The sequence below is a fragment of the Oncorhynchus nerka genome, linkage group LG20 (assembly GCF_034236695.1).
Source record: "Oncorhynchus nerka isolate Pitt River linkage group LG20, Oner_Uvic_2.0, whole genome shotgun sequence".
In the NCBI taxonomy this organism is placed as follows: Eukaryota; Metazoa; Chordata; class Actinopteri; order Salmoniformes; family Salmonidae; genus Oncorhynchus; species Oncorhynchus nerka.
The window spans coordinates 84,902,463-85,190,820 of record NC_088415.1 but is presented as its reverse complement, the minus strand read 5'-3'; the positions used below and the strand labels follow the sequence as shown (position 1 = coordinate 85,190,820).

General features: G+C 43.6%; 8 protein-coding genes and 2 long non-coding RNA genes across 12 annotated transcripts; 6 read left to right on the top strand and 4 right to left on the bottom strand.

Annotated features, from left to right (window-relative positions):
- The first annotated feature begins 13,224 nt into the window (after positions 1–13,224).
- On the top strand, positions 13,225–30,039 carry ro60 (Ro60, Y RNA binding protein). Its single transcript, XM_029624212.2, has 9 exons — positions 13,225–13,315; positions 17,362–17,952; positions 18,229–18,449; positions 19,341–19,487; positions 19,589–19,726; positions 22,336–22,452; positions 22,776–22,892; positions 23,163–23,309; positions 27,538–30,039. The coding sequence occupies exons 2-9, from the start codon at positions 17,379–17,381 to the stop codon at positions 27,691–27,693; spliced, it is 1,617 nt and encodes a 538-aa protein (XP_029480072.2). The 5' UTR covers positions 13,225–13,315; positions 17,362–17,378; the 3' UTR covers positions 27,694–30,039.
- A 314-nt stretch (positions 30,040–30,353) lies between these two features.
- cdc73 (cell division cycle 73, Paf1/RNA polymerase II complex component, homolog (S. cerevisiae)) lies at positions 30,354–67,721 on the top strand. The gene is made up of 17 exons (XM_029624209.2): positions 30,354–30,515; positions 31,463–31,568; positions 31,766–31,835; positions 31,949–32,011; positions 32,273–32,325; positions 32,619–32,707; positions 33,399–33,612; positions 37,023–37,121; positions 37,532–37,610; positions 38,215–38,279; positions 54,727–54,784; positions 57,273–57,308; positions 57,397–57,484; positions 60,450–60,611; positions 65,063–65,163; positions 65,394–65,535; positions 66,284–67,721. The coding sequence occupies exons 1-17, from the start codon at positions 30,385–30,387 to the stop codon at positions 66,318–66,320; spliced, it is 1,593 nt and encodes a 530-aa protein (XP_029480069.1). The 5' UTR covers positions 30,354–30,384; the 3' UTR covers positions 66,321–67,721.
- LOC115103330 (beta-1,3-galactosyltransferase 2-like) lies at positions 39,143–44,584 on the bottom strand. Its single transcript, XM_029624210.2, has 2 exons — positions 44,021–44,584; positions 39,143–41,266 (listed from the first exon to the last, which is right to left on the bottom strand). Exon 2 carries the CDS (start codon positions 41,166–41,168, stop codon positions 39,813–39,815), a length of 1,356 nt encoding a protein of 451 aa, XP_029480070.1. The 5' UTR covers positions 41,169–41,266; positions 44,021–44,584; the 3' UTR covers positions 39,143–39,812.
- A 43,788-nt stretch (positions 67,722–111,509) lies between the features above and the next one.
- Positions 111,510–207,473, bottom strand: LOC115101598 (potassium channel subfamily T member 2; the record flags this gene model as incomplete). The annotated part of the gene is given in 24 exon segments (XM_065006091.1): positions 111,510–111,568; positions 111,571–111,588; positions 112,088–112,409; positions 112,543–112,551; positions 113,057–113,157; positions 114,377–114,407; positions 114,681–114,764; positions 118,038–118,139; positions 119,554–119,665; positions 125,759–125,893; positions 126,296–126,367; positions 127,442–127,496; positions 128,057–128,183; positions 128,442–128,547; positions 159,863–159,877; positions 184,127–184,331; positions 184,571–184,773; positions 185,295–185,391; positions 185,394–185,443; positions 199,835–199,938; positions 200,920–200,983; positions 201,248–201,384; positions 201,618–201,782; positions 207,273–207,473. Coding segments are annotated over 24 exon segments (2,574 nt in total), but the record flags the coding sequence as incomplete, so codon positions are not given.
- A 10,031-nt stretch (positions 207,474–217,504) lies between these two features.
- LOC135563063 (uncharacterized) lies at positions 217,505–220,853 on the bottom strand. Of its 2 annotated transcripts, XR_010460259.1 has the most exons (9): positions 220,137–220,853; positions 219,873–220,049; positions 219,721–219,782; positions 219,552–219,638; positions 219,181–219,464; positions 219,066–219,101; positions 218,416–218,968; positions 218,023–218,134; positions 217,505–217,928 (listed from the first exon to the last, which is right to left on the bottom strand). XR_010460259.1 is itself a non-coding variant. In XM_065005925.1 (7 exons), exons 2-7 carry the CDS (start codon positions 220,198–220,200, stop codon positions 219,127–219,129), a joined length of 660 nt encoding a protein of 219 aa, XP_064861997.1. In that variant the 5' UTR covers positions 220,201–220,207; positions 220,549–220,853; the 3' UTR covers positions 219,110–219,126. The 2 variants fall into 2 exon arrangements, 1 of the variants encoding a protein (XP_064861997.1); XM_065005925.1 differs by lacking the exons at positions 217,505–217,928; positions 218,023–218,134; positions 218,416–218,968; positions 219,066–219,101 and having other exon boundaries at positions 219,110–219,354; positions 219,423–219,464; positions 220,137–220,207; positions 220,549–220,853.
- A 594-nt stretch (positions 220,854–221,447) lies between these two features.
- On the top strand, positions 221,448–229,003 carry LOC115103328 (complement factor H-related protein 5-like). The gene is made up of 12 exons (XM_029624206.2): positions 221,448–221,571; positions 222,204–222,416; positions 223,219–223,398; positions 225,373–225,552; positions 225,678–225,713; positions 226,053–226,250; positions 226,723–226,788; positions 227,314–227,484; positions 227,600–227,779; positions 227,991–228,155; positions 228,339–228,361; positions 228,549–229,003. The coding sequence occupies exons 1-11, from the start codon at positions 221,511–221,513 to the stop codon at positions 228,353–228,355; spliced, it is 1,467 nt and encodes a 488-aa protein (XP_029480066.1). The 5' UTR covers positions 221,448–221,510; the 3' UTR covers positions 228,356–228,361; positions 228,549–229,003.
- Positions 229,004–236,216: 7,213 nt separating this feature from the next.
- LOC135563062 (uncharacterized) lies at positions 236,217–238,354 on the top strand. The gene is made up of 3 exons (XR_010460258.1): positions 236,217–237,621; positions 237,742–237,807; positions 238,333–238,354. It is a non-coding gene; the product is annotated as an uncharacterized LOC135563062 (long non-coding RNA).
- Positions 238,355–238,705: 351 nt separating this feature from the next.
- LOC135563061 (uncharacterized) lies at positions 238,706–240,019 on the top strand. The gene is made up of 4 exons (XR_010460257.1): positions 238,706–238,796; positions 239,007–239,171; positions 239,355–239,377; positions 239,565–240,019. It is a non-coding gene; the product is annotated as an uncharacterized LOC135563061 (long non-coding RNA).
- A 9,828-nt stretch (positions 240,020–249,847) lies between these two features.
- Positions 249,848–253,043, top strand: LOC115103327 (coagulation factor XIII B chain-like). 2 transcript variants are annotated; one of them, XR_003859577.2, is made up of 6 exons: positions 249,848–249,969; positions 250,315–250,506; positions 250,729–250,905; positions 251,830–251,955; positions 252,170–252,224; positions 252,310–253,043. XR_003859577.2 is itself a non-coding variant. In XM_029624204.2 (6 exons), exons 1-5 carry the CDS (start codon positions 249,909–249,911, stop codon positions 252,219–252,221), a joined length of 579 nt encoding a protein of 192 aa, XP_029480064.1. In that variant the 5' UTR covers positions 249,849–249,908; the 3' UTR covers positions 252,222–252,224; positions 252,310–253,043. The 2 variants fall into 2 exon arrangements, 1 of the variants encoding a protein (XP_029480064.1); XM_029624204.2 differs by having other exon boundaries at positions 249,849–249,969; positions 252,199–252,224.
- Positions 253,044–256,080: 3,037 nt separating this feature from the next.
- zbtb41 (zinc finger and BTB domain containing 41) lies at positions 256,081–279,528 on the bottom strand. The gene is made up of 11 exons (XM_029624203.2): positions 279,408–279,528; positions 277,669–278,926; positions 276,184–276,391; positions 275,183–275,252; positions 272,706–272,853; positions 271,068–271,197; positions 270,059–270,154; positions 269,736–269,842; positions 269,454–269,559; positions 268,090–268,178; positions 256,081–258,215 (listed from the first exon to the last, which is right to left on the bottom strand). Exons 2-11 carry the CDS (start codon positions 278,894–278,896, stop codon positions 257,563–257,565), a joined length of 2,835 nt encoding a protein of 944 aa, XP_029480063.1. The 5' UTR covers positions 278,897–278,926; positions 279,408–279,528; the 3' UTR covers positions 256,081–257,562.
- Positions 279,529–288,358: the final 8,830 nt, after the last annotated feature.

Genomic DNA, 288,358 nt, shown 5'->3' with positions numbered 1-288,358 from the left:
GTACTGTTTGAGCTAGAAACACAAGCATTTCGCTACACCCGCAATAACATCTGCTAAATATATGTTTGTGACCAATACAATTTGATTTGATTGGATTTGAACAGATCACCAACTAACTAGCCTGAGACAAGGCGGAGCCTAGCCCACAAAGATCTCCCCCACTGCACGAGCCCGAGGGGGGCGCCAAACCAGACAGGAAGATCACGTCAGTGACTCAACCCACTCAAGACGAGTATAGCGAGAGAAAAAGCCTTGCAAGATGTGATGCACACCTCCTAGGGACAACATGAGAGAGCACTAACAAGCCAGTGACTCAGCCCCCGTAATAGGGTCAGAGGCAGAGAATCCCAGTGGAGGGGTCACTCCAATGCCTTGCCGTTCATCTTCACACCCCTTGTTCCAGACTACAGTCAACCATAGGACCTACTGAAGAGATGAGTATTCAGTAAAGACTTAAAGGTTGAGAGCGAGTCTGCGCCTCTCACATGGATCGGCAGACCATTCCATAAAAATGGAGCTCTATAGGAGATAGCCCTGCCTTCAGCTGTTTGCTTAGAAATTATAGGGACAATAAGAACGCCTGCGTCTTGTGACTGTAGCGTACGTGTAGGTGTGTAAGGCAGGACCAAATCGTAAAGATAGGTAGGAGCAAGTTTATGTAATGCTTTGTAGGTTAACAGTAAAAGCTTGAAATCCGCCCTTGCCTTAACAGGAAGCTAGATGGAAAGGCTAACACTGGAGTAGTAGGATCAAATGTTTGGGTTCTAGTCAAGATGCTAGCAGACCGATTTAGCACTACCTCAAGTTTATTTAGTCCAGGTAGCTGGAGAGTAGAGAGTTGCAGTTGTCTAATCTTGAAGTGACAAAAGCATTGCTTATTCAGAGATTTATCACACCCAAAAGTGACATAAGACCATTACTGATAACTAAATTGCAACCTTCCCAGTCGGCATATGTAAATGCTTTTGGATCAAAGATAATTTATAGAGGAATATCACAAGAGGACATACCACATTTATTTTGTGTTACTATTTTTTTTGTGTGCAAATGTTCTTACTTTTTAACTCTGCATTGTTGGGAAAGGGCTAGTAAGTAAGCATTTCACGGTAAAGTCTACACCTATTGTATTCACCGCATGTGACAAATAAAATTATATTTGATTTCAGACTGCAACCGGACTGCAAATTGTTGTATATTTCATACATAGGCTACTACCTACAAATGTACTGTACAAAACCTCTTGGTCCTTAAACAATGATTATTGATTATGAAGCAAATGCCATGGTATTATTCTTGTATGTATTAGCAGTACCGAATGCCAATTCATGCTTGCTGACTAAGTAGTCATTACAGTATCAATTCATTTTAATTGCACACATTTTAAATCAAGCAGCAGATAATAATCGGATCACTGTGCTAAATAGTCCCCCTTCGGTCCTAAAACTGTCCTCTCTGTGTGTCCTCTTCCTGTTTCTGTCTTTAAAACCCATTGTGTAAGGAGAGAGGAAAATCCACTCTCCTTAAAACATACCATTTATAAGAATATAGTCTGATGGCAGCTTGAAGATAACAACACGCTGTTAAGGTAATCAGTTTGCCTTCCATATTTTAGTCAACATTGTCCTCTGGTGGTATGAGAAATTGACCCATAAGAGGGGTTCTACTAAGCTATATGGAATTGTTTTAAGAAGGTCAAACCAAGGATCCTTTTGCTATTTGATTTAGAATTTTAAGACCCCTTGAAATATTCAAAAAATATCACAAAAAAAACGTTTTTGTGGGGGGGCTTACTGCTATTAGTCGATACAATCACATTGAATAACAGATTCATTACATGGAACAGATAGTCCCGCTAAATTTTTTCAAAGGAAATTCTTCTGAAGTGTGTCCTATAGCTGAGAGATATACAGTAAAAAATATCAGGATTTTTTATTATTATTATTTTACATGCATTTAACCCTGTTACGCGGAGCGGGTGAACCCATGAGCAGACTTAGACGAGGAGACTGGGATAAGGTAACCAATGTATTTATTGAAAAACAGGGGGAAGATGGGGTGCAGGGCAGAGAAAGCTCGGGCGGGTTGCAGGGAGCCAGGTGCTGGTGCTGAGGCTGGAGCGAGGAGAGTTGCAGGCCAGGGAAAGCTCGGGCGGGTTGCAGGGAGCCAGGTGCTGAGGCTGGAGCGAGGGGAGTTGCAGGCCAGGGAAAGCTCGGGCGGGTAGCAGGGAGCCAGATGCTGAGGTTGGAGCGAGGGGAGTTGCAGGCCAGGGAAAGCTCGGGCGGGTAGCAGGGAGCCAGGTGCTGAGGCTGGAGCAAGGGGAGTTGCAGGCCAGGGAAAGTTTGGGCGGGTTGCAGGGAGCCAGGTGCTGAGGCTGGAGCGAGGGGAGTTGCAGGCCAGGGAAAGCTCGGGCGGGTAGCAGGGAGCCAGGTGCTGAGGCTGGAGCGAGGGGAGTTGCAGGCCAGGGAAAGCTCGGGCGGGTAGCAGGGAGCCAGGTGCTGAGGCTGGAGCGAGGGGAGTTGCAGGCCAGGGAAAGCTCGGGCGGGTAGCAGGGAGCCAGGTGCTGAGGCTGGAGCGAGGGGAGTTGCAGGCCAGGGAAAGCTCGGGCGGGTAGCAGGGAGCCAGGTGCTGAGGTTGGAGCGAGGGGAGTTGCAGGCCAGGGAAAGCTCGGGCGGGTTGCAGGGAGCCAGGTGCTGAGGCTGGAGCGAGGGGAGTTGCAGGCCAGGGAAAGCTCGGGCGGGTAGCAGGGAGCCAGGTGCTGAGGCTGGAGCGAGGGGAGTTGCAGGCCAGGGAAAGCTCGGGCGGGTTGCAGGGAGCCAGGTGCTGAGGCTGGAGCGAGGGGAGTTGCAGGCCAGGGAAAGCTCGGGCGGGTTGCAGGGAGCCAGGTGCTGAGGCTGGAGCGAGGGGAGTTGGGGCTGGGTATGCAGGTCCGGAGAGGAATCCAAGGAAGCAGTAGAGTGGGGGGTCCAGGACAGGGTAGCTGGACTGATGAGACGTGGGACTGGAGACAGGGACCAGAGTCAGAGCGGACAGAACTGTAGCGGAGAGGAAAACCGCGTCAGGCAAGGGAAAACAGGCACAACACAAAAACAGGATCTAAGCAGGAACAAACGGCTAAAAACATAGACTGACTGAGCAAAGGTTATGATCTGGCAGCGTGAAAGTGGCAGGGCTGAGTATTTGTAGAGGTCTTGATTATGGAACAGGTTGCAGCTGGTGGGGATCTGCTCTGTCTCCAGCACACCTGTCTCTGCCCACACAATCACACACAGAGAGAGAGAGAGAGAGAGAGAGAGGGAGAGTGGCGGCAGGTTAGGGAGACACAGGATGAGCAGTAGAGGGCGTGGTAGGCGCAGATGTAACAAACCCCTTATTTTTAGCACTAAACATTCTCCATATACAGTATACTGTACTTCCATTCATTTTTCTCAACTGGTACAGGGGGACCTTCAGACGAGTCTTGTGGGGCCTGTGGGGTTTACAAGGACAGAATCTGAGTTTAGTTAAGGACCAGTTTTCTTTTTCATTTATGCATCTGGTTATGATTGATCCTGATTCTGTAATTCCCCTATTATGCAATCCAGGATCCAATCAAACTGGTTGATATTAAGACAGTTTTTCCAATTTAGAATCATTCTGATCATGGGTCACATTCAGTAGCCAAATGTTGTCCAAAGTTGCAGATAGAAATACCATGAAAAAAAGCCAACGTAATTCCTTGTTCTACAGGTGAGAGGTATGTTTATTCTAAAAGTTGCATCCTGCTGAACACACCCCAGATACTACAATATGGGTGTAGGGTTAGTTGGTATAGTGGGGAGGTTTAATGGGTGTAGGGTTAGTTGGTATAGTGGGGAGGTTTAATGGGTGTAGGGTTAGTTGGTATAGTGGGGAGGTTTAATGGGTGTAGGGTTAGTTGGTATAGTGGGGAGGTTTAATGGGTGTAGGGTTAGTTGGTATAGTGGGGAGGTTTAATGGGTTTAGGGTTAGTTGGTATAGTGAGGAGGTTTAATGGGTGTAGGGTTAGTTGGTATAGTGGGGAGGTTTAATGGGTGTAGGGTTAGTTGGTATAGTGGGGAGGTTTTAATGGGTGTAGGGTTAGTTGGTATAGTGGGGAGGTTTAATGGGTGTAGGGTTAGTTGGTATAGTGGGGAGGTTTAATGGGTGTAGGGTTAGTTGGTATAGTGGGGAGGTTTAATGGGTGTAGGGTTAGTTGGTATAGTGGGGAGGTTTTAATGGGTGTAGGGTTAGTTGGTATAGTGGGGAGGTTTAATGGGTGTAGGGTTAGTTGGTAGAGTGGGTAGATTTAATGGGTGTAGGGTTAGTTGGTATAGTGGGGAGGTTTAATGGGTGTAGGGTTAGTTGGTATAGTGGGGAGTTTTAATGGGTGTAGGGTTAGTTGGTATAGTGGGGAGGTTTAATGGGTGTAGGGTTAGTTGGTATAGTGGGGAGGTTTTAATGGGTGTAGGGTTAGTTGGTAGGGCAATTTGTCTTCCATTTCCCCCGTCCGTGTAATGAATTCACATTCCAGAACAGTAGGTGGAAACACAGGGCTAGTTAAGACAATGAGATGAATAGGGAGGCTGTGTCTGGCCTCACATTCCAGAACAATAGGTGGAAACACAGGGCTAGTTAAGACAATGAGATGAATAGTGAGGCTGTGACTGGCCTCACATTCCAGAACAATAGGTGGAAACACAGGGCTAGTTAAGACAATGAGATGAATAGGGAGGCTGTGACTGGCACTCCAGTACAGTAGGTGGCGGTGTATGCACCTTTTAGTTGGTTGTGATCCGCAACAGCTGCTGCCGCTATCTCACAGTCTCTGCTATCTCACAGTCTCTGCTATCTCACAGTCTCTGCTATCTTACAGTCTCTGCTATCTGACAGTCTCTGCTATCTCACAGTATCTGCTATCTCACAGTCCCTGCTATCTCACAGTCTCTGCTATTTCACAGTCTCTGCTATCTCACAGTCTCTGCTATCCCACAGTCCCTGCTATCTCACAGTCTCTGCTATCCCACAGTCCCTGCTAGCTCACAGTCTCTGCTATCCCACAGTCCCTGCTATCTCAGTGTCTGCTATCCCACAGTCCCTGCTATCTCACAGTGTCTGCTATCCCACAGTCCCTGCTATCCTACAGTCCCAGCTATCCCACAGTCCACGCTATCCTACAGTCCCAGCTATCCCACAGTCCCTGCTATCCTACAGTCCCTGCTACACCACAGTCCCTGCTATCCCACAGCTGCTGCTATCCCACAGTCCCTGCTACCCTACAGTCCCTGTTATGCCACAGTCCCTGCTACCCTACAGTCCCTGCTATCTCACAGTCCCTGCTATCCCACAGTCCCAGCAACCACTTTAGTTTGTCTAGTTATCATTACCACTGTTCGACATTGCAGCTGGCAGTGCAGGCGACAGCTGACTGACTTGATCTACAAAGAACCTTCCATCATAAAATAACTACTCACTATTATTTGTAGATGAGTTCTCCTACAAATACATGCTAAACTTTGGGAATATGGATTTTTTTTGCACTCCAGTGCAGGACAACTGTTTTTCACAGCATTGCAACCACTTTTTAAAACATGAATTGATCATTTGACATAGTTTTATTTTTTATATTATTTTATTTATGCCAGCATTTCTTTACAAAGTGTACATCAGTACTGGTATGATGAAATCTAATAAGCTATAGGGTAGGCTACATGTAAAGAAATACACTTTTAATAAAATACAAATATATGTCATTGAAATGACTCAATGGAGTCTACAAAACTTAAATTGGTCTATAGTGCTGGGTAACAGTTTATATGCAGAGTGCTGGTGGTGACGACTCCACTCAATGCAATACAATACACTGCATATGAATTACATATTGGCTTAGAGAGACAAATATATATATTCTATGTAACGATGTAGAAGAGGGGTTGGGAGTATTCAGTAAGGTCTACTATATATGGTGTTATTTCATGGGACACTGAATAATACAGAGTGTTGCTGGTCATTTACTACACCCATATTTTCCAATCAATCCCCTAGTAAAGTATAAAAGTGGAGAAAAGTGTATTTCATCCTCATATTGTGCTGATTTAGGACTTTAATGGGGCAATCAGCAGTTGCTAAATCCATTTTTGGACTTATAAATTAATGATTTGTACCCATTGAGTCTTGAATAATATAACTTATAAACACCTCATTAGCTTATTTCAACTGTCATATCCCATCAGACCCCAAAACATAAGCTTGTTTTACTCCAATGTTTGTCAACAAAGTACAGTGCATTCAGGGAGTATTCCCTTGACGTTTTCTACATTTTTACACATTACAGCCGTATTCTAAAATTGATTAAATGATTTTGTTCCCATCATCAATATGCATACAATATCCCAAAATGACAAAGCAAAACAGTTTTTATTTTTGCTAATAAAAAAAACTTGAAATGTCACATTTACATAAGCATTCAGACCCTTTACTCAGTACTTTGTTGAAGCACCTTTGTTGAAGTGATTACAGCCACGAGTCTTCTTGGGTATGACGCTACAAGCTTGGCACACCTGTATTTGGGGAGTTTCTCCCATTCTTCTCTGCAGATCCTCTCAAGCTCTGTCAGGTTGGATGGCGATGGGTTCAAGTCTGGGCTCTGGCTGGGCCACTCAAGGACATTCAGAGACTTGTCCCGAAGCCACTCTGGCATTGTCTTGACTGTGTGCTTATGGTCGTTGTCGTTTTGGAAGGTGAACCTTCGCCCCGGTCTGAGGTCCTGAGCGCTCTGGAGCAGGTTTTCATCAAAGATCTCTCTGTACTTTGTTCCGTTCATCTTTCCCTCAATCCTGACTAGTCTCCCAGTCCCTGCCGCTGAAAAACATCCCCAAATCATCCCCACAGCATGATGCTGCCACCACCATTCTTCACTGTAGGGATGGTGCCAGGTTGCCTCCTTGGCATTCAGGCCAAAGAGTTCATTCTTGGTTTCTTCAGGCTAGAGATTCTTGTTTCCCATGGTCTGAAAGTCCTTTAGGAGCGGGCTGTCATGTCCCCTCTACTGAGGAGTGGCTTCCGACTGTCCATTGTACCATGAAGAACTGATTGGTGGAGGGCTGCAGAGATGGTTGTCCTTCTGGAAGGTTCTCCCATCTCCACAGAGGAACTCTGGAGCTCTGTCAGAGTGACAATCAGGTTCTTGGTCACCTCCCTGACCGAGGATCTTCTCCTTCGATTGTTCAGTTTGGCCGGGCAGCCAGCTCTAGGAAGAGTCTTGGTGGTTCCAAACTTCTTCCATTTAAGGATGATGGAGGCCACTGTGTTCTTGGGGACCTTCAACATTGCAGACCCTTCCCCAGATCTGTGCCTCGACACAATCCTGCCTCAGAGCTCTATGGACAATTCCTTCGACCTCATGGCTTAGTTTTTGCTGCGACATGCACTGTCAACTGTGGGATCTTATATATGTAACAGTTTATCTTCCGTCTCTCTAATCTCCCCTACCTGGGCTCGAACCAGGGACCCTCTGCACACATCAACAACTGCCTCCCACGAATCTTGTGGAGAAAATGGAACAACTACGTCAAGGTCTCAGAGCGAGTGACCTCACCAATTGAAACGCTATTAGCGCGCACCCCGCTAACTAGATAGCCATTTCACATCAGTTACATATAGACAGGTGTGAGCCTTTCCAAAGCATGAACAATCAATTTAATTTACCACAGTGGACTCCAATCAAGTTGTAGAAACATCTCAAGGATGATTAATGGAAATGGAAGCACAATTTCGAGTCTCATAGCAAAGGGTCTGTTTTTATTTTGAATACATTTGCTAAATGTTTTCACTTTGTCATTAAGGTGTATTGTATGTAGATTCATGAGGAAAAACATTTCTTTAATAAATGTATGAATAAGCTGTGACGTAACAAAAATTATTCCATTCCAACCGTTACAATGAGCCTGTCCTCCTATAGCTCCTCCCACCCGCCTCCACTGATTTCTAGACATCATTGAAATGTGAGTCAGATAAATAGTTTTTTGTCTTAAAGGGGCAGTGTTGTATTATGACACAGGCTTGAATATGCGAGGTAGCCAATAGGCAGAAGGTAGCATAATTTGTCTGATTCTCTGTAATAATGATATGGGAATAATAATGCTTTTTATTTTGTAAAGTGTTTTCTTGCATCAAACAACGCAACAACATGTTCAGTCACATCCTTGTCTGAAGGACAAGTGGATAAACAGGTTCATGTCAATGTCACGAGTTGGTCCCTCTCCTTGTTCGGGCGGCGTTCGGCAGTCGAAGTCGCCGACCTTCTAGCCATCGCTGATCCTCGTTTAATTTTCCTTTGGTTTTGTCTTGTCTTGTATCACACCTGTTTCCAATCCCATTCATTACATGTTGTGTATGTAACCCTCTGTTCCCCCTCATTGTCCTTGTCGGTGATTGTTTGTTTGTAAGCTATGTGCCAGATATGTACTGGTGTGCGACGGGTTTTGTATCCACTTGTATTATTTTGTATATTTTGGTTTTCAGAGATTTTGAGCACTTAATAAACTGCTCCGTTTTATACCAAGTTCGTTCTCCTGCGCCTGACTTCCCTGCCACCAGCACGCACCCTTACAGTCAAGCCCTGCATTATGATCAAAAATCCACAGTAGGCTACATGGCCACTGTTAAATTGTAACTTAAAGCGGGTACATGGAAGTTGTACAGAATTCTCACAATGTTTGAGTTTGTGCTCTGCAATATTGTCAACATGCTGACATTTTCAACCTCCCCGTCTTTTCCTGTAGTGCTCGGTCCTCCTTTTCCTGTAGTCCACAATAATCTCCTTTGTCTTTGATCACGTTGAGGGAGAGGTTGTTGTCCATATATCACACGGTCAGGTCTCTGACCTCCTCCCTATAGGCTGTCTCATTGTTGTCGGTGATCAGGCCTACCACTGTTGTGTCATCTGCAAACTTAATGAGGGTGTTGGAGTCGTGCCTGGCCATGCAGTAGTGGGTGAACAGGGAGTACAGGAGGGGACTGAGCACGCACCCCTAGGGAGCTCCAGTGTTGAGGATCAGCGTGGCAGATGTGTTGCTACCTACCCTCACCACCTGGGGGCGGCCCATCAGGAAGTCCAGGATCCAGTTGCAGAGGGAGGTGTTTAGTCCCAGGACCCTTAGCTTAGTGATGAGCTGTAGTCTGTTATCTCCCTCACCAACTTCAAACATCTGCTATCTGAGCAGCTAACCGATCGCTGCAGCTGTACATAGTCTATCGGTAAATAACCCACCCATTTTTACCTACCTCATCCCCATACTGTTTTTATTTATTTACTTTTCTGCTCTTTTGCACACCAATATCTCTACCTGTACATGACCATCTGATCATTTATCACTCCAGTGTTAATCTGCAAAATTGTAATTATTCGCCTACCTCCTCATGCCTTTTGCACACAATGTATATAGACTCCCTTTTTTTCCCTACTGTGTTATTGACTTGTTAATTGTTTACTCCATGTGTAACTCTGTGTTGTCTGTTCACACTGCTATGCTTTATCTTGGCCAGGTCGCAGTTGCAAATGAGAACTTGTTCTCAACTAGCCTACCTGGTTAAATAAAGGTGAAATAAAAAATAAATAAAAATAAAAAGTCAATGAATAGCATTCTCACATAAGTGTTCCTTTTGTCCAGGTGTTAAAGGGCAGTGTGGAGTGCAATAGAGATTGCATCATCTGTGGATCTGTTTGGGCGGTATGCAAATTGGAGAGGGTCTAGGGTTTCTGGGACAATGGTGTTGATGTGAGCCATTACCAACCTTTCAAAGCACTTAATGGCTACGGACGTGAGTGCTATGGGTCTGTAGTCATTTAGGCAGGTTGCCTTTGTGTTCTTGGGCACAGGGACTATGTTGGTCTGCTTGAAACATGTTGGTATTACAGACTCAATCAGGGACGTGTTGAAAATGTCAGTGAAGACACCTGCCAGTTGGTCAGCACATGCCCGGAGCACACGTCCTGGTAATTCGTCTGGCCCCATAGCCTTGTGTATGTTGACCTGTTTAACCTCTTCAACCTATGGGGGCGCCATTTCATTATTGGATTAAAAAAACGTGCCCGTTTTAAGCGCAATATTTTGTCACAAAAAGATGCTCGACTATGCATATAATTGACAGCTTTGGAAAGAAAACACTCTGACGTTTCCAAAACTGCAAAGATATTATCTGTGAGTGCCACAGAACTGATGCTACAGGCGAAACCAAGATGAAACTTCAAACAGGAAATGAGCAGAATTTTTGAGGCTCTGTTTTCCATTGTCTCCTTATATGGCTGTGAATGCGCCAGGAATGAGCCTGCCCTTTCTGTCCTTTCCCCAAGGTGTCTGCAGCATTGTGACGTGTTTGTAGGCATATCATTGGAAGATTGGCCATAAGAGACTACATTTACCAGGTGTCCGCCCGGTGTCCTTTGTCTAAATTGGTGCGTAATCTTCAGCTGCAGGCATTTTCCCATGGGATTCAGAGGGGAAAGCACACTTCCACGAACGATATATCATCGAAGAGATATGTGAAAAACACCTTGAGGATTGATTCTAAACAACGTTTGCCATGTTTCATTTACATTTACATTTAAGTCATTTAGTCGATATTATGGAGTTAATTTGGAAAAAAGTTCGGCATTTTGATGACTGAATTTTCTGGGTTTTTTGGTAGCCAAACGTGATGTACCAAACGGAGTGATTTCTCCTATACAAAGAATCTTTCAGGAAAAACTGAACATTTGCTATCTAACTGAGAGTCTCCTCATTGAAAACATCCGAAGTTCTTCAAAGGTAAATTATTTTATTTGAATGCTTTTATGGTTTTTGTGAAAATGTTGCCTGATAAATGCTAACGCTAAATGCTACGCTAGCTATCAATACTGTTACACAAATGCTTGTTTTTGCTATGGTTGAGAAGCATATTTTGAAAATTTGAGATGACAGTGTTGTTAACAAAAGGCTAAGCTTGAGAGCTAGCATATTGATTTCATTTCATTTGCGATTTTCATGAATAGTTAACGTTGCGTTATGGTAATGAGCTTGAGGCTGTATTCACAATCCCGGATCCGGGATGGCTCGTCGCAACAGGTTAAAGGTCTTACACACGTCGGCTACGGAGAGCGTGATCACACGGTCATCCGGAACAGTTGATGCTCTCATGCATGCCTCAGTGTTGCTTGCCTCGAAGCGAGCAAAATAATGTTCATCTTATTTTATTTTTTTATAAATTAATTATTACATTTGCTTATGAGCCTATTAAAATCGACATTGATTACAATTGAATTTCTTTTGAACAAGGTCTTCACTTTGCAACGTCTTGAAATATGGACTTTTATTTTGAAGGTTTCTCATTACATAAAGAAGGTGACGTCATCGTTAGTGCAGCTAGCAGAATAGTAGTCCGAGACTATCCTTGAATAAATCGTATTCTGCCAGCAGCACAGACAACGACGTCAAATAGTATGGTAATGCTAAAACCATCAAAAATAAAAGCCTGCATTTAAAAACATTGCATAACTCATTCAAATAATATTCATGTTTAATCAATTGCCACTTTTATGGTGCCAACAACAAAATACAGAACAGTAATTTATGAAAACAAATATATGGTTATAAAAACATTTTTTTTTAGATCAGTAATGAAAAAATACAATGTTGACACTGATATGTTAAGAATATTGGCCTGTAGAGAGAACATTTCTACCTGTCTCAGCTAAAGTGGGGTGGGAAATACTCAGTAGGGTCTCTACTAACCTTATATGTGTAGTTTTGGAGGGGGACTGTGTCGTACATACCCAGCAGTACTTTGTTCTTCACCCCCTCCATAGCCCCCAATGCAATACAATAGATTGTAAGAAGGATACATATTGGCTTGTAGAGCGAAAAGCTTTCTACCTGTCGCAGCTAAAGTGGGCTGGGAAATACTCAGTAGGGTCTCTACTAACCAAATATAGTTAGTTTCTTTATAAGCCAATATGTCATTAATATGCAGTGTCTTGCATTGCAGTGAATAGTGTGTGTGGAGTAAGGAGTCATCAGTATTCTGTATTCAACCCGTTGCTCAGCACGAGACCCATTTATTTATTTTACCCTTATTTTACCAGGTAAGTTGACTGAGAACACCTTCTCATTTACAGCAACGATCTGAGGAATAGTTACAGGGGAGAGGAGGGGGATGAATGAGCCAATTGTAAACTGGGGATGATTAGGTGGCCATGATGGTACGAAGGCCAGATTGGGAATTTAGCAAAGACACCATGGTTGACAACCGTACTTTTACAATAAGTGCCATGGGATCTTTAGTGACCACAGAGAGTCAGGACACCCATTTAACGTCTCATTCGAAAGACAGCACCCTTATACAGGGCAATGTTCCCAATTAATGCCCTGGGTCATTGTGATATTTTTTTAGACTAGAGCAAAGGGTGCCTCCTACTGGCCCTCCAACACTACTTCCAGCAGCATCTGGTCTTCCATCCAGGGCCAACGCTGCTTAGCTTTCAGAAGCAAGCCAGCAGTGGGATGCAGAGTGGGATGCTGCTCGCATTTAAGTTTGTCAATTTGAGTAATTCCAACAGCATATATTTGTATTTTATTAAACGTATTTATATAAATATATGTCAAATTATCCATGTATTACAATGCTGTGGAGAAAAAAAAACGATTTTCCAAAACTTTAGCGTGTCTTTGCAGAAGGACTCTTATTTTGAAGGAGAAAATAAAGCGTGTGTTCGTAAATTCACACTGGCGTGCCAAGGTGTGTACATTCATTGTCCGTTCATAAATTCAGAGCACACACTGGACGCTCTGGCCGAGGAGGGTTTGTCCGAGCGTTCTGACCTCACAACAGCAGTCAAGCACCCAAGTTTAACTGGTTCAAGTTGGCTACCTACCCAGCTACTTCCAGACATAAATGAGAGAACACCTCACTCTGACCATTGTTCTCGCACTAGCAGCGCTGTTTAGGCTGTGTTCTTGTTATATAGTGTTGGTGACTATAACTGTGCTGCTGGCAACAATTGAAGTTTTTTTTTTGCCGACGTTTACTGACATCGATCATATTCAACGGGTGTTGCGCGTTCATAAATTCATCAGTTATTCGGCACCCTGTCACACTCAGACGACAGCGCTCTGAATTCTGATTAGAGTGAATTTACGAACGCACCCAAAAAGGGATCCTAGCGGTCTGCATAACATCCTGATGCTAGGAGAACGGTAATATTCATCGGTCTGTAGGGTTCCCCCAGTGACGCCCATAAAAAATCAACTATTAGCTACGTTATTAACTAGTCACAGGGTGTGTGGTAAGTGGAATAACTAATCTATGTGATGTTTTTGTCTTCAAAATAGAAAGCGATTTTTTTCTTCTAAATGTGTCCGTATCGCTAGGACAGATAATACTGTGCAAACAGTGTGGCTAACTACAGCTAGCTATCATCGCAGCCACATCACTAACTCTGGTCAATGTTGTTACGTGCGGTTTGCTCTTTTCTATTTTCCCCAATTTTGTTTAGTGACTGGCATGCATTTTCTTTTCGTTACTCACCAAAGTCACTAGCTATGTTACTGGAGTGCTGACAACTTTTTTGTCGTTTCCCCAGAAATACCGGTAAACGTTATTGAACATTTTGTTTTCCTCCAGACTGTTGCTCGTTAAGACCCGCGGAGCCGATGTCTCGGCTCGGAAACTGTACCTCCATCCAGGGATAAGAAATGTGTTGTACTCCGAATTGTCCCGTTATCTCCACTGTTAAAACTAGAAGTTTGAAAATTACGGGAATTTATTTTAAACCTATTGGTTTAACAGTAATGGTACAACTGGGGAGTACAACTCATTTCTCACCCCTGGTTTGAGGTACGTTTCCCGAAGCCATCATTTGCGCGGTGTCTGCCGTGATTTAATAATATAAACATGAAAGTGTTGTCGGATCTGCTGGCCAGCGTCTGGACCAGCGCTACAAGAAGAGCAGCAAAACTGATCCAGAACCGCTCTGACTGGGACTCGAGTTGGGTGCTTTTCTGTTTTTGTTTGTTTGTTGTAATGATAATTTAAATCGTTGTCATGCCCCATGGATGCTTGTAGTTATCTATTAGGAATGTGGCCAGCCAGCTAGTTTGTGTGCTGGCTGGCTACAGTGTAGTAACTGACTAACGTGTTAGCCAACATAAGCTGACATAACCAAATTAAGCAGCTGCCGTGCATAGCATTTGGTTGTTGTCTACAGTAGCTAGTTTCACAGCGGTATGACTGTTATTAGCTGGCTAGCCATACAAGGTCTACACTAAGTCAGCTAATAGGCTTTTGCGTAGTAACAACAAACAATGGCGTGCAACAGACATTCGCCAAAAGCCATTTACATTTTTTTAATCAATAACTAATTCACCATTTGTCACCGAATCATCAACCTAGATATGATTTATTCTATAAATGTCAAGCATACTTTTACAACCTTTTGTTTTGAGTTTAAAAAATCCAGTTTTTGATTTGTGGTCAAAGTTCTAACGAGTATTCTACCCTATTAGAAGGGGCCTGGTATAACATTCTGCATCTTCAGTCATATTAAATTAGATTACAGGAAAAACGACGGGAAGAAGGGGTCAGGCCTGACTAACAAAGAAGACAGGTGGATGGATCAAGAGGACCAAGACAACCAAGAGGATCAACATGGGCATTCCACAGTGGAGATAAGGAAAACTAAGAGTGAACCATAACAAACACTACTGTTCAAAAGTTTGGGGTCACTTAGAAATGTCCTTGTTTTCAACAGTGAAGAGGTGACTGCTGGCCTTCTACGCAGAGTTGCAAAGAAAAAGCAATTTCTCAGACTGGCCAATAAAAATAAAATATTAAGATGGGCAAAGAACAGACACTAGACAGAGATATGGCTTATTCTTTGCAGCTCTGCCTAGAAGGCCCGCATCCCGGAGTCGGCTCTTCACTGTTGATGTTGAGCCTGGTGTTTTGCGGGCATTATTTATTGAAGCTGCCAGTTGAGGACTTGTGAGGAGTCTGTTTCTCAAACTAGACGCTCTAATGTACTTGTCCCCTTGCTCAGTTGTGCACCGGGGCCTCCCATTCCTCTTTCTATTCTGGTTAGGGCCAGTTTGCGCTGTTCTCTGAAGGGAGGAGTACACAGCGTTGTACGAGATCTTCCGTGTTTTGGCAATTTCTTGCATGGAATAGCCTTCATTTCTCAGAACAAGAATAGACTGACCAGTTTCAGAAGAAAGGTCTTTGTTTCTGGCTATTTTGAGCCTGTAATCGAACCCACAAATGCTGATGCTCCAGATACTCAACTAGTTTAAAGAAGGCCAGTTTTATTGCTTCTTTAATCAGGACAACAGTTTTCAGCTGTGCTAACATTATTGCAAAATAGTTTTCTAATGATCAATTAGCCTTTTAAAATGATAAACTTGGATTAGCTAACACAAGGTGCCATTGGAACACATGAGTGATGGTTGTTGATAATGGGCCTCTGTACGCCTATGTAGATATTCAATTAAAAATCAGTCTTTTCCAGCTACAATAGTCATTGATGAAGGATCATTGATGTTATTTTAATGAACAACGATGTGCTTTTCTTAAAAAAACATGGACATTTCTAAGTGACCCCAATCTTTTGAACGGTAGTGTATGTATATACCAGAGGGTGGATAACAATACACAACGCTAGTGTAAGAAGTGGACGGTACATGTTTTGTTTTTAGGCTAAATGTTTACGTTATGATTTGCCTCGGAACTGTATGTGAACCCCTCTGCAATCTACTGGCACGAACCATTAAAACCTAGTACTTCAACAGGCTATTTGGTCTCTTTCTCTCTCAAACTACTATCACAAAGCCTACGTGAATATGTGGTTTTTAACAAAAAAATATCAACTGACTCAAATCAGCTCTACATAATTCAGCAGGGAGGTATGCAACTACCCCACATTATACCCATTATACCAGTGGAGAAACTACGTCACCTACATAAGTATTACCATATCCCTTTCAACTCACATTCCTTGCAGAAAGAACTGTTTGCAAACCTTTTAATACGTCCAGAAAGACAGTGGTATTTATACTTTAAAATACATATTGGATGTGAATGGATGTGGATGAAAGAATTCTGCCAGTGTTTTTAAATGTCCTAGTTTCATTCTTTTTTTCTTTACCTCCAACTCTATACATCCAAGTGAGCCTATGAGGTCCTCGGGGATCAGATTGACCATTATACCCATTGATGAAACGTATAACAGGCAGACACTGCTCAAAAGGAGTTGTTTGTGATATCGACGATTAGTTGCCACTTTATTAGGTTCACCACCAGATTCACGAAAATAAATTGCTACTACATACACCAAGTCCCGTGGTCATGGCTTGCTAGACACTAAAGCTTGCAGAGAAGTATTCAGGTATTCTGTTACTGTTTGGTTGAACTTTAGAATGTGCAAAATGACAGCACAGTCTGATGGTCTTTTGTAACTCAGAAAAGTTTCAAAACTGTTTTTCTTGTACTGACTGTAATAAACTCCAAATGGACTTATAAACTTGGAACAGTCTTATCTCCTTCCCCAGTTTCATCAACAGTTTTAAATTCGCTGTGTTCCAGATGCATAGGGGGTTGTACCTAATAAAATGACCACTGTATCTATAGAATTTCCAGAATGTGTTCTGAGAATACCCGTATTAAACGTTTGGCTGTAAGTGTTGAACAGTTGAATCTATTACCCCCAGGAGATGGTACCATTCAGCTTGTCTGGGGATGACAAAGGAGGACTTTAACAAAGCCAAAATAGGAAATGATTGGAAGGGGCCTATTTGCTGATAAATTAGAGACGTGTAAATAAATGACTGTTGTTCCTTGTAACTACTTTAAAATGTGGAACTGTTGCACTAAAAATGCAACATTGATTTGGCATACATTTGAAGATTGTAAACGTACAACTTTATGTAAACATTGTGTAACTTCACATAGAACAAATTGCACTTGAAATGAACATTTCTTTCAAATAAATGCATATTTTCACTTTTTTTTGTGACAATCACTGATTTAATCATCTTTAAATGCAATATTTCAAATTTAATTATTTATATCAAGTCAAAACTGGAATTTGTCCGCAAAACAATAGGTTGTAAAAGTATGCTAGACATTTATAGAATAAATCATATCTAAGTTGATGATTCTGTGACAAATGGTGAATTAGTTATTGATTTTTAAATGGCTTTGGCGAATGTCTGTGAATATAAAATCAACTTCACCTTGGTTTGCTGATCACCCTAGCAAACCAGTGCAATTGTTCATTCAAAAAAGTGTGTTACTTTCAGCTGAAACATCTGTGTCCCTACCTGTCCATTCATCTGACAGTTTAGAGGAGCTATCACATGGAGCCATCGGGACAGGATGCCAACGACCACGGCCAAAACTCAGTTGGCGACGGTGAGCACCCATGGGAGGTAACAGATATGACCAGGCTCCGCCGCTTCATCTGCTACGGCTCAGAAATGGCCATCTATGACACCAAGGAGCACCGGCTGGGCATGGAGAGTGCCCTGGCTCTGCTCTCCCTGCTACAGGAGGACAGGGGTTGCGAGGTGGTGGAGGAGGTCAAAAGGCTGGCTCTGGAGGGCAGGCCAGTCAGGGCCAACCCTTCCCTGTTCGCCTTAGCTGTGTGCTCCCAACATTTGGACCTGAATACCAGACAGGGGGCGTTCCGAGCCCTGGGTGACGTGTGCCGGGCCCCCGAGCACCTCTTCACCTTCATCCAATACAAGAAGGAGGTGAAAGAGAGGATGCAGTGCGGGATATGGGGAAGGGCCCTGAGGAAAGCGGTGTCGGATTGGTACAACAAACAGGACGCCATGGGTCTGGCTCTGGCGGTGACCAAGTATAAAACGAGAGAGGGCTGGTCACATCAGGATCTACTGAGACTCTCCCATGCCAAGCCTGCTAATGAAGGTGAGCTGCAAGAGGTTTACAATGTACACACTCTCAAACACTATTATGAATATACAAGGGACATGGTGCAAGATTTAGACTACGGAGAATGTTTTTTTTGTATGTTGATGACATTTTTTAAATAAAAGGGTTATCCTCATGGTTGAAATCAGTAATAAAATAGTATCTCAGTAAAGCCTTTAAAGTAACAAGTGATTGGTGGTATCAGGAGACGTGGTTGAATGCTTTTTTTCCTTCTGTCTGAATTATGCTCTGACCACTCTGCTGTGCTTGCAGCGATCGTGTTGATCAGTAAATACGTTATGAAAGGATGGAAGGAGGTCCAGGGGGCGTACGCCGACAAGGAGAACTCGGAGGAGGTGATCAAAGTCCTCTCATACCTGGAAGCGGTTGAGAAGGTCAAACACAGTGCAGACGAGATGGAGGTCAGCCATCTAATAGAGGAGCATAGTCTGGAGTGGGAACAACTACTGACAGACCACCTGAAGTCCAAAGTGGTGAGCAGCGACCAACATGTGTTTTTAACCAACTCTTTTAAAGGTGTACTTCGCTCAAATTAAAGTAGGTCAGATGTTGAGATGTCCTCGCCACTGCTAGCTTTTTATTTTAAAGAGTGTAGTCCCACTCCTCACATTTTTGGTTTATTAACTGTGATAGATAGGATAGATAGAGGAGAGAGTGTGCTGAAATATAGCAGTGTGACAGATTCAAATCCATTGCGCGGGAGTATATGTAGGCTGGGGCCTGCGGCTTAGACCACTAGCCTACTCTTAGACCACTAGCTTACTCTTAGACCACTAGCCTACTCTAAGACCACTAGCCTACTCTTAGACCACTAGCCTACTCTTAGACCACTAGCCTACTCTAAGACCACTAGCCTACTCTTAGACCACTAGCCTACTCTTAGACCACTAGCCTACTCTAAGACCACTAGCCTACTCTTAGACCACTAGCCTACTCTTAGACCACTAGCCTACTCTTAGACCACTAGCATACTCTTAGACCACTAGCCTACTCTTAGACCACTAGCCTACTCTTAGACCACTAGCCTACTCTTAGACCACTAGCCTACTCTAAGACCACTAGCCTACTCTTAGACCACTAGCCTACTCTTAGACCACTAGCCTACTCTTAGACCACTAGCCTACTCTAAGCCCACTAGCCTACTCTAAGCCCACTAGCCTACTCTTAGACCACTAGCCTACTCTTAGCCACACTCCTAGCTGTTTTTTTTACATCCAGTTCTATGTCTCAATGCCATATTAATGGGAAATATTAGCACCATATAATTATCATGATGGAATTATCACTTTTTCATGTGTAGGGTCTTAAGACAACCTTATTATTTTAGTTTTTTGGTCATATATAATGCCTTTTCTCCACTGCAGGTATGGAAGGCATTGTTAAAGGAGATGCCCATGGAGTCAATGCTAAGGACCCTGGGTAAGATGACCGCAGACCAAGTCCTGGAACCAGGAAGCTCAGACGTGGCAGAGGTGTGCGAGAGGATCCAGAGTGAGGCGGCTTTAAAGAAGGTGAGGTGTACCTACCTACTGTCTCTCACCTTCTGACAACTGGGATTCATTCACATACTGCTTTCCCAGGGATCTATCTAACTGTTTTATTGTTGTCTTAGGCAAAACTCCACCCTTTCAGCGTCTTGACAGCCTCGGAAAACTACAAAAGGGGCCAAGGCAACCGGGGGAAAGTGAAATGGGAACCAAACTTTGACATCATAAAAGCGCTGGACTCTGCTTTCTACAAATGTTTCACAGTAAGTCGAGCGTCGCATATACAGATAATCACAGATAGGGAGGGCTATGGGCGGTCATGAAATTTTGTCAGCCAGTCATTGTCAAGCAATTGTTAATTAACATAAACATATTTAGCATAACACTTCATCAGTCTCTCTTTCACAATTTGACAAGCACTTTATAGTGCCTGGAATTTCCCAGCGGCATCCCCCTTGTGTGGGAATATAATAATAATTCCCAGCTGCGTGACCCCTTGACTTTTTCCACATTTTGTTTCATTACAGCCTTATTCAAATATTTATTTCAAAACAATTCCTCAATCTACACACAATACCCCATAATGACAAAGCGAGAACAGGTTTTTAGAAATTTTTGCAAATGTATTGCAAAAAAAAAAAAAAAAGAACTTATTTACATAAGCACCTTTGCTATGAGACTCGAATTTGAGCTCAGAACAACAGCAAAGGACCTTGTGAAGATGCTGGAGGAAACGGGTACAAAAGCATCTAAAATCCACAGTAAAACGAATCCTATTTCGACATAACCTGAAAGGCCGCTCAGCAAGGAAGAAGCCACTGCTCCAAAACCGCCATTAAAAAAGCCAAACTATGGCATGCAACTGCACATGGGGACAAAGATAGTACTTTTTGGAGAAATGTCCTCTGTTCTGATGAAACAGAAATAGAACTGTTTGGCCATAATGACCATCGTTATGTTTGGAGGAAAAAGGGGGAGGCTTGCAAGCCGAAGAACACCATCCCAACCGTGAAGCACGGGGGTGGCAGCATCATGTTGTGGGGGTGCTTTGCTGCAAGAGGGACTGGTGCACTTCACAAAATAGATGGCATCATGAGGGAGGAGAATTATGTGTATATATTGAAGCAACATCTCAACACATCAGTCAGGAAGTTAAAGCTTGGTTCACAAATGGGTCTTCCAAATGGACAATGACCCCAAGCATACTTCCAAAGTTGTGGCAAAATGGCTTAAGGACAACAAAGTCAAGGTATTGGAGTGGCCATCACAAAGCCTTGACCTCAATCCCATAGAATATTTGTGGGCAGAACTGAAAAAGCGTGTGAGAGCAAGGAGGCCTACAAACCTGACTCCGTTACACCAGCTCTGTCAGGAGGAATGGGCCAAAATTCACCCAACTTATTGTGGGAAGCTTGTGGAAGGCTACCCAAAATGTTTGACCCAAGTTAAACAATTTAAAGGCAATTCTACCAAATACGAATTGAGTGTATGTAAACCTCTGACCCACTGGGAATGTGATGAAAGAAATGAAAGCTGAAATAAATCATTCTCCCACTATTATCCTGACATTTCACATTCTTAAAATAAAGTGGCGATCCTAACTGACCTAAGACAGGGAATTTTTACTAGGATTAAATGTCAGGAATTGTGAAATACTGAGTTTAAATGTATTTGGCTAAGGTGTATGTAAACGTTCGACTTCAACTGTATGTACATTTATATTTTTGCAGAAAAAAAAAATACAATTTGCTTTGTCATTATGGGGTATTGTGTGTAGTTTTAAGGAGGGTAAACAATTTAATCAATATTAGAATAAGGCCGTAACGTAACAAAATATGAAAAAGTCAAGGGGTCTGAATACTTTCGAATGCACTCTGTGTGAAAATTGTTTAGTTTTAGAAGTGACCGTTATCATGCACCTGTCTCGGTAACAGATGCTGGGGGGGAAAATGTATCATCTATGCACTTAATTTGCAAATGGTGGACGCTTTTCCCGTGGTTAATTTTCATGCCAGCCAGGTATGCTATACTCTTGTTGTAAAGCGAAGCGATGTGTTTAGTGTTAGGAAATAAATATAGTAGGCCTAGCCTATAGAAAGATGATGGGATCCTCTTTTTAATAGAGGCAATCAACTGTTTTCTCACGCAATTGCCTATGGGGCTATGGGATCTCATGAAGTGTTTGATTTTCGATCACTTTTGCATTGATGTCACAGTGATTAGAGGGACAATAGAGTGCTGAGTCGGCTACTAAGGACCATTAACAGCATCAGAGCTTGGAGAACCTTAGTTACCGTGACTAAATGGTCACATGGAATTTGACTGCGGTCGTTACTCGTCACCGTCTGTGTGGCTGTAAAGCGGTCACCGTAACAGCACTACTCACAGAGTCGTGTTCACAAATGCGAAACGTTAATTGTCCCCCACAATGAAATGGATACGTTTGTCGCACACGATATCTGATGGCACTGGCCCAATTTTTAAGAAACTTGGTGAATGATGCGTAGTGCCATAGAGATCCGGGTTTTTCAAAATGACACTGATTGGCCCAAGGTGGGAGCTATAGTAATTAACTGAAACGTGTTAGTGACACACAATATCTTAATTGGGATGCATCATTCTTGAGGGACGACATGTTTACTGTTGCATGTTTTGTTTTTTTCATTACATTTTAGTCATTTAGCAGATGCTCTTATCCAGAGCGACTTACAGAAGTAATTAGGGTTAAGTGCCTTGCTCAAGGGCACATTGACAGATGTTTAACCTAGCCGACTCTGGATTGAACCAGCAACCTTTTTCGGGTTACTGGACCGGGTTACTGTTAAGCGTTAGGCAACCTGCCACTTCACTTCACTTGTGTTCCTTTCCTGAGAACGTGGAGCCGGCGGGGAAGTGCTTTGTGGTGGCGGTGGACATTAGCACATCACTGAGCAGCATCGTTAAGGGGACCTCCGTCAGCACAGCTGTAGCGGCTGCAGCCATGACCATGGTGAGTCAACACACTATGAGCGGGTACTCCTAAACAAGGCTAAATGACTACGGTAGTAGTTTGCAGCTGTGTTTCAAAGCGGTGTCTCTAACAATTGGAAGACGGTCTCTGGAGGAAGGTATAGTCAAGGAAAAGGGTCTGTTGACACGTTCTATGGATTCCTGCCAAGTTCCCCCCCCCCCATCTCAAGAGAGCACAGGCATTGCATGCGTGCTTTGTAATGAGGACTTGTCATTTTTACATTTGAATGATAATAATTCCTGGCATCTTAGAGAGGGACTATTTCAGCATTGTGTTCTAAGTTGGTTGTATCTATGTTATAGGTTTTTGCGCGGACGGAGGCAGAGACACAGGTTATGGCCTACTCTGAAGGAGCTATAGTTCCTTGCACCATCACTGAAGGCATGTCTCTTCGACAAGTAGCAACCGAGCTGGTCAAGGTATGGAAACAAGAAGTGTCTCTCTGCAAACTATGCACCTCTGAATGACAAACTTTCTTTTTAACAGAAAGCTTACTTGGAAATTTTTTTATTTTCTTGCCAAAGTTCTAAAAGTTCACTGAAAGGCAATAAGAAAAGCTCATTTCCGTTTTGTTACGCTGGGCCCTACTGAACATTATCAATTTCTCAGATAAAATATGAGGTTGTAAAATTTGAATGACTGTGTGTCGTGTTCATAGCTGACTCCCTGTGTCAACCACCTGTTCACAGATCCCCAGTGGTTATACAGACTGCGCTCTCCCCATCCTGTGGGCCTCGGAGAAGAGGATCACTGTGGACATGTTCCTCATATTCACCAACAGTGCCTGCTGGCACGGCGAGGTCAATCCAACGGAGTGTCTGAGGATGTACAGACATGTAAGACACTTCTGTAGTGTACCACTGTCCCTCCCCTCTTTAACTCCTTATTTGTTTGGTTGCATAGATATACAGCCTCATTATTATATCATTCTATTGTATGTCGTTACGTGGAACTACAACACTGTAGTGGCGAACATGGCATGACACATCCGCAAATATTGTATGCTCTGATCGGTCTTAATCATGTCAAATTAAGTAGCCTGTTCAACCTATCTTTCGTATCGTCTGAGATTCCCAAAGATTGGAAAGCTGCCGCGGTCATCCCCCTCTTCAAAGGGGGAGAGACTCTAGACCCAAACTGCTACAGACCTATATCTATCCTACCCTGCCTTTCTAAGGTCTTCGAAAGCCAATTTAACAAACTGATTACAGACCATTTCGAATCCCACCGTACCTTCTCGCCTATGCAATCTGGTTTCCGTGCTGGTCATGGGTGCACCTCAGCCACTCTCAAGGTCCTAAACGATATCATAACCGCCATCGATATGAGACATTACTGTGCAGCCGTATTCATCGACCTGGCCAAGGGCTTCGACTCTGTCAATCACCACATTCTCAACAGCCTTGGTTTCTCAAATGACTGCCTCGCCTGGTTCACCAACTACTTCTCAGACAGAGTTCATTGTGTCAAATTGGAGGGCCTGTTGTCCGGACCTCTGGCAGTCTCTATGGGGGTGCCACAGGTTTCAAATCTCGGGCCGACTCTCTTCTCTGTATACATCAATGATGTTGCTCTTGCTGCTGGTGCTTCTCTGATCCACCTCTACGCAAACGACACTATTCTGTATACCTCTGGCCCTTCTTTGGACACTGTGTTAACTAACCTCCAGACAAGCTTCAATGCCATACATCTCTCCTTCCGTGGCCTCCAACTGCTCTTAAATGCAAGTAAAACTAAATGCATGCTCTTCAACCGATCGCTGCCCGCACCTGCCCGCAGTCCAGCATCACTACTCTGGACGGTTCTGACTTAGAATATGTGGACAACTACAAATACCTAGGTGTCTGGTTAGACTGTAAACTCTCCTTCCAGACTCACATTAAGCATCTCCAATCCAAAATGAAATCTAGAAGTGGCTTCCTATTTCGCAACAAAGCATCCTTCACTCATGCTGCCAAACATACCCTCGTAAAACTGACCATCCTACCGATCCTCGACTTCGGCGATGTCATAGCCTCCAACACTACTCAGCAAATTGGAAGCAGTCTATCACAGTGTCATCCGTTTTGTCACCAAAGCCCCATATACTACCCACCACTGCAACCTGTACGCTCTCTCGTTGGCTGGCCCTTGCTTCACACTCGCCGCCAAACCCACTGGCTCCAGGTCATCTACAAGTCTCTGCTAGGTAAAGCCCCGCCTTATCTCAGCTCACTGGTCACCATAGCAGCACCCACCCGTAGCAGCAGGTATATTTCACTGGTCACCCCCAAAGCTAATTCTTCCTTTGGCCGCCTTTCCTTCCAGTTCTCTGCTGCCAATGACTGGAACGAACTGCAAAAATCACTGAAGCTGGAGACTCATATCTCCCTCACTAGCTTTAAGCACCAGCTGTCAGAGCAGCTCACAGATCACTGTACCTGTACATAGCCCATCTTTAAATCGCCCATCCAACTACCTCATCCCCATACTATATTTATCTATTTATCTTGCTCCTTTGCACCACAGTAACTCTACTTGCACATTCATCTTCTGCACATCTACCATTCCAGTGTTTAATTGCTATATTGTAATTACTTTGCCACCATGGCCTATTTTAGCCTTACCTCCCTTATCATACCTCATTTGCACTCACTGTATATAGACTTTTTCTATTGTATTATTTGTGTTGTAGTCATTTGTAAATGAGAACTTGTTCTCAACTAGGCTACCTGGTTGAAAAAACGTGAAATAAAAAATAAAATGAATGGTATATTGCCCAAGCCTAGTCAGAGTCTGGAATATAAATATATGTACCAGTCAAAAGTTTGGACACCTACTCATTCAAGGGTTTTTATTTTTGACTATTTTCTACATTGTAGAAAAACAGTGAAGACAAATGATGAAATAACACACATGGAATCATGTACTAAACAAAAAAGTTTCAACAAAGTAGCCATCCTTTGCCTTGTTAACAGCTTTTTCACACTCTTGCATTCGCTCAACCAGCTTCACCTGGAATGCTTATCCAACAGTCTTGAAGGAGTTCCCACGTATGCCGAGCACTTGTTGGCTACTTTTCCTCCACTCTGCAGTCCAACTCATCCCAAATCATCTCAATTGGGTTGAGGTCGGTGATTGTGGAGGCCAGGTCATCTGATAATCACAATCCATCACTCTCCTTCTGGTGAGATAGCTCTTACACAGCCTGGAGGTATGTTTTGCGTCATTGTCCTGTTGAAAAACAAATTATAGTCCCACTAAGCGCAAACCAGATGGGATGGTGTATCGCTGCAGAATGCTGTGGTAGCCATGCTGGTTAAGTGTGCCTTGAATTCTAAATAAATCAGACCATGTCACCAGCAAAGCACCATCATACCACCATCTCCATGCTTCACGGTGGGAACCACACATGCGGAGATCATGCGTTCACCTGCTCTGCATCTCAGAAAGACACGGCAGTGTCTTTTGGACAATTTGGACTTGTCAGACCAAAGGACAGATTTTCACCGGTCTAATATCTATTGCTCGTGTTTCTTGGCCCAGGCGAGTCTCTTCTTTTTATTGGAGTCCTTTAGTAATGGTTTCTTTGCTGCAATTTGACCATGAAGGCCTGATTCACGCAGTTTCCTCTGAACAGTTGAAGTTGAGATGTGTCTGTTACTTGAACGCTGAAGCATTTATTTGGGCTGCAAATTCTAATGAACTTATCCTCTGCAGCAGATGTAACTCTGGGTCTTCTTTTCCTGTGGCGGTCCTCATGAGAGCCAGTTTCATCATAGCGCTTGATGGTTTTTGCGACTGCACTTGAAGAAACTTTCAAAGTTCTTGAAATGTTCCATTTTGACTGACCTTCATGTCTTAAAGTAATGATGGACTGTCATTTCTCTTTGCTTATTTGAGAAGTTCTTGTCATAATAAGAACTTGGTCTTTTGCCAAGTAGGTTCTATCTTCTGTATACCAACCCTACCTTGTCACAACACAGCTGATTGTCTCAAATGCGTTAAGAAGGATAGAAATTCCACAAATTAACTTTTAACCTTGCACACCTGTTAAATGCATTCCAGGTGGCGACCTCATGAAGCTAGTTAAGTGTGTGCACAGCTGTCATCAAGTCAAAAGGTGGCTACTTTGAAGAATCTACAATATATTTAGATTTGTTTAACACTTTTTTTTTTGGTTACTACACGATTCCATGTTTGTTATTTCATAGTTTTGATGTTCAATATTATTAGACAGTGTCGAAAATAGTAAAAAGAAAAGTAAAACCCTTGAATGAGTAGGTGTGTCCAAATGTTTGATTGGTTCAGTGCGTTTGGAAAGTATTCAGAACCCTTGACTTTGTCCACATTTTGTTACGTCACAGCCTTAATCTAAAATTGATTAAATTGTCTTTTTGCCCTCAATCTACACACAATACCTCATAATGACAAAGCAAAACATGTTTGTAGGACTGTTTGCTAATTTATTCTAAATATCATATTTACGTAAGTATTCAGACCCTTTACTCAGTACTTTGTTGACGCACCTCTGGCACTGATTACAGCCTTAAGTCTTCACAGCTATTTTGATGCTATCCCTTGAAATTCATCCACAGGTATTTTGTGTATGTCCATTACATGAAATCCAAATAAAAATCCATTTAAATTACAAAATAGGAAAAACGCCAAGGGGGTGAATACTTTTGCAAGGCAGTGTATATGCAGGTGTGAATTTACCACATGTGTTTCTTCAACTTGATTGGAGTGCATCTCAAGAAAGATCAATGGAAACTGGATGCACCTGAGCTCAATTTTGAGTCTCATAGCAAAGTGTCTGAATACTTATGTAAACACAGTGTTTTTTTTTTTTGTAATACATTTCTACATCTGTTTTTGCTTTATCATTACGGAGTGTCTTGTAGATTGAGGAAAATATTTAATTTAATACATTTTACTATAAGGCTGTAACGTATCAAAATGTGGAAAAAGCCAAGGGGTCTGAATACTTTCCAAAGGCACTGTGTGTATATATAATGGTTTGAATAGACAGTATGCACAGTATATGAATATAAAAGAGTCTCGGTTGTGTTTTGTTTTTGCTAGAAAATGGGTATCTTCTCCAAACTTATGGTGTGTGGGTTGACCTCCAACGGCCTATCCATCGCTGACCCCGCCGAGGACAGGGGCATGCTGGACCTCTGCGGCTTTGACCTGGGAGCCATAGAGGTCATCCGTAACCTAGCCCTGGACCTGATCTGAGAACAGATTCTGGACAGTGCAAAGACGAGAAAGAAAAATATGGAGAGAATTGGTGGAAATACCTTGAAATGGATGTGGCTTGAAACGACGGGGATTTTTATTTTATTTTTTAAAGTTGATATTTACAATAACGATTTCTTCAATTTATCATAAATATGACCACAAAAAAATGATACGGTCTCCCTATTGGTCACGTTGAGAGGTTAGCATGTCTTGGGGGTCTGATGCATAATGTGCTTTCATTTCTAACCAGTAAAACAGAGGAAAATACTCTCAAATAAAAAGTGACATCTGTACTTTTTGGGCTCCCGAGTGGCACAGCCTCTCCGTGCTAGAGCTGTCACTACAGACCCTGGTTAGATTCCAGGCTGTATCACAGCCGGCGGTGCACAATTGTCCCAGCGTCGTCTGGGTTAGAGTTTGGCCGGTGTAGGCCGTCGTTGCAAATAATAATGAGTTCTTAACTGACTTACCTAGTTAAATAAATCAAATAAATACACCTCATATCTAATATTTGAGCTCAAATCCAAAATGCTGGAGTATAGAGCCAAAATTCAAAGTTTTAGCTTCACCGTCCAAATAAATAGGGGGGTTTATGTAAGAAGGAATCCCTGTATACATCTACCACTGGAGGATGGCTCAAAATAATGTCTGGAACACCGTTTGATACCATTTCACTGTTTACACTCCAGTTATTACTACACGCCTGTCCACCCCAATTAAGGTGCCACCAATCTCCTTTGCTATGTTATAGCAAGTTTGATGTGAACGTGGAGCCCTTTTTTAAATCTGTCCATTTTTCATCATTTAGCAAACTCACTTATCCTGTGTGACTTACAGGAGCAAATCAACAGATATTTCACTTAGTCTGTTCAGGGATTCAAACCAGTGACCTTTTGGTTACTAGCCCAATGTGCTTAACCGCTAGGCAACCTGCCTCCCCTTGTCCCTTTTGTCTTCTTCAATTGGTCTAATCACTATATAGAACACTAACCAACTTATTTGGTTTGATTGCAGTATATATTTTTTAGTTTTTTTTAAATAGGTCAAACGCATAATAGAATTGACTTGGTGCACTTAAACATGTAACATGCGAATCCATTTAGTTTATTTTGCTTTGTCACAAGTCAAAACGAGGAAGTATTTGACGCCAAGAGATAAGGGAGTGACTGTCGTCATTGTCACTGGCAGTTTTTGGCAAACCTGCAAAATTGGTTTATTCCCTGGGTCGTGTTCATTAGGGCAGACGTTCGAAAAGGTTTTAAAATCTTGTACAATGGAAAATTTAAAATTAACGTTTCTTATTGGACAAGTGCAGGAAGTCCCTCCCTGTTTCAACTGCTTTTCTATTTGGTGCCTAATGATCACGACCCTGGAATCTATTGATTTTATGCATTACCAATGGCTTTTTCTATTGCTGTATCATGTTGTTGAAGGTCAAAACAAGGCCATTTAGTAGTGTGAAGACTGAAGCTGCTAGGCGCACATTAAACGTATTCCAGTGTCGGAGGTTTATGATAAACAAGCACTAATGATAGAATGTCAGTTATACAAATACTTACTAATGTTCCATAGAAACTCACTAGCTACTTTTCCTTTGTAATAGATCCCACTGAATGTACCTTTCTGTCATACTTGTGTAACACTGTAGATATTTAAAATGCTTTATTCTTCAAATATTGAATAAATAAAATGGGATAATACTGAAGATGCTTTACCTTTTAGCAGTCAATTCAATGGGAGAATGATGGCTGACGCTGACATAGCGGAAGTGGAAAGTATTAACTGTGGTTTATTGAATTATTATTTTCTGTCTTCTGTCATTTCAGATCAACCCTAATTTAGACACACAAAAAACAAATTCAGACCTGGTAACTGATTTCTAAAAACCTTTTTACTTTGTGTTGATTTCATATGATCCAATATAAAAGTATGGCACAAAATATGTCAGTCTATTAAAAGGCCCCACCAGTTCTCGAGTTGGTTCCAACCCCATGAGTTGAGATAGAAGCCCATCTTTGAGGACATCGGTTCGAACGTAGTTAACAAAACATGCTACATTTGAAAATGCTCTAGACTCTAATAATGCATTAATTCTGAGGTAATAATACGTTGGAGTCAGTTGCAATAGTAGAGAATACAGTGGGGCACATTGACAGGTGGAGATAGAATGGCCACAGTCCATATTGATAGAGAAAGTTGAACTGAATAAATTATAAATATAGGCCTTACTGTCCCATGACTAATCCATTTTCTCTTTCAACTGAAAGGTGATTTCAGTTCGTGTTGCATGCCATTTACATTAGCCATAGTGTCAATACAAACCTTAATAAAGTGTTTCATGGACATTTTTTTATGTGTGTATTTACTTTACAAAATGTACCTTTTACAGAGAAGGCAAGCAAGTATTTTATGGCTATAGAAGGGAATTCAAATTGTTTTGAGCCATAATGGCCATGAATGAATCATGATACATTTATGCATTTTATATATGGAGAACAGATATTATAATAAAATAAAAACTGAAATGTACTGCAATTTGTGTTCAGAATAGACCTATCCATTGACACACTGAACACAAATACAACTGGAAATTGGGATCAGGCATTCTGTGAGACCACATTGCATTCTGTTGATAGGTGACTGGGGGCCTTGCACTCACCCTCGCTAGTTACATGAAGACAAGTGAAGATGGCGGACGTGTTGAGTGTTCTTCGCCAATACAACATCCAGAAAAAAGAAATCGTCGCCAAAGGAGACGAAGTTATCTTTGGAGAGTTCTCTTGGCCCAAAAATGTCAAGACTAACTATGTCATTTGGGGGTATGTTAAATTTGCTTATAAATTGGTAAATTACTCGCTTCAATCGGCCTGTTGTAGCTAGGCTAGCTAGTAACGTTAATAGCTAACGTTAATGTTAGCGAGATAAGGTTGTTGATGCCCAAACTTTTCTTGCCGCTTTTAAAAGGTGCTAGCTACTATTTGCACCGAAAGATAGCAAATGCAGTTATCATTTTATTGTTAGTTTTGGGGGGGTTTAACTAGCACGCTAGCTAACTATCTAACGTTAATTGCTTTGTATAAAAGCCACTACCCAGGCAACGTTGTCATAAGCCAGCTGTCATGCTTGCAAACCCGCGGTAGTTAAGTTACAGTATTGCAACTAACGTTCGCTATTATTGATTTTCTCAGGTGACCGTACCTGTCACCATGTTTTTACATTTCTAGCTTGCCAGCTAGACATTACTTTGATGTTCTGTGTCAGCTAGCTAGCTAGTTAAGTATTTCCTGGTTTTTGCAGAACAAGCAGTCGTTTTAATGTATGACATTAAATAGTTGGACAACCTCATTTTAACCCGACAAGTTGGACCAGTTGGAGGTGTCATTGAAAAGCTGTGACATAGTCGTCACAGCTGGTCACTATTTGTGTGTAACGTAATTAACAAAATACAGGATTTAAACTATTTATCTAAGCCTTCACTATTAATGCATGCAGTGTGACTAAATTCCAGATTAGTTCCACAAGAGGGCATCTGGATTTTGCTGAAAGAACTGTAGACAATGGGCAAAACTACTGGTCAACGCTGACTAGTGTTGCAAAATTCTTTTAACTTTCCCAACATTCCCTGCTTTTCCAGAAATCCTGGTTGAAGGATTCTGAATTCATGTTTATTCTGTGAATCTTCTAACAAACATTTCTGGAAAACCTAGGAATTTTGGAAAAGTTAGTTGAATTTTGCAACGCTAAAGCTGAATGTAATGATTTTCAGAACTGGAAAGGAGGGTCAGCCTAAGGAGTACTACACCCTGGACTCCATTTTGTTCCTGCTCAACAATGTGCATCTCCCTCATCCATCCTACGTGCGAAGGGCTGCAGTAAGTAGACTTAATGTCCTCACTGCAAGTGAGAGTTGTATAGAGTTAGGTGAATACTGCTGCCATGTGTCATGGATGTTCTGTCTTAGTGTTGCCAGTGGTCTATTGATTGTCATTGCCAGAGGCGTTGTTGTGACCTTGGTAAATTGTGTTGTATTTCATTGTGAATTACATAAGTATTCTGATCACCCCCTAAGACAGAGAACATTCCGGTTGTCAGAAGACCTGATAGAAAGGGCTTGCTGTCCTATCTCAATGGGGAAAGTTGTAAGTATTAATTGAAACCAAATCAGATTTAACACCGTGAATTTAATGCACGCTCGTTGATTCAATTGAAATTATTGTACTAAAGCAATTTCCATTTTGATTTCTCTTCACAGCTACTTCGACAAGTATCGACAGAAGTGCCCCCATAGAGATTGGTTTGCAAAGGCCAACGCAAGGTAGTTTTAGCATTTTGAATATGACAACTCTTCCATTGATTTCAATGATTTAATCCATGTATATTAGAAAATGTGTTCCCTTGAAACGGATATATCAACAGTCCATGCTGTAAGGCCTAATATACTATTTTGTTCACCATTGGCCTGTGTTGTACATGCAATCAGCTTGGTGAGAGTCATTTTAGATATTGTTCAGATTAGAATTGGAAAGGTATTGCCTAATTTTGCCCAAGTTGGCTAATTAATTCTTTATTGCATCAGTCAAACGAGCAGCAGATGAGGTGTCATCTGAAGCCAAAAAACCCAGGATTGAGGTATGTAATATCTTTGACCGGCGCCATTCAGACTCCTCAGCTCAGTTCTTTATAGAACGTTCTCCTCAGCTCAGTTCTTTATAGAACGTTCTCCTCAGCTCTAATGGAATTCTCTATAGGTATCCTGTTTAACAAGATGCCAGAACTTGCATGTTAAAGACAATTTTATCCAAAGCAATTTACAGTACAGTGAATTCATACATTTTGAGAATATGATCCCTGCAGAAATGTAATGCATGATTATCTTTCATCATATGGAGCATTTTACCATTCTAACACATTCTGTTATCTAGGATGAGGAACGAGTGCGACTGGACAAGGAGCGTCTGGCTGCTAGACTGGAGGGCCACAAAGAGGGCATAGTGCAAACTGACCAGATCAGGTATGAGGTGCCTACACCCTTCCATCGTCCAGTCGCTTTTATTATTTATTTTTACGGTTCAACAACATAATGCAACTGGCAGCATCAAGCTGAATTGAGAGTATAGATTTGTTTAAAAATACCAAAACACAATAAACCAAAAATATAGGTCCTACGCGATGGATGAAAGTAACCTAGTAATGTTTATAATCTGCTGTCGCCTTGAGCAGACCAGTCTTATGACTAGCGTTGGGATGGGTATGAAGGTACTGTCATTGAACGTCCTATGTTACAAAATGTGGGCCATTATCATGAAGCCATTCACCGTTGCTACACAGGTTTTTAAGAAGCTAAGGTATCCCAATGAGAGCAGGCTGGCATAAATACAAACCAGGAACCTTGCCTTATTCACTAAACACTGCATTATTTAAATTTGCTTCTCAATCAACCCCGAACACTAATTTCTACTCGAGGCAGCGTAGTTTTTTATTAGTTTTTTTTTCTATATTGGTTTCCCTCCCCACTAAATTATCATCTCAGGGAGGTGGGAAATGCAACAAAAAAACGAACACATTTCCAATTCACACATGCATATAATATACACTTGTACATGTGTAAAATAGGACAAATGTAGGCACCCATCTAATTATTCATGTGTTCTGTCAGCGTAGCTGGTGGAATAAGGGATAATGGAGATCACCTCTGCCCCCAGGTCACTGTCCGAGGCCATGTCCGTGGAGAAGATCGCCGCCATCAAAGCCAAGATTATGGCCAAGAAGCGCTCCACCATCAAGACAGACCTGGATGAGGATATCACACTGAAGCAGAGGAGCTTTGTGGACGCCGAGGTGGACGTGACCAGGGACATAGTCAGCAGGGAGCGGGTGTGGAGGACCAGGACCACCATCCTACAGAGCACTGGAAAGGTCAGAGGTCATCCCCTAGACTAGAGTATCTATGACTGGCGGGTGCTAGGGTCATGCTGTCATTAACCCCCTAAGGTTAATTTCCATGCTCCTGTGGATGCGTCAAAATCCACCTCATCCGCCTATGTTGAACTTGAAAGGTGACAGCGCTACTAGAGCAGTGTTTGTCAGACAATGAGACATCCCAAAAATGGGTGTTTTCACAAAATCGTATGTAGCGTTCAAACGGTTTGGCTTACAAACTATTGAGCCCTCTGAGGCTCTATGATCTCAAGTGTCAGGAGACTCGCCTGAAGTTGGTACAACTGATCTGCCAACTTCTGTCTATAGCGTCGGCCGCGTTTGAGCTACACTACTATAACCCCTCTGTGCAATGGTGACTGTCTCACGAACATGTACAATACCAGTCAAAGTTTGGACACCTACTCATTCAAGGGTTTTTCTTTATTTTAACTATTTTCTACATTGTAGAATAATAGTGAAGTCATCAAAAACTACGAAATAACACATGAAATCGTGTAGTAACCAATAAAGTGTAACACAAATCAAAATATATTTGAGTTTCTTCAAACTAGCCACCCTTTGCTTTGTTGACGGCTTTGCACACTCTTGGCATTCTCTCAACCAGCTTCGAGGTCACGATGGGAACCACACATGTGGCGATCATCCGTTCACCTACTCTGCGTCTCATAAAGACACAGGGGATTTGTGGACTTATCAGACCAAAGGACAGGTTTTCACCGGTCTAATGTTCATTGCTTGTGTTTCTTGGATCAAGCAAGTCTCTTATTGGTATCCTTTTAGTAGTGGTTTCTTTGCAGCAATTAGACCATGAAGGTCTGACTCACACAGTCTCCTCTGAATAGTTGATGTTGAGATGTCTGTTACTTGAACTCTAAATCATTTATTTGGGCTGCAATCTGAGGTGCAGTTAATTGCCCATTTCTGAGGCTGGTTACTCTAATGAACTTATCCTCTGCAGCAGATGTAACTCTGGGTCTTTTCCTGTGGCGGTCCTCATGAGAGCCAGTTTCATCATAGCGCTTGATGGATTTTGCAACTGCACTTGAAGAAACTTTTTCAAAGTGTTTTAAAGTAATGATGGACTGTCGTTTCTCTTTGCTTATTTGAGCTGTTCTTGCCATAATATGGACTTGGTCTTTTACCAAATAGGGCTATCTTCTGTATACCACCCCTACCGTGTCACAACTGATTGTCTCAAATGCATTAAGAAGGAAATAAATTCCACAAAAGGCACACCTGTTAATTGAAATGCGTTCCAGGTGACTACCCCATGAAGTTGGTTGAGAGAATGCCAAGATTGCAAAGCTGTCATCAAGGCAAATGATTTGTTTAACACTTTTTTGGTTACTACATGATCCCATATGTGTTATTTCATAGTTTTGATGTTTTCACTCCGACGCAAACTAGTCACCTTTCGGTGAAAATCGCTGTTTTTAATCCAAAATAGATTGATAAGTGTTGATCCGATGAGAAAAGTTTGGGTGGGGCTTTGGATGAGTACTGGCTGTATGCGAACGAGTGGTGGCATTTGGACCAATACTGGCTGTATCCAAGGCTCAGCCAGTCGTTCACATAACAGAATGCAGCATGTACAGTATGTGGTTAAAGTTCAGAATGAGAGAATTAGGTGAAAATGAGGCATTGCTTGTTAAACAAGTGGATTCAGGAATGAAGTGTAGCTGGAGCTGGGCCTGGTTTAAGTTGGAATCCACTATTGAGGTGAAAGGAACACCACACACTTTCTCATGTTTTTAATACAGTAGATTAAAATGGATATTCCAGGTGTACTCTCTGCCTGAAATAGACCCTTGGTTGGCATAATTGATATCATGCTCTGCTGGCATATTGTAGAACAGGCAGAAAGTGTACAATGTAAGTTATGTGCTGTGTAGGCCGAAGAGATTGCTTTTGTTGTGTTTGAATTTGACAGTAACACTTGCATGTGAGTGGGGGGGGTTATTTAATGTTTTACTCAGTGAATGTTATTTTTGCACACATGTAGCGTTGTGCACTTGTAGGATGTCTAACATAGTTGCCACTATATAATAGAGCAAAAATAGAATGCCTGTTTTTCATTATATTTCTACTTTAAGAAGTTGTATTCCCAAAGTGCAATAGTTAGATGTGTGGGGTCAAAGTGCAATAGTTAGATGTGTGGGGTCAAAGTGCAATAGTTAGATGTGTGGGGTCAAAGTGCAATATTGAGATGAGTAGTGTCACAAGCATTCTATTATAAATTCTATTATAAAGGCTGTCATGGTAACTGCAATATTACTATATTGTTTTTTGTTCTCAAGACTTGAGTGTCATTTGCAGTAAAGTCTAGGCAACAAATAACATTAGATTGCTTTCTTTTTTTTTTTTGTTGCTGTGAGTTAGGTTCACATGAACCACTTAAAATGTATTTTACACACAGAGACTGACCATGTAGATCATATACTTTGTTTAATTAGTTAACCTGCATTTCCCCCTAGTGTCACCTTTTTGGTCCCTCACCAGTTTGCGTCCCTGTTCACTATTATTCTACAATGTAAAATATATATATATATGAAAAACCCTTGAATGAGTTGGTGTCAACTTTTGACTAGTACTGTACATGTCTGTTTTGCTCTGGGACACCCACGGGCCTCACAAGACTTGTCTGAAGGTCTCCCGGTACTAGTTGAAAACATGTATGGAAGTATTTATACACTGTTTTTAATGCAAAAAAATATGGGGTTAAATGCATGTTTAGAGATATACTATATAGAAGAGACTTCAGAACAAACTTCCTTTTGATATTTTTGGGGGACTATCTGTTCTATGTAGTGGCTCTGTTATTCAATGCATTTGTATGGGCTAATAGCAGTAAGGCCAAAAATACCTTTTCATATAATTTTTTTATATATACTTCAAGGGGTTGTAAAATTTTCAATCAAATAGGTAAATGATCCTTGGTATGACCTTAAAACAATTCCATATAGCTCCTCCTCCTGGCTTAGACTCTGATGGGTTATGGTAATGAGATGGACTAAGGTAATGAGATGGGCATCTGAACATTATTAGGAGGAACCTGGCCACATGGGAAGAACACGCATGTATTCACTCCATGTATATATTACCATGTTCGGATCAGCTTCCCCAGTCCTAGCCTTGAAGGGTGGTGGCGATGGTCCATATCCGTAGCTGATCAACAATCTTTGGCTTTTCTGTTTTCACACTTCAGTGTTCTTTTAATGCCTGCAGGTGGCAGCATCACCTCAAGGGGAAATGTATTGATTTGGTGGTGATATCTGCTGTTCTCTTATTAAACAGAACAGTAGATATCTCGTCTACCTTTTTTACACTGACGTCTCGTCTACCTTTTTTTTTTTTACACTGTGCTGATAAATCTTGTGCTCTTGCAGAACTTCTCCAAAAACATCTTTGCCATCCTGCAATCGGTGAAGGCCAGGGAGGAGGGACGCGCCCCTGAGCAGAGACCAGCACAGAACACCACTCAGGTGGTAAGGAACAGCCCATGTTTGATTTTGGATATAAACCAATGTAGATGTACCTTTTTATTTATTTTTATTTTGGATACACACTTTTGCATCCTAGGAATCCAGCCGTGTGATTTCATTTTTGCCATTGTGATGTAATAAATGCATAATTGAGAATGACTTCCATAAGCAGTAAAGGCTCTTGCTCAGGAGTTCCATACAAATAAATACCTCCCTGTTCTAATTTCTCTTAAGAAATGGAGCTTGAAATTTAACTGGGAGTTTCTCCAGAAAAAGATGAATGAGTATTTAACCCGTCGAAGCAGGGTTGAGCGTAGTATTACCACCGAACTCTCCGTTTATAGTCGTCTCTCTTTAGATCATTAATTGGAAATGACCTGTGTTTTAAGTGTAACCTCTTATCTCTCCTCAAGGACCAGTCCATAAGGAACAAACAGCCTGTCCCAGCTGCTTATAACCGATACGATCAGGAGAGATTCAAAGGAAAAGAGGGTGAGTGGTAGAGCTGGAGTGATAAACCGAAAATTATCACTTATCGCAGGCATTTTGCTGATTATCGTTCATTATGATAAGTAGCCTATACTAGAGAAATGTGATGTTTTTCAATTAAATAAGTTTGCTACTATAGGTGTTTGTTAATGGGACAATTGATGGCTACAATCAAACTAGTTAGTCGTTTCAAGAGAAGTTTGGTGCACGTGAATGTTATAAAATTGAATATTTATTTATTGATGCAGGCCATTTATCGTGAAATGGATTTTTGCCCATATCCTCCCAGCTCGTAGTGAGTGGGACCAGGGCACATATTGTCATGTGACGTGTGCTGCTTTGTAAATATGGCCATGAATAGTAACATTTAGTGTGTGTGTGTGCATTAGTTTCAGCTGACCTGAATGAAAGTTTGTCTCTAGTCACGTACGCATGCAATGTATATGTTCATAGATGGTGCTTTACTTTGTAAAGTAAATATATATTCTAGTGTTATCCATTTCAGTTCCTTACACAGTAATGAACGAATGAAGATGCACAAAAAATATAAACTATTTTTTTAAATGAAAAGTAAGATGCATTATTGATGAACTAATTGTGTCCTTAGAAACGGAGGGTTTCAAGATTGACACCATGGGAACATACCACGGCATGACCCTGAAGTCTGTGACGGTAAGATCATCCTTTCGTCTTCTGCTACCCTAGTCGGCTTGTAGTTGAACATATATTCAGGATGTTTAGTCCATGCATGAATTTAATTTAATTCAAATGATCAGAGACCAGAGGTTACCGTGGTAATGGGGACACTCGACTCCTGTCACGTGTTTCTGTTAGATTTGGGATCTGACCAACGGCTCTTCGCTTTGTTGACGCAGCAGACTCGAACTAATGTTGGAAAAACAACCAAGCTTGTAAACAAAACAATGTAAATAGTGAAGAAATACAAGGACAAAGTCTCACTTTGTAGACTTAAGTAAATGCCTGTTCGCAGCACCTCCAAAAATGAATTTCAGTATTTCACTGTGAGCTCAGCTCCCCTGCCAGACGATGTTGCTGTGTGAGGTGGGGTGTAGCATTCTCTATTAGTAGCTATGAAACAAAACAGCAGAAATACTTTGTAAACAGATACTGCAGTATTTTTTTCTTACTTGCACATGTGCTTATACTTGACTTTTGACTTGTTGTTCGCGTATGTAATGCTCGCACTGTAGAGCCCTGCAAATTGACCACATACTAATGTGGCTGGTGAAATACATTCTTACCTGCCAATACCTCAATCTACTCTCATTTGACGGGTGTTAATTATATGCTCTGTGTTCCACCCAGATCTGTTTCCTCTCTCAACCACATTCTCTACTCTTGCATATATCCGGTCTTTCATTCTTCCTCCATGTCAACTGCTACTTGTGAGATTATTCAATGTTCCTTTTGGTTTTTGATACTTCACATGTTTTATATGGCACTAGAAGTGGTTTATATGCTCAAGTATGCCCAAAGATCTTTTTGGTGAATAATTGAAGTACCCTTGAAGGCTCTTTTAAAAAAAAAAAATTTAAACCTTTATTTAACTAGGCAAATCAGTTAAGAACAAATTCTTATTTTCAATGACGGCCTCGGAACAGTGAGTTTAACTGCCTGTTCAGGGGCAGAACGACAGATTTGAACTTGCAACCTTCCGGTTACGAGTCCAACGCTCTAACCACTAGGCTACCCTGCTGCTCCAACATTTTTAAAAATATATATAAAAACGGGACATTATTTAAATCCAAGTTGAGCTAAATGGATACCAGACCTTGACAGTCCACCAATACAGTCTAACATTTATCAGTATCCACTGTTGAAATATAATGGGCACTTCACGCAAACACAGCAGCGATGGAGCATTATTTTCACCCGTTGTTCATTGTACTTTTGTGTGGCTTAAATGTTGGAATTGCGCTGTTTGTGTAGCGGCTTTAATTCAGGTCTTCCTCTCTACCGTTGCATACATTTTTTCCCCCAATTCATATATTAAACAAAAAAATATGAACTGGAGAGCCAGTAAAAGAAAATGGCTGTCCTCAACCATTAGTTTGTCCAAAAACGTACTTTACTCGGTTACATCTAGCCAGTGACTCTGCACAGGCCATGATCTAACATCACCCTTGATCCTCTGTCACCAAATAGGCTGTACCCATGCAGTCTCCTCTGGTGAAACCTGCCCATCTAGTCGTTGAATGTGTTGATGCAGGCGTTGTGCTTGTTGCGCTGCAGGTGGTGCCAGTACTTGAGCAGTTCGTTGGGGTGAAACTGGTGGGAGGTGATAAGGTGGCTGTACTTGCAGCTGGAGTAGGACACCCGCCAGTGGTTGAACAGGAACTCATTGGGTGGCGGTGTGGGTTCGATCCGCAGCTTTGCCAGGCAGATGCCTGTGTAGACGTCCTCCAGATGCAGCCTGCGAATGCCTAGAGAGGCCCTGTAGATCTTCCCCGCCAGGTCCCCCGAGAACACGTAACCAGTTCCTGAGCAGAAGGTGGGGTACCTCTCGCTGGGATACAGCTCATGGGACATGTACCACTTGCTGTTCTTATTCCTGTTGGGCGCATAGCCCTTCATCAGGTAGCCTGTGAAATAGTCACGTTTTGGCTGATTTTTTGGCTGGAGCAGCTTGTGGACGAGATACTCGGTGTTGACAAACATGTCACTGTCTGTCTTCATGACGTAATTGGCGCCCGGGCAGTGCGCGGCCACCCAGTGCATGCCCATCAGGGTTTTGATGGTCAGGTTGTTGTACGTGTCCATGAAGTCCTGCTGGATGATGTCACGGTGCCTCCTGCTCTCTGCCTCCAGGCTGCTCTGCTGCAGGCGGCCCACCTCTCCCTCCTTCACACCCAGCAAGAAAAGCCGGACAAGGCCTGGGACCACGCTCTCGTTTCCCCATGTTTGCCGGATGGCCTCCCTGGCCTCCACCTGCTGGGCCTCCGTGGCTATCAGCAGCACCAGTAAGGGTTCTGGGTCGCCCTCCCGGCACTTGTTGGGCTCGTTGATGATGTAAGTGTAGGGTTCCAATGTCAGCAGGCCCCCTAGCCCGACCTCTCCGCTCAAGCTAGCATTAGTCGCCAGCGAGCTCTCCAGTCCCGTAACCCGCTGTGGAGAGGAGTCCGCCTGAGGGGAACTGAGATTGGCATTCATTTTCGGAGGTGCAGGGGGAACCGGTGCATCCCTCAATTGAATCTGTGAGGAGCTGTGATTTCCTTTGTCTATGGAGTGCAGTCCTCCCTCGGTGTAAACCACTGGGTTCTCCCTCCGCAATGTTGGGCCCTTGATGCCCGGCAGCCAGTCCTGATGACGCAAGATGACCAGGACCACCAGCAAGGAGAGGAGAGACAGGAGCCTGGCGACGTGCGTGCAGCAGTAGCGCCTCCTCCACTGCATGGTGGCTGTGTGCACCACCTCACTTGGGCAGCGGTGACACCTGGTCAGGTGCTTGTCGTGTGCGAACAAACCTTTATTGCCGATGACAGTGGCGACGTGTCGGGAGTTCCTGGGGGAACTACACCTGGGCTGGTGCTGTACTTCCATTCAAGTCACTTTAAATTGCTGGTCAGATGTCAGTCCTGCCTGTATGTTACAACCAACTTCATGCTCTGAGACGAAGTGCAGTCTTCAAGAGGCTTTATCTAGGAGAAAAACAAGTTTTTATTTATTTTTATATATATATATATATATATATATGTGTGAGGTAGATCAGCTTTAATATTGCAGATTGTAGCTTCATCAATGTAATTGTCTGCATTTCCAATCCCCCATATATTTTTCTGGTAAATAAATATATTTTTATACATACACTACCGTTCAAAAGTTTGGATTCAGTTAGAAATGTCCTTGTTTTTGAAAGAAATGCACTTTTTGTCCATTTTAAAATAACATCAAATTGATCAGAAATACAGTGTAGAAGTTGTTACTGTTGTTAATTTCCTCCTACAACAGTACAATGACCCAAAGCACAGCTCCAAGCTATGCAATAACTATTTACCATACGGTCTATGTGCTGGTCACTCCATTAGTCACCGGATCTCAACCCTATTGAGCTGTTGTGGGAGCAGCTTGACCGTATGGCACGTAAGAAGTGCCCACCAATACAATTTATGGGAGGTGCTTCAGGAAGCATGGGGGGAAATCTCTTCAGATTACCTCAACAAATTGACAACTAGAATGCTAAAGGTCTACAAAGCTGTAATTGCGCCAAATGGAGGGTTCTTTGCCAAAAGCAAAGTTTGAAGGACACAATTATTTGAATTAAAAATCATTATTTGTAACCCTGTCAACATCTGGACTATTTCCTATTCATTTTGCAACTCATTTCATGTGTTTTTCATGGTTAACAAGGACATTTCTAAGTGACCCTAAACTTTTGAACGGTAGTGTATGTTAATTTTAAAATATATTTTCCTTTTATAATTTCCCGCAAACACTACCACCTCTCCCCTAATTGGAGTAAACTAATAACACTTAGGCTTCTACTTCCAGCTTATACATACTATATACATTTGACATACTATATGCATTTTACATACACAATGTAATTTACTACAGTTTATATTTTGTTTTTAGACCTGGCCATCATCAACTTCTGATTTCTATTTGCTGTATAATTGTAACTGATTGTTAACACCCAAGCTGAAACCATCAAACGCTTGGTGTGGGGTGACCTGAGCGATTTGTATTGGTTTGTCTCGACCATAACACTATTAATCTAATAATGAATTATTAATTGTGAGAAGTGTAATCAGGCTCTTCAGCATGTCATTTTAGAGATTAGACTGGCTAATGAGTCTCACCAACGGCTCTCTCAGAAAGCAGGGAAATGTCGTTCACACTATGTAAAACTGGCCAAGTGTCAAACGGGCTGGGTGTGGCGCTAACACTGTCGGGTCTTTTTTTTTTTTTAACTAGGCAAGATCAGTTAAGAACAAATTCTTATTTTCAATGACGGCCTAGGAACAGTGGGTTAACTGCCTGTTCAGGGGCAGAACGACAGATTTGTACCTTGTCAGCTCGGGGGTTTGAACTTGCAACCTTCCGGTTACTAGTCCAACGCTCTAACCACTAGGCGACCCTGCCACCTCTACACTCTAACCACTAGGCTACCCTGCCACCTCTACACTCTAACCACTAGGCTACCCTGCCTGAGTTGGAGATCCATTGCAGTTGTTTTTCCACCTCCTGCTGTGGTTGAATTGTGTCTTGTATGAAACTCTACACTGCGACTGATTTTTGTCACTTACTGACGAGTTAGCATCAATCATTTTTAGTGATGAAGAAAAGAGCAGTGGGGAGATAGCTACGTGTTTATCATTCTGAGCAGATCTCTGGTCGGGTCAGAGATGACTAACGACTTTCGTGTAAGAACTCATCTGTCAATTGAGTCGGACCAGTCAACGACTATTCCCTTAGACTATTCTGATCTGCTGTATACCATGTACACTGGAGGCATTGATAAAGCTGCTTGGGGAAAAGTATTTGTTTGTTTGGAGATGAGGAGAAAAGGACTCATTTTTGATATTGCTTTGTATACATTTACGTGTCATTTAGGGTTATTTGCGTATCTCCTTGTGAAACATCTTATTTAAAAAAACATTTTTTTAAAGTTGAACACCTATAGGTAGGTGGACTAGATGATGAGCTTCTCTGACAATTGGAGGAATTCATACTGAGATGGGAAGTGGTCACATTTGTCACAACAACTCAAGCTGACTGACATTTTTAGGAAAACTTTGCTCCGGCATTAAGTAGGTTTGGTTTAGATTGCTGTACAAGCAATGCCCTTTTTGTGCCAGTAGCCCCCAGGAGTTGTGTGGGTTCTCTCCGATTCGACTGGATTACATGCCTCATCAGAAGGGGGAAAGGAGAAGATTAATTGTGTGTCGTCTGCATAGCAATGATAGAAGAGACCATGTGAGGTTATGACAGAGCCAAGTGACTTGGTGTATAGCGAGAATAGGAGAGGGCCTAGAACAGAGCGCTGAAAAGCCCAATGTTAAGCCCTCATGGACACATCTTCAGGAACACAAAGAAACACATACACACCAATATGTTCTAAACAAAAACAAGCCAGAAACTGTGTACTTAGCAGTTTTTACTACAACTATGTTGTTGAAGAGTGACGTGTGAGAGCATATCGGCAGCAGGGTAGCCTAGTGGTTAGAGCGTTGGTCTAGTAACTGGAAGGTCGCAAGTTCAAACCCCTGAGCTGACAAGGTACAAATCTGTCGTTCTGCCCCTGAACAGGCAGTTAACCCACTGTTCCTAGGCAGTCATTGAAAATAAGAATTTGTTCTTAACTGATTTGCCTAGTTAAATAAAGGTAAAAAAATATATATATGTCAGCTGTGTTGGTGCTGGAATTGAGCACGCCGGAACAGAAGACATACCTATTCCCAGTGCAAGTCGTTTCAGAGGAGGACGGAGGGATTGCTCTGCACATCTCTGAGTAAAACAACCTCCCCATGCCTCTGCCCAGTGCTGCCCCTAGATTGAAAGGTATATCCTCTTCTCTCTTCCCACAACACACCTTGGCTCTCATCTCCGTCGCACAGTTACTTCTATCGCTGCTCTTCTCCCACTGGGTGGTTGGCTGAATCACACGGCCACTGCTTCTATGGATCCGGTCTTCAGGTTTGGACGCCGTCGTTCCTCTGCTATGTTTTCACCACACGCAGAACCGTCCCTCCCTTGGTTTCAGTTCAATATTACTCACATGGGAACACGGTTGGCGCACCAGCAATGCAGTCTCGTGTTCAGTGCTGCTGCTAACTTGAGGCTAACAGAGCCGTAGAGATGAGATCCAGCAGATCACCGGTACTGCTGTTGAGCGGGGCAAAGTTGTCCCGTGCACTCCACTCCAGTCGCTCCCTTGCATGTTCTTTCCTCTGTACGTCTCTGGTTCTCTCAGGCACTCTGCATCTGCTCTTATCTTTCCTGCCCTCGCGCTTCCTCTTTCCCTCTCTCTGGTGGGTGGTACTGAGGGGGCAGGGCTATTTTCTCTGTACGGTCTGATAGACAGCTGCAGGCTTGGTGATTAATATGCTCCACATCTCGCACACTACCCATGGCTCTAAGAGGGGGAGGGTTTCTGAACTATTAATTCCCACACCCCGATGGAGGACGAAAGAATTTGAGGGGAGGGTTACAGTGCTCCATTCCCAAGGCATGTTTTCTATGTAGTGTTGTGGTGTCTCTCATCGTAAATATGTTCTTAACTGACTTGCCTAGTTACATAAAATGTAGTCAATCTCTCAATAGCTGATCTTCTCCAGAGCATTTGCAGGGACTCCAAGCCTTAAGCTAAATGCCTTTTTTTCCCCTTTACCAGAGTGTAACTGTAGCGTGTTCTCGCTGGAGCACAACAAAATGCTATGTCACCCTGCCATCCTGGCTTTCTCTCAATTCTTTCCCCTTCAGCTTTTTGTGTGCGAGAGGGATGTGAGAAGCTTCTAGTGGGGTGGAATATGGAGGGTCCGGTTGTGGTGTTGAGAGGCTAAAATTGCAACACACACACACAAGTCAGCTCAAACAGATTCAGCTCGTAGAAGCCCAGCAGCAGATTGAATTTAGAATGGAAAATGTATGGTTTTATGCAACAAATGTTAGTGCATTGATTCTTTCCTCAAACTGAATCGTTTCAAATGTAAAGGTATTGGAGCCCATGTATCTAGATGGGTAATTCAATCATCTTGAATGGGAAAGCTGCACATCCCTAATGAATATGTTAGAGACCATGAGTTGGATGGAACTTAACTTTCTGCCAGTATGTCGAGTTGGATCTTGTACCCATAGGAGCAAAGCAGGAAGTCTGTCCAATCTTTTTAGTTGATTTTAAACTCAACTAACATTACAAAAAATTACATTTCATTGCATGAGCCTTATTCGTTTATCATTTGAATGAACAATCTATATTACCATGGAAATTACTGCATCACAATACCAGACAGCCATTGTTTGGAGAAGTGTATAGCTGCAGCCCAATATGGCAAACAGGATGGGTTTTCAAGTGCTGTTTCCCTTTCGTTTATTACTTTGCAGTCAGACTGACTCAACTACCTAGCACAACCGTGTTAGGCCAGACAAAATTGATTCACTGTTTGATGGATTTTCCCCCCCAGAAAAGTGAAGCGAGCGAGCAAAATTATGTCAATGTACAGTTGAAGTCGTAAGTTTACATACACTTAGGTTGGAGTCATTAGAACTTGTTTTTCAACCCCTCCACAACTTTGTTAATCTTGGAACTACCGCTCCAGGATCCGGGAGAATTGTTATCAACTGACACTAATTAGCATAACGCAACGGACAAAAAATATTACTAGAAAATATTCATGAAATCACAAGTGAAATATATTGAAACAGCTTAGCCTTTTGTTAATCACCCTGTCATCTCAGATTTTGAAATTATGCTTTACAGCCAAAGCAAGACAAGCATTTGTGTAAGTTTATCGATAGCATAGCAGTATGCCTAGCTAGCAGCAGGCAGTTTGGTCACGAAAATCAGAAAAGCAATCAAATTAAATAGTTTACTTTTGATGAGCTTCGGATCTTTTCACTCACGAGACTCCCAGTTAGATAGCAAATGTTCCTTTTTTCCATAAAGATTATTTTTGGCTGAGAAATCGACCAGAAATTGTGGTCACGACAACCCCAAAAAATATTCCAAATTAGATCCATAATATCGACAAACATGGCAAACGTTTTTTATAATCAATCCTCAAGGTGTTTTTCAAATATCTATTCGATAATATATCAACCGGGTCAGTTGGCTTAGTAGGAGCGAGAGAAACAATGGCCACATTTGTCTATTACGCACAAATCACTCTGAGAGCCACCAGGTGACCACTTACGCAATGTTGTCGCTCACGCTCATTTTTCAAAATAAAAGCCTGAAACTGTCTTGTGACACATTAGGGAAGCCATAGAAAAGGGAATCTGGTTGATATCCCTTTCACTGCTCAATAGGGATGCATAGGAACGCAGAGGTTTCTACATTAGTCACTTCCTGATTGGATTTTTCTCAGGCTTTCGCCTGCAATATCAGTTCTGTTCTACTCACAGACAATATTTTTACAGTTTTGGAAACTTTAGTGTTTTCTATCCTAAGCTGTCAATTATATGCATATTCTATTATCTGGTCCTGAAAAATAGCCTGTTTACTTTGGGAACGTTATTTTTCCAAAAATGAAAATAGTGCCCCCTAGTTTCAAGAGGTTAACAAACTATAGTTTTGGCAAGTCAGTTAGGACATCTACTTTGTGCATGACAAGTAATTTTCCCAATAATTGTTGAGAGACAGATTATTTCACTTATAATTCACTGTTTCACAATTCCAGTCGGTCCGAAGTTTACATACACTATGTTGACTGTGCCTTTTAAACAGCTTGGTCAATTCCAGAAAAGGATGTCATGGCTTTAGAAGCTTTTGATAGGCTAATTGACATAATTTGAGTCAATTGGAGGTGTACATGTGGATGTATTTCATGGCCTACCTTCAAACTCAGTGCCTCTTTGCTTGACATCATGGGAAAATCCAAAGAAATCAGCCAAGACCTCCAGAAAACTAATTATAGACCTCCACAAGTCTGGTTCATTTTTGGGAGCAATTTCCAAACCACCGAAGGTACCACATTCATCTATATAAACAATAGTACGCAAGTATAAACACCATGGGACCATGCAGCTGTCATACCGCTCAGGAAGGAGACGCGTTCTTTCCCCTAGTAATGAACACACTTTCGTGCGAAAAGTGCCACTCAATCCCAGAACAACTAAGGACCTTGTGAAGATGCTGGAGAAAACAGGTCCAAAAGTATCTATATCCACAGTAAAACGAGTCCTATATCGACACAACCTGAAAGGCCACTCAGCAAGGAAGAAGCCACTGCTCCAAAACCACCATAAAGCCAGACTACGGTTTGCAACGGCACATTGGTACAAAGATCGTACTTTTTGGAGAAATGTCCTCTGGTCTAACGACACAAAAATGGAACTGTTTGGCCATAATGACCATCTGTTTGGAGGAAAAAGGGTGAGGCTAGCATGCTGACGAACACCATCCCAACTGTGAAACACGGGGGTGGCAGCATCATGTTGTGGGTGAGCTTTGCTGCAGGAGGGACTGGTGCACTTCACAAAATGGATGGCATCACGAGGGAGGAAAATTATGTGGATATATTGAAGCAACATCTCAAGACAACAACAGTTTTTTTTTTTTTTTTTTTAAGTTAAAGCTTGGACGCAAATGGGTCTTCCAACTGGACAATGACCCAACGCATACTTCCAAAGTTGTGGCAAAATGGCTTAACTTCTTGCGTCGAGCCATGCCGGATCCGGTAGCGTAATCATAGCCTCAAGCTCAATACCATAACGCAACGTTAACTATACTAGCTCTCAAGCTTAGCCTTTTGTTAACACTGTCATCTCAGATTTTCAAAAATATGCTTTTCTACCATAGCAAACTAGCATTTAGCGTTAGCATTAGCATTTAGCGTTAGCATTAGCAGGCCACATTTTCACAAAAAACAGGAAATACATTCAATAAATAATTTACCTTTGAAGAACTTCGGATGTTTTCAATGAGGAGACTCAGTTAGATAGCAAATGTTCAGTTTTTCCTGAAAGATTTTTTGTGCAGGAGAAATCGGTCCGTTTGGTGCATCACGTTTGGCTACCAAAAAAAACGAAAATTCAGTTATCCAAACGCCAAACTTTTTTCCAAATGAACTCCATAGTATCGACTGAAACATGGCAAACGTTGTTTAGAACCAATCCTCAAGGTGTTTTTCCACATATCTCTTCAATGATGTATCGTTCCTGGAAGTATGAGTCTCCTTCTGTAACGCAAGGTACAATGGTTGCCACTGGGAATTACGCACTGACTTAGACAAAGGCCACCGGAAGGCCCCCTGGCAAATGTAGTCTCTTATGGCCAATCTTCCAATGATATGCCTACAAATACGCCACAATGCTGCAGACATCTTGGATGAACGGCAGAGCGCATAAGCTCGTTCACAGCATATTCACAGCCATATAAGGAGAGTAAGTAAAACACAGCGTCAAAAATCCTGTTCATTTCCTGTTTGAAGTTTCATCTTGGTTTCGCCTGTAAGATCAGTTCTGGGGTACTCACAGAGTTGGAGTATTGGAGTTGCCATCACGAAGCCCTGACCTCAATCCCATAGAACATTTGTGGGCAGGACTGAAAAAGCGTGCGCGAGCGAGGAGGCCTACAAACCTGACTCAGTTACACCAGCTCTGTCAGGAGGAATGGGCCAAAATTCACCCAACTTATTGTGGGAAGCTTGTGGAAGGCTACCTGCAACGTTTGACCCAAGTTAAACAATTTAAAGGCAATTCTACCAAATACTAATTGAGTCTAAGTAAACTTCTTACCCACTGGGAATGTGATTAAAGAAATAAAAGCTGAAATTGTATACTATTATTCTGACATTTCGCATTCTTAAAATAAAGTGGTGATCCTAACTGGCCTAAAACAGGGAATTTTTACTAGGATTAAATATCAGGAATTTGAAACGGAGTTCAAGTCTATTTGGCTAAGGTGTATGTAAACTTCAACTGTATATATATGTGTGTGTGTATGAACATAAAGTGGATAAGGAATAACAGTACTTTACCACAATGTGCTTGTGCATGCTCTAGGGCCTAATGTGAGTTTCAAGAGTTATATTATTCCATGTGAAAGCCTACACGATTTTTCTTAAAAATGCAGATGTCAGTGTTATAACCATGAGAAAGGAAACACAGTGGGAAGTATAACCTGTGACCGTTTCGTTATTCCTGATTTAAAAAAATATATATATATATATAAGTGCAATACAATCTCGTGATTTTGATGTGTAATTGAACACTTAAGAAAGATTCAATAATGATTGACAAATAATTGTAATTAAAAATGTTGATTCATATTAATGACCTGGAATAAATCTCTATAGCCGTTTAACAAAATATTCATGCAAATATGATTAGGCCCTTCATAGACTAGGCCGTGTAGAAAGAGGGTCAATCACGTTAGGTCTGCCAAATTAATGGATCATTGGAAAAAATACATAAATTCAGCTGTAGAGTAGCCTATCAAAATAAAAAAAAATATTGTTTATAACATGCACAACTAGAAGCATCACTCTATGGCGCAAGCTTGACTAAATTCGAGCCCAGTAATTTTGCTCACCGCGGCCTCTGATTGTCTCGCCTGGCTGCCACATATAAAGCCCCCACCTTGGAGACATGCGATCACATCATTGTGGAGCTGCTGATCTGCACGAGGTGTGTGCATGCCACTGGCGATGTATTTTCCTCGACATGCTAGCTGTTCTTGGCGGCTTATCATCACCTCGAATGCATTCCGTCCTGGTGTTATCAGTTGGCCTACTATTACTGGGAAAAAAGTTATGAATCACACATCACCATACAGTTGACACACTTCAATTTCATCAATCATTTTGACTTCAATTTGGTTGTCCAAAATACTATCACATTGCACGGCGTCTTTGCTGATGCATGACCTGCTCTCTGGCCAGTCAATTGGTTCAATGATGTCGCGTCTATTAATCGCTTCTAATAGATCTGAAAATGATGCATTAATAATGAGTTTAACCGACTATGTTTTATTATTTGTGACGTCCCAAGTTTAACTTGGACACACATAGTAGGAATTTGCACTGGCTTCGGCCATGACGACATAGGAGAAAATGTAAACATCTGCACGTCTCTTGCAGGTGTGAACGTGTGTGTGTTTCACTGTCCAATCCGAAGCTGGAACATGAACTGAGGGTGTTTGGTCTCTTGCACATCAACTTGGGGAAAGCCTCAAGGGTGAACGGACAGTGCATTATAAACAAAGCTCTGCATATATTGCCACCGCATAAATATTTAAAAATATATATTTATTTTGCGGGGCATCCGTTAAACCGTAATTTGACTTTGTCCGGCCTTAGTTTTACACAAATAATTGGGTGTACTGTTGCTTCATGCATGGTATGCTTCTACTGACTTGGCTACTAGGTAGCTACTTCCCACGCAGTTGCTGGACAGTAAGTGCTTGTCAAGCGGGAGCGAAGGGCACTGTGTCCTGGTGTTGCCGGTCATGCCCTCCCCATTGACTAGTAGACTGTATGTATCAAGGTGACATTTAGACGGTTATCAATATTATTTATTTGTTTAGGCTGCTGTCCTATTTGAAATAAAATCATGTGAGGGGTGGAGAAAATTGCCACGTTAGCTACTGCCAGCAACACAACCTTGATACCCAATAGGAAGCAGGACGGAAGTGTGGTGGAAATTCTACCTTAACTAATAATGAAGAGAAATATTCAATCAATGTATTACCTTAATTTTAAAAATGTATTACAATGAGGCTGGTCATATTTCACAGAGCGAGAGCCTGCTTTACAAAGAGTACAGGATCACTTATATAGTCAGGCTACCCCATGCAAGCATCTGTAAAACATGTGATCCTATGTATGTTTGTGTGAGGGGAGAAAAGGTTGCCTCAGTCTGTCGCAAACTTCATCCTTCCTCTATCAGTAGCTCAACGGTTCCCCGAAGTTGGTCATACAAGTGCTTTTGATTGTCGGCCCAGATGCTGTATGGTTCTACTGGTCACACACACACAGGATGAACCTTTTTCACAGAAACGGGCTCCAAACAGAACAGCAGCCTTATCACTGTTGTGCAGGATATAACCTTTACTCTGTCTCCAGTTATCTTAAGAGGGACCGGTCAGTTTCTGTCAAGTCTTGGCTGAGCTCCAAGACATCATGGGCTCTTTCTACACACACACACACACAGACACAAAAGTTAGAACAGGCCTCTATTAATGCACGCACACACTTTTCTATCTTATGAGTTAGTTTATTTAACACACTCAAGCCCAATGCCTAGGCTTAAAGATGGATATTTTAGTACAAAAGCATTAGTAAGGTTTATAGAAAATGCCCCAACAGCAGGCACGTAGATAGAACGGTGCTCTGGTCGCCGACTTATCGACTCGTCGTGCAGCCCAATCAGCCACACAAAGGTCTTGAGTGGCAGCAAATCTGCACAATTAGCTGATTGGCTTTCCATGCCTTTCGACTCGCCCATACCCTGTGCACCATATTAGGCAGCACCTACCCATACTTGATTTAGTGTATCCATGAGTTTACCAGTTAAATTGACTTCTATGTGTGCTGCTGCATTGTGTGTGGGGGGGGTGTTGAGTGTTTCTGCGGTTATATGGACCCTTAACTGCAGGAATGTCGGGCCATCCCATCAGTCAACTGTTTTTAACTTCTTCTTTTTTTTGTCACATGCGCCGAATACAACCGGCGGAGACCTTCTTGTGAAATGCTTACTTACAAGCCCTTAAGCATGCAATTATAGATAAACTTCTCCTTAATGCAAACGCTGAGTCAGATTTCAAAAATGCTTTATGGCGAAAGCACACTTTCACTAATTCCAGGCAAAGTTTAAAAAGTACAATAAAAGTTAGTAGGAACATGCCAAACGATGTTTAAAATCAATTCTCTGGTTGATGTCATCATCAATAATATTTCAACCGGACAAAAGCTTTGTCAATAGGAAAGGAGAAACGAGGCGCGTTCACGATCAGGGCGCATGGCTGATGAATTGAAATTTTCACTGGCCACTGATTGAAAGTGTTGCATCTCCCTAATTTTTCAGAGTAAACGCCTGAAACAATGGCTAAAGACTGGTCACATGTTGAGGAAGCCACAGAGCTTGTGAACTGGGTCCTAAGTCTTTGTATGGTGGATAGGCTTTCAATGGAAAAACAGCCTTTCAAAATAATAGTACTTCCTGGTTGAATTTTCCTCTGGTTTTCACCTGCCATATCAGTTCTGTTATACTCACAGACATTATTTTAACAGTTTTGGAAACTTTATTTTTTTCAATCCAAATCTACTAATTATATGCATATCCTATCTTCTGGGCCTGAGTAGCAGGCAGTTTAATTTGGGCACGCTTTTCATCCAAAATTCCTAAAGCTGCCCCCTACCCGGGTGAAGTTAGTCCCCGGCTACTATGAGCGCCGCCTCTGGGTGAGCTGTTATCAAACCAGTTGCCGTGATAATTTTGTTGTGCAATCAAACAATTGCATGGTATTTTTCCCACTGTAATAGCAACTGTTAATTGGAAACTGCAGATTAACAAGAATTTACGCTTTCTGCCCATATAAGACATGTCTTGGTCCCGGAAAGTTGTATATCCCGGCTGTTGTATATAACGTCATTCTAGTCACATTAGCGCACGTTAGCAACAACCATCCTGGTTTAGGGGTACCCATCCCGTAGAGGTTAATGCATGGAAACTTAAATCTGTTTTACCACATTTCTATCAGCATGTCACCTGTGCAACCAGAGGGGGGGGGGCTCTGGAACACCTTTACTCCACGCAAACAAAGCTCGCCCTCCATTTGGCAAATCTGACCATAATTCTATCCTTCTGATTCCTGCTTACAAGCAAAAATTAAAACAGGAAGCACCAGTGACTCGGGTCAATAAGAAAGTGGTCAGATGAAGCAGACGCTAAGCTGCAGGACTGTTTTGCCAGCACAGATTGGAATATGTTCCAGGATTTCTCAGACCGCATTGAGGAGTACACCACATCAGTTTTTGGCTTCATCAATAAGTGCATCGATGACGTTGTCCCCACAGTGACTGTACGTACATACCCCAACCAGAAGCCATGGATTACAGGCAACATCCTCACTGAGCTAAAGGTTCAGAGCTGCCGCTTTCAAGGAGCAGGACTCTAACCCAGAAGCTTATAAGAAATCCCGCTATGCCCTCCGATGAACCATCAAACAGGAAAAGCGTCAATACAGCACTAAGATCGAATTGTACTACACCGGCTCTGACGCTCGTCGGATGTGGCAGGGCTTGCAAACCATTAGACTGCAAAGGGAAGTACAGCCGAGAGCTGCCCAGTGACATGAGCCTACCAGACAAGCTAAATTACTTCTATTCTCGCTTCGAGGCAAAGAACACTGAAACATGCATGAGAGCACCAGCTGTTTCGGAAGACTGTGATCACTCTCTCTGCAGCCGATGTGAGTATGACCTTTTAAACAGGTCAACAATCACTAGGCCGCAGGGCCAGATGGATTACCAGGATGTGTAATGCGAGCATGTGCTGACCAGCTGGCAAGTGTCTGACATTTTCAACCTGTCTGAGTCTGTAATACCAACATGTTTTAAGCAGACCAACAGTGCCTGTGCCCAAGGACATTAGGGCAACCTGCCTAAATGACTACCAACCCGTAGCACTCACGTCTATAGCCGTGAAGTGCTTTGAAAGGCTGGGCATGGTTCACATCAACACCATTATCCTAGAAATCCTAGACTCACTCAAATTTGCATACCGCCCCAACAGATCCACAGATGCAATCTATATTGTACTCCACACTGCCCTTTTCTACACTAGTTGTATTTGGCGCATGTGACTAATACAATTTGATTTGATACATTCACCTCTGAAACTAAATAATGTACTTACATTTAGTAATTGTGCTCTGATTTGTCATCCTGAGGGTCCCAGAGATAAAATGTAGCATAGTTAGGCACATTTGGAAAAACTCCTGGCAGACTTGATACAAAATATTGTGCAGTAATGTAATTCTTCACTGGATCAGTCTGAAACTTTGCACACACTGCTGCCATCTGTTGGACAAAATCTATAGGACACCTAGACTCCTAACTGAAAGTATGGCCTTTTTCTTGCATTTCAAAGATAATGGATTAAAAAATAAAGAATGCATGTTTTTTTTGTTTTATCTTTTACCACATCTGTGTTATATTTTCCTACATTAATTTCAGATTTCCACAAACTTCAGTGTTTCCTTTTCAAATAGTATCAATAATATGCATATCCTTGCTTCAGGTCCTGAGCTACAGGTAGTTAGATTTGGATATGTTGCAAAAAAAACGGACTAGTTTTTGTTACACAATTAAATAACCATAACGAGGCTATATACAGGGGGTACCGGGACAGATTTCATGTTTATTTTATTTTCATGACGGTCTTTGCCTACTGTGCCAGCCCTAGCTGCAGCTTGACCAGTGTGTGTGTGTTTCAGGAGGGAGCGTCTGCCAGGAAGGCCCAGACACCAGCCCTGCAGCCCGTCCCCAGACCAGGTCTGTATCTAGCAGCACCAAAGTAGATCAAATGGAAACGACGTGTTTAAAGTAGAGACGGCTTTACAAGTCATTTTAAAACTCCTATATCAGTGGTCACCACCAACCCTGGTACAGAAAGTTAGTTTTGGTGCTGGGCTGGAATGAAACCCTGCACACCGTGTCATGCTGGACTCGTAACATGGTGTGTGATTCAAGGCCCTCTCTTTATTGGTTGAATGGAGAACGTTGTTAATGGGCTGGACTGCATGCCCTGTACTCTATGTTCCCTCTAAGCAGTAGCCTCCCCTGTGACTGCCTCGCAGAAGAAATATATCAGCCCACGGAGAGAAACATGAGTTTGAACTTCACTCAACTTTCTAGAGTAGTGGTCACAAACCGGTCGATTGCATTCCTAGTCGATAAAGCCGTTTAAAAAATGTTTGGTCACCGGCAGCTGCCTTGCGTGCCGGGTCGGCCAGCTGTTACTATTTGAGCCATTTAATGTCTGAAGGTACAACCGCAGCCTTCCCGGTGGGCCCAGAGAGCAAATCAATTGGCGGTGGCGGGCGGGGGGCATAGCCTAATACAGACAGAAGCATGTCTGTTCTACAAAATATTTTACTTTGAAATAAATGTTTGAGTGGATAATTATTTATATACTAATAGTTTGAAAATCATAATTGTGTCCAATGGGGTTAATGCAGATAGGCTTTAGCATGTGGTTTGTCCTTGTACATTTTCTAGCCACTGCTTAATCAGTTGGGATACAGGTGTTGATGCTTATTGCTAATATCACATCTGATCATTTAGACCATGGGTAGGCTATTTCCAGTATGTTAAAATAATGTAAACTTGTTTTACTGATGTTATTTGGCCCATTTCTGTTGGCTGGAAATTGTCAGCATAATTTTAATTAGAGTAGAATGTCCTTTATAAAAAGTCACCTGTCCTCCTACGTAAAAATGATCCCGGGTAAGGACCCCGGACCTGAACCCCTAAACAAGGGGACTGAAATTGGTCAAACTTGCAGTTTAATACATGTACAAAATTATCCTCTTTCCCTAAAAGCATGATGGTCATGACTTTCTTACATGAAAGGGGAGGTTAACTTGGGCCCCAGACAATCGATCTGAGATCAACATAAGTTTCAGTCTTAGGATTTATTTTGCTTTAACCGCTGTCTCTGCATACTCTTTTCAAAACCTTTCTTGGGACAACTGTCAATTGCTTCAAGGTCAGATCAGTGTTTGGCAGCTGTCATCGAGCGTCTGTCATTGTTTCCACCCAAATCATTTATCGGGGAAGTGCAGAGCGCACATGAGGTCCAAAGCTGGAGGTCACCGCTCAGGCCCTTGAATCGCAAGTTTGTTCTGTTATCCAGTTCTGACATTCGGCGTGGCTGTGTAGAGGAAAAGTCCCGTTCGGTGTGTGACATCCGTCCACGTTGTGAGCGATAGCCTGACAGCCAGAATGTGACACATTTTCAACCGCACCGCTGATGTAGATTAATAGATGAGCTCAGTTTGATAAAGTAGCAGATGTCACAGACACTGGTCAGGAGGAAGGAATGCTGAAATTCAGCTTTAAGGAACTCACCACACACAGTACACAGTAGTTTAAAAGGGTCGTTACTTTTTCTGGTCTGAAAACAGGACGGAATTCAATGTGACTGTACAGTCTAACAATCGGAAACATGTTGACTTGAGTGTTATGTACCTTTTTAATGACAACTTGACTTTGAATTTGACTTCTGAACCCCCACATTTCAATGCCTGTTTTGCTCTTTTTTTTTTGCATTAATGCAACAGTGTCATCTCTCCTGTCACAAAATATATTAATAATCAAGGCAACAACCAGCATAAATGTATCTCGGGCAGAATCAATGCTGTTTTGTCTGTTCTTGGTGGAAAAGAGATGCAAGCTTTTAAAACCTAAGTGAAAAATCTATTTTTGTAAGCCTCCGATGACACGCATGGCTCTGTTGGATGAGATCTGGGCCTATATTCAGAGTCTGAGTTGGAGCACTTATATAGGATCAGTTTTGCCTTTTCGGAGAATAATGAATTTAATTATATGAACAGTGGTGACCTGATCCTAGATCAGCACTCATAATCTGAGACTCTTTGTGAATACGGGCCCTTTAAAATAAACCATAGTAAGAGCTGCTTTGCTATAGTGAAATACAGGAAGTATACTAAAGCAGCTGCCCGCTACTCATTGTATCCAAGCCTCTAGACACATGGAGACAAATATCTATAGGTCGTGTCTCGGAACGAACAAGTGAAACTGAAATCGGTAAACGGAACAGCAGTACGTTGGTTTGATAATACGGGTCTTCAGTAAGCCAACTCATTAAGTTTTTTAACATTTTTTTTTTTTTTAGAAATTGGATCACTAAAACAGTGCATTGACTTTACCTGGTCTATGGCTTTCTGTTGAAAGCTGAATAGAAGCCAGAGCTGTGGCCTCTTAACACGTTTCATATGTTGTCTCCTTCTCCCTGCAGTTTCCCAAGCCAGACCCCCACCAAATCAAAAGAAGGGTAAGTACTGCTGTGTGTGTGTGTGTGTGTGTGTGTGTGTGATGGGAATATATGAACTAATGCATATTGTGGTCCTGTTTCATTGCAGGCTCTAGGACTCCCATCGTCATCATCCCAGCGGCCACCACGTCCCTCATCACCATGCTCAATGCCAAGGACCTCCTGCAGGACCTCAAGTAAGTATTGTGTGTGTCTACAGGGAAAAAACGTTGATAAATCCTTTGTGTTCAACCCTGGTAAGTCATCGTCATCAATACACGTACAGTATTTATGCCACTATGTGGTGCTGGGTGTTGGTAATTATCAATCATTTTAATTGTCTTCTGCTTTGTACAAATACATTGAGTATAAAGTGCTAAATAGGAAGCAGGTGTTTGACTGAGCCAAACCCCTATCCGTTGAAATGTGCACAAGCATTTGTCTATGTGGTAAAAGTGTAAGGTACATGACATTTAAGTCTAGTTTTATCCAAGAAAAATACACATTCTTGTTTGATTAATAACAGTACTTCACGACTGAGGCTTAAACAATGAAAACCCTCTGCAATGCCATTGTTCGCCACCTCCACGCCTCACGAAGGTGAAATACACCGGCGTGTTCATTGAAGGTGCGTACACACACACACACACACACACACAGACGCACATGAGTGGAGTAATTGCTATTTTGCAGTTTAATTGGCGTCATAAATCACTGGACGTCATAAGATGGCGGTGGCTCCGGCTGTGTGGATGAGCAGCATGGAGGTAGAGCTATAACCAGGGAGAGCCCTGATGGCAGAACACAGGGTCTAACTACCACCCCCTGCTCTGTGAATACATGACAGCTCTTTATTAACGCCCCCTGCTCTGTGAATACATGACAGCTCTTTATTAACGCCCCCTGCTCTGTGAATACATGACAGCTCTTTATTAACGCCCCCTGCTCTGTGAATACATGACAGCTCTTTATTAACGCCCCCTGCTCTGTGAATACATGACAGCTCTTTATTAATGCCCCCTGCTCTGTGAATACATGACAGCTCTTTATTAACGCCCCCTGCTCTGTGAATACATGACAGCTCTTTATTAACGCCCCCTGCTCTGTGAATACATGACAGCTCTTTATTAATGCCCCCTGCTCTGTGAATACATGACAGCTCTTTATTAATGCCCCCTGCTCTGTGAACACATGACAGCTCTTTATTAACGCCCCCTGCTCTGTGAATACATGACAGCTCTTTATTATCGCCCCCTGCTCTGTGAATACATGACAGCTCTTTATTATCGCCCCCTGCTCTGTGAATACATGACAGCTCTTTATTAATTCCCCCTGCTCTGTGAATACATGACAGCTCTTTATTAACGCCCCCTGCTCTGTGAATACATGACAGCTCTTTATTAACGCCCCCTGCTCTGTGAATACATGACAGCTCTTTATTATCGCCCCCTGCTCTGTGAATACATGACAGCTCTTTATTAATGCCCCCTGCTCTGTGAATACATGACAGCTCTTTATTAACGCCCCCTGCTCTGTGAATACATGACAGCTCTTTATTAACGCCCCCTGCTCTGTGAATACATGACAGGTCTTTATTAACGCCCCTGCTCTGTGAATACATGACAGCTCTTTATTAACGCCCCTGCTCTGTGAATACATGACAGCTCTTTATTAATGCCCCCTGCTCTGTGAATACATGACAGCTCTTTATTAACGCCCCTGCTCTGTGAATACATGACAGCTCTTTATTATCGCCCCCCCCTGCTCTGTGAATACATGACAGCTCTTTATTATCGCCCCTGCTCTGTGAATACATGACAGCTCTTTATTAATGCCCCCTGCTCTGTGAATACATGACAGCTCTTTATTAATGCCCCCTGCTCTGTGAATACATGACAGCTCTTTATTAACGCCCCCTGCTCTGTGAATACATGACAGCTCTTTATTATCGCCCCCTGCTCTGTGAATACATGACAGCTCTTTATTAATGCCCCCTGCTCTGTGAATACATGACAGCTCTTTATTAACGCCCCCTTCTCTGTGAATACACGACAGCTCTTTATTAACGCCCCCTGCTCTGCGAATACATGACAGCTCTTTATTATCGCCCCCTGCTCTGTGAATACATGACAGCTCTTTATTAACGCCCCCTGCTCTGTGAATACATGACAGCTCTTTATTAACGCCCCCTGCTCTGTGAATACATGACAGCTCTTTATTAATGCCCCCTGCTCTGCGAATACATGACAGCTCCTTCTAAATATTGCTACCATAGCTGCACATAGCTGTTGGCTCCTAAGCCAGCCTGTTGCCTGAGGTCATAGTGTCCGGTTACATTTAAAAACAGGGTGTTTTAATAGGGGTCGGGAATTACTTTTGGTAAAAGAAAATGAGTGCTTATTATTGGCCTTTATCGTCAAAGAGAATAAACATAATTAGGTCAAGAAACTGGTTCTCCAATACTGCCCTACAAAACGAAAGAGCGGGAGCTGCCCATTTGGTCAAATTACTTACTGACATTTTTTATACGTTAACTACTAGGGCTGCGAATTGCCAGGGACCTCACGATACACCTCGTTTTGTGTATGGAGAGGCTAGCAGTTGCTAAGTTTCAAAACAGACAAAAAACTAAACCCTATGGGGGATGTCTTTTTAGTGTGACTGGGAGAAGATGGGACTTGTTTTTTTGTAGTTAGCGTACTAGGGAGACAATGGAGGGCTTTGAAGGCAGAGGCTGGAACGAATGACGGCCAAGTGGAAACCATTCAGACTGGGCTAAAAAATAAAAATCTGTGCTGGAAATGAATAAGACTTCATTACTTAGTAACTTGATCTTATCACACCCAAGTTGTCAACATTTGTCCTCTTGGGACCACTACTACCAATTATTCATATGTATAAAATAAATTCCAAAAACCAACCTCATTAGATTTATAATGCCTTTGAGATTTGCATATATCCATAAAGCTATAAGTCACCTTCATCGTCCCAAAAAAACGTATTTTTAGCTTTGCCCCCCTTTCTGAAGAACAGTTGATAACCGTAATGCGTCAGTGATAAAAATTCTCAGGAATCCATAATTCCTGTTTTCTGACATCCTCTCATACTGAATTGATATTAACCAACATATATTTTTTTCCCTGCTCTCCTGCCGTCTGTCAGGTTTGTGACGTCAGAGGAGAAGAAGAAGCAGGGCATCCAGCGGGACAACGAGGTGCTTCTCCAGAGACGTAAGGACCAGATTCAGCCCGGGGGGGCAACGCTCAGCGTCACCGTGCCCTACAGGGTTATCGACCAGCCCCTCAAACTAGCACCGCAGGACTGGTGAGTCACCACCACCAGACATGATCATTTGTCATCTTCCATATATATATATGTTCCACTCTGTATCGTCACCAGGACATGATGGCCAAGTGGAAACCATTCAGACTGGGCTAAAAATAAAATCTGTGAGCACCACACAAATGTAGGAGCACCAGAAAAATACATGTTTCTAGTTGATTGATATATTGCCTACTTTGGGCCTATATGAATCATACTTAGTTTTGAAGCACATATTTTGAAGAAGGTATCCATTTTACTTTTACTTTCTGTGCCATACCCACCAAATGTTTGCATATACTGGTAATGATACCAGGTTGTTAGTAGTGTTGCACGATTTGAGCAAAAAATCTAATTGCAATTTTTCTACCAAATATTGCTATTTGACTTGTGAACTGTTTGAGTCATAGAATAATCATTATATTTCAATGGTTGGTATTTGGCATGACAAGAAATGGAAAAAGCCAGGTAGGAGTTATGTCAGGGTAGGAACCAAAGTGTTGGTCAGTGTTTCCCAGGGGACCCTAATCACATTTGAATAAAAGATTCAGAACTGCCGTTGCACGAACATGCTCATCTACACCACTGGTACCAACCTGTATTAGAGCTAACGTTTGCTTTGCCCTAGCTAAATGGCATTTAGTTAGCGATTTAACATTATTTTAGGCACATACCAGCTTCCTTTAACTAACCTGGGTTTTGCATAGAGCAAGATCCACAAACTAATACTATAATCGAGAACATGTGGACTTATATTTAGAAGCAACGTGGAAAGCAGCATCGTTTTTGTTTTTGGAAGAATATGTTGAGTGCATGAATTCGACAGCATGCTGAGAAAATAAACAGCATGGACGAGCTGTGTGCTGTGCTGCTTGAGGGACTTGGTGTCTTGTGGTCCGGGAACTGGAAGCAAGCGGCCGCGGTAGACAGCCCGTCTTGTTTGAATACCCGTGCACTGGGAGTCTAAAACCTAAGGCCCCTGGGCCAGATGTGGCCTGTGCCAATTTTAATGCGACCCATGGTTGTCTTAGTCCCCCAAAAATCAAAAGTACTGCAGTGCATCTCCTCCTCGTGGACTGCACCAGATTTGCCTGTTCTTGCTGTGAGATGTTTATTTTATTTATTTATTTCACCTTTATTTAACCAGGTAAGCAAGTTGAGAACAAGTTCTCATTTACAATTGCGACCTGGCCAAGATAAAGCAAAGCAGTTCGACACATACAACGACACAGAGTTACACATGGAGTAAAACAAACATACAGTCAATAATACAGTAAAAAAAACAAGTCTATATACAATGTGAGCAAATTAGGTGAGAAGGGAGGTAAAGGCAAAAAAGGCCATGGTGGCAAAGTAAATACAATATAGCAAGTAAAACACTGGAATGGTAGTTTTGCAATGGAAGAATGTGCAAAGTAGAAATAAAAATAATGGGGTGCAAAGGAGCAAAATAAATAAATAAATTAAATACAGTTGGGAAAGAGGTAGTTGTTTGGGCTATGTACAGGTGCAGTAATCTGTAAGATGCTCTGACAGTTGGTGCTTAAAGCTCTTGAGGGAGATAAGTGTTTCCAATTTAAGAGATTTTTGTAGTTCGTTCCAGTCATTGGCAGCAGAGAACTGGAAGGAGAGGCGGCCAAAGAAAGAATTGGTTTTGGGGGTGACTAGAGAGATATACCTGCTGGAGCGTGTGCTACAGGTGGGAGATGCTATGGTGACCAGCGAGCTGAGATAAGGGGGGACTTTACCTAGCAGGGTCTTGTAGATGACATGGAGCCAGTGGGTTTGGCGACGAGTATGAAGCGAGGGCCAGCCAACGAGAGCGTACAGGTCGCAATGGTGGGTAGTATATGGGGCTTTGGTGACAAAACGGATTGCACTGTGATAGACTGCATCCAATTTGTTGAGTAGGGTATTGGAGGCTATTTTGTAAATGACATCGCCAAAGTCGAGGATTGGTAGGATGGTCAATTTTACAAGGGTATGTTTGGCAGCATGAGTGAAGGATGCTTTGTTGCGAAATAGGAAGCCAATTCTAGATTTAACTTTGGATTGGAGATGTTTGATATGGGTCTGGAAGGAGAGTTTACAGTCTAACCAGACACCTAAGTATTTGTAGTTGTCCACGTATTCAGAGTCAGAGCCGTCAAGTCAGAGCCGTCCAGAGTAGTGATGTTGGACAGGCGGGTAGGTGCAGGTAGCGATCGGTTGAAGAGCATGCATTTAGTTTTACTTGTATTTAAGAGCAATTGGAGGCCACGGAAGGAGAGTTGTATGGCATTGAAGCTTGCCTGGAGGGTTGTTAACACAGTGTCCAAAGAAGGGCCGGAAGTATACAGAATGGTGTCGTCTGCGTAGAGGTGGATCAGACTCACCAGCAGCAAGAGCGACCTCATTGATGTATACAGAGAAGAGAGTCGGTCCAAGAATTGAACCCTGTGGCACCCCCATAGAGACTGCCAGAGGTCCGGACAGCAGACCCTCCGATTTGACACACTGAACTCTATCAGAGAAGTAGTTGGTGAACCAGGCGAGGCAATCATTTGAGAAACCAAGGCTGTCGAGTCTGCCGATGTTACCCCACTCTTCCACCAAGACACCTGCAAGTTCCCGGACATTTCTGGGGGGAATGGCCCTAGCCCTCACCCTCCGATCCAGCAGGTCCCAGATGTGCTCAATGGCATTGATCTGGGCTCTTTGCTGGCCATGGCAGAACACTGACATTCCTGTCTTGCAGGAAATCACGCACAGAACGATCAGTATGGCTGGTGACATTGTCATGCTGGAGGGTCATGTCAGGATGAGCCTGCATGAAGGGTACCACATGAGAGAGGAGGATGTCTTCCCTGTGACGCACAGTGTTGAGATTGCCTGCAATGACAAGCTCAGTCCGATGATGCTGTGACACACCGCCACAGACCGCGACGGACCCTCCACTTCCAAATCAGTGGATTTCTGCCCATAGGCGACGTTGTTGCCGGTGATGTCTGGTGAGGACCTGCCTTACAACAGGCCAACAAGCCCTCAGTCCAACATCTCTCAGCCTATTGCGGACAGTTTGAGCACTGATGGAGGGATTGTACGTTCCTGGTGTGACTCGGACAGTGGTTGCCATCCTGTACCTGTTCCGCAGGTGTGATGTTCGGATGTACCGATCCTGTGCAGGTGTTACGTGTGGTCGGCCACTGCGAGGACGTTCAGCTGTCTGTCCTGTCTCCCTGTAGCGCTGTCTTAGCCGTCTCATAGTACGGACATTGCAATTTATTGCCCTGGCCACATCTGCAGTCCTCATGCCTCCTTGCAGCATGCCTAAGGCACGTTCACACAGATGAGCAGGGACCTTGGGCATCTTTCTTTTGGTGTTTTTCAGAGTCTGTAGAAAGGTCTCTTTAGTGTCCTACTTTCTCATAACTGTGACCTTAATTGCCTACCGTCTGTAAGCTGTTAGTCGTATTAATGACCGTTCCACATGTGCATGTTCATTAATTGTTTATGGTTAATTGAACAAGCATGGGAAACAGTGTTTAAACCCTTTTACAATGATCTGTGAAGTTAATTCGATTTTTATGAATTATCTTTGAAAGACGGTCCTGAAAAGGGAGTTTATATGATCGACAGTACCTGACAATATTGTTGTAATTTTTGGCTGTACATGAAAGTACCCTACATCCACATACTGCTACACCACTTTAGCAACCAGCCCCTCAAAAGTTTACAAATGACTATCTAAATCTGGCTTACAATGCGTACTGCATTTTATTGGACTATACACATTCAGTACAGTGACATGTTGTATTATTTGTCTATTGGGTTTGTTTTATAATTAAGCAATAAGGCCCGAAGAGGTGTGGTATATGGCCAATATACCACGGCTAAGGGCTTTTCTTATGCACGATGCAACGCAGAGTGCCTGGACATGGCCCTTAGCCGTGGTATATTGGCCATATATTACACCTCCCCGGGCCTTATTGACTAAATATAACCTAGAGGTGCCTTATTGCTATAATAAACTGGATACCAATGTAATTAGAGCAGTAAATATAAATGTTTTTTTCATGCCCATGGTATACGGTCTGATATACCATGGCTGTCAGCCGATCAGTATTCAGGGCTCAAACCACAGTTTAATTTTAGTTTAAAATGTGTTTTACTTCGCATGTCTGAATTGGATACGTTTTTAGTTTGTTTTGCATATTTCAACTCTCTCCGAGTCGCCTTTTTGGAGAGTTGGGTCATGGCCAGGGTCTGCCGTTACCAACTACGACCCTGGAGCAATTATGGTTTAAGTGCCTTGCTCGAGCCCATCGACAGATTTTTCACCTAGTCTGCTCGGGGCTGCGAACCTGCAACCTTGCGGTCACTGGCTGTCCACCGCCCATGAAAAATTCACCCGCAATCTGCAATCAGAATGTCTGCCAGGGCTAGAAAGTTGATATTGACTTTGTGTTGTGCAGGGATCGTGTGGTGGCTGTGTTTGTGCAGGGCCCTGCCTGGCAGTTCAAAGGTTGGCCTTGGCTGTTGCCTGACGGATCTCCTGTGGACATTTTTGCTAAAAGTAAGATTCCTCCCATTTCTCTTGCTGTTATACACATGGGTAGCATTTTTGACAAGGTAATTGAATTTCTTGTTGCAGGTAACTACTGGTTCTTTGGCTCCTAACCTGTTATACCTGTTCAATGAATTGGATTTAGGTTAATGCATATTTGCAAGCTAACCTGTACAACCCAAGTCTCCACTAGTATTGGTCCTACCTAATCAACTGTGTGTGGTTTTGGTCGCCTGCAGTAAGAGCCTTTCATCTGAAGTATGACGAGCAGAAGATGGATCCCAACGTTCAGAAGTGGGATGTCACCGTGTTGGAGCTGAGCCACCACAAGCGCCATCTCGACCGGCCCATGTTTCTGAAGTTCTGGGAGACCCTCGACAGGTGTGTTCTTGAAAGCACATTTGTGCACATGTATCCTCGTGACACAATGGGGTTGATATTAAACCCACCTCTGTCATGTACCCTCCGCTCCCTCTAATCTGGGATGTATTTTCAATAAAATGTCTGGGGAAAATTATTAAAGAGGGGAAAAAGTGGAAGATTTCTGTGTAGATGGGTTATTGTAAATGTTAGCACTCGTATACATGGAGCTAAATAATCTCTGTAAATGTTAGCACTCATGTACATGGAGCTAAATAATCTCTGTAAATGTTAGCACTCATGTACATGGAGCTAAATAATCTCTGTAAATGTTAGCACTCGTACACATGGAGCTAAATAATCTCTGTAAATGTTAGCACTCATGTACATGGAGCTAAATAATCTCTGTAAATGTTAGCACTCATGTACATGGAGCTAAATAATCTCTGTAAATGTTAGCACTCGTACACATGGAGCTAAATAATCTCTGTAAATGTTAGCACTCGTACACATGGAGCTAAATAATCTCTGTAAATGTTAGCACTCGTACACATGGAGCTAAATAATCTCTGTAAATGTTAGCACTCGTATACATGGAGCTAAATAATCTCTGTAAATGTTAGCACTCGTACACATGGAGCTAAATAATCTCTGTATATGTTCTCTGGCGTTAGACACAGTTGGGATGTACAGTATATTTGAATAAGATGACATTGTAGAATGCATGAGCTCCTACTGACCAGGTGTTCTCGTCCTGTTCCACCTACAGATACATGGTGAAACACAAGTCCCACCTGAGGTTCTGAGCCTGGACCGTGGCCTCCTTCCTCCACAGGTCCCGTCAAGGCATTTATAAACCCCCTGCCGCAAACCTAGCCCCCCCTTCCTCCTCCCTGCCAGGACTACCTCTAGAAGAGACTGGGTATCCTACTAGCACTTTGGGCTCCAAGAAAAAGCCCCCGTGTTCAGATAGTCCTTCAGGAAAATACCTTCTACCTGGTCTCCATAGTTACAAGCAGCAGATGCAGTATGTTTCTCTGGACATGGGGAGGGGAAGTTGGAGCTTCCAATGTTTTTTCAAGTTCTAATGTAAAAATTAAAAACAACTATATCAAAACTATTTTCTAACATCAGAGCATCTTACTGTGGAGACCGAGGTTGAAGAGCGCGAGATGGAGAGAGAGTGGACGAGGGGGGGGATGGATAGATGGAGGTGAGAAAGAAACCTCTTCTCCTACTATTTCCTTTGTGAAATGAATCCTGTACATTCCATGTGAAACATGAGCTGGCTAAGAAGCCCTTCGGAAAATCTGGGTGGTGCAAATTAAAATCATCGCTAACCGTAAAGGATATGAGACCTCTGTCAGATTCATATCCCTATTTTTATTTTCTAAAAGGACCCCCCCCCCAAGCTGCCTCTCAAATGGCACCCTACTCCATATACAGCACACTACTTTGTCTACCCAGTGTCTAAACACAGGGCCCCAGTCAAAGGTAGTGCACTATGAATGGAATATGGTGCCATTTGTGACGGAAACCCAGTTTGACAAAGTGTAGGTAGGCAGCCCATAGAGAATTATAGAGGGGCTCTCTTTGTTTCTGTTGTTATGGTGTCAAAGTGCACAGGCAGCGCCATTGATGCCATCTCCATTTTTGAAGTCGTCAATTTTCTTATTCTACTACTTCTGAGTTGGGAAACAAAGGGTACACAGTGTCACCTGGAGTGTGGTGTTTGAATAAGGCGAAGGTTGATTTACTGCCACCTGCAGTTATGGAATGTTTGCTCACCAGCTAAATAAATTTGCTGATCCCTTCTGGTGACCTGGATGGATTTTGCAATCCTTAAGACATAGGAAGTCCCACCAAGTTGACTACTTGAAAATGGTGGAGGTCCTCAATGGCTCTTCTTATGGGCACTATGATGCAGCCCTGAAGCATCTGAATGATGTCCCATGCGATCCAAATGTATATATGATATAAGAGCCAAACTTTCCGAAAACAGACTTCAAAGAAAATCAAAAAAAGCTATTCTCTTATTGATGCATATCAAAGATCTTTATGATTCAGTGGGATTGATGTGTCAATTCCAGCCTTGGCTCAAAAGTTTTTTTTTTTTTTTTTTTGTGCTGTGCAAATGAAAGGAATGATGGCGAACATTGTGTTATGTTCACAGTGCAAATAGATCATAAAGCTGGTAGAGGAACGTCTCGATTGTGTTGCTGTTTACTTCTACCTTTACCATGCAGAGATGGGTTTTTCCTGCCCACATGATCTGAACCCCACTAGGGCCCATTTTTGTCCTGGCTACATATAGTTATGAAAACTGAACTTAACACAATAGAGTAGTAACATTATAATAGTACCTGTCTTACTGACATTTACTGTTGGTAAATGGAACAGTGGCTTTGAAGAATAGTCTTAAGTTTATTAAAAATGGGTGTGTAATCAGCTAGCTTTGTAAAATAAAATACCTCAGCATATCAGCTACTTTAGAACAACAAAAACTCCTGTGCCAGTGTCTAAAATGTGGTGTGAAAAAGACATGGTGAGTCAACCAATTGTTGCCCAATGAGTCAGACTACATTTTTTTTTTTTTTTTTTTTTAACCAGGCAAGTCAGTTCAGGACATTCTCATTTACAATAACAGCCTAGGAACAGTGGGTTAACTGCCTTGTTCAGGGGCAGAATGACACATTTTTACCTTGTCAGTTCAGGGATTCGATCTAGCAACATTTCGGTTACTGGCCCAATGATCTAACCACTAGACTACCTGCCGCCCCGAAATGTACAGCACCCTGAAAGGGAACCTTGCCCACTTATACTGGAACACATCCAGGTAGTAGTGTCGACGAGGGAGAACCGAGCAGATCAGACTTGCTGTAAATTCAGAACCATGACTCTGGGTCCTATTCATTAGATGCCAAACAGAAGAAAGCGGACAAACCTTTAAGGGGCGTCATGCACTTGTCCAAAATGAAACGCTAGTCTTCCGTCAACTCGAATTGTGTTAGTCACATGCTTGGTAAAAACAACCGGCGTAGGTAGACGAACAGTGAAATGTTTACTTACAGGGCCTCCCCAACAATACAGAGAACATGGAGCAAAATAACTCAACTAAACAATTGCCGACTTGGTCTGGAGCCCGTAAAATGGCTGCTATACATGGCAGCACCATTCTAAGAGCTTGGTCTGGAGCCCGTAAAATGGCTGCTATACATGGCAGCACCATTCTAAGAGCTTGGTCTGGAGCCCGTAAAATGGCTGCTATACATGGCAGCACCATTCTAAGAGCTTGGTCTGGAGCCCGTAAAATGGCTGCTATACATGGCAGCACCATTCTAAGAGCTTGGTCTGGAGCCCGTAAAATGGCTGCTATACATGGCAGCACCATTCTAAGAGCTTGGTCTGGAGCCCGTAAAATGGCTGCTATACATGGCAGCACCATTCTAAGAGCTTGGTCTGGAGCCCGTAAAATGGCTGCTATACATGGCAGCACCATTCTAAGAGCTTGGTCTGGAGCCCGTAAAATGGCTGCTATACATGGCAGCACCATTCTAAGAGCTTGGTCTGGAGCCCGTAAAATGGCTGCTATACATGGCAGCACCATTCTAAGAGCTTCCATGTGCAAGAATGTAGATGACACTGGTGTAATAAATGACCAGCCACACACTGGTTATGTTATTATGGGATGTGAAGGTGAACTGACCAAATCAAGATTGATTGACTCTTGGGGGGATTTGTTGAAATTGGATATCTGATCTCATCACTGGCAGTGCCACAGTCTGACCATCTTTGGTCAGATGATACATTTTTATAAATAGGTAGGAATGTTGAGTCATAATTTAGAAACAAGTTTTCGAAAACAACCCCCAGCAGCTCAGAGGTAAGTTACAACATTAACGCATTATAATATTGGCCAGGTAAAGTCCAGGAGTGGAGTTGGCCAGACGAGATGTCTCGCTCACCTGAAGGGTGGTGCGGATGCAGCAGATCAGTGACGTCAGTCAGCTAAACTCTGGGTGTGTAGAAATAAACCCCCACTTTACCACACCCAGAGTTTTAATGTAGCTCTAGCCTACATCATTTTACAAACTAAAACGCTGTTTTGGAGAACAGCAAGAACAAACAAATGACCCCACACGTGAATAATCACCGCAACATTAGGTTTAAATGTCTGTGGAATGGCGTGTACAATGTACTACTGAACCTTAAACATACTACTTTACTTGTGAAACTGCGCGAGCAGTGCAACATGAAATGGACGCATATAATACATATTCGTCTCAAGGCCGAATTCAAAAACCGATCATGTGAAAGTAACCAGAGCATTAAACCGTGGACTGCGAATATAAACTATTCTAGATAATTACAACACATGCATTGAAATAACATGCATACATTAAAGGATTTACTTAGGCCTACAATCGATCAAAGAATTAAGAAAATCGTAAAATACAAAAAGGAAAATCTACACATTAAGGCCTCGCGTGCTGCCTCCGTACAGGTAGACCTTAGAGGAGCTCCGTGGCGTGTGGCTGAATGGACAGCGTCTAGTAGCTACAATTATTCAGTTTGTGGCCAGTTAGACATTTTGGGGGCACGGTTGAGTAAGTAGCCTACAATGCTTATATGCAAGTCATTACCGGCACGCAGATCTTTAGAGATGTTAGGATCAATTATTTTTATTTCTACTTTGCACATTATTCCATTGCAAATCTACCATTCCAGTGTTTTACTTGCTATATTGTATTTACTTTGCCACCATGGCCTTTTTTTGTTGCCTTTACCTCCCTTATCTCACCTCATTTGCTCACATCGTATATAGACTTGTTTATACTGTATTATTAACTGTATGTTTGTTTTACTCCATGTGTAACTCTGTGTCGTTGTATCTGTCGAACTGCTTTGCTTTATCTTGGCCAGGTCGCAATTGTAAATGAGAACTTGTTCTCAACTTGCCTACCTGGTTAAATAAAGGTGAAATCAAAATGTAAAAAATAAAATAGTAAATTGGCACTCACATGGAAAAGGTTCCCCACCGTCTGCTATTGGCTATATATGAAGACACCCTCGTGGAACGGCGCATACAGTGTACTATGACCGTGTCCTCTCGTGTGATTCCCACCAAAATTGTTGCTCTGCATTCAGATCAGTGTTGCCAACTCATCAGTAAGGAAAGTAGCTATTGCCTGTCCGAAAAGTCGCTAGAAGTTGATAAGTGACGCCATCAATACATTTGCATAATTGGCCATGTGCATGTAATTGTGATGGACGCTGAAGGAGAGAGGAATAACGTCACTGTAGGAGAGAGAAATAACATCACTGATGAAGGAGAGAAGAAATAACATCACTGTAGGAGAGAGAAATAACATCACTGTAGGAGAGAGAAATAACATCACTGAAGGAGAGAGAAATAACATCACTGAAGGAGAGAGAAATTACATCACTGAAGGAGAGAGAAATTACATCACTGAAGGAGAGAGAAATAACATCACTGAAGGAGAGAGAAATAACATCACTGTAGGAGAGAGAAATAACATCACTGTAGGAGAGAGAAATAACGTCACTATAGGAGAGAGAAATAACGTCACTGTAGGAGAGAGAAATAACATCACTGATGAAGGAGAGATAAATAACATCACTGTAGGAGAGAGAAATAACATCACTGAAGGAGAGAGAAATTACATCACTGAAGGAGAGAGAAATAACATCACTGTAGGAGAGAGAAATAACATCACTGAAGGAGAGAGAAATAACATCACTGTAGGAGAGAGAAATAACGTCACTATAGGAGAGAGAAATAACGTCACTGTAGGAGAAATAACATCACTGAAGGAGAGAGAAATAACATCACTGAAGGAGAGATAAATAACATCACTGTAGGAGAGAGAAATAACTTCGTAGGAGAGATAAAAAAAGTGAGTAAAAAAACACCCTAAATATGTTTAGAATGACAAATTAACTTTCTTCTGTCGATTCTTGTTTTTTTTAATGTCACAATTCCAACCCTCCTCCTTTATCCGGGCTTGGGACCGGCAAAAGTGACCAAAAAGAGACACTCTGGCGGAGTTACTTAGTTTATTTTTTGGGCTTTCTAGTTGAGTTTTTTTACATTTACATCCCGCCCTGAATGTAAGCTAGGGTGGGATCAGCCAGCGGCGGCTTCCCGCATGCGCGATTTATTTGCAGTCTGGACACAGAGGGGTGAACATCTGCTCTGACTGCAGCGGCAGCACCCGCTGCTCGTTGAGAAGAGTAAGATCAATGCGTGCTTTCACATCAGAGTCTCCAAAAGTCTCCAACAACACCAGAAAACGTCGCTAGATTTTTCGCTAGTCGCTTTTTTGAAAATGGGTCGCTAGAGGGGTTTGAATACTCGCTAAATATAGTGACAAAGTCGCTAAATTGGCAACACTGATTCAGAGATGTTCCTTTTGTGTGCATCCTGCTCATTTTTGCATTTGCCTGTGCATTATTCACGGCAGGGAAGGAAAACATTCTGAGAATATTGAAACATTGTATCAACATTGTATCAACGAACGAAGCGGCTCTGAGAGATTTTAACATTTTGTATCAACAAGGCGGCTCCGAGAATATTAATATTGCAACATAGTAGCCGAGGAGGAGGCGGCCCGCGCAACTTTTTTCCCGGGGCCAGTTTATCTCAGTATTGTGTTGCCTAGCAGCATCTGCGCTATCTGGGCGCTCATTGTACATTTAAGTGATAGTAACCGAAAGGTTGATGAATCGAATCCCTGAGCTGACAAAGGTTAAAAAATCTGTCTTCTGCTCCTGAACAAGGCAGTTAACCCACTGTTCCCAGGCCGTCATTGAAAATAAGAATTTGTTCTTAAACTGACTTGCTTAGTTAAATAAAGGTTACATTTGTTTTAAATTAACAAAACAGTTTTTACAGCAAGAAGTAAAAAGGTTAGCCCAACTAAGTAATCATTAATGATTTGCATTATCTCAATTATCATTCTGTCACTGCATGACAATGCACATTTGTTATAGCCTACAATTGTTATTGTCGTTGAAGCCAAAAACAGGACATGTACTTGTGGGAAATGCTCTAAATAGCAAGTTTAGTTTATTTTCATACCAATAGGCCTACATGAAACCAAAAGTACACTAGCCTACTGGGCGAATAAATTAAAATAACAATTAAGCTTACATCTATTACAACATATATTTGTAATGGCAATAAAACAGCTTTGGGCTTTGAATGGTCACCAAAAAGGAGGGCTCGCTACCTCCCAATTCCCAATAAACTTAACCCCTGGCTATCAGATTACAACAAGGTTTACAAGACCAAGTTCAAATGCAGTCATCAAATTCAAAGCAATCGGCACACTGCCTAAAAGGGATTGGAATGCTTTGAGTCTACTTCTCTTGTTGTGGCCTACTTCACATTGTTGGTCTTGGGTATGCACGGGTATACCCTAGCTCAACTGATATAGGCTTAGATCGAACTAACAGCGGTACCAGGTGTGTAGTAGTAGGTGTCTTGGTCCTGGATGGATAGCTCTTTTCTATCCATCCATCAAGCTTGGATTTGTCGTTGTGGCTTTGTGCTTGGATTGTAGGAGTTGACCAGGTGAAGGTGTTGGCTTTATAAAGGGCTGTGCTACCCACTAAAGCAGGGGTGTATTCATTAGTGCATACCGTAGCAAACCGTTTATCAGGAAACAGTTTTGCCATAAAAATAAGCATTTCTTATTGGACAAGTTGAGGTTAATCCCGCCTCGTTTCCGCAATTTCCCCTCGATTTGACTCCTAGTTAATACTCCCCTGGATGTCTTCCCTTTCAATGGGAGTCATCCGTTGCCAGATGAATGACAATGGATGGTGATGGATGATGATTGTTGGACAGAGCACGCACAAACGGTCGTCCGTCTTTTTACTTATGTCAAACACGATTTAATCCGTGTTCATGCGTCTGAGTGTGGCCATAGTCATATGTAAATCCTCTTCTCTCACCCTTCTTGTTTTTATACCTCCTCCTTGGCCCAGATGGCATCCCTATCACCGCCCGCAATCACAGGGCTCTCCAGAGGGTGGTGCGGTCTGCCCAACGCATCACCGGGGGCACACTGCCCTTCAGGACACTTACAGCACCCGATGTCACAGGAAGGCCAAAAAGATCATTAAGGACATCAACCACCCGATGTCACAGGAAGGCCAAAAAGATCATTAAGGACATCAACCACCCAAGCCACGGCCTGTTCACCCTGCTATCATCCAGAAGGCAAGGTCAGTACAGGTGCATCATCACCACCTGAGCCACGGCCTGTTCACCCTGCTATCATCCAGAAGGCGAGGTCAGTACAGGTGCATCATCACCACCCGAGCCACGGCCTGTTCACCCTGCTATCATCCAGAAGGCGAGGTCAGTACAGGTGCATCATCACCACCCGAGCCACTGCCTGTTCACCCTGCTATCATCCAGAAGGCGAGGTCAGTACAGGTGCATCATCACCACCTGAGCCACTGCCTGTTCACCCTGCTATCATCCAGAAGGCGAGGTCAGTACAGGTGCATCAAAGCTGGGACCGATAGACTGAAAAACAGCTTCTATCTCAAGGCCATCAGACTGTTAATTAGCCATCACTAGCTTAGAGGCTGCTGCCCTATATACTGTATATACACATGTAATCACTGGCCACTTTAATAATGTAACACTAGTCACTTTAATAACGTTTACATACTGCTTTACTCATCCCATATATGTATATACTGTATTTTAGTCAATGCCACTCCGACATTGCTAGTCCTAATATTTATATATTTCTTAATTCCATTCTTTTACTTTTAGATTTGTGTGTATTGTTGTGAATTGTTATATACTACTGCACTGTTGGAGCTGGGAACACAAGCGTTTCTCTACACCCACCATAACATCTGCTAAATATGTGTGTGACCAATACGATTTGATTTAGTGTGTGTCTTTGTGTGCGTGTGACATTTATGTTAACTGGGCACCATATGTCCCTCCAATATGATGATGATGACCCTACTTGGCATGCAAAATGCCCACGTTACATTGTTCAAGATGTTACATGTAAAATGTCATACTCGGAAATCGCACACCTTGGAGCAATGTTGGAGCTACGGCAATGAATGTCAGATTCTCCTGGACAGAGGAATGGATGTCAGATTCTCTTGGACAGAGGAATGGATGTCCGATTCTCCTAGACAGAGGAATGGATGTCAGATTCTCTTGGACAGAGGAATGGATGTCAGATTCTCCTAGACAGAGGAATGGATGTCAGATTCTCTTGGACAGAGGAATGGATGTCAGATTCTCTTGGACAGAGGAATGGATGTCAGATTCTCCTGGACAGAGGAATGGATGTCAGATTCTCCTAGACAGAGGAATGGATGTCATATTCTCTTGGACAGAGGAATGGATGTCAGATTCTCTTGGACAGAGGAATGGATGTCAGATTCTCTTGGACAGAGGAATGGATGTCAGATTCTCTTGGACAGAGGAATGGATGTCAGATTCTCTTGGACAGAGGAATGGATGACAGATTCTCTTGGACAGAGGAATGGATGTCAGATTCTCCTGGACAGAGGAATGGATGTCAGATTCTCTTGGACAGAGGAATGGATGTCAGATTCTCTTGGACAGAGGAATGGATGTCAGATTCTCTTGGACAGAGGAATGGATGTCAGATTCTCTTGGACAGAGGAATGGATGTCAGATTCTCCTGGACAGAGGAATGGATGTCAGATTCTCTTGGACAGAGGAATGGATGTCAGATTCTCTTGGACAGAGGAATGTATGTCAGATTCTCTTGGACAGAGGAATGGATGTCAGATTCTCTTGGACAGAGGAATGGATGTCAGATTCTCTTGGACAGAGGAATGGATGTCAGATTCTCTTGGACAGAGGAATGGATGACAGATTCTCTTGGACATTTCCAAAAGGAAAAACAGACAGAAAACTCCCCAACAAATCACGTGTTTGGGTAGGCGGGGCATGAAATATGATCTGGAATTGTGCTGATATTTAGCTGGGGAAGAGGCGGAAACAGCAATGATGTCACTGTTGAGTGGTGTCTAATTTCTGACTCCTCCTCTCTGTCCCAACTGAAGCCGGAACTTCTAGGCCTGATTTAAAAAATATATAATACAAAATAAATATATATATATTTTTTGTTGGGATGGGGGACTGGAATTACCGACATGGTCATCAGTTATCCTATTAAAAACATTTGCTTCCTCCCTACGGCAAAATGTGTTGAATTGCAGGAAATGAGTTATAAAACTGCTAAATCTACCCCATGGCAAAATGTGTGTGTGAGGCGGGGGGGGGGGGGGGGGGGTACAGACCCAGGACCACTACGGCCCCTCATGATCAATTCCATTTTCTTTATGGCCCCCAAAGCCATCGAACTTGTAATTTAGCTGAGCTGAACTTTTAAGGATATTAGTCATGATTTTATAGTATGTTTATTTGTCTACTGAAACAGACCCATCACAGGAGTTTCTGACTTCCTAATGTTGTCAATGTCAACAGTGAAGGGCCAAGAATACCCCTCTGGACTGATTAGCAAGACTTGATTAGCTGTCAAGGCGATTCATTTGACCAGCATGTGGTAAGCCTTAAAACCGCAGGTACATGACTGTCAAAGGAGTGTTTTAATGGTGTCATGTCTTTAATGGTGTCAAAGGTCTTTGTTTCTGGCCATTTTGAGCCTGTAATCGAACCCACTAATGCTGATGCTCCAGATACTCAACTAGTCTAAAGAAGGCCAGTTTTCTTGGTTCTTTAAATCAGTTTTCAGCTGTGCTAACATATTTGCAAAAGGGTTTTCTAATGATTAATTATCCTTTTAAGATGATAAACTTGGATTAGCTAACACAAGGTGCCATTGGAACACAGGAGTGATGGTTTCTGATAATAGGCCTCTGTACGCCTATGTAGATATTCCATAAAAAATCTGCCATTTCCAGCTACAATAGTCATTTACAGCATTAACAATGTCTACACTGTATTTCTGATCAATTTGATGTTATTTTAATGGACAAAAAATATGCTTTTTAAGTGACCCCAAACTTTTGAACAGTCGTGTTTATTTATAACCTACTAGGGTCAATTCCTTACACATCAAGACAGCCAATAGATCTCTGTTGCTAGGCAGGAACATAGTTGGCTCCTCTCACTGGTGAAGTCATGGCCCTTCCTGATTCTAGAACTTTCGTGGGCGTGGAAGTGTGTGTGAGATAGGACTGTAGTAGGAGGGTCGTTGTGGTGGGCCCCTCTGTGTGAGATAGGACTGTAGTAGGAGGGTCTTTGGGGTGGGCCCCTCTGGCCCCCTCCCAGAGGTTTCTTCTCACTTCAACTGTTGACTTGAGCTCAAGCCAAATTCCTCGCTCCTCCGTAGTTCCGCTGCTGGCCTGCCTTATCAGAGACTAACTGTTGCCCTTCGACTTCCTTAGTAACTCTCCGTACACATTCCTTATTGAACCTTCATTGACACAGAACATAAACCGTTATCATATGTGTAACGTAACTGACTTGCCTAGTTAAATAAAGGTGAAATAAGTCATCAACAAGTTCTTTATATAGTGACAGGAATGAGTATATTTCTAGTTAGAAGCCAACAACGTAAAACAGAAAAACAAGAGAAGGAGCCAGCTGGTGCCTGCTTCCTTTAAAGAGGTCCCTGGTGTGTTTATCTGACGTTTCAAATATGTATGCTCTCCCTCTAGTTCCCGGACACTGTTTTAATGGGCTCCAAGTCGGAGTTACGACTCAAATGAATGAAGCCGCTGGGATTGGGGCAAACACAAAAGCTAAAGCTTTAAAGAAAAGGAACAGGATATCTATGAGCTGTGACCCAGAAAGGTTCCTGCAGCACATTGTAATTGGCCCATGGAGAATTGCTTTTTCTAGTTAGGATGGAGTGACAGTTTTAAAGGCACAATCTGGGATATTAATGATTTATACCCATTGCTTCTTGAAGAATATAGGTTAATGCCTCATGGGCTTAGAAATGTTTCTTCCCCTATCATACCCCAAAATACAAGGTACTCCATTGATTAGCTCCATCTATACCTTTTGAGAGTAGTTTCAATTCCCCAGCACAATTCCTCAGCTTTATACCGAACCAAGTGGTGGGTCTGTCGTTTCTGTCATGAAACAAACTAAGGATTGTGTATGTAATGCTTCTCCGTATGTTGATGCTGTGTCTTATCATGTTGAATTAAGATTCAAGTAGGCATGTTATTGGCAGCTATTCTCATGGGTAGAGACCCTACTGCTCAGCCTGATGTGTGACAGCTATTCTCATGGGTAGAGACCCTACTGCTCAGCCTGATGTGTGACAGCTATTCTCTTGGGTAGAGACCCTACAGCTCAGCCTGATGTGTGGCAGCTATTCTCATGGGTAGAGACCCTACTGCTCAGCCTGATGTGTGACAGCTATTCTCATGGGTAGAGACCCTACTGCTCAGCCTGATGTGTGACAGCTATTCTCATGGGTAGAGACCCTACAGCTCAGCCTGATGTGTGGCAGCTATTCTCATGGGTAGAGACCCTACTGCTCAGCCTGATGTGTGGCAGCTATTCTCATGGGTAGAGACCCTACTGCTCAGCCTGATGTGTGACAGCTATTCTCATGGGTAGAGACCCTACTGCTCAGCCTGATGTGTGACAGCTATTCTCATGGGTAGAGACCCTACTGCTCAGCCTGATGTGTGGCAGCTATTCTCATGGGTAGAGACCCTACTGCTCAGCCTGATGTGTGGCAGCTATTCTCATGGGTAGAGACCCTACTGCTCAGCCTGATGTGTGGCAGCTATTCTCATGGGTAGAGACCCTACTGCTCAGCCTGATGTGTGGCAGCTATTCTCATGGGTAGAGACCCTACTGCTCAGCCTGATGTGTGGCAGCTATTCTCATGGGTAGAGACCCTACTGCTCAGCCTGATGTGTGGGTAGAGACAGCTATTCTCATGGGTAGAGACCCTACTGCTCAGCCTGATGTGTGGCAGCTATTCTCATGGGTAGAGACCCTACTGCTCAGCCTGATGTGTGGCAGCTATTCTCATGGGTAGAGACCCTACTGCTCAGCCTGATGTGTGGCAGCTATTCTCATGGGTAGAGACCCTACTGCTCAGCCTGATGTGTGGCAGCTATTCTCATGGGTAGAGACCCTACAGCTCAGCCTGATGTGTGGCAGCTATTCTCATGGGTAGAGACCCTACTGCTCAGCCTGATGTGTGACAGCTATTCTCATGGGTAGAGACCCTACAGCTCAGCCTGATGTGTGGCAGCTATTCTCATGGGTAGAGACCCTACTGCTCAGCCTGATGGGTGACAGCTATTCTCATGGGTAGAGACCCTACAGCTCAGCCTGATGTGTGGCAGCTATTCTCATGGGTAGAGACCCTACTGCTCAGCCTGATGTGTGGCAGCTATTCTCATGGGTAGAGACCCTACAGCTCAGCCTGATGTGTGGCAGCTATTCTCATGGGTAGAGACCCTACTGCTCAGCCTGATGTGTGGCAGCTATTCTCATGGGTAGAGACCCTACAGCTCAGCCTGATGTGTGGCAGCTATTCTCATGGGTAGAGACTATTCTCATGGGTAGAGACCCTAGCTCAGCCTGATGTGTGACAGCTATTCTCTTGGGTAGAGACCCTCATGATGGTGACAGCTATTCTCATGGGTAGAGACCCTACAGCTCAGCCTGATGTGTGGCAGCTATTCTCATGGGTAGAGACCCTACTGCTCAGCCTGATGTGTGACAGCTATTCTCATGGGTAGAGACCCTCAGCTCAGCCTGATGTGTGGCAGCTATTCTCATGGGTAGAGACCCTCCTGCTCAGCCTGATGTGTGGCAGCTATTCTCATGGGTAGAGACCCTACTGCTCAGCCTGATGTGTGACAGCTATTCTCTTGGGTAGAGACCCTACAGCTCAGCATGATGTGTGACAGCTATTCTCATGGGTAGAGACCCTACTGCTCAGTCTGCTCAGCCTGATGTGCTCAGCCTGATGTGTGGCAGCTATTCTCATGGGTAGAGACCCTACTGCTCAGCCTGATGTGTGGCAGCTATTCTCATGGGTAGAGACCCTACTGCTCAGCCTGATGTGTGGCAGCTATTCTCATGGGTAGAGACCCTACAGCTCAGCCTGATGTGTGACAGCTATTCTCATGGGTAGAGACCCTCCTGCTCAGCCTGATGTGTGGCAGCTATTCTCATGGGTAGAGACAGCCTGATGTGTGGCAGCTCTCAGCTATTCTCATGGGTAGAGACCCTACTGCTCAGCCTGATGTGTGACAGCTATTCTCTTGGGTAGAGACCCTGCTCAGCATGATGTGTGAGCTATTCTCATGGGTAGAGACCCTACTGCTCAGCCTGATGTGTGGCAGCTATTCTCATGGGTAGAGACCCTACAGCTCAGCCTGATGTGTGACAGCTATTCTCATGGGTAGAGACCCTACTGCTCAGCCTGATGTGTGGCAGCTATTCTCATGGGTAGAGACCCTACTGCTCAGCCTGATGTGTGGCAGCTATTCTCATGGGTAGAGACCCTACAGCTCAGCCTGATGTGTGACAGCTATTCTCATGGGTAGAGACCCTACTGCTCAGCCTGATGTGTGGCAGCTATTCTCATGGGTAGAGACCCTACTGCTCAGCCTGATGTGTGGCAGCTATTCTCATGGGTAGAGACCCTACAGCTCAGCCTGATGTGTGACAGCTATTCTCATGGGTAGAGACCCTACTGCTCAGCCTGATGTGTGGCAGCTATTCTCATGGGTAGAGACCCTACTGCTCAGCCTGATGTGTGGCAGCTATTCTCATGGGTAGTGACCCTACTGCTCAGCCTGATGTGTGACAGCTATTCTCATGGGTAGAGACCCTACTGCTCAGCCTGATGTGTATTCTCATGGGTAGAGACAGCTATGATCAGCTATTCTCATGGGTAGAGACCCTACAGCTCAGCCTGATGTGTGGCAGCTATTCTCATGGGTAGAGACCCTACAGCTCAGCCTGATGTGTGGCAGCTATTCTCATGGGTAGAGACCCTGCAGCTCAGCCTGATGTGTGGCAGCTATTCTCATGGGTAGAGACCCTACTGCTCAGCCTGATGTGTGACAGCTATTCACATGGGTAGAGACCCTACAGCTCAGCCTGATGTGTGGCAGCTATTCTCATGGGTAGAGACCCTACTGCTCAGCCTGATGTGTGGCAGCTATTCTCATGGGTAGAGACCCTACAGCTCAGCCTGATGTGTGACACATGGGAAATGGCACTTGTTTGCTGGTTTTTCTTTCTCAAGATGAACATTTTGAAAGTATTAAAATGAATCTGCCGTGGTTTTTATCACGTTTGAGCGTGTCATTTGACATCTGATGTAACTTTGTTTGAGAATGCGGGAGAATCATTCAGGTATACTGTAGAGGAGAATGCCTATCAATGGCAACAGTCACCCATTTGCTATGCACAGTACACTGACTATAGTCACACCATCCGGTATCTCCTGTATATTTCTGCTCCATCTATTCCACATGGTTGGTAGTTATGGTTACGCACACAATCGTACAGTTGCTGGTATTAAAAATTCCCCTCAAACTATTTACAAGGACGACTCAGGAGGACATCCTTCCGGGTTCCTTGCTCGACTGCATAGTCTGCATATTCATTTCATTACGGGGAAAAAAAAAGAATGGCTCACCTATTCCTCTCCAACTGTCACCTTGTTTCAATAGTGGGATCATGTGCGCTTCTGGTGTGAAAAATCCTCCTCGCTTGTGTTTGTAGGGTACATCAAACCTATGATGAATATCAAACACATAACCAGACTGACAGTTTCAGGACCCTTCTCCCTCCACAATTGATTAGATAGTTTTGACCTTTGAGCCATGAACGATCGTAGAGGCAGGTGGGTGATGGGAGAGGGAATGGGACTCCCACCTCTACAGGGTCCCATCACCCACCTCTACAGGGTCCCATCACCCACCTCTACAGGGTCCCATCACCCACCTCTACAGAGTCCCATCACCCACCTCTACAGAGTCCCATCACCCCTCTCTACAGAGTCCCATCACCCACCTCTACAGGGTCCCATCACCCACCTCTACAGGGTCCCATCACCCACCTCTACAGGGTCCCATCACCCACCTCTACAGGGTCCCATCACCCACTTCTACAGAGTCCCATTCTCCCTCCCATCACCCACCTCTACAGGGTCCCATCACCCACCTCTACAGAGTCCCATCACCCACCTCTACAGAGTCCCATCACCCACCTCTACAGAGTCCCATCACCCACCTCTACATGGTCCCATCACCCACCTCTACAGGGTCCCATCACCCACCTCTACAGGGTCCCATCACCCACCTCTACAGGGTCCCATCACCCACCTCTACAGGGTCCCATCACCCACCTCTACAGAGTCCCATCACCCACCTCTACAGGGTCCCATCACCCACCTCTACAGGGTCCCATCACCCACCTCTACAGAGTCCCATCACCCACCTCTACAGAGTCCCATCACCCACCTCTACAGAGTCCCATCACCCACTTCTACAGAGTCCCATTCTCCCTCCCATCACCCACCTCTACAGAGTCCCATCACCCACCTCTACAGAGTCCCATCACCCACCTCTACAGAGTCCCATCACCCACCTCTACAGGGTCCCATCACCCACCTCTACAGGGTCCCATCACCCACCTCTACAGGGTCCCATCACCCACCTCTACAGGGTCCCATCACCCACCTCTACAGGGTCCCATCACCCACTTCTACAGAGTCCCATTCTCCCTCCCATCACCCGCCTCTACAGAGTCCCATCACCCACCTCTACAGGGTCCCATCACCCACCTCTACGTCCCATCACCCACCTCTACAGGGTCCCATCACCCACCTCTACATAGGGAGAATGGGAATATTTGTATAGTATGGCTGCTGATGCAGCATTCTAATGTACTCATACAGAGGCTGGGAATAACATCTCATAACATCTCATTTGTATCACATGCGATAGACAGAAATCTAACAGAAATCTAATCCTCCAAGAGTAATTGTTGTGGTGTATCTTACATTTCCAAATATCTGTGGAAAGAAGAATTTTGTACAATAAGGCTTTGAGAGTGGTGAAAAGCATTATCTCCCCTTCCCCATTCTTCATAGATGGGATGCATCCCAAATGGCACCCTATTCCCTATGTCGTGCACTACTTTAGACCAGAGCCCTATTCCCTATATAGTGCACTACTTTAGACCAGAGCCCTATTCCCTATATAGTGCACTACTTTAGACCAGAGCCCTATTCCCTATATAGTGCACTACTTTAGACCAGAGCCCTATTCCCTATATAGTGCACTACTTTAGACCAGAGCCCTATTCCCTATATAGTGCACTACTTTAGACCAGAGCCCTATTCCCTATATAGTGCACTACTTTAGACCAGAGCCCTATTCCCTATATAGTGCACTACTTTAGACCAGAGCCCTATTCCCTATATAGTGCACTACTTTAGACCAGAGCCCTATTCCCTATATAGTGCACTACTTTAGACCAGAGCCCTATTCTCTATATAGTGCATTACTTTAGACCAGAGCCCTAATCCCTATATATAGTGCACTACTTTAAACCAGAGCCCTATTCCCTATATAGTGCACTACTTTAGACCAGAGCCCTATTCCCTATATAGTGCACTACTTTAGACCGGAGCCCTATTCCCTATATAGTGCACTACTTTAGACCGGAGCCCTATTCCCTATATAGTGCACTACTTTAGACCAGAGCCCTATTCCCTATATAGTGCACTACTTTAGACCAGAGCCCTATTCCCTATATAGTGCACTACTTTTCACCAGGGCCCTATTCCCTATATAGTGCACTACTTTTCACCAGGGCCCTATTCCCTATATAGTGCACTACTTTTCACCAGGGCCCACAGTAGTGCACCATGTAGAGATAGGGTGCCATTGGGGACGGCACAATGGGCTTTCAGCTTTGATAGGCATGTACGAGTCGATCTCCGTGGTATTATCCTCAGGTCCGTCTCAGGGTTAATTGGATGCGCTTTCTCCAAATCCGTGGCTTTAGTGTTTCAGTCAGAGGAAGTATTTGTCCCGGAGGTGCTGCTGTGTTCATGTCCTTTCCCCAGGTAGGAATGCAGATATTCAGGCAGATAGGATGTTCCCATGGCCCCTCTGGTTCCCAGGCTCCGGGGCTCCAGACAGGGCCAGGGGGATACACTGTGAACTCGTTCACGCAACAGCTTGGCTCACTGGAGGTCACAGACACAGCACTCGTCACAACCATCAGTCAGAATCAACACAACAAATTAGACTGAATTGTGGCGAAGTCTTTTGGATCCGTGGTGAGATACAGAGCATTCAGAAAGTATTCAGACCCCTTCCCCTTTTCCACATTTTGTTACGTTACAGCCTTACTCTGACGGATTAAAATTTTAAAAATCCTCATCAATTTACACACAATTCCCCAAAATGACAAAGTAAAAACAAGCTTATAGAATTTTAGCAAATGCTTAAAAATCAAATAAAAACAGAAATAGCTTACTTATATAATTATTCAGACCCTTTGCTATGAGACTCGAAATTGAGCTCAGGTGCATCCTGTTTCCATTGATCATCCTTGAGATGTTTCTACAATTTGATTGGAGTACAGCTGTGGTAAATTCAATTGATTGGACATGATTTGGAAAAGCACACACCTGTCTATATATGGTCCCACAGTTGATAGTGCATGTCAGAGCAAAAACCAAGCCATGAGGTTGAAGGAATTGTCAGTAGAGCTCAGAGACAGGATTGTGTTGAGGTACAGATATGGGGAAGGGTACCAAAAAATGTCTGCAGCATTGAAGGTCCCCAAAAACACAGTGGCCTCCATCATTCTTAAATGGAAGAAGTTTGGAACCATCAAGACTCTTCTTAGAGCTGGCCGCCTGGCCAAACTGAGCAATCGTTATTAGTTGTAGTCCATCTGTTGTTGTTATTAGTTGTAGTCTTATCTGTTATTAGTTGTAGTCCATCTGTTATTAGTTGTAGTCTTATCTGTTATTAGTTGTAGTCCATCTGTTGTAGTCCATCTGTTGTTGTTATTAGTTGTAGTCTTATCTGTTATTAGTTGTAGTCCATCTGTTATTAGTTGTAGTCCATCTGTTATTAGTTGTAGTCCATCTGTTATTAGTTGTAGTCCATCTGTTATTAGTTGTAGTCTTATCTGTTATTAGCTGTAGTCCATCTGTTGTAGTCCATCTGTTGTTGTTATTAGTTGTAGTCTTATCTGTTATTAGTTGTAGTCCATCTGTTATTAGTTGTAGTCTTATCTGTTATTAGTTGTAGTCTTATCTGTTATTAGTTGTAGTCCATCTGTTGTAGTCCATCTGTTGTTGTTATTAGTTGTAGTCCATCTGTTGTTGTTATTAGTTGTAGTCCATCTGTTGTTGTTATTAGTTGTAGTCCATCTGTTGTTGTTATTAGTTGTAGTCTTATCTGTTATTAGTTGTAGTCCATCTGTTGTAGTCCATCTGTTGTTGTTATTAGTTGTAGTCTTATCTGTTATTAGTTGTAGTCCATCTGTTATTAGTTGTAGTCCATCTGTTATTAGTTGTAGTCCATCTGTTATTAGTTGTAGTCTTATCTGTTATTAGTTGTAGTCCATCTGTTGTAGTCCATCTGTTGTTGTTATTAGTTGTAGTCTTATCTGTTATTAGTTGTAGTCCATCTGTTGTAGTCCATCTGTTGTTGTTATTAGTTGTAGTCTTATCTGTTATTAGTTGTAGTCCATCTGTTATTAGTTGTAGTCTTATCTGTTATTAGTTGTAGTCCATCTGTTGTAGTCCATCTGTTGTTGTTATTAGTTGTAGTCCATCTGTTGTTGTTATTAGTTGTAGTCCATCTGTTGTTGTTATTAGTTGTAGTCCATCTGTTGTTGTTATTAGTTGTAGTCCATCTGTTGTTGTTATTAGTTGTAGCCCATCTGTTGTTGTTATTATTTGTAGATACAAAACCGAACGTAAAGTTCAGCAGGGCTAAACAGCAACTATGCAAAAACAAGATCCCACAATCTGAAGTGGGAAAAAGGGCTGCCTAAGTATGATCCCTAATCAGAGACCACGATAGACAGCTGCCTCTGATTGGGAACCATACCTGGCCAACAAAGAAACAGAAAAACTAGAATGCCCACCCAAATCACACCCCGACCTAACCAAATAGAGAAATAAAAGGGCTCTCTAAGGTCAGGGTACAACACCCTGGTCTTTTATTTATTAATATATATTATGAAAACTGGTGTCACTCTCTTCAATTCACTTTTGTGCTCTTCCTTTTTTCAAAATCACAAACAACATAACATTGAATCGTAGAATCACATCCCGTTGCATATTTACTTACGAGGTAATGCTTGTTTGTCTGCTGAGCTCATACACTCTCATTTCTAAAACCTACTTCATTTTTGTCTGGCTTTTCAAGAAAACATCATATGGGGAGCGCAAGGAAGATCACATTTGGAGGGGAATCTAACAGGCATCTTTTATTTCAAATGAACGGATCGCAATAAACAATCAGATGGGAGGATAAATTATATAAGACAACCAAATAAATAATATCTCTATCTGTCGATTTCTAAGGATGGTACATTTTCCACATCACTACTACCCAGTGATAAAGACAAATTAAATCAATCTCCCCACAACACATTTCCTCCCCAGACAGGCACCACATATTGGCCGTGTTCAAAATGCATCTGTCTGTCCTTGTTTTCTTGAGGTAATCACAGGTCTAACATTGATTTGATAGTGTAAGCATGGTAACCACCCTATTACTTGGGTAGGAAGGACGGGTGTGTTTCTGGAGTATTGGAACAGTACCATTGTTTGAATCATAGACTTCATCAGCTTGTGTATTACCAAGCCAGTTTGGGAGGGGACTGCATCATCATCAGCTGAGGGAAAACAACGATGGAGGAGGAGCTAAAGCAGGAATTGATGGAGAGGCAATTGATCTTCCCCGTCAATCAAAAAGGGCCAGGAATGAGATTGTGTAAAATAGATAGGGGTGAAATCAATGGAGATTCGGGACTTGGACTCCAGGGCTTATATACGGAGGAGCACTAATTACCTCCAACCCCTCACTCTGTCAACAAGTGTGTGTGGCGGAAGAATCAGAATTAGCTCGGTAACATAGATAATTAAGATGTCTTATCTGCATAACATACTTGTGTGATTGAACTGTTGAACTCTTGTTATTAGAATGTATCCCTTCAGACTCTGGTGTTTGCAGTTGCACTTCCTCCCTCACATGGGGAGAAGTCAGGCTTGTCCATCACATGTCCCTTTTGCTATGCAGAATATCAGAAAGAGAAGAGGACAGGAGGGAACAATCGTCTTCATATGTGAATGTGTCTTTACCTACTGTAAACCACGTGAAGGGATGGCGTGATTAATGGGCAACCAATTACTTGTCTCCACAATGTCTGTGCTCCAGCCACTCCCTCCTTCGACCTTGGGGGAGATAAGGTCTGAGACAGGATGTGTGGGGTAGTGTCTGGAACCATTGTACATCATCTCTGATGTTGCACCTATCCTGGGACAGTGCATGGCCCAGAGGCTCACTCCCCTCATTGAGCTCTGTGAGAGGCAAATCATGTATTTACCTGATTTGTTTAATAATAATAGTTAACAATTATATATACATAACAAACAGTAAAACATTACTAAGGCTGTGTTTTTGCAAAGGGATGGGTTCTACTCCAGCTCCCTGCAGCTAGTCTAGGTGTGTGGTCAAGCATATGGATTTTGCTTAAGATAGGGTTATCTGAAGCTGACAATTGATTTATGCAATAGAATGAGTTAGTGTTTATGTACTGTGAGGTACCAGGGATGAGATGAGAGCCTTGTTTTAGGGGCCAAACTCTGTACAATAAGAGCAGTCTTCATAGCAAATGCTATCTGGCTGGGGGATACTCCTTTCTTATATATCAAATCTCACTTTGTGACCCATTCCATACATCTGTTGTTTGTCATGTAGACTAAGGGGGTGTATCTTTGCTATAAAATATCTTCGTATTCTTTGTGTTGAGGCTCTCAACCCAACAGTCAAGAGTGTTGAGTTGACCAGCCTTGTTATTGCAGAGCACTCACATCATTCACTTGTGTGTGTATTGTGACCTGCTTTCCTTATTAATAAGTGAATAAAGATTTAGTTTAAGTATAACTGTGACTTGTGTGATAAGTCTGTCTCTCGTCATTTGATAATAAAGAAATAACCACCATATTTGGCGACGAGGATGGGATATGAATCTTCACTTGGTGACCGCTCCTGATGACCTGGGTAAGTAGTACATGAGGGATCCCTCAAACTTGGGATCTCAGGGAGACCACACTGCATGAACGAAGCAGATTGGACCCACCTGAGATCTGAGAGGAAGTGAGCCGAGTGGATACCACATCCCGCACATTAAAAATATATACACTACCATTCAAAAGTTTGAGGTCACTTAGAAATGTCCTTGTTTTTTAAAGAAAAGCAAAATTTTTTGTCCATTAAAATAACATCAAATTGATCAGAAATACAGTGCCTTGCAAAAGTATTCATTCCCCTTGGTGTTTTTCATATTTTGTTGGATTTAAACCTGTAATTGAAATGGATTTTATTTGGACGTCGTGTAATGGATATACACAAAATAGTCCAAATTGGTGAAGTGAAATGGAAAATATTACTTGTTTTAAAAAATTATAACACATAAAAAACGGAAATGTGGTGCGTACATATGTATTCACCCCCTTTGCTGTGAAACCCCTGAATAAGATCTGGTGCGACCAATTACCTTCAGAAGTCACATAATTAGTTAGATTGCACACAGGTGGACTTTATTTAAGTGTCACATGATCTCAGTATATACACACCTGTTCTGAAAGGCCCCAGGGTCTGCAACACCACCAAGCAAGCGGCACCATGAAGACCAAGGAGCTCTCCGAACAGGTCAGGGACAAAGTTGTGGAGAAGTAATGATCAGAGTTGGGTTAGCCTAGTGGTTAGAGCATTGGACTAGTAACCGGAACGTTTGCAAGTTCAAACCCCCGAGCTGACAAGGTACAAATCTGTCGTTCTGCCCCTGAACAGGCAGTTAACCCTTTGTTCCTAGGCCGTCATTGAAAATAAGAATTTGTTCTTAACTGACTTGCCTAGTTAAATAAAGATAAATAAAAACATATCCTAATATATCCATTATTTAAACATGTAAAGAATATGGCACCACAACAAACCTGCCAAGAGAGGGCCGCCCACAAAAACTCACGGACCAGGCAAGGAGGGCATTAATCAGAGAGGAAACAAAGAGACCAAGGATAAACCTGAAGGAGCTGCAAAGCTCCACAGCGGAGATTGGAGTATTGGACCACTTTAAGCCGTACTCTCCACAGAGCTGGGCTTTATGGAAGAGTGGCCAGAACAAAATAAGCAAACACATTTGGTGTTCCCCAAAAGGCATGTGGGAGACTCCCCAAACATATGGTGAAGGTACTCTGGTCAGATGAGACTAAAATTGAGCTTTTTTGTCACGACTTCCGCCGAAGTTGGCTCCCCTGCCTGTTCGGGCGGTGCTCGGCGGTCGTCGTCACCGTCCTACTAGCCACCACCGATCCCTTTTTTGTTTGTCTGTTTTGTCTTATTAGTTTCACCTGTGTTTCTGTTGTTTGGCTTAATGAGCTTCCCTATATTTAGTAGGTAGACCCACCCTTGTTTTGTGCGGGATTGTCTTTATGTTACGTGTGTGCATTTTAAGTAGAGATGGATTTATTTTCTTAACTTGGCACACTGTGTTTTTGGGTTGTCCGTTGTATGTCTGCGCCCTGTATTGTTGGGCTTATCATTTTGTGTGCCGAAGTAAAGAGCACTTTTCCCCAGTGGAACTCTCTGCGTCTGATTCCTTCACCCACCTAGTCTCGTGTGAGAGAATCCCGTACCCCGTATGGAATCGGCAGGAGCAGCCGCACCTCCTCTCCCATTGATGGAGGAAAGGGTCCTCCATCATACCAGTATTCTCCACAGGATTGGTTCTGCAATGGATCAAATGATGGAGAGGATGGATCGATGGGAGAGGAGTGGCCTTCCCAACTCATCTCCAGCACCCCCTCCTCCAGCACCTCCTGTTCCTGCTACCGCATCCGGCTTCGGGGCTCTTCGGCTGGCACTCCCAGGGGAGTATGATGGAACAGCGGCATGGTGTCAGGGTTTCCTCCCACAACTGGAACTTTACCTGGCGACCGTTCGTCCTACTCCCTCCGGAGAGGAGAGCGTGAGCACCTCCGTCTCCTGTCTGACTGGATGAGCCCTAGAGTGGGCCAACGCAGTGTGGAATGGTCCAGACTCGGCGAGGGATCATTACCCAGAGTTCACCCGCCGATTCCGAGCTGTGTTTGACCATCCACCAGAGGGTCGTGCGGCGGGTGAACGGCTGTTCCACCTGCATCAGGAGACGAGGAGCGCGCAGGACTTTGCCCTGGAGTTCAGGACCTTGGCCGCAGGAGCAGGGTGGAACTACAGGGCCTTGATAGACCATTTCTGATGCAGCCTCAGGGAGGACGTCCGCAGCAAGCTAGCGTGTCGGGACACCACCCTCATGCTGGATGAGCTCATCGAGATGGCCATCCGTCTCGACAACCTGCTGGCTGCCCGCGGGCGTTCGGAACAGGTCCTGTCGTTTTCACCTCCCAGCCCTCCTGCTCCTATCCCTATGGAGTTAGGAGGGGTGGCTTCGAGGGGGCCGGAGGAGGAGTGTCCTCCTGCACCAGTTGTGGTCGGACACACGGTCGACCGGTGCTGGAGGAACTCGTCTGGGAGTCGGTAGGGCTGGCGGAGCACTACTCGATCACCCCAGATGAGTCAGCACCAGACTCACCCAGAGCTTCCTGTCGGTCATATGTATGTGTTAACCTCTTTCCCTGGGTTTTCTCCCTCTCTACAGCATAAGGCGCTAGTCGATTCAGGCGCAGCTGGGAATTTCATGGATCGGGGGCTCGAGTTAAGGTTAGGGATTCCCCTTGTGTCGTTAGACCTACCTTTCCCTGTGCACTCCTTAGATAGCCGACCATTAGGGTCAGGAGTGGTCAGGGAGGCCACGGTGCCGCTGGACATGGTAACGCAGGGGAGTCATAAGGAGCAGATTAGTCTGTTCCTTATCGAATCACCTGCGTTTCCAGTGGTTTTGAGAATTCCTTGGCTAGCTCAGCACAACCCGGTGATATCCTGGCGACAGGGGGCTCTTAATGGGTGGTTAGAGGAGTGTTCAGGCAGGTGTATAGGAGTTGCCGTTGGTGCGACTACGGTGGAGAGTCCATACCAGGTTTCCACCGTGCACATTCCCTCTGAATATGCCGATTTGGCTATCTCCGTCAGTAAAAAGAGGGCGACTCAATTAACACCCCATCGTCGAGGGGACTGCGCGATAGACCTCCTGGAGAACACTGCACTTCCTAGGAGTCATGTGTATTCATTGTCCCAGGAGGAGACAGTAGCTATGGAGATATATAAGTTGCTGAATCGCTGGGACAGGGGTACATTTGGCCCTCCGCATCACCCATCTCCTCAAGCTTCTTTTTTTGTGAAGAAGAAGGATGGAGGTCTGCGTTCGTGCATTGATTATTGAGTTCTAAATTCCATCACAGTGGGGTTTAGTTACATTTACATTACATTACATTTAAGTCATTTAGCAGACGCTCTTATCCAGAGCGACATACAAATTGGTGCATTCACCTTATGACATCCAGTGGAACAGCCACTTTACAATAGTGCATCTAAGTCTTTTAAGGGGGGTGAGAAGGATTACTTTATCCTATCCTAGGTATTCCTTAAAGAGGTGGGGTTTCAGGTGTCTCCGGAAGGTGGTGATTGACTCCGCTGTCCTGGCGTCGTGAGGGAGTTTGTTCCACCATTGGGGGGCCAGAGCAGCGAACAGTTTTGACTGGGCTGAGCGGGAACTGTACTTCCTCAGTGGTAGGGAGGCGAGCAGGCCAGAGGTGGATGAACGCAGTGCCCTTGTTTGGGTGTAGGGCCTGATCAGAGCCTGGAGGTACTGAGGTGCCGTTCCCCTCACAGCTCCATAGGCAAGCACCATGGTCTTGTAGCGGATGCGAGCTTCAACTGGAAGCCAGTGGAGAGAGCGGAGGAGCGGGGTGACGTGAGAGAACTTGGGAAGGTTGAACACCAGACGGGCTGCGGCGTTCTGGATGAGTTGTAGGGGGTTTAATGGCACAGGCAGGGAGCCCAGCCAACAGCGAGTTGCAGTAATCCAGACGGGAGATGACAAGTGCCTGGATTAGGACCTGCGCCGCTTCCTGTGTGAGGCAGGGTCGTACTCTGCGGATGTTGTAGAGCATGAACCTACAGGAACGGGCCACCGCCTTGATGTTAGTTGAGAACGACAGGGTGTTGTCCAGGATCACGCCAAGGTTCTTAGCGCTCTGGGAGGAGGACACAGTGGAGTTGTCAACCGTGATGGCGAGATCATGGAACGGGCAGTCCTTCCCCGGGAGGAAGAGCAGCTCCGTCTTGCCGAGGTTCAGCTTGAGGTGGTGATCCGTCATCCACACTGATATGTCTGCCAGACATGCAGAGATGCGATTCGCCACCTGGTCATCAGAAGGGGGAAAGGAGAAGATTAATTGTGTGTCGTCTGCATAGCAATGATAGGAGAGACCATGTGAGGTTATGACAGAGCCAAGTGACTTGGTGTATAGCGAGAATAGGAGAGGGCCTAGAACAGAGCCCTGGGGACACCAGTGGTGAGAGCACGTGGTGAGGAGACAGATTCTCGCCACGCCACCTGGTAGGAGCGACCTGTCAGGTAGGACGCAATCCAAGCGTGGGCCGCGCCGGAGATGCCCAACTCGGAAAGGGTGGAGAGGAGGATCTGATGGTTCACAGTATCGAAGGCAGCCGATAGGTCTAGAAGGATGAGAGCAGAGGAGAGAGAGTTAGCTTTAGCAGTGCGGAGCGCCTCCGTGATACAGAGAAGAGCAGTCTCAGTTGAATGACTAGTCTTGAAACCTGACTGATTTGGATCAAGAAGGTCATTCTGAGAGAGATAGCGGGAGAGCTGGCCAAGGACGGCACGTTCAAGAGTTTTGGAGAGAAAAGAAAGAAGGGATACTGGTCTGTAGTTGTTGACATCGGAGGGATCGAGTGTAGGTTTTTTCAGAAGGGGTGCAACTCTCGCTCTCTTGAAGACGGAAGGGACGTAGCCAGCGGTCAGGGATGAGTTGATGAGCGAGGTGAGGTAAGGGAGAAGGTCTCCGGAAATGGTCTGGAGAAGAGAGGAGGGGATAGGGTCAAGCGGGCAGGTTGTTGGGCGGCCGGCCGTCACAAGACGCAAGATTTCATCTGGAGAGAGAGGGAGAAAGAGGTCAGAGCACAGGGTAGGGCAGTGTGAGCAGAACCAGCGGTGTCGTTTGACTTAGCAAACGAGGATCGGATGTCGTCGACCTTCTTTTCAAAATGGTTGACGAAGTCATCTGCAGAGAGGGAGGAGGGGGAGGAGGATTCAGGAGGGAGGAGAAGGTTGCAAAGAGCTTCCTAGGGTTAGAGGCAGATGCTTGGAATTTAGAGTGGTAGAAAGTGGCTTTAGCAGCAGAGAGAGAAGAGGAAAATGTAGAGAGGAGGGAGTGAAAGGATGTCAGGTCCGCAGGGGGCGAGTTTTCCTCCATTTCCGCTCGGCTGCCCGGAGCCCTGTTCTGTGAGCTCGCAATGAGTCGTCGAGCCACGGAGCGGGAGGGAGGACCGAGCCGGTCTGGAGGATAGGGGACATAGAGAGTCAAAGGATGCAGAAAGGGAGGAGAGGAGGGTTGAGGAGGCAGAATCAGGAGATAGGTTGGAGAAGGTTTGAGCAGAGGGAAGGGATGATAGGATGGAAGAGGAGAGAGTAGCGGGGGAGAGAGAGCGAAGGTTGGGACGGCGCGATACCATCCGAGTAGGGGCAGTGTGGGAAGTGTTGGATGAGAGCGAGAGGGAAAAGGATACAAGGTAGTGGTCGGAGACTTGGAGGGGAGTTGCAATGAGGTTAGTGGAAGAACAGCATCTAGTAAAGATGAGGTCGAGCGTATTGCCTGCCTTGTGAGTAGGGGGAAGGTGAGAGGGAGAGGTCAAAAGAGGAGAGGAGTGGAAAGAAGGAGGCAGAGAGGAATGAGTCAAAGGTAGACGTGGGGAGGTTAAAGTCGCCCAGAACTGTGAGAGGTGAGCCGTCCTCAGGAAAGGAGCTTATCAAGGCATCAAGCTCATTGATGAACTCTCCGAGGGAACCTGGAGGGCGATAAATGATAAGGATGTTAAGCTTGAAAGGGCTGGTAACTGTGACAGCATGGAATTCAAAGGAGGCGATAGACAGATGGGTAAGGGGAGAAAGAGAGAATGACCACTTGGGAGAGATGAGGATCCCGGTGCCACCACCCCGCTGACCAGAAGCTCTCGGGGTGTGCGAGAACACGTGGGCGGACGAAGAGAGAGCAGTAGGAGTAGCAGTGTTATCTGTGGTGATCCATGTTTCCGTCAGTGCCAAGAAGTCGAGGGACTGGAGGGAGGCATAGGCTGAGATGAACTCTGCCTTGTTGGCTGCAGATCGGCAGTTCCAGAGGCTACCGGAGACCTGGAACTCCACGTGGGTCGTGCGCGCTGGGACCACCAGATTAGGGTGGCTGCGGCCACGCGGTGTGGAGCGTTTGTATGGTCTGTGCAGAGAGGACAGGGATAGACAGACACATAGTTGACAAGCTACAGAAGAGGCTACGCTAATGCAAAGGAGATTGGAATGACAAGTGGACTACACGTCTCGAATGTTCAGAAAGTTGAGCTTACGTAGCAAGAATCTTATTGACTAAAATGATTAAAAATGATACAGTACTGCTGAAGTAGGCTAGCTGGCAGTGGCTGCGTTGTTGATTCGGGGGCTAGCTGGCTAGCTAGCAGTGTTGATTACGTTACGTTGCGTTAAAAGAACGACAATAGCTGGCTAGGTAACCTAGAAAATCGCTTTAGACTACACAATTATCTTTGATACAGAGACGGCTATGTAGCTAGCTATGTAGCTAGATACGATCAAACAAATCAAACCGTTGTACTGTAATGAAATGAAAATGTGATACTACCTGTGGAGCGAGGCGGAATGCGACCGGGTTGTTGAGTTCTAATCGGTAGACGTTGTCTAGCTGTTGGCTAGCTAGCTGTGTCTCCTACGTTAAGGACGACAAATAGCTGGCTGCGTTGTTGATTCAGGGGCTAGCTGGCTAGCTAGCTAGCAGTGTTGATTACGTTACGTTGCGTTAAAAGAACGACAATAGCTGGCTAGGTAACCTAGAAAATCGCTCTAGACTACACAATTATCTACACAATTATCGTTGATACAGAGACGGCTATGTAGCTAGCTATGTAGACGGTGGGCGTTAGTTAGCTGGCTAGCTACTGGGCAGATACGTTAGGACGACGAAATACGATAATTACGCAATTATCTTAGATACAAAGACGGCTATGTAGCTAGCTAAGAAGAAATTGCTAAGATTAGACAAATCAAACCGTTGTACTATAATGAAATGTAATGAAAAGTTATACTACCTGCAGACCGAAGTGCAGACCGAAGTGCGGATGCGACTGCTCGCTCCAACCCGCTCCAACACCGCTACGGCGGTGAATAAATTTCACGGGGGGCGCTTCTTCACAAAACTGGGCCTGAGGAGTGCGTATAATCTGCTGCATATCCGGGGAGGAGATGAGTGGAAAACCGCATTTAGTACTACATCTGGCCATTATGAGTACCGCGTCATGCCATATGGGTTGAAAAATGTTCCAGCCGTCTTCCAATCCTTCGTAGATGAGATTCTCCGAGACCTGCTCGGGCAGGGAGTGGTAGTGTACATCGATGACATCTTGATCTATTCTGCCACACGCGTGGCGGCGCATGTGTCTCTGGTGCGTAAGGTACTTGGGCGACTGCTGGAGCATGACCTGTATTGCAAGGCGGAGAAATGTGTGTTCTTCAAACAGGCCGTTTCCTTCCTGGGTTATCATATTTCCACCTCCGGGGTGGTGATGGAGGATGACCTCGTTACAGCCGTGTGTAATTGGCCGACTCTGACCACGGTGAAAGAGGTGCCGCGGTTTTTAGGGTTTGCCAATTACTACCCAAGGTTTAGCCGGGGTTTTGGTCAGGTGGCTGCACCCATTACCTCACTGCTGAAGGGAGGACCGGTGCGCTTGCGTTGGTCAGCAGAGGCGGGCAGAGCTTTCAGTCGTCTGAAGGAGCTGTTCACCAATGCGCCCGTGTTGGCGCATCCGGACCCCTCTTTAGCGTTCATAGTGGAGGTGGGCACGTCCGAGGCGGGGGTCGGGGCCTTGCTGTCCCAGTGCTCTGGCGTGCCACCCAAGCTCCGCCCTTGTGCCTTCTTTTCGAGGAAACTCGGTCCGGCGGAACTATGATGTGGGGGACCGGGAGTTGTTAGCTGTAGTCAAGGCTCTGAAGGTGTGGAGACATTGGCTTGAGGGGGAGAAACACCCTTTTCTCATCTGGACTGACCATCGTAATCTTGAGTATTTCCGGGCAGCAAGGAGACTAAATCTGCAGATGGGCCATGTTTTTCACCCGGTTTCGGTTCAGCATCTTGTACCGGCCAGGCTCCCAAAACACCAAAGCCGATGCGCTGTCCCGCCTCTATGATACCGAGGAGCGGTCCGTTGAGCCAACTCCCATCATTCCACCTTCATGTCTCGTGGCACCGGTAGTATGGGAGGTGGACGCGGAGATAGAGAGGGCCTCACGGTTAGAGCCGGCCTCCCCTAACTGTCCAGCGGGGGCTCAGTAACGTGCCGAGGGGGGTCCGGGATAAGCTAATCGGTTGGGCTCATACTCTCCCCTCCTCGCGTCATCCTGGCATCGAGAGGACAGTGCGGAGTCTTCGAGGGAGATACTGGTGGCCCACGTTGGCTAATGACGTGACATTTTATGTCTCCTCCTCCTCGGTGTGCGCTCAGAGCAAGGCTCCTCGGCACTTGCCTAGAGGGAAGTTACAGCCCCTCCCCGTTCCACAACGGCCGTGGACACACTTATCGGTGGACTTTCTTACCGACCTTCCCCCGTCCCAGGGAAGTACTACGATCCTGTTCGTTGTGGATCGGTTTTCTAAGTCCTGCCGTCTCATCCCGTTGCCCGGTCTCCCTAAGGCCCTGCAGACTGCGGAGGCCTTGTTTACCCATGTCTTCCGGCACTATGGGGTGCCTGCGGACATCGTTTCTGATCTGAGCCCCCAATTCACGTCCAGAGTTTGGAGAGCGTTTATGGAGAGACTGGGGGTCTCGGTCAGCTTGACCTCGGGTTTTCACCCCGAGATTAATAGGCAGGTAGAGCGCGTAAACCAGGATGTGGGCAGGTTTCTGCGGTCATATTGCCGGGACCGGCCTGTTGAGTGGGCGAGGTATGTTCCTTGGGCTGAGCTCGCTCAGAACTCACTCCTCAACGAACATGTCCCCTTTTGAGTGTGCGTTGGGTTACCAGCCGGTCCTGGCCCCATGGCATCAGAGCCAGACAGAGGCTACTGCGGTAGAAGAATGGGTACAGCGCTCCAAGGACACCTGGAAAGCTGTCCAGGAACAGCTAAAGTTAGCGGGAGAACGGCAGAAGAGGAGCGCTGACCAGCACCGCAGTAAGGCCCCCGTGTTTGCACCGGGGGACAGGGTCTGGCTCTCGACCCGAAACCTGTCCCTCCGCCTGCCTTGTCGGAAGCTGGGGCCGCAGTGTGTGGGGCCGTTTAAAGTCCTGAGGAGAATAAACGAGGTATGTTACAGGTTACAACTTCCTAGGTATTACCGTATTAACCCCTCGTTTCATGTGTCTCTCCTCAGGCCGGTGGTGGCTGGTGTCCCTGCAGGAAGGTGAGGTGCCTGAGGTCCCTCCGCCCCCTCTGGACATCGAGGGGTCCCCGGTGTACACAGTACGTGGCATTCTGAACTCGAGACGCCGAGTGAGGGGCCTACAGTACCTCGTGGACTGGGAGAGGTACGGTCCGGAGGAGAGATGTTGGGTTCCGGTGGGGACATTTTGGATCCTTCTCTCCGGGTCGTCCTCGAGGCCGGTGGTAGCGCGCTGCGGCAGCCGCGCGTCAGGGGGGGGGGGGGTACTGTCACGACTTCCGCCAAAGTTGGCTCCCCTGCCTGTTCGGGCGGTGCTCGGCGGTCGTCGTCACCACCGTCCTACTAGCTGCCACCGATCCCTTTTAAGTTTGTCTGTTTGTTTTGTCTTATTAATTTCACCTGTGTTTCTGTTGTTTGGTTTAATGAGCTTCCCAATATTTAGTAGGGAGACCTGCCCTTGTTTTGTGCGGGATTGTCTTTATGTTACATGTGTGCATTTTAGGTAGAGGTGGATTTATTTTCTTAACTTGGCACCCTGTGTTTTTGGGTTGTCACGTTGTTGTCCGCACCCTGTATTGTTGGGCTTATCATTTTGTGTGCCGAAGTAAAGAGCACTTTTCCACAGTGGAACTCTCTGCGTCTGATTCCTTCACCCACCTAGTCTCGCGTGACATTTTTGGCCATTTTGGCCAAACGCTATGTCTGGCGCAAACCCAACACCTCTCATTACCTCGAACACCATCCCCACAGTGAAGGATGGTGGTGGCAGCATCATGCTGTGGGGATGTTCTTCATTGGCATGGACTGGAAAACTGGTCAGAATTGAAGGAATGATGGATGGTGCTAAATACAGGGAAATTCTTGAGGGAAACCTGTTTCAGTCTTCTAGAGATTTGAGACTGGGAAGGAGGTTCACCTTCCAGCAGGACAATGACCCTAAGTATACTGCTAAAGCAATACTCGAGTGCTTTAAAGGGAAACATTTAATGTTTTGAAATGGCCTAGTCAAAGCCGAGACCTCAATCCAATTTGGAATCTGTGGTATGACTTAAAGATTGCTGTACACCAGCGGAACCCATCCAACTTGATGGAGCTGGAGCAGTTTTGCCTTAACGAATGGGCAAAAATCCCTGGGGATAGATGTGCCAAGCTTATAGAGCATTACCCCAAGGGACTTGTAGCTGTAATTGCTGCAAATTGTGACTCTGCAAAGTTTTGACTTTGGGAGGGGGTTGAATAGTTATGCACCCTCAAGTTTTCATTTTTTGGGGTATTATTTCATGTTTGTTTCACAATAAAAAAATATTTTGCATCTTCAAAGTGGTAGGCATGTTGTGTAAATCAAATGATACAACCCCCCCCAAAAAATCTGTTTTAATTCCAAGTTGTAAGGCAACAAAATTGGAAAAATGCTTTCCAAAAACTGGTGAATACTTTCGCAAGCCACTGTACAGTCTAGACATTTTTAATGCTGTAAATGACTATTGTAGCTGGAAACAGCATATTATTTTATGGAATATCTACATAGGCGAACAGAGGCCCATTATCAGCAACCATCACTCTTGTGTTCCAATGGCACGTTGTGTTAGCTAATCCAAATGTATCATTTTAAAAGGCTAATTGATCATTAGAAAACCCTTTTGCAATTAGTGCAGCTGAAAACTGTTGTCTGATTAAAGAAGCAATAAAACTGGCCTTTAAACTACTTGAGTATCTGGGGCATCAGCATTTGTGGGTTCGATTACAGTCTCAAAATGGCCAGAAACAAATAACTTTCTTCTGAAACTAATCAGTCTATTCTTGTTCTGACAAATAAAGGCTATCCCATGCGAGAAATTGGCAAGAAACTGAAGATCCCGTACAACACTGTATACTACTCCCTTCACAGAACCACGCAAACTGGCTCTAAACAGAATAGAAATAGTGGGAGGCCCCGGTGCACAACTGAGCAAGAGGACAAGTACATTAGAGTGTCTAGTTTGAGAAACAGACACCTCACAAGTCTTCAACTGGCAGCTTCATTAAATACTACCCCCCCCTCCCCCCTTACTCCTGTGCCTCCCCTCATGTATGAATCTCCCTTAGCAGCAGCGGGGGACAAACTCCTCTCTGGACTGGCCATGCTGGTGTTGGGGATGACGTCAACTCTCAGACCACAGAGGAAGGGTGCGGCTGGAGGAGCCAGACAAGCGGACAGAAAGAGTCACCTCCTATAGGAAGGGGGAGAGGAGGGCCTGCGTGGACACCCTCTGCTCAACAACAGCCATGTTTGCAGCCAACCAACCAATGGCCAGGGCCACCCAAACAGGGGGCCCCTCAGCAACAGTGGGGTCGACAAGGGGGCCCTCGAGGCCTGGAAGTCGGGGCCGCCTGCACAGATGACCCTATACAATCCAGGACAGGAACAGCAGAATTGACATGATGAGAGGACAGGGAAAGAACAGGGAGAATCAGAACCAGTAGAACAACCAGAGCCATACCCTTCCTCAAATTGAGCCAACTGTGGAGGCTTGCGTCAATGGTGAGTCAATAATATTTCTTGTTGACACTGGGGCTGCTATGTCTGCCATTAATTGAAAGGCTATGAAAAAGCCTCCCATGTCTAGTGAAACAGTCAAAACTGTTGGAGCTTCAGGCCTCCCATTCCGAGAACATGTAGCTATGCCTCTGCCTGTCTACTTTTGTGAGGAAAAATGTCAACGCCAATTTCACTACTCCAATCACTGCCTGGTCAATCTAATGGGCAGGGACCACCTGTGCAAATTAGGCATTAATGTAATGTGTGTCCCCTCACGGCTCGCTGTTATACATGAGGAGGAGAGGGAGCAATTGATGTTGATGTCTGAGTTTTGTGACTGGTATTATTCATGGGTGGTTGATAATGAGGTGCCCAGTGTTGCTCGTGTTTTCTTAATGGCTTAAACCCATTGGGGCCAGTTTCACGTCTGAAGCGGACTTACATTGCACCTACCATTTTTCACCATTGACAAGAGACCTGAGATATGATAACAAATGGCTTTTAGAAAGTGTAGCATCAGAATCAGTACAGAGTGAGCGTCTGTATTGTAGCAGTGATTTCTGTGCTCTAGGGGTTAATTTAACCCCTGCACAGCAATAGCTCTACATGTTTGAGGATAGCGCACCACACGTGTCCCTGGCAAAATCAGACAGATGGGGTTTGGATGAAGGGACTGGTGAATGCTTGTGGTTACTGCTACAGACACCAGGCGCCCCTCCAGAGCACAGTATCCAGTCACTAAATAAGCTATTGCTGGTATTACTCCGGTACATGCTTCATTGCTAGAGTACGGAGCGTTAGTCCTGTGTCCAGAGTCACCTTGATACCCCTGTCTTGTCAGTAAGGAAAGCCTCAGGGGATTTCCGTTTAGTTCAAGATTAAGGCCAGTTTAAGAATGCTGTCTCTGCTACTGTGGTTCCCAATCCAACTACGTGATCTGCAGTCCCAGCCACAGCTAATTGGTTTTCTGTTATTGATTTGGCTACTGCATTTTTTTTTTTAGCATTCCCGTTGCACCAGAGTCACAGTTCTGGTTTGCGTTCACGTTCCTCGGAAAGAAGTACACTGAGACCCCTGCAATCTTTTCAGCTGCATTGGCACAACATTTGGAGGGTTTCGTTCCCCCCGCAGGGGAACACATGGATATAGTACGTTGATGACTTGTTACTGTACTCTTCAGGCATGTGAAACTGACACTCAAGCACCTTTTGATCTTTCTGGTAGGGACCACAAAGTATGAATAAAAACTATTTAAGTATTTTAGGACATGATACCACACCAATGGCAGACAGGTGGGGTCCAGAGAGAGTACAGGCTATTATCTCTGTCCCAAAGCCGGTTACCAAACCACACATGATGTCACTGACTGGTATGATAGTGTACTGTAGGGCGTGGTTGCCTGACTAGGCCAAGGTTGTCCAGCCTCTCTCAGATCTCATTTACGGTCACAAGATGGATATGAATCATGAAATCAAATGAATGACTGACTGCCCTGACGAAACTGAAACAACTCATGACTGCTTCTCCACGTCTCGGTCGCCCTGTGCACATTCTAAACCCTTTCCATCTGTTTGTGTGTGAGAAGAAAGCTTTTATGTCTCCTGTGTTGACTCAGGCTCAATCCAGCAACACTGTTGCTGAACATGGATGGAGGACCCCACAACTGCACACCTCTGATCGACACGGTATCAAAACCAAGGTCAGATTTCACCCTGTGGAAACAGCGTGGGTTTGCTGATAACCTTTTGAAAGCTATTCTTCTCCCTTCTAAAAATCGCTGTATGTAAATGTTTGGCTCATACTAACTCTCTTGCACCTGTCTCCAAGGGCAACACAGTGGCTGATTTGGCAGCAAAGCAGCAGATGTGTTACAGATGGTTTCACTTCCTGTTAACTTTTTCTCAACTACTTATATATCTGACTTACAATCCTCTGTAAGTCCAGCTGAATCAAGGAAGTGGAAACGACTTCGTACATACGATCAGGTGTAGAAACTCTGGCTGGGCCCTTCTGGGTTACCAGTCCTAACACGTTGTCACATGATAGAGACAGGAGTCCCTCCCACCTTGGGTGAAGACTAGAGAGAAGAGGGCGATGCGGCCCATCTACTATCCCCATGACTAGGGAAGGAACTTGTTCTTCCAGATGTTGAATCAGACTGCACAGATAATTCTACAATCTGTTATGTCTGTGGGCATGTTCAGAGAGATGACTGTCCTATCTGTGGTGATGAGGCCTGTGTTTAGACACTGATTCTCCTGTAACTTAGGGAGCATTTCTTATTTCTGTATTTTCCTCAACAATGTATTATTCTGTATGATTAAACATGTGTAAGTATGTCTTGAGGAATAAAGGTTATGAACTCAGTTTCCCAACGGAGGAATCTTACATGGACTCGACATTGAAGGGATTTGATTCTCTATTTTTTAAATTTATAATTCATATACTCTGCAACAAATGCTAGTAAGATATCATGTTACTGTTCTTATGTCTCCGGAAGGGACTCCGTCCTTTGAGAGGGGAATGTGGTGGAAGAATCAGAATTAGCTTGGTGACATAGATAATTAAGATGTCTTAAGATGTCTTATCTGCATAACATGATTGACTCAAAAAGGGCCAGGAATGAGATTGTGTAAAATAGATAGGGGTGAAATCAATGGAGATTCGGGACTTGGACTCCAGGGCTTATATACGGAGGAGCACTAATTACCTCCAACCCCTCACTCTGTCAGCAAGTGTGTGTGGCGGAAGAATCAGAATTAGCTCGGTAACATAGATAATTAAGATGTCTTATCTGCATAACATACTTGTGTGATTGAACTGTTGAACTCTTTGTTATTAGAATGTATCCCTTCAGACTCTGGTGTTTGCAGTTGCACTTCCTCCCTCACATGGGGAGAAGTCAGGCTTGTCCATCACATTTCCATGTTGCTATGCAGAATATCAGAAAGATAAGAGGTCAGGAGAGAGAATTTTGTCTTCATATGTGAATATGTGTCTTTACCTACTGTAAACCATGTGAAGGGATGGCGTGATTAACCAATTACTTGTATCCACAATGTCTGTGCCCAGTCACTCCCTCCTTCTGCCATGGGGGAGATAGGGTCTGAGACAGGATGTGTGGGGTAGTGTCTGGAACCTTTGTGCGTCATCTAGAGAAGCTTAACCAAGTTAAATTCTCCCCCTCCCTCTTTCCCCCTCCTTCTCTCACTTGCTGACCTTCAACATGGGGGGGTCCCATGCTGGTACGTACTTAGCCCTTACTCCATGTTCACCCATGACTGCATGGCCACGTGTTCTTAATGTTTTGTACACTGTGTATATACTGTATTCTACTCATGGCTCATCCTATATCATTTACTTTTGATTTTTACGCAACCAATAAACTTTGATTTGATTTGCAGGTAAAGAACTGCACTTGAGTCTCAGCTCTAAATGGTCTTTCTCTCTCTCCTTCTCTCCTTCCCTATCACTCTCTCTCTCTCCCTCCCTCTCTCTCACCCTTGCAGGTAAATAAATGCCCTTGAGTCTCAATCTAAACGTTCTCGATCTCTCTTTCTCCCGTTCTCCCCCTCTCTCTCCCCCTCTCACTCACCCTCTCTCTCCCGCTCTCCCCCTCTCTCTCCCGCTCTCTCTCGCTCTCTCCCCCTCTCTCCCCCTCTCTCGCTCTCTCCCCTATCTCTCTGCTCTCTCTGCTCTCTCCCCCTCTCTCTGCTCTCTCCCCTCTCTCTGCTCTCTCTCCTCTCTCCCCCTCTCTCTCCTCTCTCCCCCACTCTCTCCTCCTCTCTCCCTCTCCCCCCCTCCCCTCTCTCTCCCCCTCTCTCTCTCTCAACGTGGCAGCATGTTGTCAAAGCTATACCACTTTTTGGGCAAACTAGTGCTCTCAAATCGTATCCTGATGTCAACTGCCGATGGGAGTTGTACTCATAACACTGCTAACTTAGCTAGTTAACATACCTTTTGTGAAAAAAAAGTATTATGTTGCTAGCTAGTGTTAGCAACGTTTGGTGGTGAATGAGACAGAGCTAGCCAACCAGCTGAGTTTGAAAACAATGCAACAAAAAGTATCATTTCAGATTAGAAAAATACTCCATGAACAGGCTCTGCATTTCAGAAATCACAGTAGCAAGTGCTCCTGGTACACTGTTAAATTATTTAGCCATTTAAACATACATTCTTTGAAGGAAAACGTTCCGTTTTTTTGCCATAGCTTTCATGTGATTTAAACCTGAGGTGTCTGAGGTGTCTGACTCGACGACATTTGCAATCCATTGGAGGGCTGCAATTGGTTGCCTAAAATTCTGGACCTTAACGTAAGGTCAATTAAGTGGTTCATTTGCATATTCAAATGTTAGGCGAGTTTTTTTCTTGATGATACCACAACGACTGAGACGAAGTTAAGGGATCGTTTGCTGTGGCTCTGGACACTAACACTTGAAGAGGCGTTGACACCTCAGCGGTGAACGATATCAGCAGAATACATTAGCAGCTTTTTCTTATGTAACCGTCAGCTCCCTGCTAGGCCGCTACCTTGTGTCCCTGGCTGGTTCCTGACATCTAGGCATTTTAGCAGCTCTTCAATAAGGATCTGTCCTTTTATTTATTTTTAAACAAGGCTGTTTATTTTTGAAGATGTGATAGAATGAGATGAGTGGTGGTGAGACGTGTTTTGATTAAAATGATGAATTAATTCAAGGAACATGTAAAAGGCAGTGAAGCAGAACGGATCCAAAACCAAATCCAAGACCATCGGAGTACTTTCCCCAATATTTATTTATGACGATTTTCACTGATCTTGTACCTTTGATTCAATTCAGACTAAGACGGTCTAGCAGTGATTGGATACACCATGGAGAGAGAGTTGGTTGGTGGAGTAGTGCTTCAGATCAAAGAACAGCTATGTGTCTAGTTCTCGATACAATTCTAAATCTCCCTCGGGCAGGTTTGTAATGCATGCGAACATCATGAGACAGCATAACACAAGACAATTACGTTGTGTTCTAGATAATGAATTACACAGGATGCTATTAGGCCTAGGGAGGATGCAAAAAGGAAATACAAAGATTTGATTTGGCTATGAGACAAGCCAAGGAGTGCTTCTCTCTCCTAGTTTCCTGATCTGCAGGTTGATTTTCATAAGCATTATCTCATACCATTATCTGGTTGGTCTTATAGAGGTTAGAAATCAATGATAACTATTGAAATAGCTATTCCTTCTATCAATGTAAAAAGGTAAATAATCTATTTCATATACAGATCTCTTTCATATACAGTCAAGAGTGTTTGGGATAGGTGTCATTTTATCAAGCTGTACCTTCTGTCTAATAAATGTGAGAGTCTACTACTTAAGATAGCTCTCTCAGGGGGCAGTGTAAAGCCTTCACTCTGCCATCTCCCTTCCTCTTAACCTGAATCCTTCCTCAGGGACGTTCTGCTGTCTTCCTCTGAGCTCTTAAGCATTTATCTAACACCACACACACACACACAGACATACATACATAAACACACACCTTTATCTAACCCCACACACACACAGACATACATACATAAACACACACCTTTATCTAACACCACACACACTGACAAGCGTAAGGGCTCGCACAGACAAACACAACCGCACGGATATATATATACATATATATATATATACTGTATATATACTGTATATATATATATATATATATATGTATTCTCTCTCTCTCTCTCTCTGTGAGCAATTTTCTTTTGCCAAAATAATCCATCCATTTGACAGGTGTGGCATAACAAGAACAGGATTAAACAGCGTGATCATTACACAGGTGACCTTGTGCTAAAGACAATAAAAGGCCACTCTAAAATGTGCAATTTTGTCACCACACAATGCCACAGATGTATCAAGTTTTGAGGGAGGGTGCAATTGAAATGCTGACTGCAGGAATGTCCACCAGAGCTGTTGCCAGAGAATGTCATGTTAATTTATCTACCATAAGCGTTGTTTTAGAAAATTTGGCAGTACGTCTACCAGTCTCACAACCGCAGACCACATGCAACCACGCCAGTCCTGAGACCAGCCACCCAGATAGCTGATGAAACTGAGGAGTATTTCTTTGGCTGATTGGCTGTGCCCCTGCTGAGTCATGTGAATCCATAGATTAGGGCCTTAGGAATTTATTTCAATTAACTTATTTTCCTTCCATGAACTGTAACTCAGTAAAATCTTAGAAATTGTTGCATGTTGCGTTTATATTTTTGTTCAGTATATTTAGGATATTATGGGATATCAAGCACAACTGGGGGCAGAACTACTTGAGAGCCTGGAGGTAGTTTATCATATTTAACATCACTATTTGACAACACTACTCACACCATAAGCATTCCAATCCATCATAGTCCCAGGGAGCTTCAAGAAACATGAACTCAGTGCTCTTAATTTGTTTCAATCTGTCTAATGCTTACATTGTTTGTTGGTAGTCTTTTATCTGCTAAACTAAAGGGTCACTTTGGTTGTGCAGCGCTATATCGTATTATTGTATATTGCTTGGATTATAGTACTCAGATTACTGTTTAACAAGTGGGAAAACAGTGGGTTAAGTACAATAAGCATATATATGGTTCCTGGGTTAGTATAAACATGACACCTCAATACCTCATGAAAATGTAGTTGTGACATCATTAAATCAAAGAGGCTCTGCAAACTGAAACAAACGGATCAATACATCCACGGTCATAAATAACTACATAGTTCAAATGATGGTGCCTGTACACTTGAAGTTTATTTCCATGTGTCGTTTTTTTGCTATTGTTCATTTGAATGGCGTGTTTTGAATGTAAAAAGTAATATGGAGTAATACTGGGTAGTAATACAGGGTAGTAATATGGAGTAGTAATATGGAGTAGTAATATGGAGTAGTAATATGGAGTAATACGGGGTAGTAATATGGAGTAATACGGGGTAGTATAATGGAGTAATATGGGGTAGTAATATGGAGTAATATGGAGTAGTAATATGGAGTAATACGGGGTAGTAATATGGAGTAATATGGAGTAATACGGGGTAGTAATACAGGGTAGTAATATGGAGTAGTAATATGGAGTAGTTATATGGAGTAATACGGGGTAGTAATATGGAGTAATACGGGGTAGTAATATGGAGTAATACGGGGTAGTAATATGGAGTAGTAATATGGAGTAGTAATATGGAGTAATACGGGGTAGTAATATGGAGTAATACGGGGTAGTAATATGGAGTAGTAACATGGAGTAATACGGGGTAGTAATATGGAGTAGTAATATGGAGTAGTAATATGGAGTAATATGGGGTAGTAATATGGAGTAATATGGAGTAATACGGGAATACGGGGTAGTAATATGGAGTAGTAATATGGAGTAATACGGGGTAGTAATATGGAGTAATACAGGGTAGTAATACGGGAATACGGGGTAGTAATATGGAGTAATACGGGGTAGTAATATGGAGTAATACCGGGTAGTAATATAGAGTAGTAATATGGAGTAATACGGGGTAGTAATATGGAGTAGTAATATGGAGTAATACGGGGTAGTAATATGGAGTAATACGGGGTAGTAATATGGAGTAATACGGGGTAGTAATATGGAGTAATACAGGGTAGTAATATGGAGTAGTAATATGGAGTAGTAATATGGAGTAATACGGGGTAGTAATATGGAGTAATACAGGGTAGTAATATGGAGTAATATGGAGTAGTAATATGGAGTAATATGGAGTGATACGGGGTAGTAATACAGGGTAGTAATATGGAGTAATATGGAGTAGTAATATGGAGTAATACGGGGTAGTAATATGGAGTAATATGGAGTAGTAATATGGAGTAATACGGGGTAGAAATATGGAGTAATACAGGGTAGTAATATGGAGTAGTAATATGGAGTAATACAGGGTAGTAATATGGAGTAGTAATATGGAGTAGTAATATGGAGTAATACGGGGTAGTAATATGGAGTAATACAGGGTAGTAATATGGAGTAATATGGAGTAGTAATATGGAGTAATATGGAGTGATACGGGGTAGTAATACAGGGTAGTAATATGGAGTAATATGGAGTAGTAATATGGAGTAATATGGAGTAATACGGGTAATACAGGGTAGTAATATGGAGTAATACGGGGTAGTAATATGGAGTAATACGGGGTAGTAATATGGAGTAATACGGGGTAGTAATATGGAGTAATACGGGGTAGTAATATGGAGTAATATGGAGTAATACGGGGTAGTAATACAGGGTAGTAATATGGAGTAATATGGAGTAATACGGGGTAGTAATACAGGGTGGTAATATGGAGTAGTAATATGGAGTAATATGGAGTAATACGGGGTAGTAATACAGGGTAGTAATATGGAGTAATATGGAGTAATACGGGGTAGTAATACAGGGTAGTAATATGGAGTAGTAATATGGAGTAGTTATATGGAGTAATACGGGGTAGTAATATGGAGTAATATGGACTCGTAATATGGAGTAGTAATATGGACTAGTAATATGGACTAGTAATATGGAGTAATATGGACTGGTATTATGGAGTAATACGGGGTAGTAATATGGAGTAGTAATATGGAGTAATACGGGGTAGTAATATGGAGTAATATGGAGTAATACGGGGTAGTAATACGGGAATACGGGGTAGTAATATGGAGTAGTAATATGGAGTAATACGGGGTAGTAATATGGAGTAATATGGAGTAATACAGGGTAGTAATACGGGAATACGGGGTAGTAATATGGAGTAATACGGGGTAGTAATATGGAGTAATACGGGGTAGTAATATGGAGTAATACGGGTTAGTAATATGGAGTAATATGGACTCGTAATATGGAGTAGTAATATGGACTAGTAATATGGACTAGTAATATGGAGTAATATGGACTGGTATTATGGAGTAGTATTATGGAGTAATATGAAGTAGTAATATGGAGTATTATGGAGTAGTATGGAGTATTATGGAGTAATATGGAGTAATATAGAGTAATATGGAGTAGAAATATGGAGTAATGTGGAGGAGTAATATGGAGTAATAATATGGAGTAATATGGGGTAGTAAAATTGAGTAATAACATGGAGTAGTAATATGGAGTCGTAATATGGAGTCGTAATATGGAGTAATATGGAGTAATACGGGGTAGTAATACAGGGTAGTAATATGGAGTAATATGGAGTAATATGGAGTAATACGGAGTAATATGGGGTAGTAAAATTGAGTAATAACATGGAGTAGTAATACAGGGTAGTAATATGTAATATGGAGTAGTAATATGGAGTAGTTATATGGAGTCGTAATATGGAGCAATATGGGGTAGTAATATGGAGTAATATGGACTAGTAATATGGAGTAGTAATATGGACTAGTAATATGGACTGTAATATGGACTGGTAGTATAATATGGAGTAATATGGACTTGTAATATGGACCAGTAGTAATATGGAGTAATTATGGGGTAGTAATATGGAGTAGTAATATGGAGTAATGGAGTAATATGGGTAGTAATAATATGGACTAGAATATAGGGTAGTAATATGGAGTAGTAATATGGAGTAATATGGAGAAATAGTAAATATGGAGTAGTAATATGGAGTAGTAATATGGAGTAATATGGAGTAATACAGGGTAATACAGAGTAGTAATATGGAGTAGTAATATGGTAGTAATATGGAGTAGTATCTAATATTGACTAGTAATATGGACTAGTAATATGGAGTAGTAATATGGAGTAATATGGAATAGTAATATGGAGTAGAAATATGGAGTAATATGGAGTAGTAATATGGAGTAATATGGACTAGTAATATGGAGTAGTAATATGGACTAGTAATATGGACTAGTAATATGGAGTAATATGGACTGGTATTATGGAGTAGTATTATGGAGTAATATGAAGTAGTAATATGGAGTATTATGGAGTAGTATGGAGTATTATGGAGTAATATGGAGTAATATAGAGTAATATGGAGTAGAAATATGGAGTAATGTGGAGGAGTAATATGGAGTAATAATATGGAGTAATATGGGGTAGTAAAATTGAGTAATAACATGGAGTAGTAATATGGAGTCGTAATATGGAGTCGTAATATGGAGTAGTTATATGGAGTAATACAGGGTAGTAATATGGAGTAGTAATATGGAGTAGTTATATGGAGTAATACAGGGTAGTAATATGGAGTAATATGGAGTAATACGGAGTAGTAATATGGAGTAATATGGGGTAGTAAAATTGAGTAATAACATGGAGTAGTAATACGGAGTAGTAATACAGGGTAGTAATATGAAGTAATAATATGGAGTAATACGGAGTAGTAATATGGAGTAATATGGGGTAGTAAAATTGAGTAATAACATGGAGTAGTAATATGGAGTCGTAATATGGAGTCGTAATATGGAGTCGTAATATGGAGTCGTGATATGGAGCAATATGGAGTAGTAATATGGAGTAGTAATATGGACTTGTAATATGGACTAGTAATATGGACTTGTAATATGGACTTGTAATATGGACTAGTAATATGGACTGGTATAATGGAGTAGTATTATGGAGTAATATGAAGTAGTAATATGGAGTAATATGGAGTAATATGGACTTGTAATATGGACCAGTAATATGGAGTAATATGGAGTAGTATTATGGAGTAGTAATATGGAGTAGTAATATGGAGTATTATGGAGTAATATGGAGTAGTATTATGGAGTAATATGGACTAGTAATATAGAGTAATAATATGTAGTAATAATATGTAGTATTATGGAGTAGTAATATGGAGTAATATGGAGAAATATGGACTAGTAATATGGAGTAGTAATATGGAGTAGTAATATTGACTAATATGGAGTAGTAATATGGAGTAATATGGACTAGTAATATGGAGTAGTAATATGGAGTAATATGGACTAATATGGAGTAGTAATATGGAGTAATATGGACTAGTAATATGGAGTAGTAATATGGAGTAATATGGACTAGTAATATGGAGTAGTAATATGGAGTAATATGGAAGTAATATGGAGTAGAAATATGGAGTAGAAATATGGAGTAATATGGAGTAATATGGAGTAATATGGACTAGTAATATGGAGTAGTAATATGGAGTAATATGGACTAGTAATATGGAGTAATATGGAGTAGAAATGTGGAGTAATATGGAGTCGTAATATGGAGTACTATTATGGAGTAATATCGAGTAGTATTATGGAGTAATATGGAGTCGTAATATGGAGTAATATGGACTTGTAATATGGACTAGTAATGGAGTAGTATTATGGAGTAGTATTATGGAGTAGTATATGGAGTAGTATTATGGAGTAATATGGACTAGTAATATGGAGTATTATGGAGTAATATGGAGTAATATGGAGTAATATGGAGTAGTAATATGGAGTAGTAATATGGAGTAGAAATATGGAGTAAAATATGGAGTAATATGGAGTAGTAATATGGAGTAATATGGACTAGTAATATGGAGTAATATGGAGTAGTATTATGGAGTAATATTGAGTAGTAATATTGAGTAATATGGAGTTTGCAACTTTCTTGATTGCATCTCATCAACCGTTTCTTCAGGCCCCTACTTTTCTATGCGCTGCCATACTTACACTATGTCATTGAGCTCCAGCATGGTGTCAGGAGGTGGGTTGATCAACACGTAGTCTGGTTCTCACTCATGTCATCTGGAATTGGAACAAGACAATCATGTTGAAACGTCCAATGATTTAGGCTACGGCAATATAAAAGATTGTGTCAGAAAATGTCTGATTGAGCAAATGGTTTTTCAATGGAAGTTGTCTGTTGACAGATGATGGACATTAGAGGTGATTGTCCGACAAAAGACATACTGCCTATTTGTCTATGCAACTGATCGGAAAATAGTTGACAAGAGATTGACGGACATTGACGGACATAAATGGACACTGATGAATGCGTAGCTTCAGGCTTTGGCCACATGAATACGGATAAAATTGTATACATTCACCATTGTCTGTTTTGGTCTGTCAAAAGGCTGACATAGTAAATTACATGACAATCATCTCCGCTGTTAGTCTGTCTGTCCATCCATCCATAAAGACTAAGTGTCATGTTTCAAACACATAACGTATTTTGTTCCAGGCCTTGGAAATACAACTCGCAATTCCCCCCAAAACATCCCTCCCCATGTGTGGGGTCTCTCACCGCAAGCCGTGGCCCAGAGTCCAAGGCTTTTCATCCTGTTGCTGACCAGCTCGTCCAGCTCCTGTCTCTCCGAGCGTCTGGCCCTCAGACCCTGCTGGCCCCCCCTCTGAGCCCCCCGCTGGTTCCCTCGAGTCCCCCTCCGGCTCAGCTTCCACGCCCACTGCACGCTCTTCCTCCTCAGCAGGGGAGCCTTCCCGTCCCATGGGTCGCTGGAGGTGGAGCTGCGGTGGTACCCTCCGGCCACAGGGGGGAGCTCTCGGTCTCTCTGCTCCTTGGGGTCGTCTAAGTCCTCCACGCACACTGAGAGCTGTGACTGAGTACGGTCAAAACACAATGCCATATACATGAATGAAGTCTATGGTGTGTCTATAGTCAAATAGGGTCAAATGAAACGACCCAGAACAAAGCGAATGATCAAGAGTGAGGCCAGAGAAGGTATAAGTTGATTTGACAATGATTTCTTCCTGATATAACCACCAGTGGCAAGTCTCGACGTGGTTTATCAAGCACGATTTAACCAAGACACATTACAGAGGAAGAAAACCTACCTCATCTGCACAAAAAGTTGATTCAGTCTGACCAAATAAATCTATTGTTTTTCACGAATCGTGGAATCACACAAATAGGAATCATGGAATCACACAAATAGGAATCATGGAATCACACAAATAGGAGTCATGGAATCACACAAATAGGAGTCATGGAATCACACAAATAGGAATCACAAAAGGATGAATGACATTAATGTTGCTTACTGTGTTGTAACATGCTTAAATAACCATGAAAGCATACAGACTAAACATTTATACGTAACAAATGAGAAAAAAAGAGAAAACACACACACACACAACAGAATGACAGCATAATCAATGCCGCTGTAATATGTCATTAACACAAGAAAACTGGGATTTCACAGCCAAACAAATGAATGTCAACAATGTTAAAACAGCCTTGCGGTCTAGAGGGCACCTCCTCAGAGGAATCTGCTGTCTGGGACTCGGTCCTGTAGATGCTGATGGGAATGTCTCTGACGGTGGAACACAGTTTCTGATAGAGCCTTCCATACGACACCATTCTGTATACTTCTGGCCCTTCTTTGGACACTGTGTTAACAACCCTCCAGGCGAGCTTCAATGCTATACAACTCTCCTTCCGTGGCCTCCAATTGCTCTTAAATACAAGTAAAACTAAATGCATGCTCTTCAACCGATCGCTACCTGCACCTACCCGCCTGTCCAACATCACTACTCTGGACGGCTCTGACTTAGAATACGTGGACAACTACAAATACTTAGGTGTCTGGTTAGACTGAAAACTCTCCTTCCAGACCCATATCAAACATCTCCAATCCAAAGTTAAATCTAGAATTGGCTTCCTATTTCGCAACAAAGCATCCTTCACTCATGCTGCCAAACATACCCTTGTAAAACTGACCATCCTACCAATCCTCGACTTTGGCGATGTCATTTACAAAATAGCCTCCAATACCCTACTCAACAAATTGGATGCAGTCTATCACAGTGCAATCCGTTTTGTCACCAAAGCCCCATATACTACCCACCATTGCGACCTGTACGCTCTCGTTGGCTGGCCCTCGCTTCATACTCGTCGCCAAACCCACTGGCTCCAGGTCATCTACAAGACCCAGCAAGGTAAAGTACCCCTTATCTCAGCTCGCTGGTCACCATAGCATCTCCCACCTGTAGCACGCGCTCCAGCAGGTATATCTCTCTAGTCACCCCCAAAACCAATTATTTCTTTGGCCGCCTCTCCTTCCAGTTCTCTGCTGCCAATGACTGGAACGAACTACAAAAAATCTCTGAAACTGGAAACACTTATCTCCCTCACTAGCTTTAAGCACCAACTATCAGAGCAGCTCACAGATTACTGCACCTGTACATAGCCCATCTATAATTTAGCCCAAACAACTACCTCTTCCCAACTGTATTTAATTCATTCATTTATTTTGCCCCTTTGCACCCCATTATTTTTATTTCTACTTTGCACATTCTTCCATTGCAAAACTACCATTCCAGTGTTTTACTTGCTATATTGTATTTACTTTGCCACCATGGCCTTTTTTGCCTTTACCTCCCTTCTCACCTCATTTGCTCACATCGTATATAGACTTGTTTATACTGTATTATTGACTGTATGTTTGTTTTACTTTATGTGTAACTCTGTGTCGTTGTATCTGTCAAACTGCTTTGCTTTATCTTGGCCAGGTCGCAATTGTAAATGAGAACTTGTTCTCAACTTGCCTACCTGGTTAAATAAAGGTGAAATAAAAAATCCACAGGTCATCCTCAGAGATCTGCATCTAAAAGGTCATTTCAAAGTCCATTTCTATACAGGAGGAACAACTGTACAGTGATTTTAAATGACCGTGGAGTCACTTTTACCTGTCAGTGTAAGGATTTGGACAGGCAAGTAAAGGCTGCTGTGCTGTCACACATAGGACTACTGTACAGTACAACGGGTGAATCTCAGTAGTCTAAAGACGCCTCCTCTGTTTGTCTTCTCTCTCCTTCTGTCTGAGACGTGGAGAGGAAACCACTTTTGACCATTGAGATGCACCCAGAGAGTAACTCACAGAGCAGAGGAATCCAGAGCCCGGGGTGGTGTCCAGGCCCAGCAGCAGCCTGGTGATGGAGATAATATAGTCTTTGACAAACGACTGGGATGGCAGACAGGACAGGACAGGACATAGAAGGGTCATTCCTGGTCATCCAGAAATCAACACATTCCAATTCGACTAGCATTATATTATATGGACATTGGGATGCATATGAACACATTGTGACAGAAAAAAGAATGTTACACGTTATAACATACAATATATGGGAGGTACAAAATTGTGTATTAAATAACTATAATTACTACAGTACATGCCCTTAAGCAAAGTCAGTCTGTGCCACAGAGATAACCTTGTTTAAATAAGCCTCGGTGGGCTAATTAAAGAGATTAGCCTCTGTAGGCCAATTAAATAACCACTAGGATAGAGGTATCCTAGTGGTTAGAGTGTTCGACTGGTAACCGAAAGGTTGCAAGTTCAAATCCCCAAGCTGACAAGGTACAAATCTGTCGTTCTGCCCCTGAACAAGGCAGTTAACCCTTTGTTCCTAGGCTGTCATTGAAAATAAGAATTTGTTCTTAACTGACTTGCCTAGTTAAATAAAGTTTTTTTTAAAGGCTAATTAAAGAGATTAGCCTCAGTATGCTAATTAAACAGATTAGCCTCGGTAGGCTAATTAAACAGATTAGCCTCGGTAGGCTAATTAAAGAGATTAGCCTCGGTAGGCTAATTAAAGAGATTAGCCTCGGTAGCCTAATTAAACAGATTAGCCTCGGTAGCCTAATTAAACAGATTAGCCTCGGTAGGCTAATTAAACAGATTAGCCTCAGTATGCTAATTAAAGAGATTAGCCTCGGTAGGCTAATTAAACAGATTAGCCTCGGTAGGCTAATTAAACAGATTAGCCTCGGTAGGCAAATTAAAGAGATTCGCCTCAGTATGCTAATTAAAGAGATTAGCCTCAGTATGCTAATTAAAGAGATTAGCCTCGGTAGGCTAATTAAACAGATTAGCCTCGGTAGGCTAATTAAATAGATTAGCCTCGGTAGGCTAATTAAACAGATTACCTTCTGTATACAGTACAGAACAACCTCTAATTAAAAAATGTATCTAGTTAAGCAGTAAGTAACATTCTTATCTTCTCTGCTGCTGTATAGAACAGGTGGGTCCTGCTGTATAGAACAGGTGGGTCCTGCTGTATAGAACAGGTGGGTCCTGCTGTATAGAACAGGTGGGTCCTGCTGTATAGAACAGGTGGGTCCTGCTGTATAGAACAGGTGGGTCCTGCTGTATAGAACAGGTGGGTCCAGCTGCACAGAACAGGTGGATCCTGCTGCACAGAACAGGTGGGTCCAGCAGGACAGAACAGGTGGATCCTGCTGTATAGAACAGGTGGGTCCTGCTGTATAGAACAGGTGGGTCCTGCTGTACAGAACAGGTGGGTCCTGCTGTACAGAACAGGTGGGTCCTGCTGTATAGAACAGGTGGGTCCTGCTGTATAGAACAGGTGGGTCCTGCTGTATAGAACAGGTGGGTCCTGCTGTACAGAACAGGTGGATCCTGCTGTACAGAACAGGTGGGTCCTGCTGTATAGAACAGGTGGGTCCTGCTGTATAGAACAGGTGGGTCCTGCTGTATAGAACAGGTGGGTCCTGCTGTACAGAACAGGTGGATCCTGCTGTATAGAACAGGTGGGTCCTGCTGTATAGAACAGGTGGGTCCTGCTGTACAGAACAGGTGGATCCTGCTGTATAGAACAGGTGGGTCCTGCTGTACAGAACAGGTGGGTCCAGCAGGACAGAACAGGTGGATCCTGCTGTACAGAACAGGGGGATCATGCTGTACAAAACAGGTGGGTCCAGCTGTACAGAACAGGTGGGTCCAGCTGTACAGAACTGGTGGATCCTGCTGTACAGAACAGGTGGATCCTGCTGTATAGAACAGGTGGGTCCAGCTGTACAGAACCGGTGGATCCAGCTGTACAGAACTGGTGGGTCCAGCTGTACAGAACAGGTGGGTCCTGCTGTACAGAACATATGGGTCCAGCTGTACAGAACAGGTGGGTCCAGCTGTACAGAACAGGTGGGTCCTGCCTGGTTACCTGGTAGAGGAGAGTGTCCAGCTGTACAGAACAGGTGGGTCCTGCCTGGTTACCTGGTAGAGGAGAGTGTCCAGCTGTACAGAACAGGTGGGTCCTGCCTGGTACCTGGTAGAGGAGAGTGTCCAGCTGTACAGAACAGGTGGGTCCTGCCTGGTTACCTGGTAGAGGAGAGTGTCCAGCTGTACAGAACAGGTGGGTCCTGCCTGGTTACCTGGTAGAGGAGAGTGTCCAGCTGTACAGAACAGGTGGGTCCTGCCTGGTACCTGGTAGAGGAAAGTGTCCAGCTGTACAGAACAGGTGGGTCCTGCCTGGTTACCTGGTAGAGGAGAGTGTCCAGCTGTACAGAACAGGTGGGTCCTGCCTGATTACCTGGTAGAGGAGAGTGTCCAGCTGTACAGAACAGGTGGGTCCTGCCTGGTTACCTGGTAGAGGAGAGTGTCCAGCTGTACAGAACAGGTGGGTCCTGCCTGGTTACCTGGTAGAGGAGAGAGTCCAGCTGTACAGAACAGGTGGGTCCTGCCTGGTTACCTGGTAGAGGAGAGTGTCCAGCTGTACAGAACAGGTGGGTCCTGCCTGGTTACCTGGTAGAGGAGAGTGTCCAGGTGGGTCTGTACAGAACAGGTGGGTCCTGCCTGGTTACCTGGTAGAGGAGAGTGTCCAGCTGTACAGAACAGGTGGGTCCTGCCTGGTACCTGGTAGAGGAAAGTGTCCAGCTGTACAGAACAGGTGGGTCCTGCCTGGTTACCTGGTAGAGGAGAGTGTCCAGCTGTACAGAACAGGTGGGTCCTGCCTGATTACCTGGTAGAGGAGAGTGTCCAGCTGTACAGAACAGGTGGGTCCTGCCTGGTTACCTGGTAGAGGAGAGTGTCCAGCTGTACAGAACAGGTGGGTCCTGCCTGGTTACCTGGTAGAGGAGAGTGTCAGCTGTACAGAACAGGTGGGTCCTGCCTGGTTACCTGGTAGAGGAGAGTGTCCAGCTGTACAGAACAGGTGGGTCCTGCCTGGTTACCTGGTAGAGGAGAGTGTCCAGCTGTACAGAACAGGTGGGTCCTGCCTGGTTACCTGGTAGAGGAGAGTGTCCAGCTGTACAGAACAGGTGGGTCCTGCCTGGTTACCTGGTAGAGGAGAGTGTCCAGCTGTACAGAACAGGTGGGTCCTGCCTGGTTACCTGGTAGAGGAGAGTGTCCAGCTGTACAGAACAGGTGGGTCCTGCCTGGTTACCTGGTAGAGGAGAGTGTCCAGCTGTACAGAACAGGTGGGTCCTGCCTGGTTACCTGGTAGAGGAGAGAGTCCAGCATGCCGATACTGAAGACCCTCCCTGCAGCAAACGGCAGGCGAAACATGAAGGCCAGGTTGGAGCCTTTCTCCCGCTCTTTCTAATAAATAACAATACATTTTATTTGTAGAGCTCTTTTCAACACATGCAAGAATCACAAAGCTCTTTTAGCTCCCATAGACATGTAACAGGGGGACAGAAACACAAACACACTAATCCCACTCGGCACACAGTCAGTTCAACATCTAGTTCTGATTTACTTTTGGTTGAGTTGTCATCTAACGTGAATTCAACACAAAACAAATCACCGTCATTGAATTTAGGTTCAAAGTTGGGTAAAATCCAATCAGTATTCCACGTTGATTCAATGTCATCACACTGAATTATTTGGATGAGATAAAGTGGAATACATTTTATTCAACCAGTTTTTGCCCAGTGGGATGTTAGGGCAGCGTTCTGCAAACCTTTCCTTGAATAAACCAGTCTATTGCATTACAGTATAACCGGATTCAACTGGTCACCTAATCATCAAGTCCTTCGGGTGTTACAACTGGAACGGATCAAATAGGGGTGCTCAAGAAGAGGTTAGGATATTTGAAAGAGAAAGATCGCCACCTGGTGGTCGATACTGATACGAGGTGGAAGATGCACCGCAACAGGATATTTGAAAGAGAGAGATCGCCACCTGGTGGTCGATACTGATACGAGGTGGAAGATGCACCGCAACAGGATATTTGAAAGAGAGAGACCGCCACCTGGTGGTCGATACTGATACGAGGTGGAAGATGCACCGCAACGGGAACGATATTGATATCTTATTAAGTAAAGGATGCCTACGCATAACATAATACCCGTCATATTACCCCTGAAAATGTTACATGTCACATGTGTCTATGAATGGGAATAATCATTTCTCTTTGAAAAAAAGATCCAACGTCTGGTGTTGTTTGAGAGGCTGTGGAAAAATACTATGCTTGTACTGTATGTACTGTCCAGTCTTCACATAATGATTGTTTATCCTTCTCTTCCTTTGCTTTGAAGACGACTCAATGTATATTTAGTAGCCTTTGGAGACGACTCAATGTATATTTCGTACCAGGGTTGGAGTCAATTCCATTTCAATTCCAGTCAATTCAGAAAGTAACCCAAATTCCAATTATACATGTTTCTAATTGAAAAGCATTGAAGATCATTTGAGTTTCAGTCTACTTCCTCAATTGACTGGAATTGACTCCAACCCTGGTCCATGGCCTTTGCTACTGCAGAGAAGAATAACTAGTTGTTAACTTTGCATTTATAGAGCTAGAGACATCTACATAGTTTGGGCTGGGAAGACGTATTAAAGAGCAGTATACTGAACAGTCGACAGCACGCCTTTTAATTTATGCTTGAGTTGACATCTTCCGGGGACATTGCTTTTAAAATGCTAATTGTCAGCTGTCTTTCTCTATAACGCGCCTTGGACTGAAACTCGGCCTTGAAGTACAGATGGTGTACACTCAGTGACGGCTTACCTTCTTCAGTTTAGAGAGAGCCAGAGAGTACCAGTCCTGAGCTCTGAACTGCATAAACCTCATGTTGGCGGGGTGGGTTAGCTCGATGATGATACTGAGACTGGAGAACAACCTGGATGAGAAGAAACACAATATAGCGGAGGTTAACTGAACAAAATAAAACAGAACATCACACTGGCAGGACAAAATATCAACATTGAAATCAACTGTGAAAATACACTGAGTAGACCAAACATTAGAAACACCTTCCTAATATCTACAACGTGTCGAAAGCGTTCCACAGGGATTCTGGCCCATGTTGACGCCAATGTTTCCCACAGATGTGTCCAGTTGGCTGGATGTCTTTTGGATGGTGGACCATTCTTGATACACAAGGGAAACTGTTGAGGGTGGAAAAAAACGTGCATTCGGAAAGTATTCAGACCCCTTCCCTTTTTCTACATTTTGTTACTTTCAGCCTCATTCTAAAATGGATTAAATAAAAAAATGTCCTCATCAATCTACAGACAATACAACATAATGACAAAGATAAAACAGGTTTTTAGAATATTTTTTCTAATTTATTAAAAATAATAAACAGAAATACCTTATTTATATGTGTATTCAGACCCTTTGCTATGAGACTCGAAATTGAGCTCAGGTGCATCCTGTTTCCATTGATCATCCTTGAGATGTTTCTACAACTTGATTGGAGTCTACCTGTGGCAAATTCAATTGATTGGACATGATTTGGAATGGCACAAACATGTCTATATAAGGTCCCATAGTTGAAAGTCGAAGGAATCGTCCGTAGAGCTCCGAGACAGGATTGTGTTGAGGCACAGATATGGGGAAGGGTACCAAACAATTTCTCCAGCATTGAAGGTCCCCAAGAACACAGTGGCCTCCATCATTCTTAAATGGAAGATGTTTGGAACCACAAGACTCCTCTTAGGGCTGGCCGCCCGGCCAAACTGAGCCATCAGGGGAGAAAGGCATTGGTCAGGGAGGTGACCAAGAACCCGATGGTCACTCTGATAGAGTTCCAGAGTTCCTCTGTGGAGATGGGAGAACCTTCCAGAAGGACAATCATCTGCAGCACGGAAGGGACTGGGAGACTAGTCAGGGTTGAGGGAAAGATGAACAGAGCAAAGTAGAGAGAGATCCTTGATGAAAACCTGCTCCAGAGTTCTCAAGACATCTGACTGGGGCGAAAGTTCACTTAAACAGGACAACAACCCTAAGCACACAGCCAGCACAATGCAGAGTTGCTTTGGGACAAGTCTCTGAATGTCCTTGAGTGGCCCAGCCAGAGCCTGTACATGAACCCAATCGAACATCTCTGGAGAGACCTGAAAATAGCTGTGCAGCAACACTCCCCATCCAACCTGACAGAGCTTGAGAGGATCTGCAGAGAAGAATGGGAGAAACTCCCCAAATACATGTGTGCCAAGCTTGTAGCGTCATACCCAAGAAGACTTGAGGCTATAATTGCTGCCAAAGGTGCTTCAACAAAGTACTGAGTAAAGGGTCTGAAAACTTTTTATTTCTAAAAACCTGTTTTGCTTTGTCATTATGGGGTATTGTGTGTAGATTGATGAGGGAGAAAAAACGATTTAATCAAATTTAGAATAAGTCTGTAACGTAACAAAATGTTGAAAAAGTCAACAGGCTTGAATACTTGCAGAATGCACAGTACTAACGTACTCCGTTCAAAGGAACTTCAATATGTTGTCTTGCCCGTTCACCCTCTGAATGGCACAGAATCCATGGCTCAATTGTCTCAATGATTATTATTATTTTTTAACCCGTCTCCTCCCCTTCATCTACATGTCTCCTCCCCTTCATCTACATGTCTCCTCCCCTTCATCTACACTGATTGAAGTGGATTTAACAAGTGACATCAATAAGGGATCATAGGTTTCACCTGGATTCACCTGGTCAGTCTATGTCATGGAAGGAGCAGGTGTCCTTAATGTTTTGTACACTCACTTAAATTAATGACTGGATGAGATAAATAACTATGACTTAATAGCCTAGCTAATAAATGCCAATCCAGGATTAGCACTATTTAGTGAACAACTGATACTACCGTATATACTAGCTACCCAATTAAACAATAAGGCACGAGGTGGTGTGGTATATGGCCAATTTACCACGGCTAAGGTTGCGTTTGGGCTGGATACAGCCCTTAGCCGTGGTATATTGGCCATATACCACAAACCCCAGAGGTGCCTTATTGCTATTATAAACTGGTTACCAACATAATTAGAGCAGTACAAATAAATGTTTTGTCATACCTGTGGTATGCGGTCTGATATTCCACGGCTGTCTGCCAATCAGCATTCAGGACTCGAACCACCCAGTTTAAAATATAGCTTATATAATAACACTTTGGTACCCGTGTCTGTACATTGATAGGGGTTTAGGTACCTGAACCGTGTCTGCACATTGATAGGGGTTGAGGTACCTGAACAGTGTCTGTACATTGATAGGGGTTGAGGTACCTGAACAGTGTCTGCACATTGATAGGGGTTGAGGTACCTGAACAGTGTCTGTACATTGATAGAGGTTGAGGTACCTGAACAGTGTCTGCACATTGATAGGGGTTGAGGTACCTGAACAGTGTCTGTACATTGATAGGGGTTGAGGTACCTGAACAGTGTCTGTACGTTGATAGGGGTTGAGGTACCTGAACAGTGTCTGCACATTGATAGAGGTTGAGGTACCTGAACAGTGTCTGCACATTGATAGGGGTTGAGGTACCTGAACAGTGTCTGTACATTGATAGGGGTTACCTGAACAGTGTCTGCACATTGATAGGGGTTGAGGTACCTGAACAGTGTCTGTACATTGATAGGGGTTGAGGTACCTGAACAGTGTCTGCACATTGATAGGGGTTGAGGTACCTGAACAGTGTCTGTACATTGATAGGGGTTGAGGTACCTGAACAGTGTCTGCACATTGATAGGGGTTGAGGTACCTGAACAGTGTCTGCACATTGATAGAGGTTGAGGTACCTGAACAGTGTCTGCACATTGATAGGGGTTGAGGTACCTGAACAGTGTCTGTACATTGATAGAGGTTGAGGTACCTCAACAGTGTCTGCACATTGATAGAGGTTGAGGTACCTGAACAGTGTCTGCACATTGATAGGGGTTGAGGTACCTGAACAGTGTCTGCACATTGATAGAGGTTGAGGTACCTGAACAGTGTCTGCACGATAGGGGTTGAGGTACCTGAACAGTGTCTGTACATTGATAGAGGTTGAGGTACCTGAACAGTGTCTGCACATTGATAGGGGTTGAGGTACCTGAACAGTGTCTGCACATTGATAGGGGTTGAGGTACCTGAACAGTGTCTGCACATTGATAGAGGTTGAGGTACCTGAACAGTGTCTGTACATTGATAGGGGTTGAGGTACCTGAACAGTGTCTGTACATTGATAGAGGTTGAGGTACCTGAACAGTGTCTGCACATTGATAGGGGTTGAGGTACCTGAACAGTGTCTGTACATTGATAGGGGTTGAGGTACCTGAACAGTGTCTGCACATTGATAGGGGTTGAGGTACCTGAACAGTGTCTGCACATTGATAGGGGTTGAGGTACCTGAACAGTGTCTGTACATTGATAGGGGTTACCTGAACAGTGTCTGCACACTGATAGGGGTTGAGGTACCTGAACAGTGTCTGTACATTGATAGGTGTTGAGGTACCTGAACAGTGTCTGTACATTGATAGGGGTTGAGGTACCTGAACAGTGTCTGCACATTGATAGAGGTTGAGGTACCTGAACAGTGTCTGCACATTGATAGGGGTTGAGGTACCTGAACAGTGTCTGTACATTGATAGGGGTTACCTGAACAGTGTCTGCACATTGATAGGGGTTGAGGTACCTGAATAGTGTCTGTACATTGATAGGGGTTGAGGTACCTGAACAGTGTCTGTACATTGATAGGGGTTGAGGTACCTGAACAGTGTCTGCACATTGATAGAGCTTGAGGTACCTGAAGAGTGTCTGCACATTGATAGGGGTTGAGGTACCTGAACAGTGTCTGTACATTGATAGGGGTTACCTGAACAGTGTCTGCACATTGATAGGGGTTGAGGTACCTGAACAGTGTCTGTACATTGATAGGGGTTGAGGTACCTGAACAGTGTCTGCACATTGATAGGGGTTGAGGTACCTGAACAGTGTCTGTACATTGATAGGGGTTGAGGTACCTGAACAGTGTCTGCACATTGATAGGTGTTGAGGTACCTGAACAGTGTCTGCACATTGATAGGGGTTGAGGTACCTGAACAGTGTCTGCACATTGATAGGGGTTGAGGTACCTGAACAGTGTCTGTACATTGATAGAGGTTGAGGTACCTCAACAGTGTCTGCACATTGATAGAGGTTGAGGTACCTGAACAGTGTCTGCACATTGATAGGGGTTGAGGTACCTGAACAGTGTCTGCACATTGATAGAGGTTGAGGTACCTGAACAGTGTCTGCACATTGATAGGGGTTGAGGTACCTGAACAGTGTCTGTACATTGATAGAGGTTGAGGTACCTGAACAGTGTCTGCACATTGATAGGGGTTGAGGTACCTGAACAGTGTCTGCACATTGATAGGGGTTGAGGTACCTGAACAGTGTCTGCACATTGATAGAGGTTGAGGTACCTGAACAGTGTCTGTACATTGATAGGGGTTGAGGTACCTGAACAGTGTCTGTACATTGATAGAGGTTGAGGTACCTGAACAGTGTATGCACATTGATAGGGGTTGAGGTACCTGAACAGTGTCTGCACATTGATAGAGGTTGAGGTACCTGAACAGTGTCTGCACATTGATAGGGGTTGAGGTACCTGAACAGTGTCTGTACATTGATAGAGGTTGAGGTACCTGAACAGTGTCTGCACATTGATAGGGGTTGAGGTACCTGAACAGTGTCTGCACATTGATAGGGGTTGAGGTGTCTGCACATACCTGAACAGTGTCTGCACATTGATAGAGGTTGAGGTACCTGAACAGTGTCTGTACATTGATAGGGGTTGAGGTACCTGAACAGTGTCTGTACATTGATAGAGGTTGAGGTACCTGAACAGTGTATGCACATTGATAGGGGTTGAGGTACCTGAACAGTGTCTGTACATTGATAGGGGTTGAGGTACCTGAACAGTGTCTGCACATTGATAGGGGTTGAGGTACCTGAACAGTGTCTGCACATTGATAGGGGTTGAGGTACCTGAACAGTGTCTGTACATTGATAGGGGTTACCTGAACAGTGTCTGCACACTGATAGGGGTTGAGGTACCTGAACAGTGTCTGCACATTGATAGGGGTTGAGGTACCTGAACAGTGTCTGTACATTGATAGGGGTTGAGGTACCTGAACAGTGTCTGCACATTGATAGGGGTTGAGGTACCTGAACAGTGTCTGTACATTGATAGAGGTTGAGGTACCTGAACAGTGTCTGCACATTGATAGGGGTTGAGGTACCTGAACAGTGTCTGCACATTGATAGGGGTTGAGGTACCTGAACAGTGTCTGTACATTGATAGGGGTTGAGGTACCTGAACAGTGTCTGTACATGGATAGGGGTTGAGGTACCTGAACAGTGTCTGTACGTTGATAGGGGTTGAGGTACCTGAACATTGTCTGCACATTGATAGAGGTTGAGGTACCTGAACAGTGTCTGCACATTGATAGGGGTTGAGGTACCTGAACAGTGTCTGTACATTGATAGGGGTTGAGGTACCTGAACAGTGTCTGTACATGGATAGGGGTTGAGGTACCTGAACAGTGTCTGTACGTTGATAGGGGTTGAGGTACCTGAACAGTGTCTGTACGTTGATAGGGGTTGAGGTACCTGAACAGTGTCTGCACATTGATAGAGGTTGAGGTACCTGAACAGTGTCTGCACATTGATAGGGGTTGAGGTACCTGAACAGTGTCTGTACATTGATAGGGGTTGAGGTACCTGAACAGTGTCTGCACATTGATAGGGGTTGAGGTACCTGAACAGTGTCTGCACATTGATAGGGGTTGAGGTACCTGAACAGTGTCTGCACATTGATAGGGGTTGAGGTACCTGAACAGTGTCTGTACATTGATAGGGGTTGAGGTACCTGAACAGTGTCTGTACATTGATAGGGGTTGAGGTACCTGAACAGTGTCTGTACATTGATAGGGGTTGAGGTACCTGAACGGTGTCTGTACATTGATAGGGGTTGAGGTACCTGAACAGTGTCTGCACATTGACGATGGTCTTGGCATCAGCCATGTAGTCCTCTTCTGCACTCATGGTGCTCTCCTTGTCCACCACCACCATGTTGACTGCAAAGGACACACCGCAACGCAGGAGGTCATCCAGGCTATGAAAACACACACACACACACACACACACACACACACACACACACACACACACACACACACACACACACACACACACTTGACATAAAGGACTAGACATTTCCCTGACCAGGAAAATCTCTGCACCCTGCATATGAGCTAGCTATGACGGATTATCTGTGCCGGATTCACTGTGGAGAGAGAATCGTAACTGATAGCATCTTAGAGGCTGTCACGAAGGTGACTTTCTACACAGGACTTATGAGAAATGGCTTTTTTGGTTCACTCAGTCCGTTTCCTTGAGATGTACTCTTGATAGGGAGACTAGAAGTGGAAGAGTGCCACATACACTTGCAGAACAGGCACTAAAGAAGATGATGTATAAGGTTATAAGGTGTGTGATGATGCTGTGTGTCACATACTTATCGATGGAGCCCACCATGTAGTAAACCATGGGGCACCCACAGATAGCCTCCAGGAACTGTGTGTCAGGCCTGGTGAGACAACAGAACACTAATCAGAAGAGAACCATGGTTCTCTCCCAGAGGCTTGGCTGGTGTGTAAAACCCCCACAATTCAGACAAACAAAGAGGTGTAAATGGGTTTTGCACAAAACATCATGTCTCATAAAGCTTACTTCATTATTCAATGTTTTAAATGTTTTACTGCATCAGGCATTTACAGACGTTTTTGCTTTACAGCCTTCTTCAGTGTGTAAGGAACATTTTTATTTTATTCAAAACAGAGACACCAGAACACACCACAACAACATAGAATAGAACAGAATAGAATTTAGTATAATTAAATGTAATAGATATTTATTGTCCATATGCACAGATATTGTTATTTTTGATGTCACAGTACCCAACCAGACATATCCGAAAGACACAGATACTTTTGTAAAACATACGAAATATGGTAGGAGGCGCTGCTTTGCTTGAGGTAAAATCACAGGGTTAAAGTAAACCGGTACCGGCTGTATGCCAAAACATGAGCCTATCGCAATAATTAAAACTGTAGGCTATTACAATATTACTTATCATTACCGCATGTCAGTTGCATGAAAAATGAGCGAATGGACTTGAAAACTACTGGAAAATACACTCCAAAATGATGTGTCAAATTTGCTACGGAAGAGATGAGTGGCGGAGAACGAGACCGGAGTGGACACATCAATCATCGTGCGCAGACGTATCAATTCAGGTTACAAGTGTAGGCTTCTTTTTAGGTGTTTCGTAACAGATGTCTTTTTCCGTTTATCAAAAAACATATTTAGATATATTCCCCAAAGGGAGAAAGAGCGAAATGTTTTCATTTCAACAGGACATCCCATTGAGGTCAGCATTATTCCAGTAACGTTCCCCAAATTCCCAGGTTTCCAGAAATCCTGGGAATAAGATTCTACTTATTCCCTAATTATTTCTGGAATATTCCAACCAAGATTTCTGGAAAACCTGGGATATTGGGAAAGGGCATCTTGCAACCCTACTTCTTTTAAAAGGGAGACTTAGCCAAGAGGGCAGCTGAATAGAAAGGGATAACAGGATGTTTTGAAACGGTCTTCTTACTGATTATCCAGGAGCAGCACAATGGGGTTCAGCTCTTTCTTGAGGCTGTAGGAAGCTCTAAGCGGGACGATAAGCACAATGGGGTTCAGCTCTTTCTTGAGTCTGTAGGAAGCTCTAAGCGGGACGATAAGCACAATGGGGTTCAGCTCTTTCTTGAGTCTGTAGGAAGCTCTAAGCGGACGATAAGCACAATGGGGTTCAGCTCTTTCTTGAGGCTGTAGGAAGCTCTAAGCGGGACGATAAGCACAATGGGGTTCAGCTCTTTCTTGAGTCTGTAGGAAGCTCTAAGCGGGACGATAAGCACAATGGGGTTCAGCTCTTTCTTGAGGCTGTAGGAAGCTCTAAGCGGGACGATAAGCACAATGGGGTTCAGCTCTTTCTTGAGTCTGTAGGAAGCTCTAAGCGGGACGATAAGCACAATGGGGTTCAGCTCTTTCTTGAGGCTGTAGGAAGCTCTAAGCGGGACGATAAGCACAATGGGGTTCAGCTCTTTCTTGAGGCTGTAGGAAGCTCTAAGCGGGACGATAAGCACAATGGTGTTCAGCTCTTTCTTGAGGTTGTAGGAAGCTCTAAGCGGGACGATAAGCACAATGGGGTTCAGCTCTTTCTTGAGGCTGTAGGAAGCTCTAAGCGGGACGATAAAGTTGTACAGTCCATTCCCCGCCGTCTCAGCCGATACAATAATCAGCTTGTTCTTAAAGCTGTAGGCTTTGGCATCCTCAAAGTTGTTATGCTCACAACCCTGTGGGGAAAAGAAACATATATTTGTGTGTTGTTGCTTTTTAAAATGTTATATATATACAGTATATTTAACATAGGCTGTACTTGTGAGCCGATTTCCTGGACACAGATAGCGATTCTCCATTGTGCATGCTTTTTTAGTTTAGGACTCGGATTAATCTTTGTCTGGAAACCAGCCTCAACAGTGCAAATGGTGAACATGCCTTAAAACTACCTACAGTATATTGATTTAACCGAATAAGTGACTTGCATAATTGACCTTTTCCAGTCTGAGGCAACAGTATGGTACTTTCTCCTTCAATAGATGGCACAGTGTTGGAGAACTACCGATGTAGGGCAGGTTGGGAGGATAGCCTTTCATATAGCTTGAAATAAACAGACACAGAATTCATATCGTACTGCAGGGGTGGGCATCTCCCATTCAAGTGAATATGGCCAAACAAATGTCATGATCGTCTCACAATGCATCATCTACCGCAGGGGGTCTCCAATTCCAGTCTAGGAAAGCTACTGGTTATGCAAGCTTTTGTTCCAGCCCAACACTAACTTACATGATTCAATCTATGCATGGTCTTCATTCTGGACCACAGGAGGCTGCTGAGAGGACAACGGCTCATGTTAATAATGGCTGGAACAGAGCAAATGGAATGGCATCAAACACATTAACTTCTTGATGCTATCCATCCCTGTAGCGGGATAATTGTCATCAACAACCGCTGAATATCATAGCGCCACATTCAAATAATATTACTAAAAATATTTATATTCATGAAATCATAAGTGCAATATTGCAAAACACAGCTTAGCCTTTTGTTAATCCACCTGTCGTGTCAGATTTTGAAAATATGCTTTACAGCGAAAGCAATCCAAGCGTTTGTGTAAGTTTATCGATCGCTCGACAAAACATTATGTACACTTAGCATCAAGTAGCTTGGTCACGAAATCAGAAAAGCAATCAAATGAATCGTTTACCTTTGATGATCTTGGGATGTTTTCACTCACGAGACTCCCAGTTACACAATAAATGTTCCATTTGTTCCGTAAAGATTATTTTTATATCCAAAATACCTCAGTTTGTTTGACGCGTTATGTTCAGAAATCCACAGGAAAGAGCGGTCATGACAACGCAGACGAAAATTCCAAATAATATCCGTAATGTCCACAGAAACATGTCAAAGATTTTTTTAAATATATAATCGATAATATATCAACCGTAACTGTCTTTATCAGCAGGAGAGGGAAAGGCAACGGCTGCCCAAACTCTGTTGCGTGAGCAAAACTCATGCGAACACCTGACGCGATATTATCTTTCTCGCTCAATTTTCTAAATAAAAGCCTGAAACTATGTCTAAAGACTGTTGACACCATGAGGAAGCAATAGGAAAATGAATCTGGTTGATATCTCTTTAAATGGAGCGAAGGCAGGCTATGGAACATGGAGCCAAAATAGAAGCCACTTTCTGGTTTGATTTTCCTCAGGTTTCGCCTGCAATATCAGTTCTGTTATACTCACAGACAATATTTTGACAGTTTTGGAAACTTTAGAGTGTTTTCTATCCTAATCTGTCAATTATATGCATATTCTAGCATATGGGCCTGAGAAATAGGCCGTTTACATTGGGAACGTTATTTTTCCAAACATAAAAATAGTGCCCCCTAGCGTCAAGAGGTTAAGAACCATGTGTTCCATGTATTTGACACCATCTCGCCTGTTCCGCTCCAGTCATTACCACGAGTGAATCCTCCCCAATTAAGGTGCCACCAACCTCCTGTGTTCTGGACCATGGCTAATTTAATCAAGCGTGTTAGTGCTGAGATAGAACAAAACCCTGCACATACTGCGGCACTCCAGGACCACATTTGGAAACAACTAACTCTATCGAAATGACCATATAAGGCTTACACTAAGGCTTACATCCTCTAAGGCTTACATCCTCTCTTTCATCCTCTAAGGCTTACATCCTCTAAGGCTTACATCCTCTAAGGCTTACATCCTCTAAGGCTTTCATCCTCTAAGGTTTACATCCTCTCTTTCATCCTCTAAGGCTTACATCCTCTAAGGCTTACATCCTCTCTTACATCCTCTAAGGCTTACATCCTCTAAGGCTTACATCCTCTCTTTCATCCTCTAAGGCTTACATCCTCTAAGGCTTACATCCTCTCTTTCATCCTCTAAGGCTTACATCCTCTAAGGCTTACATCCTCTAAGGCTTACATCCTCTAAGGCTTTTATCCTCTAAGGCTTACATTCTCTCTTTCATCCTCTAAGGCTTACATCCTCTCTTTCCATCCTCTAAGGCTTACATCCTCTAAGGCTTACATCCTCTAAGGCTTACATCCTCTAAGGCTTACATCCTCTCTTTCATCCTCTAAGGCTTACATCCTCTCTTTCATCCTCTAAGGCTTACATCCTCTCTTTCATCCTCTAAGGCTTACATCCTCTAAGGCTTACATCCTCTCTTTCATCCTCTAAGGCTTACATCCTCTCTTTCATCCTCTAAGGCTTACATCCTCTCTTTCCATCCTCTAAGGCTTACATCCTCTAAGGCTTACATCCTCTAAGGCTTACATCCTCTCTTTCATCCTCTAAGGCTTACATCCTCTAAGGCTTACATCCTCTAAGGCTTACATCCTCTAAGGCTTTCATCCTCTAAGGCTTACATCCTCTAAGGCTTACATCCTCTAAGGCTTACATCCTCTAAGGCTTTCATCCTCTCTTACATCCTCTAAGGTTTACATCCTCTAAGGCTTACATCCTCTCTTTCCATCCTCTAAGGCTTACATCCTCTCTTACATCCTCTAAGGCTTACATCCTCTAAGGTTTACATCCTCTAAGGCTTACATCCTCTCTTTCCATCCTCTAAGGCTTACATCTTCTCTTACATCCTCTAAGGCTTACATCCTCTAAGGCTTACATCCTCTAAGGCTTACATCCTCTCTTTCATCCTCTAAGGCTTACATCCTCTCTTACATCCTCTAAGGCTTACATCCTCTAAGGCTTACATCCTCTCTTTCATCCTCTAAGGCTTACATCCTCTCTTTCATCCTCTAAGGTTTACATCCTCTAAGGTTTACATCCTCTAAGGCTTACATCCTCTAAGGCTTACATCCTCTCTTTCATCCTCTAAGGCTTACATCCTCTAAGGCTTACATCCTCTCTTTCATCCTCTAAGGCTTACATCCTCTAAGGCTTACATCCTCTAAGGCTTACATCCTCTCTTTCATCCTCTAAGGCTTACATACTCTAAGGCTTACATACTCTCTTTCATCCTCTAAGGCTTACATCCTCTAAGGCTTACATCCTCTAAGGCTTACATCCTCTCTTTCATCCTCTAAGGCTTACATACTCTAAGGCTTACATCCTCTAAGGCTTACATCCTCTAAGGCTTACATCCTCTCTTTCATCCTCTAAGGCTTACATCCTCTCTTTCATCCTCTAAGGCTTATATCCTCTAAGGCTTACATACTCTAAGGCTTACATCCTCTCTTACATCCTCTAAGGCTTACATCCTCTAAGGCTTACATCCTCTAAGGCTTACATCCTCTCTTTCATCCTCTAAGGCTTACATCCTCTAAGGCTTACATCCTCTCTTACATCCTCTAAGGCTTACATCCTCTCTTACATCCTCTAAGGCGTACATCCTCTAAGGCTTACATCCTCTCTTACATCCTCTAAGGCTTACATCCTCTCTTACATCCTCTAAGGCGTACATCCTCTAAGGCTTACATCCTCTCTTACATCTTCTAAGGCTTACATCCTCTCTTTCATCCTCTAAGGCTTACATCCTCTCTTACATCCTCTAAGGCTTACATCCTCTCTTTCATCCTCTAAGGCTTACATCCTCTCTTACATCCTCTAAGGCTTACATCCTCTCTTACATCCTCTAAGGCTTACATCCTCTCTTACATCCTCTAAGGCTTACATCCTCTCTTACATCCTCTAAGGCGTACATCCTCTAAGGCTTACATCCTCTCTTACATCCTCTAAGGCTTACATCCTCTCTTTCATCCTCTAAGGCTTATATCCTCTCTTACATCCTCTAAGGCTTACATCCTCTCTTACATCCTCTAAGGCTTACATCCTCTAAGGCTTACATCCTCTAAGGCTTACATCCTCTAAGGCTTTTATCCTCTAAGGCTTACATCCTCTCTTTCCATCCTCTAAGGCTTACATCCTCTAAGGCTTACATCCTCTCTTTCATCCTCTAAGGCTTATATCCTCTAAGGCTTACATCCTCTAAGGCTTACTTACATCCTCTAAGGCTTACATCCTCTCTTTCATCCTCTAAGGCTTACATCCTCTAAGGCTTACATCCTCTAAGGCTTACATCCTCTAAGGCTTACATCCTCTAAGGCTTTTATCCTCTAAGGCTTACATCCTCTCTTTCATCCTCTAAGGCTTACCTCTCTTTCCATCCTCTAAGGCTTACATCCTCTAAGGCTTACATCCTCTAAGGCTTACATCCTCACAAAAACTTACATCCTCTAAGGCATCCTCTAAGGCTTTCATCCTCTAAGGCTTACATCCTCCCTCTAAGGCTTACATCCTCTAAGGCTTTCATCCTCTCTTACATCCTCTAAGGTTTACATCCTCTAAGGCTTACATCCTCTCTTTCCATCCTCTAAGGCTTACATCCTCTCTTACATCCTCTAAGGCTTACATCCTCTAAGGCTTACATCCTCTCTTACATCCTCTAAGGCTTACATCCTCTAAGGCTTACATCCTCTCTTTCATCCTCTAAGGCTTACATCCTCTCTTACATCCTCTAAGGCTTACATCCTCTCTTTCATCCTCTAAGGCTTACATCCTCTCTTTCATCCTCTAAGGTTTACATCCTCTAAGGTTTACATCCTCTAAGGCTTACATCCTCTAAGGCTTACATCCTCTCTTACATCCTCTAAGGCTTACATCCTCTAAGGCTTACATCCTCTAAGGCTTACATCCTCTCTTTCATCCTCTAAGGCTTATATCCTCTAAGCCTTACATACTCTAAGGCTTACATCCTCTAAGGCTTACATCCTCTCTTACATCCTCTAAGGCGTACATCCTCTAAGGCTTACATCCTCTCTTACATCCTCTAAGGCTTACATCCTCTCTTTCATCCTCTAAGGCGTACATCCTCTAAGGCTTACATCCTCTCTTACATCCTCTAAGGCTTACATCCTCTCTTACATCCTCTAAGGCTTACATCCTCTCTTACATCCTCTAAGGCGTACATCCTCTAAGGCTTACATCCTCTCTTACATCCTCTCTTTCATCCTCTAAGGCTTACATCCTCTCTTACATCCTCTAAGGCTTACATCCTCTCTTTCATCCTCTAAGGCTTATATCCTCTCTTACATCCTCTAAGGCTTACATCCTCTCTTACATCCTCTAAGGCTTACATCCTCTAAGGCTTACATCCTCTAAGGCTTACATCCTCTAAGGCTTTTATCCTCTAAGGCTTACATCCTCTCTTTCCATCCTCTAAGGCTTACATCCTCTAAGGCTTACATCCTCTCTTTCATCCTCTAAGGCTTACATCCTCTAAGGCTTACATCCTCTAAGGCTTACATCCTCTAAGGCTTACATCCTCTCTTTCATCCTCTAAGGCTTACATCCTCTCTTTCATCCTCTAAGGCTTACATCCTCTAAGGCTTACATCCTCTAAGGCTTACATCCTCTAAGGCTTTTATCCTCTAAGGCTTACATCCTCTCTTTCATCCTCTAAGGCTTACATCCTCTCTTTCCATCCTCTAAGGCTTACATCCTCTAAGGCTTACATCCTCTAAGGCTTACATCCTCTCTTTCATCCTCTAAGGCTTACATCCTCTAAGGCTTTCATCCTCTAAGGCTTACATCCTCTAAGGCTTTCATCCTCTCTTACATCCTCTAAGGTTTACATCCTCTAAGGCTTACATCCTCTCTTACATCCTCTAAGGCTTACATCCTCTAAGGCTTACATCCTCTCTTACATCCTCTAAGGCTTACATCCTCTAAGGCTTACATCCTCTCTTTCATCCTCTAAGGCTTACATCCTCTCTTACATCCTCTAAGGCTTACATCCTCTCTTTCATCCTCTAAGGCTTACATCCTCTCTTTCATCCTCTAAGGTTTACATCCTCTAAGGTTTACATCCTCTAAGGCTTACATCCTCTAAGGCTTACATCCTCTCTTACATCCTCTAAGGCTTACATCCTCTAAGGCTTACATCCTCTAAGGCTTACATCCTCTCTTTCATCCTCTAAGGCTTATATCCTCTAAGCCTTACATACTCTAAGGCTTACATCCTCTAAGGCTTACATCCTCTCTTACATCCTCTAAGGCGTACATCCTCTAAGGCTTACATCCTCTCTTACATCCTCTAAGGCTTACATCCTCTCTTTCATCCTCTAAGGCGTACATCCTCTAAGGCTTACATCCTCTCTTACATCCTCTAAGGCTTACATCCTCTCTTACATCCTCTAAGGCTTACATCCTCTCTTACATCCTCTAAGGCGTACATCCTCTAAGGCTTACATCCTCTCTTACATCCTCTCTTTCATCCTCTAAGGCTTACATCCTCTCTTACATCCTCTAAGGCTTACATCCTCTCTTACATCCTCTAAGGCTTACATCCTCTCTTACATCCTCTAAGGCTTACATCCTCTAAGGCTTACATCCTCTCTTACATCCTCTCTTACATCCTCTAAGGCGTACATCCTCTAAGGCTTACATCCTCTCATACATCCTCTAAGGTTACATCCTCTCTTTCATCCTCTAAGGCTTATATCCTCTCTTTCATCCTCTAAGGCTTACATCCTCTAAGGCTTACATCCTCTCTTACATCCTCTAAGGCGTACATCCTCTAAGGCTTACATCCTCTCTTTCATCCTCTAAGGCTTACATCCTCTCTTTCATCCTCTAAGGCTTATATCCTCTAAGGCTTACATACTCTAAGGCTTACATCCTCTCTTACATCCTCTAAGGCTTACATCCTCTAAGGCTTACATCCTCTAAGGCTTACATCCTCTCTTTCATCCTCTAAGGCTTACATCCTCTAAGGCTTACATCCTCTCTTACATCCTCTAAGGCTTACATCCTCTCTTACATCCTCTAAGGCGTACATCCTCTAAGGCTTACATCCTCTCTTACATCCTCTAAGGCTTACATCCTCTCTTTCATCCTCTAAGGCTTACATCCTCTCTTACATCCTCTAAGGCTTACATCCTCTCTTTCATCCTCTAAGGCTTACATCCTCTCTTACATCCTCTAAGGCTTACATCCTCTCTTACATCCTCTAAGGCTTACATCCTCTCTTACATCCTCTAAGGCTTACATCCTCTCTTACATCCTCTAAGGCGTACATCCTCTAAGGCTTACATCCTCTCTTACATCCTCTAAGGCTTACATCCTCTCTTTCATCCTCTAAGGCTTATATCCTCTCTTACATCCTCTAAGGCTTACATCCTCTCTTACATCCTCTAAGGCTTACATCCTCTAATCCTCTAAGGCTTACATCCTCTAAGGCTTACATCCTCTAAGGCTTTTATCCTCTAAGGCTTACATCCTCTCTTTCCATCCTCTAAGGCTTACATCCTCTAAGGCTTACATCCTCTCTTTCATCCTCTAAGGCTTACATCCTCTAAGGCTTACATCCTCTAAGGCTTACATCCTCTAAGGCTTACATCCTCTCTTTCATCCTCTAAGGCTTACATCCTCTCTTTCATCCTCTAAGGCTTACATCCTCTAAGGCTTACATCCTCTAAGGCTTACATCCTCTAAGGCTTTTATCCTCTAAGGCTTACATCCTCTCTTTCATCCTCTAAGGCTTACATCCTCTCTTTCCATCCTCTAAGGCTTACATCCTCTAAGGCTTACATCCTCTAAGGCTTACATCCTCTCTTTCATCCTCTAAGGCTTACATCCTCTAAGGCTTTCATCCTCTAAGGCTTACATCCTCTAAGGCTTACATCCTCTAAGGCTTACATCCTCTAAGGCTTTCATCCTCTCTTACATCCTCTAAGGTTTACATCCTCTAAGGCTTACATCCTCTCTTTCCATCCTCTAAGGCTTACATCCTCTCTTACATCCTCTAAGGCTTACATCCTCTAAGGCTTACATCCTCTCTTACATCCTCTAAGGCTTACATCCTCTAAGGCTTACATCCTCTCTTTCATCCTCTAAGGCTTACATCCTCTCTTACATCCTCTAAGGCTTACATCCTCTCTTTCATCCTCTAAGGCTTACATCCTCTCTTTCATCCTCTAAGGCTTACATCCTCTCTTTCATCCTCTAAGGTTTACATCCTCTAAGGTTTACATCCTCTAAGGCTTACATCCTCTAAGGCTTACATCCTCTAAGGCTTACATCCTCTCTTACATCCTCTAAGGCTTACATCCTCTAAGGCTTACATCCTCTAAGGCTTACATCCTCTAAGCCTTACATACTCTAAGGCTTACATCCTCTAAGGCTTACATCCTCTCTTACATCCTCTAAGGCGTACATCCTCTAAGGCTTACATCCTCTCTTACATCCTCTAAGGCTTACATCCTCTCTTTCATCCTCTAAGGCGTACATCCTCTAAGGCTTACATCCTCTCTTACATCCTCTAAGGCTTACATCCTCTCTTACATCCTCTAAGGCTTACATCCTCTCTTACATCCTCTAAGGCGTACATCCTCTAAGGCTTACATCCTCTCTTACATCCTCTCTTTCATCCTCTAAGGCTTACATCCTCTCTTACATCCTCTAAGGCTTACATCCTCTCTTTCATCCTCTAAGGCTTACATCCTCTCTTACATCCTCTAAGGCTTACATCCTCTCTTACATCCTCTAAGGCTTACATCCTCTAAGGCTTACATCCTCTCTTACATCCTCTAAGGCTTACATCCTCTCATACATCCTCTAAGGTTACATCCTCTCTTTCATCCTCTAAGGCTTATATCCTCTCTTTCATCCTCTAAGGCTTACATCCTCTAAGGCTTACATCCTCTCTTACATCCTCTAAGGCGTACATCCTCTAAGGCTTACATCCTCTCTTACATCCTCTAAGGCTTACATCCTCTCTTACATCCTCTAAGGCTTACATCCTCTCTTACATCCTCTAAGGCTTACATCCTCTCTTACATCCTCTAAGGCTTACATCCTCTCTTACATCCTCTAAGGCGTACATCCTCTAAGGCTTACATCCTCTCTTACATCCTCTAAGGCTTACATCCTCTCTTTCATCCTCTAAGGCTTACATCCTCTCTTTCATCCTCTAAGGCTTACATCCTCTCTTACATCCTCTAAGGCTTACATCCTCTAAGGCTTACATCCTCTAAGGCTTACATCCTCTAAGGCTTTTATCCTCTAAGGCTTACATCCTCTCTTTCCATCCTCTAAGGCTTACATCCTCTAAGGCTTACATCCTCTAAGGCTTACATCCTCTAAGGCTTTCATCCTCTAAGGCTTACATCCTCTAAGGCTTACATCCTCTAAGGCGTACATCCTCTAAGGCTTACATCCTCTCTTTCATCCTCTAAGGTTTACATCCTCTCTTACATCCTCTAAGGCTTACATCCTCTAAGGCTTTCATCCTCTAAGGTTTACATCCTCTAAGGCTTACATCCTCTAAGGCTTACATCCTCTAAGGTTTACATCCTCTCTTACATCCTCTAATGCTTACATCCTCTAAGGCTTTCATCCTCTAAGGCTTACATCCTCTAAGGCTTACATCCTCTAAGGCTTTCATCCTCTAAGGCTTACATCCTCTAAGGCTTTCATCCTCTCTTACATCCTCTAAGGCGTACATCCTCTAAGGTTTACATCCTCTCTTTCATCCTCTAAGGCTTACATCCTCTCTTTCATCCTCTAAGGTTTACATCCTCTAAGGCTTACATCCTCTCTTTCATCCTCTAAGGTTTACATCCTCTAAGGCTTACATCCTCTCTTTCCATCCTCTAAGGCTTACATCCTCTCTTTCCATCCTCTAAGGCTTTCATCCTCTCTTACATCCTCTAAGGCGTACATCCTCTAAGGTTTACATCCTCTCTTTCATCCTCTAAGGCTTACATCCTCTCTTACATCCTCTAAGGTTTACATCCTCTAAGGCTTACATCCTCTCTTTCCATCCTCTAAGGCTTACATCCTCTCTTACATCCTCTAAGGTTTACATCCTCTAAGGCTTACATCCTCTCTTTCCATCCTCTAAGGCTTACATCCTCTAAGGCTTACATCCTCTAAGGCTTACATCCTCTCTTTCATCCTCTAAGGCTTATATCCTCTAAGCCTTACATACTCTAAGGCTTACATCCTCTAAGGCTTACATCCTCTCTTACATCCTCTAAGGCGTACATCCTCTAAGGCTTACATCCTCTCTTACATCCTCTAAGGCTTACATCCTCTCTTTCATCCTCTAAGGCGTACATCCTCTAAGGCTTACATCCTCTCTTACATCCTCTAAGGCTTACATCCTCTCTTACATCCTCTAAGGCGTACATCCTCTAAGGCTTACATCCTCTCTTACATCCTCTCTTTCATCCTCTAAGGCTTACATCCTCTCTTACATCCTCTAAGGCTTACATCCTCTCTTTCATCCTCTAAGGCTTACATCCTCTAAGGCTTACATCCTCTCTTTCATCCTCTAAGGCTTACATCCTCTAAGGCTTACATCCTCTAAGGCTTACATCCTCTCTTTCATCCTCTAAGGCTTACATACTCTAAGGCTTACATACTCTCTTTCATCCTCTAAGGCTTACATCCTCTAAGGCTTACATCCTCTAAGGCTTACATCCTCTCTTTCATCCTCTAAGGCTTACATACTCTAAGGCTTACATCCTCTAAGGCTTACATCCTCTAAGGCTTACATCCTCTCTTTCATCCTCTAAGGCTTACATCCTCTCTTTCATCCTCTAAGGCTTATATCCTCTAAGGCTTACATACTCTAAGGCTTACATCCTCTCTTACATCCTCTAAGGCTTACATCCTCTAAGGCTTACATCCTCTAAGGCTTACATCCTCTCTTTCATCCTCTAAGGCTTACATCCTCTAAGGCTTACATCCTCTCTTACATCCTCTAAGGCTTACATCCTCTCTTTCATCCTCTAAGGCTTACATCCTCTAAGGCTTACATCCTCTCTTACATCCTCTAAGGCTTACATCCTCATCTTTCATCCTCTAAGGCTTACATCCTCTCTTACATCCTCTAAGGCTTACATCCTCTCTTTCATCCTCTAAGGCTTACATCCTCTCTTTCATCCTCTAAGGCTTACATCCTCTCTTACATCCTCTAAGGCTTCTCTTACATCCTCTCTTACATCCTCCTCTTACATCCTCTAAGGCTTACATCCTCTCTTACATCCTCTAAGGCGTACATCCTCTAAGGCTTACATCCTCTCTTACATCCTCTAAGGCTTACATCCTCTCTTTCATCCTCTAAGGCTTATATCCTCTCTTACATCCTCTAAGGCTTACATCCTCTCTTACATCCTCTAAGGCTTACATCCTCTAAGGCTTACATCCTCTAAGGCTTACATCCTCTAAGGCTTTTATCCTCTAAGGCTTACATCCTCTCTTTCCATCCTCTAAGGCTTACATCCTCTAAGGCTTACATCCTCTCTTTCATCCTCTAAGGCTTACATCCTCTAAGGCTTACATCCTCTAAGGCTTACATCCTCTAAGGCTTACATCCTCTCTTTCATCCTCTAAGGCTTACATCCTCTCTTTCATCCTCTAAGGCTTACATCCTCTAAGGCTTACATCCTCTAAGGCTTACATCCTCTAAGGCTTTTATCCTCTAAGGCTTACATCCTCTCTTTCATCCTCTAAGGCTTACATCCTCTCTTTCCATCCTCTAAGGCTTACATCCTCTAAGGCTTACATCCTCTAAGGCTTACATCCTCTCTTTCATCCTCTAAGGCTTACATCCTCTAAGGCTTTCATCCTCTAAGGCTTACATCCTCTAAGGCTTACATCCTCTAAGGCTTACATCCTCTAAGGCTTACATCCTCTAAGGCTTTCATCCTCTCTTACATCCTCTAAGGTTTACATCCTCTAAGGCTTACATCCTCTCTTTCCATCCTCTAAGGCTTACATCCTCTCTTACATCCTCTAAGGCTTACATCCTCTAAGGCTTACATCCTCTCTTACATCCTCTAAGGCTTACATCCTCTAAGGCTTACATCCTCTCTTTCATCCTCTAAGGCTTACATCCTCTCTTACATCCTCTAAGGCTTACATCCTCTCTTTCATCCTCTAAGGCTTACATCCTCTCTTTCATCCTCTAAGGTTTACATCCTCTAAGGTTTACATCCTCTAAGGCTTACATCCTCTAAGGCTTACATCCTCTCTTACATCCTCTAAGGCTTACATCCTCTAAGGCTTACATCCTCTAAGGCTTACATCCTCTCTTTCATCCTCTAAGGCTTATATCCTCTAAGCCTTACATACTCTAAGGCTTACATCCTCTAAGGCTTACATCCTCTCTTACATCCTCTAAGGCGTACATCCTCTAAGGCTTACATCCTCTCTTACATCCTCTAAGGCTTACATCCTCTCTTTCATCCTCTAAGGCGTACATCCTCTAAGGCTTACATCCTCTCTTACATCCTCTAAGGCTTACATCCTCTCTTACATCCTCTAAGGCTTACATCCTCTCTTACATCCTCTAAGGCTTACATCCTCTCTCTTACATCTTCTTTCATCCTCTAAGGCTTACATCCTCTCTTACATCCTCTAAGGCTTACATCCTCTCTTTCATCCTCTAAGGCTTACATCCTCTCTTACATCCTCTAAGGCTTACATCCTCTCTTACATCCTCTAAGGCTTACATCCTCTAAGGCTTACATCCTCTCTCTACATCCTCTAAGGCTTACATCCTCTAAGGCTTACATCCTCTTACATCCTCTAAGGCTTACATCCTCTCTTTCATCCTCTAAGGCTTATATCCTCTCTTTCATCCTCTCTTACATCCTCTAAGGCTTACATCCTCTCTTACATCCTCTAAGGCTTACATCCTCTAAGGCTTACATCCTCTCTTACATCCTCTAAGGCTTACATCCTCTCTTACATCCTCTAAGGCTTACATCCTCTCTTACATCCTCTAAGGCTTACATCCTCTCTTACATCCTCTAAGGCTTACATCCTCTAAGGCTTACATCCTCTCTTACATCCTCTAAGGCTTACATCCTCTCTTTCATCCTCTAAGGCTTACATCCTCTCTTTCATCCTCTAAGGCTTACATCCTCTCTTACATCCTCTAAGGCTTACATCCTCTAAGGCTTACATCCTCTAAGGCTTACATCCTCTAAGGCTTTTATCCTCTAAGGCTTACATCCTCTCTTTCCATCCTCTAAGGCTTACATCCTCTAAGGCTTACATCCTCTAAGGCTTACATCCTCTAAGGCTTTCATCCTCTAAGGCTTACATCCTCTAAGGCTTACATCCTCTAAGGCTTACATCCTCTAAGGCTTACATCCTCTCTTTCATCCTCTAAGGCTTACATCCTCTCTTACATCCTCTAAGGCTTACATCCTCTAAGGCTTTCATCCTCTAAGGTTTACATCCTCTAAGGCTTACATCCTCTAAGGCTTACATCCTCTAAGGTTTACATCCTCTCTTACATCCTCTAAGGCTTACATCCTCTAAGGCTTTCATCCTCTAAGGCTTACATCCTCTAAGGCTTACATCCTCTAAGGCTTTCATCCTCTAAGGCTTACATCCTCTAAGGCTTTCATCCTCTCTTACATCCTCTAAGGCGTACATCCTCTAAGGTTTACATCCTCTCTTTCATCCTCTAAGGCTTACATCCTCTCTTTCATCCTCTAAGGCTTACATCCTCTAAGGCTTACATCATCCTCTAAGGTTTACATCCTCTAAGGCTTACATCCTCTCTTTCCATCCTCTAAGGCTTACATCCTCTCTTTCCATCCTCTAAGGCTTTCATCCTCTCTTACATCCTCTAAGGCGTACATCCTCTAAGGTTTACATCCTCTCTTTCATCCTCTAAGGCTTACATCCTCTCTTACATCCTCTAAGGTTTACATCCTCTAAGGCTTACATCCTCTCTTTCCATCCTCTAAGGCTTACATCCTCTCTTACATCCTCTAAGGTTTACATCCTCCAAGGCTTACATCCTCTCTTTCCATCCTCTAAGGCTTACATCCTCTAAGGTTTACATCCTCTCTTTCATCCTCTAAGGCTTACATCCTCTCTTTCCATCCTCTAAGGCTTACATCCTCTAAGGCTTACATCCTCTCTTTCATCCTCTAAGGCTTACATCCTCTCTTTCATCCTCTAAGGCTTACATCCTCTATCCTCTAAGGCTTACATCCTCTAAGGCTTACATCCTCTAAGGCTTACATCCTCTCTTTCATCCTCTAACATCCTCTAAGGCTTACATCCTCTCTTTCATCCTCTACATCCTCTAAGGCTTACATCCTCTAAGGCTTACATCCTCTTTCATCCTCTAAGGCTTACATCCTCCTCTTACATCCTCTAAGGCTTTTCTATCCTCTATCCTCTTTCATCGTCTAAGGCTTACATCCTCTCTTTCCATCCTCTAAGGCTTACATCCTCTAAGGCTTACATCCTCTAAGGCTTACATCCTCTCTTTCATCCTCTAAGGCTTACATCCTCTAAGGCTTACATCCTCTAAGGCTTACATCCTCTAAGGCTTACATCCTCTAAGGCTTACATCCTCTAAGGCTTTCATCCTCTCTTACATCCTCTAAGGTTTACATCCTCTAAGGCTTACATCCTCTCTTTCCATCCTCTAAGGCTTACATCCTCTCTTACATCCTCTAAGGCTTACATCCTCTAAGGCTTACATCCTCTCTTACATCCTCTAAGGCTTACATCCTCTAAGGCTTACATCCTCTCTTTCATCCTCTAAGGCTTACATCCTCTCTTACATCCTCTAAGGCTTACATCCTCTCTTTCATCCTCTAAGGCTTACATCCTCTCTTTCATCCTCTAAGGTTTACATCCTCTAAGGTTTACATCCTCTAAGGCTTACATCCTCTAAGGCTTACATCCTCTCTTACATCCTCTAAGGCTTACATCCTCTAAGGCTTACATCCTCTAAGGCTTACATCCTCTCTTTCATCCTCTAAGGCTTATATCCTCTAAGCCTTACATACTCTAAGGCTTACATCCTCTAAGGCTTACATCCTCTCTTACATCCTCTAAGGCGTACATCCTCTAAGGCTTACATCCTCTCTTACATCCTCTAAGGCTTACATCCTCTCTTTCATCCTCTAAGGCGTACATCCTCTAAGGCTTACATCCTCTCTTACATCCTCTAAGGCTTACATCCTCTCTTACATCCTCTAAGGCTTACATCCTCTCTTACATCCTCTAAGGCTTACATCCTCTCTTACATCCTCTCTTTCATCCTCTAAGGCTTACATCCTCTCTTACATCCTCTAAGGCTTACATCCTCTCTTTCATCCTCTAAGGCTTACATCCTCTCTTACATCCTCTAAGGCTTACATCCTCTCTTACATCCTCTAAGGCTTACATCCTCTAAGGCTTACATCCTCTCTTACATCCTCTAAGGCGTACATCCTCTAAGGCTTACATCCTCTCTTACATCCTCTAAGGCTTACATCCTCTCTTTCATCCTCTAAGGCTTATATCCTCTCTTTCATCCTCTAAGGCTTACATCCTCTAAGGCTTACATCCTCTCTTACATCCTCTAAGGCGTACATCCTCTAAGGCTTACATCCTCTCTTACATCCTCTAAGGCTTACATCCTCTCTTACATCCTCTAAGGCTTACATCCTCTCTTACATCCTCTAAGGCTTACATCCTCTCTTACATCCTCTAAGGCGTACATCCTCTAAGGCTTACATCCTCTCTTACATCCTCTAAGGCTTACATCCTCTCTTTCATCCTCTAAGGCTTACATCCTCTCTTTCATCCTCTAAGGCTTACATCCTCTCTTTCATCCTCTAAGGCTTACATCCTCTAAGGCTTACATCCTCTAAGGCTTACATCCTCTAAGGCTTTTATCCTCTAAGGCTTACATCCTCTCTTTCCATCCTCTAAGGCTTACATCCTCTAAGGCTTACATCCTCTCCTCTAAGGCTTTCATCCTCTAAGGCTTTCATCCTCTCTTTCATCCTCTAAGGCTTACATCCTCTAAGGCTTTCATCCTCTAAGGCTTACATCCTCTAAGGCTTACATCCTCTAAGGCTTACATCCTCTAAGGCTTACATCCTCTAAGGCTTACATCCTCTCTTCCTCTAAGGTTTACATCCTCTAAGGTTTACATCCTCTCTTTCATCCTCTAAGGCTTACATCCTCTCTTTCATCCTCTAAGGTTTACATCCTCTAAGGCTTCTCTTTCATCCTCTAAGGCTTACATCCTCTAAGGCTTACATCCTCTCTTTCCATCCTCTAAGGCTTACATCCTCTCTTTCATCCTCTAAGGCTTACATCCTCTCTTACATCCTCTAAGGCGTACATCCTCTAAGGTTTACATCCTCTCTTTCATCCTCTAAGGCTTACATCCTCTCTTACATCCTCTAAGGTTTACATCCTCTAAGGCTTACATCCTCTCTTTCCATCCTCTAAGGCTTACATCCTCTAATCCTCTAAGGCTTACATCCTCCAAGGCTTACATCCTCTTTTACATCCTCTAAGGCTTACATCCTCTAAGGTTTACATCCTCTCTTTCATCCTCTAAGGCTTACATCCTCTCTTTCCATCCTCTAAGGCTTACATCCTCTAAGGCTTACATCCTCCTCCTCTAAGGCTTACATCCTCTCTTTCATCCTCTAAGGCTTACATCCTCTCTTTCATCCTCTAAGGTTTACATCCTCTCTTTCATCCTCTAAGGCTTACATCCTCTCTTTCATCCTCTAAGGCTTACATCCTCTAAGGCTTACATCCTCTCTTTCATCCTCTAAGGCTTACATACTCTAAGGCTTACATCCTCTAAGGCTTACATCCTCTAAGGTTTACAACCTCTCTTTCATCCTCTAAGGCTTACATACTCTAAGGCTTACATCCTCTAAGGCTTACATCCTCTAAGGCTTTTATCCTCTAAGGCTTACATCCTCTCTTTCATCGTCTAAGGCTTACATCCTCTCTTTCCATCCTCTAAGGCTTACATCCTCTAAGGCTTACATCCTCTAAGGCTTACATCCTCTCTTTCATCCTCTAAGGCTTACATCCTCTAAGGCTTTCATCCTCTCTTTACATCCTCTAAGGCTTACATCCTCTAAGGCTTACATCCTCTAAGGCTTACATCCTCTAAGGCTTTCATCCTCTCTTACATCCTCTAAGGTTTACATCCTCTAAGGCTTACATCCTCTCTTTCCATCCTCTAAGGCTTACATCCTCTCTTACATCCTCTAAGGCTTACATCCTCTAAGGCTTACATCCTCTCTTACATCCTCTAAGGCTTACATCCTCTAAGGCTTACATCCTCTCTTTCATCCTCTAAGGCTTACATCCTCTCTTACATCCTCTAAGGCTTACATCCTCTCTTTCATCCTCTAAGGCTTACATCCTCTCTTTCATCCTCTAAGGTTTACATCCTCTAAGGTTTACATCCTCTAAGGCTTACATCCTCTAAGGCTTACATCCTCTCTTACATCCTCTAAGGCTTACATCCTCTAAGGCTTACATCCTCTAAGGCTTACATCCTCTCTTTCATCCTCTAAGGCTTACATCCTCTAAGGCTTACATCCTCTAAGGCTTACATCCTCTCTTACATCTTACATCCTCTAAGGCTTACATCCTCTCTTACATCCTCTAAGGCTTACATCCTCTCTTACATCCTCTAAGGCTTACATCATCCCTCTAAGGCTTACATCCTCTCTTACATCCTCTAAGGCTTACATCCTCTCTTACATCCTCTAAGGCTTACATCCTCTCTTACATCCTCTCTTTCATCCTCTAAGGCTTACATCCTCTCTTACATCCTCTAAGGCTTACATCCTCATCCTCTAAGGCTTACATCCTCTCTTACATCCTCTAAGGCTTACATCCTCTCTTACATCCTCTAAGGCATCCTCTAAGGCTTACATCCTCTCTTACATCCTCTAAGGCTCTAAGGCTTACATCCTCTCTTTCATCCTCTAAGGCTTATATCCTCTCTTTCATCCTCTAAGGCTTACATCCTCTAAGGCTTACATCCTCTACATCCTCTAAGGCTTACATCCTCTAAGGCTTACATCCTCTCTTTCATCCTCTAAGGCTTACATCCTCTCTTACATCCTCTAAGGCTTACATCCTCTCTTACATCCTCTAAGGCTTACATCCTCTCTTACATCCTCTAAGGCGTACATCCTCTAAGGCTTACATCCTCTCTTACATCCTCTAAGGCTTACATCCTCTCTTTCATCCTCTAAGGCTTACATCCTCTCTTTCATCCTCTAAGGCTTACATCCTCTCTTACATCCTCTAAGGCTTACATCCTCTAAGGCTTACATCCTCTAAGGCTTACATCCTCTAAGGCTTTTATCCTCTAAGGCTTACATCCTCTCTTTCCATCCTCTAAGGCTCCTCTCTTTCATCCTCTAAGGCTTTCATCCTCTAAGGCTTTCATCCTCTAAAACCATCCTCTAATCCTCTGGCTTACATCCTCTAAGGCTTACATCCTCTAAGGCTTTACATCCTCTCTTTCATCCTCTAAGGCATCCTCTCTTACATCCTCTAAGGCTTACATCCTCTAAGGCTTTCATCCTCTAAGGCTTTCATCCTCTAAGGCTTACATCCTCTAAGGCTTACATCCTCTAAGGCTCCTCTCTTACATCCTCTAAGGCTTACATCCTCTAAGGCTTTCATCCTCTAAGGCTTACATCCTCTAAGGCTTACATCCTCTAAGGCTTTCATCCTCTAAGGCTTACATCCTCTAAGGCTTTCATCCTCTCTTTCCATCCTCTAAGGCTTAATCCTCTAAGGTTTACATCCTCTCTTTCATCCTCTAAGGCTTACATCCTCTCTTTCATCCTCTAAGGTTTACATCCTCTAAGGCTTACATCCTCTCTTTTCATCCTCTAAGGTTTACATCCTCTAAGGCTTACATCCTCTCTTTCCATCCTCTAAGGCTTACATCCTCTCTTTCCATCCTCTAAGGCTTTCATCCTCTCTTACATCCTCTAAGGCTTACATCCTCTAAGGTTTACATCCTCTCTTTCATCCTCTAAGGCTTACATCCTCTCTTACATCCTCTAAGGTTTACATCCTCTAAGGCTTACATCCTCTCTTTTTCATCCTCTAAGGCTTACATCCTCTCTTACATCCTCTAAGGCTTACATCCTCTAAGGCTTACATCCTCTCTTTACATCCTCTAAGGCTTACATCCTCTAAGGCTTTACATCCTCTATCCTCTAAGGCTTACATCCTCTCTTTCATCCTCTAAGGCTTACATCCTCTAAGGCTTACATCCTCTCTTACATCCTCTCCTCTAAGGCTTACATCCTCTAAGGCTTTCATCCTCTAAGGCTTACATCCTCTCTTTCATCCTCTAAGGTTTACATCCTCTCTTTCATCCTCTAAGGCTTACATCCTCTCTTTTCATCCTCTAAGGCTTACATCCTCTAAGGCTTACATCCTCTCTTTCATCCTCTAAGGCTTACATCCTCTAAGGCTTACATCCTTACATCCTCTAAGGTTTACATCCTCTCTTTCATCCTCTAAGGCTTACATCCTCTAAGGCTTACATCCTCTAAGGCTTACATCCTCTCTTTCATCCTCTAAGGCTTACATCCTCTAAGGTTTACATCTCTTTCATCCTCTAAGGCTTACATCCTCTAAGGTTTACATCCTCTCTTTCATCCTCTAAGGCTTACATCCTCTTTACATCCTCTAAGGCTTACATCCTCTCTTTCATCCTCTAAGGTTTACATCCTCTAAGGCTTACATCCTCTAAGGCTTACATCCTCTAATCCTCTAAGGCTTACATCCTCTCTTTCATCCTCTAAGGCTTACATCCTCTCTTCCTCTAAGGCATCCTCTAAGGCTTACATCCTCTCTTACATCCTCTCTTTCATCCTCTAAGGCTTACATCCTCTCTTACATCCTCTAAGGCTTACATCCTCTCTTTCATCCTCTAAGGCTTACATCCTCTCTTACATCCTCTAAGGCTTACATCCTCTCTTACATCCTCTAAGGCTTACATCCTCTCTTACATCCTCTAAGGCTTACATCCTCTAATCCTCTAAGCTTACATCCTCTCTTACATCCTCTAAGGCTTACATCCTCTAAGGCTTACATCCTCTCTTACATCCTCTAAGGCTTACATCCTCTCTTTCATCCTCTAAGGCTTATATCCTCTCTTTCATCCTCTAAGGCTTACATCCTCTAAGGCTTACATCCTCTCTTACATCCTCTAAGGCGTACATCCTCTAAGGCTTACATCCTCTCTTTCCATCCTCTAAGGCTTACATCCTCTCTTACATCCTCTAAGGCTTACATCCTCTAACATCCTCTAAGGCATCCTCTCTTACATCCTCTAAGGCCTCTACATCCTCTAAGGCTTACATCCTCTCTTTCATCCTCTAAGGCTTACATCCTCTCTTTCATCCTCTAAGGCTTACATCCTCTCTTACATCCTCTAAGGCTTACATCCTCTAAGGCTTACATCCTCTAAGGCTTACATCCTCTAAGGCTTTTATCCTCTAAGGCTTACATCCTCTCTTTCATCCTCTAAGGCTTACATCCTCTAAGGCTTTCATCCTCTAAGGCTTTCATCCTCTAAGGCTTACATCCTCTAAGGCTTACATCCTCTCTATCCTCTAAGGCTTACATCCTCTCTTTCATCCTCTTTTACATCCTCTCTCCTCTAAGGCTTACATCCTCTAAGGCTTACATCCTCTAAGGTTTACATCCTCTAAGGCTTACATCCTCTACATCCTCTAAGGTTTACATCCTCTAAGGCCTCTAAGGCTTACATCCTCTCTTTCATCCTCTAAGGCTTACATCCTCTAAGGCTTACATCCTCTAAGGCTTTCATCCTCTAAGGCTTACATCCTCTCTTTCATCCTCTAACATCCTCTACATCCTCTAAGGTTTACATCCTCTCTTTCATCCTCTAAGGTTTACATCCTCTAAGGCTTACATCCTCTCTTTCATCCTCTAAGGCTTACATCCTCTCTTTCCATCCTCTAAGGCTTTCATCCTCTTACATCCTCTAAGGCTTACATCCTCTAAGGTTTACATCCTCTCTTTCATCCTCTAAGGCTTACATCCTCTCTTACATCCTCTAAGGTTTACATCCTCTAAGGCTTACATCCTTCTTTCATCCTCTAAAGGCTTACATCCTCTAAGGCTTTTCATCCTCTTTTACATCCTCTAAGGCTTACATCCTCTCTTTCATCCTCTAAGGCTTACATCCTCTAAGGCTTACCTCTAAGGCTTACATCCTCTAAGGCTTACATCCTCTCTTACATCCTCTAAGGCTCCCTACATCCTCTAAGGCTTACCCTCTCTTACATCCTCTAAGGCTTACATCCTCTCTTTCATCCTCTAGGGCTTACATCCTCTAAGGCTTACATCCTCTCTTACATCCTCTAAGGCTTACATCCTCTCTTACATCCTCTAAGGCTTACATCCTCTCTTACATCCTCTAAGGCTTACATCCTCTCTTACATCCTCTCTTTCATCCTCTAAGGCTTACATCCTCTCTTACATCCTCTAAGGCTTACATCCTCTCTTTCATCCTCTAAGGCTTACATCCTCTCTTACATCCTCTAAGGCTTACATCCTCTCTTACATCCTCTAAGGCTTACATCCTCTAAGGCTTACATCCTCTCTTACATCCTCTAAGGCTTACATCCTCTAAGGCTTACATCCTCTCTTACATCCTCTAAGGCTTACATCCTCTCTTTCATCCTCTAAGGCTTATATCCTCTCTTTCATCCTCTAAGGCTTACATCCTCTAAGGCTTACATCCTCTCTTACATCCTCTAAGGCTTACATCCTCTAAGGCTTACATCCTCTCTTACATCCTCTAAGGCTTACATCCTCTCTTACATCCTCTAAGGCTTACATCCTCTCTTACATCCTCTAAGGCTTACATCCTCTCTTACATCCTCTAAGGCTTACATCCTCTAAGGCTTACATCCTCTCTTACATCCTCTAAGGCTTACATCCTCTCTTTCATCCTCTAAGGCTTACATCCTCTCTTTCATCCTCTAAGGCTTACATCCTCTCTTACATCCTCTAAGGCTTACATCCTCTAAGGCTTACATCCTCTAAGGCTTACATCCTCTAAGGCTTTTATCCTCTAAGGCTTACATCCTCTCTTTCCATCCTCTAAGGCTTACATCCTCTAAGGCTTACATCCTCTAAGGCTTACATCCTCTAAGGCTTTCATCCTCTAAGGCTTACATCCTCTAAGGCTTACATCCTCTAAGGCTTATACATCCTCTAAGGCTTACATCCTCTCTTTCATCCTCTAAGGTTTACATCCTCTCTTACATCCTCTAAGGCTTACATCCTCTAAGGCTTTCATCCTCTAAGGTTTACATCCTCTAAGGCTTACATCCTCTAAGGCTTACATCCTCTAAGGTTTACATCCTCTCTTACATCCTCTAAGGCTTACATCCTCTAAGGCTTTCATCCTCTAAGGCTTACATCCTCTAAGGCTTACATCCTCTAAGGCTTTCATCCTCTAAGGCTTACATCCTCTAAGGCTTTCATCCTCTCTTACATCCTCTAAGGCTTACATCCTCTAAGGTTTACATCCTCTCTTTCATCCTCTAAGGCTTACATCCTCTCTTTCATCCTCTAAGGTTTACATCCTCTAAGGCTTACATCCTCTCTTACATCCTCTAATCCTCTAAGGCTTACATCCTCTAAGGCTTACATCCTCTCTTTCATCCTCTAAGGCTTACATCCTCTCTTTCCATCCTCTAAGGCTTACATCCTCTAAGGCTTACATCCTCTAAGGCTTTTATCCTCTAAGGTTTACATCCTCTCTTTCATCCTCTAAGGCTTACATCCTCTCTTACATCCTCTAAGGCTTACATCCTCTAAGGCTTACATCCTCTCTTTCCATCCTCTAAGGCTTACATCCTCTAAGGCTTACATCCTCTAAGGCTTACATCCTCTCTTTCATCCTCTAAGGTTTACATCCTCTCTTACATCCTCTATCCTCTAAGCTTACATCCTCTAAGGCTTTCATCCTCTAAGGTTTACATCCTCTAAGGCTTACATCCTCTAAGGCTTACATCCTCTAAGGTTTACATCCTCTCTTCATCCTCTAAGGCTTACATCCTCTAAGGCTTTCATCCTCTAAGGCTTACATCCTCTAAGGCTTACATCCTCTAAGGCTTTCATCCTCTCTTACATCCTCTAAGGCTTACATCCTCTCTTACATCCTCTAAGGCTTACATCCTCTAAGGCTTACATCCTCTCTTTCATCCTCTAAGGCTTACATCCTCTAAGGCTTACATCCTCTTTTCATCCTCTAAGGTTTACATCCTCTAAGGCTTACATCCTCTCTTTCCATCCTCTAAGGCTTACATCCTCTCTTTCCATCCTCTAAGGCTTACATCCTCTCTTACATCCTCTAAGGCTTACATCCTCTAAGGTTTACATCCTCTCTTTCATCCTCTAAGGCTTACATCCTCTCTTACATCCTCTAAGGTTTACATCCTCTAAGGCTTACATCCTCTCTTTCCATCCTCTAAGGCTTATATCCTCTCTTACATCCTCTAAGGTTTACATCCTCTAAGGCTTACATCCTCTCTTTCATCCTCTAAGGCTTACATCCTCTAAGGCTTACATCCTCTAAGGCTTACATCCTCTCTTTCATCCTCTAAGGCTTATATCCTCTAAGGCTTACATACTCTAAGGCTTACATCCTCTAAGGCTTACATCCTCTCTTACATCCTCTAAGGCTTACATCCTCTAAGGCTTACATCCTCTAAGGCTTACATCCTCTAAGGCTTACATCCTCTCTTTCATCCTCTAAGGCTTACATCCTCTAAGGCTTACATCCTCTCTTACATCCTCTAAGGCTTACATCCTCTCTTACATCCTCTAAGGCTTACATCCTCTCTTTCATCCTCTAAGGCTTACATCCTCTCTTTACATCCTCTCTTTCATCCTCTAAGGCTTACATCCTCTCTTACATCCTCTAAGGCTTACATCCTCTCTTTCATCCTCTAAGGCTTACATCCTCTCTTACATCCTCTAAGGCTTACATCCTCTCTTACATCCTCTAAGGCTTACATCCTCTAAGGCTTACATCCTCTCTTTCATCCTCTAAGGCTTACATCCTCTAAGGCTTACATCCTCTCTTACATCCTCTAAGGCTTACATCCTCTCTTTCATCCTCTAAGGCTTATATCCTCTCTTTCATCCTCTAAGGCTTACATCCTCTAAGGCATCCTCTAAGGCTTACATCCTCTCTTACATCCTCTATCCTCTAGGCTTACATCCTCTCTTACATCCTCTAAGGCTTACATCCTCTCTTACATCCTCTAAGGCTTACATCCTCTCCTTACATCCTCTAAGGCTTACATCCTCTCTTACATCCTCTAAGGCTTACATCCTCTTTCATCCTCTAAGGCTTACATCCTCTCTTTCATCCTCTAAGGCTTACATCCTCTCTTACATCCTCTAAGGCTTACATCCTCTAAGGCTTACATCCTCTAAGGCTTACATCCTCTAAGGCTTTTATCCTCTAAGGCTTACATCCTCTCTTTCCATCCTCTAAGGCTTACATCCTCTAAGGCTTACATCCTCTAAGGCTTTCATCCTCTAAGGCTTTCATCCTCTAAGGCTTACATCCTCTAAGGCTTACATCCTCTAAGGCTTTCATCCTCTAAGGCTTACATCCTCTCTTTCATCCTCTAAGGTTTACATCCTCTCTTACATCCTCTAAGGCTTACATCCTCTAAGGCTTTCATCCTCTAAGGCTTACATCCTCTAAGGCTTACATCCTCTAAGGCTTACATCCTCTAAGGTTTACATCCTCTCATCCTCTAAGGCTTACATCCTCTAAGGCTTTCATCCTCTAAGGCTTACATCCTCTAAGGCTTACATCCTCTAAGGCTTTCATCCTCTAAGGCTTACATCCTCTAAGGCTTTCATCCTCTCTTACATCCTCTAAGGCGCACATCCTCTAAGGTTTACATCCTCTCTTTCATCCTCTAAGGCTTACATCCTCTCTTTCATCCTCTAAGGTTTACATCCTCTAAGGCTTACATCCTCTCTTTCATCCTCTAAGGTTTACATCCTCTAAGGCTTACATCCTCTCTTTCCATCCTCTAAGGCTTACATCCTCTCTTTCCATCCTCTAAGGCTTTCATCCTCTCTTACATCCTCTAAGGCGTACATCCTCTAAGGTTTACATCCTCTCTTTCATCCTCTAAGGCTTACATCCTCTCTTACATCCTCTAAGGCTTACATCCTCTCTTACATCCTCTAAGGTTTACATCCTCCAAGGCTTACATCCTCTCTTTCCATCCTCTAAGGCTTACATCCTCTAAGGTTTACATCCTCTCTTTCATCCTCTAAGGCTTACATCCTCTCTTTCATCCTCTAAGGCTTACATCCTCTAAGGCTTACATCCTCTCTTTCATCCTCTAAGGCTTACATCCTCTAAGGCTTACATCCTCTCTTACATCCTCTAAGGCGTACATCCTCTAAGGCTTACATCCTCTCATACATCCTCTAAGGCTTACATCCTCTCTTTCATCCTCTAAGGCTTACATCCTCTCATCCTCTAAGGCTTACATCCTCTAAGGCTTACATCCTCTCCTCTAAGGCGTCATCCTCTAAGGCTTACATCCTCTCTTTCATCCTCTAACATCCTCTACATCCTCTAGGCTTACATCCTCTAAGGCTTACATCCTCTCTTTCATCCTCTAAGGCTTACATCCTCTAAGGCTTACATCCTCTCTTTCATCCTCTAAGGCTTACCTCTCTCCCTCTAAGGCTTACATCCTCTAAGGCTTACATCCTCTAAGGCTTACATCCTCTCTTTCATCCTCTAAGGCTTACATCCTCTAATCCTCTAAGGCTTACATCCTCTAAGGCTTTCATCCTCTATCCCTCTAAGGCTTACATCCTCTAAGGCTTACATCCTCTCTTTCATCCTCTAAGGTTTACATCCTCTAAGGCTTACATCCTCTAAGGCTTTCATCCTCTAAGGTTTACATCCTCTAAGGCTTACATCCTCTAAGGCTTACATCCTCTAAGGTTTACATCCTCTCTTACATCCTCTAAGGCTTACATCCTCTAAGGCTTTCATCCTCTAAGGCTTACATCCTCTAAGGCTTACATCCTCTAAGGCTTTCATCCCTCTAAGGCTTTCATCCTCTCTTACATCCTCTAAGGCGTACATCCTCTAAGGTTTACATCCTCTCTTTCATCCTCTAAGGCTTACATCCTCTCTTTCCTCTATCCCTCTAAGGTTTACATCCTCTATCCTCTAAGGCTTACATCCTCTCTTTCATCCTCTAAGGTTTACATCCTCTAAGGCTTACATCCTCTCTTTCCATCCTCTAAGGCTTACATCCTCTCTTTCCATCCTCTAAGGCTTTCATCCTCTCTTACATCCTCTAAGGCGTACATCCTCTAAGGTTTACATCCTCTCTTTCATCCTCTAAGGCTTACATCCTCTCTTACATCCTCTAAGGTTTACATCCTCTAAGGCTTACATCCTCTCTTTCCATCCTCTAAGGCTTATATCCTCTCTTACATCCTCTAAGGTTTACATCCTCTAAGGCTTACATCCTCTCTTTCCATCCTCTAAGGCTTACATCCTCTAAGGCTTACATCCTCTAAGGCTTACATCCTCTCTTTCATCCTCTAAGGCTTATATCCTCTAAGCCTTACATACTCTAAGGCTTACATCCTCTAAGGCTTACATCCTCTCTTACATCCTCTAAGGCGTACATCCTCTAAGGCTTACATCCTCTCTTACATCCTCTAAGGCTTACATCCTCTCTTTCATCCTCTAAGGCGTACATCCTCTAAGGCTTACATCCTCTCTTACATCCTCTAAGGCTTACATCCTCTCTTACATCCTCTAAGGCTTACATCCTCTCTTACATCCTCTAAGGCTTACATCCTCTCTTACATCCTCTCTTTCATCCTCTAAGGCTTACATCCTCTCTTACATCCTCTAAGGCTTACATCCTCTCTTTCATCCTCTAAGGCTTACATCCTCTCTTACATCCTCTAAGGCTTACATCCTCTCTTACATCCTCTAAGGCTTACATCCTCTAAGGCTTACATCCTCTCTTACATCCTCTAAGGCGTACATCCTCTAAGGCTTACATCCTCTCTTACATCCTCTAAGGCTTACATCCTCTCTTTCATCCTCTAAGGCTTATATCCTCTCTTTCATCCTCTAAGGCTTACATCCTCTAAGGCTTACATCCTCTCTTACATCCTCTAAGGCGTACATCCTCTAAGGCTTACATCCTCTAAGGCTTACATCCTCTCTTACATCCTCTAAGGCTTACATCCTCTCTTACATCCTCTAAGGCTTACATCCTCTCTTCCTCTAAGGCATCCTCTAAGGCTTACATCCTCTCTACATCCTCTAAGGCTTACATCCTCTCTTTCATCCTCTAAGGCTTACATCCTCTCTTTCATCCTCTAAGGCTTACATCCTCTCTTACATCCTCTAAGGCTTACATCCTCTAAGGCTTACATCCTCTAAGGCTTACATCCTCTAAGGCTTTTATCCTCTAAGGCTTACATCCTCTCTTTCCATCCTCTAAGGCTTACATCCTCTAAGGCTTACATCCTCTAAGGCTTACATCCTCTAAGGCTTTCATCCTCTAAGGCTTACATCCTCTAAGGCTTACATCCTCTAAGGCGTACATCCTCTAAGGCTTACATCCTCTCTTTCATCCTCTAAGGTTTACATCCTCTCTTACATCCTCTAAGGCTTACATCCTCTAAGGCTTTCATCCTCTAAGGTTTACATCCTCTAAGGCTTACATCCTCTAAGGCTTACATCCTCTAAGGTTTACATCCTCTCTTACATCCTCTAAGGCTTACATCCTCTAAGGCTTTCATCCTCTAAGGCTTACATCCTCTAAGGCTTACATCCTCTAAGGCTTTCATCCTCTAAGGCTTACATCCTCTAAGGCTTTCATCCTCTCTTACATCCTCTAAGGCGCACATCCTCTAAGGTTTACATCCTCTCTTTCATCCTCTAAGGCTTACATCCTCTCTTTCATCCTCTAAGGCTTACATCCTCTCTTTCATCCTCTAAGGCTTACATCCTCTCTTACATCCTCTAAGGCTTACATCCTCTAAGGCTTACATCCTCTAAGGCTTACATCCTCTAAGGCTTTTATCCTCTAAGGCTTACATCCTCTCTTTCCATCCTCTAAGGCTTACATCCTCTAAGGCTTACATCCTCTAAGGCTTACATCCTCTAAGGCTTACATCCTCTAAGGCTTACATCCTCTAAGGCGTACATCCTCTAAGGCTTACATCCTCTCTTTCATCCTCTAAGGTTTACATCCTCTCTTACATCCTCTAAGGCTTACATCCTCTAAGGCTTTCATCCTCTAAGGTTTACATCCTCTAAGGCTTACATCCTCTAAGGCTTACATCCTCTAAGGTTTACATCCTCTCTTACATCCTCTAAGGCTTACATCCTCTAAGGCTTTCATCCTCTAAGGCTTACATCCTCTAAGGCTTACATCCTCTAAGGCTTTCATCCTCTAAGGCTTACATCCTCTAAGGCTTTCATCCTCTCTTACATCCTCTAAGGCGTACATCCTCTAAGGTTTACATCCTCTCTTTCATCCTCTAAGGCTTACATCCTCTCTTTCATCCTCTAAGGTTTACATCCTCTAAGGCTTACATCCTCTCTTTCATCCTCTAAGGTTTACATCCTCTAAGGCTTACATCCTCTCTTTCCATCCTCTAAGGCTTACATCCTCTCTTTCCATCCTCTAAGGCTTTCATCCTCTCTTACATCCTCTAAGGCGTACATCCTCTAAGGTTTACATCCTCTCTTTCATCCTCTAAGGCTTACATCCTCTCTTACATCCTCTAAGGTTTACATCCTCTAAGGCTTACATCCTCTCTTTCCATCCTCTAAGGCTTATATCCTCTCTTACATCCTCTAAGGTTTACATCCTCTAAGGCTTACATCCTCTCTTTCCATCCTCTAAGGCTTACATCCTCTAAGGCTTACATCCTCTAAGGCTTACATCCTCTCTTTCATCCTCTAAGGCTTATATCCTCTAAGCCTTACATACTCTAAGGCTTACATCCTCTAAGGCTTACATCCTCTCTTACATCCTCTAAGGCGTACATCCTCTAAGGCTTACATCCTCTCTTACATCCTCTAAGGCTTACATCCTCTCTTTTTCATCCTCTAAGGCGTACATCCTCTAAGGCTTACATCCTCTCTTACATCCTCTAAGGCTTACATCCTCTCTTACATCCTCTAAGGCTTACATCCTCTCTTACATCCTCTAAGGCTTACATCCTCTCTTTCATCCTCTAAGGCTTACATCCTCTCTTACATCCTCTCTTTCATCCTCTAAGGCTTACATCCTCTCTTACATCCTCTAAGGCTTACATCCTCTCTTTCATCCTCTAAGGCTTACATCCTCTCTTACATCCTCTAAGGCTTACATCCTCTCTTACATCCTCTAAGGCTTACATCCTCTAAGGCTTACATCCTCTTTACATCCTCTATATGCGTACATCCTCTAAGGCTTACATCCTCTCTTACATCCTCTAAGGCTTACATCCTCTCTTTCATCCTCTAAGGCTTATATCCTCTCTTTCATCCTCTAAGGCTTACATCCTCTAAGGCTTACATCCTCTCTTACATCCTCTAAGGCGTACATCCTCTAAGGCTTACATCCTCTCTTACATCCTCTAAGGCTTACATCCTCTCTTACATCCTCTAAGGCTTACATCCTCTCTTACATCCTCTAAGGCTTACATCCTCTCTTACATCCTCTAAGGCGTACATCCTCTAAGGCTTACATCCTCTCTTACATCCTCTAAGGCTTACATCCTCTCTTTCATCCTCTAAGGCTTACATCCTCTCTTTCATCCTCTAAGGCTTACATCCTCTCTTTCCATCCTCTAAGGCTTACATCCTCTAAGGCTTACATCCTCTAAGGCTTACATCCTCTAAGGCTTTCATCCTCTAAGGCTTTCATCCTCTAAGGCTTACATCCTCTAAGGCTTACATCCTCTAAGGCGTACATCCTCTAAGGCTTACATCCTCTCTTTCATCCTCTAAGGTTTACATCCTCTCTTACATCCTCTAAGGCTTACATCCTCTAAGGCTTTCATCCTCTAAGGTTTACATCCTCTAAGGCTTACATCCTCTAAGGCTTACATCCTCTAAGGTTTACATCCTCTCTTACATCCTCTAAGGCTTACATCCTCTAAGGCTTTCATCCTCTAAGGCTTACATCCTCTAAGGCTTACATCCTCTAAGGCTTTCATCCTCTAAGGCTTACATCCTCTAAGGCTTTCATCCTCTCTTACATCCTCTAAGGCGCACATCCTCTAAGGTTTACATCCTCTCTTTCATCCTCTAAGGCTTACATCCTCTCTTTCATCCTCTAAGGTTTACATCCTCTAAGGCTTACATCCTCTCTTTCATCCTCTAAGGTTTACATCCTCTAAGGCTTACATCATCTCTTTCCATCCTCTAAGGCTTACATCCTCTCTTTCCATCCTCTAAGGCTTTCATCCTCTCTTACATCCTCTAAGGCGTACATCCTCTAAGGTTTACATCCTCTCTTTCATCCTCTAAGGCTTACATCCTCTCTTACATCCTCTAAGGTTTACATCCTCTAAGGCTTACATCCTCTCTTTCCATCCTCTAAGGCTTACATCCTCTCTTACATCCTCTAAGGTTTACATCCTCCAAGGCTTACATCCTCTCTTTCCATCCTCTAAGGCTTACATCCTCTAAGGTTTACATCCTCTCTTTCATCCTCTAAGGCTTACATCCTCTCTTTCCATCCTCTAAGGCTTACATCCTCTCTTTCATCCTCTAAGGCTTACATCCTCTCTTTCATCCTCTAAGGCTTACATCCTCTCTTTCATCCTCTAAGGTTTACATCCTCTCTTTCATTCTCTAAGGCTTACATCCTCTCTTTCATCCTCTAAGGCTTACATCCTCTAAGGCTTACATCCTCTCTTTCATCCTCTAAGGCTTACATCCTCTAAGGCTTACATCCTCTAAGGTTTACAACCTCTCTTTCATCCTCTAAGGCTTACATACTCTAAGGCTTACATCCTCTAAGGCTTACATCCTCTCTTTCATCCTCTAAGGCTTACATACTCTAAGGTTTACAACCTCTCTTTCATCCTCTAAGGCTTACATCCTCTAAGGTTTACAACCTCTCTTTCATCCTCTAAGGCTTACATACTCTAAGGCTTACATCCTCTAAGGTTTACATCCTCTCTTTCATCCTCTAAGGTTTACATCCTCTAAGGCTTACATCCTCTAAGGCACATATGTCAGAGTCAAGGCCCGCGGGCCACATCCGGCCCGCAAGAAGGTTTTTTACGGCCCCTGGGATGATCTTGATTTATTATTAGAACCGGCCCGCAGCAAGCCGGCAGCCCGCAGATCTTTTACACGCACCAATACTACATTTCCCACAATGCAAAGGTGACGCACCGAGCAGTAGGCTGCTTCATTTCAATATTTATTGGCACAGCAGTCGTCAGCATCACAGTAAAATTAACTTTCAGATACCCATCAAAAATGGCAAAACGGAAGGTTTTAGAGGATGTAAGCCTCTAAAAAAATCAGCTACAAGACGAGGGCCGGACTGTTCGAATGTTCATTGAAAAATTTTTAAATGACGCATATAGTCTAGTGAACCTAATTGAACCTACTGAAAACCTAACAAATATATTACAATATGATCAGATAAATAAAGCAATATTTTCTTATGGCTCTGTCAGTAATCTTTAATTTTCAACAGACACAAAAGACAAATTTCCTTTATATAAATATCCCCATAACATGAACATTAAATGAAAGAAACCGGTATTCAAGGCACCATCAGTAGACTATATTTTCTATTTTAGCAAAAGTGGGCTAAATTTACTTCAAAGAAAAAACAATAATAGCAATTTTCTATCATCCACTCAACTGAAATATTTTTAAAATATAATTGGATTGAAATACAAAAAAATAAAGTGCAAAAATCTATTAATCAAAAACAACACTTTGTTTAAGGAGAAGTAACATGCAGTGAAAACAAATATTAAATTTTAACTTTTAAACTTGAACTGAGTAAAAACTCTAAATATGTGATTGCACAGTAATGTTCACTTGTTTGAGGTTGAGGGTGATACTTGGTGGTGTCCCATCTTTTCCACAAGTTCATCAATGTTCGGGGTAAGGCTCTGAGCTGAAGAAATCCTCAGAATTGAGTGGAGGTGTTCAGCAGTAAGTCGACTTCTGTGTGATGTTTTGTTCAGGTTCATCAAAGAAAACAGTTGTTCACACAGGTATGTGCTGCCAAACATAGACAACGTTTGAGCAGCCTGGATGCGCAGCTGGGGCATTGTGCCGGGAGGAAACGGGCGAACTCCGCAGCACCCACTGCCGCATATTTTGCCCTCAGTGCATCATTGCATTGGAGGTCAATCAACTCCATTTGGAGGTTTGGTGGTGAGCTTTCCACGTCAACAGCAAATGGGTTACCGAGCAGTTCCAACCTGCTTTTTTGTGCTTCAAAGTCAGCAAATCGGCGTCGAAAGTCAGCGGCAAGCATACCTATTTTATCAGCCAACTGTGTGCTCGGGAACGCACTGGTAGAGAGCTTCTCTTTCATGGTCTGGCAGCTGGGAAAGTGGCTCAAATTTTCTTTCCGCATCTGCGTCTCCCACAGAGTCAGTTTGGTTTTAAATGCCTTCACTGTACTGTACATATCAGAGATGACACGATCCCGACCCTGCAGCTGCAAGTTTATTGCATTCAGATGACTCGTAATGTCACACAGAAAAGCCATTTCACACAGAAACATTTCGTCTCGGAGTTGTGTTGTGTCTTTCCCTTTGCTGTCCAAGAACAGACAAATCTCCTCACGAAGCTCGAAACATCTTTGAAGCACCTTTCCCTGGCTTAGCCATCGCACCTCTGTGTGATAAGGCAAATCACCATGCTCCGTTTCTAACTCCGTCAGAAATGCCTTGAACTGGCGGTGATTCAAACCTTTGGCTCTGATAAAGTTAACTGTGCGCGTGATGATGCTCATTACATGCTCCATTTTCAAGGCTTTACCGCACAACGCTTCCTGGTGTATGATACAATGATAAGCTGTCAGCTCACCTGTCGCGTTTTCCTCTTGCATCTTTTCCCGTATCTTCGCCACCAGTCCGCTCCTGTGTCCACACATCGCAGGTGCTCCGTCGGTTGTCAAACCCACGAGTTTTTCCCAAGGCAGCTCCATCTCATTTACACATCTTGACACCTCTTCATACAAATCATGCCCCGTAGTTGTGCCATGCATAGGACGTAAAGCCAAAAACTCCTCTGTCACGCTTAGGTTGGAGTCCACTCCGCGGATGAAAATTGACAACTGGGCAATGTCAGAAATGTCGGTGCTCTCATCCACAGCCAAGGAATATGCAATAAAATCTTTTCCCTTTTTCACAAGCTGCTCTTTTAGATTGATGGACAACTGGTCTACTCTCTCGGCAATGGTGTTTCTGCTCAGACTCACATTTAAAAAGAGTTGCCTTTTTTCTGGGCAAACTTCGTCACAAACTTTAATCATGCAGTTTTTGATGAAATCCCCCTCCGTAAATGGCCGGGCTGATTTAGCGATCTCTTCTGCCAAAATAAAACTGGCCTTGACAGCAGCCTGGCCTTGTGATTTGGCTTTTTTGAACAGAGCCTGTCGAGATTTGAGGCCTCGTTTTAATTCCTAAATTCCTAAACCTTAGAGGATGAAAGAGAGTATGTAAGCCTTAGAGGATGAAAGAGAGGATGTAAGCCTTAGAGTATGTAAGCCTTAGAGGATGTAAGAGAGTATGTAAGCCTTAGAGGATGTTTACATCCTCTCTTACATCCTCTAAGGCTTACATACTCTAAGGCTTACATCCCCTCTTTCATCCTCTAAGGCTTTCATCCTCTAAGGCTTACATCCTCTAAGGCTTACATACTCTAAGGCTTACATCCTCTCTTTCATCCTCTAAGGTTTACATCCTCTCTTTCATCCTCTAAGGCTTACATACTCTAAGGCTTACATCCTCTCTTACATCCTCTAAGGCTTACATCCTCTAAGGCTTACATCCTCTAAGGCTTACATCCTCTAAGGCTTACATACTCTAAGGCTTACATCCTCTCTTACATCCTCTAAGGCTTACATCCCCTAAGGCTTACATCCTCTCTTTCATCCTCTAAGGTTTACATCCTCTCTTTCATCCTCTAAGGTTTACATCCTCTAAGGCTTACATCCTCTCTTTCATCCTCTAAGGTTTACATCCTCTCTTTCATCCTCTAAGGTTTACATCCTCTCTTTCATCCTCTAAGGCTTACATCCTCTAAGGTTTACATCCTCTCTTTCATCCTCTAAGGTTTACATCCTCTCTTTCATCCTCTAAGGCTTACATCCTCTAAGGTTTACATCCTCTCTTTCATCCTCTAAGGTTTACATCCTCTCTTTCATCCTCTAAGGCTTACATCCTCTAAGGTTTACATCCTCTCTTTCATCCTCTAAGGCTTACATCCTCTAAGGCTTACATCCTCTAAGGTTTACATCCTCTCTTTCATCCTCTAAGGTTTACATCCTCTCTTTCATCCTCTAAGGCTTACATCCTCTAAGGTTTACATCCTATCTTTCATCCTCTAAGGTTTACATCCTCTCTTTCATCCTCTAAGGCTTACATCCTCTCTTTCATCCTCTAAGGTTTACATCCTCTAAGGTTTACATCCTCTCTTACATCCTCTAAGGCTTACATACTCTAAGGCTTACATCCTCTAAGGCTTACATCCTCTAAGGCTTACATACTCTAAGGCTTACATCCTCTAAGGCTTACATCCTCTAAGGCTTACATACTCTAAGGCTTACATACTCTAAGGCTTACATCCTCTAAGGCTTACATACTCTAAGGCTTACATCCTCTAAGGCTTACATACTCTAAGGCTTACATCCTCTCTTTCATCCTCTAAGGCTTTCATCCTCTAAGGCTTACATACTCTAAGGCTTACATCCTCTAAGGCTTACATCCTCTCTTTCATCCTCTAAGGTTTACATCCTCTAAGGCTTACATCCTCTCTTACATACTCTCTTTCATCCTCTAAGGCTTACATCCTCTCTTTCATCCTCTAAGGTTTACATCCTCTCTTACATCCTCTAAGGCTTACATACTCTAAGGCTTACATACTCTAAGGCTTACATCCTCTAAGGCTTACATACTCTCTTACATCCTCTAAGGCTTTCATCCTCTAAGGCTTACATACTCTAAGGCTTACATCCTCTAAGGCTTACATACTCTCTTACATCCTCTAAGGCTTACATACTCTAAGGCTTACATCCTCTCTTTCATCCTCTAAGGCTTACATACTCTCTTTCATCCTCTAAGGTTTACATCCTCTCTTTCATCCTCTAAGGTTTACATCCTCTCTTACATCCTCTAAGGCTTACATCCTCTCTTTCATCCTCTAAGGCTTACATCCTCTCTTTCATCCTCTAAGGCTTACATCCTCTCTTTCATCCTCTAAGGCTTACATCCTCTCTTTCATCCTCTAAGGTTTACATCCTCTAAGGTTTACATCCTCTCTTACATCCTCTAAGGCTTACATACTCTAAGGCTTACATCCCCTCTTTCATCCTCTAAGGCTTTCATCCTCTAAGGCTTACATCCTCTAAGGCTTACATACTCTAAGGCTTACATCCTCTCTTTCATCCTCTAAGGTTTACATCCTCTCTTTCATCCTCTAAGGCTTACATACTCTAAGGCTTACATCCTCTCTTACATCCTCTAAGGCTTACATCCTCTAAGGCTTACATCCTCTAAGGCTTACATCCTCTAAGGCTTACATCCTCTAAGGCTTACATACTCTAAGGCTTACATCCTCTCTTACATCCTCTAAGGCTTACATCCTCTAAGGCTTACATCCTCTCTTTCATCCTCTAAGGCTTACATCCTCTCTTTCCATCCTCTAAGGCTTACATCCTCTAAGGCTTACATCCTCTAAGGCTTACATCCTCTCTTTCATCCTCTAAGGCTTACATCCTCTAAGGCTTACATCCTCTAAGGCTTACATCCTCTAAGGCTTTCATCCTCTAAGGCTTACATCCTCTAAGGCTTACATCCTCTAAGGCTTACATCCTCTAAGGCTTTCATCCTCTCTTACATCCTCTAAGGTTTACATCCTCTAAGGCTTACATCCTCTCTTTCCATCCTCTAAGGCTTACATCCTCTAAGGCTTACATCCTCTCTTTCATCCTCTAAGGCTTACATCCTCTAAGGCTTACATCCTCTAAGGCTTACATCCTCTAAGGCTTTCATCCTCTAAGGCTTACATCCTCTAAGGCTTACATCCTCTAAGGCTTACATCCTCTAAGGCTTTCATCCTCTCTTACATCCTCTAAGGTTTACATCCTCTAAGGCTTACATCCTCTCTTTCCATCCTCTAAGGCTTACATCCTCTCTTACATCCTCTAAGGCTTACATCCTCTAAGGCTTACATCCTCTAAGGCTTACATACTCTAAGGCTTACATCCTCTCTTTCATCCTCTAAGGTTTACATCCTCTCTTTCATCCTCTAAGGCTTACATACTCTAAGGCTTACATCCTCTCTTACATCCTCTAAGGCTTACATCCTCTAAGGCTTACATCCTCTCTTTCATCCTCTAAGGCTTACATCCTCTCTTTCCATCCTCTAAGGCTTACATCCTCTAAGGCTTACATCCTCTAAGGCTTACATCCTCTCTTTCATCCTCTAAGGCTTACATCCTCTAAGGCTTACATCCTCTAAGGCTTACATCCTCTAAGGCTTTCATCCTCTAAGGCTTACATCCTCTAAGGCTTACATCCTCTAAGGCTTACATCCTCTAAGGCTTACATCCTCTAAGGCTTTCATCCTCTCTTACATCCTCTAAGGTTTACATCCTCTCTTTCATCCTCTAAGGCTTACATCCTCTAAGGTTTACATCCTCTCTTTCATCCTCTAAGGTTTACATCCTCTCTTTCATCCTCTAAGGCTTACATCCTCTAAGGTTTACATCCTCTCTTTCATCCTCTAAGGCTTACATCCTCTAAGGCTTACATCCTCTAAGGTTTACATCCTCTCTTTCATCCTCTAAGGTTTACATCCTCTCTTTCATCCTCTAAGGCTTACATCCTCTAAGGTTTACATCCTATCTTTCATCCTCTAAGGTTTACATCCTCTCTTTCATCCTCTAAGGCTTACATCCTCTCTTTCATCCTCTAAGGTTTACATCCTCTAAGGTTTACATCCTCTCTTACATCCTCTAAGGCTTACATACTCTAAGGCTTACATCCTCTAAGGCTTACATCCTCTAAGGCTTACATACTCTAAGGCTTACATCCTCTAAGGCTTACATCCTCTAAGGCTTACATACTCTAAGGCTTACATACTCTAAGGCTTACATCCTCTAAGGCTTACATACTCTAAGGCTTACATCCTCTAAGGCTTACATACTCTAAGGCTTACATCCTCTCTTTCATCCTCTAAGGCTTTCATCCTCTAAGGCTTACATACTCTAAGGCTTACATCCTCTAAGGCTTACATCCTCTCTTTCATCCTCTAAGGTTTACATCCTCTAAGGCTTACATCCTCTCTTACATACTCTCTTTCATCCTCTAAGGCTTACATCCTCTCTTTCATCCTCTAAGGTTTACATCCTCTCTTACATCCTCTAAGGCTTACATACTCTAAGGCTTACATACTCTAAGGCTTACATCCTCTAAGGCTTACATACTCTCTTACATCCTCTAAGGCTTTCATCCTCTAAGGCTTACATACTCTAAGGCTTACATCCTCTAAGGCTTACATACTCTCTTACATCCTCTAAGGCTTACATACTCTAAGGCTTACATCCTCTCTTTCATCCTCTAAGGCTTACATACTCTCTTTCATCCTCTAAGGTTTACATCCTCTCTTTCATCCTCTAAGGTTTACATCCTCTCTTACATCCTCTAAGGCTTACATCCTCTCTTTCATCCTCTAAGGCTTACATCCTCTCTTTCATCCTCTAAGGCTTACATCCTCTCTTTCATCCTCTAAGGCTTACATCCTCTCTTTCATCCTCTAAGGTTTACATCCTCTAAGGTTTACATCCTCTCTTACATCCTCTAAGGCTTACATACTCTAAGGCTTACATCCCCTCTTTCATCCTCTAAGGCTTTCATCCTCTAAGGCTTACATCCTCTAAGGCTTACATACTCTAAGGCTTACATCCTCTCTTTCATCCTCTAAGGTTTACATCCTCTCTTTCATCCTCTAAGGCTTACATACTCTAAGGCTTACATCCTCTCTTACATCCTCTAAGGCTTACATCCTCTAAGGCTTACATCCTCTAAGGCTTACATCCTCTAAGGCTTACATCCTCTAAGGCTTACATACTCTAAGGCTTACATCCTCTCTTACATCCTCTAAGGCTTACATCCTCTAAGGCTTACATCCTCTCTTTCATCCTCTAAGGCTTACATCCTCTCTTTCCATCCTCTAAGGCTTACATCCTCTAAGGCTTACATCCTCTAAAGCTTACATCCTCTCTTTCATCCTCTAAGGCTTACATCCTCTAAGGCTTACATCCTCTAAGGCTTACATCCTCTAAGGCTTTCATCCTCTAAGGCTTACATCCTCTAAGGCTTACATCCTCTAAGGCTTACATCCTCTAAGGCTTTCATCCTCTCTTACATCCTCTAAGGTTTACATCCTCTAAGGCTTACATCCTCTCTTTCCATCCTCTAAGGCTTACATCCTCTAAGGCTTACATCCTCTCTTTCATCCTCTAAGGCTTACATCCTCTAAGGCTTACATCCTCTAAGGCTTACATCCTCTAAGGCTTTCATCCTCTAAGGCTTACATCCTCTAAGGCTTACATCCTCTAAGGCTTACATCCTCTAAGGCTTTCATCCTCTCTTACATCCTCTAAGGTTTACATCCTCTAAGGCTTACATCCTCTCTTTCCATCCTCTAAGGCTTACATCCTCTCTTACATCCTCTAAGGCTTACATCCTCTAAGGCTTACATCCTCTAAGGCTTACATACTCTAAGGCTTACATCCTCTCTTCATCCTCTAAGGTTTACATCCTCTCTTTCATCCTCTAAGGCTTACATACTCTAAGGCTTACATCCTCTCTTACATCCTCTAAGGCTTACATCCTCTAAGGCTTACATCCTCTAAGGCTTACATCCATCCTCTTTTCATCCTCTAAGGCTTACATCCTCTAAGGCTTACATCCTCTAAGGCTTACATCCTCTAAGGCTTACATCCTCTCTTTTTCATCCTCTAAGGCTTACATCCTCTAAGGCTTACATCCTCTAAGGCTTACATCCTCTCTTACATCCTCTAAGGCTTACATCCTCTAAGGCTTACATCCTCTAAGGCTTACATCCTCTAAGGCTTACATCCTCTCTTTTCATCCTCTAAGGCTCCTACATCCTCTAAGGCTTACATCCTCTATCCTCTAAGGCTTACATCCTCTAAGGCCTTTCATCCTCTAAGGCTTACATCCTCTAAGGCTTACATCCTCTAAGGTTTCCATCCTCTAAGGCTTACATCCTCTTTCCATCCTCTAAGGCTTACATCCTCTAAGGCTTACATCCTCTCTTACATCCTCTAAGGCTTACATCCTCTAAGGCTTACATCCTCTAAGGTTTACATCCTCTAAGGCTTACATCCTCTCTTTCCATCCTCTAAGGCTTACATCCTCTCTTACATCCTCTAAGGCTTACATCCTCTAAGGCTTACATCCTCTCTTACATCCTCTAAGGCTTACATCCTCTAAGGCTTACATCCTCTCTTTCATCCTCTAAGGCTTACATCCTCTCTTACATCCTCTATCCCTCTAAGGCTTACATCCTCTCTTTCATCCTCTAAGGCTTACATCCTCTATCCTCTTACATCCTCTAAGGTTTACATCCTCTAAGGTTTACTTATCCTCTAAAGGCTTACATCCTCTTTCATCCTCTAAGGCTTACATCCTCTCTTACATCCTCTAAGGCTTACATCCTCTAAGGCTTACATCCTCTCTTTTACATCCTCTAAGGCTTACATCCTCTTTCCATCCTCTAAGGCTTACATCCTCTAAGGTTTACATCCTCTAAGGTTTACATCCTCTCTTTCCATCCTCTAAGGCTTACATCCTCTTACATCCTCTAAGGCTTACATCCTCTCTTTCATCCTCTAAGGCTTACATCCTCTAAGGCTTACATCCTCTAAGGCTTACATCCTCTAAGGCTTACATCCTCTCTTACATCCTCTAAGGCTTACATCCTCTAAGGCTTACATCCTCTAAGGCTTACATCCTCTCTTTCATCCTCTAAGGCTTACATCCTCTCTTACATCCTCTAAGGCTTACATCCTCTAATCCTCTAAGGCTTACATCCTCTCTTACATCCTCTAAGGCTTACATCCTCTAGGCTTACATCCTCTAAGGCTTACATCCTCTCTTTCATCCTCTAAGGCTTACATCCTCTCTTTCATCCTCTAAGGTTTATCCTCTAACATCCTCTCATCCTCTACATCCTCTAAGGCTTACATCTTTTCATCCTCTAAGGCTCCTACAGGCTTACATCCTCTTTACATCCTCTAAGGCTTACATCCTCTCTTTCATCCTCTAAGGCTTATATCCTCTAAGGCTTACATCCTCTAAGGCTTACATCCTCTAAGGCTTACATCCTCTAACATCCTCTAAGGCTTACATCCTCTCTTTCATCCTCTAAGGCTTACATCCTCTAAGGCTTACATCCTCTAAGGCTTACTTTCATCCTCTATCCTCTAAGGCTTACATCCTCTCTTTCATCCTCTAAGGCTTACATCCTCTCTTTCATCCTCTAAGGCTTACATCCTCTCTTACATCCTCTAAGGCTTACATCCTCTCTTTCATCCTCTAAGGCTTACATCCTCTAAGGCTTACATCCTCTAAGGTTTACATCCTCTAAGGTTTACATCCTCTCTTTCCATCCATCCTCTAAGGCTTACATCCTCTAAGGCTTACATCCTCTTACATCCTCTAAGGCTTACATCCTCTCTTTCATCCTCCTCTAAGGCTTACATCCTCTAAGGCTTACATCCTCTTTCATCCTCTAAGGCTTACATCCTCTTACATCCTCTAAGGCTTACATCCTCTTTCATCCTCTAAGGCTTACATCCTCTTTACATCCTCTAAGGCTTACATCCTCTAAGGTTTACATCCTCTAAGGCTTACATCCTCTAAGGCTTACATCCTCTAAGGCTTACATCCTCTAAGGCTTACATCCTCTAAGGCTTTCATCCTCTAAGGCTTACATCCTCTAAGGCTTACATCCTCTAAGGCTTACATCCTCTAAGGCTTTCATCCTCTAAGGCTTACATCCTCTAAGGCTTACATCCTCTAAGGCTTACATCCTCTAAGGCTTACATCCTCTAAGGCTTACATCCTCTAAGGCTTACATCCTCTAAGGCTTACATCCTCTATCCTCTAAGGCTTACATCCTCTAAGGCTTACATCCTCTAAGGCTTACATCCTCTAAGGCTTACATCCTCTAAGGTTTACATCCTCTAAGGCTTACATCCTCTCTTTCCATCCTCTAAGGCTTACATCCTCTCTTTCATCCTCTAAGGCTTACATCCTCTAAGGCTTACATCCTCTAAGGCTTACATCCTCTAAGGCTTACATCCTCTAAGGCTTTACATCCTCTCTTTCATCCTCTAAGGTTTACATCCTCTCTTACATCCTCTAAGGCTTACATCCTCTAAGGCTTACATCCTCTCTTACATCCTCTAAGGCTTACATCCTCTAAGGCTTACATCCTCTCTTTCATCCTCTAAGGCTTACATCCTCTTACATCCTCTAAGGCTTACATCCTCTAAGGGCCTCTAGGCTTACATCCTCTAAGGCTTACATCCTCTAAGGCTTTCATCCTCTAAGGCTTACATCCTCTAAGGCTTACATCCTCTAAGGCTTACATCCTCTAAGGCTTACATCCTCTACATCCTCTACATCCTCTAAGGCTTACATCCTCTAAGGCTTACATCCTCTCTTTACATCCCTCTAAGGCTTACATCCTCTACATCCTCTAAGGCTTACATCCTCTAAGGCTTACATCCTCTTTTCATCCTCTAAGGCTTTCATCCTCTAATCCTTACATCCCTCTTTACATCCTCTAAGGCTTACATCCTCTACATCCTCTAAGGCTTACATCCTCTAAGGCTTACATCCTCTAAGGCTCCTCTCTTACATCCTCTAAGGCTTACATCCTCTAAGGCTTACATCCTCTAAGGCTTACATCCTCTCTTACATCCTCTAAGGCTTACATCCTCTAAGGCTTACATCCTCTCTTTCATCCTCTAAGGTTTACATCCTCTAAGGCTTACATCCTCTTTTCATCCTCTAAGGCTTACATCCTCTTACATCCTCTAAGGCTTACATCCTCTAAGGCTTACATCCTCTCTTTTTACATCCTCTAAGGCTTACATCCTCTCTTTTCATCCTCCTCTAAGGCTTACATCCTCTAAGGCTTACATCCTCTAAGGTTTACATCCTCTAAGGCTTACATCCTCTCTTTCCATCCTCTAAGGCTTACATCCTCTCTTACATCCTCTAAGGCTTACATCCTCTAAGGCTTACATCCTCTAAGGCTTACATCCTCTAAGGTTTATCCTCTAAGGCTTACATCCTCTCTTTCATCCTCTAAGGCTTACATCCTCTCTTACATCCTCTAAGGTTACATCCTCTAAGGCTTACATCCTCTCTTTCATCCTCTAAGGCTTACATCCTCTCTTACATCCTCTAAGGCTTACATCCTCTCTTTTCATCATCCTCTAAGGCTTACATCCTCTAAGGCTTACATCCTCTCTTACATCCTCTAAGGCTTACATCCTCTAAGGCTTACATCCTCTCTTTCATCCTCTAAGGCTTACATCCTCTCTTTCATCCTCTAAGGTTTACATCCTCTAAGGTTTACATCCTCTAAGGCTTACATCCTCTCTTTCCATCCTCTAAGGCTTACATCCTCTCTTACATCCTCTAAGGCTTACATCCTCTAAGGCTTACATCCTCTCTTACATCCTCTAAGGCTTACATCCTCTAAGGCTTACATCCTCTAAGGTTTACATCCTCTAAGGCTTACATCCTCTCTTTCCATCCTCTAAGGCTTACATCCTCTCTTACATCCTCTAAGGCTTACATCCTCTAAGGCTTACATCCTCTCTTACATCCTCTAAGGCTTACATCCTCTAAGGCTTACATCCTCTAAGGCTTACATCCTCTCTTTCATCCTCTAAGGCTTACATCCTCTAAGGCTTACATCCTCTAAGGCTTACATCCTCTCTTTCATCCTCTAAGGCTTATATCCTCTAAGGCTTACATCCTCTAAGGCTTACATCCTCTAAGGCTTACATCCTCTCTTACATCCTCTACATCCTCTTTTCATCCTCTAAGGAGCACATCCTCTAAGGCTTACATCCTCTTTTACATCCTCTAAGGCTTACATCCTCTAAGGCACATCCTCTTACTCCTCTAAGGCTTACATCCTCTAAGGCTTACATCCTCTAAGGCTTACATCCTCTAAGGCTTACATCCTCTCTTTTCATCCTCTAAGGCTTACATCCTCTCTTACATCCTCTAAGGCTTACATCCTCTCTTTCATCCTCTAAAGGCGTACATCCTCTAAGGCTTACATCCTCTCTTACATCCTCTAAGGCTTACATCCTCTCTTTCATCCTCTAAGGCTTACATCCTCTCTTACATCCTCTAAGGCTTACATCCTCTCTTTCATCCTCTAAGGCTTACATCCTCTCTTACATCCTCTAAGGCTTACATCCTCTCTTACATCCTCTAAGGCTTACATCCTCTCTTACATCCTCTAAGGCTTACATCCTCTCTTACATCCTCTCTACATCCTCTAAGGCGTACATCCTCTAAGGCTTACATCCACATCCTCTCTTACATCCTCTAAGGCTTACATCCTCTCTTTCATCCTCTAAGGCTTATATCCTCTCTTACATCCTCTAAGGCTTACATCCTCTCTTACATCCTCTAAGGCTTACATCCTCTAAGGCTTACATCCTCTAAGGCTTACATCCTCTAAGGCTTTTATCCTCTAAGGCTTACATCCTCTATTTCATCCTCTAAGGCTTACATCCTCTAAGGCTTACATCCTCTAAGGCTTACATCCTCTAAGGCTTACATCCTCTCTTTCATCCTCTAAGGCTTACATCCTCTCTTTCATCCTCTAAGGCTTACATCCTCTAAGGCTTACATCCTCTAAGGCTTACATCCTCTAAGGCTTTTATCCTCTAAGGCTTACATCCTCTCTTTCATCCTCTAAGGCTTACATCCTCTCTTTCCATCCTCTAAGGCTTACATCCTCTAAGGCTTACATCCTCTAAGGCTTACATCCTCTCTTTCATCCTCTAAGGCTTACATCCTCTAAGGCTTTCATCCTCTAAGGCTTACATCCTCTAAGGCTTACATCCTCTAAGGCTTACATCCTCTAAGGCTTACATCCTCTAAGGCTTTCATCCTCTCTTACATCCTCTAAGGTTTACATCCTCTAAGGCTTACATCCTCTCTTTCCATCCTCTAAGGCTTACATCCTCTCTTACATCCTCTAAGGCTTACATCCTCTAAGGCTTACATCCTCTCTTACATCCTCTAAGGCTTACATCCTCTAAGGCTTACATCCTCTCTTTCATCCTCTAAGGCTTACATCCTCTCTTACATCCTCTAAGGCTTACATCCTCTCTTTCATCCTCTAAGGCTTACATCCTCTCTTTCATCCTCTAAGGTTTACATCCTCTAAGGTTTACATCCTCTAATGCTTACATCCTCTAAGGCTTACATCCTCTCTTACATCCTCTAAGGCTTACATCCTCTAAGGCTTACATCCTCTCTTTCATCCTCTAAGGCTTATATCCTCTAAGGCTTACATACTCTAAGGCTTACATCCTCTAAGGCTTACATCCTCTCTTACATCCTCTAAGGCTTACATCCTCTAAGGCTTACATCCTCTAAGGCTTACATCCTCTCTTTCATCCTCTAAGGCTTATATCCTCTAAGCCTTACATACTCTAAGGCTTACATCCTCTAAGGCTTACATCCTCTCTTACATCCTCTAAGGCTTACATCCTCTCTTACATCCTCTAAGGCGTACATCCTCTAAGGCTTACATCCTCTCTTACATCCTCTAAGGCTTACATCCTCTCTTTCATCCTCTAAGGCGTACATCCTCTAAGGCTTACATCCTCTCTTACATCCTCTAAGGCTTACATCCTCTCTTACATCCTCTAAGGCTTACATCCTCTCTTACATCCTCTAAGGCGTACATCCTCTAAGGCTTACATCCTCTCTTACATCCTCTAAGGCTTACATCCTCTCTTTCATCCTCTAAGGCTTACATCCTCTCTTACATCCTCTAAGGCTTACATCCTCTCTTTCATCCTCTAAGGCTTACATCCTCTCTTACATCCTCTAAGGCTTACATCCTCTCTTACATCCTCTAAGGCTTACATCCTCTAAGGCTTACATCCTCTCTTACATCCTCTAAGGCGTACATCCTCTAAGGCTTACATCCTCTCTTACATCCTCTAAGGCTTACATCCTCTCTTTCATCCTCTAAGGCTTATATCCTCTCTTTCATCCTCTAAGGCTTACATCCTCTAAGGCTTACATCCTCTCTTACATCCTCTAAGGCGTACATCCTTTAAGGCTTACATCCTCTCTTACATCCTCTAAGGCTTACATCCTCTCTTACATCCTCTAAGGCTTACATCCTCTCTTTCATCCTCTAAGGCTTACATCCTCTCTTTCATCCTCTAAGGCTTACATCCTCTCTTACATCCTCTAAGGCTTACATCCTCTAAGGCTTACATCCTCTAAGGCTTTTATCCTCTAAGGCTTACATCCTCTCTTTCCATCCTCTAAGGCTTACATCCTCTAAGGCTTACATCCTCTAAGGCTTACATCCTCTAAGGCTTTCATCCTCTAAGGCGTACATCCTCTAAGGCTTACATCCTCTCTTTCATCCTCTAAGGTTTACATCCTCTAAGGCTTACATCCTCTCTTTCCATCCTCTAAGGCTTACATCCTCTAAGGCTTACATCCTCTAAGGCGTACATCCTCTAAGGCTTACATCCTCTCTTTCATCCTCTAAGGTTTACATCCTCTCTTACATCCTCTAAGGCTTACATCCTCTAAGGCTTTCATCCTCTAAGGCTTACATCCTCTAAGGCTTTCATCCTCTCTTACATCCTCTAAGGCGTACATCCTCTAAGGTTTACATCCTCTCTTTCATCCTCTAAGGCTTACATCCTCTCTTTCATCCTCTAAGGTTTACATCCTCTAAGGCTTACATCCTCTCTTTCATCCTCTAAGGTTTACATCCTCTAAGGCTTACATCCTCTCTTTCCATCCTCTAAGGCTTACATCCTCTCTTTCCATCCTCTAAGGCTTACATCCTCTCTTTCCATCCTCTAAGGCTTACATCCTCTCTTTCCATCCTCTAAGGCTTACATCCTCTCTTTCCATCCTCTAAGGCTTACATCCTCTCTTTCCATCCTCTAAGGCTTACATCCTCTCTTTCATCCTCTAAGGTTTACATCCTCTCTTACATCCTCTAAGGCTTACATCCTCTCTTTCCATCCTCTAAGGCTTACATCCTCTCTTACATCCTCTAAGGTTTACATCCTCTAAGGCTTACATCCTCTCTTACATCCTCTAAGGTTTACATCCTCTCTTACATCCTCTAAGGTTTACATCCTCTCTTACATCCTCTAAGGTTTACATCCTCTCTTACATCCTCTAAGGTTTACATCCTCTAAGGCTTACATCCTCTCTTTCCATCCTCTAAGGCTTACATCCTCTAAGGTTTACATCCTCTCTTTCATCCTCTAAGGCTTACATCCTCTCTTTCCATCCTCTAAGGCTTACATCCTCTAAGGCTTACATCCTCTCTTTCATCCTCTAAGGCTTACATCCTCTCTTTCATCCTCTAAGGCTTACATCCTCTCTTTCATCCTCTAAGGTTTACATCCTCTCTTTCATCCTCTAAGGCTTACATCCTCTCTTTCATCCTCTAAGGTTTACATCCTCTCTTTCATCCTCTAAGGCTTACATACTCTAAGGCTTACATCCTCTAAGGCTTACATCCTCTAAGGTTTACATCCTCTCTTTCATCCTCTAAGGCTTACATACTCTAAGGCTTACATCCTCTAAGGCTTACATCCTCTCTTTCATCCTCTAAGGCTTACATACTCTAAGGCTTACATACTCTAAGGCTTACATCCTCTAAGGTTTACATCCTCTCTTTCATCCTCTAAGGTTTACATCCTCTAAGGCTTACATCCTCTCTTTCATCCTCTCTTTCATCCTCTAAGGCTTACATACTCTAAGGCTTACATCCTCTAAGGCTTACATCCTCTCTTTCATCCTCTAAGGCTTACATACTCTAAGGCTTACATACTCCAAGGCTTACATCCTCTAAGGTTTACATCCTCTCTTTCATCCTCTAAGGTTTACATCCTCTAAGGCTTACATCCTCTAAGGCTTACATCCTCTCTTTCATCCTCTAAGGTTTACATCCTCTAAGGCTTACATCCTCTCTTTCATCCTCTCTTTCATCCCCTAAGGCTTAAATCCTCTCTTTCATCCTCTAAGGTTTACATCCTCTCTTACATCCTCTAAGGCTTACATACTCTAAAACAAGGCTTACATCCTCTCTAAGGCTTACATCCTCTAAGGCTTACATCCTCTAAGGCTTACATCCTCTAAGGCTTACATCCTCTAAGGCTTACATCCTCTAAGGCTTACATCCTCTAAGGCTTACATCCTCTAAGGCTTACATCCTCTAAGGCTTACATCCTCTAAGGCTTACATACTCTAAGGCTTACATCCTCTAAGGCTTACATCCTCTAAGGCTTACATCCTCTAAGGCTTACATACTCTAAGGCTTACATCCTCTCTTTCATCCTCTAAGGCTTTCATCCTCTAAGGCTTACATACTCTAAGGCTTACATCCTCTAAGGCTTACATCCTCTCTTTCATCCTCTAAGGTTTACATCCTCTAAGGCTTACATCCTCTCTTACATCCTCTCTTTCATCCTCTAAGGCTTACATCCTCTCTTTCATCCTCTACAGGTTTACATCCTCTCTTACATCCTCTAAGGCTTACATACTCTAAGGCTTACATCCTCTCTTTCATCCTCTAAGGCTTTCATCCTCTAAGGCTTACATACTCTAAGGCTTACATCCTCTAAGGCTTACATACTCTCTTACATCCTCTAAGGCTTACATACTCTAAGGCTTACATCCTCTCTTTCATCCTCTAAGGCTTACATACTCTCTTTCATCCTCTAAGGTTTACATCCTCTCTTTCATCCTCTAAGGTTTACATCCTCTCTTACATCCTCTAAGGCTTACATCCTCTCTTTCATCCTCTAAGGTTTACATCCTCTAAGGTTTACATCCTCTCTTACATCCTCTAAGGCTTACATACTCTAAGGCTTACATCCTCTCTTTCATCCTCTAAGGCTTTCATCCTCTAAGGCTTACATCCTCTAAGGCTTACATACTCTAAGGCTTACATCCTCTCTTTCATCCTCTAAGGTTTACATCCTCTCTTTCATCCTCTAAGGCTTACATACTCTAAGGCTTACATCCTCTTTTACATCCTCTAAGGCTTACATCCTCTAAGGCTTACATCCTCTAAGGCTTACATCCTCTAAGGCTTACATACTCTAAGGCTTACATCCTCTCTTACATCCTCTAAGGCTTACATCCTCTAAGGCTTACATCCTCTCTTACATACTCTAAGGCTTACATCCTCTCTTTCATCCTCTAAGGTTTACATCCTCTCTTTCATCCTCTAAGGCTTACATACTCTAAGGCTTACATCCTCTCTTACATCCTCTAAGGCTTACATCCTCTAAGGCTTACATCCTCTCACATCCTCTAAGGCGTACATCCTCTAAGGCTTACATCCTCTCTTACATCCTCTAAGGCTTACATCCTCTCTTTCATCCTCTAAGGCTTACATCCTCTCTTACATCCTCTAAGGCTTACATCCTCTAAGGCTTACATCCTCTCATTCATCCTCTAAGGCTTACATCCTCTCTTACATCCTCTAAGGCTTACATCCTCTAAGGCTTACATCCTCTCTTTCATCCTCTAAGGCTTACATCCTCTCTTACATCCTCTAAGGCTTACATCCTCTAAGGCTTACATCCTCTAAGGCTTACATCCTCTAAGGCTTACATCCTCTCTTACATCCTCTAAGGCTTACATCCTCTAAGGCTTACATCCTCTAAGGCTTATATCCTCTAAGGCTTACATCCTCTAAGGCTTACATCCTCTCTTTCATCCTCTAAGGTTTACATCCTCTCTTTCATCCTCTAAGGCTTACATCCTCTAAGGCTTACATCCTCTAAGGTTTACATCCTCTAAGGCTTACATCCTCTAAGGTTTACATCCTCTCTTTCATCCTCTAAGGCTTACATCCTCTAAGGTTTACATCCTCTCTTTCATCCTCTAAGGCTTACATCCTCTAAGGCTTACATCCTCTCTTTCCATCCTCTAAGGTTTACATCCTCTCTTACATCCTCTAAGGTTTACATCCTCTCTTACATCCTCTAAGGTTTACATCCTCTAAGGCTTACATCCTCTCTTTCCATCCTCTAAGGCTTACATCCTCTAAGGTTTACATCCTCTCTTTCATCCTCTAAGGCTTACATCCTCTCTTTCCATCCTCTAAGGCTTACATCCTCTAAGGCTTACATCCTCTCTTTCATCCTCTAAGGCTTACATCCTCTCTTTCATCCTCTAAGGCTTACATCCTCTCTTTCATCCTCTAAGGTTTACATCCTCTCTTTCATCCTCTAAGGCTTACATCCTCTCTTTCATCCTCTAAGGTTTACATCCTCTCTTTCATCCTCTAAGGCTTACATCCTCTAAGGCTTACATCCTCTCTTTCATCCTCTAAGGCTTACATACTCTAAGGCTTACATCCTCTAAGGCTTACATCCTCTAAGGTTTACATCCTCTCTTTCATCCTCTAAGGCTTACATACTCTAAGGCTTACATCCTCTAAGGCTTACATCCTCTCTTTCATCCTCTAAGGCTTACATACTCTAAGGCTTACATACTCTAAGGCTTACATCCTCTAAGGTTTACATCCTCTCTTTCATCCTCTAAGGTTTACATCCTCTAAGGCTTACATCCTCTAAGGCTTACATCCTCTAAGGCTTACATCCTCTCTTTCATCCTCTCTTTCATCCTCTAAGGTTTACATCCTCTAAGGCTTACATCCTCTCTTTCCATCCTCTAAGGCTTACATCCTCTCTTTCCATCCTCTAAGGCTTACATCCTCTCTTTCCATCCTCTAAGGCTTACATCCTCTCTTTCATCCTCTAAGGTTTACATCCTCTCTTACATCCTCTAAGGCTTACATCCTCTCTTTCCATCCTCTAAGGCTTACATCCTCTCTTACATCCTCTAAGGTTTACATCCTCTAAGGCTTACATCCTCTCTTACATCCTCTAAGGTTTACATCCTCTCTTACATCCTCTAAGGTTTACATCCTCTCTTACATCCTCTAAGGTTTACATCCTCTCTTACATCCTCTAAGGTTTACATCCTCTAAGGCTTACATCCTCTCTTTCCATCCTCTAAGGCTTACATCCTCTAAGGTTTACATCCTCTCTTTCATCCTCTAAGGCTTACATCCTCTCTTTCCATCCTCTAAGGCTTACATCCTCTAAGGCTTACATCCTCTCTTTCCATCCTCTAAGGTTTACATCCTCTCTTACATCCTCTAAGGTTTACATCCTCTCTTACATCCTCTAAGGTTTACATCCTCTAAGGCTTACATCCTCTCTTTCCATCCTCTAAGGCTTACATCCTCTAAGGTTTACATCCTCTCTTTCATCCTCTAAGGCTTACATCCTCTCTTTCCATCCTCTAAGGCTTACATCCTCTAAGGCTTACATCCTCTCTTTCATCCTCTAAGGCTTACATCCTCTCTTTCATCCTCTAAGGCTTACATCCTCTCTTTCATCCTCTAAGGTTTACATCCTCTCTTTCATCCTCTAAGGCTTACATCCTCTCTTTCATCCTCTAAGGTTTACATCCTCTCTTTCATCCTCTAAGGCTTACATCCTCTAAGGCTTACATCCTCTCTTTCATCCTCTAAGGCTTACATACTCTAAGGCTTACATCCTCTAAGGCTTACATCCTCTAAGGTTTACATCCTCTCTTTCATCCTCTAAGGCTTACATACTCTAAGGCTTACATCCTCTAAGGCTTACATCCTCTCTTTCATCCTCTAAGGCTTACATACTCTAAGGCTTACATACTCTAAGGCTTACATCCTCTAAGGTTTACATCCTCTCTTTCATCCTCTAAGGTTTACATCCTCTAAGGCTTACATCCTCTAAGGCTTACATCCTCTCTTTCATCCTCTAAGGTTTACATCCTCTAAGGCTTACATCCTCTCTTTCATCCTCTCTTTCATCCTCTAAGGCTTACATACTCTAAGGCTTACATCCTCTAAGGCTTACATCCTCTCTTTCATCCTCTAAGGCTTACATACTCTAAGGCTTACATACTCCAAGGCTTACATCCTCTAAGGTTTACATCCTCTCTTTCATCCTCTAAGGTTTACATCCTCTAAGGCTTACATCCTCTAAGGCTTACATCCTCTCTTTCATCCTCTAAGGTTTACATCCTCTAAGGCTTACATCCTCTCTTTCATCCTCTCTTTCATCCCCTAAGGCTTACATCCTCTCTTTCATCCTCTAAGGTTTACATCCTCTCTTACATCCTCTAAGGCTTACATACTCTAAGGCTTACATCCTCTAAGGCTTACATCCTCTAAGGCTTACATCCTCTAAGGCTTACATACTCTAAGGCTTACATCCTCTAAGGCTTACATCCTCTAAGGCTTACATACTCTAAGGCTTACATCCTCTAAGGCTTACATCCTCTAAGGCTTACATACTCTAAGGCTTACATACTCTAAGGCTTACATCCTCTAAGGCTTACATACTCTAAGGCTTACATCCTCTCTTTCATCCTCTAAGGCTTTCATCCTCTAAGGCTTACATACTCTAAGGCTTACATCCTCTAAGGCTTACATCCTCTCTTTCATCCTCTAAGGTTTACATCCTCTAAGGCTTACATCCTCTCTTACATCCTCTCTTTCATCCTCTAAGGCTTACATCCTCTCTTTCATCCTCTAAGGTTTACATCCTCTCTTTCATCCTCTAAGGCTTACATCCTCTCTTTCCATCCTCTAAGGCTTAAATCCTCTAAGGCTTACATCCTCTCTTTCCATCCTCTAAGGTTTACATCCTCTCTTACATCCTCTAAGGTTTACATCCTCTCTTACATCCTCTAAGGTTTACATCCTCTAAGGCTTACATCCTCTCTTTCCATCCTCTAAGGCTTACATCCTCTAAGGTTTACATCCTCTCTTTCATCCTCTAAGGCTTACATCCTCTCTTTCCATCCTCTAAGGCTTACATCCTCTAAGGCTTACATCCTCTCTTTCATCCTCTAAGGCTTACATCCTCTCTTTCATCCTCTAAGGCTTACATCCTCTCTTTCATCCTCTAAGGTTTACATCCTCTCTTTCATCCTCTAAGGCTTACATCCTCTCTTTCATCCTCTAAGGTTTACATCCTCTCTTTCATCCTCTAAGGCTTACATCCTCTAAGGCTTACATCCTCTCTTTCATCCTCTAAGGCTTACATACTCTAAGGCTTACATCCTCTAAGGCTTACATCCTCTAAGGTTTACATCCTCTCTTTCATCCTCTAAGGCTTACATACTCTAAGGCTTACATCCTCTAAGGCTTACATCCTCTCTTTCATCCTCTAAGGCTTACATACTCTAAGGCTTACATACTCTAAGGCTTACATCCTCTAAGGTTTACATCCTCTCTTTCATCCTCTAAGGTTTACATCCTCTAAGGCTTACATCCTCTAAGGCTTACATCCTCTCTTTCATCCTCTAAGGTTTACATCCTCTAAGGCTTACATCCTCTCTTTCATCCTCTCTTTCATCCTCTAAGGCTTACATACTCTAAGGCTTACATCCTCTAAGGCTTACATCCTCTCTTTCATCCTCTAAGGCTTACATACTCTAAGGCTTACATACTCCAAGGCTTACATCCTCTAAGGTTTACATCCTCTCTTTCATCCTCTAAGGTTTACATCCTCTAAGGCTTACATCCTCTAAGGCTTACATCCTCTCTTTCATCCTCTAAGGTTTACATCCTCTAAGGCTTACATCCTCTCTTTCATCCTCTCTTTCATCCCCTAAGGCTTACATCCTCTCTTTCATCCTCTAAGGTTTACATCCTCTCTTACATCCTCTAAGGCTTACATACTCTAAGGCTTACATCCTCTAAGGCTTACATCCTCTAAGGCTTACATCCTCTAAGGCTTACATACTCTAAGGCTTACATCCTCTAAGGCTTACATCCTCTAAGGCTTACATACTCTAAGGCTTACATCCTCTAAGGCTTACATCCTCTAAGGCTTACATACTCTAAGGCTTACATACTCTAAGGCTTACATCCTCTAAGGCTTACATACTCTAAGGCTTACATCCTCTAAGGCTTACATACTCTAAGGCTTACATCCTCTCTTTCATCCTCTAAGGCTTTCATCCTCTAAGGCTTACATACTCTAAGGCTTACATCCTCTAAGGCTTACATCCTCTCTTTCATCCTCTAAGGTTTACATCCTCTAAGGCTTACATCCTCTCTTACATCCTCTCTTTCATCCTCTAAGGCTTACATCCTCTCTTTCATCCTCTAAGGTTTACATCCTCTCTTACATCCTCTAAGGCTTACATACTCTAAGGCTTACATCCTCTCTTTCATCCTCTAAGGCTTTCATCCTCTAATGCTTACATACTCTAAGGCTTACATCCTCTAAGGCTTACATACTCTCTTACATCCTCTAAGGCTTACATACTCTAAGGCTTACATCCTCTCTTTCATCCTCTAAGGCTTACATACTCTCTTTCATCCTCTAAGGTTTACATCCTCTCTTTCATCCTCTAAGGTTTACATCCTCTCTTACATCCTCTAAGGCTTACATCCTCTCTTTCATCCTCTAAGGTTTACATCCTCTAAGGTTTACATCCTCTCTTACATCCTCTAAGGCTTACATACTCTAAGGCTTACATCCTCTCTTTCATCCTCTAAGGCTTTCATCCTCTAAGGCTTACATCCTCTAAGGCTTACATACTCTAAGGCTTACATCCTCTCTTTCATCCTCTAAGGTTTACATCCTCTCTTTCATCCTCTAAGGCTTACATACTCTAAGGCTTACATCCTCTTTTACATCCTCTAAGGCTTACATCCTCTAAGGCTTACATCCTCTAAGGCTTACATCCTCTAAGGCTTACATACTCTAAGGCTTACATCCTCTCTTACATCCTCTAAGGCTTACATCCTCTAAGGCTTACATCCTCTCTTTCATCCTCTAAGGTTTACATCCTCTCTTTCATCCTCTAAGGCTTACATACTCTAAGGCTTACATCCTCTCTTACATCCTCTAAGGCTTACATCCTCTAAGGCTTACATCCTCTCACATCCTCTAAGGCGTACATCCTCTAAGGCTTACATCCTCTCTTACATCCTCTAAGGCTTACATCCTCTCTTTCATCCTCTAAGGCTTACATCCTCTCTTACATCCTCTAAGGCTTACATCCTCTAAGGCTTACATCCTCTCATTCATCCTCTAAGGCTTACATCCTCTCTTACATCCTCTAAGGCTTACATCCTCTAAGGCTTACATCCTCTCTTTCATCCTCTAAGGCTTACATCCTCTCTTACATCCTCTAAGGCTTACATCCTCTAAGGCTTACATCCTCTAAGGCTTACATCCTCTAAGGCTTACATCCTCTCTTACATCCTCTAAAGCTTACATCCTCTAAGGCTTACATCCTCTAAGGCTTATATCCTCTAAGGCTTACATCCTCTAAGGCTTACATCCTCTCTTTCATCCTCTAAGGTTTACATCCTCTCTTTCATCCTCTAAGGCTTACATCCTCTAAGGCTTACATCCTCTAAGGTTTACATCCTCTAAGGCTTACATCCTCTAAGGTTTACATCCTCTCTTTCATCCTCTAAGGCGTACATCCTCTAAGGTTTACATCCTCTCTTTCATCCTCTAAGGCTTTCATCCTCTCTTACATCCTCTAAGGCTTACATCCTCTAAGGTTTACATCCTCTCTTTCATCCTCTAAGGCTTACATCCTCTCTTACATCCTCTAAGGCTTACATCCTCTCTTTCATCCTCTAAGGCTTACATCCTCTCTTACATCCTCTAAGGCTTACATCCTCTCTTACATCCTCTAAGGCTTACATCCTCTCTTTCATCCTCTAAGGTTTACATCCTCTCTTTCATCCTCTAAGGCTTACATCCTCTTTTACATCCTCTAAGGCTTATATCCTCTCTTACATCCTCTAAGGCTTACATCCTCTTTTACATCCTCTAAGGCTTATATCCTCTCTTACATCCTCTAAGGCTTATATCCTCTCTTACATCCTCTAAGGCTTATATCCTCTCTTACATCCTCTAAGGCTTACATCCTCTCTTACATCCTCTAAGGCTTACATCCTCCCAAAAAAATCTACTTTAAGAATAAGAAGTAAGACATATTGCATTGTATCAGTGTTACCTCTTATATAAATAACAGTGGAGGCTGCTGAGGGGAGAACGGCCCATAATAATGGCTGGAACAGCACTAATGGAAGAGCATCAAACCATGTGTTTGATGTATCTGGTACAATGCCGTTCCAGACATTACCATAAACCCACCATCCCCAATTAAGGTGCCACCAAACTCTTGTGAAAAAATAAAGCAAAACATACCCCTCAGTTGATAGGTCCTCATTGGAGGGCATGGTCTCGTCCTCTGATTGGTCGCTATAGAGGTCACCTGTGTGCATAGAGGAAGTGTCTGGCACCTCTAGCACGGGGCCGATGCTGGGCCTCCTGCTGTTACCCTTGATTTCCTCCGGGGGGAGACAGAGAGAGGGCCCACAGCCTGTGTCCTGGAGGTCTATGGCCACAGTGCCTGAACAAGGAAGGATACAAAGAACATAAAACATTTACAACATACTATTTATTGTGGGCATATTTCTGTGTCTTACAAGACAATTCATTTATCATTTTTCCGAAAATACTATAGAAAAGTATTTTTTTTAAATACTTCAAAGTATTTTTTCTGGAGTACTTTTACACCACTGCTTAATATACTTGTCCAATACATCACTTCATACCAGGTAGTATTGGAACAGAACTCATATTACTGACCCATGCAAGCGATTACACTGTGTACAGGCAAGCAGGGCCGGCTCCCCGTCCTCTCCCCCTGGGTCTTAAAGGTAGTGCCCTCCTCCTTAGTGATGTTGATGTAGAAGCAGCTGTCATTTGGGCTCATTCTGAACTGTGGCTCGGGATTCAGCAGGATGCTCTTACTGTCCTCCCGGCACACCCCGATCAGACACACACCATACCTGAGGACAGAGATAGAGATATAGGGTTAGGGTTAGATCACATAGGCTGGAGGTTTAGAGGGAAATACGAAGAGGGAGAGTGATGTCTGTTCAAAGCCAGTGTCTGGGGCCCTGAGTTTCCGTGACCTCATGACAAGACCAGGAAAAACTCGGGGGCCCATTTCTAGCCTATACAGTAACTAGAGTTTTCTCTAAGACCCAAAGCTCTTCCTGGTAAGGTCATGTGGTCAGGGCCCTACTCTTGACCTTTGAAGACTCATAAATAGGACTGGTTTTAAATGTGTAGGATCAGTGAACCTTTCAATCTCATTTGTGTGTACTGGATACGTGGTATGTTGGTGAAAATGTGTGTATTGAGTTTCTGAGCCGACATGTCTGTTCCCATCCATAGATACAACTGAAGTAGCACAGAAAATCCAACCATTGGAACCGGTATCAGAAGAAAACGTGGTCATTTGTCAGTAGTGAGGCTTAATAAGACCCTGGGACCCCGCTAAGAGGTATTGGTGTTAGCTACTTACTTCTTATGCGCGTGGAAGGAGGTGTAGGTAAAGCTTTTCTCCATGTATTCTGAGAAGAAGATGCTGTCTCTCATGGCGATGTTGTAAACCAAACCTCGGAACACTTGCCATAAGTCCTGTGCCACTCCTCTGGAGACTGCTACCCCTCCCTGAAGCACACAGAGAAATGTTTAGTAACACTTCCTGGGAAAACAGTGTTCATAATGCATTATAAGCATAATTCTAACATCTTGCGAGCTGCTATATAATGCTGTGTAAAGCACTACGAGGGTATTCATTTGAAGAGTTACTTTTAGTTGGGTTCAGTCTGGGCTTTCGCTGCAGACTTGGTTGGATGGTGGGTAGAGACAGTGGTTGGTGGGTAGAGACTTAGTGGTAGGTGGTAGAGAATTTGTGGGTTGGTGGGTAGAGACTTAGTGGTAGGTGGTAGAGAATTTGTGGGTTGGTGGGTAGAGACTTAGTGGTAGGTGGTAGAGAATTTGTGGGTTGGTGGGTAGAGACTTAGTGGTAGGTGGGTTGGTGGGTAGAGACTTAGTGGTAGGTGGGTTGGTGGGTAGAGACTTAGTGGTAGGGGGGTTGGTGGGTAGAGACTTAGTGGTAGGGGTTGGTGGGTAGAGACTTAGTGGTAGGTGGGTTGGTGGGTAGAGACTTGGTGGTAGGGGGTTGGTGGGTAGAAACTTGGTGGTAGGGGTTGGTGGGTAGAGACTTAGTGGTAGGGGTGTTGGTGGGTAGAGACTTAGTGGTAGGTGGGTTGGTGGGTAGAGACTTAGTGGTAGGTGGGTTGGTGGGTGGGTGGAGACTTAGTGGTAGGTGGGTTGGTGGGTAGAGACTTAGTGGTAGGTGGGTTGGTGGGTAGAGACTTAGTGGTAGGGGGTTGGTGGGTAGAGACTTAGTGGTAGGTGGGTTGGTGGGTAGAGACTTAGTGGTAGGTGGGTTGGTGGGTAGAGACTTAGTGGTAGGTGGGTTGGTGGGTGGGTGGAGACTTAGTGGTAGGTGGGTTGGTGGGTAGAGACTTAGTGGTATGGGGGTTGGTGAGTAGAGACTTGGTGGTAGGGGGTTGGTGGGTAGAGACTTAGTGGTAGGGGGTTGGTGGGTAGAGACTTGGTGGTAGGGGGTTGGTGGGTAGAGACTTAGTGGTAGGGGGTTGGTGGGTAGAGACTTAGTGGTAGGGGGTTGGTGGGTAGAGACTTAGTGGTAGGTGGGTTGGTGGGTAGAGACTTAGTGGTAGGTGGGTTGGTGGGTAGAGACTTAGTGGTAGGTGGGTTGGTGGGTGGGTGGAGACTTAGTGGTAGGTGGGTTGGTGGGTAGAGACTTAGTGGTATGGGGGTTGGTGAGTAGAGACTTGGTGGTAGGGGGGTTGGTGGTAGAGACTTAGTGGTAGGTGGGTTGGTGGGTAGAGACTTGGTGGGTTGGTGGGTAGAGACTTAGTGGTAGGGGGTTGGTGGGTAGAGACTTGGTGGTAGGGGGTTGGTGGGTAGAGGCATAGTGGCAGGGGGTTGGTGGGTAGAGACTTAGTGTTAGGGGTTGGTGGGTAGAGACTTGGTGGTAGGGGGTTGGTGGGTAGAGACTTGGTGGTAGGGGTTGGTGGGTAGAGACTTAGTGGTAGGGGTTGGTGGGTAGAGACTTAGTTGTAGGGGGTTGGTGGGTAGAGACTTGGTGGTAGGGAGTTGGTGGGTAGAGACTTAGTGGTAGGGGGTTGGTGGGTAGAGACTTGGTGGTAGGGGGTTGGTGGGTAGAGACTTGGTGGTAGGGGGTTGGTGGGTAGAGACTTAGTGGTAGGGGGTTGGTGGGTAGAGACTTAGTGGTAGGTGGGTTGGTGGGTAGAGACTTGGTGGTAGGGAGGTTGGTGGGTAGAGACTTGGTGGTAGGGGTTGGTGGGTAGAGACTTAGTGGTAGGTGGGTTGGTGGGTAGAGACTTGGTGGTAGGGGTTGGTGGGTAGAGACTTAGTGGTAGGTGGGTTGGTGGGTAGAGACTTGGTGGTAGGGGGTTGGTGGGTAGAGACTTGGTGGTAGGGGGTGGTGGGTAGAGACTTAGTGGTAGGGCGGTTGGTGGGTAGAGACTTAGTGGTAGGTGGGTAGAGACTTGGTGGTAGGGGTGGTTGTTGGGTAGAGACTTAGTGTCAGGGGGGTTGATGGGTAGAGAATTGGTGGGTTGTTGGGTAGAGACTTAGTGTCAGGGGGTTGATGGGTAGAGAATTGGTGGGTTGTTGGGTAGAGACTTAGTGGTAGGTGGGTAGAGACTTGGTGGTAGGGGTGGTTGGTGGGTAGAGACTTAGTGTCAGGGGGTTGATGGGTAGAGAATTGGTGGGTTGTTGGGTAGAGACTTAGTGGTAGGTGGGTAGAGACTTAGTGGTAGGTGGGTAGAGACTTAGTGGTAGGTGGGTAGAGACTTAGTGGTAGGGGGTTGGTGGGTAGAGACTTGGTGGTAGGGGGTTGGTGGGTAGAGACTTGGTGGTAGGGGGTTGGTGGGTAGAGACTTAGTGGTAGGGGGTTGGTGGGTAGAGACTTAGTGGTAGGTGGGTTGGTGGGTAGAGACTTGGTGGTAGGGAGGTTGGTGGGTAGAGACTTGGTGGTAGGGGTTGGTGGGTAGAGACTTAGTGGTAGGTGGGTTGGTGGGTAGAGACTTGGTGGTAGGGCGGTTGGTGGGTAGAGACTTAGTGGTAGGTGGGTAGAGACTTGGTGGTAGGGGTGGTTGTTGGGTAGAGACTTAGTGTCAGGGGGTTGATGGGTAGAGAATTGGTGGGTTGTTGGGTAGAGACTTAGTGTCAGGGGGGTTGATGGGTAGAGAATTGGTGGGTTGTTGGGTAGAGACTTAGTGGTAGGTGGGTAGAGACTTGGTGGTAGGGGTGGTTGGTGGGTAGAGACTTAGTGTCAGGGGGGGGGGGGTTGATGGGTAGAGAATTGGTGGGTTGTTGGGTAGAGACTTAGTGGTAGGTGGGTAGAGACTTAGTGGTAGGTGGGTAGAGACTTAGTGGTAGGTGGGTAGAGACTTAGTGGTAGGTGGGTAGAGACTTAGTGGTTGTTGGGTAGAGACTTAGTGGTAGGTGGGTTGCCTACTGTACTTTGCAGATCATTTGGAGTGTAGACCATTGTGGGATCTTTTTGGTGTCGGTAAAATTCAATATGCACGAAATGGTGGTGAAAACACTTTAATGAGAAAATATTGATATAATAACCATCCTGTTGAAGTAAACTTGGAGTCACACAATGATATGTTGTGTGGTCCTCCCACTACGACTCGGGATGCCGTTTATTAGGAGGTGAAAGTGCATACGGTGGTTGATGTTCCTTTCCAATAAATATTGAGGGTCTTATTCTGGAGACATGATGATCGATGCTGGGCTACCTTTTGACAAATAAAAATAACCTTTCGTCTTCAGCTCTTTCTTCCACATTAATCTCATAATGTAGGCTATCCTCCCTGCACTGTTTCTGCAAGCTGTTGGCTAGAGAGCACGAGCTAATACCACATTTTTAGGGGACAAAACCATCAGTAGAGTTGAAAATGCGAGAGAAACCCATTTAACTTGAATTCTTTATTTGGTGCATGGGAATTTAACAACAAAATACAGTTGAAGTGGGAAGTTTACTTACCAAATAGATTTAAACTCAGTTTTTCACAATTCCTGACATTTAATCAGAGTAAAAAGTGCCTGTCTTAGGTCAGTTAGGATCACCACTTTATTTTTTGAGAATGTGAAATGTCAGAATAATAGTGGAGAGAATGATTTATTTCAGCTTGAATTTCTTACATCACTTTCCCAGTGGGTTAGAAGTTTACATACACTCAATTAGTATTTGGTAGCATTGCCTTTAAATTGTTTAACTTGGGTCAAAAGCTTCAGGTAGCCTTCCACAAGCTTCCCACAATAAGTTGGGTGAATTTTGGCCAATTCCTTCTGACAGAACTGGTGTAACTGAGTCAGGTTTGTAGGCCTCCTTGCTCGCACACACTTTTTCAGTTGTGCCCACAAATGTTCTATGGGATTGAGGTCAGGGCTTTGTGATGGCTTGTTATCCAAGATGGCGTAGCAGTACGTCGTCCTGTCATCCTGTCCCTTGTATATATCGTTTCTTTTTCGTTTTTTACATATTTTTCTTCGCATATCTCTTTAAAAACATTTTGCTAAACCTAAGCTTCCAAATACTCTCCTGCAACCCACCTCACCCAATGTAGCTATTTTTCCTAAAGTATTTATATTTACTTCGGAACCGGAACCCCTCAACTGAAGCTAGCCAGCTAACCACCAGCTATGCTAGCGGTCTTCAGCTAACCGGTCATCAGCTAAAAAAAGCTCCCGGAAAGCTCTCGCCAGTTCGAACAACGCGACTCTAACCAGAGCATAACGAACCTATTTATTTTTCATCCCCGGATTCCCACCGCAAACGGAACATTTTTCAGCTGGATCTTCACAACTAGCTATCTAGCTAAACCGCAACCCCGGATGATTACTCCTGGCTAGCGTTTCCACCCACTTAGCTTGAAGCTAGCCCGGCCAGAGCACCTGTAGCATACTCCTGGGCTACAATACCCGGGCCCACGACCGGTCTATCGATGTCACCGCATGAAGAGGAATAAACAGACTCACCCCATCGTGACGTCCCCCAAAGGCTAACTCTCTAGCCCTCGCTATCTCCCTGCTTGCTAATTCGGCCTGCTAACTGCTAGCTGTCTAGCTCCGGTCCGCTAACTGCTACCTTGCCTAGCCCCGGCCTACGAACTGTTAGCTTGTTAGCACAGGCCTGCTAACCGTCTGAATCGCCGCGTCCCAAACACTCACCGGACCCATATTTACTTTCTATCTCTATTTGACTTTTAATTTGTTTATACCTTCCGGAAACCTGCCTCACCCAATGTGATACGGAATCGCTATTATTTTTAATTTTTTAGAACACACTCAAGAACCTCCAGAAGCTAACCAGCTAACTAGCTACAAGCTATTTAGTCATTGTTAGTTTTTTTAACCTGGATAACACTCGCCAGTCCAGCTTTCCTGCCCATCCACTGCTGCCCCCTGGACACTGATCTCTTGGCTACATAGCTGATGCACGCTGGACTGTCCATTAATCACGGTACTCCATTCTGCTTGTTTGTTTTATCTGTCGGCCCCGCTGCCTAGTCAACGCCATTTTACCTGCTGTTGTTGCGCTAGCTGATTAGCTGTTGTTGTCTCACCTACTGTTTTAGCTAGCTTTCCCAATTCAACACCTGTGATTACTGTATGCCTCACTGTATGTCTCTCTCAAATGTCAATATGCCTTGTATACTGTTGTTCAGGTTAGTTATCATTGTTTTAGTTCACAATGGAGCCCCTAGTTCCACTCTTCATACCCCTGTTACCTCCTTTGTCCCACCTCCCACACATGCGGTGACCTCACCCATTACAACCAGCATGTCCAGAGATACAACCTCTCTCATCATCACCCAGTGCCTGGGCTTACCTCCGCTGTACCCGCACCCCACCATACCCCTGTCTGCGCATTATGCCCTGAATATATTCTACCATGCCCAGAAACCTGCTCCTCTTATTCTCTGTCCCCAACGCTCTAGGCGACCAGTTTTGATAGCCTTTAGCCGCACCCTCATACTACTCCTTCTCTGTTCCGCGGGTGATGTGGAGGTAAACCCAGGCCCTGCATGTCCCCAGGCACCCTCATTTGTTGACTTCTGTGATCAAAAAAGCCTTGGTTTCATGCATGTCAACATCAGAAGCCTCCTCCCTAAGTTTGTTTTACTCACTGCTTTAGCACACTCTGCTAACCCTGATGTCCTAGCCGTGTCTGAATCCTGGCTCACCAAAAATTCTGAGATTTCCATACCCAACTATAACATCTTCCGTCAAGATAGAACTGCCAAAGGGGGAGGAGTTGCAGTCTACTGCAGAGATAGCCTGCAAAGTAATGTCATACTTTCCAGGTCCATACCCAAACAGTTCGAACTACTAATTTTGAAAATTACTCTCTCCAGAAACAAGTCTCTCACTGTTGCCGCCTGCTACCGACCCCCCTCAGCTCCCAGCTGTGCCCTGGACACCATTTGTGAATTGATCGCCCCCCATCTAGCTTCAGAGTTTGTTCTGTTAGGTGACCTAAACTGGGATATGCTTAACACCCCGGCAGTCCTACAATCTAAGCTAGATGCCCTCAATCTCACACAAATCATCAAGGAACCCACCAGGTACAACCCTAACTCTGTAAACAAGGGCACCCTCGTAGACGTCATCCTGACCAACTGGCCCTCCAAATACACCTCCGCTGTCTTCAACCAGGATCTCAGCGATCACTGCCTCATTGCCTGTATCCGCTACGGAGCCGCAGTCAAGCGACCACCCCTCATCACTGTCAAACGCTCCCTAAAACACTTCTGTGAGCAGGCCTTTCTAATCGACCTGGCCCGGGTATCCTGGAAGGACATTGACCTCATCCCGTCAGTTGAGGATGCCTGGTCATTCTTTAAAAGTAACTTCCTCACCATTTTAGATAAGCATGCTCCGTTCAAAAAATGCAGAACTAAGAACAGATACAGCCCTTGGTTCACTCCAGACCTGACTGCCCTCGACCAGCACAAAAACATCCTGTGGCGGACTGCAATAGCATCGAATAGTCCCCGTGATATGCAACTGTTCAGGGAAGTCAGGAACCAATACACACAGTCAGTCAGGAAAGCTAAGGCCAGCTTCTTCAGGCAGAAGATTGCATCCTGTAGCTCCAACTCCAAAAAGTTCTGGGACACTGTGAAGTCCATGGAGAACAAGAGCACCTCCTCCCAGCTGCCCACTGCACTGAGGCTAGGTAACACGGTCACCACCGATAAATCCATGATTATCGAAAACTTCAATAAGCATTTCTCAACGGCTGGGCCTTCCGCCTGGCTACTCCAACCTCGGCCAACAGCTCCCCCCCCCCGCAGCTCCTCGCCCAAGCCTCTCCAGTTTCTCCTTTACCCAAATCCAGATAGCAGATGTTCTTTCTGAAAGAGCTGCAAAACCTGGACCCGTACAAATCAGCTAGGCTTGACAATCTGGACCCTCTATTTCTGAAACTATCCGCCGCCATTGGCGCAACCCCTATTACCAGCCTGTTCAACCTCTCTTTCATATCGTCTGAGATCCCCAAGGATTGGAAAGCTGCCGCAGTCATCCCCCTCTTCAAAGGGGGAGACGCCCTGGACCCAAACTGTTACAGACCTATATCCATCCTGCCCTGCCTATCTAAGGTCTTCGAAAGCCAAGTCAACAAACAGGTCACTGACCATCTCGAATCCCACCGTACCTTCTCCGCTGTGCAATCTGGTTTCCGAGCCGGTCACGGGTGCACCTCAGCCACACTCAAGGTACTAAACGATATCATAACCGCCATCGATAAAAGACAGTACTGTGCAGCCGTCTTCATCGACCTTGCCAAGGCTTTCGACTCTGTCAATCACCATATTCTTATCGGCAGACTCAGTAGCCTCGGTTTTTCGGATGACTGCCTTGCCTGGTTCACCAATTACTTTGCAGACAGAGTTCAGTGTGTCAAATCGGAGGGCATGCTGTCCGGTCTTCTGGCAGTCTCTATGGGGGTGCCACAGGGTTCAATTCTCGGGCCGACTCTTTTCTCTGTATATATCAATGATGTTGCTCTTGCTGCGGGCGATTCCCTGATCCACCTCTACGCAGACGACACCATTCTATACACTTTCGGCCCGTCATTGGACACTGTGCTATCTAACCTCCAAACGAGCTTCAATGCCATACAACACTCCTTCCGTGGCCTCCAACTGCTCTTAAACGCTAGTAAAACCAAATGCATGCTTTTCAACCGATCGCTGCCTGCCCCCGCATGCCCGACTAGCATCACCACCCTGGATGGCTCCGACCTTGAATATGTGGACATCTATAAGTACCTAGGTGTCTGGCTAGACTGCAAACTCTCCTTCCAGACTCATATCAAACATCTCCAATCGAAAATCAAATCAAGAGTCGGCTTTCTATTCCGCAACAAATCCCCCTTCACTCACGCCGCCAAGCTTACCCTAGTAAAACTGACTATCCTACCAATCCTCGACTTCGGCGATGTCATCTACAAAATGGCTTCCAACACTCTACTCAGAAAACTGGATGCAGTCTATCACAGTGCCATCCGTTTTGTCACTAAAGCACCTTATACCACCCACGACTGCGACTTGTATGCTCTAGTCGGCTGGCCCTCGCTACATATTCGTCACCAGACCCACTGGCTCCAGGTCATCTACAAGTCCATGCTAGGTAAAGCTCCGTCTTATCTCAGTTCACTGGTCACGATGGCAACACCCATCCGTAGCACGCGCTCCAGCAGGTGTATCTCACTGATCGTCCCTAAAGCCAACACCTCATTTGGCCGCCTTTCGTTCCAGTACTCTGCTGCCTGTGACTGGAACGAACTGCAAAAATCGCTGAAGTTGGAGACTTTTATCTCCCTCACCAACTTCAAACATCAGCTATCTGAGCAGCTAACCGATCGCTGCAGCTGTACATAGTCTATTGGTAAATAGCCCACCCATTTTCACCTACCTCATCCCCATACTGTTTTTATTTATTCACTTTTCTGCTCTTTTGCACACCAATATCTCTACCTGTACATGACCATCTGATCATTTATCACTCCAGTGTTAATCTGCAAAATTGTAATTATTCGCCTACCTCCTCATGCCTTTTGCACACATTGTATATAGACTCCCCTCTTTTTTTCTACTGTGTTATTGACTTGTTAATTGTTCACTCCATGTGTAACTCTGTGTTGTCTGTTCACACTGCTATGCTTTATCTTGGCCAGGTCGCAGTTGCAAATGAGAACTTGTTCTCAACTAGCCTACCTGGTTAAATAAAGGTGAAATAAAATAAAAAATAAAAATGGCCACTCCAATACCTTGACTTTGTTGTCCTTTAGCCATTTTGCCACAACGTTGGAAGGATGCTTGGGGTCATTGTCCACTTGGAAGACCTATTTGCGACCAAGCTTTAACTTCCTGACTGATGTCTTGAGATGTTGCTTCAATATATCTACATAATTTTCCTACCTCATGATGCCATCTATTTTGTGAAGTGCACCAGTCCCTCCTGCAGCAAAACAACCCCCACAACATGATGCTGCCAACCCCGTGCTTCACAGTTGGGATGGTGTTCTTCGGCTTGCAAGCCTCCCCCTTTTTCCTCCAAACATAACGTTGGTCATTATGGCCAAACAGTTATTTTTTTGTTTCATCAGAGCAGAGGACATTTCTCCAAAAAGTATGGTCTTTGTCCCCTTGTGCAGTTGCAAATCGTAGTCAGGCTTTATTATGGCGATTTTGCAGCAGTGGCTTCTTCCTTGCTGAGCGGCCTTTCAGGTTTTACTGTGGATATAGATACTTTTGTACCTGTTTTCTCCAGGATCTTCACAAGGTCCTTTGCTGTTGTTCTGGGATTGATTTGCACTTTTCACACCAAAGTACGGTAATCTCTAGGAGACAGAACGTGTCTCCTTCCTGAGCGGTATGACGGCTGCGTGATCCCATGGTGTTTATACGTGCGTACTATTGTTTGTACAGATGAATGTGGTACCTTCAGGCATTTGGAAATTGCTCCCACGTGTGAACCAGACTTGTGGAGGTCTATAATTAGTTTTCTGGAGGTCTTGGCTGATTTCTTTGGATTTTCCCATGATGTCAAGCAAAGAGGCACTGAATTTGAAGGTCGGCCTTAAAATACATCCACAGGTACACCTCCAATTGACTCAAATTATGCCAATTAGCCTATCAGAAGCTTCTAAAGCCATGACATAATTTTCTGGAATTTTCCAAGCTGTTTAAAGGCACAGTCAACTTAGTGTATGTAAACTTCTGACCCACTGGAATTGTGTTTTTGATTGACGTCATTTCCGGTCACAACTTGCAGGCTTGTTTTCGAGTTGCTGTGCGTTTTGTTGCCAACCTATTTTGCTACCTGACAACTTTATGGTTTTCACTTTTTAATTACCGTTCATATATTTATTTATTTTTTCCTCAACTTTTTCACTCCGGACGCTTTATCTGGACACGATTCGTCAGGACCTCCAACAGCCGAAGCTAAGTAGTAACATTAACATGATGCCTTCTAATTGCAGTCGCTGTACTCGCCTTACGGCGAGGATAGCTGTGCTACAAGCCCAGCTTCAGACGCAATCGTTAGGCAAGGGTAATTTCAGTGTAGGAAAGGATGAAACAGCGTCTGTGCCACCAGTAAGTACAGATAGTAGAATAAATCCCCTGGCACAGTCCCCGCAGACAGAAACTTTCAACCGGTTTTCCCCATTAAGCAGCGGGTCGGAGTCAGAGGCCGAGTCTTCTCTGGTCTCTACTCCTCCCGTTACGGGGTCTGAGACGCCAAAGCTTCCCACCATTAGCTCTGACAAATTGAAAACTCTAGTCATTGGCGACTCCATTACCCGCAGTATTAGACTTAAAATGAATCATCCAGCGATCATACACTGTTTACCCGGGGGCAGGGCTACCGACGTTAAGGCTAATCTGAAGATGGTGCTGGCTAAAGCTAAAACTGGCGAGTGTAGAGAGTATAGAGATATTGTTATCCACGTCGGCACCAACGATGTTAGGATGAAACAGTCAGAGATCACCAAGCGCAACATAGCTTCTGAGTGCATATCAGCTAGAAAGATGTGTCGGCATCGAATAATTGTCTCTGTCCCCTCCCAGTTAGGGGGAGTGATGAGCTCTACAGCAGAGTCTCACAACTCAATCGCTGGTTGAAAAATCGCTGCCCCTCCCAAAAGATAGAATTTGTAGATAATTGGCCCTCTTTCTGGGACTCACCCACAAACAGGACCAAGCCTGACCTGCTGAGGAGTGACGGACTCCATCCTAGCTGGAGGGGTGCTCTCATCTTATCTACCAACATAGACAGGGCTCTAACTCCTCTACCTCCACAATGAAATAGGGTGCTACCCAGGCAGCAGGCTGTTAGCCAGCCTGCCAGCATAGTGGAGTCTGCCACTAGCACAGTCAGTGTAGTCAGCTCAGCTATCACCATTGAGACCGTGTCTGTGCCTCGACCTAGGTTGGGCAAAACTAAACATGGCGGTGTTCGCCTTAGCAATCTCACTAGGATAAAGACCACCTCCATTCCTGTCATTACTGAAAGAGATCATGATACCTCACATCTCAAAATAGGGCTACTTAATGTTAGGTCCCTTACTTCAAAGGCAATTATAGTCAATGAACTAATCACTGATCATAATCTTGATGTGATTGGCCTGACTGAAACATGGCTTAAGCCTGATGAAATTACTCTTTTAAATGAGGCCTCACCTCCTGGCTACACTAGTGACCATATCCCCCGTGCATCACGCAAAGGCGGAGGTGTTGCTAACATTTACGATAGCAAATTTCAATTTACAAAAAAAAAAAAATACATTTTCGTCTTTTGAGCTTCTAGTCATGAAATCTATGCAGCCTACTCAATCACTTTTTATAGCTACTGTTTACAGGCCTCCTGGGCCATATACAGCGTTTCTCACTGAGTTCCCTGAATTCCTATCGGACCTTGTAGTCATAGCAGATAATATTCTAATCTTTGGTGACTTTAATATTCACATGGAAAAAGTCCACAGACCCACTCCAAAAGGCTTTCGGAGCCATCATCGACTCAGTGGGTTTTGTCCAACATGTCTCTGGACCCACTCACTGTCACAGTCATACGCTGGACCTAGTTTTGTCCCATGGAATAAATGTTGTGGATCTTAATGTTTTTCCTCATAATCCTGGACTATCGGACCACCATTTTATTACGTTTTGCAATTGCAACAAATAATCTGCTCAGACCCCAACCAAGGACCATCAAAAGTCGTGCTATAAATTCACAGACAACACAAAGATTCCTTGATGCCCTTCCAGACTCCCTCTGCCTACCCAAGGACGCCAGAGGACAAAAATCAGTTAACCACCTAACTGAGGATCTCAATTTAACCTTGCGTAATACCCTAGATGCAGTTGCACCCCTAAAAACTAAAAACATTTCTCATAAGAAACTAGCTCCCTGGTACACAGAAAATACCCGAGCTCTGAAGCAAGCTTCCAGAAAATTGGAACGGAAATGGCGCCACACCAAACTGGAAGTCTTCCGACTAGCTTGGAAAGACGGTACTGTGCAGTACCGAAGAGCCCTTACTGCTGCTTGATCATGCTATTTTTCTAACTTTTAATTGAGGAAAATAAGAACAATCCGAAATTCCTTTTTGATACTGTCGCAAAGCTAACTAAAAAGCAGCATTCCCCAAGAGAGGATGACTTTCACTTTAGCAGTGATAAATTCATGAACTTCTTTGAGGAAAAGATTATGATTATTAGAAAGCAAATTACGGACTCCTCTTTAAACCTGCGTATTCCTCCAAACCTCAGTTGTCCTGAGTCTGCACAACTCTGCCAGGACCTAGGATCAAGAGAGACGCTCAAGTGTTTTAGTACTATATCTCTTGACACAATGATGAAAATAATCATGGCCTCTAAACCTTCAAGCTGCATACTGGACCCTATTCCAACTAAACTACTGAAAGAGCTGCTTCCTGTGCTTGGCCCTCCTATGTTGAACATAATAAACGGCTCTCTATCCACTGGATGTGTACCAAACTCACTAAAAGTGGCAGTAATAAAGCCTCTCTTGAAAAAGCCAAACCTTGACCCAGAAAATATAAAAAACTATCGGCCTATATCCATTCCTCTCAAAAGTTTTAGAGAAGGCTGTTGCGCAGCAACTCACTGCCTTCCTGAAGACAAACAATGTATACGAAATGCTTCAGTCTGGTTTTAGACCCCATCATAGCACTGAGACGGCACTTTTGAAGGTGGTAAATGACATTTTAATGGCATCGGACCGAGGCTCTGCATCTGTCCTCGTGCTCCTAGACCTTAGTGCTGCTTTTGATACCATCGATCACCACATTCTTTTGGAGAGATTGGAAACCCAAATTGGTCTACACGGACATGTTCTGGCCTGGTTTAGATCTTATCTGTCGGAAAGATATCAGTTTGTCTCTGTGAATGGTTTGTCCTCCTGGCCATGCTGCTGCTCCAGTTTCAACTGACCTGAGCCCTAGGACCATGCCCCAGGACTACCTGACATGATGACTCTTTGCTGTCCCCAGTCCACCTGGCCATGCTGCTGCTCCAGTTTCAACTGTTCTGCCTTATTATTATTCAACCATGCTGGTCATTTATGAACATTTGAACATCTTGGCCATGTTCTGTTATAATCTCCACCCGGCACAGCCAGAAGAGGACTGGCCACCCCACATAGCCTGGTTCCTCTCTAGGTTTCTTCCTTGGTTTTGGCCTTTCTAGGGAGTTTTTCCTAGCCACCGTGCTTCTACACCTGCATTGCTTGCTGTTTGGGGTTTTAGGCTGGGTTTCTGTACAGCACTTTGAGATATCAGCTGATGTACGAAGGGCTATATAAATACATTTGATTTGATTTGATTTGATACCGTGAATTTCAGTGATATAATCTGTCTGTAAACAATTGTTGGAAAAATGACTTGTGCCATGCACAAAGTAGATGTCCTAACTGACTTGCCAAAACTATAGTTTGTTAACAAGAAATTTGTGGAGTGGTTGAAAAACAAGTTTTAACGACTCCATCCTAAGTGTATGTAAACTTCCGACTTCAACTGTATATTGTCATGTGCACTACGTCATCACGCACAGACTTTTATCTGCAACATGTTCATTTGATGGAAACATCTCTGGTGGGAAAATGAGCATATTGTTTATATGCAGATTTTAGAATATTCACATGAAACTATCACCAATTGGATGGAAACCCAGTTATTGAGACTAACCTAAATGCATAGAGGCGGGGTTACCCAGCTATTGAGACTAACCTAAATGCATAGAGGCGGGGTTACCCAGCTATTGAGACTAACCTAAATGCATAGAGGAGGGGTTACCCAGGTATTGAGACTAACATAAATGCATAGAGGAGGGGTTACCCAGGTATTGAGACTAACATAAATGCACAGAGGAGGGGTTACCCAGCTATTGAGACTAACCTAAATGCATAGAGGAGGGGTTACCTAGGTATTGAGACTAACATAAATGCATAGAGGAGGGGTTACCCAGGTATTGAGACTAACATAAATGCACAGAGGAGGGGTTACCCAGCTATTGAGACTAACCTAAATGCATAGAGGAGGGGTTACCTAGGTATTGAGACTAACATAAATGCATAGAGGAGGGGTTACCTAGGTATTGAGACTAACCTAAATGCATAGAGGAGGGGTTACCTAGGTATTGAGACTAACCTAAATGCATAGAGGAGGGGTTACCCAGCTATTGAGACTAACATAAATGCATAGAGGAGGGGTTACCCAGCTATTGAGACTAACCTAAATGCATAGAGGAGGGGTTACCTAGGTATTGAGACTAACCTAAATGCATAGAGGAGGGGTTACCCAGGTATTGGAGCCACAGTTCAGAAAGATGTATGCCAAGGTCCTGAAACATCTAAACAAATGTCTCTTAACAAGACATTAGTCTGTTTTTACCTGCAAATTTCACATGGAATTTATTCTCTGGCTTCAGAATCTGGACGTAAATGGGGCACTTTGGAGCGAAATCCTTCACAGCCCAAGCTCGCAGAATGGTCTGATGGTCCTTAAAGGTAAACAAGACAAAAATAATACATTAGAGGTTCATTTTTATTTGTTTGAACTGTTTTAGGAGTGAATGCTTTATGCACTGGTTAAATAGAGCTAATAAAACTCTAATATAACTAATAACACTGGTTAAATAGAACTAATAAAACTCTAATAGAACTAATAACACTGGTTAAATAGAACTAATACAACTCTAATAGAACTAATAACACTGGTTAAATAGAACTAATAAAACTCTAATAGAACTAATAACACTGGTTAAATAGAACTAATACAACTCTAATAGAACTAATACAACTCTAATAGAACTAATAACACTGGTTAAATAGAACTAATACAACTCTAATAGAACTAATAAAACTCTAATAGAACTAACAACACTGGTTAAATAGAACTAATACAACTCTAATAGAACTAATAACACTGGTTAAATAGAACTAAGACAACTCTAATAGAACTAATACAACTCTAATAGAACTAATAACACTGGTTAAATAGAACTAATACAACTCTAATAGAACTAATAAAACTCTAATAGAACTAACAACACTGGTTAAATAGAACTAATACAACTCTAATAGAACTAATAACACTGGTTAAATAGAACTAAGACAACTCTAATAGAACGAATAACACTGGTTAAATATAACTAATAAAACTCTAATAGAACTAATAAAACTCTAATAGAACTAATAACACTGGTTAAATAGAACTAATAAAACTCTAATAGAACTAATAACACTGGTTAAATAGAACTAAGACAACTCTAATAGAACTAATAACACTGGTTAAATAGAACTAATAAAACTGTAATATAACTAATAAAACTCTTATAGAACTAATACAACTCTAATAGAACTAATACAACTCTAATAGAACTAATAAAACTCTAATATAACTAATACAACTCTAATAGAACTAATACAACTCTAATAGAACTAATACAACTCTAATAGAACTAATACAACTCTAATAGAACTAATGCGGTGCGGACCACCTCACAGCGACTGCTTAGGATGAAACAAGCCTCTGCATTGTCCTTTCTGGAAAAGAAGGACAACCACTGTACTGAGTGGGTACATCTCAATACTCTACAGTGGCTTCCTCTCCTTGTCTCCTCTTCAACTCTATAACTACCCACATTGATCTGAAAACAGAAGAGGTTGATGCCTATTTCCTATCCAGTATTGGCTTTCACCAGTTCAGCTCTTCCACATAAGTGCAGTTGAAGGAAAGGTGACTAAAGACCAAAAGAGAGGAAACTGTTTCAGCGGATTGAGACGCAGCCCTTGGTGTTGGTGACTCACTTGGCTCGTATGAGGTCCTGGTCCTTGAGGGCCGATCCCTGGAGGTAGATGACCCGCTGGGACCACAGGGGGATCTGGAGCACCCGGCGCACCTGGGCGTCCATCTCTGTTGGACACAGGATGATGACATAGTAGTCCTGGATAGACAGGAAGGCAGAGGAACAGCCTGGGTCGTGTTCATTCGGCACCAAATGGAGCAAAAAGGACAGAAACAGCAAGGGACTACCTGGGCTTGTTCAATAACAAATGCAAAATTATGTTGCAAAGTGTTTTAAAACCTTTCTTGCGTTCCCCAAATTATCAAGACCCGAGGAAACACACACACACACACACACACACACACACACACACACACACACACACAACGGACCTGCAGCCCGGGGTGGGCGTAGAACTCGTTGAGGAAGTCCATCAGAAGGTCTATCTTGAGGGAGCAGACACACAGCACCACATGTTTCTCCGTCTGGGCGCGGTGACGGCTGTAGTTCCCCCCCGACTTCTGTCTCTCCATCCACAGGTAGGCCAGCTGCTCAAACTGACCAATAACGCCCAGCAGAGGAACACATTACCAATATGTAATGAATGCGCAAAACCATTCTCAAATCAATCTGAGGCTTTAATATATGACCAAATGCATACAGTTCACCCAATCCAACACATTTATGACTATTGATCTTTTATCACTGCGTTCTTACATCCTGGTCCTATAGAATCAAATCAAATCAAATCAAATTTTATTTGTCACATACACATGGTTAGCAGATGTTAATGCGAGTGTAGCGAAATGCTTGTGCTTCTAGTTCCGACAATGCATTAATAACCAACAAGTAATCTAACTAACAATTCCAAAACTACTGTCTTATACACAGTGTAAGGGGATAAAGAATATGTACATAAGGATATATGAATGAGTGATGGTACAGAGCAGCATAGGCAAGATACAGTAGATGGTATCGAGTACAGTATATACATATGAGATGAGTATGTAAACAAAGTGGCATAGTTAAAGTGGCTAGTGATACATGTATTACATAAGGATGCAGTCGATGATATAGAGTACAGTATATACGTATGCATGTGAGATGAATAATGTAGGGTAAGTAACATTATATAAGGTAGCATTGTTTAAAGTGACTAGTGATATATTTACATCATTTCCCATCAATTCCCATTATTAAAGTGGCTGGAGTTGAGTCAGTGTGTTGGCAGCAGCCACTCAATGTTAGTGGTGGCTGTTTAACAGTCTGATGGCCTTGAGATAGAAGCTGTTTTTCAGTCTCTCGGTCCCAGCTTTGATGCACCTGTACTGACCTCGCCTTCTGGATGATAGCGGGGTGAACAGGCAGTGGCTCGGGTGGTTGATGTCCTTGATGATCTTTATGGCCTTCCTGTAACATCGGGTGGTGTAGGTGTCCTGGAGGGCAGGTAGTTTGCCCCCGGTGATGCGTTGTGCAGACCTCACTACCCTCTGGAGAGCCTTACGGTTGAGGGCGGAGCAGTTGCCGTACCAGGCGGTGATACAGCCCGCTAGGATGCTCTCGATTGTGCATTTGTAAGTCGCTCTGGATAAGAGCGTCTGCTAAATGACTTAAATGTAAATGTAAATCTGTAGAAGTTTGTGAGTGCTTTTGGTGACAAGCCGAATTTCTTCAGCCTCCTGAGGTTGAAGAGGCGCTGCTGCGCCTTCTTCACGATGCTGTCTGTGTGAGTGGACCAATTCAGTTTGTCTGTGATGTGTATGCCGAGGAACTTAAAACTTGCTACCCTCTCCACTACTGTTCCATCGATGTGGATAGGGGGGTGTTCCCTCTGCTGTTTCCTGAAGTCCACAATCATCTCCTTAGTTTTGTTGACGTTGAGTGTGAGGTTATTTTCCTGACACCACACTCCGAGGGCCCTCACCTCCTCCCTGTAGGCCGTCTCGTCGTTGTTGGTAATCAAGCCTACCACTGTTGTCTCGTCCGCAAACTTGATGATTGAGTTGGAGGCGTGCGTGGCCACGCAGTCGTGGGTGAACAGGGAGTACAGGAGAGGGCTCAGAACGCACCCTTGTGGGGCCCCAGTGTTGAGGATCAGCGGGGAGGAGATGTTGTTGCCTACCCTCACCACCTGGGGGCGGCCCGTCAGGAAGTCCAGTACCCAGTTGCACAGGGCGGGGTCGAGACCCAGGGTCTCGAGCTTGATGATGAGCTTGGAGGGTACTGTGGTGTTGAATGCCGAGCTGTAGTCGATGAACAGCATTCTCACATAGGTATTCCTCTTGTCCAGATGGGTTAGGGCAGTGTGCAGTGTGGTTGAGATTGCATCGTCTGTGGACCTATTTGGGCGGTAAGCAAATTGGAGTGGGTCTAGGGTGTCAGGTAGGGTGGAGGTGATATGGTCCTTGACTAGTCTCTCAAAGCACTTCATGATGACGGAAGTGAGTGCTACGGGGCGGTAAGTTGTTTAGCTCAGTTACCTTAGCTTTCTTGGGAACAGGAACAATGGTGGCCCTCTTGAAGCATGTGGGAACAGCAGACTGGTATAGGGATTGATTGAATATGTCCGTAAACACACCGGCCAGCTGGTCTGCGCATGCTCTGAGGACGCGGCTGGGGATGCCGTCTGGGCCTGCAGCCTTGCGAGGGTTAACACGTTTAAATGTCTTACTCACCTCGGCTGCAGTGAAGGAGAGACCGCATGTTTTCGTTGCAGGCCGTGTCAGTGGCACTGTATTGTCCTCAAAGCGGGCAAAAAAGTTATTTAGTCTGCCTGGGAGCAAGACATCCTGGTCCGTGACTGGGCTGGATTTCTTCCTGTAGTCCGTGATTGACTGTAGACCCTGCCACATGCCTCTTGTGTCTGAGCCGTTGAATTGAGATTCTACTTTGTCTCTGTACTGACGCTTAGCTTGTTTGATAGCCTTGCGGAGGGAATAGCTGCACTGTTTGTATTCGGTCATGTTACCAGACACCTTGCCCTGATTAAAAGCAGTGGTTCGCGCTTTCAGTTTCACGCGAATGCTGCCATCAATCCACGGTTTCTGGTTAGGGAATGTTTTAATCGTTGCTATGGGAACGACATCTTCAATGCACGTTCTAATGAACTCGCACACCGAATCAGCGTATTCGTCAATATTGTTATCTGGCCTTGTACTGAAACATATCCCAGTCCACGTGATGGAAGCAGTCTTGGAGTGTGGAGTCAGCTTGCTCGGACCAGCGTTGGACAGACCTCAGCGTGGGAGCCTCTTGTTTTAGTTTCTGTCTGTAGGCAGGGATCAACAAAATGGAGTCGTGGTCAGCTTTTCCGAAGGGGGCGGGGCAGGGCCTTATATGCGTCGCGGAAGTTAGAGTAACAATGATCCAAGGTTTTTCCACCCCTGGTTGCGCAATCGATATGCTGATAAAATTTAGGGAGTCTTGTTTTCAGATTAGCCTTGTTAAAATCCCCAGCTACAATGAATGCAGCCTCCGGATAAATGGTTTCCAGTTTGCAAAGAGTTAAATAAAGTTCGTTCAGAGCCATCGATGTGTCTGCTTGGGGGGGATATATACGGCTGTGATTATAATCGAAGAGAATTCTCTTGGTAGATAATGCGGTCTACATTTGATTGTGAGGAATTCTAAATCAGGTGAACAGAAGGATTTGAGTTCCTGTATGTTTCTTTCATCACACCATGTCTCGTTAGCCATAAGGCATACGCCCCGCCCCTCTTCTTACCAGAAAGATGTTTGTTTCTGTCGGCGCGATGCGTGGAGAAACCCGTTGGCTGCACCGCCTCGGATAGCGTCTCTCCAGTGAGCCATGTTTCCGTGAAGCAAAGAACGTTACAGTCTCTGATGTCCCTCTGGAATGCTACCCTTGCTCGGATTTCATCCACCTTGTTGTCACGGTGTTCCCGTCTCCGGAGTCTGACCAGAAGACTTTTTCGGAGTCGTTTTTTTGGGTGGCAGCATGGGATCCATTCCGTTGTCCTGCTTGTAAGGCAGAACACAGGATCCGCGTCGCAAAAACCATATTCTTGGTCGTACTGATGGTGAGTTGACGCTGATCTTATATTCAGTAGTTCTTCTCGACTGTATGTAATGAAACCTAAGATGACCTGGGGTACTAATGTAAGAAATAACACGTAAAAAAAACAAAAAACTGCATAGTTTCCTAGGAACGCGAAGCGAGGCGGCCATCTCTGTCGGCGCCGGAAGTAAACAGCTACAGTGTGTGCATTTTCCCCATCCCAGTACGGGCACACCTGATTCAGATAATCAACTAATCATCAAGCCCTGATTAGTTGAGTCAGGTGTGTTAGTACTGCTAGCTGGGACAGAGCTGTGGGTCTCCAGGACTGTACTAGCAAAAACGCTGCTTCAACAGAACATTGAAAATGTGTCCATACAAAAGGCCACGGTAAATGTCAGCTATTGTCTTCAGTAAGGCAATCTGTTTACAAGGAGAATAGCAAAACAGCAGCAGAATGTATACTGTTGGCCTACCAAGACCATGGGTCAGCAGAAGGGATACTGTTGGTCTACCAAGACCATGGGTCAGCAGAATGGATACTGTTGGTCTTCCTAGACCATGGGTCAGCAGAATGGATACTGTTGGTCTACCAAGACCATGGGTCAGCAGAATGGATACTGTTGGTCTTCCTAGACCATGGGTCAGCAGAAGGGATACTGTTGGTCTACCAAGACCATGGGTCAGCAGAAGGGATACTGTTGGTCTACCAAGACCAATGGTCAGCAGAAGGGATACTGTTGGTCTACCAAGACCATGGGTCAGCAGAATGGATACTGTTGGCCTACCAAGACCATGGGTCAGCAGAAGGGATACTGTTGGTCTACCAAGACCAATGGTCAGCAGAAGGGATAATGTTGGTCTACCAAGACCATGGGTCAGTAGAATGGAAACTGTTGGTCTACCAAGACCAATGGTCAGCAGAAGGGATACTGTTGGTCTACCAAGACCAATGGTCAGCAGAATGGATACTGTTGGTCTACCAAGACCATGGGTCAGCAGAATGGATACTGTTGGCCTTCCTAGACCATGGGTCAGCAGAAGGGATACTGTTGGCCTACCAAGACCATGGGTCAGCAGAATGGATACTGTTGGTCTACCAAGACCATGGGTCAGTAGAATGTATACTGTTGGTCTACCAAGACCATGGGTCAGCAGAATGGATACTGTTGGTCTACCAAGACCATGGGTCAGTAGAATGTATACTGTTGGTCTACCAAGACCATGGGTCAGCAGAAGGGATACTGTTGGTCTACCAAGACCATGGGTCAGCAGAATGGATACTGTTGGTCTACCAAGACCATGGGTCAGCAGAATGGATACTGTTGGTCTACCAAGACCATGGGTCAGCAGAATGGATACTGTTGGCCTTCCAAGACCATGGGTCAGCAGAATGGATACTGTTGGTCTACCAAGACCATGGGTCAGCAGAAGGGATACTGTTGGCCTACCAAGACCATGGGTCAGCAGAAGGGATACTGTTGGTCTACCAAGACCATGGGTCAGCAGAAGGGTTACTATTGGCCTTCCTAGACCATGGGTCAGCAGAAGGGATACTGTTGGTCTACCAAGACCAATGGTCAGCAGAATGGATACTGTTGGTCTATCAAGACTACCAAGACCATGGGTCTACAATATTATACTTGTCTAGTTCAGCTGATTCCCTACTCACAAAAATATGATGGGTTATGCATTCTATCGATTTGGCATTTCCTATAGTAGATGTCCTAACATTAGTCCAGTTGATTTCCCTTTAGAAAACATATGGGAGTGTGGTAATAGTGTGTGTGTGTGTGTGTGTTTGTTTGTGCTTGCGTGCGTGCGTGCGTGCGTGCGTGCTTGCACTTGTGTCTGTGTGTGAGTGTGTGTGTGTGTGTGCTCTGTGTGTGTGTGTGTGTGTGTGTGTGTGTGTGTGTGTGTGTGTGCTTGCGTGTGTGCGTGCTTGCGTGTGTGTGTGTGTGTGTGTGTGTGTGTGTGTGTGTGTGTGTGTGTGTGTGTGTGTGTGTGTGTGTGTGGCCATCACTCTCACCTGTATGGGCAGCACCACCAGGGCTACAGAGATCATGATGATCACCAGCAGCTTGGAGGGCCACACGTTGGGCGTGACGTCGCCGTAGCCCACTGTGGAGAAGGTGACGACGCAGAAGTACCGGGAGTCGAACACCGTCAGCTTCTTGCCCGCCCGCTCCAGGTGCTGGATGCCACAGATGCTACCAGAATGCAGGAAGCATTAACACAGGGGCTAGGAAGGGAATGGTGTCACTGGAAAATTTGGAGCCGGTTTCCCAGATACAGAATAAGCTATGTCTTGGACTTAATTTTTCGTTGGAGATTCCCCAAGACTAGACTTACTCTGTGTCCGGGAAATGGTCTACTGGTGTCTACATTGAAACATACTGTATGAAGTGGGTCAAGAAAAACTCCCGTCGCTACACACAGGGTCGGTTTCCTGGAGAGAGATTAAGTGGACTAAAAAGCCCTTCCAATGGAAATTCTCCATTGAGATATTTATACCAGGACGAGGCTTAATCTGTGACCTGGGAAACCGGCCCATAAGGTTTTTTAATCGAGAAGAAACATGAACCTACAAGCCTTGCAACTGAACACCCTATACAGTAAATAGTCACTGGTATCTTCTCAAAAGCCTCTGAACATACATCATGGTTAATAACGGTATGCTGCATGGGATATATCTGAGGACGTACTTATTGACAAAAATCCTCTGCTTTGTTTTTCAGTTTGGATGTCAGTCATGTATTGATATAGGAAGTAGCCTGACCTTTGATCCCACTGGTCCGGGAAATGTATTAGTAAGACTTGGCCTCTCTACTGTGGACATGATGGATTTTTGGGGGGGAGGGAATGAAGCAATGTTGTCATTCCTGTAAACCTGTATTTACCAGCCAGAACAAACATACCTTTACAGGAATATTCTGTCCACACAGACAGAAGTGTCTCAACCTGACACACTTCAATGTTGCTACTTAATTTAACCTGTTTTTTGTTTTGTTTGCATCATATACAGCACATCTTAATATATCTATAACAGATACGTTGTGTTGAGAAACTGATGGATTACCAGGTGTGTGTGTGTGTGTGTGTGTGTGTGTGTGTGTGTGTGTGTGTGTGTGTGTGTGTGTGTGTGTGTGTGTGTGTGTGCGTGTGCGTGTGCGTGTGCGTGCGTGCGTGCGTGTGTGTGTGTGTCGCCATAAGCATTGCTTTATTACTATACAGGGACAGAGACAAACATTACAATCACACACACACACACACACACACACACACACACACACACACACACACACACACATTGTGTGCAGGGCAGCAAATGGCACCACTGAGATCACTTAGCGGTCATTATCCCCAGGGCAATCAGCTCAGATGAGATAGTCAGACCACAGCACACTCAGAAGAGCTTTTACCATTGCTTTCACTATCAGCCACTGCGAACCAGCATCTCTTATACTGTACAAATACTAGCATGACTTTATAGGATTAATAGAAAACAGTGTCTTAGATAACATGACTAATTGCCACCCTTTCATTCCACTACCATCTGGCCTATTGACTGACTGTCTACAGGAAGGATGACAGGCAGACAGGAATGAAGGCAGACAGGAAGGACAGACAGACAGAAGGACAGACAGATAGATAGACTGACAGAAGGACAGACAGACACACAGACAGACAGAAGGACAGACAGACAGACTTCCACAGGTGTCAGGCACTACAGTAGACCTCAAAGAGTAACAAGACACTATTACCACACTGAAAAGCAACAGCAACATTGTTCTAGCATTATACCTTAGAAAAGTATCTTCATTCAAAGACTCAATCATGGACACTCTTACTGACAGTTGTGGCTGCTTTGTGTGATGTATTGTTGTCTGTACCTTCTTGCCCTTTGTGCTGTTGTCTGGGCCCAATAATGTTTGTACCATGTTTTATGCTGCTACCATGTTGTGCTGCTGCCATGTTGTGTTGTTACCATGTTGAAGTCATGTGTTGCTGCCATGCTATGTAATTGTCTTAGGTCTCTCTTTATGTAGTAGTGTGGTGTCTCTCTGGTCATGATGTGTGTTTTGTCCTATATTTGTATTTGTAATCCCAGCTCCAATCTTACATATGGGTGGTCCCGGGAATCAAACCCACTTTTGTGGCATTTCAAGCACCTTGCACTACCAACTGAGTTTACAGAGGACCTTCTCTTTAGCTTTTATTTAACAATCGATTAGATGAGGGTAGATTAAACACTAACCAGTCAATCTTTAAAAATATGTACGTTTGATTGGGGCATCCCCAGCTGTAAGGAAAAAAAAAAGATGACCAATTAATGAACAACAATGTCTAACTGTGCAGAATACTATTGAATAAAAATACATTCTACTGTCATGTTTTTATTGTCACATGCACAAGTACAGTGAAATGCCTTTCTTGCTTTCCAAACAATGCAGTAATCAATATCAGTAGTACTGTAAAAAAAAAAATGTTAAAAAGTCAAGTAGAACAGTAACACACGAGAAATAGAAATAAGACTGGTGGACGACTGCGAGTAAACTGACAGTATATACAAATATTACCCTTTTATCACAACTTACTAAAGTACACAACGACCCGACTCTTATTCGCTTATGTTTCCAGATGAGATGACTTTATTGCACGAGAGTTTTTACAAAGCTTAAATAAGTAACCCAACTAAAGCTACACTGACTAAAAGTCAAGAGCACACCCATAGTCAGCCACTAGATGCAACAGTGTTTTCTTTCCCACATCACCACACAGACATGGTTATGATGTCCTTGATTGACAGTGGATTCTAACATTTTCAACATGTTCTGTGCATTCACTTCCTCTGTTTCCAGGCATAGAAATAAAAGTGTTAGAATCATTGTCTTTGAGAATTGACGTGGCATGGTTTAGTACTGCTAATGACTGATACTTCTACATTCTCTTCGAGTTATCCCTTTTTTTCTTCTATTGGAGTTATAAAAAGCTACATTTCTGTGACAATTCATTGAACTCCACGTGGTATGTAAATGCACCTACGACACATGGAATGAATGTCCTTACCAGCCATGTCCTTTGGATGGGTCGTCTGTCAACACACGACACATGGAATGAATGTCCTTACCAGCCATGTCCTTTGGATGGGTCGTCTGTCAACACACGACACATGGAATGAATGTCCTTACCAGCCATGTCCTTTGGATGGGTCGTCTGTCAACACACGACACATGGAATGAATGTCCTTACCAGCCATGTCCTTTGGATGGGTCGTCTGTCAACACACGACACATGGAATGAATGTCCTTACCAGCCATGTCCTTTGGATGGGTCGTCTGTCAACACACGACACATGGAATGAATGTCCTTACCAGCCATGTCCTTTGGATGGGTCGTCTGTCAACACACGACACATGTATAGGACACAGCTCAGGACCTTTATGGAGAAGTCGAACACTCGTCTTCTCAGGCCTGGGAGACAGAGAGACAGAGAGGTTATAATGTCGTACTTAGGGTCAGGAGTACTTCCTCACCATGTGACTTGACCAGGAGAACATCTGGGTCCCTTAGTTATAACAGGTTCAACAGTTATAACCAATGCTATTTGTTACTGATGCAAAAGGTGTATTTTTCCCTCTTAAAAAAAGTACAAATAAGATATAAAATAAAATATTAACATTTTACTGCAGTATTAACATTTTACTGCATTAGGCTAAATCAGGGTCACACAGAGTGATTCTTGGTGGTCTTAAACAAATCTACCTTGGAAACAAAAGTATACACCTCACACACATGGTTGTGGGCTTACAAAAAAGAAGACACATGTACCATGTCAGATATAGAGTTTAAATGTATTCAGTTTTGAGTTTGCATCCCAATATTACACTTTATATAGATCCCAAAAGACTGAAATATAACAAAACCATTTGATATAGAAACACCAGATTTTCAGGGGTTTAAAACAAATCATGTTTATTAATGATTCAATTATGAATAACATTCCACACATGAAAAGAAAGGGCTACACAAGTGCAAAGATTCCACAGGTACAAACTCTAAATAAACTTTGACCCTGGACTATCAACTACTGCTGTATGCCGATCATAGTCTCATTCCCTTCTTATGCCAGCACCATGACACTCTAGGTCTTTATACAAATGTAACCCCCACAGATACATTTGTTCTAAGGGGTGCACCACTAGCATAGTCATTCTCTTCCCCTCTCCAACTGCACTTTGAAAAACACAAAATCACAACACAAAATCTACTATTGTATTGAAAAAGTTCGAATATTTTTTTATTTTTTATTCCACGAACCTTACATTTTCTACTAGCTACAACAGTGTTTAACCACGTCATTTTAAAAAATAATTGTAGTTAACATGATGTCAAACAAACTGAACCTACCTCTCATCATTTTGTAAATTCTGGTCCCCGAGGAGTAAGTCTCTGAATCTATACTTCGGGGGAAGAGGGGGTACTTCGCTCTCCAAATCAACCATAGTTCTCCAAATCTGAAATGTACACTTTTATGACTGTACATTTACATTTACATTTAAGTCATTTAGCAGACGCTCTTATCCAGAGCGACTTACAAATTGGTGCATTCACCTTATGACATCCAGTGGAACAGTAGTGCATCTAAATATTTTAAGGGGGGGTGAGAGGGATTACTTTATCCTATCCTAGGTATTCTGTATTTTAGAAAAATTGTTGTACTCCGAGTGCACAAAAGGTGTGTCTTCTCACTCCAAGCGCTCAAAAAGACTGCATACATCACACAAATGATATTACATTATTTGGAAAACAAGGAAGCAGCTATAGGCTAATTATTCAAAATCATCCCATTTTTGAGCATCCTTGACCGTGCATGTGCGACTACAACCAAAGTCCAATTGCATCATTCTATAACGTCTTGAGACACTTTGCGTGGGTATCAGTGTCCGCAACATCTGAAGCGAACATTTTAGTCACTGGAGTCGTCGGTTTAGTGGTGATGATGATTAAGGATGATTTAAATATATACAGTGCCTTCAGAAAGTATTCACACCCCTTGACTTTTGCCACATTTTTGTGCGTTTAAGCCTGCATTTAAAATGGATTTAAGTGGATACATTTCTTTTGACAAATTAATAAAAAAGGAAAAGCTGAAATGTCTTGAGGTATGTGGCAGGGTCTACAGTCAATCACGGATTACAAAAAGAAAACCAGCCCCATCACGGACCAGGATGTCTTGCTCCCAGGCAGACTAAATAACTTTTTTGCCCGCTGTGAGGACAATACAGTGCCACTGACACGGCCCGCAACTAAAACATGCAGACTCTCCTTCACTGCAGCCGACGTGAGGAAAACATTTAAACGTGTTAACCCTCGCAAGGCTGCAGGCCCAGACGGCATCCCCAGCCGCGCCCTCAGAGCATGCGCAGACCAGCTGGCTGGTGTGTTTACGGACATATTCAATCAATCCCTATCCCAGTCTGTTGTTCCCACATGCTTCAAGAGTGCCACCATTGTTCCTGTTCCCAAGAAAGCTAAGGTAACTGAGCTAAACGACTACCGCCCCGTAGCACTCACTTCCGTCATCATGAAGTGCTTTGAGAGACTAGTCAAGGACCATATCACCTCCACCCTACCTGACACCCTAGACCCACTCCAATTTGCTTACCGCACAAATAGGTCCACAGACGATGCAATCTCAACCACACTGCACACTGCCCTAATCCATCTGGACAAGAGGAATACCGATGTGAGAATGCTGTTCATCGACTACAGCTCGGCATTTAACACCATAGTGCCCTCCAAGCTCGTCATCAAGCTCGAGACCCTGGGTCTCGACCCCGCCCTGTGCAACTGGGTACTGGACTTCCTGACGGGCCGCCCCCAGGTGGTGAGGGTAGGCAACAACATTTCCACCCCGCTGATCCTCAACACTGGGGCCCCACAAGGGTGCGTTCTGAGCCCTCTCCTGTACTCCCTGTTCACCCACGACTGCGTGGCCACGCATGCCTCCAACTCAATCATCAAGTTTGTGGACGAGACAACAGTGGTAGGCTTGATTACCAACAACGACGAGACGGCCTACAGGGAGGAGGTGAGGGCCCTCGGAGTGTGGTGTCAGGAAAATAACCTCACACTCAACGTCAACAAAACTAAGGAGATGATTGTGGACTTCAGGAAACAGCAGAGGGAACACCCCCCTATCCACATTGATGGAACAGTAGTGGAGAGGGTAGTAAGTTTTAAGTTCCTCGGCGTACACATCACAGACAAACTGAATTGGTCCACCCACACAGACAGCATCGTGAAGAAGGCGCAGCAGCGCCTCTTCAACCTCAGGAGGCTGAAGAAATGAGTGCCACCAAAAGCACTCACAAACTTCTACAGATGCACAATCGAGAGCATCCTGTCGGGCTGTATCACCGCCTGGTACGGCAACTGCTCCGCCCACAACCGTAAGGCTCTCCAGAGGGTAGTGAGGTCTGCACAACGCATCACCGGGGGCAAACTACCTGCCCTCCAGGACACCTACACCACCCGATGTCACAGGAAGGCCATAAAGATCATCAAGGACAACAACCACCCGAGCCACTGCCTGTTCACCCCGCTATCGTCCAGAAGGCGAGGTCAGTACAGGTGCATCAAAGCTGGGACCGAGAGACTGAAAAACAGCTTCTATCTCAAGGCCATCAGACTGTTAAACAGCCACCACTAACATTGAGTGGCTGCTGCCAACACACTGACTCAACTCCAGCCACTTTAATAATGGGAATTGATGGGAAATGATGTATCACTAGCCACTTTAAACAATGCTACCTAATATAATGTTTACATACCCTACATTATTCATCTCATATGCATATGTATATACTGTACTCTATATCATCTACTGCATCTTTATGTAATACATGTATCACTAGCCACTTTAACTATGCCACTTTGTTTACATACTCATCTCATATGTATATACTGCACTCAATACCATCTACTGTATCTTGCCTATGCTGCTCTGTACCATCACTCATTCATATATCTTTATGTACATATTCTTTATCCCCTTACACTTGTGTGTATAAGGTAGTAGTTTTGGAATTGTTAGCTAGATTACTTGTTGGTTATTACTGCATTGTCAGAACTAGAAGCACAAGCATTTCGCTACACTCGCATTAACATCTGCTAACCATGTGTATGTGACAAATAAAATTTGAATTGATTTGATTTTGAGTCAACAAGTATTCAACCCCTTTTTTTCTGGCTAAATAAGACCAGGAGTAATAATTAGCTTAAAAAGTCACATAATAAATTGCATGGACTGACTCTGTCTGCAATAATTGTGTTTTACAAGATTTTGAATGACTACCTCATCTCTGTACTCCACACATACAATTATCTGTAAGGTCCCTCAGTTGAGCAGTGAATTTCGAACACAGATTCAACCACAAAGACCAGGAAGGTTTTCCAGTGCCTCACAAAGAAGGACACCTAGAGGGGTAAAAAAAAAGCAGACATTGAATATCCCTTTGAGCGTGATGAAGTTATTAATTACACTTTGGATGGTGTATCAATACACCCAGTCCTACCTAACTTAGTTGCCGGAGAGGAAGGAAACCAGTTAAAACAGTTACAGAGTTTAATGGCTGTGAATGTAGAAAGTTGAGGATGGATTAACAACATTGTAGTTACTCCACAATAATAACCTAATTGACAGAGTAAAAAGAAGGAATCCTGTAGAGAATACAAATATTCCAAAACGTGCACCCTGTTTGCAACAAGGCACTAAAGTAATATTGAGAAAAATGTGACAAAGCAATTCACTTTTTGTCCTGAATACAAAGTGTTATGTTTGGGGCAAATCCAATACAACACATGGAAGAATTTTGAAATGAATAATGGGCAAATGTTACACAATCCAGGTCTATAATGCCTTTAGAGGCTTCCCCAGAAAGACTCGCAGCTGTAATCGCTGCCAAAGGGGATTCTAACGTGTATTGACTCAGGGGGGTGAATACTTATCTAATCACGATACAGTATATTAGTGTTCTATTTTTCAGAAATGTTTTACAATTGTTCAAATTTTACTTCCACTTTGACATTACAAAGTATTTTGCGTAGATCGTTGACACACACACAAAAAAGACAATTAAATCCATTTGAATCAAAATGTGGAAAAAGTCAAGGGGTGTGAATACTTTCTGAAGGCACTGTATCTACCTACATTATTATTTGGTTGATTTGGATCAGTGGAGGCTGCTGAGGGGAGGGACGGTTCATAATAATGTCCAGGAATAGACTGAGTAGAATGGTATCCAAAACATGTGTTTGATGCCATTCCATTCACTCCATTCCAGCCATTATTAAGAGCCGTCCTCCCCCCCAGCAGCCTCCACTTGGATAAATACAAACAAACACACTAACACATGGAACAAACAGTCGTTTCTAGCACATGGTCATTTTCAACACCCGTCCCCTTGGGTTCTAATTGACACAAAAGGAAATAAATAAATACATAATCAATGACAAATCACATAAAATCACAGACATTATCACAATTATATGCACAAAATCACATCTCATACATACTGTATGTATCCCTAATATTTACAACATAGAGTTACACGCAGCAGTTCATGATTGTGTTCATGAACGTGATTGTGATTGCTATAGCAACCGGTTTTTGGTGTTTCTTCTGAATGTATTAACCTGTTTCAGCAGTTAATGTTCTTCTGATAAAGTGTTCCATGCATGTGCTCCTCTGTATGAGAAGGAGCTCCTATAGAGGTTTTTCATAGAGGGACCCTGCAGTTTCCCCTGGTGTTCCATGCATGTGCTCCTCTGTATGAGAAGGAGCTCCTATAGAGGTTTTTCATAGAGGGACCCTGCAGTTTCCTCTGGTGTCCCATGAAATGTGGATTTAGTGTTATTGATGACCACACATTGTCCACGGTTTTCCAAGATGTAAACCAAACCAGCTAATGGCTTTGTCTGATAAATTGAACGTATGGAGTTTGGAGAGAAGTACCCTGTGATTCATTATGTCAAAGTCCTTTTTCAGGTCAAGGAAGACTGCCCCGACCACATTTCCCTCATCCAGTGATTTCTTGATGTTCTGCAGTAGGACACAGCTTGCTGTTTCAGTGGAGTATTTTGGTCTGAATCCAAATTGTTCCTGGTGCAAGTACTGATGCTTATCCAGGGGCCTGTTGCACAAAACTAGGATAAGGGATTAAGCCAGGATATCTTGGTGATCCTGGCTCAATTGATCCGTAATCCGGTTGCACTAAAGATGGATAAGGGGCAGGAGGATATGTTATGGTATAAATTACCATGGAGATTTATTCTGTGGAGCTAGCCTGCTCCAGACCAGGCTAAATTCCAGGATCTATTTAATCTCATCCCTAATGTCAGTCAGCAGTCACCACAAATGGAAACCAATAGTTATTTCACTGCTCACTATACATTGTTATCACATAACTAGACCCACTGTTATTATTTAAACGTTTGTGATCATTAATTTCAATGATTTTGGATAAAAAATTATTTTTAGATGATGTTGCTATCATTAGATAATTTACAGTTTCCCATAGACTATAAGGCTATATATAAAATGATAGAATATTAGGGCCACAGAGGGGAAAAAAACAAGTCATAATATTGTAACCAGTTGTTTTAAAGGAGGACAGTTGTTAAAATGACAGATGTGGGGCATTTCGTGAAATTGTACTTCAGTATGGTTTCATAAACAAAGACATGCTGATGTGCCAGAATATTAAGTATCACATTGTCATAAGTATCAAAACTGTAAAAACAATATGTAGCTTTTCTGCAGAAAGAACCAGCCTCATAAATTTATGACTTTATCCTTTTTCTTCAGTGTGGCCCTAGTACTCTGTCATATAAACAAATACACATTCCATATGAATATAAAAACACAATGTGTAACATTATGTTCCTTTATTGAATAAGGACAAAACAAAGCAGGTAAACCATCAGCTCCTTTCGAAACTGAAGTCACAGTGACTCTACAAGATGGAAAGCACAGAATCCAAGCATATTATACAAAATGATACATACACATTCAAAGGTCTGTATATAACACACCCTGCATGTCTGCACACTAAAATAAATGCAGGACAAATCCATACACATCAACTGAACAGACAAATGAATGGATGCAGTAGCCTCCCTGCAGCCTTGTATTACACACAGTATACCGCACAAACATCATAAGAGGCCAAATTCGTCAAAAACGAACCCAAAAAACCCAAATTCCTCTGCCACCGCAGGACATATTTAACCAAAATTGAAAGCACACATACTAACTAAAATAATTCAACACATATTGGTCCCTCAGCAGCCGACCACTGTCGTCATCAGGGAAGATTGCCGGATTGTCCCAGTCCATGGCTGGTGGCACTCTGGGGGCCCTCTCCTTCCTCAGGCAGGCCACATTGTGGAGGACAGCACAAGCCACAGTAATATCACATGCCCTAACAGGGCTGACCCTTAATTTGTGAAGGCAGTGAAAGCGTGCCTTCAGGAGGCCAAAGGTCATTTCAACTCTGGCCCTGGTCCTGGCATGGGCATGGTTGTAGGCCTGCTGTGCTTCCTGGGGTCTGTGAAAGGTGTCAGGAGAAAAGGCTGGCAGCCATACCCCTGTCTCCCAGCAACACACCAGAGAATTCACCTGTCAACACAAAATCTCATCATTACTACCTCATAAACACAGTGATATTCTTGACACAGCCATGATGGTTATAAATAGGGGTTGTGTGGCTTACCTTGTGATAGGCACTGATAGATTTCAGAGGCCCGAAAGATTCTGGAGTCATGGACTGAGCCAGGCCATTTTGCCACAACATTGCTGATCACACAGTCAGCATTGCAGACCATCTGAAATCATAAGATGAGGAATATTACACCAATCAATGCACATCACTGGCAATGCAGAGTGTTCGTCAATGGACAATATCAAAAAGTTATGTTCACCTGAACATTAATGCTGTGAAAGGATTTCCTATTCACAAAATCGGCCTCATGGGCACCTGAGGGGGCTTTTATCCTTATGTGTGTGCAGTCCACTGCACCAATGACATTGGGGAAACCTGTCACACAAAGTAATGAGTATCCTACTATGTGTTAACAGTTGTCCTGTAATTTGTAGATCCTCTTACCTGCAATCCTATAGAACTCCTCTTTGATGTCACAGAGTCTTCTGTGGCCAGGGAAGGAGATGAAGACATCTGCTAATGCTTTGATAGCCAGACACACACTCCTTATTGTGCGGCAAATTGTGGCCTTGTTCAGCTGTTCTGCATCCCCCACTGAGTACAGGAAGGCTCCACTAGCAAAAAAGCGCAAGGCCACACAAACCATTTGCTCCACACTCAGTGCATGGCTCCGTGCAGTGCGGTGCTTAATCCTGGGACCCAGTAGTCTGCATAGATACCTGATGCCATCTGCAGAAAACCTGTATCTTTCATATAGATGGTCATCAGGGAAGGCCAGTGGGTCCAACCGGTCCCTGAAGACCCTTTCTCGCCTGAAGGCTCTCCTCAGCACAAGTGCTTCTTCATCCACCACATCTCGCACGAATGGGCATGCCATTGTCAGAGCAGAAAGGAACACACAATTTTGGGCCTTCATATAGGCTAGTGGCCACACCTGGTGCTGGGGGTGGGCAAAAGAGGGCGATGCCTTATAACGATGACTTGGTTGTACTGATTGCTGGGAAAATAAAAAAACCTTAGAAAGATGCCACCGTCCTGTGTGCTCACAATAAGAGCTCATATGTCATGGCTCACTTGACTTTACGAGAATATACCTAATTTTTATTTTGAGCTGTGTCATCTTCTTGGAGCTGGGGGAGGAAAGAAAAATAATGATTAATACATTTGTGTTACAGTTAGCATACAGTGTACATTGAAGGCATATCTCACCTCCCTCGCAAGTTTTTTTATTTCAAGGTCCAGTTTCCTAATTGTCCTCTTTTTTATTTCGGACTCCAGTGCAAGATTTTCTATCTTTTTCTTCTTGTACTGAATGTCTATGTCTGCCAGTTCTATTTGGCGCCGGAGGTGGTTGCCATACAACTTTCTGATAGCTTGTGAGCTCTGTGAACACAATACAATTAGCGCAGCTGGAATTTGGCAGGATGTGGTGTCCTTTTATTAATACGCACTATGTTGCCAGGCTGGTTTTCCCACTGTATAGCATCTGGGTCCTGTAAAAGAAATTAGATTTTTTGATTTTGATGAGGACTCCTCACCATTGTAGAGTAAATAGTACTTTCACAGTCTTAACATGATACCTCATGCCTTCTGGAATCCAGAGAGATGGTCTCCTCCTCATCATCGTCTCCATCATGTGCTGTTGCTGCTGCACTGGGGCCTTCACCCTATCACATTTAATCGGATTCATATTGAAGCTAGTAGACAAGACATGCCAGGCCTACAGTATGCCTTTGATGGAGTACTCACTGGATCAGCATCGTCTGGTGCTTGTGCTGGTGGCTCTAACAGGAACACAGTGCTGCCAGGCACTGCAAGGCAATAGGTAAACCAAAGTCAGACAGTCCAAATTGATTCAATATGAATGTGGTTGTATCCCATGTAGAGATGGAAGGACATACCTTGAATGAAGCGGGTGGCATCTTGGGAGGAACCTATGCTCGTCTCTTTCCCCCCAGGGATCCCCTCTAAGACGGGCCTGCCTTTATTTAGCTCCAAGGCCATGTCCTCTGCTGGGGTAAGGTCAGCCTTTGGTGACCCACCACCCGTGCCTTGTCTGTGGGTATTCTTTTTCACTGCTAAAACAGTACAGACAATGTGTGAGCAGGCACCTTCTGGGTACAATATATGCTTGTGCTTTGTTAAATATTAGTCAGGGACCATACCATTCTGCAGAATGTTCTTGTATTTGATTTTGACCTGCTGCCATGTCCGTTTTGGCCCGTTCATGTTTAATCTACACACACACACACACACACACACACACACACACACACACACACACACACACACACACACACACACACACACACACATTTAATGGAGTCACACTGCAAAAAATTACTTGGTATTTTTGTCTTGTTTTCAGTAAAAATATCAAAGAATGTATCATAGCTTTAAACAGTGTGATGGAGTTACTTTACACAATTTCACTCATATCTGCAGTGCATTTCAATTAAAAATTTAACCGTTTCATAATTACAGTACAACTGCATTTTTGGAGATGTGAATTAAATATTTGAATTGTAATTGTGATGTTTCAGCGGAGCGGTGAGTGTGTAATTGTGCACTACTTACGCATTCAGGCGGTCTGCAATACGTATGCCTCCATGAGGATTTGTGCTTCCGACGGGGAAAAGTACGCGGCTCTAGTTGCCATGGTAAATCAGTTCATCTGTGATCTGTGGCGGGGTCTATTTGAGTGAGCCGTGAGCGCGCACCTATCCAGGATTGGTTTCACCTGGCTTAATGAATCCGTGTCTGCTCATCCTGGCTTGGTCTTTGTGCAACCAATTAAGCCTGGACGCACATGTTTTGGCTTCATTGAGCTCAGCTGAGTCATTTATCCCGGATGTCTTAATTCTACTTTTGTGCAACAGGCCCCTGATATGACATTATCTGTTCTGCTAGGACTTTCTCCAACACTTTACATAAGACAGGCTCGAATACATCTGTTTGACACACATCTCTGTGTTCAAAACAGTTAGCTTTATTCACATCTCTGAGTTCAAAACAGTCAGCTTTATTCACATCTCTGAGTTCAAAACAGTCAGCTTTATTCACATCTCTGAGTTCAAAACAGTCAGCTTTATTCACATCTCTGAGTTCAAAACAGTCAACTTTATTGACATCTCTGTGTTCAAAACAGTCAACTTTATTGACATCTCTGTGTTCAAAACAGTCAGCTTTATTGACATCTCTGAGTTCAAAACAGTTAGCTTTATTGACATCTCTGAGTTCAAAACAGTCAACTTTATTGACATCTCTGAGTTCTAAACAGTCATCTTTATTCACACATAATGAAGCATTATTTATAAGACAGTTCAATTGAAGTCAGTTACACCCCTTACTGTTCAAAACAAACACAGTCAGATGCACCAAAAAGTACATAGCCTATTTGGAAACTCTAGAGTTTGGAACTGCCCTAGGCAATGATTAACTTGCACACAGCTGACCTAAACTATTTGTGAAATCCAGTTGACTTTATTCGGCAGTAAGCATTTGTCAGAGTCGCATGGGGTTATCTATTTTGTAGGGAAATGGGTGAACCAAAATGTTTGTTTTTTGTTCTATTGATTTGGTGTCTCGGCACAGTACACGGTAAGAGCTTCTGTTACGTGGCATCGTTCACTTCTCATTTTACAAAAAGTTTATTTCATTTTGTTGGCAATTTTGATTAAAATAACCAAGTGGACCTTATGCTCCCACGTTGTCTATGGGCTATTACAGATTACATTTCATACATTTCTAAGTGGATGGCATCTTTACTGCCATTCCATTACATGTGATCATTACATGGTAAAGGCCTTTCATTGGTGATGATGAATTTTCAGGGTCATTCACAAGCATTGGAATTGTTAAAGGGATGTTTCATTCAAAATGCAACTGAACATAAGCTTTTCTCACACCTTGGTTGTGGTTGAATCCCCAAGACAGATTTTGGATATGTGTTTTGCTTACTTGGGTATTTGATTGTCATGTTGTGTTTGGTCACTATCACCATAGGGCACAGTTCACAGTTCTGAAATTATGTCTAAAACACCTTACAAACACTGAAATACAATTCACAATACAAAAGTGTCCCTTTCTGATGAACTCGTCTGCATTAGGTTTTTGAAAAGTCCTACACTTTTGGATTGTGATGTATTTATGCATCACAACACCACAATTCAAACTGCGATAAAGTCATCTGAAATGGTTGTTATCTGCTTTACTGTTCCTGTGATAATTAGGCCAAGGTTACTCCATTTCAAAGCAAGATTCCCAACAAAGCTGCCCAAAACCCGTACTGAAACAAGGTTATTTTGACTCGGATGAAGAAACGTACCGACATGGCACGGTACTTTACTATGCCTGCGATAAAGGTTGGAAACCTGCGGTTGAGGGGTGGTGGGCGATGGTTAAGTGTGAGAACAGAAAATGGTCCCACACACCTCAGTGCATAGGTAAGTGATTTGAGCATTCTTTAAAAAAAAAAAAGTATCATGAATGAATTATGAGAACATTTGGTGTTAGAGATTTAAGTAGACTTTTAGAGTTCCTGCTGCCCTCATAGAGTACAGTGTGTACTGCTCACTGTTAATACCTGCATGTTGTACTGGGAAGTCACCAACAATCTTGTATTGCTTATTAACACGTTTTCTGTTCAGGTGAAGATGGAAACACTGTTGATGACTTTGTTTAAGCTTTCTTTTCATCATGTGTAGGGAACTTCTTGTACAACACCCCCCCCCCCCCCTTAAAAGACCTAGATGCACTATTGTAAAGTGGCTGTTCCACTGGATGTCATAAGGTGAAAGCACCAATTTGTAAGTCGCTCTGGATAAGAGCGTCTGCTAAATGACTTAAATGTAAATGTAAATGTAATTGCACTAGGTCACTAGTACTATCAAGAACTCTCCTGAAAGGGACTCTCCCAACTACATCACATGCTATCACAATACGTATCCAAACCCTGCCCCAAGTCCCCAGTTGTCCTTTGACAGCCCTGATTTAGTGTATATGGCCTTCTGGGCCGCCCTTAGGCTTCAGCTTTGTCAACACTAAATCCTGAGACTTTGGGTCAAGCACCGGGGTAAAACCTGACAGTGGAAAAGGTCTATACATCTTTATGGCACAGATAATAGACTAGTCCATCTACTTTGTCTACCTTAAGATAAATACAGACATGCTGTTTGGTTCAAACTCACTCTAGCTTTTCTCCCTCATTCAATAAGATGTTTATAGTTTTTTGTTTTTGTTATTCAGATGAGAACGACTGCATTGCTCCAGATAACCCTAATGCTAAAGTGACAACCCCTGGGGTGAATGGATGGTATCCCAATGGAAAACTAGTTAGGTTTAAATGTGATAGAACATATGAAATTAATGGCCTTATCACAGCTACGTGTGAGAATGGGACTTGGACAACATTACCACTGTGTGAAGGTGAGTATGTTCTCAGAGTTGTCTCTGTATAAAACCCTTGTTTAGCTCTACCATGTGATAGGATAACGATGGCATAACGATGACTTTTTGATGACATTTAATTAAACATTACATTCTGTATTTTTCCACATCTTTCACCACAGAGGGTGGCATTTAGTCACTGTATTGTCCTGCATGTTGTTAAACATTCAGTGACTGTCAGTCAAAGCAGCACGTGTCAGTGTTCCGCATGGGAAAGACTCTGTACATAGCAGCATGTATTAGTGTTCCGCATGGGAAAGACTCTGTACATAGCAGCATGTATCAGTGTTCCGCATGGGAAAGACTCTGCACATAGCAGCATGTATTAGTGTTCCGCATGGGAAAGACTCTGTACATAGCAGCATGTATTAGTGTTCCGCATGGGAAAGACTCTGCACATAGCAGCATGTATTAGTGTTCCGCATGGGAAAGACTCTGTACATAGCAGCATGTATTAGTGTTCCGCATGGGAAAGACTCTGTACATAGCAGCATGTATTAGTGTTCCGCATGGGAAAGACTCTGTACATAGCAGCATGTATCAGTGTTCCGCATGGGAAAGACTCTGCACATAGCAGCATGTATTAGTGTTCCGCATGGGAAAGACTCTGTACATAGCAGCATGTATTAGTGTTCCGCATGGGAAAGACTCTGCACATAGCAGCATGTATTAGTGTTCCGCATGGGAAAGACTCTGTACATAGCAGCATGTATTAGTGTTCCGCATGGGAAAGACTCTGTACATAGCAGCATGTATTAGTGTTCCGCATGGGAAAGACTCTGTACATAGCAGCATGTATTAGTGTTCCGCATGGGAAAGACTCTGTACATAGCAGCATGTATTAGTGTTCCGCATGGGAAAGACTCTGTACATAGCAGCATGTATTAGTGTTCCGCATGGGAAAGACTCTGTACATAGCAGCATGTATTAGTGTTCCGCATGGGAAAGACTCTGTACATAGCAGCATGTATTAGTGTTCCGCATGGGAAAGACTCTGTACATAGCAGCATGTATTAGTGTTCCGCATGGGAAAGACTCTGTACATAGCAGCATGTATTAGTGTTCCGCATGGGAAAGACTCTGTACATAGCAGCATGTATTAGTGTTCCGCATGGGAAAGACTCTGTACATAGCAGCATGTATCAGTGTTCCGCATGGGAAAGACTCTGTACATAGCAGCATGTATCAGTGTTCCGCATGGGAAAGACTCTGTACATAGCAGCATGTATTAGTGTTCCGCATGGGAAAGACTCTGTACATAGCAGCATGTATCAGTGTTCCGCATGGGAAAGACTCTGCACATAGCAGCATGTATTAGTGTTCCGCATGGGAAAGACTCTGTACATAGCAGCATGTATCAGTGTTCCGCATGGGAAAGACTCTGTACATAGCAGCATGTATCAGTGTTCCGCATGGGAAAGACTCTGTACATAGCAGCATGTATTAGTGATCCGCATGGGAAAGACTCTGTACATAGCAGCATGTATTAGTGATCCGCATGGGAAAGACTCTGTACATAGCAGCATGTATCAGTGTTCCGCATGGGAAAGACTCTGTACATAGCAGCATGTATTAGTGTTCCGCATGGGAAAGACTCTGTACATAGCAGCATGTATCAGTGTTCCGCATGGGAAAGACTCTGTACATAGCAGCATGTATTAGTGATCCGCATGGGAAAGACTCTGTACATAGCAGCATGTATCAGTGTTCCGCATGGGAAAGACTCTGTACATAGCAGCATGTATTAGTGATCCGCATGGGAAAGACTCTGTACATAGCAGCATGTATCAGTGTTCCGCATGGGAAAGACTCTGTACATAGCAGCATGTATTAGTGTTCCGCATGGGAAAGACTCTGTACATAGCAGCATGTATCAGTGTTCCGCATGGGAAAGACTCTGTACATAGCAGCATGTATTAGTGTCTGTGTTTCCACTGTCTTGGTTCTTTACAGAAGAAAAGGTCTTGTGTGGACAACCTCCTCCTGTGACCAATGCAGTTATCACTAGTGAATATCAGGAGAAGTTTCAAGAAGGCTCTAAGATAAATTATAAATGTCGGGATTCATATACTTCTGAAGGAACAAACTCTAGCGTTTGCCAATCTGGAGGTTGGACCACAAGTCCCAAATGCAGTAAGTGAAGTCCTGGCAATTAGAGACATCATTTTATAGTGTGACTCCTGTTTCCTTGGTTGTTTTATCTTCTGAACTCTTCTGAATAAATCATTGATATTTGTTTCCTGCCTCCCTCTCAATAGTTCGAACTCCATCCTCCACAGAGAGGGCCAGCACAGGTAAAAGTGACCAGTCATTTTGTATCTTAGGCAAGAACAGCTTTGTTTACCCAAATGGCAATAAACTGGCAATAGCAATATTGAACAATGTAACTGGCCAAACGAGATAAAGAAACCTGCAGGTTTCTTGTTTTGTGAGTGACATTTCTATAAGATGTTTTACATTGCACAAATTGTGCCCCCTAATATTTCTAAAACATCCCAGACTGATGAATCTATGAACATTGGGTCATTGACATCAGTTGAGGCCAAAACTGTATAGTTTGTAGGAACAGCCTTCAAGCTAATCTTATTAATCATGTAATGTTATTGTTATTAATGATGTCATGTGTGGAACAGGTGAAGGAGGCAGCAGTACTTCGAGGGACAGAGGAAATGGTGGCACATCTAGCGGAGGGGACCACAGCACATCTAGTGGAGGGGGCCACAGCACATCTAGCGGAGGGGGCCACAGCACATCTAGCGCAGGGGGCCACAGCACATCTAGCGCAGGGGGCCACAGCACATCTAGCGGAGGGGGCCACAGCACATCTAGCGGTAATCTTATCCGAATGAGAAATTCCATAAAAAAATATCCTAATTCCTTCCTCAGTTTAGTTCAGCCAGTCATAAATATTGTAACAAACCTGGCATTTATTAGACCTTTTGCCGTAATGATCTGTTCGAGGCCAGCTGCAGCTTAACTAGGTTGCACGTTACAAATTTAAAGGTAATTCCGATTGAGTCAACATATGCAGAGTTTACCGCAGAGTTTACCGTGAATGTAGTCTCCGCTAAAGCAGGAACATTGCCTTTAAATTTCATCAGGCTGTAATGCTGCATTTCCACGATACAGATTGATCAGACTCCTAAATTTCATGGCCTCAATCCAAAAACTAATGCAGGAAAGGTAAATGACAGAAAAAACAGCTGTAGAGTCAATATATTTATTATGTCTTGTGGTTTCCAATGTCTAATGTCTCATAGCAGCTTCATTTTTACAGATATCTGCTGTAACTGTCTCCAACAGGTGATGAGGCCTCACCCAATGTCAGACCCTCTGCCAGACCACAACCTGGTGGTCCATATTTACCTGGTAATTCAAGCTTTCTGTTTTCCACTTTTCAGCATTAGACTTAATATTATAATCTTATTTAGTGAACAAAACAGAAGCTAGTCCAGGAACACTTACTTAAATCTTCCAAGTGTGATGCTTTATAATTTGTTACAAGCCTTTATATTGTGTTATAACGAGACTTTAACCCCATCAGTGCAGAGACCCCATCAAAAATGGGCTTTTTTATTTATCTGACTTTCCTTTATCTGCATGTCCAGCCCTTATATTTCACCTCACAATGAAGTGTTTTGCCATTTTCTTTTTAGAACAACCAGGGTTACAAGTAAAACACAAAATCCAGGGGACATCCAGGGGTCGAATATGCTAATGACACATCTTATAATGCATTATAGTTGCATCATAATGCATTATATATGGATGCTTAAAGTACATTTTTTACCACAATTCCTTTCACCTGGAAGTGGCCTGGATTATGACCTGAAATGTCTCAGAACAATATGAGCATTATTTTTGTAATCCTGAAGAGCTGTATGTGTTGTTCAGTTGATAGGTGTGGAGAGAAGCCAACAGTTGATAATGGGGATTTTATCAGTGACTCTGACAGAAATCCAATGGCATTGACCTTCACATGCATTAACTATTATAAACTTGTGGGCCCAGAGCAAGTGGTGTGTCATAATGATCAAACGTGGTCAGAGCTCCCCATTTGTAAAGGTAAGTCAATTAATCACTTGCTAAAATTAGCAAGATACCATCACACATCTAATTGTCTTGTCTCATAATATATCAACCTTCGTTCACACTCTTATATCAACTCTTTATATACCAGCTCCCTGTACCTTGGACAAAAACAAAAGGACTTTTGACGTGCTGTATCTTACAAAAGATATGTTTGTGAAGGAAGGAGAGAGTCAGACATTTCTCTGTAAAGTAACTGATTCTTCGGGACGACCTTTTGTTGCTGATGTTCGATGTCAGAATGAACGAGTGACAATTGGCAGATGTACACGTATGTATGATGAACTACACACAACACAAAGAAACAGATTATACAGTTCTGAATTAACACAATGTTTTCTTTGTTTATCAATTGTTTATCATTTAGTTTAGTTTATTATGTTTAAAGTCGACTGTAAATGAGTCCCTAAAAAATATATTATCACAAACTCAATGTATAAACCTTCATTAATCACTTTTATATTCATTCTCTTTTTACAAAGTGGGCTGCAAACTGCAAAAAAGGGTTAAACATTGGCTGGATCTTACACAGGATATGTTTGTAAAGGAAGGACTTCAGACATGGAACTGTAAACAAACGGATTACAAGGGTCGTCGTCTTGTTGCAATTGTTGAATGTCAGAGAGGAAGTGTGGACGTAGGCGGTTGTAAGTCTAATGCAACAGTAGGAAAGAGAATATAATCAACTGAAACACATTCTACACAGGTTTTTTGTCAAGTGTGAACACATATTGTCTTTAAGTTACAATAGTTGTACATGTCAGTTACTGAAAATGATACTGTAAGCCTCATAAGAGACTAAATATTAACTACAATGTCATCCCATTTAGGTTACCAGCTAAACTAATATTTGGTAAGTGTTTATGGATCTCTGCACAGGTATTAAACTCAAGCAAACTTCAATGGAGGTTTTGTCAGTGTCAGATATACATGAATAGAATCAAGAAATGGTGAGGCCAGTCCCATAAATACTGACATTAGTTGTGGTGAGTCTCTTTCCTCTTATGTAACTTCAACAAGGTTGTGTATTTTCTTCACAGGCCTGGTGAATCAATGCAACAAACCCAAAGCTGCAGCAAATCCCCTGGAAGAGAGGATTTCCCACGTTGGCCAACAATCAAGATCATGATGTGTTTGATAAAGTTGCTTTTACATTTGGTTCATGATATGGAATCTGTCTCATAACACAGGGGGTTAGTAGGGGAGCAGAGAGGAAAGGAGGCCCACCATCTTAGGATAGGAGGCTGTCTGACAAGATTCAGACAGTCATTCTGAATGATTCAAAAGAAATGAAAAATACATGTTGAACATAATAATGGGAAGGTTGATGAAACAGTTGATCAGCAAAACATTTCATATTGATCCTCTATTCATTTAAAGCAGCAAACTACTGGTAGTCAATGGGAGTCAAATCAATAGAATGTACAGTATACAATGGACATGGATGCATGTAGAAAATGTCATGGCTTGGATCTATAAAAGAGATATAATTAGACGTGTGTGTGTGTGCTTTTATATGCCGTTATTGGTTTTACACCAATTCAATTCACTAACAAATGTGTCAAACACAACACACATCAACAGTTGACACTAACCAACAACTAAGTATCCAGAAGCATATTCAGTAGAACAAAAGACAGAAATGACTATTAAACATATTTTAATAGTTTGAATAGTATAATGAAGACAGTGTGACAATATGGAATCCATATAAGAAGGTTTACGCTGCTGCTACTCTCTGTTTACCATGTATACACAGTCACGTTAACCACACCTACATGTACATAATACCTCAATTAGCCCCAATAACCGTTGCCTCTATATAGCCTCTCTACTGTATATAGCCTCTCTACTGTATGTAGCCTCTCTACTGTATGTAGCCTCTCTACTGTATATAACCTCTCTACTGTATATAGCCTCTCTACTATATATAACCTCTCTACTGTATATAGCCTCTCTACTGTATATAGCCTCTCTACTGTATATAGCCTCGCTACTGTATGTAGCCTCTCTACTGTATATAGCCTCTCTACTGTATATAGCCTCTCTACTGTATAAAGCCTCTCTACTGTATAAAGCCTCTCTACTGTATATAGCCTCTCTACTGTATATAGCCTCTCTACTATATATAACCTCTCTACTGTATATAGCCTCTCTACTGTATATAGCCTCTCTACTGTATATAGCCTCTCTACTATATATAACCTCTCTACTGTATATAGCCTCTACTGTATATAGCCTCTCTACTGTATATAGCCTCGCTACTGTATGTAGCCTCTCTACTGTATATAGCCTCTCTACTATATATAACCTCTCTACTGTATATAGCCTCTCTACTGTATATAGCCTCTCTACTGTATATAGCCTCTCTACTATATATAACCTCTCTACTGTATATAGCCTCTCTACTGTATATAGCCTCTCTACTGTATATAGCCTCGCTACTGTATGTAGCCTCTCTACTGTATATAGCCTCTCTACTGTATATAGCCTCTCTACTGTATAAAGCCTCTCTACTGTATAAAGCCTCTCTACTGTATATAGCCTCTCTACTGTATGTAGCCTCTCTACTGTATATAACCTCTCTACTGTATGTAGCCTCTCTACTGTATGTAGCCTCTCTACTGTATGTAGCCTCTCTACTGTATATAACCTCTCTACTGTATGTAGCCTCTCTACTGTATATAACCTCTCTACTGTATGTAGCCTCTCTACTGTATATAACCTCTCTACTGTATGTAGCCTATCTACTGTATATAGCCTCTCTACTGTATGTAGGTTCTCTACTGTATGTAGCCTCTCTACTGTATATAACCTCTCTACTGTATGTAGGTTCTCTACTGTATGTAGCCTCTCTACTGTATATAGCCTCTCTACTGTATGTAGGTTATCTACTGTATGTAGCCTCTCTACTGTATATAACCTCTCTACTGTATGTAGCCTCTCTACTGTATGTAGCCTCTCTACTGTATATAGCCTCTCTACTGTATGTAGCCTCTCTACTGTATATAACCTCTCTACTGTATGTAGCCTCTCTACTGTATATAACCTCTCTACTGTATGTAGCCTCTCTACTGTATATAACCTCTCTACTGTATGTAGCCTCTCTACTGTATATAACCTCTCTACTGTATATAGTCTCTCTACTGTATATAGCCTCTCTACTGTATAGAGCCTCTCTACTGTATAAAGCCTCTCTACTGTATATAACCTCTCTACTCTATATAGACTCTCTACTGTATATAGCCTCTCTACTGTATATAGCCTCTCTACTGTATGTAGCCTCTCTACTGTATGTAGGTTCTCTACTGTATGTAGCCTCTCTACTGTATGTAGGTTCTCTACTGTATGTAGCCTCTCTACTGTATAAAGCCTCTCTACTGTATATAGCCTCTCTACTGTATATACCCTCTCTACTGTATGTAGCCTCTCTACTGTATATAGCCTCTCTACTGTATAAAGCCTCTCTACTGTATATAGCCTCTCTACTGTATAAAGCCTCTCTACTATATATAACCTCTCTACTGTATATAGCCTCTCTGCTGTATAAAGCCTCTCTACTGTATAAAGCCTCTCTACTGTATATAGCCTCTCTACTGTATATAGCATCTCTACTGCATATAGCCTCACTACTGTATGTAACCTCTCTACTGTATGTAGCCTCTCTACTGTATATAACCTCTCTACTGTATGTAGCCTCTCTACTGTATATAACCTCAGTACTGTATGTAGCCTCTCTACTGTATATAACCTCTCTACTGTATATAGCCTCTCTACTGTATATAGCCTCTCTACTGTATAGAGCCTCTCTACTGTATAAAGCCTCTCTACTGTATATAGCCTCTCTACTCTATATATACTCTCTACTGTATATAGCCTCTCTACTGTATATAGCCTCTCTACTGTATGTAGCCTCTCTACTGTATATAGCCTCTCTACTGTATATAGCCTCTCTACTGTATGTAGCCTCTCTACTGTATATAGCCTCTCTACTGTATAAAGCCTCTCTACTGTATATAGCCTCTCTACTGTATGTAGCCTCTCTACTGTATGTAGGTTCTCTACTGTATGTAGCCTCTCTACTGTATGTAGGTTCTCTACTGTATGTAGCCTCTCTACTGTATAAAGCCTCTCTACTGTATATAGCCTCTCTACTGTATAAAGCCTCTCTACTGTATATAGCCTCTCTACTGTATATAGCCTCTCTACTGTATGTAGCCCCTCTACTGTTTATAGCCTCTCTACTATATAAAGCCTCTCTACTGTATATAGCCTCTCTACTGTATAAAGCCTCTCTACTATATATAACCTCTCTACTGTATATAGCCTCTCTGCTGTATAAAGCCTCTCTACTGTACATAGCCTCTCTAATGTATATAGCCTCTCTGCTGTATAAAGCCTCTCTACTGTTTAAAGCCTCTCAACTGTATATAGCCTCTCTGCTGTATAAAGCCTCTCTACTGTATAAAGCCTCTCTACTGTATATAGCCTCTCTAATGTATATAGCCTCTCTACTGTATATAGCCTCTCTACTGTATATAGCATCTCTACTGCATATAGCCTCTCTACTGTATGTAGCCTCTCTACTGTATGTAACCTCTCTACTGTATATAGCCTGTCTACTGTATATAGCCTCTCTACTGTATATAGCCTCACTACTGTATATAGCCTCTCTGCTGTATATAGCCTCTCTACTGTATGTAGCCTCTCTACTGTATGTAGGTTCTCTACTGTATGTAGCCTCTCTACTGTATATAGCCTCTCTACTGTATATAGCCTCTCTACTGTATGCAGTTTCTCTACTGTATGTAGCCTCTCTACTGTATGTAGATTCTCTACTGTATGTAGCCTCTCTACTGTATAAAGCCTCTCTACTGTTTATAGCCTCTCTACTGTATATAGCCTCTCTACTGTATATAGCCTCTCTACTGTATGTAGCCTCTCTACTGTATGTAGGTTCTCTACTGTATAAAGCCTCTCTACTGTATATAGCCTCTCTACTGTATATAGCCTCTCTGCTGTTTAAAGGCTCTTTACTGTATAAAGCCTCTCTACTATATATAGCCTCTCTACTGTATATAGCCTCTCTACTGTATAAAGCCTCTCTACTATATATAACCTCTCTACTGTATATAGCCTCTCTGCTGTATAAAGCCTCTCTACTGTATAAAGCCTCTCTACTGTATATAGCCTCTCTACTGTATATAGCCTCTCTACTGTATAAAGCCTCTCTACTGTATGTAGCCTCTCTACTGTATGTAGGTTCTCTACTGTATGTAGCCTCTCTACTGTATGTAGGTTCTCTACTGTATGTAGCCTCTCTACTGTATAAAGCCTCTCTACTGTATATAGCCTCTCTACTGTATATAGCCTCTCTACTGTATGTAGACTCTCTACTGTATATAGCCTCTCTACTGTATAAAGCCTCTCTACTGTATATAGCCTCTCTACTGTATAAAGCCTCTCTACTATATTTAACCACTCTACTGTATATAGCCTCTCTGCTGTATAAAGCCTCTCTACTGTATAAAGCCTCTCTACTGTATATAGCCTCTCTACTGTATATAGCCTCTCTGCTGTATAAAGCCTCTCTACTGTATAAAGCCTCTCTACTGTATATAGCCTCTCTGCTGTATAAAGCCTCTGCTGTATAAAGCCTCTCTACTATATATAACCTCTCTACTGCATATAGCCTCTCTGCTGTATAAAGGCTCTCTACTGTATAAAGCCTCTCTACTGTATATAGCCTCTCTACTGTATATAGCCTCTCTACTGTATGTAGCCTCTCTACTGTATGTAGGTTCTCTACTGTATGTAGCCTCTCTACTGTATGTAGGTTCTCTACTGTATGTAGCCTCTCTACTGTATAAAGCCTCTCTACTGTATATAGCCTCTCTACTGTATATAGCCTCTCTACTGTATGTAGCCTCTCTACTGTATATAGCCTCTCTACTGTATAAAGCCTCTCTACTGTATATAGCCTCTCTACTGTATAAAGCCTCTCTACTATATATAACCACTCTACTGTATGTAGCCTCTCTGCTGTATAAAGCCTCTCTACTGTATAAAGCCTCTCTACTGTATATAGCCTCTCTACTGTATATAGCCTCTCTGCTGTATAAAGCCTCTCTACTGTATAAAGCCTCTCTACTGTATATAGCCTCTCTGCTGTATATAGCCTCTCTGCTGTATAAAGCCTCTCTACTGTATATAGCCTCTCTACTGTATAAAGCCTCTCTACTGTATATAGCCTCTCTACTATATATAGCCTCTCTACTATATATAACCTCTGTACTGTATATAGCCTCTGCTGTATAAAGCCTCTCTACTGTATATAGCCTCTCTACTATATATAACCTCTCTACTGTATATAGCCTCTGCTGTATAAAGCCTCTCTACTGTATAAAGCCTCTCTACTGTATATAGCCTCTCTACTGTATATAGCCTCTCTACTGTATGTAGCCTCTCTACTGTATGTAGCCTCTCTACAGTTATTTTTCAGTGTCTTTTTACTTTTGTTTTTATTTCTTTAGATATCCATTGTTCACCTAATACCTATTTTTTACTTTAAAATTGCGCTGTTCATTAGGGCCTGTCAGTAAGCATTTCACAGTAAGAACTACACCTGTTCTATTCAGCGCACGTGACAAATAAACTTTGATTGGACACAGACATGTCATATTTGGCAATTTGCACCATATCAATTCAATGCATCAGCATATTTTTGGTTTACACTTTTGGTCAAAAGCCAACAATCACGCTAGTCAAGTCTCAGACTTTCCGTGGTTGAATTGGACAACAAAGTGTTAAGAAATTGGTGCAGTTCATAAAGAAACTGCAAATACTTGTTTGACCTTTGACATGTGTCTAAATAAATATGATTTGGTCTATGTATCCCTTAACATCTGCTTCTTGACTTCAATAGATCACAAAGCCGTCTGGAATTTTCAGTTTTTCACAACTGATTTGGCGCATTGAAGGGAACAAAGGTCCATGCTCTTCAAACACTTCATCCAGACATCGAAACATACTTCTAATTTTGCTCCATGGCCCGTAGTCATTGCAAAATCCAATATTGCTTTCAATTTCAATATATCTCTTTAAATCAAATTTCTCCATCAAAACTACACACGTGTCAACCATTGATTAGTTCATATCTAGGCACAACATTATTTGTGTGTGGATGCATATTTATTCACGGGACCTTAATCATGGACATTTCCTCAAAGAAATTGTTAATAAAATATCAATATGTCTCCTTGAATGATATCAGTCATTTACATTTCTCAACATGGATGCATCTGAAACAGTCTCAAAATGATCAAATACTAATAACTTTGGTGAGACACTTACAGAACATAAGAAATATTTGGAACTAGTGGTTGGCCCATTTGACAGTTTCACGGGATTTAACATGAAACCGTCAACAACAAAAATAATTAAACACATAATTTCAGATTTAAACAATCCTTAGTTCATTATATGAACAATGACAATAATTAAATGTTAATTCATTCACTTTTTTTCCACTGTAATAAAAAGCCTTTGTTAATTGCGACATCTTGTATTTTTCCACAGTGCTGCCCAAAGGCACAAGTTTAAGATCCACCCCTGGCAATAATTACCTTGGTTGAATTTAAAAAGCCCCAACTCAGACTCAGACTCCAGTTAATTCATTTCTCAGTGTACATGTAACACCAGAGGACAGAGAATGAAGGAAATACCACTGTCTGTCATTATTGTACTACACATCTGGTCCTACGGTGTTAAAGGTAAGACATTTTGATCATTCAATGAAGATTGCGTTTAGTATTCTTTACACATTCAAGGAATTGTGAGTACTGATGTTTTACAGGCAGTGCCTATATGTGGTGTAACGTGTAACTAATAAAAAGGCCTAGTACAGGGCAGAAACACTCATCTATACATTCCTTATCCAAGATAAGTGGGTTAACTGTCTGTTCAGGGGCAGAACGACAGATTTGTACCTTGTCAGCTCGGGGGTTTGAACTCGCAACCTTCCGGTTTCTAGTCCAACGCTCTAACCACTAGGCTACGCTGCCGTCCCCAGATGATGCATAACAATAAATGTATTTTCTGTCAATTTCCAGCTCAAGAATCTGGAAAAGTCTGTGAAAGACCCCAACTGGACAATGGCTTTGTTGACCCGGAGCAGAACATGTACCAGGATGGCATGACTTTGACTTATGCCTGTGATAAAGGTCTGAAAACACCAATGGAAGGCTGGTGGGGGATGATTACATGTGAGAATGGTAGATGGTCTGATACTCCTCTGTGTACGGGTAAGTACTGTCTTCTCTAACCTTGATCTATAGCAAAGAGGCTTATGTAAGTGTGGTGTAAAAACTCAGAAAACTATCCCTTTCGGTACAGGAAAGAGGGGATGTTGGTGTGACAGGACATATGATACACTTGTGTTGTGAACAACGTTCAGTACTATCATCTCCTGTACTTCGTTGTCCTTTATTTCTTCACTAATCATTGTTTGTACTGTATCTTCACAGCCAGTCGTTCTTGTGATGCACCTCCTCAAGTGAACCATGCAACCGTTGTTCAACAATATCAAAACAACTTTAGTAATGGATCAAAAGTGGTTTATAAATGCAAAAGATCCTACATAATGGAAGGGAATGCAGATGTAGTCTGCCTTTTAGGAGAATGGACCTCCGCCCCCACATGCAGTGAGTACTGACTTAAAGGGATTGCGCCAGATTTGGGCAAATAAGCCCTTTTCCTATTTACCCTGAGTGAGATGAACTTGAGCATGCTATCCGTTCCGGTAGACTTCCAGTCACTGTGCTAACGCTAATTAGCATTGGCTCGCAAAACTACCTCTAACTTCCTTCATATTGTGCACAGAGACATACCATTTTTATCCATTACTTCATCTTGATTTGGGTAAATAGAAGCAGGGCTTAAAATCTCACACTATCCCTTTAAGATCCAACTGATTTCGGCATTTGACATCTGTCCTGTATTTTTGTGTCACTGAAGAGAGCAGTACTAAATTGCTAAAGCGTTACATGTTGCGCATTACAAACGGAAAGCAGATTTCTGATTGAGCTGACAAATGCACGTAACATCGCCTTTAAATTTCAATCAGGCTGTAACTCTGCATTTCCCTGATATTGATTGAACAGAGTGTGAGGGTGTGTCCTGGTGGCAGGGAAGTCAGGTGCAGGAGATCCAACTTGGTATAAAACGGAGCAGTATAATTCATTAATTAAATAAACAGGTTAATTAATTAAATATATAGTGTGAATTTACAATGTTATTTGTAAGAGACCTGGATTGCTGAAACGTTACAGGTTTTTGGAAATTATTTTGCTGGTATTTTATTAGGATCCCCATTAGTTGTTGCAAAAGCAAAGCTACTCTCAAACACAAAACATGATACAGAATACAGAACATCAATAGACAAAAACGGCTCAAGGACAGAACTACATAACTGTTTTAAAAAGGCACACGTAGCCTACATATCATTACATACACACAAACTATCTAGGTCACATAGGCGTTGTGCCTCAAGGTGTTGCTTTATCTGTTTTTTTTAAAACCAGGTTTGCTGTTTATTTGAGCAATATGAGATGGAAGGAAGTTCCATGCAATAAGGGCTCTATATAATACTGTACATTTTCTTGAATTTGTTCTGGATTTGGGACTGTGAAATACCCCTGGTGGCATAAGTGTGTGTGTAAGAGCTGTGTGAACGTTGACTATGGAAACAATTAGGGGTTTTCAACACCTTAATGTTTCTTAATAAAAGAAGAAGTGATGCAGTCAGTCTTTCCTCAACTCTCAGCCAATAGAGACTGGCATGTATAGTATTGATATCAGCCCTCTGATTACAATAAAGAGCAAAATGTGCCGATCTGTTTGGGGCCAGCTGCAGCTTAACTAGGTTGCACGTTACAAATGTAATGCTAATTTCCGATTGAGTCGACATATGCAGAGTTTACCGTGAATGTGGTCTCCGCTAAAGCAGGAACATTGCCTTTAAATTTCATCAGGCTGTAATGCTGCATTTCCACGATACAGATTGATCAGACTCCTAAGTTTCATGGCCTCAATCCAAAAACGAATGCAGGAAAGGTAAATGACAGAAAAAACAGCTGTAGAATCAATACATTTATTATGTCTTGTGGTTTCCAATGTCTAATGTCTCATAGCAGCTTCATTTTTACAGATATCTGCTGTAACTGTCTCCAACAGGTGATGAGGCCTCACCCAATGTCAGACCCTCTGCCAGACCACAACCTGGTGGTCCATTTTTACCTGGTAATTCAAGCTTTCTGTTTTCCACTTTTCAGCATGAGACTTAATATTATAATCTTATTTAGTGAACAAAACAGAAGCTAGTCCAGGAACACTTACTTAAATCTTCCAAGTGTGATGCTTTATAATTTGTTACAAGCCTTTATATTGTGTTATAACGAGACTTTAACCCCATCAGTGCAGAGACCCCATCAAAAATGGGCTTTTTTATTTATCTGACTTTCCTTTATCTGCATGTCCAGCCCTTATATTTCACCTCACAATGAAGTGTTTTGCCATTTTCTTTTTAGAACAACCAGGGTTACAAGTAAAACACAAAATCCAGGGGACATCCAGGGGTCGAATATGCTAATGACACATCTTATAATGCATTATAGTTGCATCATAATGCATTATATATGGATGCTTAAAGTACATTTTTTACCACAATTCCTTTCACCTGGAAGTGGCCTGGATTATGACCTGAAATGTCTCAGAACAATATGAGCATTATTTTTGTAATCCTGAAGAGCTATATGTGTTGTTCAGTTGATAGGTGTGGAGAGAAGCCAACAGTTGATAATGGGGATTTTATCAGTGACTCTGACAGAAATCCAATGGCATTGACCTTCACATGCATTAACTATTATAAACTTGTGGGCCCAGAGCAAGTGGTGTGTCATAATGATCAAACGTGGTCAGAGCTCCCCATTTGTAAAGGTAAGTCAATTAATCACTTGCTAAAATTAGCAAGATACCATCACACATCTAATTGTCTTGTCTCATAATATATCAACCTTCGTTCACACTCTTATATCAACTCTTTATATACCAGCTCCCTGTACCTTGACAAAAACAAAAGGACTTTTGACGTGCTGTATCTTACAAAGATATGTTTGTGAAGGAAGGAGAGAGTCAGACATTTCTCTGTAAAGTAACTGATTCTTCGGGACGACCTTTTGTTGCTGATGTTCGATGTCAGAATGAACGAGTGACAATTGGCAGATGTACACGTATGTATGATGAACTACACACAACACAAAGAAACAGATTATACAGTTCTTAATTAACACAATGTTTTCTTTGTTTATCAATTGTTTATCATTTAGTTTAGTTTATTATGTTTAAAGTCGACTGTAAATGAGTCCCTAAAAATATATTATCACAAACTCAATGTATAAACCTTCATTAATCACTTTTATATTCATTCTCTTTTTACAAAGTGGGCTGCAAACTGCAAAAAAGGGTTAAATATTGGCTGGATCTTACACAGGATATGTTTGTAAAGGATGGACTTCAGACATGGAACTGTAAACAAACGGATTACAAGGGTCGTCGTCTTGTTGCAATTGTTGAATGTCAGAGAGGAAGTGTGGACGTAGGCGGTTGTAAGTCTAATGCAACAGTAGGAAAGAGAATATAATCAACTGAAACACATTCTACACAGGTTTTTTGTCAAGTGTGAACACATATTGTCTTTAAGTTACAATAGTTGTACATGTCAGTTACTGAAAATGATACTGTAAGCCTCATAAGAGACTAAATATTAACTACAATGTCATCCCATTTAGGTTACCAGCTAAACTAATATTTGGTAAGTGTTTATGGATCTCTGCACAGGTATTAAACTCAAGCAAACTTCAATGGAGGTTTTGTCAGTGTCAGATATAAATGAATAGAATCAAGAAATGGTGAGGCCAGTCCCATAAATACTGACATTAGTTGTGGTGAGTCTCTTTCCTCTTATGTAACTTCAACAAGGTTGTGTATTTTCTTCACAGGCCTGGTGAATCAATGCAACAAACCCAAAGCTGCAGCAAATCCCCTGGAAGAGAGGATTTCCCACGTTGGCCAACAATCAAGATCATGATGTGTTTGATAAAGTTGCTTTTACATTTGGTTCATGATATGGAATCTGTCTCATAACACAGGGGGTTAGTAGGGGAGCAGAGAGGAAAGGAGGCCCACCATCTTAGGATAGGAGGCTGTCTGACAAGATTCAGACAGTCATTCTGAATGATTCAAAAGAAATGAAAAATACATGTTGAACATAATAATGGGAAGGTTGATGAAACAGTTGATCAGCAAAACATTTCATATTGATCCTCTATTCATTTAAAGCAGCAAACTACTGGTAGTCAATGGGAGTCAAATCAATAGAATGTACAGTATACAATGGACATGGATGCATGTAGAAAATGTCATGGCTTGGATCTATAAAAGAGATATAATTAGACATGTGTGTGTGTGCTTTTATATGCCTTTATTGGTTTTACACCAAATCAATTCACTAACAAATGTGTCAAACACAACACACATCAACAGTTGACACTAACCAACAACTAAGTATCCAGAAGCATATTCAGTAGAACAAAAGACAGAAATGACTATTAAACATATTTTAATAGTTTGAATAGTATAATGAAGACAGTGTGACAATATGGAATCCATATAAGAAGGTTTACGCTGCTGCTACTCTCTGTTTACCATGTATACACAGTCACGTTAACCACACCTACATGTACATAATACCTCAATTAGCCCCAATAACCGTTGCCTCTATATAGCCTCTCTACTGTATATAGCCTCTCTACTGTATGTAGCCTCTCTACTGTATGTAGCCTCTCTACTGTATATAGCCTCTCTACTATATATAACCTCTCTACTGTATATAGCCTCTCTACTGTATATAGCCTCTCTACTGTATATAGCCTCGCTACTGTATGTAGCCTCTCTACTGTATATAGCCTCTCTACTGTATATAGCCTCTCTACTGTATAAAGCCTCTCTACTGTATAAAGCCTCTCTACTGTATATAGCCTCTCTACTGTATATAGCCTCTCTACTATATATAACCTCTCTACTGTATATAGCCTCTCTACTGTATATAGCCTCTCTACTGTATATAGCCTCTCTACTATATATAACCTCTCTACTGTATATAGCCTCTCTACTGTATATAGCCTCTCTACTGTATATAGCCTCGCTACTGTATATAGCCTCGCTACTGTATATAGCCTCTCTACTATATATAACCTCTCTACTGTATATAGCCTCTCTACTGTATATAGCCTCTCTACTGTATATAGCCTCTCTACTATATATAACCTCTCTACTGTATATAGCCTCTCTACTGTATATAGCCTCTCTACTGTATATAGCCTCGCTACTGTATGTAGCCTCTCTACTGTATATAGCCTCTCTACTGTATATAGCCTCTCTACTGTATAAAGCCTCTCTACTGTATATAGCCTCTCTACTGTATGTAGCCTCTCTACTGTATATAACCTCTCTACTGTATGTAGCCTCTCTACTGTATGTAGCCTCTCTACTGTATGTAGCCTCTCTACTGTATATAACCTCTCTACTGTATGTAGCCTCTCTACTGTATATAACCTCTCTACTGTATGTAGCCTCTCTACTGTATATAACCTCTCTACTGTATGTAGCCTATCTACTGTATATAGCCTCTCTACTGTATGTAGGTTCTCTACTGTATGTAGCCTCTCTACTGTATATAACCTCTCTACTGTATGTAGGTTCTCTACTGTATGTAGCCTCTCTACTGTATATAGCCTCTCTACTGTATGTAGGTTATCTACTGTATGTAGCCTCTCTACTGTATATAACCTCTCTACTGTATGTAGCCTCTCTACTGTATGTAGCCTCTCTACTGTATATAGCCTCTCTACTGTATGTAGCCTCTCTACTGTATATAACCTCTCTACTGTATGTAGCCTCTCTACTGTATATAACCTCTCTACTGTATGTAGCCTCTCTACTGTATATAACCTCTCTACTGTATGTAGCCTCTCTACTGTATATAACCTCTCTACTGTATATAGTCTCTCTACTGTATATAGCCTCTCTACTGTATAGAGCCTCTCTACTGTATAAAGCCTCTCTACTGTATATAACCTCTCTACTCTATATAGACTCTCTACTGTATATAGCCTCTCTACTGTATATAGCCTCTCTACTGTATGTAGCCTCTCTACTCTATATAGCCTCTCTACTGCATATAGCCTCTCTACTGCATGTAGCCTCTCTACTGTATATAGCCTCTCTACTGTATAAAGCCTCTCTACTGTATATAGCCTCTCTACTGTATGTAGCCTCTCTACTGTATGTAGGTTCTCTACTGTATGTAGCCTCTCTACTGTATGTAGGTTCTCTACTGTATGTAGCCTCTCTACTGTATAAAGCCTCTCTACTGTATATAGCCTCTCTACTGTATATACCCTCTCTACTGTATGTAGCCTCTCTACTGTATATAGCCTCTCTACTGTATAAAGCCTCTCTACTGTATATAGCCTCTCTACTGTATAAAGCCTCTCTACTATATATAACCTCTCTACTGTATATAGCCTCTCTGCTGTATAAAGCCTCTCTACTGTATAAAGCCTCTCTACTGTATATAGCCTCTCTACTGTATATAGCATCTCTACTGCATATAGCCTCACTACTGTATGTAACCTCTCTACTGTATGTAGCCTCTCTACTGTATATAACCTATCTACTGTATGTAGCCTCTCTACTGTATATAACCTCTCTACTGTATGTAGCCTCTCTACTGTATATAACCTCTCTACTGTATGTAGCCTATCTACTGTATATAGCCTCTCTACTGTATGTAGGTTCTCTACTGTATGTAGCCTCTCTACTGTATATAACCTCTCTACTGTATGTAGGTTCTCTACTGTATGTAGCCTCTCTACTGTATATAGCCTCTCTACTGTATGTAGGTTATCTACTGTATGTAGCCTCTCTACTGTATATAACCTCTACTGTATGTAGCCTCTCTACTGTATGTAGCCTCTCTACTGTATATAGCCTCTCTACTGTATGTAGCCTCTCTACTGTATATAACCTCTCTACTGTATGTAGCCTCTCTACTGTATATAACCTCTCTACTGTATGTAGCCTCTCTACTGTATATAACCTCTCTACTGTATGTAGCCTCTCTACTGTATATAACCTCTCTACTGTATATAGTCTCTCTACTGTATATAGCCTCTCTACTGTATAGAGCCTCTCTACTGTATAAAGCCTCTCTACTGTATATAACCTCTCTACTCTATATAGACTCTCTACTGTATATAGCCTCTCTACTGTATATAGCCTCTCTACTGTATGTAGCCTCTCTACTCTATATAGCCTCTCTACTGCATATAGCCTCTCTACTGCATGTAGCCTCTCTACTGTATATAGCCTCTCTACTGTATAAAGCCTCTCTACTGTATATAGCCTCTCTACTGTATGTAGCCTCTCTACTGTATGTAGGTTCTCTACTGTATGTAGCCTCTCTACTGTATGTAGGTTCTCTACTGTATGTAGCCTCTCTACTGTATAAAGCCTCTCTACTGTATATAGCCTCTCTGTATATACCCTCTCTACTGTATGTAGCCTCTCTACTGTATATAGCCTCTACTGTATAAAGCCTCTCTACTGTATATAGCCTCTCTACTGTATAAAGCCTCTCTACTATATATAACCTCTCTACTGTATATAGCCTCTCTGCTGTATAAAGCCTCTCTACTGTATAAAGCCTCTCTACTGTATATAGCCTCTCTACTGTATATAGCATCTCTACTGCATATAGCCTCACTACTGTATGTAACCTCTCTACTGTATGTAGCCTCTCTACTGTATATAACCTATCTACTGTATGTAGCCTCTCTACTGTATATAACCTCTCTACTGTATGTAGCCTCTCTACTGTATATAACCTCTCTACTGTATATAGCCTCTCTACTGTATATAGCCTCTCTACTGTATAGAGCCTATCTACTGTATAAAGCCTCTCTACTGTATATAGCCTCTCTACTCTATATATACTCTCTACTGTATATAGCCTCTCTACTGTATATAGCCTCTCTACTGTATGTAGCCTCTCTACTGTATATAGCCTCTCTACTGTATATAGCCTCTCTACTGTATGTAGCCTCTCTACTGTATATAGCCTCTCTACTGTATAAAGCCTCTCTACTGTATATAGCCTCTCTACTGTATGTAGCCTCTCTACTGTATGTAGGTTCTCTACTGTATGTAGCCTCTCTACTGTATGTAGGTTCTCTACTGTATGTAGCCTCTCTACTGTATAAAGCCTCTCTACTGTATATAGCCTCTCTACTGTATATAGCCTCTCTACTGTATGTAGCCCCTCTACTGTTTATAGCCTCTCTACTATATAAAGCCTCTCTACTGTATATAGCCTCTCTACTGTATAAAGCCTCTCTACTATATATAACCTCTACTGTATATAGCCTCTGCTGTATAAAGCCTCTCTACTGTATAAAGCCTCTCTACTGTACATAGCCTCTCTACTGTATATAGCCTCTCTGCTGTATAAAGCCTCTCTACTGTTTAAAGCCTCTCAACTGTATATAGCCTATCTGCTGTATAAAGCCTCTCTACTGTATAAAGCCTCTCTACTGTATATAGCCTCTCTAATGTATATAGCCTCTCTACTGTATATAGCATCTCTACTGCATATAGCCTCTCTACTGTATGTAGCCTCTCTACTGTATGTAACCTCTCTACTGTATATAGCCTGTCTACTGTATATAGCCTCTCTACTGTATATAGCCTCACTACTGTATATAGCCTCTCTGCTGTATATAGCCTCTCTACTGTATGTAGCCTCTCTACTGTATGTAGGTTCTCTACTGTATGTAGCCTCTCTACTGTATATAGCCTCTCTACTGTATGCAGTTTCTCTACTGTATGTAGCCTCTCTACTGTATGTAGATTCTCTACTGTATGTAGCCTCTCTACTGTATAAAGCCTCTCTACTGTATATAGCCTCTCTACTGTTTATAGCCTCTCTACTGTATATAGCCTCTCTACTGTATATAGCCTCTCTACTGTATGTAGCCTCTCTACTGTATATAGCCTCTCTACTGTATATAGCCTCTCTACTGTATAAAGCCTCTCTACTATATATAACCTCTCTACTGTATATAGCCTCTCTGCTGTATAAAGCCTCTCTACTGTATAAAGCCTCTCTACTGTATATAGCCTCTCTACTGTATATAGCCTCTCTACTGTATAAAGCCTCTCTACTGTATGTAGCCTCTCTACTGTATGTAGGTTCTCTACTGTATGTAGCCTCTCTACTGTATGTATGTTCTCTACTGTATGTAGCCTCTCTACTGTATGAAGCCTCTCTACTGTATATAGCCTCTCTACTGTATATAGCCTCTCTACTGTATGTAGACTCTCTACTGTATATAGCCTCTCTACTGTATAAAGCCTCTCTACTGTATATAGCCTCTCTACTGTATAACGCCTCTCTACTATATTTAACCACTCTACTGTATATAGCCTCTCTGCTGTATAAAGCCTCTCTACTGTATGAAGCCTCTCTACTGTATAAAGCCTCTCTACTGTATATAGCCTCTCTACTGTATATAGCCTCTCTGCTGTATAAAGCCTCTCTACTGTATAAAGCCTCTCTACTGTATATAGCCTCTCTGCTGTATAAAGCCTCTGCTGTATAAAGCCTCTCTACTATATATAACCTCTCTACTGCATATAGCCTCTCTGCTGTATAAAGGCTCTCTACTGTATAAAGCCTCTCTACTGTATATAGCCTCTCTACTGTATATAGCCTCTCTACTGTATGTAGCCTCTCTACTGTATGTAGGTTCTCTACTGTATGTAGCCTCTCTACTGTATGTAGGTTCTCTACTGTATGTAGCCTCTCTACTGTATAAAGCCTCTCTACTGTATATAGCCTCTCTACTGTATATAGCCTCTCTACTGTATGTAGCCTCTCTACTGTATATAGCCTCTCTACTGTATAAAGCCTCTCTACTGTATATAGCCTCTCTACTGTATAAAGCCTCTCTACTATATATAACCACTCTACTGTATATAGCCTCTCTGCTGTATAAAGCCTCTCTACTGTATAAAGCCTCTCTACTGTATATAGCCTCTCTACTGTATATAGCCTCTCTGCTGTATAAAGCCTCTCTACTGTATAAAGCCTCTCTACTGTATATAGCCTCTCTGCTGTATATAGCCTCTCTGTATAAAAGCCTCTCTACTGTATATAGCCTCTCTACTGTATAAAGCCTCTCTACTGTATATAGCCTCTCTACTATATATAGCCTCTCTACTATATATAACCTCTGTACTGTATATAGCCTCTGCTGTATAAAGCCTCTCTACTGTATATAGCCTCTCTACTATATATAACCTCTCTACTGTATATAGCCTCTGCTGTATAAAGCCTCTCTACTGTATAAAGCCTCTCTACTGTATATAGCCTCTCTACTGTATATAGCCTCTCTACTGTATGTAGCCTCTCTACTGTATGTAGCCTCTCTACTGTATATAACCTATCTACTGTATGTAGCCTCTCTACTGTATATAACCTCTCTACTGTATGTAGCCTCTCTACTGTATATAACCTCTCTACTGTATATAGCCTCTCTACTGTATATAGCCTCTCTACTGTATAGAGCCTATCTACTGTATAAAGCCTCTCTACTGTATATAGCCTCTCTACTCTATATATACTCTCTACTGTATATAGCCTCTCTACTGTATATAGCCTCTCTACTGTATGTAGCCTCTCTACTGTATATAGCCTCTCTACTGTATATAGCCTCTCTACTGTATGTAGCCTCTCTACTGTATATAGCCTCTCTACTGTATAAAGCCTCTCTACTGTATATAGCCTCTCTACTGTATGTAGCCTCTCTACTGTATGTAGGTTCTCTACTGTATGTAGCCTCTCTACTGTATGTAGGTTCTCTACTGTATGTAGCCTCTCTACTGTATAAAGCCTCTCTACTGTATATAGCCTCTCTACTGTATATAGCCTCTCTACTGTATGTAGCCCCTCTACTGTTTATAGCCTCTCTACTATATAAAGCCTCTCTACTGTATATAGCCTCTCTACTGTATAAAGCCTCTCTACTATATATAACCTCTCTACTGTATATAGCCTCTCTGCTGTATAAAGCCTCTCTACTGTATAAAGCCTCTCTACTGTACATAGCCTCTCTACTGTATATAGCCTCTCTGCTGTATAAAGCCTCTCTACTGTTTAAAGCCTCTCAACTGTATATAGCCTCTCTGCTGTATAAAGCCTCTCTACTGTATAAAGCCTCTCTACTGTATATAGCCTCTCTAATGTATATAGCCTCTCTACTGTATATAGCCTCTCTACTGTATATAGCATCTCTACTGCATATAGCCTCTCTACTGTATGTAGCCTCTCTACTGTATGTAACCTCTCTACTGTATATAGCCTGTCTACTGTATATAGCCTCTCTACTGTATATAGCCTCACTACTGTATATAGCCTCTCTGCTGTATATAGCCTCTCTACTGTATGTAGCCTCTCTACTGTATGTAGGTTCTCTACTGTATGTAGCCTCTCTACTGTATATAGCCTCTCTACTGTATGCAGTTTCTCTACTGTATGTAGCCTCTCTACTGTATGTAGATTCTCTACTGTATGTAGCCTCTCTACTGTATAAAGCCTCTCTACTGTATATAGCCTCTCTACTGTTTATAGCCTCTCTACTGTATATAGCCTCTCTACTGTATATAGCCTCTCTACTGTATGTAGCCTCTCTACTGTATATAGCCTCTCTACTGTATATAGCCTCTCTACTGTATAAAGCCTCTCTACTATATATAACCTCTCTACTGTATATAGCCTCTCTGCTGTATAAAGCCTCTCTACTGTATAAAGCCTCTCTACTGTATATAGCCTCTCTACTGTATATAGCCTCTCTACTGTATAAAGCCTCTCTACTGTATGTAGCCTCTCTACTGTATGTAGGTTCTCTACTGTATGTAGCCTCTCTACTGTATGTAGGTTCTCTACTGTATGTAGCCTCTCTACTGTATAAAGCCTCTCTACTGTATATAGCCTCTCTACTGTATATAGCCTCTCTACTGTATGTAGACTCTCTACTGTATATAGCCTCTCTACTGTATAAAGCCTCTCTACTGTATATAGCCTCTCTACTGTATAACGCCTCTCTACTATATTTAACCACTCTACTGTATATAGCCTCTCTGCTGTATAAAGCCTCTCTACTGTATAAAGCCTCTCTACTGTATAAAGCCTCTCTACTGTATATAGCCTCTCTACTGTATATAGCCTCTCTGCTGTATAAAGCCTCTCTACTGTATAAAGCCTCTCTACTGTATATAGCCTCTCTGCTGTATAAAGCCTCTGCTGTATAAAGCCTCTCTACTATATATAACCTCTCTACTGCATATAGCCTCTCTGCTGTATAAAGGCTCTCTACTGTATAAAGCCTCTCTACTGTATATAGCCTCTCTACTGTATATAGCCTCTCTACTGTATGTAGCCTCTCTACTGTATGTAGGTTCTCTACTGTATGTAGCCTCTCTACTGTATGTAGGTTCTCTACTGTATGTAGCCTCTCTACTGTATAAAGCCTCTCTACTGTATATAGCCTCTCTGCTGTATAAAGCCTCTCTACTGTATAAAGCCTCTCTACTGTATATAGCCTCTCTACTGTATATAGCCTCTCTGCTGTATAAAGCCTCTCTACTGTATAAAGCCTCTCTACTGTATATAGCCTCTCTGCTGTATATAGCCTCTCTGCTGTATAAAGCCTCTCTACTGTATATAGCCTCTCTACTGTATAAAGCCTCTCTACTGTATATAGCCTCTCTACTATATATAGCCTCTCTACTATATATAACCTCTGTACTGTATATAGCCTCTGCTGTATAAAGCCTCTCTACTGTATATAGCCTCTCTACTATATATAACCTCTCTACTGTATATAGCCTCTGCTGTATAAAGCCTCTCTACTGTATAAAGCCTCTCTACTGTATATAGCCTCTCTACTGTATATAGCCTCTCTACTGTATGTAGCCTCTCTACTGTATGTAGCCTCTCTACAGTTATTTTTCAGTGTCTTTTTACTTTTGTTTTTATTTCTTTAGATATCCATTGTTCACCTAATACCTATATTTTACTTTAAAACTGCGCTGTTCATTAGGGCCTGTCAGTAAGCATTTCACAGTAAGAACTACACCTGTTCTATTCAGCGCACGTGACAAATAAACTTTGATTTGACACAGACATGTCATATTTGGCAATTTGCACCATATCAATTCAATGCATCAGCATATTTTTGGTTTACACTTTTGGTCAAAAGCCAACAATCACGCTAGTCAAGTCTCAGACTTTCCGTGGTTGAATTGGACAACAAAGTGTTAAGAAATTGGTGCAGTTCATAAAGAAACTGCAAATACTTGTTTGACCTTTGACATGTGTCTAAATAAATATGATTTGGTCTATGTATCCCTTAACATCTGCTTCTTGACTTCAATAGATCACAAAGCCGTCTGGAATTTTCAGTTTTTCACAACTGATTTGGCGCATTGAAGGGAACAAAGGTCCATGCTCTTCAAACACTTCATCCAGACATCGAAACATACTTCTAATTTTGCTCCATGGCCCGTAGTCATTGCAAAATCCAATATTGCTTTCAATTTCAATATATCTCTTTAAATCAAATTTCTCCATCAAAACTACACACGTGTCAACCATTGATTAGTTCATATCTAGGCACAACATTATTTGTGTGTGGATGCATATTTATTCACGGGACCTTAATCATGGACATTTCCTCAAAGAAATTGTTAATAAAATATCAATATGTCTCCTTGAATGATATCAGTCATTTACATTTCTCAACATGGATGCATCTGAAACAGTCTCAAAATGATCAAATACTAATAACTTTGGTGAGACACTTACAGAACATAAGAAATATTTGGAACTAGTGGTTGGCCCATTTGACAGTTTCACGGGATTTAACATGAAACCGTCAACAACAAAAATAATTAAACACATAATTTCAGATTTAAACAATCCTTAGTTCATTATATGAACAATGACAATAATTAAATGTTAATTCATTCACTTTTTTTCCACTGTAATAAAAAGCCTTTGTTAATTGCGACATCTTGTATTTTTCCACAGTGCTGCCCAAAGGCACAAGTTTAAGATCCACCCCTGACAATAATTACCTTGGTTGAATTTAAAAAGCCCCAACTCAGACTCAGACTCCAGTTAATTCATTTCTCAGTGTACATGTAACACCAGAGGACAGAGAATGAAGGAAATACCACTGTCTGTCATTATTGTACTACACATCTGGTCCTACGGTGTTAAAGGTAAGACATTTTGATAAACACTAACTATTCATTCAATGAAGATTGCGTTTAGTATTCTTTACACATTCAAGGAATTGTGAGTACTGATGTTTTACAGGCAGTGCCTATATGTGGTGTAACGTGTAACTAATAAAAAGGCCTAGTACAGGGCAGAAACACTCATCTATACATTCCTTATCCAAGATAAGTGGGTTAACTGCCTGTTCAGGGGCAGAACGACAGATTGTCAGCTCGGGGGTTTGAACTCGCAACCTTCCGGTTTCTAGTCCAACGCTCTAACCACTAGGCTACGCTGCCGCCCCCAGATGATGCATAACAATAAATGTATTTTCTGTCAATTTCCAGCTCAAGAATCTGGAAAAGTCTGTGAAAGACCCCAACTGGACAATGGCTTTGTTGACCCGGAGCAGAACATGTACCAGGATGGCATGACTTTGACTTATGCCTGTGATAAAGGTCTGAAAACACCAATGGAAGGCTGGTGGGGGATGATTACATGTGAGAATGGTAGATGGTCTGATACTCCTCTGTGTACGGGTAAGTACTGTCTTCTCTAACCTTGATCTATAGCAAAGAGGCTTATGTAAGTGTGGTGTAAAAACTCAGAAAACTATCCCTTTCAGTACAGGAAAGAGGGGATGTTGGTGTGACAGGACATATGATACACTTGTGTTGTGAACAACGTTCAGTACTATCATCTCCTGTACTTCGTTGTCCTTTATTTCTTCACTAATCATTGTTTGTACTGTATCTTCACAGCCAGTCATTCTTGTGATGCACCTCCTCAAGTGAACCATGCAACCGTTGTTCAACAATATCAAAACAACTTTAGTAATGGATCAAAAGTGGTTTATAAATGCAAAAGATCCTACATAATGGAAGGGAATGCAGATGTAGTCTGCCTTTTAGGAGAATGGACCTCCGCCCCCACATGCAGTGAGTACTGACTTAAAGGGATTGCGCCAGATTTGGGCAAATAAGCCCTTTTCCTACTTACCCTGAGTGAGATGAACTTGAGCATGCTATCCATTCCAGTAGACTTCCAGTTATTGACTCGCACAACTACCCTTGTCTTCCTTCATTCTGGACGCAGGGATATACAATTTTTAACCATGACTTCATCTTGAGTTTGGGTAAATCGAAGCAGGGCTTAAAATCTCATACTATCCCTTTAAGATCCAACTGATTTCTGTATTCTGACATCTGTACTGCATGTTTTGTGTCACTGAAGAGAGCAGTACAGCATTGACTTTGAGCTTCAGTCCAGAGTCCTCCAGAAGGGTTTCTCATAATATAACATAATCACGTGTTTAAAACTGACCATAAGCTTCCGTTTCGTTGAAAAGTCAAAAGTGAGCAAATAACATTTCATGTAACAATCACATGTATCTCTTAATCTGAAATCTAATCACATGTTATTGGTCAAGTACACATCTTTTTAGATGTTATCACATGTTATTGGTCAAGTACACATATTTTTAGATGTTATCACATGTGCAGCAAAAATGCTTGTGTTTCTAGCTCCAACAGGGCAGTAATACATGGCATTAAAACCAATTGAAATAAATAAAAATACACACATAATCCGGAAAAATTAAGAAATTAAGAAATATCAGAACAATATTTTTTTAATACGCTGCTATACTGTAAAGCTTAGTGTGGTCATTCATTAAAGACATAATAGGAATATATTGGTACATTTTGAAAGGGTCATTTCGCAGCCTTCCTTGCTGAAATCTAACCTAAAGCAGGTAAAGTCAATAACAACACATGCAACCTGTGGAAAACATTTATTTCTGTTTGCTGATTTCAATCTTTTACCAGATTCATTTTCACACCTACCATAACACTCTCCAACAGGTCATGAAGCCTTACGGAAGTGTAGGGACAACGAGTTTCAGTGCAGTAACAGAAGGTGTATACCGACCATCTGGAGGTGCGACAAAGATGACGACTGCTCAGACAACAGCGATGAGGAAAACTGTGGTAAGTCAAAAACAACAAACTTTTCTGAAATCTTCCAATTGCCTATATACCTTAATATGCTAATTTAGCTAGAGGGGAAGGGAAGGTCTCGGGGGCTTTCCTTCCTCTATGAACCTGTTTTATCTCAGTCATTCTCGGTAGGTGTATTTTGTCTCTTAGTTACAATAGTTGTACTTAAATAAATGTTACAGTAGGCCTATTTTTTGTCTCTCAGAATATGAACTACCATGTCATCCCATTCAGGTTATGAAAATGTAGATCCATAATGGGTACGTTTTTCGTGCATCCCTACACGGTGGATTAAAAAACGTGTAAGAGTTTACAGTATTAAAAATATGATGATTTTTATTTCAGGTTGTTCATGATGAAGATGTGACTTACCGAAAGACCCGAGGATGGATAATACCTTGTCCAGTTGTTCACATATTACAACATATGTGTATTTTCTTAACAGGGCTAGGAACAGCAAATCACCCGAAGAGAGGAAAAGAAAAATAGATTGTTTAGGATAAAACTGATAAATGTAGCTTTTACATTTGGGTCATGATATAGAAAATGATTTACAGCACAAGGGCTTCAAAATTCAAGAGGCACTCGCACATCTAAGCAGTCTTTTTTTGCAGGTGCATGGTAACAGTTGAACAAGATGAAGGAAAAAGGAAACCGCACACTGCTCTTGATAGTATCACTGATCTTTAATGAGCTTACGTATCGGCCTCACGGCCTTCGTCAGGGCTTTTAGCACAAGGGGTTAAAATGGAGGGGAGCAGAGTAGGGTTCCATCATGACCGATCTCCATCATCTTAGGACTGGATAGAGCCTCCTGGGTGACGCAGTGGTCTAAGGCTGTGCCAGTAGATATCCTGGTTCGAGTCCAGGCTCTGTCGCAGCCGCCCAGCCGGCAGGGATGTTCTTGTCCCGTTGTGCTCGAATGACTCCTGTGGTGGGATGAGTGCAATGCATGCTGACATGATCACTAGGTGTGCAATAGTAAAGAACTGCTCATGACTGGATTACATTTGGAAACAACAATCTGAAACTGTCAATAAATGAATGTGTATGTGGGACACTGATCCTTCTGTATCTTACATATGGTTTTCTTTATTTAGAGGTTGAATTGGACAGAGAAGTCGAGTTTATTTAGAGGTTGTATTGGACAGAGAAGTCGAGTTTATTTAGAGGTTGTATTGGACAGAGAAGTCGAGTTTATTTAGAGGTTGTATTGGACAGAGAAGTCGAGTTTATTTAGAGGTTGTATTGGACAGAGAAGTCGAGTTTATTTAGAGGTTGTATTGGACAGAGAAGTCGAGTTTATTTAGAGGTTGTATTGGACAGAGAAGTCGAGTTTATTTAGAGGTTGTATTGGACAGAGAAGTCGAGTTTATTTAGAGGTTGTATTGGACAGAGAAGTCAAGTTTATTTAGAGGTTGTATTGGACAGAGAGAGAAGTCGAGTTGATTTAGAGGTTGTATTGGACAGAGAGAGAAGTCAAGTTTATTTAGAGGTTGTATTGGATAGACAGAGGAAAGTCAAGTTTATTAAGAGGTTGTATTGGATAGACAGAGAGAAGTCAAGTTTATTTAAGCAATAAGGCTTGAGGGGGTGTGGTATATGGCCAATATACCACGGCTAAGAGCTGTTCTTATGCACAATGCAACGCAGAGTGCCTGGATACTGGCCATATACCACATATCCCTGAGGTGCCTTATTGCTATTATAAACTGGTAACCAACATAATTAGACCAGTAAAAATAAATGTTTTGTCATACCCATGATATACCATGGCTTTCAGCCAATCAGCATTCAGGGCTCGAACCACCCGGTTTATAATGCACATTAATGAACATGGTGATCTCCTATAAGGCAACATATACATCCCCATAAGGACAGTACATAAGGACAGTACATCCCCATAAGGACAGAAACCTATCATAAGTATCAAGCGTCTCAGAGTAGAAGTGCTGATTTAGAATCAGTTTTGCCTTTTAGATCATATTGAATAAGATTACATGGACGGAAGGATGGCCTGATCCTAGATCAGGGTGTTTTATACATACTACCTAGGCTGTTCCCTCCTGTCCATTGTGAAAGAAACATGATATACATAATATACAGAATACTTTAAGATTGATTCAGACGTGGTTGACCTCATGATACACTGATTAAACAGCCCTTTCTAGTTTTGAGGAGCCTGCTGGGTGTCGGGACGTCACCCCTAGACGCATTGCATTTCCCCCACTGATGGTGTAATTGGTTATGGTTACTATTGGGGGAGGGGAATCTGATCCTAGATCTGTACAGGGGAAACTTCGTCCCGGAGCAACAGGCTGACAACACCATGATTGATCGTTACTCTAAAATTCTGTGGTAACTGGTAAGGAACGTGGAATATTATGGAACTTGATTTGCATGGGGAAAATGTGTTGTATAATACTTGGTAAGGAACGTGGAATATTATGGAACTTGATTTGCATGGGGAAAATGTGTTGTATAATACTTGGTAAGGAACGTGGAATATTATGGAACTTGATTTGCATGGGGAAAATGTGTTGTATAATACTTGGTAAGGAACGTGGAATATTATGGAACTTGATTTGCATGGGGAAAATGTGTTGTATAATACTTGGTAAGGAACGTGGAATATTATGGAACTTGATTTGCATGGGGAAAATGTGTTGTATAATACTTGGTAAGGAACGTGGAATATTATGGAACTTGATTTGCATGGGGAAAATGTGTTGTATAATACTTGGTAAGGAACGTGGAATATTATGGAACTTGACTGGGGAAAATGTGTGTTTTATGGAACTTGATTTGGGGAAAATGTGTTGTATAATACTTGGTAAGGAACGTGGAATATTATGGAACTTGATTTGCATGGGGAAAATGTGTTGTATAATACTTGGTAAGGAACGTGGAATATTATGGAACTTGATTTGCATGGGGAAAATGTGTTGTATAATACTTGGTAAGGAACGTGGAATATTATGGAACTTGATTTGCATGGGGAAAATGTGTTGTATAATACTTGGTAAGGAACGTGGAATATTATGGAACTTGATTTGCATGGGGAAAATGTGTTGTATAATACTTGGTAAGGAACGTGGAATATTATGGAACTTGATTTGCATGGGGAAAATGTGTTGTATAATACTTGGTAAGGAACGTGGAATATTATGGAACTTGATTTGCATGGGGAAAATGTGTTGTATAATACTTGGTAAGGAACGTGGAATATTATGGAACTTGATTTGCATGGGGAAAATGTGTTGTATAATACTTGGTAAGGAACGGGAATATTATGGAACTTGATTTGCATGGGGAAAATGTGTTGTATAATACTTGGTAAGGAACGTGGAATATTATGGAACTTGATTTGCATGGGGAAAAATGTGTTGTATAATACTTGGTAAGGAACGTGGAATATTATGGAACTTGATTTGCATGGGGAAAATGTGTTGTATAATACTTGGTAAGGAACGTGGAATATTATGGAACTTGATTTGCATGGGGAAAATGTGTTGTATAATACTTGGTAAGGAACGTGGAATATTATGGAACTTGATTTGCATGGGGAAAATGTGTTGTATAATACTTGGTAAGGAACGTGGAATATTATGGAACTTGATTTGCATGGGGAAAATGTGTTGTATAATACTTGGTAAGGAACGTGGAATATTATGGAACTTGATTTGCATGGGGAAAATGTGTTGTATAATACTTCTATAATAATTCCATTTAAATTGTGAATAAATAGCCAGATTACGCCTGTAAGATTCAGACATACAGACAGCTTTTTGGAAATGAGACATCCTATTCTGGAATTACCTTTTGTAATCAATCAGGCTCCTGTCACAATATACATCACTCACTCACACTCATTTATGGAATGACAGAGATCTTAGGCTTTTGTGTGACAAGAGAAACTTTTAAAAAGTGCTCTTTGAACTAAAATATGATGAAAGACTTGGGGCTCAATCAAGGTGGTGCAACGTTTGGATGATCGCAGATATAAATATCACAAATTTAGCTGATGAGATTCCCTGTTCCACACGGCTGACAACTAGACCTGTTCGACACCATCTGTTTCTATCAGAGCGTTCGCCCCTGAATAAGCTGCAGAGGTTAAAAGAGCAGGACGATCGCATTTTATTTTAAGTATAGCTACATAAAAACTTCATAACCCATAGATAACCCATTCATAACAGATTCATAACCCATTCATAACCCATTCATAACAGATTCATAACCCATTCATAACAGATTCATAACCCATTCATAACAGATTCATAACCCATACATAACCCATTCATAACAGATTCATAACCCATAGATAACCCATTCATAACAGATTCATAACCCATGCATAACCCATTCATAACAGATTCATAACAGATTCATAACCCATTCATAAAAACTTCATAACCCATTCATAACAGATTCATAACAGATTCATAACCCATTCATAACAGATTCATAACCCATACATAACCCATTCATAACAGATTCATAACCCATTCATAACAGATTCATAACAGATTCATAACAGATTCATAACCCATTCATAACCCATACATAACCCATACATAACCCATTCATAACAGATTCATAACCCATTCATAACAGATTCATAACCCATTCATAACAGATTCATAACCCATACATAACCCATTCATAACAGATTCATAACCCATTCATAACCCATTCATACCAGATTCATAACAGATTCATAACAGATTCATAACCTATTCATAACAGATTCATAACCCATTCATAACATATTCATAACCCATACATAACCCATTCATAACCCATTCATAACAGATTCATAACCCATTCATAACAGATTCATAACCCATTCATAACAGATTCATAACAGATTCATAACCCATTCATAAAAACTTCATAACCCATTCATAACAGATTCATAACAGATTCATAACCCATTCATAACAGATTCATAACAGATTCATAACAGATTCATAACCCATTCATAACAGATTCATAACAGATTCATAACCCATTCATAACAGATTCATAACCCATACATAACCCATTCATAACAGATTCATAACCCATTCATAACAGATTCATAACAGATTCATAACCCATTCATAACAGATTCATAACCCATACATAACCCATTCATAACAGATTCATAACCCATTCATAACAGATTCATAACACATTCATAACAGATTCATAACCCATACATAACCCATACATAACCCATTCATAACCCATTCATACCAGATTCATAACCCATTCATAACAGATTCATAACCCATTCATAACAGATTCATAACAGATTCATAACCCATTCATAAACTATACATAAGCCATGCATAAGCAGGGCAAGAGCATTTTGTGAATGCTTATGTTAACAACCGCACCCTTCAAATAAACGTTACCTCTATGGGCTCATACAGTTTCGTATGGGTTATAAATGTGTACTGTATGGGTTATAAAAGTGTACTGTATGGGTTATAAATGTGTACTGTATGGGTTATAAATGTGTACTGTATGGGTTATAAATGTGTTATAATGTCCTTATGTCGGTACCCTTTAAATAAAATGTTGCCAAAAGAGAAGTATAGAGAGGCATTATCAATGGGCGACGTGGTCCGAGTTGGAGATGTTCTGGACGGGGGTGGCAGAGTCCAGGCCCAGCAGGGTGCCCAGGTACGACTGATCCCTGGGGTCCAACATCTGGTCAGGCTGCACCGGGTGAACAATGTTGGCCGGCTGGGGGGTAAGCGTGTACTTCTCCAGGAACGCCAGCTCTGTGGCAGTCTGGTACCCCCCAGCTGTCTGCTGCTGCCCCTGACCTTGGGGTGGGCAGGTTACGTGTCCCCTCAGGTCACCCTGTACCCCCGAGACCACCCTGGGCATCTGGACGGGCACCAGCGTGACAGGCACACACACATCGGAGGGGACATTCTGGAGAACGGTCTTGGGTTCAGCCCGGTACACTTTGGAGGGGCCGTGGGTATTATAAGGCAGAGTCACCATCTTATCCTCTGTCTGCACCACCGGAGGCTGCTGGCGGTGCTGCTGCTGGTGGTGCTGCTGCTGCTCAGTGGACTTAGCACCGTGTACATGGTCCATATGATACTTCAGCTTGTCTTTCCTCTTAAAGGTGGCACTGCAGTGCGGGCAGTTAAAGGGGCGGGCATCCGAGTGGATCACCATGTGCTTGGTGAGGGTCTTCTTAATGCGGAACGTCTGTTGGCACACGGGGCATCGGTAAGGTTTTTCACCTAGCAGAAGACATGACGGAAGTTAGTTGGGCAAACATAGTATTACAATTAGAGGGAAAAAAGGGGAGGGGGAGGTAGAGGGATGGGGAGGTAGAGGGGTGGGGAGGTAGAGGGACGGGGAGGTAGAGGGATGGGGAGGTAGAGGGATGGGGAGGTAGAGGGGTGAGGAGGTAGAGGGATGGGGAGGTAGAGGGATGGGGAGGTAGAGGGGTGGGGAGGTAGAGGGGTGGGGGCGGGGCGGGGAGGTAGAGGGATGGGGAGGTAGAGGGGTGGGGAGGTAGAGGGATGGGAAGGTAGAGGGGTGGGGTGGGGAGGTAGGGGGATGGGGAGGTAGAGGGGGTAGAGGGGAGGGTGGAGGTAGAGGGATGGGGAGGTAGAGGGGGTGGGGAGGTAGAGGGACGGGGAGGTAGAGGGATGGGGAGGTAGAGGGATGGGGAGGTAGAGGGGTGAGGAGGTAGAGGGATGGGGAGGTAGAGGGATGGGGAGGTAGAGGGGGTGGGGAGGTAGAGGGGTGGGGCGGGCGGGAGGTAGAGGGATGGGGAGGTAGAGGGGTGGGGAGGTAGAGGGATGGGAAGGTAGAGGGGTGGGGTGGGGAGGTAGGGGGATGGGGAGGTAGAGGGGGGGTAGAGGGGAGGGTGGAGGTAGAGGAGATAGAGGGGAGGTAGAGGGGTGGGGAGGGTAGAGGGATGGGGAGGTAGAGGGGTGGGGAGGTAGAGGGATGGGGAGGTAGAGGGATGGGGAGGTAGAGGGTGGGGAGGTAGAGGGATGGGGAGGTAGAGGGGTGGGGAGGTAGAGGGATGGGGAGGTAGAGGGATGGGGAGGGGTGGGGAGGTAGAGGGATGGGGAGGTAGAGGGATGGGGAGGTAGAGGGGTGAGGAGGTAGAGGGGTGGGGAGGTAGAGGGATGGGGAGGTAGAGGGATGGGGAGGTAGAGGGGTGAGGAGGTAGAGGGGTGGGGAGGTAGAGGGATGGGGAGGTAGAGGGGTGGGAAGGTAGAGGGGTGGGGAGGTAGAGGGATGGGGAGGTAGAGGGATGGGGAGGTAGAGGGATGGGGAGGTAGAGGGATGGGGAGGTAGAGGGATGGGGAGGTAGAGGGGTGGGAAGGTAGAGGGGTGGGGAGGTAGAGGGATGGGGAGGTAGAGGGTTGGGGAGGTAGAGGGATGGGGAGGTAGAGGGATGGGGAGGTAGAGGGATGGGGAGGTAGAGGGGTGGGGAGGTAGAGGGATGGGGAGGTAGAGGGATGGGGATGGGGAGGTAGAGGGGTTGGGAGGTAGAGGGGTGGGGAGGTAGAGGGATGGGGGAGGTAGAGGGGTGGGGAGGTAGAGGGGTGGGGAGGTAGAGGGATGGGGAGGTAGAGGGTTGGGGAGGTAGAGGGATGGGGAGGTAGAGGGATGGGGAGGTAGAGGGATGGGGAGGTAGAGGGGTGGGGAGGTAGAGAGGTGGGGCGGGGCGGGGAGGTAGAGGGATGGGGAGGTAGAGGGGTGGGCGGAGAGGTAGAGGGATGGGGAGGTAGAGGGGTGGGGAGGTAGAGGGATGGGAAGGTAGAGGGGTGGGGTGGGGAGGTAGGGGATGGGGAGGTAGAGGGGGTAGAGGGCAGGGTGGAGGTAGAGGAGATAGAGGAGATAGAGGGGTGGGGGAGGTAGAGGGATGGGGAGGTAGAGGGATGGGGAGGTAGAGGGGTGAGGAGGTAGGGGGTGGGGAGGTAGAGGGATGGGGAGGTAGAGGGATGGGGAGGTAGAGGGATGGGAGGTAGAGGGGTGAGGAGGTAGAGGGATGGGGAGGTAGAGGGTGAGGGGAGGTAGAGGGGTGAGGAGGTAGAGGGATGGGGAGGTAGAGGGATGGGGAGGTAGAGGGGGTGGGGAGGTAGAGGGATGGGGAGGTAGAGGGAGGTAGAGATGGAGAGGTAGAGGGATGGGGAGGTAGGGAGGAGGTGAGGGTGGGGGAGGTAGAGGGATGGGGAGGTAGAGGGGTGAGGAGGTAGAGAGGTGAGGAGGGAGGGGTGAGGGAGGTAGAGGGATGGGGAGGTAGAGGGATGGGGGAGGTAGAGGGATGGGGAGGTAGAGGGGTGAGGTAGAGGGATGGGGAGGTAGAGGGGTGAGGAGGTAGAGGGATGGGGAGGTAGAGGGGTGGGGGAGGTAGAGGGGTGGGGAGGTAGAGGGGTGGGGAGGTAGAGGGATGGGGAGGTAGAGGGATGGGGAGGAGGGGTGAGGAGGTAGAGGAGGAGGGTGAGGGTGGGGAGGTAGAGGGGTGGGAGGTAGAGGGGTGGGAGGTAGAGGGATGGGGAGGTAGAGGGGGTAGGGAGGTAGAGGTAGAGGGATGGGGAGGTAGAGGGGACGGGGAGGTAGAGGGGATGGGGAGGTAGAGGGATGGGGAGGTAGAGGATGGGGAGGTAGAGGGAGGGAGGTAGAGGGATGGGGAGGTAGAGGGGTAGGGGAGAGGGTGGGGAGGTAGAGGGATGGGGAGGTAGAGGGGTGGGGAGGTAGAGGGATGGGGAGGTAGAGGGATGGGGAGGTAGAGGGGTGGGGAGGTAGAGGGGGTGGGGAGGTAGAGGGATGGGGAGGTAGAGGGATGGGGAGGTAGAGGGATGGGGAGGTAGAGGATGGGGAGGTAGAGGGATGGGGAGGTAGAGGGAGGAGGTAGAGGGGTGAGGAGGTAGAGGGATGGGAGGTAGGGGGTGGGGAGAGGTAGAGGGATGGGGAGAGGGTGGGGAGGTAGAGGGGTGGGGAGGTAGAGGGGAGGTAGAGGGATGGGGAGGTAGAGGGGTGGGGAGGAGGTAGAGGGGATGGGGAGGTAGAGGGGTGGGGAGGTAGAGGGATGGGAGGTAGAGGGGTGGGGGTGGGGAGAGGGGGGGAGAGGGCAGGGTGGGGGAGGAGATAGAGGGAGGTAGAGGGGTGGGGAGGTAGAGGGATGGGGAGGTAGAGGGGTGGGAGGTAGAGGGATGGGGGTAGAGGGATAGAGGGATGGGGAGGTAGAGGGGTGAGGAGGTAGAGGGGTGGGGAGGTAGAGGGATGGGGAGGTAGAGGGATGGGGAGGTAGAGGGATGGGGAGGTAGAGGGTGAGGGGGAGAGGGATGGGGAGGTGGGGGGTGAGGTAGAGGGATGGGGAGGTAGAGGGGTGGGGAGGTAGAGGGGGTGGGGAGGTAGAGGGTTGGGGAGGTAGAGGGGTGGGGAGGTAGAGGGATGGGAGGTAGAGAGATGGGGGAGGTAGAGGGATGGGGAGGTAGAGGGAGGGTGAGGAGGTAGAGGGGTGGGGAGGTAGAGGGATGGGAGGTAGAGGGGTGGGGAGGTAGAGGGATGGGGATGGGGGAGGTAGAGGGGTGGGAGGTAGAGGGGTGGGGAGGTAGGAGGGATGGGGAGGTAGAGGGGTGGGGAGGTAGAGGGGTGGTGAGGGGAGAGGGTGGGGAGGTAGAGGGGGTGGGGAGGTAGAGGGATGGGGAGGTAGAGGGATGGGGAGGGAGGGGTGGGGAGGTAGAGGGGGGGGGCGGGGAGGTAGAGGATGGGGAGGTAGAGGGTGGGGAGGTAGAGGGATGGGGAGGCAGGGGGTGGGGAGGCAGGGGATGGGAAGGTAGGGGGTAGGTAGGGGATGGGAAGGTAGAGGGGGGTAGAGGGAGGGTGGAGGTAGAGAGATAGAGGGAGGTAGAGGAGGGTAGAGGGGAGGGGGAGGTGAGGGGAGGCAGAGGGGAGGGTGGAGGTAGAGGAGATAGAGTGGAGGTAGAGGGAGGGTGGAGGTAGAGGAGATCGAGGGGAGGTAGAGGTAGAGTGGGGGGTAGAGGGGAGGTGGAGGTAGAGGAGATGGAGGGGAGGGGGAGGTAGAGGGATGGGGAGGTAGAGGGATGGGGAGGTAGAGGGGTGAGGGAGGTAGAGGGATGGGGAGGTAGAGGGATGGGGAGGTAGAGGGATGGGGAGGGTAGAGGGTGAGGAGGGAGGGGTGGGGAGGTAGAGGGATGGGGGAGGTAGAGGGGTGGGGAGGTAGAGGGATGGGGAGGTAGAGGGATGGGGAGGTAGAGGGGTGAGGGAGGTAGAGGGTGGGGAGGTAGAGGGATGGGGAGGTAGAGGGTGGGGGAGGGTAGAGGGATGGGGAGGTAGAGAGGGTGGGGAGGAGGGATGGGAAGGTAGAGGGGTGGGTGGGGAGGTAGGGGGATGGGGAGGTAGAGGGGGGTAGAGGGCAGGGTGGAGGTAGAGGAGATAGAGGGGAGGTAGAGGGGTGGGGGAGGTAGAGGGATGGGGAGGTAGAGGGGTGGGAGGTAGGGGATGGGGGAGGTAGAGGGATGGGGAGGTTGAGGGATGGGGAGGTAGAGGGGTGGGGAGGTAGAGGGGTGGGGAGGTAGAGGGATGGGGAGGTAGAGGGATGGGGAGGTAGAGGGGTGAGGGAGGTAGAGGGATGGGGAGGTAGAGGGGGAGGAGGTAGAGGGTGAGGAGGTAGAGGGATGGGGAGGTAGAGGGATGGGGAGGTAGAGGGATGGGGAGGTAGAGGGGTGGGGAGGCAGGGATGGGGAGGGAGGGGTGGGGAGGTAGAGGGATGGGGAGGTAGAGGGATGGGGAGGTAGAGGGTGGGGAGGTAGAGAGATGGGGGAGGTAGAGGGATGGGGAGGTAGAGGGGGATGAGAGGGGAGGGGAGGTAGGAGGCAGGGATGGGACGGGTAGACGGTGAGGAGGTAGAGGGGTGGGGAGGTAGAGGGATGGGGAGGTAGAGGGATGGGGAGGTAGAGGGATGGGGGAGGTAGAGGGATGGGGGATGGGAGGTAGAGGGATAGGCAGGGGAGGTAGAGGGATGGGGAGGTAGAGGGGGTGAGGGAGGTAGAGGGGTGGGGAGGTAGAGGGATGGGGAGGTAGAGGGATGGGGAGGTAGAGGATGGGAGGTGAGGGATGGGAGGTAGAGGGGTGGGGAGGTAGAGGGATGGGGAGGTAGAGGATGGGGAGGTAGAGGGGTGAGGAGGTAGAGGGGTGGGGAGGCAGAGGATGGGGAGGTAGAGGGATGGGGAGGTGAGGAGGTAGAGGGGTGAGAGGTAGAGGGAGGGGTGGGGAGGTAGAGGGATGGGGGAGGTAGAGGGATGGGGAGGATGGGAGAGGGATGGGGAGGTAGAGGGGTGAGGAGGTAGAGGGATGGGGGGAGGTAGAGGGGGGGTAGAGGGAGGGTGGAGGTAGAGAGATAGAGGGGAAGTAGAGGGAGGGTAGAGGGGAGGGGGGAGGTAGAGGGGAGGCAGAGGGAGGTGTGGTAGAGGAGATAGAGTGAGGTAGAGGAGGGTGGAGGGGAGATCGAGGGGAGGTAGAGGTAGAGGGGGTAGAGGGGAGGAGGAGAGAGATGGAGGGAGGGGAGGTAGAGGGATGGGGAGGTAGAGGATGGGGAGGTAGAGGGTGAGGAGGTAGAGGGATGGGGAGGTAGAGGGTGAGGAGGTAGAGGGGTGGGGAGGTAGAGGGATGGGGAGGAGAGGTGGGGAGGCAGAGGATGGGAGTGTGAGGGATGGGGAGGTAGAGGGATGGGGAGGTAGAGGGGTGAGGAGGTAGGGAGGATGGGGAGGTAGAGGATGGGGAGGTAGAGGGGGTGAGGAGGTAGAGGGGTGGGGGAGGTAGAGGGATGGGGAGGTAGAGGGGTGGGGAGGTAGAGGGGGGAGGTAGAGGGAGGGGGAGGGAGAGGGTTGGGGAGGTAGAGGGATGGGGAGTGTAGAGGGATGGGGAGGCAGAGGGATGGGGAGGTAGAGAGGGGTGGGGAGGTAGAGGGATGGGGAGGTAGAGGGGTGGGGGAGGTAGAGGGATGGGGATGGGGAGGTAGAGGGGTGGGGAGGTGTAGAGGGATGGGGAGGCAGAGGGGTGGGGAGGTAGAGGGGTGGGGAGGTGGACGGGATGGGGGAGGTAGAGGGGTGGGGAGGTAGAGGGGTGGGGCGGGAAGTGGGAGGAGGTGAGGGATGGGGGGAGGGTAGAGGGGGTGGCTGAGAGGTAGAGGGATGGGGAGGTAGAGGGATGGGGAGGTAGAGGGGGTAGAGGGCAGGGTGGAGGTAGAGGAGATAGAGGGAGGTAGAGGGATGGGGGAGGTAGAGGGGTGGGGAGAGGCAGAGGGGTGGGGAGGTAGGGGGATGGGGAGGTAGAGGCAGGGGGGTAGAGGCAGACAGAGGTGGAGGTAGAGGAGAGGGTGGGGAGGCAGAGGGATGGGGAGGTAGAGGAGGGGGAGGTAGAGGGAGGGTGAGAGGAGAGGGATGGGGAGGTAGAGGGACGGGGAGGTAGAGGGGTGAGGAGGTAGAGGTGAGGAGGTAGAGGGATGGGGAGGTAGAGGGATGGGGAGGTAGAGGGGAGAGAGGTAGAGGGATGGGGAGGTAGAGGGATGGGGGAGGTAGAGGGACAGAGTGCAGAGGAGGAGGTAGAGAGATGGGGAGGTGCAGAGGGATGGGGAGGCAGAGGGATGGGGAGGTAGAGGGGAGGGGGAGGCAGAGATGGGGAGGAGAGGGATGGGGAGGTAGAGGGATGGGGAGGTGAGGGATGAGGAGGCAGAGGGGTGAGAGGTAGAGGGGGTGGGAGGTAGAGGGATGGGGAGGTAGAGGGGACGGGGAGGCAGAGGACGTGAGGAGGCAGAGGGGGAGGTAGAGGATGGGGGGAGTAGAGGGGTGGGGAGGTAGAGGGATGGGGAGGTGAGGTGAGGTAGGGGATGGGGAGGTAGAGGGAGGAGGTGGGGAGGTAGAGGGATGGGGAGGTAGAGGGATGGGGGAGGTAGAGAGGAGGTGGGGAGGTAGAGGATGGGGAGGATGGGGAGAGAGGATGGGGAGGTAGAGGGGTGGGGAGGTAGAGGGATGGGGAGGTAGAGGGATGGGGAGGTAGAGGGATGGGGAGGTAGAGGGGTGGGGAGGTAGAGGGATGGGGAGGTAGAGGGATGGGGAGGTAGAGGGATGGGGAGGTAGAGGGGTGGGGAGGAGGTAGTGGATGGGTGAGGAGGTAGAGGGGTGGGGAGGTAGAGGGATGGGGAGGTAGAGGGTGGGGGAGGTAGAGGGATGGGGAGGTAGAGGGATGGGGAGGTAGAGGGATGGGGAGGTAGAGGGTTGGGGAGGTAGAGGGGTGGGGAGGTAGAGGGATGGGGAGGTAGAGGGGTGGGGAGGTAGAGGGATGGGGAGGGGAGGAGGGATGGGTAGAGGTTGGGAGGGTAGAGGGTGGGGAGGTAGAGGATGGGGAGGTAGAGGGATGGGGAGGTAGAGGGGTGGGGAGGTAGAGGATGAAGTGTAGAGGGGTGGGGAGGTAGAGGGGGTGGGGAGGTAGAGGGGTGGGAGGTAGAGGATGGGGAGGTAGAGATGGGGAGGTAGAGGGATGGGGAGGTAGAGGGATGGGGAGGTAGAGGGGTGAGGAGGTAGAGGGTGGGGAGGTAGAGGGATGGGGAGGTAGAGAGTGGGGAGGTAGAGGGGATGGGGATGGGGAGGTAGAGGGGTGGGGAGGTAGAGGGGTGGGGAGGTAGAGGGATGGGGAGGTAGGGGTGGGGAGGTAGAGGGGTGGTGAGGTAGAGGGATGGGGAGGTAGAGGTTGGGGAGGTAGAGGGGTGGGGGAGGTAGAGGGATGGGGAGGTAGAGGGATGGGGAGGTAGAGGGGTGGGGAGGTAGAGGGGTGGGGGCGGCGGGGAGGTAGAGGGATGGGGAGGTAGAGGGGTGGGGGCGGGAGGTAGAGGGATGGGGGAGGTAGAGGGGTGGGGAGGTAGAGGGATGGGAAGGTAGAGGGGTGGGGTGGGGAGGTAGGGGATGGGGAGGTAGAGGGGGTAGAGGGGAGGGTGGAGGTAGAGGAGATAGAGGGAGGTAGAGGGAGGGTAGAGGGGGAGGGGGAGGTAGAGGGGAGGCAGAGGGGAGGGTGGAGGTAGAGGAGATAGAGTGGAGGTAGAGGGGGAGGGTGGAGGTAGAGGAGATCGAGGGGAGGTAGAGGTAGAGTGGGGGTAGAGGGAGGGTGGAGGTAGAGGAGATGGAGGGGAGGGGGGAGGTAGAGGGGGTAGAGGAGGGTGGAGGTAGAGGGGAGATAGAGGGAGGGTGGAGGCAGAGGGGTAGAGGGGAGGGGGAGGTAGAGGGAAGATAGAGGGGAGGTAGAGGGAGGGGGAGGTAGAGGGAAGATAGAGGGAGGTAGAGGGGAGGGTGGAGGTAGAGGAGATAGAGGGGGTAGAGGGGAGGGTGGAGGTAGAGGAGATAGAGGGGGGTAGAGGGGAGGGTGGAGGTAGAGGAGATAACGGGGAGGTAGAGGGATGGGAAGGTAGAGGGGTGGGGTGGGGTGGTAGGGGGATGGGGAGGTAGAGGGGGTAGAGGGGAGGGTGGAGGTAGAGGAGATAGAGGGGGTAGAGGGGAGGGTGGAGGCAGAGGAGATAACGGGGGAGGTAGAGGGATGGGAAGGTAGAGGGGTGGGGTGGGGTGGTAGGGGATGGGTTGGTAGAGGGGGGTAGAGCGGAGGGTGGAGGTAGAGGAGATAGAGGGGAGGTAGAGGGGAGGGGGAGGTAGAGGGGGTAGAGGGGAGGGTGGAGGTAGAGGAGATAGAGGGGAGATAGAGGGAGGGTGGGAGAGAAAGGGAGGTAGAGGGAGGTAGAGGAGATAGAGGGGGTAGAGGGGGTAGGGTGGAGGTAGAGGAGATAACGGGGAGGTAGAGGGGAGGGGGAGGTAGAGGGGAGGGGGAGGTAGAGGAGATAGAGGGGGTAGAGGGGGGTGGAGGTAGAGGAGATAACGGGGAGGTAGAGGGGAGGGGGAGGTAGAGGGGGTAGAGGGGAGGGTGGAGGTAGAGGGAGATAACGGGGAGGTAGAGGGATGGGAAGGTAGAGGGGTGGGGTGGGGTGGTAGGGGGATGGGGGGGTAGAGGGGAGGTGGAGGTAGAGGAGATAACGGGAGGTAGAGGGGAGGGGGAGGTAGAGGGGGGGTATAGGGAGGGTGGAGGTAGAGGAGATAACGGGGAGGTAGAGGGGAGGTAGAGGAGATAGAGGGGGTAGAGGGGAGGGTGGAGGTAGAGGAGATAACGGGGAGGTAGAGGGGAGGGGGAGGTAGAGGGGGTAGAGGGGAGGGTGGAGGTAGAGGAGATAGAGGGGAGGTAGAGGGAGGGTGGAGGTAGAGCAGATAACGGGGAGGTAGAGGGGAGGGGAGGTAGAGGGGGGTAGAGGGGAGGGTGGAGGTAGAGGAGATAGAGGGGAGGTAGAGGGGAGGGTGGAGGTAGAGGAGATAACGGGAGGTAGAGGGGAGGGGGAGGTAGAGGGGAGGGTGGAGGTAGAGGAGATAGAGGGAGGTAGAGGGAGGGTGGAGGTAGAGGAGATAGAGGGGAGGTAGAGGGGAGGGTGGAGGTAGAGGAGATAACGGGGAGGTAGAGGGGAGGGGAGGTAGAGGGAGGGTGGAGGTAGAGGAGATAGAGGGAGGTAGAGGGAGGGTGGAGGTAGAGGAGATAGAGGGAGGTAGAGAGAGGGTGGAGGTAGAGGAGATAGAGGGGAGGTAGAGGGGAGGGGGAGGTAGAGGGGGTAGAGGGGAGGGTGGAGGTAGAGGAGATAGAGGGGAGGTAGAGGGAGGGTGGAGGTAGAGGAGATAGAGGGGAGGTAGAGGGGAGGGTGGAGGTTGAGGAGATAGAGGGGAGGTAGAGGGGAGGGTGGAGGTAGAGAAGATAGAGGGGGTAGAGGTTTTGTTGTGGCCCTTTGTCTGTAAAACAGTAAAAAACCTTTTAAAAAACAGATGAAAAGCAGACATTCATTGAAGCGTGTGTATAGTGTGATGGCTGCTGGTCTAGGAAATGAAAGCAGGTCGGTATGTTGCCTGCCACACCTATCATCTATTCATTGCACATCTACGTCCACCAAATACATTTGTTCTGGATTAATATGTCAATAAACGCTCGATGTGAAAAGAAAGTTATGCTGACCAGGCAAACAGACATTCACAGCTTATACTGTCATCTTACCTGAGTGTGTTCTGAAGTGCATCTCCAGACTGGACTTCCCTTTGAACTCCTTCTTACAGACCTCACACTGATGCACAGCTGTTTTATACCTATAGAATCCACACACATGTTCCCAATGCTTAGTCTTTTTCACAAATAGTCAACTAGACACCATAGAAGATCCTCTTCAACAGTACATTTTTTTTTTTTTTTTAATTTGACAAACACAGGGTTTGTTCCATCTGGGTTGTTGGGTTGATAAAATGTAGTATCAATAAAGTAATTATAATTATATAATTGTAATTATACCAGCGACAGCGAGTACAAGAAATTGAAACCAAAAAAGAAATTTTCAACGTCTTTTCAACATCTTGTGCTCATAGGGTAGCCACATTAATACCAAAAACCGATATGACTGTATGTGTTTGACTGTGCGGATATGGAAGTCATGTACTGTGAATTTACTTTGTTTGATTGAATATCATGTGAAAACGTGTTTCACTATGCAATTGTTGTTTGTCCAATGCTGTTTATTCTGCCTATTTTCTTGATCCTTTAATAAAAACTCATATTTAAAAATCCCTTTGGCGCCCTGCTGTGTCTAAATCCAGACTGACACTTTAAATCTACAACATATTGGTCACGTTCCAGCATGACCACATTGCAGATGTTACGTTTCATCAACCAATGGTTACATGCCACGTCGTCAGATTGCTATGTTATATGATGTAGTTAGCTGATATGTTAACGCCTACTCAGTCGTTGTGGCCATCAGACTGTTAAACAGCCACCACTAACATTGAGTGGCTGCTGCCAACACACTGTCATTGACACTGACCCAACTCCAGCCACTTTAATAATGGGAATTGATGGGAAATGATGTAAATATATCACTAGCCACTTTAAACAATGCTACCTTATATAATGTTACTTACCCTACATTATTCATCTCATATGCATACGTATATACTGTACTCTAGATCATCGACTGCATCCTTATGTCACTAGCCACTTTAACTATGCCACTTTGTTTACTTTGTCTACATACTCATCTCATATGTATATACTGTACTCGATACCATCTACTGTATGCTGCTCTGTACCATCACTCATTCATATATCCTTATGTACATATTCCTTATCCCCTTACACTGTGTATAAGACAGTAGTTTTGGAATTGTTAGTTAGATTACTTGTTGGTTATCACTGCATTGTCGGAACTAGAAGCACAAGCATTTCGCTACACTCGCATTAACATCTGCTAACCATGTGTATGTGACAAATAAAATTTGATTTGATTTGTGAGATCTGTCATGCATCTGCAATGTAGTCAGCCTGGAACGCGCCCATTCCCTCCATCTCCATCCACCATCAGGACCACTTACTTCTGCCACACCTTCTCTCCCAGGTGGACACTTTTGTAATGGACGGTCAGGTGATCATGACGCCTGAAACACTTCCCACACTCTTCACACTGGTGGGCTTTCTCCCCTGATAACAACCAAAGGGAGAGTCAATTCAATTATTATCCCCGTAAGACAATTAGTGTGCAGCGTAAAAACATACAAACAGGTCCAGGACCATGTATGAAGAAATAACCCAGGGGAACATTTGACTCTCTTTTGCACGGCTACGGAACATAACACGGAAGGTGTGTGTACTGTTACCCGAGTGTATCTTCTGGTGTTTGGTCAGATGGTCGTGGCGTATGAACGTCTTTCCGCATTCGTCACACTCGTAGCGCTTGTCGTCGTGGTGGACGCGAAGATGAAGCCTATCAGAATAAAGTTTTTAACAAATGTTAATATGCAATTAAAACAGGCCAACGTTTGATTTATTTTGTATTAAATGATGACAAAATTATGATACAATTATTTTCTCTGGAGAAGACAAAAACTACCCAATAGAAACCTCATGAACATGGGAATCCACCCATAGGGTGATAGCCAATAAGAACTAGGTACGTCATGAACTGCCCAAGCATATTGACCTATAAGAGCTGCCGTGGCGGAAACTCTGTCCACAGATACTGCAGAGGTGAGGTTTCTCTCCGCTGTGAATCCGCAAATGTTCTCTCAACGTTGTCCTACGGACATAAAAAAGAACCACATTACAATCAATGGAGTTAGATTGATAGTAGACCAGTCACTAAAGTTGAGACTGTTACCATGTGAGCAGTGAGAGATAGACACAATACCACTGTAAGGTTCTGCTTTTCTTTTCTTAGTCAACCTTGTGTTCTTTTTCTTTGTGTTCTTGAACGTAGCCCTGTTTCTTTGTGTTCTGGAACATAGCCCTGTTTCTTTGTGTTCTTGAACGTAGCCCTGTTTCTTTGTGTTCTGGAACATAGCCCTGTTTCTTTGTGTTCTTGAACGTAGCCCTGTTTCTTTGTGTTCTGGAACATAGCCCTGTTTCTTTGTGTTCTGGAACGTAGCCCTGTTTCTTTGTGTTCTGGAAAGTAGCCCTGTCTTTCATTTTTGTTAATTAATTTCACCTGTGTTCGTGTCTCACCTGGTCTCATCAGCTCCCAATTTAGTTCAGTTCTTTATGTTTGTGTAGTTGTGAGGTATTGTTTGTTTTTGACTGCCTGCCTGTGTTTGACCATTGCCTGCCTGTGTTTGACCTTTGCCTGCCTGTGTTTGACCTTTGCCTGTTGTGTTTGACCTTTGCCTGCCTGTGACCACGGTTCCTGCCTTCTGCGATGTCTCAATAAACATTTGCCGCGCTCTGCGCGTGAATCTACACCTTTTTCTCCCTGGGTATTCATTACAACCACCACCAAAAATAATTGTTAAAAAGAAATTGGTTAAAAGTTTTGTTAAAAGTTATAACATTAGTAGTTGTTGTGTAAAACAACATATAAATTCAATGTAATCACACTTACATGTGCAGTATTCTAAGCACTGCTGTTTATTTGAGTATTTCTATTTATTTATAATTTTCCCACAACACAAAAAAAAATAACATCAACCTGTTTATTGTAGCTGTGACAATCCTACCTCTCCCTCACTGACTTCCCACAGATTAAGCAGGTCCATTTTCTCTTGCCCCCGTGTGTACATTCAATGTGCCTCTTCCTGTTACCCGTGTCGTTGAACTGGCGGCCACAGATGTCACATGGGAACGGACCTGTGGACAGAGTCAAAGGTCAATTCAATATCCCTGTGTCACAGCCTTACTTTGCAATCCAACATCAACATCTGATCATTGATTAACGTTAAGCTTCTACAAACTTGATAGCATTCTCTTCAATGATTATACAACCTTTTCCTTGACTCCCAATGTTTTTGAGGACAATAAACCCGAACGTGGTATTTCTATTTATTTTGGATCCCAATAGTTCCTGCCAAGGCAGCAGCCACTCTTCTCGGGGTACAGCAACATTAAGGCAGTTTATACAATTTTAAAAACATTACAATACATTCACAACAGATTTCACAACATATTAAGTGTGTGCCCTCGGGCCTGTACTCTACTACCACATATTTACATCACAAAATCCATGTGTGTATAGCGTGTGTGTTATCGTGTGTGTATGCAGGTGTCTGTGCCTGTGTTTGTGTCTGTGCCTGTGTTTGTGTCTGTGCCTGTGTTTGTGCCTGTGTTTGTGCCTGTGTTTGTGTCTGTGCCTGTGTTTGTGCCTGTGTTTGTGCCTGTGTTTGTGCCTGTGTTTGTGTCTGTGCCTGTGTTTGTGTCTGTGCCTGTGTTTGTGCCTGTGTTTGTGCCTGTGTTTGTGTCTGTGCCTGTGTTTGTGCCTGTGTTTGTGCCTGTGTTTGTGCCTGTGTTTGTGCCTGTGTTTGTGCCTGTGTTTGTGCCTGTGTTTGTGTCTGTGCCTGTGTTTGTGTCTCTTCACAGCCTCCACTGTTCCATAAGGTGTATTTTTATCTGCTTTTTAAATCTGATTCTACTGCCTGCATCAGTTACTTGATGTGGAATAGAGTTCCATGTATTCATAGCTCTACGTAGTACTAGTCTATTCTGTGCTGCCCTGTTTGGAGCCAATTTAAATTTTCCCAAGTCTCTCATTGTGGCACCTTACCACACGACTGAACAGTAGTAGTCCAGGTGTGGCAAAACTAGGGCCTGTGGAACCTGCCTTGTTGATAGTGCTGTTAAGAAGAAATATCACCCAAAATGTAAATTAAGGCCCTCCAAAGCTTTTAACTGTCATTGTTTATATAATTTAATTTTTGTTTCATAGTATAGTTTCTTCTTTTTATTCAGTTTAGTCACATGATTTCTCAATTTTCGGTACGTAATGCCATACCTTTTGCCTCATCCCTCTCAACCATACAATTTTTTAAATTCCTCATCATTCCAATGGGATTCAACAGTAACACTTAGGGCATATAGTTATAACGTATTATGACTTGTTATAACCATGATAATGCTTTATACATTAACTTATAATATGTTACGCCTTTCAACTGGCTCAAAATGACAGATAATACGCGATTCATCCCTTCACTAACACATTATAAGCTGTTCATTCATACTTAATGACAAGGCTAATAAAGCATTACGACCCATTATAATGCATTATATCTGTACGGCCTAGAGTCAAGAGGTACAATACATTTATCCATTATCTAAATAGGTTGGATAAAAGCAATTAAATGACATTTCCCATTCATTACCTAAATGGTACTTTTCTTGATGCTTCAAGCGGGCAAACCTGGACTTGAAGTAGTCGTCGCAGAAGGCACATTTGAAGGGTCGGTCTTGCGTGTGTAGAATCATGTGTTCCTCCAGATGGGGTCTACGTGTGAAAGACTTGTGGCAGATCTGAACCAGGAAGAGCAGAGAGAGAAGATGATTCCAGAATACACTGAGTGTACTTACAGAATACACTGAGTGTACTTACAGAATACACTGAGTGTACTTACAGAATACACGGACTGTACTAACAGAATACACTGACTGTACTTACAGAATACACTGACTGTACTTGCAGAATACACTGACTGTACTTGCAGAATACACTGACTGTACTTACAGAATACACTGACTGTACTTACAGAATACACTGACTGTACTTACAGAATACACTGACTGTACTTGCAGAATACACTGACTGTACTTACAGAATACACTGACTGTACTTTCAGAATACACTGACTGTACTTGCAGAATACACTGACTGTACTTGCAGAATACACTGACTGTACTTACAGAATACACTGACTGTACTTGCAGAATACACTGAGTGTACTTACAGAATACAGTGACTGTACTTACAGAATACACTGACTGTACTTACAGAATACACTGATTGTACTTGCAGAATACACTGACTGTACTTACAGAATACACTGATTGTACTTGCAGAATACACTGACTGTACTTACAGAATACACTGACTGTACTTGCAGTGAATCATTCTGTGGACTATGTGTATCACTCTGTGGACTATGTGTATCACTCTGTGGACTATGTGTATCATTCTGTGGACTATGTGTATCATTCTGTGGACTAAGTGTATCACTCTATGGACTATGTGTATCACTCTGTGGACTATGTGTATCACTCTGTGGACTATGTGTATCACTCTGTGGACTTTGTGTATCATTCTATGGACTATGTGTATCATTCTGTGGACTATGTGTATCATTCTGTGGACTATGTGTATCATTCTGTGGACTATGTGTATCACTCTGTGGACTATGTGTATCACTCTATGGACTATGTGTATCACTCTGTGGACTATGTGTATCACTCTGTGGACTATGTGTATCATTCTGTGGACTATATGTATCACTCTGTGGACTATGTGTATCATTCTGTGGACTATGTGTATCACTCTGTGGACTATGTGTATCACTCTATGGACTATGTGTATCACTCTGTGGACTATGTGTATCATTCTGTGGACTATGTGTATCATTCTGTGGACTATGTGTATCACTCTGTGGACTATGTGTATCACTCTGTGGACTATGTGTATCATTCTATGGACTATGTGTATCACTCTGTGGACTATGTGTATCATTCTGTGGACTATGTGTATCATTCTATGGACTATGTATTATGTGATGTGTACAGATGTAGGATCTTAATTTGAGCCAGTTTGCTACAGAAGGAAAGTAATCCTGCAGCAACAGGAAATGTGGATTATAATTCATGGGACACACATTCTTGTAGGGGTTGATACATTTTGCTATACTAAGGGAAAAATAAGTCTGACATTTCTATGTGGAAATTACAGACACCAGAAGTCCTTTTAAACCTCAAATACACTACAGGTTTTGTATTTCCTGCATTGCATCTATAGGTATATATTATAGAGTGGTCCTTGTGTGTAAATATTGCATCACCCATCTCATATGTATATACTGTATTCTATACAGGTGCTTTTACACCTGCATTGCTTGCTGTTTGGGGTTTTAGGCTGGGTTTCTGTACAGCACTTTGAGATATCAGCTGATGTACGAAGGGCTATATAAATACATTTGATTTGATTTTGATTTGATATACTATGCCACTGTATTTTAGCCCTATGCCGCTCTGACATACATGTGTATATATTGTTAATCCATTCCTTACTTTGATTTACGTGTATTTTGGGTAAATGTTGTGAAACTGTTAAGATACTACTTGTTAAATATGACTGCATTGTCAGAGCTAGAAACACAAGCATTTCCCTACACCCGCATATAACATCTGCTTAACAAATTTGATTTGATTTTGACTCACCTTCTGAAAGACATCTCATTTCATATGGCTATGCAATGACGTCACTTGAACATGATGAGCTAATGGTTGTGAAACTACCAGGTGACTCAGTTGATAGAGCACGGCGCTTGCAACGACAGGGTTGTGGGTTCGATTCCCACGGGGGGGGACAAGTACGAAAAATGTATGCAAGTGTATTTGGATAAGCGCGTCTGCTAAATGTTAAAACCAAACTTCTTAGGCTCAAAGTGTTGATATTGATCAGTGAGAGACATTCATATTATAAGGGCTCAATGTGAGTGATCCCTTCAAAATATGATTGTAGTCTGAATCTTGGGTCTAGCATTTTACACCTTATCTCATTTTCTATACTGTGTCCGTTACAGGAAACATTTTCTTTTTTTGGATTGTGTTTCATAAAATAAAACAAGTCAAAGCTTACATCACACTTCCATCCATCGTTCTTCTTCCTCCTCATGGCCAGGAACTCCTGAATGTGATCCGGGTGGAACCTGAAAGCATAGTGGTAACACATAGTTAGTACACCCTTGACTTCATTATTCATTCCTTTTCACTCCGTGGAGAGCAGAGGGCCTCCATATAAACACACAGTACAACATTGACCTGTCTGGATCCCTTTGACACTGAACTACGCTGTGACACATGTCCACAAGGTGGTAAAGCAAATGATTTGAACTTTAAGTACATTACATAGAACTAAGTGAGAAAAGGACGCGACTGGTAGACTACAGTGTAATCCATTTATCTCAATAAACTCTGTTTATCCCTGAAGAGCAATGAAATAATCCCCATTATAGAACTGCTAATAACATCTAGATCAGGGCATATAATGATCAACTCAGATTACTACTAACCAGAAACCCCTTTAACCTGAAAGACTACAAACAAACTTTAAACTTGTCGAGCAATGGTTTCCTTGACCCAGATTAAGCCTAGTAATTGACTAAAACACCCTTCCAATGGAGAATCTCCATTGATTGATTGTTAATCCAGGACTAGGCTTAATCTGGGTCTGGGAAACCAGCCCATAGTTTGGAAGGGCTGTTAATAAGGTTTAAATTCAACCACTAAATAAATATCCTCATCCTTTTTATTCATACGAACATGATTTTAATCATTTGAATTTAGAGTGATTATTTTCCTAAAAGATCCATTTTTAGAGATTTATAATAATCTAAATATATAACATGTATAAGAGTGTAATGTGAATATCAGGGTTGGGGGACAAGTCCATTTCAATTCAGTCAATTCGGGAAGTAAACTGTAATTCCTATTCCAATTCAAATGTTCCTCAAAGCTTCTCTATTAGAAAAAATGTAGAATTGGAATTTCTGTTTACTTCCTGAATTGGTTGAATTGAAATGGAACTGACCCCAACCCTGGTGAACAGAGAATGATGATGGGACAGGAACGAAGGCTCGCCTTCTGACGTGTTTGGCGAGGGTCTTTTTGCTGGCGTGGAGCTTGTTGCAGAAGGAGCACTTGTGGTCCTTCTTCTGGAAGGGGGCGTCACTGGCGTGCTTCTTCTTGTGTACAGTGAGGTTTGACTTGGTGGAGTAACACTGCAGACACACGTCACACTGGAAGGGCTTCTCTCCCGTGTGTACCCTGGTGTGACTCTCATACTTCCCTATGGAAAATACAGAGAAAAACATCAGAATATTATGAGTTATAATAAAGTATTCGGTGCATGTTATGGCTAGGCTCAAAAGACAGATACAGTGGGGCACAACTGCAGCACAGATAGAACAATGACACAGATATTTCACTGGATGTTTAAATGTGAAGCATCGGCTTGGCATTTCCACTCATTACCAAATATGGTAGTGAGAGGAAGCCCAATGGCGGGCAGTGGGAGAAGATGGAGTTTGGCCGACATTCTGCAAATTTTCTCATCGACGAAACATTTGATCTCAATACAGTTTTCTGTTCCCAAACTAGAATCGGTTATAGACAGAGTGGACAATTTTTTTATTTTATTTAACGAGGCAAGTCAGTTAAGATTACAGCCTAGAAACAGTGGGTTAACTGCCTTGTTCAGGGGTAGAACCACAGATTTTTACCATGTCAGCTCGAGGATTTGGGCCAGTAACCTTTCGGTTACTGGCCCACCGCTCTAACCACTAGGCTACCTGCCAGACTAAGGATTATAGACTTTACTCTTCGCAAAAGTAAAAATAATAACGACGTTTAGGACTGCAAGTGTGAATTGAGTTATTGCACAAGCGCACTTCACAGAGTAGGTGTTCCCTAACGGAAATATGCAGATGATGCTAGAACGCGCCAATAGGATCTCGCTAGCTCTTGCTTTCCTCTGCCCACCTCCTTGCTTGTTCTGCCCACTATGGGGGCAGCAGGTAGCCTAGTGGTTAGAGCATTGGGCCAGTAACCGAAAGGTTTCTGGATCGAATCCCCAAGCTGTCGTTCTGCCCCTGAAAAAGGTTAACCAAGTGTCATCGTAAATAAGAAGTTGTTCTTAACTGACCTGCCTAGTTTTAAAAAAATGCTCATTTGTTCCCATTGGAAACGAAAGGCTGTCTGTCTTGGTTTAGTTATAAAAAATATTTGACCGCAGTCCTTCAGGGCTTCCATGTCCGCTCTTGAAAACTCCACTGAGTCACTTGATTGGCAGTCAAACCAATTAAGCCTACTACTTACTTCGTTGCTAAGAGAAGAGGACAAAAAACAGTGGCTGTTTAAATGTTGGTTATGTATTAATTATTCAATATATTATTATTGTTTAATATCTTATTGTTATGTTGAATGTTGGTTATTGTTTTATTATTATGTTGTCATGTATGTTATTAATCTGTTGTTGTGTAATATCAGCTCAGAAACAACTGCCTCCGTAGATACAATGTAATCAGTGCAATGCATTGAAATAAACTCTTCAAGGAGAGTACCTACCTGTGCGGTCAAAGGTCTTGTCACACTTGGGGCACTTGAGCGTCTTCTTGCTTACGCTCTGGATGATGACAGGAGCCAGTCCCTCTGGGTACACTGCTCCATAGTTAGAACCATTGGCAGCCTGACTATATACCTCCACCTCATTGACTGTGTGGTGTTCTGTTGTCTCCACCTCTGAACTCTCACCGCTCTCTCTTGCTCTCCGTACTAACGCACTTTGACGTTCCTCCACCATCTCCTCCTCCCTCTCCTCTTCCGCCTCCTCACCCTCGGTTGGGGTGAGTGCATCTCCTGTGTCGGATATGTGCTTTGGTTTTCTCCCATCTTCTTCTTCTTCCTCGTCGTCTTCCTCTGTGGTGGTTGGGTCTCGACTAGCGGGGTCTTGATGTAGCGTCCCCTCTGTTGCGCCGGAGCTGTCCGCGTCCCCTCTCTCCAATTTAGCGGGAACTCTCCTCCTGCGGGCAGACCTCCGGGTCGTGGTTACCATGGTAGTAACCTCTTGATTAACCACCTTTTCTCTGGCGTCTACTTCGGTGTTGCTACTGTGGTTCCTGTTTAAATGGTTCTCCAGAGACTTCTTGTAGCAAAACGTGCGGCTGCAGAACGAACAATGGTGGGCACCAGAATGGACTGGGCTTTGGACCCCGACACAGTCCGATGGAAGGTCAGAAGCTATAGAGGTCTTCTCTGAGCTTGGTTCCCCCACGGACTTAACCTCCTCTCGGGCAAGCGCTGGCCGGCCATCCCCCTCTCCTGCCAGGAGCTTCACTACATCCATCATGTCCAGGAAGCCGGCCGCTTCAGTCAGGGCAGGGACCTCGCTCTCGGGAATGACGCACTCGGCCGTGTAAAGGAGGTGCAGTAAGTGTTGGAACACGGAATCCTCCACGTGGTCGAGAATCACGTGATCGGCGGTTGGGTTTTTGGTCAGCTCGGCGTGGAAGTAGCTGCTACCGTGCGCCAACATGGCTTTGTGGGCCCTGTAGCGCTTCCCGCCCACACTGACGGAGACGTCGCAGAACCTCTGCTTCGTTCGGTCCTCGTTTAGAAACTTGAGGAGGTTGTCGCCATGCTGCATCATGGTCAGGTGCCTCATTTGTGATGGAGGAACTGTCTCTGAGTCAGTCATGGTATTGTTGTCCAGTGAGTCAATTTGCCCACTGGCACTAGCACGGACCTTTCCTCTTCTCTTTGGGGGTTGAGGTTGGTTGGGTTTTCTCGTCATCATTATGTTGAATAGGGAACCATTCAAAGAGTTCTGAAAAACAGACATAATTTCAAGAAACAGCCTGTCAGTAGAAAGTTATGTTGTACATATGTTATTACACAGCCTGTAAGGCAAGGTGAGAGGTAAAGACAGATGTAGCTTATAGATGCAGCTGATTATACGTGTATACGTTACTGTTATAGCCAGCCTTTGATATTTTGGCTAATGTTTTGTGAAAGCCAATGTATGCAGTGACATGGGTGTATCAACAACTCAACCGCTGACAACGTTGTTATATCGCAAATTCGAGCCAACGTAGCATGCAGCCAACTCAATTCAGTTTTGATGTGCATCAGCAGTTGGCTACAATGTTGTAGTCTCAAATTCGCTATCCACCTCAAGGACCCCTATGTTATGGTCTGTACAACAGCCCCCCCACCCCCACACCCCCCGAAGAGGAGAACGTTGACAAACGACCCTTACTGCCCCTTTGGGAAAGCATTCGTGCAAGTGAAATATTGTTCAAACCTACCTTAGAAGTGTAAGCACGCTAAGAAAAAAAGGAAATACATTTGTACATCTCTACTCTGAGATAAATAGAAAAATGACAATTTCCTGAATATTGCAAAACGCCCCACCTTCACATTCTTGGGGAAACGTCGCAAACAAACAACGCGCTCGTTCATTGGCTGTTTCAGCTTTTGTCCTCGAGCCCTTTGTGTAACAGTAATCAGAGAGAAATGTCACACAAAACGCCGACAGAAACCCTTTGATATTTCTCTCATATTTATGCAGGTACGTGTAAATGGTTTTAAACGGTAACAGCCTTTGTGTGCTTTGTGTTCCTTGATAAAAGGTGAAGAATGTGCTGAACTGTATCACATGATTCGCCTATGCGAATTTATAGTCTATGTGGCATTGTGGGTATTGTAGTGAAATACGACCTAGGGAACCTGTATAGAGAGTTGTAGGATGAAAGGACTGTGAACGCCTTCATCTAACAGTCTCACAGTCATAACCCACTTAAAAATGAATAGAGGAGAATAATAAAAAATATTGATTAGGAAAATGAATGATTGGAAACCCATTATAATAATCAAACTGTTCCTCAAACTGGTCTTCAACAGTATAGACTTCTTTAATGTTCTGCTCTTATTCACCCTTGTTTCAATGACCTACTTGCAATTTGGATTATGACATGTTATTTACATACATTAGACAACGTCATAATGTAATAATAATAATAAACATAATGTCATAATGTCAGCGTCAACACTGATCAATTAATCAGCATCAACAAGTATGGCATGTAAAATCAATACCTCTGTGAGATTTACTGACATCATGCAAATGAACTCCCCATGTACAGTATGCTATTGTGGAAAAATGACCCCAGCCATTATCACCTTAACTGCACTAGCTTCATTTACTTCCGTCGATCTACAGAAATCCCATAACCTACTAGCTATACAATTGTAATGTTATAGCTGAAAAGGGGGAAATATGAGAAATGATTCACACTGACTCGTAGAATCAGTGACGAAATGAACATTTAGAACTGTATTTGTACTGGCCTTGGTTAAAGCTAAACATAAGATAATTAATCCGTAGGTTATTTTCAATGTGTTGCCACATTTTTATTTTTTATTTTTTATTTCACCTTTATTTAACCAGGTAGGCTAGTTGAGAACAAGTTCTCATTTGCAACTGCGACCTGGCCAAGATAAAGCATAGCAGTGTGAACAGACAACACAGAGTTACACATGGAGTAAACAATTAACAAGTCAATAACACAGTAGAAAAAAAGGGGAGTCTATATACAATGTGTGCAAAAGGCATGAGGAGGTAGGCGAATAATTACAATTTTGCAGATTAACACTGGAGTGATAAATGATCAGATGTTCATGTACAGGTAGAGATATTGGTGTGCAAAAGAGCAGAAAAGTAAATAAATAAAAACAGTATGGGGATGAGGTAGGTGAAAATGGGTGGGCTATTTACCAATAGACTATGTACAGCTGCAGCAATCGGTTAGCTGCTCAGATAGCTGATGTTTGAAGTTGGTGAGGGAGATAAAAGTCTCCAACTTCAGCGATTTTTGCAATTCGTTCCAGTCACAGGCAGCAGAGTACTGGAACGAAAGGCGGCCAAATTAGGTGTTGGCTTTAGGGATGATCAGTGAGATACAGCTGCTGGAGCGCGTGCTACGGATGGGTGTTGCCATCGTGACCAGTGAACTGAGATAGGGCGGAGCTTTACCTAGCATGGACTTGTAGATGACCTGGAGCCAGTGGGTCTGGCGACGAATATGTAGCGAGGGCCAGCCGACTAGAGCATACAAGTCGCAGTGGTAGGTGGTATAAGGTGCTTTAGTGACAAAACGGATGGCACTGTGATAAACTGCATCCAGTTTGCTGAGTAGAGTGTTGGAAGCCATTTTGTAGATGACATCGCTGAAGTCGAGGATCGGTAGGATAGTCAGTTTTACTAGGGTAAGCTTGGCGGCGTGAGTGAAGGAGGCTTTGTTGCGGAATAGAAAGCCGACTCTTGATTTGATTTTCGATTGGAGATGTTTGATATGAGTCTGGAAGGAGAGTTTGCAGTCTAGCCAAACACCTAGGTACTTATAGATGTCCACATATTCAAGGTCGGAACCATCCAGGGTGGTGATGCTAGTCGGGCATGCGGGTGCAGGCAGCGATCGGTTGAAAAGCATGCATTTGGTTTTACTAGCGTTTAAGAGCAGTTGGAGGCCACGGAAGGAGTGTTGTATGGCATTGAAGCTCGTTTGGAGGTTAGATAGCACAGTGTCCAATGACGGGCCGAAAGTATATAGAATGGTGTCGTCTGCGTAGAGGTGGATCAGGGAATCGCCCGCAGCAAGAGCAACATCATTGATATATACAGAGAAAAGAGTCGGCCCGGGAATTGAACCCTGTGGCACCCCCATGGAGACTGCCAGAGGACCGGACAGCATGCCCTCCGATTTGACACACTGAACTCTGTCTGCAAAGTAATTGGTGAACCAGGCAAGGCAGTCATCCGAAAAACCGAGGCTACTGAGTCTGCCGATAAGAATATGGTGATTGACAGAGTCGAAAGCCTTGGCAAGGTCGATGAAGACGGCTGCACAGCACTGTCTTTTATCGATGGCGGTTATGATATCGTTTAGTACCTTGAGTGTGGCTGAGGTGCACCCGTGACCGGCTCGGAAACCAGATTGCACAGCGGAGAAGGTACGGTGGGATTCGAGATGGTCAGTGACCTGTTTGTTGACTTGGCTTTCGAAGACCTTAGATAGGCAGGGCAGGATGGATATAGGTCTGTAACAGTTTGGGTCCAGGGTGTCTCCCCCTTTGAAGAGGGGGATGACTGCGGCAGCTTTCCAGTCCTTGGGGATCTCAGACGATATGAAAGAGAGGTTGAACAGGCTGGTAATAGGGGTTGCGACAATGGCGGCGGATAGTTTCAGAAATAGAGGGTCCAGATTGTCAAGCCCAGCTGATTTGTACATTTAATAACATAAATGCCAAGTAACAAACAACATGCGATTGTACACTAAATAGCCATGTTCCTAACTGCTGTCACGCTCTAACTTTTTTAATTTTTTTATTATAAAAAATAAATTAAAAAATTACCTTTATTTAACTAGGCAAGTCAGTTAAGAACAAATTCTTATTTACAATGACGGCCTAGGAACAGTGGGTTAACTGCCTGTTCAGGGGCAGAACGACAGATTTGTACCTTGTCAGCTCAGGGGTTTGAACTTGCAACCTTTCAGTTACGAGTCTAACGCTCTAACCACTAGGCTACCCATAGCACATGTGCCAAAGGAGACAGTATAAATTAAACCATTCGTCACATCACATTCCCCAAATATTTATCTACATTATGTTTACATTCAAACCCTGTCTACTGTTATTACATAATGTAGTGATCAAGATAACCATTTAAAATCACAGGTGAACCTTTCGAGTTAGAATAACCCATAAAGTACCTTCTGATCTTCTCAAAACAATTTTTATTATTCATTTTTTATTTAACCTTTTTTAACTAAAGCAAGTCAGTTAAGAACAAATTCTTATTTACAATGATGGCCTACCAAAATGCAAAAGGCCTCCTGCCGGGAAGGGGCTGGGATAAAAAAACATTTTTTGGGGGGGCAAAATACACACCATGACCGACAAGAGAGACAGCACAACACTACATAAAGAGAGACCTAAGACAACAACATAGCATGGCAGTAACACATGACAACACAACATAACAACAACATGGTAACAACACAACATGGTAGCAGCACAACATGGTAGCCGCAAAAACCATGGTACAAACATTATTGGGCACAGACAACAACACAAAGGGCAAGAAAGTAGAGTCAACAATACATCACGCAAAGCAGCAACAACTGTCAGTAAGAGTGTCCATGATTGAGTCTTTGAATGAAGAGACAAAACTGTCCAGTTTGAGTGTTTGTTGCAGCTCGTTCCAGTCACTAGCTGCAGTGAACTGAAAAAAAGAGCGACCCAGGGATGTGTGTGCTTTGGGGACCTTTAACAGAATGTGACTGGCAGAACGGGTGTTGTATGTGGAGGATAAGGGCTGCAGTAGATATCTCATATAGGGGGGAGTGAGGCCTAAAAGGGTTTTATAAATAAGCATCAACCAGTGGGTATTGCGACGTGTATACAGAGATGACCAGTACCTGTAACGTAATCTTAAATGTAATAACTGCTCTGTGTATGGCTAATCAACAAGTAAGCCAACATAAACAGAAAATACAACATCTCTTCTAACCATCTCCTTTAATTTTTTTCCGAAAACGCATGCACTACCGTTCAAAAGTTTGGGGTCCCATAGAAATGTCCTTGTTTTTGAAAGAAAGGCACATTTTCTATCCATTAAAATAACATCAAATTGATCAAAAATACAGTGTAAACATTGTTAATGTTTTAAATGACTATTGTAACTGGAATGCCAGTCACTCTGATAAAAAAATAGAAAAGAATAGAGGGCCTAGAGAGCTGCCCTGCTGTACACCACACTTTACATGTTTGACATTAGAGACGCTTCCATTAAAAAAAAACTTTGAGATCTATTAGATAGATAGCTATGAGTCCACAATATGGCAGAGGTTGAAAAGTCATAGCACTTACGTTTTTTCAACAACAGTTTATGGTCAGTAATATCAAAGGCTGCACTGAAATCTAACAGTACAGCTCCCACACTGTCAGGAGGTCTATGTGTAGCTGGTGTTTAGGAGTCAGGCACAGGACAGCAGATATGAGTAAATAAACGTATTTTACTCAACATATAATAAATGTAATACAAAAACAGAGCCCACAATAACAGACCTACTACAGAGGGTTAAATAAAGAACAGGTAATTGGGGGATTGAAAGCAGGTGTGTAAGACAAAGACAAAACAAAAGGAAAATGAAAAGTGGATCGGCGATGGCTAGAAGCCCGGTGACGTTGACCACCGAACGCCGCCCGAACAAGGAGAGGGACCTACTTCGGTGGAAGTTGTGACAGGACCCCCCCCCCCCCCCCCTCCGACGCGCGGCTCCAGCAGAGCGCCGACACCGACCTCGGGGATGACCCGGAGGGCGAGGCACAGGGCGATCCAGAAGGAGACGGTGGAAATCCCGGAGCAACGAAGGGTCCAGGACGTCCTCCACGTCCTCCACCGGCACCCAGCATCTCTCCTCCGAACCGTACCCCTCCCACTCCACGAGGTACTGAAGGCCCCTTGCCCGACGCCTCAAGTCCAGGATGGCTCGAACAGCATACATCGGGGCCCCCTCGATGTCCAGAGGGGGTGGAGGAACCTCCCGCACCTCAGCTTCCTGGAGTGGACCAGCCACCACTGGCCTGAGGAGAGACACATGGAACGAGGGATTAATGTGATAATCTGCCCTGCCGGAAGCTGTAACCTGTAGCTTACCTCCTTCAGTCTCCTCAGGACTTTAAATGGCCCCACAAACCGCGGACCCAGCTTCCGGCAGGGCAGGCGGAGGAGCAGGTTTCGGGTCGAGAGCCAGACCCGGTCCCCCGGTGCGAACACTGGGTCCTCACTGCGGTGGCGGTCGGCGCTCGCCTTCTGCTGCCTCACTGCCCGTTGCAGGTGCACATGGGCGGCCTCCCAGGTCTCCTCCGAGCGCATAAACCATTCATCCACCGCAGGAGCTTCGATGCCAGGGAGGCAGATGCCACGGTGCCAGAACCGGCTGAAACCCCAGTACGCACTGGAAAGGAGAGAGGTTAGTGGAGGAGTGGCAGAGTGAGTTTCGGGCCATCTTTGCCCAGGGGATGAACGCCACCCACTCCCCCGGGCCGGTCTTGGCAATATGACCGCAGAAACCTTCCCACATCCTGATTGACTCTCTCCACCTGCCCGTTACTCTCAGGTGAAAACCAGAGGTGAGGCTGACCGAGACCCCCAGATGTTCCATGAACGCTCTCCAGACCCTAGATGTGATCTGGGGACCCCGATCAGAAACTATATCCTCAGGCACCCCGTAGTGCCGGAAGACGTGAGTGAACAGGATCTCCGCAGTCTGTAGGGCCGTAGGGAGACTGGGCAAAGGGAGGAGACGGCATGACTTAGAAAACCGATCCACAACAACCAGGATCATGGTGTTGCTCTGTGATGGAGGAATATCTGTCAGGAAGTCCACCGACAGGTGCGACCACGGCCGTTGTGGAATGGGTAAGGGTTGTAACTTAACTCTGGGCAGGTGCCAGGCAGCCTTGCACTGGGCGCACACCAAACAGGAGGAAACATAAACCCTCACGTCCTGGGCCAAGATGGACCACCAGTACTTCCCACTAAGGTAACACACCGTCCGACCGATGCCAGGGTGACCAGAGGAGGGTGACGTGTGGGCCAAAAATATCAAACAGTTGTGGACAGCAGACGGAACGTACAGGCGCCCAGCTGGACACTGGTGGGGAGTGGGCTCTGTGCGTAACGCCCGCTCTATGACCGCGTCCAACTCCCACACCACCGGTGCCACCAGGCAAGAGGCCGGAAGTATGGGAGTGTGATTCATGGACCGCTCCTCTGTGTCATACATCCGGGATAGTGCGTCTGCCTTAGCGCTCTGGGAACCTGGTCTGTAGGAGTGAAAACAAAACGGGTAAAGAACATGGCCCATCTTGCCTGGCAAGTATTCAGTCTCCTCGATATACTCCAGATTGCGGTGGTCAGTCCAGATGAGAAAAGGGTTTTAAGCCCCCTCAAGCCAATGTCTCCACACCTTCAGAGCCTTGACAATAGCCAACAGTTCCCAGTCCCCCACATCATAGTTTCGCTCTGCCGGGCTGAGCTTCTTCGAAAAGAAAGCACAGGGGCGGAGCTTTGGTGGCGTGCCCGAGCTCTGAGAGAGCACAGCTCCTATCCCAGCCTCGGACGCGTCCACCTCCACTATGAATGCCAAAAAGGGATCCAGATGAGCCAGCACGGGAGCCGAGTTAAACAGGGCCTTCAGGTGACCAAAAGCCCTGTCCGCCTCAGCCGACCACTGCAGCCGCACCAGTCCCCCTTTCAGCAGTGAGGTAATGGGAGCTGCTACCTGACCAAAACCCAGAATAAACCTCCGGTAGTAATTGGCAAACCCTAGAAACCGCTGCACTTCTTTTGCCGTGGTGGGAGTCGGTCAATTACGCAAGGCTGAAATGCGGTCACTCTCCATCTCCACCCCTGAAGTGGAAATGTGGTACCCTAGGAAGGAGATGGACTGTTGGAAGAACAGACATTTCTCAGCCTTGACGTACAGCTCCAACAGTCGACCAAGCACCCTGCGCACCAGGAACACATGCTCGGCGCTTTTAGCGGAGTATATCAGAAAGTCGTCGATATACACCACTACACCCTGCCCGTGCAGGTCCCTGAGAATCTCATCTACAAAGGCCTGGAAGACTGATGGAGCATTCATCAACCCGTACGGCATGACGAGGTACTCATAGTGCCCAGAGGTGGTACTAAATGCTGTCTTCCACTCGTCCCCCTCCCCGGATACACACCAGGTATTAAGCACTCCTGAGATCCAATTTTGTGAAGAATCGCGCCCCGTGCATTGACTCGATCGCACTGGTGATGAGAGGCAGCGGGTAGCTGTACCTCGCGGTGATCTGATTGATACCTCGATAGTTAATACACGGGCGCAGACCCCCATCCTTCTTCTTCACAAAAAAGAAACTCGAGGAGGCAGGTGAAGTGGAGGGCCGAATGTATCCCTGCCCCAGGGATTCGGATACATATGTTTCCATAGCCACCGTCTCCTCCTATGACAGAGGATACATGTGACTCCTGGGAATTGCTGCGTCTACCAGGAGATTTACCGAACAAGGAGAGGGAATTTGTAACATACACTACATGACCAAAATTATTTGGAGACCTGCTCATCGAACATCTGATTTGAAAATCATGGGCATTAATATGGAGTTGGAACCCCTTTGCTGCTATAACAGCCTCCACTCTTCTGGGAAGGCTTCCCACTAGATGTTGGAACATTGCTGCGGGGACTTGCTTCCATTCAGCCACAACAGCATTACTGAGATCGGGAACTGATGTTGGGTGATTAGGCCTGCCTCGCAGTCAGCGTTCCAATTCATCCCAAAGGTTTTCAATGGGGTTGAGGTCAGGGCTTTGTGCAGGCCAGTCAAGTTCTTCCACTCCGGTCTCGACAAACCATTTCTGTATGGACCTCGCTTTGTGCACAGGGGCATTGTCATGTTGAAATAGGAAAGGGCCTTCCCCAAACTGATGCCGCAAAATTAGAAGCACAGAATCGTCTAGAATGTCATTGTATGCTGCAGCATTAATATTCCCCTTCACTGGAACTAAGGGGTGTAGAGCAAACCATGAATAACAGCCCCAAACTATTATTCCTCCTCCACCAAACTTTACAGTTGGCACTATGCATTGTGGCAGGCCGAGTTTTCCTGGCGTCAGCAAAACTCATATTCTTCCATCGGACTGCCAGATGGTGAGGCATGATTCTTCACTCCAGAGAACGCGTTTTCACTACTCCAGAGTCCAATTGCGGGCGAGCTTTACACCACTCCAGCCAACACTTGGCATTGTGCATGGTGATCTTAGGCTTGTGTGCGCGGCTGCTCGGCCATGGAAACCCATTTCATGAAGCTCTTGTGCAGACATTGCTTCCAGAGGCAGTTTGAAACTCGGTAGTGAGTGTTGCAACCGAGGGCAGATGATTTTTACGTGTTACATGCTTCATCAATCGGCGTTCCCGTTCTGTGAGCTTGTGTGGCCTACCACTTTGTGGCTGAGCCGTTGTTGCTCCTATATGTTTACACTTCACAATAACAGCACTTACAGTTGACCGGGGCAGCTCTAGTAGGGCAGAAATTTGATGAACTGACTTGTTGGAAAGGTGGCATCCTATGACGGTGAAAGTCACGGAACTATTCAGTAAGGCCATTCTACTGCCAATGTAAATCTATGAAGTTTGTCTAT

What these genes read in the sequence shown, in the direction of transcription:
- zbtb41 (XM_029624203.2), bottom strand. Translation starts at nt 278,896, where the DNA reads ATGATGACGAGAAAACCCAACCAACCTCAACCCCCAAAGAGAAGAGGA. An exon ending in CAAGACCTTTGACCGCACAG is followed by an intron (nt 276,392 to 277,668) that starts GTAGGTACTCTC and finishes TATTTTCCATAG; the next exon opens with GGAAGTATGAGAGTCACACC. An exon ending in GGGAAGTCAGTGAGGGAGAG is followed by an intron (nt 270,155 to 271,067) that starts GTAGGATTGTCA and finishes TTATGTCCGTAG; the next exon opens with GACAACGTTGAGAGAACATT.
- ro60 (XM_029624212.2), top strand. Translation starts at nt 17,379, where the DNA reads ATGGAGCCATCGGGACAGGATGCCAACGACCACGGCCAAAACTCAGTT. An exon ending in TGCCAAGCCTGCTAATGAAG is followed by an intron (nt 17,953 to 18,228) that starts GTGAGCTGCAAG and finishes CTGTGCTTGCAG; the next exon opens with CGATCGTGTTGATCAGTAAA. An exon ending in GTCTGAGGATGTACAGACAT is followed by an intron (nt 23,310 to 27,537) that starts GTAAGACACTTC and finishes TGTTTTTGCTAG; the next exon opens with AAAATGGGTATCTTCTCCAA.
- cdc73 (XM_029624209.2), top strand. Translation starts at nt 30,385, where the DNA reads ATGGCGGACGTGTTGAGTGTTCTTCGCCAATACAACATCCAGAAAAAA. An exon ending in CCTACGTGCGAAGGGCTGCA is followed by an intron (nt 31,569 to 31,765) that starts GTAAGTAGACTT and finishes TCACCCCCTAAG; the next exon opens with ACAGAGAACATTCCGGTTGT. An exon ending in TGACCCTGAAGTCTGTGACG is followed by an intron (nt 38,280 to 54,726) that starts GTAAGATCATCC and finishes TGTGTGTTTCAG; the next exon opens with GAGGGAGCGTCTGCCAGGAA.
- LOC135563063 (XM_065005925.1), bottom strand. Translation starts at nt 220,200, where the DNA reads ATGAACGGGCCAAAACGGACATGGCAGCAGGTCAAAATCAAATACAAG. An exon ending in CAAGAACATTCTGCAGAATG is followed by an intron (nt 220,050 to 220,136) that starts GTATGGTCCCTG and finishes GTACTGTTTTAG; the next exon opens with CAGTGAAAAAGAATACCCAC. An exon ending in AAAACCAGCCTGGCAACATA is followed by an intron (nt 219,355 to 219,422) that starts GTGCGTATTAAT and finishes TTGTGTTCACAG; the next exon opens with AGCTCACAAGCTATCAGAAA.
- LOC115103330 (XM_029624210.2), bottom strand. Translation starts at nt 41,168, where the DNA reads ATGGAAGTACAGCACCAGCCCAGGTGTAGTTCCCCCAGGAACTCCCGA.
- LOC115103328 (XM_029624206.2), top strand. Translation starts at nt 221,511, where the DNA reads ATGGGTGAACCAAAATGTTTGTTTTTTGTTCTATTGATTTGGTGTCTC. An exon ending in CCACACACCTCAGTGCATAG is followed by an intron (nt 222,417 to 223,218) that starts GTAAGTGATTTG and finishes TTTGTTATTCAG; the next exon opens with ATGAGAACGACTGCATTGCT. An exon ending in GACAATTGGCAGATGTACAC is followed by an intron (nt 227,780 to 227,990) that starts GTATGTATGATG and finishes CTTTTTACAAAG; the next exon opens with TGGGCTGCAAACTGCAAAAA.
- LOC115103327 (XM_029624204.2), top strand. Translation starts at nt 249,909, where the DNA reads ATGAAGGAAATACCACTGTCTGTCATTATTGTACTACACATCTGGTCC. An exon ending in GACCTCCGCCCCCACATGCA is followed by an intron (nt 250,906 to 251,829) that starts GTGAGTACTGAC and finishes ACTCTCCAACAG; the next exon opens with GTCATGAAGCCTTACGGAAG. An exon ending in CAGCGATGAGGAAAACTGTG is followed by an intron (nt 251,956 to 252,198) that starts GTAAGTCAAAAA and finishes CATCCCATTCAG; the next exon opens with GTTATGAAAATGTAGATCCA.